At 46.8% G+C, this 243,793-nt stretch overlaps 7 protein-coding genes and 1 long non-coding RNA gene across 21 annotated transcripts; 2 read left to right on the plus strand and 6 right to left on the minus strand.

Moving 5' to 3' along the window:
- Positions 1 to 105,661: 105,661 nt before the first annotated feature.
- On the minus strand, positions 105,662 to 119,701 carry MRM1 (mitochondrial rRNA methyltransferase 1). Of its 5 annotated transcripts, XR_013390820.1 has the most exons (7): positions 119,615 to 119,701; positions 116,927 to 117,720; positions 116,425 to 116,518; positions 110,109 to 110,229; positions 107,484 to 107,603; positions 107,091 to 107,342; positions 105,662 to 106,075 (listed from the first exon to the last, which is right to left on the minus strand). XR_013390820.1 is itself a non-coding variant. In XM_028708390.2 (6 exons), the coding sequence occupies exons 2-6, from the start codon at positions 117,688 to 117,690 to the stop codon at positions 107,296 to 107,298; spliced, it is 1,146 nt and encodes a 381-aa protein (XP_028564223.2). In that variant the 5' UTR covers positions 117,691 to 117,720; positions 119,615 to 119,701; the 3' UTR covers positions 105,662 to 107,295. The 5 variants fall into 5 exon arrangements, 4 of the variants coding, with proteins under 4 accessions (XP_028564223.2, XP_028564221.2, XP_028564222.2 ...); XM_028708390.2 differs by having other exon boundaries at positions 105,662 to 107,342; XM_028708388.2 differs by lacking the exons at positions 105,662 to 106,075; positions 107,091 to 107,342; positions 107,484 to 107,603 and adding an exon at positions 107,610 to 108,351.
- Positions 119,702 to 120,014: 313 nt separating this feature from the next.
- Positions 120,015 to 143,156, minus strand: DHRS11 (dehydrogenase/reductase 11). The gene is made up of 7 exons (XM_028708114.2): positions 142,894 to 143,156; positions 129,771 to 129,980; positions 127,972 to 128,066; positions 127,173 to 127,302; positions 125,359 to 125,451; positions 123,646 to 123,711; positions 120,015 to 122,436 (listed from the first exon to the last, which is right to left on the minus strand). The coding sequence occupies exons 1-7, from the start codon at positions 143,023 to 143,025 to the stop codon at positions 122,395 to 122,397; spliced, it is 768 nt and encodes a 255-aa protein (XP_028563947.1). The 5' UTR covers positions 143,026 to 143,156; the 3' UTR covers positions 120,015 to 122,394.
- A 3,545-nt stretch (positions 143,157 to 146,701) lies between these two features.
- On the minus strand, positions 146,702 to 180,988 carry GGNBP2 (gametogenetin binding protein 2). 5 transcript variants are annotated; one of them, XM_028708569.2, is made up of 15 exons: positions 180,968 to 180,988; positions 177,187 to 177,324; positions 166,856 to 166,936; positions 165,044 to 165,297; positions 163,327 to 163,425; positions 161,553 to 161,678; positions 161,317 to 161,430; positions 157,879 to 158,088; positions 153,604 to 153,778; positions 153,148 to 153,342; positions 152,253 to 152,397; positions 150,505 to 150,630; positions 149,710 to 149,855; positions 148,676 to 148,918; positions 146,702 to 147,480 (listed from the first exon to the last, which is right to left on the minus strand). In XM_028708569.2, exons 2-15 carry the CDS (start codon positions 177,277 to 177,279, stop codon positions 147,277 to 147,279), a joined length of 2,211 nt encoding a protein of 736 aa, XP_028564402.2. In that variant the 5' UTR covers positions 177,280 to 177,324; positions 180,968 to 180,988; the 3' UTR covers positions 146,702 to 147,276. The 5 variants fall into 5 exon arrangements, with proteins under 5 accessions (XP_028564402.2, XP_028564401.2, XP_028564400.2 ...); XM_028708568.2 differs by lacking the exon at positions 180,968 to 180,988 and adding an exon at positions 180,660 to 180,783; XM_028708567.2 differs by lacking the exon at positions 180,968 to 180,988 and having other exon boundaries at positions 157,885 to 158,088.
- Positions 180,989 to 181,209: 221 nt separating this feature from the next.
- On the plus strand, positions 181,210 to 188,790 carry LOC114585718 (uncharacterized). Its single transcript, XR_013390873.1, has 2 exons — positions 181,210 to 182,927; positions 188,505 to 188,790. It is a non-coding gene; the product is annotated as an uncharacterized LOC114585718 (long non-coding RNA).
- On the minus strand, positions 188,763 to 197,398 carry PIGW (phosphatidylinositol glycan anchor biosynthesis class W). 3 transcript variants are annotated; one of them, XM_028708574.2, is made up of 3 exons: positions 197,127 to 197,398; positions 195,847 to 196,038; positions 188,763 to 191,579 (listed from the first exon to the last, which is right to left on the minus strand). In XM_028708574.2, the coding sequence occupies exon 3, from the start codon at positions 191,556 to 191,558 to the stop codon at positions 190,047 to 190,049; it is 1,512 nt and encodes a 503-aa protein (XP_028564407.2). In that variant the 5' UTR covers positions 191,559 to 191,579; positions 195,847 to 196,038; positions 197,127 to 197,398; the 3' UTR covers positions 188,763 to 190,046. The 3 variants fall into 3 exon arrangements, with proteins under 3 accessions (XP_028564407.2, XP_028564408.2, XP_077775689.1); XM_028708575.2 differs by having other exon boundaries at positions 195,847 to 196,041; XM_077919563.1 differs by lacking the exons at positions 195,847 to 196,038; positions 197,127 to 197,398 and adding an exon at positions 194,668 to 194,915.
- A 111-nt stretch (positions 197,399 to 197,509) lies between these two features.
- Positions 197,510 to 226,876, plus strand: MYO19 (myosin XIX). Of its 3 annotated transcripts, XM_028708565.2 has the most exons (25): positions 197,510 to 197,612; positions 203,058 to 203,202; positions 203,828 to 203,972; positions 204,489 to 204,637; positions 205,134 to 205,247; positions 206,478 to 206,610; positions 207,421 to 207,490; positions 207,712 to 207,814; positions 208,880 to 208,976; positions 209,387 to 209,463; positions 212,912 to 213,002; positions 213,349 to 213,520; positions 215,026 to 215,099; positions 216,073 to 216,194; positions 216,322 to 216,435; positions 217,874 to 218,050; positions 218,978 to 219,136; positions 220,116 to 220,223; positions 220,423 to 220,493; positions 221,011 to 221,120; positions 222,223 to 222,398; positions 223,441 to 223,570; positions 224,567 to 224,652; positions 224,814 to 225,122; positions 225,408 to 226,876. In XM_028708565.2, exons 2-25 carry the CDS (start codon positions 203,140 to 203,142, stop codon positions 225,534 to 225,536), a joined length of 2,979 nt encoding a protein of 992 aa, XP_028564398.2. In that variant the 5' UTR covers positions 197,510 to 197,612; positions 203,058 to 203,139; the 3' UTR covers positions 225,537 to 226,876. The 3 variants fall into 3 exon arrangements, with proteins under 3 accessions (XP_028564398.2, XP_077775688.1, XP_028564397.2); XM_028708564.2 differs by lacking the exon at positions 203,058 to 203,202 and having other exon boundaries at positions 197,530 to 197,612; XM_077919562.1 differs by lacking the exons at positions 223,441 to 223,570; positions 224,567 to 224,652; positions 224,814 to 225,122; positions 225,408 to 226,876 and adding an exon at positions 221,780 to 221,910 and having other exon boundaries at positions 197,513 to 197,612; positions 222,223 to 222,343.
- Positions 223,691 to 231,637, minus strand: ZNHIT3 (zinc finger HIT-type containing 3). 2 transcript variants are annotated; one of them, XM_028708581.2, is made up of 6 exons: positions 231,387 to 231,637; positions 229,723 to 229,754; positions 229,051 to 229,134; positions 228,704 to 228,784; positions 227,352 to 227,562; positions 223,691 to 224,636 (listed from the first exon to the last, which is right to left on the minus strand). In XM_028708581.2, exons 1-5 carry the CDS (start codon positions 231,620 to 231,622, stop codon positions 227,372 to 227,374), a joined length of 624 nt encoding a protein of 207 aa, XP_028564414.2. In that variant the 5' UTR covers positions 231,623 to 231,637; the 3' UTR covers positions 223,691 to 224,636; positions 227,352 to 227,371. The 2 variants fall into 2 exon arrangements, with proteins under 2 accessions (XP_028564414.2, XP_028564415.2); XM_028708582.2 differs by lacking the exon at positions 231,387 to 231,637 and adding an exon at positions 230,936 to 231,199.
- Positions 231,638 to 233,431: 1,794 nt separating this feature from the next.
- Positions 233,432 to 241,221, minus strand: LOC114585716 (lysophosphatidic acid receptor 1-like). Its single transcript, XM_028708580.2, has one exon. The coding sequence runs from the start codon at positions 235,474 to 235,476 to the stop codon at positions 234,511 to 234,513; it is 966 nt and encodes a 321-aa protein (XP_028564413.2). The 5' UTR covers positions 235,477 to 241,221; the 3' UTR covers positions 233,432 to 234,510.
- Positions 241,222 to 243,793: the final 2,572 nt, after the last annotated feature.

The raw sequence follows: 243,793 nt of genomic DNA on the forward strand, positions 1-243,793 counted from the left end.
GAAAGAAACAACAGCCAGGGAAAGCAATGGTTCTGAAAAACGGGTGTGGGGAGAAGGTGTATTTAATGGTATCAGGGGGTTGCTCAAGAGCAATCAGGCAAATTCCTCCCTGGTCGGCTGTAAAGCCTTGTTATTGGTGCCAAAAAAACCTTCACCATGCAGAGCGCCACTCTTCCATGGCTCGCTCATTCACTGGCAGAATCTGAGAGTGGGCGGTCCTTAAACCTTCCCCAGCAAAGTAGTTTCTGGACGCCCAGTCTGCGCCTCCCCTCTCTGCGTGGAAGCCTACTGCACAAGGAGGGCGTGGGTAACGGAGGACCTCTCTCCTCCCCGCTTTGCTCAGTCAAGGTGTCCTGGCATCACCTCGCCTCCCCCGAGCCCTGAAGCTCCTCTCCACTGGAGGGGTGGCTACTCTCCTCCGCTGAGGAGGTGCTGCTTCCCACGATCTTTGGGGCTCTCTGTAATCCATCCGGCTTTTCCCCTCTCCCCCCTGAGCCGATGGCAGTTCCCTGGCAGTGTATATTCACAGCTTGGCTTTCTCAAGCTGAGTTTATGGACCAACCAAATGGTCCAAAAAGCTTGCTTGTTCTCTCCCCTCTCCTTCTGCATGAGGCAGCCATGAAACCTCCTCTCTGCATGTAGACTTAGAATCCAAAGCCATCCTTGTGAATATGAAGCAACTGTAATTAGATGTGTGAATGAGACGGAACCAGTGGTGAGACTGGGTAACTCCAGGGAGCTTCACCTTCCAAACTTTTCACTCTGATACACACACACACACACACACACACACACACAAAGTATAATCCAACCGATTTTATTTAGTTGTTTAAAAACCTATCACGGCCTTCACTTATCCCCATAGACCCTTCAGCATACAAAAAATATATAATGCGTTATCAAGAGCAGGCATTACCCTGCCTAGTGAGAATTATGGAGACCCTAACCTTCCAAGCTGAATTATAAGGGGATGATTTTCCATCCCAACAACTTCTCGTGTATCTCTTTGCCTCCCATAAATTATAAGCCGCGCACATATTTCTCCAGCGATACATACTCATGCGCATTCATGCAGATTTAACCATCTCTCTCCATCACCTCCTCCAAATCCAACAGTCCCCGTCCAGCTCTTCACCCTCAAATCCAAGGTTCTCCTAGATGTTTCTTCAACTAAGCACAAGAACCACAGTTCCAAAAAAAATTACCGGGGGGAGTGGCTTTTTAATTTGTGGCACAATAACCTTCATTGGGGACGCGGGTGGCACTGTGGGTTAAACCACAGAGCCTAGGACTTGCCGATCAGAAGGTCAGAGGTTCGAATCCCCGCGACAAGGTGAGCTCCCGTTGCTCGGTCCCTGCTCCTGCCAACCTAGCAGGTCAAAAGCACGCCAAAGTGCAAGTAGATAAATAGGTACCACTCCTGCGGGAAGGTAAATGGCGTTTCCGTGCGCTGCTCTGGTTCACCAGAAGCGGCTTAGTCATGCTGGCCACATGACCCGGAAGCTCCCTCGGCCAATAAAGCGAGATGAGCGCCGCAACCCCAGAGTCGGCCACGACTGGACCTAATGGTCAGGGGTCCCCTTTACCTTTACCTAACCTTCATTGAGGGGTGGGGAGATGAAAGTTTGTTTTCACAAAAGGAATGTTTTTCTGGGAGTCCCACAGAGATCTCTTTCCCCCCAAAAAGGAAGCAAGGAGGTTTACACAGAGGTGGCAGTGCCTTTTGGGACTTGTAGGGTGGCAAGCAGAAGGAAGCCAACTGTAGGTGGCTCCAGAGCCAATGACAATTGGTGCCAACGCATTCTAGGTTTGTCTATCCTTCCTGCTGAGTTCTACAAGTGTCAACACTGAGACCAAGCAGAAGGAGGCTGAGAAGGAGTGTCGTGGCGCCATGGCCTGGACTGGTTGCAAGTAGAAAGGTAGGCAGTTGCGGGCTGACCTAGAGCAGACTGAGGTTGCTGGGGCCAGATCCTGTTTGCTGGTTTCCCACAGGCATCTTGTTGGCCCCTGTGAGAACAGGGTGCTGGACCAGATGGGCCATGGACCTGATCCAGCAGAAGGCTCTGCCCATGTTCTCTCAGTCTATGGGAGACTCTGTCCTGCAAGTTCCAAAGATCTCAGAAGCCCCTTCCACAATAGCTCAGAGCAGGGCCTTTAGTGTGGCTGCCCCATATTGTAGAACAGCATTCCTGTTGAGATAAGACAGGCTGCCACTTACCTGCAGTTTCCGAGAACAGTCGGATACTAGGACTAGGTGATATCTGGTTTTCAGTACTGTGATATATCAGCACCCAAACATGATATGCTGATATATCACAATGTCTTAAATAAGGATGGAGCTATGTAGAGGCATTGGCTGGCTCCACAGTTTTTCCTGCATTGTGATTTTTGCATAGCACATACAAACACACACATCATGATTAGATTGCCAGGCCATAAATTATGAAAACGATGTCATGATATAGATTTCAAACCAGTTTTGGACTATCGTCCAATATGTCGGGCAATCAATATATTGCCCAGCCCTATCGGATACATTTTTGTTGCATCATATTTCCCCAGCTGAATAAATGGGTCTTTCTCACGAGCATCTATTTCAGAGCTTTCTGAACTGTGTGTCATGACACATTTGTGTGTTGGCTGCAGTGTGTAGGTGTGTCGCACAAACGCTCCCCACGTTCCTCCTGGGCCTGGAAAGGGGTTAGTTTAACCTCCGGTTTGCTAGTAAAACTGAATTACTGTGCCACAAAATGATGCAAAATGAATTGCTGTGTCATGAAATGATGCATGTCCAAAAAGCCTGTCACCAGCTTGAAAAGTCTGGAAAGCTCTAATCTATTTGTTAAGAGTTTTAAGTTTTGTTTTAAATGTATCTGTCGTCTTTGTGTTGATGTCTGCAAACATGCCATGAAGTCTGGCAACATTAACCCTGCTACATTGGTATCCCTTGAGCCTGGAGATAGTCAGGTCCTCTTTCCAGAGCAATGACCAGAGCAGGAATAATAATAATAATAATAATAATAATAATAATAATAATAATAATAATAATTTATTTGTACCCTGCCCATCTGGCTGGGTTTCCCCAGCCACTCTGGGCGGCTTCCATAGAAACCAGAAAACACTAAAATATCATACATTAAAAACTTCCCTGAGCAGGGCTGCCTTAAGATGTCTTCTAAATGTCAGGTAGTTGTTTATCGTTTTGACATCTGATGGGAGGGCGTTCCACAGGGCGGGCGCCACTACTGAAAAGGCCCTCTGCCTGGTTCCCTGTAGCTTTGCTTCTTGCAATGAGGGAACCGCCAGAAGGCCCTCGGCGCTGGACCTCAGCAGAACGATGGGGGCGGAGACGCTCCTTCAGGTATACTGGGCCGAGGCCGTTTAGGGCTTTAAAGGTCAACACCAGCACTTTGAATTGTGCTTGGAAACGTACTGGGAGCCAATGTAGGTCTTTCAAGACCGGTGTTATGTGGTCTCGGCGGCCGCCCCCAGTCACCAGTCTAGCTGCCGCATTCTGGATTAGCTGTAGTTTCCGAATCCCTTCAAAGGTAGCCCCACGTAGAGCGCATTGCAGTAGTCCAAGCGGCAGGAATGACCATTGGGAGGAGTGCAGAAAGAAAAGAATCCTGTGGTGCATCTGCAGCAACACAACCAGATGCCTTCATCTGCAGGGGCAGAGGAAGGGGGGGTGCGGTGGGTGTGGTCCACCCCGGGTGTCACCACTCAGGGAGGTGACAAAATGCCAGGCGGCACTCGCTGCAGGGCCTGCAGAGCACCCGAGCTACATGTCTCTCCTGGGAGGGTTGCAGTGGCCTGGGCACGCACAGGCTCCAAGCTGCCCAAATGGTCCGCCCGCTGCCTCCTCCCCAGCGGCTGAGTGGGAGGAGGTAGGTAGACTCCGGAGGCCCCACAGTGCGCCCCATCCCTATAGCCAGCTCACGCCACCCCTGGCGCACCACCCCAGGTGCCCAAGCGGCTTCTTCCGCCATTGTTCATCTGCCCCAGCTGCAACAAAACATGTATTTCCTATATTGGTCTCTACAGCCACAGCAGGCGCTGTAACTCTCTGACGCAGTGGTGTAGCGTGGGGGGTGCAGGGGGGGCCGGCCGCACCAGGCGCAACATCTGGGGTTAGGGCAAATCCACAGGTTAGAGGGCGCAAATCCACAGGTTAGGGGGCGCAAATCCACGGGTTAGGGGGCGCAAATTACTTGCCTTGCCCCGGGTGCTGACAACCCACGCTACGCCACTGCTCTGACGGTTTGACTTCACCCCCAAAGGCGCAGCCATCCGTTGTCTCCAAAGGCAGGCAGATGCCAATGATGACAACAAAACGGGCTTTAATTATGTGATGCGTGCAACGCCTTGAGACGTTTTAGAAGGCACTTAAAAGGCCAACTATAACAATACCACTCATAATAAATAGGAAAGGGTTTTTCAACAACAACAAAAACATCTTTCCAAAGAATAAGCCTGCGGCCTATAGAATATACAGTCGCAACCCAACGATCCTGTGTGATTTCACCTTGCTGAGGAGCAGATGCTGTGTATGATATCAACGTAAGAAATAAAGCAGGGGGCAGAATTGTGAGGCCGAAGGTGCGCGAAACAGACTGGCTTGTTTCCACCACACAACTTGTGCCCTGATCTCCAAACCACAACACAGCACATCTCACCCCTATATCACAGCCTTCGTTTTTCCTGATGGATGCAAATGGTTCCTGTGTCTGAAAATGACAAGATGTAACGTGGTGTGTGTGTGTGTGTGTGTGTGTGTGTGTGTGTGTGTCTTGAAACATGGTGGGGGGGGGAGAGAGAGGCAGGGCCAGCCATTCAGTTACATGATCTAAATTCTAATCAAACATCATTTAAAGCATGTTTTATTTCTGCCTCTGGAGAGAGAGTTCCTCCAGAGCCCTCGCCATGGCAACCGGTGTCTCATTTCAGAAGTGTCATGGCACATTATCGTCCTGGTGGCTCAGGCGGGCCCCGGCTGACAAGTCCTCTCCCTGCCCCTCGTGACGAGGAACATTCCGGGCTTCTGCTGTTTATTTTCGGTGTCAGGCGGGCCAGCAGCAGATTGAAAGGGAACCCTCGTGCCCCCCTCGAACGACAAGCCCCGCTCTCTCCCTCGTACACGCACACGTACGCACACCCCTGTTGGGCGATAAGAGATAATTGGAGGAGATATTTGCCTACACGCGCATACGCAATTTGCTAGGTGATGAGGCCTCTGCTTCGGAAAAGGGCCAGACATTCTCCACAACAGGAAAACACAACCCTTGGTTTTGTTTCGTTTTTTTAAAAAAGAAAGAACAAGGTTTCTCGTTTTTCAACATGGGCTCTAACCAACTCAGTTCTCCAGAAAAAAATAAAAATAAATTATGTGGGGTGAGCCCAGAAGAGGCAAAGCATATTTTTAGATGGGTGAATTGCGTTTCCCCTGTGTAAAGATCTCCAAAAGAAAATTAATAGTATATATGTTAATGGCAAGAGTCCAACAATGGGGCAGGGCAAGACCCTTGTTTGCGGAGGGTGCTTGCCACCCCTGCCCTCCCTCAGGCACTGCCCATGAAGTTTTGCTCAGAGCAAACCCATTGAAGTGACTGGACCTACGTTCCTCGTGTCTGTTCATTGCAGTTGGGTGGGATTCAACCCGACGCTAAGGGGATCGTACCCCTTGGCCAGGAGTGTTTCCATTCCTTGACTGTCTCCTATGACCTTTTGCAATCGTGGCTTCAAATATCTGGTTCCATTCCTTCTCCACTCTCCTCACACAACTGCACCATTCTGAGGAGATCTCCTGACCCTCCAGAATGGCTTTGGGGGAGCCATGGGAGGGCCTGGGGGGAAGCCCCTTTGCAATAGTGGGAGTCCTTGCACTGCCTTCCCCTAGCGGAAGGCGGGTACTTGAATGCAGTACTCTAAATAGGAATAATGTTTGTTGCAACCCCTGTTAAGGGATAGCCAATGCAATGCCTTCCAGGTGGGGGCCTCACCTAGAGTGGACTTGATTCTTTAGTGTTACCAATAGACTTCCTCTCTTTTTTTGACCTCATGTGAGCAGCAATAAGTTTTAAGTCTCTATTCTTTCAAACTGCAGTCTTAACAGACTGACAAATTTACTTCTGCACTCCCCTGAGATAGATGATAGATAGATGATAGATAGATGATAGATACATAGATAGATGATAGATAGATAGATAGATAGATAGATAGATAGATAGATAGATGATAGATAGATAGATGATAGATGATAGATAGATATAGATGATAGATAGATAGATAGATAGATAGATAGATAGATAGATATAGATAGATATAGATAGATAGATAGATGATAGATAGATAGATAGATAGATGATAGATAGATAGATAGATGATAGATAGATAGATAGATAGATAGATGTTGTTGTTGTTGTTCAGTAGTTTAGTCGTGTCCGACTCTTCGTGACCCCCTGGACCAGAGCACTCCAGGCACTCCTGTCTTCCACTGCCTCCCGCAATTTGGTCAGACTCATGTTGGTAGCTTCGAGAACACTGTCCAACCATCTTGTCCTCTGTCGTCCCCTTCTCCTTGTGCCCTCAATCTTTCCCAACATCAGGGTCTTTTCCAGGGAGTCTTCTCTTCTCATGAGGTGGCCAAAGCATTGGAGCCTCAGCTTCACGATCTGTCCTTCCAGTGAGCACTCAGGGCTGATTTCCTTCAGAATGGATGTGTGTGTACACACACACACACACACACACACACACACAAAAAAAAAAAACTCCACCACTAGGAACACAGCAGTGCACACAGATTCATGGACAAGTGGTGTGTGCGCAACAGACAGATCTCTGCTCTCAAAGACATTACAGTTTCAAACTGACAGGGAAGTGTGAAAGGATGGGGAGAGACAGGCAATAATGAACAGAAGCGAGGGAATGGAGTCGCAGGCACTAAATCTTAGTTGCAGTCAGAGACGTGGGTTATGGGGTTAAGCCAAAGGCCTCACAGAATATGCAGAATTTGGGGAGGGAATTAAGGGAAACACCAGGTCTGCACTCAAGGTGGGACCTCAAAGTACAGGAATGGCAAGCGAAAGACCTTCAGATCCTTCAACTAGGGAAGTGAGATCAGCGGCGTATTAGAGCAGAGCTTTTGTTTAAGAGCTGAAGATCATGGGGAGAACATCTGCATTGCATGCAGGAGGTCCCTGGTTCAGTTCCCAATGGCCTCTCCAGGTAAATTGGGAGAGATCCCCAGTCCAGTACCCTGGAGAGCGACTGCCAGTCAGTACTGAACTTGATGGACCAGTGGTTTGGCTCAATGAGAGACCATCTCCTATGACCTTTTGCAACGGTGGCTTCAAATATCTGGTCTAAGTTCTCAGAGGCAGCGTTTTCAATGGAGGTGCATTTTGGGAAACGATGCAAGGCGCATCTGTTTGAACCTACACGTGATCTTCTAATACAACAGTCTTGGCTGCCTTGTTGCATTTATTTGCTTTGCTCTACTTTGGACCATTGGTTTCTTGTAGGCAGGGGAGAGGTCATTGCAGAGTCAGTGTCAGCACCCAGAATATTAGGGCAACTGCTGGTGTTCCACTCATCCAGCAAGGCCATCTGCTGGATCCCTTGAACCAAGTGGCTGATTCTGGCAGCTACTTGCCATTGGTTAAGGTGGGGGTGCTGCTGTTAATTACCCATCCTTTATTCTAAGGTCCCAGGGCAGGGTACAACAAGGAAAACAAAATGTTACCAACAGTTTCAAACTATGCTCCAAAGCAACCTTTGCCAAGCTGTTGCCAAGTCCTGATGTTATTGGACTGCATCTATTTATTTATTTCGTAAAAAAAATTACACACCACTCGACTATAAAAAAAAACAATAACCCTCAAAAGTTAGTAAAATCAAGAAAAATTTACAGCCCTATTTTAAACACATACAGGAGTTAGAATACTAAAACAGATTAAGATTAACTCAACTTTCTAAGCATCTGGGTAAAGGTAAAGGGACCCCAGACTGTTAGGTCAAGTCACGGACAACTCTGGGGTTGCGGCGCTCATCTCGCTTTATTGGCCGAGGGAGCCGGCGTACAGCTTCCGGGTCATGTGGCCAGCATGACTAAGCCGCTTCTGGAGAACCAGAGCAGTGCACGGAAACGCCGTTTACCTTCCCGCCAAAGTGGTACCTATTTATCTACTTGCACTTTGACGTGCTTTCAAGCTGTTAGGTTGGCAGGAGCAGGGACTGAGCAAGGGGAGCTCACCCCATCGCAGGGATTTGAACCGCTGACCTTTGACCTTCTAATCGGCAATGTTTTTAGCAGACACCACAAAGAGTACATTGAGGCAGGGAGTTCCAAAGTGTAGACGCTGCCGCACTAAACAATCGAATTCTTACAAATATGGAGCAGGTATTATGTAGCACCTGCAGTAGTGCCAATTCCAACTGAAGCAGTTGAGTGGGCACATGTGGAGTAAGGTGCTCTTGCAGGTAAATTGGTCTCAAATTGTTAAGGACTTTATATGCTAATCGTAACACCATGAACAATCGTCAGCCAGTGTTGATCTATGAGCGCAGATCAATAATCCTGCCAGCAATTGTGCTGCAGCATTCTGCACTTCCAAATAAAGCACAAGGGAAGCCCCACATAGAGCACATTGCATTAATATTGTGCAACTGTGTAGCTGCTGGCCTATTATTATTATTATTATTATTATTATTATTATTTCTATACTGCTTGATGTACACAATCCCTAAGTGGTTTACATAAAACACAAGAAGAGCATTAAAAGAAAAAAAAATATTTATAAAACAGTATTAGAATACAAAGAAATGCAGCAGTAAAAAACAAAACAAAAAAACCAGAGTATCTGTCAATAAAACATTCAATTAAACATCAATCAATAATAAAACATTGTGATGTTATCTTGCCCACTGTGTGATCTATTTGTGGATTGATTGCATGGGTGGTTCTTTGGGATGGCTCATGCCATCCATCCACAATGGAGGAAGAGGCAGTTTTGAGAGAGGCTGTGGAAGCTACCAGAGCAGGACTACCTAGGGGCAACGATGGATCAATAAAAGGTGGATCTATGTAATTTTGCTGGGGAACTGTCTACCCCACCCAGATTGCTAGTTCCTGCTAATTGGCGGGCGGTTTCTAAAATATTTTGCCATTTTAGGCTGCATTCAGACAGCGCTTTCTTCCTGAGTGCCCTCGGAGCCCATCCTCAATGGCCGACTCTGGTGGTGGTGGTTGTATTTATATCGCACCAGAGGGATGCATGTGGAGCTGTGGTCTAAACCACTGAGCCCCTTGGGCTTGCCAGTCGGAAGGTCGGCGGTTTGAATCCCTGCAACAGGGTGAGCTCCGGTTGCTCTGTCCTAGCTCCTAGCCTAGCAATTCGAAAGCACACCAGTGCAAGTAGATAAATAGGTACCACTGTGGTGGGAAGGTAAGCAGCGTTTCCATGTGCTCTGGTTTCTGTCACGGTGTTCCGTTGCACCAGAAGCGGCTTAGTCCTGCTGGCCACAGGACCGGGAAAGCTGTCTGTGGACAAACGCTGGCTCCCTTGGCCTGAAAGTGAGATGAGCACCGCAACCCCATAGTCGCCTTTGACAGGACTTAACCGTCCAGGGGTTTTTTACCTTTACCTTTACCTTGTTGTTGTTGTTGTTTAGTCATTTAGTCGTGTCCGACTCTTCATGACCCCATGGACCAGAGCACGCCAGGCACCTCTGTCCTCCACTACCTCCCGCAGTTTGGTCAAACTCATGCTGGTAACCTCGAAAACACTATCCACCCATCTCGTCCTCTGTCGCCCCCTTCTCCTTGTGCCCTCCATCTTTCCCAGCATCAGGGTCTTCTCCAGGGAGTCTTCTCTTCTCATGAGGTGGCCAAAGTACTGGAGCCTCAGCTTCACGATCTGTCCTTCCAGTGAGCACTCAGGGCTGATTTCCTTCAGAGTGGATGCGTTTGATCTTCTTGCAGTCCATGGGACTCTCAAGAGTCTCCTCCAGCACCATAATTCAACAGCATCAATTCTTCGGCGATCAGCCTTCTTTATGGTCCAGCTCTCACTTCCATACATCACTACTGGGAAAACCATGGCTTTAACTATACGGACCTTTACCTTTACCTTATATCCCACCATTTTCCCTGACAGAGACTCAAGGCCGCTTACAGCTAAAATAGAAACATCTAAACATGCTGGAGGGGCGAGCATCATTAAAAAACAATTAAACATTATTTTTATTTATTACTTTAATAACCTTTATCTTCCAAGGAGCTCAGGGTGGTTTAACTGGAAATTCCAGCGACTGAACTTAGGAGAACCTCAACATGCAAATGTGTGCTCTGCCAGTGAGCAATGCCTTCTACATTTCCCCATGAATGCCTACTTGATTCTAGGAGGAGGCAACGATCTCTTGTCCCATGATGCATTGGAGTGTCTCTGATGTTGGAAAATAATGGCACCTGGAAGAATCATGTGGCACTTTCCATTTAACACACACACACACGCCCTGACCCCAGTAGTCTTTTGGAACCATTTCAGTTCACACTGAGAGAAGAGGCTCCTTTAAAATAAAATAAAAAGTCTAATAACTCATTTGACTTAAACCTATGCTGATATTCTTGCAGCCACGCTAAGTCCGTTTATGGGAGTCCATTTATTCTAGCCATTTTCCAGTAATTGCCCTGCTGGAAGGGATGAGATGGATGAGTTGGAGGCACTTGAGAGCCCTTCTGCAATCCTTCCAAGACGCAGTAATGCATCAGGTAAGGAAGATCAGCATTCTGGAGGTGATGGGACCAGGAAGCATCGGAAGTCGAAACAGGTAACTCAAGTCCTGTGCCTGTCCTTGGCATCCCTAGGCAGTTGGCAGGGGCCTCCGCAGAAGAAGAAGAAGAAGAGTTTGGATTTGATATCCCGCCTTTCACTCCCCTTCAGGAGTCTCAAAGCGGCTAACAATCTCCTTTCCCTTCCTCCCCCACAACAAACACTCTGTGAGGTGAGTGGGGCTGAGAGACTTCAAATAAGTGTGACTGGCCCAAGGTCACCCAGCAGCTGCATGTGGAGGAGCGGAGACGCGAACCCGGTTACCCAGATTACGTGACTACCGCTCTTAACCACTACACCACACGGGCTCTCGCAGGGCTCCTCAGTGCCAATTCCTTCCCCAACGCAGAGACTGAACACTTTCCACATAAGACTCGAACATCTCTGTTACGTTAGTCACTCTTGCATGACTAACGCAATGAGAGCCAGTGTGGTGTAGTGGTTAAGAGCGGTAGACTCGTAATCTGGTGAACCGGGTTCGCGTCTCCGCTCCTCCACATGCAGCTGCTGGGTGACCTTGGGCTAGTCACACTTCTCTGAAGTCTCTCAGCCCCACTCACCTCACAGAGTGTTTGTTGTGGGGGAGGAAGGGAAAGGAGAATGTTAGCCGCTTTGAGACTCCTTAGGGTAGTGATAAAGCGGGATATCAAATCCAAACTCTTCTTCTTCTTGCGTTAGTCACTGTGACGCGGAGACAGAGATCGTTACAATGGATTGCACTCCAAACTTAAAATAGACCCATTGGAACCTGTGCGTTCCAGTAAGACATGGGCATGGATTTCAGTGGGTCTTCTCAAGTTTAAATCGACCCAGAACAGTCCATTTGATGCCCTCCATGAGGCTACAATTCCCTTTGCGAGGCTAGCCTATGAAGCAAGGAATCATGGGAGCTGTGGTCCAGCAATATCTGGAGGGCGCCTGACTGGCTACTCTTGGCAGGATCTGCCATCTACCATATTTCCCGCCCTCCGTACCATTCACTTGGGGGGAAATTTTGAGCGGTTGGGCTGGCGACATGCCAGCTGGTTGGCAGCAACTGTCCGCGAACAGGTCCTTTCCCTACTCAGAGAGAAAATAAAACAGCTCCTTAAAGGGAGGCTTCCTGCCCGCGTGGGCCATGCAAACAAGCTCTCCTCTCCTTTTTATATCATCTCGCATATACAACAAGCACCATTGTTCCCTTTGGTGCTTTAAAGCAAAAAGTATATAAAACCAGTAAACGGCATAACTGCCAGCCGTCCTCCTCTGAAATGTCTGATATAAAATAGACAACTGTGTATCGCTGCTCTCCTCTCCCGGGGCCGTACATCCTTGAAGTTAAGCATGTCGTTTAGCAAGTGGGGCTGCTGGATCCGGCCCGAGACCTCAGCGCCAGGGAGGATTATTCCCTGCTTATGGAGAGAGCCACCTTCACACATTCGGAGGCTCCCAGAGTTTTCTCCCCTGGCTTGGAACGAGCAAAGCTTTCCCTACAAAGGAGATAAACAGAAGAAAGGTTTTACAAAGCACCCAGCTGGGTCAGACCAACGTCCTTCCTTCCCCCGGAGGCCCGTCGGACAGAACAATAAAATTGTAGGGTTGGAATCGACCCCAAGGGTCATCTAGTCCAACCCCCTGCAATCTCCCCAGCTCTGAGATGCCTCATAGTAGTTCACAAACGGGGCATGAAACCAACAGGCCCCCCTTCTGTTGTCACACTCCACTAACTAATAATAAAAATAATAATTTATTTATACCCCGCCCATCTGGCTGAGTTTCCCCAGCCGCTCTGGACAGCTCCCAATCAAATGTTAAGAACAATACAGCATTAAATATTAAAAACTTCCCTAAACAGGGCTGCCTTCAGATGTCTTCTAAAGATAAGATAGCTGCTTATTTCCTTCACATCTGAAGGAATGGCGGGTGCCACTACCGAGAAGGCCCTCTGTCTGGTTCCCTGTAACCTCACTTCTCGCAATGAGGGAACCGCCAGAAGGCCCTCGGCGCTGGACCTCAGTGTCCGGGCTGAACGATGAGGGTGGAGACGCTCCTTCAGGTATACAGGACCGAGATATACAGGACCGAGGTACTCAAAAGTATGCAGCAGGGGTAATTGATGTGGTGCCCCCGCCCAAGGCATTGTTGGACTACAACTCCCATCACCCTTGACCATTGGGCTATGCTTCTTCTGGAGCTGATGGGAGTTGTAGTCTAACAATGCCTGGAGGGCAACAAGTTAGCTGCTCCTGGTGCAAAGGAAATCCACATAATTAAATATAAGAAGAGCCCTCCAACTGTGAAGGCAGAGAATGGTCACCATTCATGAATTTTTCCAATCCCCTTTCAAAGCCATCAAGGTCGGTGGCCCTCACTGCCGCCAACCTGCGGCAGCGAGTTCCCTGGGTTAACTCTGCACTGTGCAAAGAGTCCTTTCTTTCCTCTGTCCCGACTCTTCCAAAAGCAGGCGCTCTGTGTCTGAGCCACAGCCCTTCCCCAGTTGAAGGGAAGGATGCTCTGCGAACAGTCTGTGCTCCTCCGTCTCCATCTCTGCCTGCGACTTGTCGCTGCTCAGCCAGCCAGGTGGAAATTGATTGCATCTCACCTTTCGCGAAAACAGAGGCAAGCCGTGCCAACAGCCGCCCGTCTCGAGCTGCTCCTTGCGGTGTAGGCAGCTCTGACGTTTATCAATATGTGTTGGGGCCTCCTTCGCCTGTTGTGCTAGGAAAGGGCCCAGCTTGTCACGGAAGCTCGGCCGAACTGCGAGCTGCAGTTTTGCACAAAGTAATGTGCAACTTCGTTCAGGCGTCTTGTTTGCCATCTTCCACCTGACATGTGTTGGGCCCTGTGACCAGGAGGCAACATCCTACGAGGCTGATATGGGCAGCTACAGAACATGCCAGCAGTTTCATGGACTTCCTGGGCCTGGCATTAAGCCTCTGCATCCTCAGATGAACAACTACCTGACATTTAGAAGACATCTGAAGGCAGCCCTGTTCAGGGAAGGTTTTAATGTGTGACATTTTAATGTATTTTTAATCTTTGTTGGAAGCCACCCTGAGTGGCTGGGGAAAACCCAGCCAGATGGGTGGGGTAAAGATAAAGGGACCCCTGACCATTAGGGCCAGTCTTGACCGACTCTGGGGTTGCGGTGCTCATCTCGCTTTACTGGCCGAGGGAGCCGGCGTACAGCTTCCGGGTCATGTGGCCAGCATGACTAAGCCGCTTCTGGCGAACCAGAGCAGCGCACGGAAATGCCGTTTACCTTCCCGCTGAAGCGGTACCTATTTATCTACTTGCACTCAGTCCCTGCTTCTGCCAACCTCGCAGTTCGAAAGCACATCAAAGTGCAAGTAGATAAATAGGTACCGCTCCGGCGGGAAGGTAAATGGGTGGGGTACAAATAAATTATTATTATTATTATTATTATTAGTCTTTGTGGCTTCCTTCAGGTCGAGTCTGGTTGGTAGGCCTGGTCCACTGATGATGCACGGTCCCTGCTGGCTACTTCCAAAATTTGAGGAGGGGGGTTGGTCCCTCTCCTATGTCTCCCCTATGTTGCTTCCCTGAGCCCTAGTGATTTTGTTGGTGATGGGTGCAAGGAACCAGCAGCAGTGGGCTGGCGCGGAGTCATCACTGTAATTCCCTACAATGCATACTGTCAGGGACCGTGCTGAGGAGGGCTGCGCTGAGGGGAAATGGTGGGAGCCACCCCTGCCTCCTGACCCTGATCCTGAATCTTCCCAGGAGCAGGAGGACAGTATAGATTTGGAACAGTGGTTTGCAGTGGGGCCTAGTTCAGAAGGCAGAAGCTGGGAAATACTGGATGGGGAACAGCTAACAGAAGAAACACTAGAAGAGAGAGAGTTAACAGATTCACAGTCTCTGGACAGCATCCACCCACCTTCTCCAAAGACACAGAGAACTCTGAAAGTGTCAGAACAGAAATCACAGAGGCTACAAACTCAGATTAGGAGTGATGTAGATTAATAGGGACGCAGGGAGGATGACCTTAATTGGGAGCACCGCCATTCTGGTTAGATGCTTTCTTTTGTCCTTCGCTGTGTTTATTAAAGAAACTGACTAGTAAGAATTCCCTTTTGTTTGATCTGCTCATTTATGGCCACAGGGGAGGAAGCCGATTCCCCAAAGCCTGACACATACCCTCCAAGTGTCCCGATTCTCCAGGGACTGTCCCAGAATTAGCAAAGCCATCCCAGCTTCTGATTTGATCCAGGAATGCCCCGATTTCCCCTCGCAGTCCCGCTGCTGCCAAGCTCGGGGAGGAGCGTGAGCGTGAACTGGCACTTGTCCTGAGTGATGACGGTGATTACGACCACGACTGCGGGGCAGCATCCTGCTCCCCCTCCATGACCGCTGCTTACAGCCTCCTCCCTTGGGCAGCTTGTAGCAGCTGCTGGAGAGCGGGCAAGAAAGAGGGGGTGCTGCTGTTGCCACAGCCCAGGCCCATGTAACATACCAGCTCTGGGAGGCAGGCAGAGGGCAGGGCCTCCCTGGGCAAGAAGAAAGGGGGAGCAGAGCAGAGTGCAAGGAATCTTGTTTGCTTTTTTTATTAAAAATTGCCTTGCGAATCCCCGTATAATCTTGCCCCTTTCTAACATTTATTTACTGGTATGTGTGTTTCTTTTTGTAAATCTACCGCCTCATTCTGGAGCATCATGGGAAATGCAAACAGTGGCTGACTTAAATTTCCCACAATGCCCCAGAGTGGTGCCACCTTGCTGGGGGAGGGGAGGGGTCACTCTGGGGCATTTTAGGAAAAGACATTTTGTTTGTTTGTTTCGTTGAATTTTTGCTGGATTGTAAAACAAACAAACAGCCGTCCAAAAGCAGTTTGCAAAGTGAAAAAACAATATAACATTACAGTGGTACCTCAGGTTAAGTACTTAATTCATTCTGGAGGTCCGTTCTTAACCTGAAACTGTTCTTAACCTGAAGCACCACTTTAGGTAATGGGGCCTCGCGCTGCCGGAGCACGATTTCTGTTCTCATCCTGAAGCAAAGTTCTTAACCTGAAGCATTATTTCTGGGTGAGCGGAGTCTGTAACATGAAGTGTATGTAACCTGAAGCGCATGTAACCCGAGGTACCACTGTATTGATAAAAAACAACAATTTAAAACATTCAAACAAATCTTAATCAACAATGCCCCCCCCCAAAAAAAAGCCAGATTAAAACACACATCAACATTCTATATGTCTTGGTTAGCTTGTACGAACAAAAATGTTTTTAGCAGGGCACCAAAGAGTAACTTGAAGGCACCGGCCTGATGTTGAGAGGCAGGGCATCCCACTGTGAAGATGTTAATAACATTCTGCACTTACTTCTGGCATGTAGAAGGTCCCAGGTTTTTTCTCTGGCGTCTCCAGGTGGGGGCAAATGATGGGGAAGACCTCACCTTGAGGCCCTGCAGAGCCACTCTGAGTCAGAGTGGACATGGCTGGGCTAGCTAAACCAATAGTCTGACCTGTCAGAAGGTCAGTTTAGGAGCAGAGGGAGCTCCCTTATACAGAGTCAGACCACTGACCCATCTAGCTCAGTACCACTTACCCCAACTGGCAGCAGCGTTTCAGACAGAGGACATTCCCAGGCACACCTGGAGATGCCAGGATTGGACCGGGGACCTTCTGCACTGAAAGCAGACACACACACACACACTCCATCTCTTCCCCTAAGGATAAAACAAGACTGCATCCTCATGGTCCTGAATCAAGAGTTGATTTAACTGAAAGAGGGGGAGCAGCCTTATACAGTTCAGGGAAGTTTTTAATGTATGATATTTTAGTGGGGGTTTTGGTTTCTATGGAAGCCGCCCAGAGTGGCTGGGGAAACCCAGCCAGATGGGCGGGGTACAAATAATAAATTATTATTATTATTATTATTATTATTATTATTATTATTATTATACGGGATCTGACGACAGGTCCATCAAGGTCAGTATTGGCTACACTGACTGGCAGCAGCTCTCCAGGGTTTCAGACAGAGAGTGTTTCCAGCACAACCTGGAGATGCTAGGGATTGAACCGCAGGCAAACCAGAGGCTCTAACCACTGAGCTCCAGCCCCTTCCCCCAAGGGCTTCCTACAAAGGTTTGAACCCCCCCCCCCCCAGCCCTCAGAGCCAGTGTCTGCTCTCGGCGCCTTTCTTAATTGGCCAGTTTGTTTATCTGTTTCATTTAATGAGGTTTATAGCAGCCCCTAGTGGCAGACAGAAGGAAACCCTGATGTTAGGTTGGAAACTTTTTTATATATAAAAAAGATTAATTTTCTGTACTTCCGGACATTCCAAATGGAAGCTCTTTTAACATACACATGTCACCTTTCCAGCAAGGCTTGCCTCTATGTCTCTCAGTATCTTCGACCCACTCTGGACCACGTTTACTCAGGAGCAAGAGGCACAAAGCACGGCAAGAGCGGATCTCCGAGGCCTCTGCAGAGGCTTTGTGCTGCAAGACCGTAATCTTTAAAGCATGCCCTTGATTTAAAACCGCGGTCCCTTATTTCAAAACAAAACCCCATCAAGCCTGCCAGGTCGGATGAGATGAAATAGAACACATTTTTCAAGGGTGATGATTTAAAAAAGAAAGAAAAGAGGGGTGTGTGAGACATTACGGAGGTTGTCGTTTGTCCTTCTGTTTCCGATGTTCAGGGCTGAGTGCTGATAACTTATTTAGCCAAAATTGCACTGCCACCACCATGCATAAGAGGGAGGTATCAGCAGCCTAGAGGGGACTCTGAAATTTGCCGAAGGGGGCAGGAGATCCCTCAGAAAATATAGCCTAAAGATGGAGTCAAAAGCAGCCCAATAAGGGTTGGGCTGGACCCAAAGGGATCCAGTTCTACAGTTCTATGATTCTATAAGGACTTAGCATGCTCAGAGGCCACAGAATGCTGACTGGCTGTTAGAGAAGGAAAATGGAAAACCAGGTGGGAGAGGAAGCAAATGGAATCTAGAGAGCTTCCACCCATGCCCTCTTCTGCTCCAGTCCTGGTTTTCCAACTCGCCATAGTCTGTCCTCACCTTCATTATTTTTCTTACATTCCACCCACCCCTACTTTTGCAAAAGTTCCTCCAAGCCTTCCGTCCATGTGTGGCCACCTAAGGACCTAGTCCTGGAGAACTGAGTTCCTTTTTGGTATATGCGACTGAGCGAGCAATGTTCTGGACACCCTTCCAGGGTCGTATTCCAGGGTGGGCGGGGCCAGTGGCAGATGTGGGTGGAGCAAAGGTTGCAAATTCCCCCTTTGCATGGGCAGTTCATTTCTACTCCCCATCCTACATCCAGACGGGGGAAGAGGCATTATCAAGGTCCAAGGACACAGTCCAGCCAGGCAAGAACAGGGCCAGTGAGGGGTGTGGCTTGAGGAGGGTTCTGAGGGGCCAACAGAGAGGTCTGGAGGGCCACAACTGGCTCCTTGTCTGAAGCTCCTCACCTCGGCTTTATTGCATGCAATATACGTTCCCCCTTTCGGAGAAGGGTAGCAGCATTCATTCACATAAATTATATCTTTTGGCCAGCTCCCCCAGTCTTCTTTTTCCTATTTCAGCAGTCTCCTCACAGCTTTCTTCTGTCTGATTTCGTCTCTCTTTCTTGGCATGGCCATTCCTGTATCATTCCCTCCCACCCCTCTCTTAATTAAAACCATAACTTTTTAATTATTTTCTTGCTATAAGAATGATTCACAAGCCCCCATGTCTTCCAAGGCACAGAAATCTCTTTTACACTAAAATGTCCTTTTTTTCAGATGTATGTGTGTGTGTGGTTCTTTTCCCACTCACCCCCTCCTCCCATGACCTCTGGCTATGCAATTTTTCCGTTGACTTTCATCTCTCGTTTTTAAGGAGATTCCTTCCTTCCTTCCTTCCTTCCTTCCTTCCTTCCTTCCTTCCTTCCTTCCTTCCTTCCTTCCTTCCTTCTTCCCTCCTTCCCTTATTTTGCAAGCATTTGCTAGACTAGACGCTCCGTTTTCTGGCTCCAAACCCAGTAAATGGAGGGCCTACAACTTTTTCCCTCACTGGCTCCAGCAGAAGGGTCTGCACATCAGCTTATTCAGAAATCCCATTTTTAAGACCCGGGGTTCAAAGCCCTTATGCTCACACATAGGCCTGCACATGGGGTGCGCTGAGTGTGCCCAGGCATATCCTCATATACTTTTTAATTGGGGGTTGCAGCAAGGAGGAGAGACTATGGTGCGGCAATCAGATTCCCTCTGGTGCCACAACCTCCAGAGGAGTGCAGGGTGGAGACAGAGGCAGAAGGGGTGAGGAAGGGAGCAGAAAGGGAGACACGGACAGAAGAAAAAGGCTGGAGTGGAACTGGAATAGACCTGCAACTTCTGCCTGTATCTGGAAGTGGCACTGGGGTGATTGGCTCTTCTTTTATTGCCACCACTGGAGCCAGTCACTCCACCCCCACTTCCAGAGACAGAGACAGGCAGAAGCTGCAGATCTATTCCAGCCTTTTTCTTCTGCCTACATCTGTCTCTGCCTTGCGGCTCATTCTCCATCTGAGCTTCGCTCACCACCTTTGTTGCAAAAAGACCTGTGGGGTGAGGGGCTGCTTTTGTCATCCTGCCCTTGGCCCTCCAGATCCGGCCTGCCTCTGGTCAGCTTGGCACAGGTCTTTTTCTCTGCAGGGGAAAATCTCCTGTTTTGGCTTCACAGCCACGCTTGTGGTTGTTTTGTGAGCGTTTTGCCTCTTTACCTCTTCCTTGTCCTTATATATTTATTTTTGTCTTCTTGTTCCCTGTTCCTTCCCTTCTTCTGTTGTTAATTAATGAATTAAATTTCCTGAGTACACATCCTAATGAAACATGCTGCACACATCTGTATGCACACAGGTTATCATAGGGTGCCCGGTCCAAACCGTAAACAATAAGGCCAACTTACACACACACAAGACTCACCTGACTACTCTGGTCTCATAACAGCCATGCTGTTTCTTAAAAACCATGAATGCAACCTGTACAGATGACCAATGGTCAAACAGAGGGCTGGAGAGGCAGATTCAGACCCTAGGCCAAAGATTCACCACCCTTGGTTTAAGGGCTTTAATGCTTAACACTTTGAACTGAGCCTGGAAATGCACTGGTAAACAGCTCAAGTGTTGCAGAATTGGTGCTACCTGGCAGGATCTTCAGCCCCCATCTGCATTTAGGCAGGTGCATTTTGAACCCCTGGCAAAGTTCCACTCCAAAAGGCATTACTGTATGGGGAATTCTGGGGACAGTCTAAACCACTGAGCCTCTTGGGCTTGCCGATCAGAGGGTCGGCGGTTCAAATCCCCGTGATGGAGTGAGCTCCCGTTGCTCTGTCCCAGCTGCTGGCAACCTAGCAGTTCGAAAGCATGCCAGTGCAAGTAGATAAATCGGTACCACTGCGGCGGGAAGGCAAACGGTGTTTCTGTGCGCTCTGGCTTCCATCATGGTGTTCCGTTGCACCAGAAGCAGTTTAGCCATGCTGGCCACATGACCCTGAAAGCTGTCTGAGGACAAACGCCGGCTCCGTCGGCCTGGAAGCGAGATGAGTGCCGCAACCCCAGAGTCGCCTTTGACTGGACTTAACCATCCAGGGGCCCTTTACCTATGGGGAATTCCAAATTACACATGGCAGTCACGAGCAACAAGGAGCTCAGGGGAACACTGGCAAGTTCCTCCACCCAATCTTTGCAGTTCATCTCCCTGAAACACAAAAGACACCCACTCCTTATTTTGCAGTGGCCTCCTCCCCATTCAGGCCAAACATTCGACAGTTCAGCCCAGCACCGCCTTATAGCAGACCAACCAAACAGCCTTCCTACAGTCCAGAATGGGATCTTCCAAAAGGATCCAAACTACAAGAAAGAAGATTCCACCTAAACATTAGGAAGAACTTCCTGACAGTAAGAGCTGTTTGACAGTGGAATTTGCTGCCAAGGAGTGTGGTGGAGTCTCCTTCTTTGGAGGTCTTTAAGCAGAGGCTTGACAACCATATGTCAGGAGTGCTCTGATGGTGTTTCCTGCTTGGCAGGGGGTTGGACTCGATGGCCCTTGTGGTCTATTCCAACTCTATGATTCTATGATTCTATTCTATGATTCTAAGGCAACTACTGTTTCTCTTGGCCTGCCCTGCTTGCCTTTCAAACACAGCCGCACCTCCAGCCCTTCCAATACCATCTCTGCCAGGCCTACTTAAAAGGTGCTGACCCCACCCATGAAAAAGTGTGTTTTGAAAAACTGCGGTCAAGCAGAGTCAAAGCCGGGATGCCGGCTCAATTGGAAAGGGAAGTGATTTAACTGGCGGCCGCATCTCTCTATGGTCTGCCCCCCACTACTGTTATCAATCAGCAATCCCTCGTTGGCCCTCCTCGTAGATTTTCTTCAATCCGGCACATTAGAACCCAGTTTTCTGAGGCTCAGCAGGATGCAGGAATGCCTTTAAAAAAATTAAGGGGAGGCATGGAAATGACCATTTTTTAAAGGGGCAGATAAAATATCATTCTGCGAAAATGGATTTGCTGGCACTCGTCACCAAAACTGAGCACCTATTAAATTACAGAGGCCATTATACCTCTTCTGCAGGGTGGGGGGGGAGAAGATATAGATATATATTCTGAAACTCTCCCCCCCCCATAATAAGACAGATCTTATTATTTTAAGTGGAGCCTAACACATACTTTTCTTCTTTATGACCAGACTCATCAAAAGACAGTGCTCAGGAGCTCAACACTGTGCATTAAGCAAAGTCTGTAAAGTTCAAGCAGAACAGCTTGTGGAACAGCTGCCTTGACTAGGCAGGACCCGGGTTCAAGTCCTGCTCATGCACCATGTACACTGGGTGTCCCTGGAGCAAGCACTCTATGCAAAACCAAGGAAGGAAAGGCAGCTTGGAGGGCAAAGGAACTCGAGAGAAGACATCGGCTAAAACAGCTCCTTGAGGGTATCCAGTGTGAGGGTGGGAATACCAGAATGTTGGAGGCTGTAAACTGGGCCACTCTAAAGCCTCTGCAAACAGCACCCGATGGAAGATCAGTGTTCACATTCAAATGCAAACTGTGTCAAATTTCCCTGCTATCCTTTGCCCCAACCCATCCAAAATTCAGGCTGAGCTTTCAGAAGTTTGTTGGTGTGGCCCAAGGCTGCTGAAAAGCAATTGCAGGGGAAGGGGAAGGGAGGAAATTAAGAATATCATCATCACCATCCACATTACCCCACCTTTTTCCCCAGACCAGGACTCAAGGCAGCTTACACGAATTAAAAGAGAGTGGATAAAATGCAGAAACTTATTAAAACATGTTTAAATTATTAGTTAACAAGTAATTAAACGACAACATAATGAAAAGAATATAGAAACAAATCTATTGAAATGCAGATAGGAAAAATAGCACACAGCTTAAAATAACAGCCCATCCCTAAAATCCTGTCGGAATAAAACAGTCTTCACCAGTGGCTGGAAGGCCAAGAAGGAGAAACCAAGCCAGGTTCTCTAGGAAGGGAGTTCCAAAGTCTGGGAGCAGACACCTGGCACCCTGCATTGCAAGGGGTTGGACTAGATGACCCTCAGGGTCCCTTCGAACCCTATGATTCTATGAGTCGATGAGCCAGTGCTAGTCCTACTCAGAGTAGACCTATTGAGGAGAATGGGCATGTCTAACTTGAGGCCGTTCATTTCAGTGCCCTGCAGAAAACTTAAGAGGCAACTTCGATATCGCTAGGATTTTTCTCTTCTATCCATTTTGCATTAAGGCACGTGGTGGAAACACCTGCCCACTTTTCCCTTTTGATCACACAGGAAAAGCCTCAGATCTGCTTCTGCCTCCCTCCCTGCCCCCCTCCACCCCACACTTTTAACATTAGGAAGCTGCAAAGCACTTGCGGTGGGAAACAAAAGGTTAATTAAAAAGCGTCCCAGTCTCTAAGATGATTGCTGGGACCCCTGCCAACCAGGGAGGTTAAGAACCTCGAGTCTGGCATAGGCTGCGGGGGGGGGGGGGGTGTGAAAATTTACAGCCAGTTCCTTGGAAAGTCACAGTTCAGCTGTTCTCCTGGAGCAGGTGCTCATGGGAACGGGCCTGTCCCTTACAAAGGCAGAAGATTGATGGAGCCTTCGCTCTCCCCAACTGTAAATATACAACCCGCCTAGTCAGAACAGGTCTGGAACATCACTGGCTGACAGCGCGGGGAGCTGTGTGGGTTCGCCCCCCCCCCCAACCATCTAAACACATAGGCACACAGACAGACAGACAGACAGACAGACAGACAGACACAAACAGACAGATGTTCCTCCAAAAACTGGCCGAAATAGATGTTGGAGCACTCGAACTGATGAGCACTCAAGGTGATGAAAACTCATGCATGGAACTTACCGGTATATTGAGCTAGTTCCACTCGTCCATCTCACTCAGTACAGTAGTACCTTAGGTTACAGACGCTTCAGGTTACAGACCCTGCTAACCTCGGGTTAAGAACTTTGCTTCAGGATGAGAACAGAAATCATGCGGTGGCAGCTGGAGGCCCCATTAGCTAAAGTGGTACCTCAGGTTAAGAACAGTTTCAGGTTAAGAACAGACCTCCAGAACGAATTACGTTCTTAACCCGAGGTACCACTGCATTGCAGTGGTTTTCAACCAGTGTGCCCTGGTACCCTGAGGTGCCTTGAATGACGGTCAGGGCTGCCGTGGGCCACACTGGCCTCTGTCCCTCTTTCTTTCCTTCCTTCCCTCCTCTGATGCCCTCTTGCGCCTCTGCCTCCCAAAGACTTGTGTGGCTGTTTGTTACAAGCTCCCCAGGTGAATGGTGCCTCTGGGGCTGGCCAGGGGGTGCTGGTTGCCAGGAGATGAGGCGGCCTTGTAGTAAGTAAGCAAGCAAGCAAGCAGGCAAGCAGCAAGGGAGCCCAGCCAGCCCTTGCTGTTGGGAATGGGCAGACAAGTGGGAGGTTGAGCAGGCAGGCATTGCACTGACCTTTCTTGTGCTTGCTGTGTGCAAGGCCTGCCTGAGAGCTGAGTGCCCAGTGCTGAAGGGGAGCCTCTCCACCATGCAGGCCTGGCAGTGCCCATGGCTGCCACGGCTGTCTCCCATGGTAAGGTGCTGGCCTCACGTTCACCTTTGGCCAGTCTCTGTTAAGGCTGGGAGCATCCTCTTCTCATGTCGCTGTGGGGCAGTGTGAGAAGGCCCCTCTCTTTAGGGCATGGGGGGCAGCTCAGAGACCAGGGGCAGCTGTGGTGGCTTCCTGGAAGACTACCAAGGAGAGGGAAGAAGAGGCTGAGGGATCACTCCACAAAGGAGGGTGTTTGAAAAAGGGTAAGGGGCTTCCAGCTCTGCAGGCAAGGGGTGACATAACTGGGCTCCTGAGCCCCACAGGGGTGCCTCAGAAAGAATGTTGTTGGTCAAGGGAGCCATGGACCCAAAAAGGTTGAAACCCGCTGCATTATTGTCTAAACTGGGGTCTGTGGGGTGTTGGGGGAAGGGTAGTATGTCTGGTGGAGGATGGAAGCCCATCTAGGAGAAAATAATAATAATTTATTATTTATGCATGTTTCACAAGCATACAGTAAGGTTGGTAGTACAATAGCTTTGTAAACAAGCATTTTGGTTTCCCTGAGAATGTTCCAGTCCTCAAACACTCTGCACTTCAGTCAGAAGAAAGCTGCACTTGCAGAGCTCAGGTGATGCTGGATTTCGGCATCAATGTCGGCCCTTGTGGATAGATAACTGCCCAGGTAGAAACGAAAAAAATTCCTTCCAGTAGCACCTTAAAGACCAACTAAGTTAGTTCTTGGTATGAGCTTTCGTGTGCATGCACACTTCTTCAGATATACTGGAAGGAATTTTTTTTGTTTTGACTATGGCAGACCAACACGGCTACCTATCTGTAACTGCCCAGGTAGAAGAAGTGATCAACATTTTCCAATGTTACATTGTTAAGTTGGATTTGTGGCAACTGCAGAGGGGTTGTTTTGTGCTTGTTGGTGCAGCACTTTGGTTTTTTGAATGTTGAGCAATAGGCCATGCTTTTCGTAAGTTTCTTCAAAGATATTTAGGATGGTTTGGAGGTCGTCCTCTGAGTGTGCACACACTATGTTGTCATCAGCATACTGAAGCTCTATAACAGAAGTTACGGTAACGTTACTCTTTGCTTTCAGCCTACTCAGATTAAAGAGCTTTCCATCTGTTCGATATATGATTTCTACTCCGGTGGGGAGTTTCCCTTTGAGAAAGTGTAGGATCATGGCACTGAAAATAATAAATAGAGTTGGAGCGATAACACAACCCTGTTTAACACCTGATCCCACTGTGAATGGTTCACTTTGAGAGCCATTGTTATCTGCGATCGTTGCTGTCATATTATCATGGAGGAGTCGAAGGAAGTTCACAAATTTATCTGGGCAGCCAATTTTCAGAAGGACAGTCCACAGGGCATTACGATTTACAGTGTTGAAGACCTTAGTCAGGTCAATAAACGCCATATACAGGAGTTGGTTTTGCTTGCTGCATTTTTCTTGAAGATGTCGAGTGGTGAAGATCATGTCCACTGTCCCCCTAGAAGGTCAAAAACCATTTTGAGATTAGGAAAGGTAGCCTCAGATATTGTTAGGAGACGGTTTGCTAAGATCCTTGCAGGAATTTTGCCAGCTGCAGCTAATAAAGAGATGCCTCGATAGTTTCCGCAATTCATTCTATCACCTTTTTTAAAAGAGCTTGATAATTTTGGCATCCCTAAAGTCTTCTGGGATCTCCTCTCTCTCCCAGATTTTTTTAATGAGCTTGTAAAGTTGTTGTGTAAGTTCATTTCCACCCACTTTGAAGACTTTGGCAGGTATCCCATCAGATCCGCTGGCTTTGTTGTTTTTAGTTTGGTTAATAGCTGTACACAACTCACCCAGGTATGGCGATACTGCAAGCTCATCTCTAATTTGTTTTTGCGGAATCTGTAAGAGGACCTCAGCAGCTACGGGGGCGTTGTAGTTAAGGAGATGCCAGTAATGTTATTTCCAGTGCAGTGCAATAGCTTCTTTATCTTTTAGAAGTGTGGTACCATCTGTTGAGCATAGGGGGCTTTGAAGAAACTCTGTGCATTGTGAGTGTCAGCTAAGTGCTGGATCTCTTGAGCTTTTTTTTATCCACCAGGTGTTCTTCAGTTCTCTGGCTCTTTAGTTCTCTTAGTTCTCAGCCTTAGCATTGGCATAGATTTTTTTCTTAGTGGCGCAGTTTCTATCTCTTTGCCAGATCTGAAAGGCCTTCCTTTTCTTGTCAATAATGTGTTCAGTCTCACTGTCATTCTCATCAAACCAGTCCTGGTGTTTCTTGGTTGGGTATCCAATAGTTTGTTCACAGGCTGCAATAATGGATGTTTTTAGCTTGGTCCAGTGTTCCTCAGAAAGCAGGTGGTCCTTAAGAGTCTATTGGAAGCAATCCCACTTAATAGGATCTTGAAGGGCTTGAGTGTTCATTTTACGCCTTGGTTTCCTTCCCCGAAGCCAATGTTGTGGTATTATCTTGATAGCCATCATGGAATGTATTAATCGGTGATCTGTCCAGCAGTCATCGGCACTCGTCATAGCTCTGGTAAGGAGCACATCACAGTGATCTTCAGCCCGGAGAATTATATAGTGTAAGAGGTGCCAGTGGTTAGACCGAGGGTGCCTCAGTGATGTTTTTAATTTATTAATTTATTTATTTATTTATTTGTCAAAAGAGTGTGTTGGTAATAACAAGGTTGTACACTGCACAACTCAAAGAGCCAGTGTGGTGCAGTTGTTAAGAGTGGTAGACTCGTAATCTGGGGAACCGGGTTCGATTCCCTATTCCTCCACATGCAGCTGCTGGGTGACCTTGGGCCAGTCACACTTCTCTGAAGTCTCTCAGCCCCACTCACCTCACAGAGTGTTTGTTGTGGGGGAGGAAGGGAAAGGAGAATGTTAGCCGCTTTGAGACTCCTTAAAGGGAGTGATAAAGCGGGATATCAAATCCAAACTCTTCTTCTTCTTCTTCTTCAAAGGTAAGATTCTGTTCTGGTTGCTTTTACCAATTCTTTCTTTCCCAATAGTCCCAGGCCACAGATCTAAATCTCGCCTAGCTGTTGCTTTAAAATCACCCAGGAGGATAATTTTATCCTCCTCAGGCCTATCTGATAGGAGCTATAAATGCAATGGATGAATAGATGAATGAGTAGGTGGTGTGCAATGTTAATTCTGCGTTCATCAAGAGTCATGTTTCCACTTTGGAACTCCTTGCCTATGGACATTTGGCAGACACCATCATTCTTTTAGCCACCAGCTGAAAACATTTCCGTTTCTGCAGGCGCCTTCAAGCACATGACTGGTTACATGTTTGATTGAGTTTTGCTGTTTTCCAATGCTTCTACCATATTTGATATGTTACATTTCTGATTCTACGAAATTTGGTTCTCTTCTATCCAATGCCCCACACACCCACACCCACACACCCACAATATCAAAGCGTTCCCCTCAAAATTTTCACCCAGGGACAATCCGATTTGCGACGTGAGACTTCTTTATCCGATTGCTTGGGATTTTTACAAGCTGTCCTCGTCGCGCTTCCTCGCACCCCCTTTGGAGCAAATCCATTCCAGAGATACACAATTTGGGGTTTCCATTCATTTGCTCCAAACTGCATACCTTGCAACAGCTCTTAAGCTGTGTTTTTAATTGAAGACACGGATCGTAAAAGGTGGAGCTGTGCAGGAACGGCAAGGAAGTTTGTTTATCAAGGGTATTTTTTTTTAAAAAAAGTAAAAAGTTAGCAGAGCTTTAGATGAGCAGCAATGCCAACTCTTCCCACTTGTCAGGGACTGGACTGAGGGGGATGAGACTGAGGAGGAATGGTGGAGATAGCTGCCCCCCTCCTCCTGAACTTCCCAGAGAAGAGGAAGGCAGTGTTGAATTACGGCTGTGATGGCCTGGGATTCGGACTCAGAGGCTGAACCTGAGGAATCCCAGCCTGCACAGGAGTCCCCGCCTCCAGAACCAGCTGAGCCGGGGCTGGGGCTTGAGCCTGAAGGGTCCTCACCTGTGCTGGATCCTCAGGTGCAGGCACCAGCTGAGTCTGCTCTGGCCCCTGAGGTGATGGAGGACCCATTGCCTGCAGGTGCTCCACTCTTAGCCCTGTCAGAGGAAGCCGAGGTTGCCTCTGGGTCCAGTAACCCTCCAGCCTCTCCTGAGCTGCAGAGGCTCAGGGCAGAGAGGCGGAGTGAACTAAGTTGCCGCAGGAGGAGTGCTCGCCTCCAAGCCAGGAGAGGTGAATCACCTGTGAACCGGGGCCACCCTATGCCTTGGGGCCAGCCCCAGTCCCAGGTTGCGGGAGCAATGTTGTTGCTAGCTTGTTCCTGCCTGCACCCTGAGCTGCTCTTCTGCCAGAGTTCCTGACCTCACCTGACTCCCTGCCTTGGACCCAGCTTCAGCTTCAATGGACTGCCTCCATACCGCACCCTTGACCTCGAACTGGACTCAGACCTCGCCTCTCGGTTAGCCCCCAGGACCAGCACAACGGCAATGATTTGAGGAAGGTCACAGCTCAGAGGCAGGTGAACAGAAAGAGTTGGGAGGTATTGGGAGAAGAGAAGGCAGAGACAAAGACAGAGACAGAGCAGCCAGCTGACACATTATCACTGGAGAGCATTTCTGACCCCCTTCTCCCAGAACTCGGCGTGCGTTGAAAGTGGAAGAGCAAAGGATTCAGAGACAATTGGCCCCTGTCAGCCACCGTAAGGGGAGGATGCTGTTGCTAGGAAGGGAGCCCTGAAGGGCCCTGGTCTCATGGGACAGAGCATTCCACCAGGTCAGAGCCATCACTGAGAAGGCCCTGGCCCTAGCACACGCAATTTCCTTGAGGCATCCGAAAGTGATTTATAACATGATATTATACATATAATCCTAAAAACTTGAGACAAATGTGCTGGATGAGGCCAATGGCTCATCCTGTCCAGTGTCCTGTTCTCATAACGGCCAACCAGATACCTCTTCTGGGAAGCCAACAAGTAAAACCCAAGCACAAGAACACCTGTGATTTCCAGCAGCCGATCATCAGAGGCAACATGCTGGCTTTATGATGGAGGTGGAACTTAGCCATCATGGCTGGTAGCTGTTCGTAGCCTTCTCTTCCGTGAATTTGTCTAATCCTCTTTTAAAAGACATCCACGCTGGCGGCCATCGCTGCCTCCTGTGGGAGGCAGTTCCAGAGTTACACACACACACACACACACACACACACACACACACAGTTTAACAACAAAACATAGTTTGAGATCAGCCTGTGTTCCTGCTCAGTGGGAACCTCCAGTGATGAAACCTCTTGTGAAAATTTGCAAGCTGATACTCAAAGCCTGCAAGGAGACCGAGCAGAAAGGAGACACTGAAGAAATGATCTTGTAGATCTGAAGCTGTTGGCTTTCCTTTGAATGGCTAGAATTCAGAATTTTGAGCATGGCGGGGGGGGGGAGGAAGGAAGCTACGTATTCCCCAATGGGAGCATGCAACCACAACCCCTCATAACAGGGCCTTTTAATTAAGACGTAACAGAGAAGTTATTGTATGTTAAATAAATACTAATTGATTATTTTAAATATATGTGCCAAGAGTTTAACGGCTAAGCAATGAACCTCTCGCCATTAATGGGGCTGTTAAACGTCAATTATTATGGTTTTATAATCAATTGATAGTTAAGAGGCTTTAATTTTCTCCGCTTAGGTTCAACGGGTCAGCATTTGAATGTTAGCCAATACAAATTGTTGGGATGGTGGGTGGGGAGGAAGGAAGGAAGCAAAAGGAAAGGTTCCGTCTCAAGAGTTTCATGTATATGCTATATAAGCAAACTTTTGCAACTGTCCCTGCATCAGCATTCCTGGGTTTCCGGAAGTGGAGTGCAGAGAGGGCCTCGTCCCTGCAAGCAAGACAGAGAGCTTAAAAGCTCTTTTTGCACTGGGTTTTCCCTCCCTGGTTCCTTGCTAAGGCAAGGCAACTTCTTTCTTCCCTTCCTACCTTGTCTATCCATCTTCCCTCTTCCTGAGTACAGTGGTATCTTGGTTCTCGAATGGCTTAGTTGTCGAACAAATCAGCTCCCGAACACCGCAAACCCAGAAGTAAGTATCCGTGTTGGTCTGATGCAGTCGAAATAAATTTAAAAAAATAAAAAATTGCCCAGTAGCACCTTAAAGGTAAAGGGACCCCTGACCATTAGGTCCAGTCGTGACTGACGCTGGGGTTGCGGCGCTCATCTCGCTTTATTGGCCGAGGGAGCCGGCGTACAGCTTCCGGATCATGTGGCCAGCATGACTAAGCCGCTTCTGGCGAACCAGAGCAGCGCAAGGAAATGCCGTTTATCTTCCTGCCGGAGCAGTACCTATTTATCTACTTGCACTTTGACGTGCTTTTGAACTGCTAGGTTGGCAGGAGCAGGAACCAAGCAACGGGAGCTCACCCCGTTGTGGGGATTTGAACCACCGACCTTCTGGTCAGCAAGGCCTAGGCTCTGTGGTTTAACCCACAGCACCACCTGCGCCCCTAGCAGCACCTTAGAGACCAACTAAGTTTGTTCTGGGTATAAGCTTTCTTGTGCATGCACATAAAAGCTTATACCCGGAACAAACTTAGTTGGTCTCTAAGGTGCTACTGGACAATTTTTTATTATTATTATTTATTCCGGTAGTAAGTGTTCCGGTTTGAGAACGTTTTTCGAAAGCCAAACATCCGACGTGACTTCCGTGGCTTCCAATTTGGTGCAGGAAGCTCCTGAAGCCATGCCTTGGTTTTCAAACAGTTTCCGAATGGACTCCCGGAACGGATGAAGTTCGAGAACCAAGGTACCTCTGTAAAGTCCTTTCTCACGCCTTCCTTGCTATCCTCACATTCAAGTCTTCTGTCCCTCTCCTCCCTGGCAGGTGGTAATCTCCAAAAGGTTGCCCTCCAACACCAGAGCGAGGCAGATTGGGATACAACCTCGATGAAGGCTGCGCCCTCTCTAACTCTGGCCCCACCCCACATTCCTGGTTCCCTCTGTCCCTCGGACCCTCACCTGCCTACTGCCATCACTACGGCCACTAGTGCTGCTTCCAGAAATACATTGGAAAACTGCGGCGGAAGGAGGAAAAGTGGGCAACGCATTGGGGGGGTGTCTGCTTCTGGTTCTGTTCTTTGGTCCCATGCCTTGATGTGAGCCACCCGACTGGTGCCACAGAGCAGGACCAAGAATGTGTGTCTTTTGATTCTGAGCTCTGGCGTAGCCAGAACATGGGGCATCTGGGATTGGGATCAGAAGCCAAAGTGGCTTCTGTACATCCGGGGTGTCCCGCTTAAAATGGGACAGTTGCGTGGTATGCAAATGCCACGTTTTATCCGGTGGCTTGTGGCATCCTTAAGGGCATTTGAACACTTCTGGCCCAGACACCTCCATGCCCCCATCAAAGACCCTTTTGAGCTGTCCAAATTGGAGGCCGTTGTCACTGCGTCTTGTGGGAATGAATCCCATTGGTTAACTTTAAATACATATGAAGATGGGGCTGCCATACGTCCGGAATTTCCCGGACATAGCCGGGATTCGGCAGTCGGAAACAGTGTCTGGAGGAAACCCAGACGTATGGCAACCAGGATCAGGGCAATGGCACCCTCTAGTTCAACTTCTTTTTCTTGCAGTGGCCAGAAGGCTGTAAGCAGGATTTGACCCCTCGTGGGAAGGTTGTAAGCAGGATTTGACCACCACCAATAATAATAATAATAATAATAATAATAATAATAATAATACAGTGGTACCTCGGGTTACCTACGCTTCAGGTTACATATGCTTCAGGTTACAGACTTCGCTAACCCAGAAATAGTGCTTCAGGTTAAGAACTTTGCTTCAGGATGAGAACAGAAATCGTGCTCCGGCGGCGCGGCGGCAGTGGGAGGCCCCATTAGCTAAAGTGGTGCTTCAGGTTAAGAACAGTTTCAGGTTAAGTACGGACCTCGGGAACGAATTAAGTACTTAACCTGAGGTACCACCATAATTTATTATTTATACCCCGCCCATCTGGCTGAGTTTCCCCAGCCACTCTGGGCGGCTCCCAATCGAGTGTTAAAAACAATACAGCATTAAATATTTAAAACTTCCCTAAACAGGCTGCCTTCAGATGTCTTTTAAAGATAAGATCACTGCTTATTTCCTTGACATCTGATGGGAGGGCATTCCACAAGGCGGGCGCCACTACCAAGAAGGCCCTCTGCCTGGTTCCCTGTAACCTCACTTCTCGCAGTGAGGGAACCGCCAGAAGGCCCTCAGAGCTGGATCTCTGTGTCTGGGCTGAACGATGGGGGTGGAGACACTCCTTCAGTCCTCTACCCTCTGGTGGCTTCCAGCAACTGATATTCAGAAGCATTGGTGCCTTCAACCATGGAGGCAGAGTCTAGACAACATGGCTGGTAGTCCTAGATAGGCTTGCCCTCCATGATGTTGCCTAACCCTGTTTTAAAGCCATCCAAGTTGGTGGCAATCACTGCCCCCTGTGGGAGGGAGTCCCATAGTTCAACTGTGAACTGTGTGAAGAACTACTTCCTGAATTTCCCAATGTTCAAATTCATCAGAGGACCCAAAGTTCTGGAATCATATGAACAGGGGTAGGGGGGACTTCTCCCTGCACATTTTCTCTGCACCATGCATAATATAGAAGAAAGGAAGTATTGTCGCGGCATCGTTTTGGGAATGGGAATTGCACGATGTGCAAAAAAAAAAGTACCGTATTTTTTGCTCTATAAGACTCACTTTTTCCCTCCTAAAAAGTAAGGGGAAATGTGTGTGCGTCTTATGGAGCGAATGCAGGCTGTGCAGCTATTCCAGAAGCCAGAACAGCAAGAGGGATTGCTGCTTTCACTGCGCAGCGATCCCTCTTGCTGTTCTGGCTTCTGAAATTCAGAATATTTTTTTTCTTGTTTTCCTCTTCCAAAAACTAGGTGCGTCTTGTGGTCTGGTGCATCTTATAGAGTGAAAAATACGGTATGTGTTTTCAACAAAAGGGACCTTTGATTCCTGAGTATGCTAAATCTATCCAATATCAGAAGCACTGGGGAAGGCAGCAATATTTTATTTTATTTATTTTATTTTTTAATCATAGGTTTTTATGAGCATTTCTTTTCTGCACATTGTTTTCCTCCCCCTTCATATTCTTGCTTGGAAATCCACATCTGCTGGAAGGCGCCCATAGAAGCAAAAAAATGGAGCCACCAACCCAGGAACTAAATCCTGGTACCCAAAAGATAGCCAAAATGGAGCCACTCATCCAGGAATGAAAGCCCCGCATCCTCCATCACGCCCGCTTCAAGCCCAGAGAGCACATGCTGAAGTGTAATGGTTACTAAAAGCATCTTCGCACACAAAAGGAAGAGCCTTTTCTCTCCCTCCACCCACAAGATTGAGGTGGGGGGAGAGGAAGAAAGGGTGGAATTGGCTGGTGATTATCGCTGAAAGCCTAGGAGCCACCGGCTAACCTTATAACAATGAAATATGAGAATTTGTCTTCATGGTTCAGTGCTTGCTATTCAGCTGTCTACCGGGGGTCTAAATCAATGGTTCTGCACCCTCCAGTCAAGGTTTCTCTTTCAAACACTGCGGGGACGACCTCAGGGTTCACCCTCCGAATGAAGCGCTTGGCATTTAATTTCATTAACCTAAGATCTCCCATAAAAATGGCAAGAGGGCACCCCTATACCTGCCCAAGTGATTCTGCGAGTATCTGTATCCGTCCGAAATCCCATGCATATCAATAAGGGTGTATGGGCAGTTTATTAAAAGGGGGGGGTGCTTTGTCAGACACAGACCTGTTTATCGCTAGTGTTGCAGTGTCCCTTAGCTGAAAAACATGGCCACCAAAATCTTTATCTTACATCTTAAGTGTGAAGTGGGTGGGGGAGCTCTATCCCGTGGCAAAAACAACATAAACCGTATCCCAAAGAAGACCAGGTCTATTCTGGATAATTTCAACTGTAAGCAGCTTGAGACAGAGAATTGGTTTGTCCCGTTCCTTCTGTGAAATGGCATGTTCTTTGACGACATTATATAAAGTCTCTGCCTGCCACACATTTAGAGCACATGGCTCCCCCCCCCCAAAAAAAAAAAAAATAATCCTGAGAGCTGACATTTGTTAAGGGTGAGTTGGAGTTCTATGAAAGGTAAACTAAAATCCCCAAATTTCTTTGAGAGAACTCATCTACAGTGGTACCTCGGTTTACATACGCTTCAGGTTAAGAACTTTGCTTCAGGATGAGAACAGAAATTGTGCAGCGGCGCCAGCGGGAGGCCCTATTAGCTAAAGTGGTGCTTCAGGTTAAGAACAGTTTCAGGTTAAGAACGGACCTCCAGAACGAATTAAGTTCTTAACCCAAGGTACCACTGTGCTTTAGATGTGAGGTGTAGCTGTGACCTCTGCAAGACTGTTCCAGGGGCCTTAGCAAAATGTGAGGCTGCCAAACTCCTGCCTATCGCTCCCAGTCGCTTGGTCAATGCAATAGTCTCGGGGACTATTGCATTTGGAGAAAAACATGACTAGCAATGGATGGACTGGTCAATTTCCACTTCGTGTCAATTTTGCACTTGTTCATCCCCAAGCCCCAATGTCCTCGTTCATCTGTGTGTGCTTAAAAAAAGGAAGTATATGAAAATATTGTTTAAATGTCATTTGTTTGCTTGTTTGCTTAATGTTATTTGTTGTTTATTATGTACGTACTTTTACCTGCTTTTCACTGTAAGGGCAGGTTACACCAATGTTTCTTTTTTTAAAAAAAAAATAGTAATACAATATTGAATTTAGTGTTAAAATTCCAATTAGAATAATATGGTGGTTTCTAAATACAGTGGTACCTCGGGTTAAGTACTTAATTCGTTCCGGAGGTCTGTTCTTAACCTGAAGCTGTTCTTAGCCTGAAGCACCACTTTAGCTAATGGGGTCTCCCGCTGCTGCCGCGCGATTTCTGTTCTCATCCTGAAGCAAAGTTCTTAACCCAAGGTACTATTTTTGGGTTAGCGGAGTCTGTAACCTGAAGCGTATGTAACACGAGGTATCACTGTATATATGGAGCTCAGGTGTCAAACAACATCCAAGGTAAAGAGGGGTACCTTCAGCGCATGGTGAAAGTTATACAATAACAGGTGCCAGGTACCCCTCTGCTGGGAGGGGAAACCAGCAGCTTTAGGGGCTGTGGCAAGGAATACCCTCTCCTGGGCCACAGTCATGCCAAACTTCTGCTGAGCTTAACACCTGTGAGGGTCTGCAAGGAAGGACATGCATTGTATCACAAAACACACACACACACAAACCCACATGCACAATTCTAAATCTATTTTATGCTAAATTTAATGCATCTTGGTATTTTATTTTATTTTTTGAGTCAAGGGGCTGTACTACAAGATTCAGAGGGATCTGAGATCCCAGGCTGTGTAATCCAGGAGGTGCAAATTTGGTCAGGTCACTTAAAAATATGGACTGAATGAAACCCTCCATAGTTCGTGTGAGCTGCCTTCTTTTCTCTCTCTCTGCTCCCCCCCCCCCCCCAATGCACATGCACAGCCACAAGGAAAAGAACCATCAGCGGCCAGCTGCCCATTCCTCTTTCTCCTCCCCCTCCCGTATTTGCATGCTTGAACGTTTTTGAACTGCAACTTTCACAGGTTCGCAATTTGGTGAACGTTTCACTAATAAAGGGACTTTGCATTACCAAGGATGGATACTGGGAAATAGGAACTGTCTCTGGTAAATAGCGACCATTGAAGAGTAGTTGGTTCCTAGAACTTTCTTTATGTATGCCACAACAGCAGCAAGAATACTTATTGCAAAGTATTGGAAGACACAAGATCTACCCACCCTGGAAGAATGGCAGATGAAGGTGATGGACTATATGGAACTGGCGGAAATGACCGGCAGAATCCGAGACCAGGGAGAAGAGTCGGTGGAAGAAGATTGGAAGAAATTTAAAGACTATTTACAGAAATACTGCAAAATTAATGAATGTTAGAATGATGTTGGATTGAAGTAAAGTGGTTTTCAGCAGTAATGTTATAAAGATGTGTAAAAATGGATTGTTAACAGGGGATAATCTAAAGTTATAATATATTAAGATTAAAGATTAGGATAAAAATAAAGAGGGAAAGGATTTGCTGAACCAACTAATTGAATTGGATACAAAAAAAGGGAGGTGTGAGGAGGTCCGGGGAACAAGCAAATGAAAAATAAGATATGAAAAGACTGAACTGTTTTTAACTGTTTTTATTTTGTATTTTTTCTTTTTCTTTTTTATTTTTGTAACACTTTGAAAACCTTAATAAAAATTTTATAAAAAAAAATGAAGAGTAGTTGGTTCCTTAATTAATTCACTGAAACTCCCCCCCCCCCCCTGTACAGAACCCTCGGGTGTTATTTATGTCATGCAGTTTATATACTGCTTGATAGTTTAAAAAACCAAACAAACTTCACAGAGGTTTAGAAAGAGAATAAAACAATAACAGGATCAGCAAAAACGGTGAAAAGCAATGATTTAAAACATTCCATAAAAATCATCAATAAACTAAAAACAGATTAAAACATGCATCTGCATTGTACATGCCTGGGTAGGCTTGTCTGAACAAAAATGTTTTTTGTTGTTGTTGTTTAGTCGTTTAGTCGTGTCCGACTCTTCGTGACCCCCTGGACCAGAGCACGCCAGGCACTTCTGTCTTCCACTGCCTCCCACAGTTTGGTCAAACTCATGCTGGTAGCTTCGAGAACACTGTCCAACCATCTCGTCCTCTGTCGTCCCCTTCTCCTTCCGCCCTCCATTCTTTCCCAACATCAGGGTCTTTTCCAGGGAGTCTTCTCTTCTCATGAGGTGGCCAAAGTACTGGAGCCTCAGCTTCACGATCTGTCCTTCCAGTGAGCACTCAGGGCTGATTTCCTTCAGAATGGATAGGCTTGATCTTCTTGCAGTCCATGGGACTCTCAAGAGTCTCCTCCAGCACCATAATTCAAAAATGTTTTTAGCATGCACCAAAAAAGAGTACACTGGAGAGCCTTGCCTGGTGTCAATAGGCAGGGAGTTCCAGTGTTCAGGTGCTGCCACACTGCAAGGTTGATTTATTCCAAATGCGGAACGCGTATTATGTGGCCCATGTAGTAGTGCCAATTCCACCAACTGAAGCAGTCAAGTGGGCATATCTGGGGTAAGGCAGTCTTGTGTGGAAACCAGTCCCCAATTGTTAAGGAATGCTAAAGTGTTGCCAGAAAGATCGAGGGAGTCTTGGCTTACCTCTCTGTTTCTGTTGAAGGTGGGCTTTGTAGGCCAGGCGTGGTCCACTGGCAGACCCTGGAAGCCCAGATCTGGAATGTGAAACAACCTCATTCATTCGCTGGAGCTCCCTTCCAAGCCATTCCTTCCAAGCTAGAGACGAACTCAATGGCAACATAATTGTGTGAGTTGCATTATTTTGCTGCAGCAGACAGTGAGATGAGCAACATGGTTTGGGCAGCGGAAAACGAACTGCAGTGGAAGGGAAACACTGCTGTGTGCGGCGAAGAGAGGGCGGAATCAGAAATGGTGCCTTCTTCCATCCCTGCTTGGGCTGCAGGCTTTCCCCTTTGTGCCACCAATTCATCTCCTGGGTAGTGTAAATGAGCCAGAGCCTAAGGCAAGTTCAGGGATTGTTATCCCAGGGTAACTGATTGCCGAAACAGGTCTGTAGAGGCCTGCGGCTCCATTCCCTCCACAATCCGTACAGCTGTTGACATTGAGACATCGCCGCAGAGATATCGCTGGTGACAAAAGCCTCCGGAGCTGATATTACTTGATGATTTCAACCTTGTCGCCTTCCTGCGTCCTGCCATTATAAGCAAACAAACTCCAAAGGGGGAGGGGAGATGGATAAGAAGCATTGAGGTGACTCTGTGCCTGCCGTCGTGGCATAACATTACTCTGGAGAAGCAATTACCGGGAGCCAGAGCGAAGGGACCGGGGACAGGTCACCTAAATGAAGTGAAGTAGGGGGCTGGATGTGCGAAGGGGCGGGGACAACAGCAGGTGGAAGGCACAGAGTACACGGGATAACAAGAAAATGTCTTCATCGCTTTTCGGGCTTCAAATTGGAAAAACAGCGATCAATACAGCAGAACTTCATTTAATGGTGTGAGAAACTATCCAGAACGGAGACCCGCAGGAATCGCTTATTGCAAAACAAACAAGCCAATTAGAAACCGACAAGGAAAGAGCAGAGGCAGCGGTTGGGCGGGGGGAGGACTGTCAAACCCAAGATTCATCCCTCGGCAAACAGGGTCCTCGTGTCGCAGTTGTGTAACAGTTGCCGTAGAGCCACAGTAGCAGGCTCCTGAAATTATCTGAGGTAAGTGGATTGATTGCCTGCCTGTTGGTGAGATAATCCGAATGCCATGTTTGGTCCAAAACGAGTTGGGTGCCTTGTGCTGTCTTCTGCTGATGACATCATCATTGTACGCCAGTGTCCTGAGTAGCTTAAAGTCCTGGTGTACTGTCCATAAGGGGACACGGGTGGCGCTATGGTCTAAACCACTGAGCCTAGGACTTGCTGATCAGAAGGTCAGCGGTTCGAATCCCCGTGACGGGGTGAGCTCCCGTTGCTCGGTCCCTGCTCCTGCCAACCTAGCAGTTTGAAAGCACGTCAAAGTGCAAATAGATAAATAGGCCAGAATAAATAGATAAATAGACCCAGAAGCTGTCTGAGGACAAACGCCGGCTCCCTCGGCCAGTAAAGCAAGATGAGCGCCGCAACCCCAGAGTCGTCCATGACTGGGCCTAATGGTCAGGGCTACCTTTACCATTACTGTCCCTAAGCACAGGGGCAAAATCAGAGTGACTTGGCTTTGCCTGCTGTTGGCTCTGGCGCCACCTACTGTTTGGGCTCCCTGCATTCCACCACTCCTGTCCCAGTTGGGCACCAGCATACATGCAGACAATGCTTGCACATATCGCAGGGGTTCTTCAGACCCTGGTTGTGTGGTGCCCAAAACGACCCCTGGCATTCCACAAGCTGGCATCCATCTGTACTGGAGCACAGGGAAGTGTGTTGGTTGGTTGGTTGGCTGTTTGGTTGGTTGGGAGCAGAGAGAAGCCGTAAGAAGCCACCCCATTCCAAGAATGAACCAGTCTGCCATGTCAAGGCTTTACAGCTTCTGTGGCCGTGCGCACGATGGCCGCCTGCAGCATATTAAACAGATTAATTGGATTAACCCAGAGGGAGTATAGAAACTGCCAATCTTTAGACCTGTAGCCATTTCTGAAATGACAGGCCGAGAGCAGGAAACAGGAGGTCAGGAGACGGCATTTGGCGATGTAACATTGTGCTATTAAAGATAAATTCAACAAGGAGGGAGCGAATTATACATCTCTCCTCTCCACCACACACACAATGCATGGTGGTTGGGTTCCCATTTTTAGCTGATGCTCAAACTCTGAATTTCCTGCATCCAGCAGGGAGTTGGAGCAAAAGTCAACCCCCTCCTCCTGCAACTTGGCCATGAAACTCACTGGGTGACCTTGGCCCAGTCTGTCTCTCTCTCTGCCTGACCTACCTCACAGGGTTGTTGTGAAGATGCAGCAGAGAAGGGGAGAGTCATGCATGTCTCTGTGAGCTCTGTGGAGGGATAAAGGTAAAGGTAAAGGGACCCCTGGCCATTAGGTCCAGTCGTGGCCAACTCTGGAGTTGCGGCGCTCATCTCGCTTTATTGGCCAAGGGAGCCGGCGTACAGCTTCCGGGTCATGTGGCCAGCATGACTAAGCCGCTTCTGGCGAACTAGAGCAGTGCACGGAAAAGCCGTTTACCTTCCCGCCGGAGTGGTACCTATTTATCTACTTGCACTTTGACGTGCTTTCAAACTGCTAGGTTGGCAGGAGCAGGGGCCAAGCAACGGGAGCTCACCCCGTTGCGGGGATTCGAACCGCCAACCTTCTGATCGGCAAGCCCTAGGCTCTGTGGTTTAACCCACAGTGCCACCCGCATGGAGGGATGGTGAGCTATAAATGCAATAATAAGCAATAAAGCCCCACCCTGCCTCTACGATGCAATGGTTATAGGACCCAAAAGTCAAAACCACTGTGTCATTTCCAGTGGAGACACGTCAGAGAGACCCAAGCTGTCCTCCTGTGGGTAAAAAGACATAAAGTTAGAATTGGGAAGGAATCTGTCAAATAGTTTTTATATCGATAAAATAGGTGGCGATGGCAATCTGGGCTTAATTTTGATGCTGTGCCGTACTTCATAACACCGGCAGTGTCTTAAAAATGTAATGAAAAGGCTTGATAGATTACAGAACTAATCCATTTAGTGCTCCAATAAATAACTAGAGAAATACATCCAGGATTTCAGAAAGAGGGGAGGGGAATTTGGCAAGGCATGTATGTATTGCAGAATTAATCCAGATGGAGAAGTCCAGAAAAAGAGAAAGGTTGGAGATCATAGAATCATAGATCTGTAGAGTTGGAAGGGACCGTAAGGGTCATCCAGTCCAACCCTCTGAAATACAGGGAAGGTGGCAGCCATGCTGGAAGAGTTGTGCATGGGCTGCCTATTGGCTGAAGAGCCACGTTCAAGGTTTATTGCTCACACATTAAACCATAAACCAGGGGGAGGGAACCTTCTTCACCCCAAGATCTAAATGGAACCTCAGCCAGTCCTCTGCTGCAATCTGGACCAAGGGAGTTGTCTTCAAGGACAGCCCTACGTAGATCTCATTGCAATGGATAGCCCCAAAGAAAGCAAAGGCACAGTGGAGCTTTGTTTAGGCTGCTCAGCCTCCCCGCCTAGCAGCTGACACATGGGGTATTTGCTTTCCCAAATGCCCTCCAGGCTTCACCCGGCCCCAGAGCTTCAACTCTAGGTATTTTGTCTGGATTGGCGAGAGAGCTGGAGAGCAGGGGGAAATAGGCCTTTAGAGGTTTTTTAGAGGGTGCTCCCCATTTATGCATGCAGGAGGATGTAACCCCCACATAAGCGGAGAGACAGGGACGACTGTATAAAGATTTCAGAGCCCAAGCCTGAGACCTGGGATGAGCCCTCTGAGATCCCTCCCACCAATAAGCCCTGGAGATGGAGGTTAATTGGGAAGGGGAGGAGGAGGAGGACAGACACACCCATGCCTACATATACACATATGCCAAGAGTCCTTGCAATGATTTGCAGCTGGCTCCTGCTGGACTGAAGCTTGAAAGCTTCATGCATAGTCTTGGGGAAACTGGAGACTCAATTCCTCCCCCAGACACCTGGAATTAACTGAGCAAACCTGAAGATTTCAGGTCAGACCTGGAAGTCAGGCAGCCCTAGTTCCAGAGACCCCAAGGAGGGTTCTTTAGCTTTGCAAATTTTATAACATATTGGTGGACTTTGGGAAAAACTATTTTAAAAAAATGGAATACATAGACCAGGCAAGGGTGAAGAAAGACCACCCGTTCATCACAGGCTGGGCGCGAGACCCTCACACTACCCACCACCCCACCGGCCTCGGCCGTCGCTCAATGAGTTAAAGGCATTCCGCAATCGACAATTAATGTACAGCTCATTCTGCAGATCTCTTACCAGAAAGCACAACAGGGCAATTAACCCACTAATACACTAGGCTATTACGTTGCTATGTCTCTTATTTTAGCCCGAGGTGATTTGAAACGCATTGGATTAAAGGATATTACAGGAGATAGCATGAAAAATAGTTTAACGTAATGAGTCGTCCCGTGATGTCTGCTATTAAAGATGATTTGCGGTCAAAAACTACAACATATTGGAGTTCAGCCATTTAGAACCTCAGGAGGAGGGCGGGGGGGAGGCTTAACCCTTTCCTTGCTGCTGTCAGCTGAGTAAATCGAAGAGATAGCGGCACAGGCACACACACACTCTTCCCAGTGCTATATTTACTGGGAGTTGGGTGGAGGATAAAGGTTATTGTCGGGTTGCAGATGCCATCATCTGATCTGGAAGCACATCTTCTTAAACCCTCAGCTTCCCCACCATGACCCAGCAGACGCTTAAGTCAGTTTCTTCCTCCTCGTAATTATTCTACTGCTTTCCAATTCCAAATGTAATTCTAGGCTGCACCAACGGATGCGCAGTGTCCAGATCAAGGGGAGGAAGAGTACCTCTCTATTCCGCCTTGGTCAGACCCCACCTGGAGCCCAGTCTGAGCATCACAGATGAAGAATGGTGCTGACATGCTGAAAGGTGTGCAGGGGAGGGCAGCCAAGATGATCAAGGACATGGGTAGGCAAACTAAGGCCCGGGGGTCGAATCCAGCCCAAACGCCTTCTTAATCCAGCCCACAGATGGTCCGGGAATCAGCGTGTTTTAATAATAATAATAATAATAATAATGTATTATTTATACCCCGCCCATCTGGCTGGGTTTCCCCAGCCACTCTGGGCGGCTTCCAACAGAACACTAAAATACAATAACCTATTAAACATTAAAAGCTTCCCTAAACAGGGCTGCCTTCAGATGTCTTCTAAAAGTTTGGTAGCTATTTTTCTCTTTGACATCTAGTGGGAGGGCGTTCCACAGGGCGGGTGCCGCTACCGAGAAGGCCCTCTGCCTGGTTCCCTGTAACTTGGCTTTTTGCAGTGAGGGAACCACCAGAAGGCCCTCGGTGCTGGACCTAAGTGTCCGGGCAGAACGATGGAGGTGGAGATGCTCCTTCAGGTATACTGGACCGAGGCCGTTTAGGGCTTTAAAGGTCAGCACCAACACTTTGAATTGTGCTTGGAAACGTACTGAGAGCCAGTGTAATTCTTTCAAGACCGGTGTTTTACATGAGTAGAATGTCTGCTTTTATTTAAAATGCATCTCTGGGTTATTTGTGGTGCATAGGAATTGTTCATTCCCCCCAATATATAGAGATAGATAGATAGATAGATAGATAGATAGATAGATAGATAGATAGATAGATAGATGATAGATAGATAGATAGATAGATGATAGATAGATAGATGATAGATAGATGATAGATAGATGATAGATAGATAGATAAATAGATAGATAGATAGATAGATAGATGATAGATAGATAGATGATAGATAGATAGATAGATAGATAGATAGATAGATAGATAGATAGATAGATATAGATAGATAGATAGATAGATGATTGATAGATAGATAGATGATAGATAGATAGATAGATAGATAGATAGATAGATAGATAGATAGATAGATATAGATATAGATAGATGATAGATAGAAAGATAGATGATGATGATAGATGATAGATAGATAGCGATAGATAGATGATAGATAAATAGATAGATGATAGATATAGATGATAGATAGATAGATAGATAGATAGATAGATAGATAGATAGATAGATGATAGATAGATAGATAGATAGATGATATAGATAGATGATAGATAGATAGATAGATAGATAGATAGATGATAGATAGATAGATAGATAGATAGATAGATAGATGATAGATAGATAGATGATAGATAGATAGATAGATAGATGATAGATAGATGATAGATAGATAGATAGATAGATAGATAGATAGATAGATAGATAGATAGATAGATAGATGATAGATAGATAGATGATAGATAGATAGATGATAGATAGATAGATAGATAGATAGATAGATAGATAGATAGATGATAGATAGATAGATAGATATAGATAGATAGATGATAGATAGATGATAGATAGATAGATGATAGATAGATAGATAGATAGATAGATAGATAGATAGATGATAGATAGATAGATGATAGATAGATAGATAGTCTTGCTGACCCCTGATCAAGGGTCTGGAAACCAAACCTTATGAGGAATGGTTGAAGGAGCTGGGTATGTTTAGCCTGGAACAGAGGTGACTTAGAGGAGATATGACAGCCATCTTAAAACATGCTGTCCCATGGAAGATGGAGCAAGCTTGTTTTCTCCTGCTTCAGAAGGCAGGACTTGGACCAATGGTTTCAAGTTACAAGAGAGGAGATTCCAACTAAACATCAGAAAGAACTTTCTGATAGTAAGAGCTGTTCAACAGTGGAACGGACTCCCTCAGGAGGTGATGGACTCTCCTTCCTTGAAGGTTTTTAAGCAGAGGTTGGGTGGCCATCAGTCATGGATGCTTCAGCTCAGATTCCTGCCTCGCAGGGGGTTGGACTAGATTACTTGGGGTAACTTCCAACTCTGCAATGCTATGATTCTATATTCGGAACAGCCAAGGTGCCTTTGGGCAATGCTCAGGTGATCATAAACTTTACACGCTCTACAGCAATGATGCCTCCAGCCCATGTGATGTTAATTTCGCCAAGCAAGTGTGTGTCCTCAAGATCTCTTACCACTTCAGGCAAAGCTAATCTGCTGCATTTAATACTCCTGAGTTAGCATTCTTGCTTAAGAACCGAAGTTCTTAAAGCCGGTTAAAGCCGGTTCAAGAGTTCAAGAGTCTTCCTGGAAGACCTTTTTGGAATTCCCCAGAGCAGAACCAAGTGGTTTGGTCCATCTGTTATCAGCGGACTTGGGGAAATGCCAGGGTGAAAAATCCCTTTTTGAGGGGGGGAACCTAAAGGTGAATGGGGAGACTAAAACAGCCCAGGGAAGGGTGTGAGCATGCTCGGTGGCTACAGAACATTGGCTATTGGAGGAGAATTGGGAAACCAAGCGGGGAATACTGGCAGGAATCCTTGACACTGCAACACTTGATGCTGCAACATTTTGTTGCAGGTGCGGTTCACTCCATGCAACACTCAGACTCGTACCGGCCAAAGGAACTGCGTTTTCCCAGCAAAGAAATATTCAGAGTGGGGAATGCAATTTTCTTTTCGTGAGAGGCACCAACCTTGAGGATAAACACTGAGGCTCTGCACCACAAATGAACCCAACTCCAGTTTGTGTGTGTGTGTGTTTAAGTGTCATTTGTGAAGGCTCCTTCTGCCACAAAATGTACACACACACACACACGCATTATTAAACAAATATTCAGTGGGAATGGATGTTAACTGGATTCAATAAGCCAGTGACTCACGCCCCATCCCTTCAGTGCTCTCTTCATGACTGCCCAGGTGTCTCGTAAGACACACCATACATTTAAAGCCCACAACCTTCCGCCAAAAGAACCCTGGGAACTGTAGTTTGATAGGAAGGGTTGGGAACTGTTGTTCTTGGGGATAAAAAACAGTCCCCAGGATTCTTCATTTATTTATTTAAAATATTTAAACACCCGTGTGAAAAAATATTGGGACATGATATATAACGAAATGAAAAAACTATTTAAATACACTTTCCCAAAGAAACCAGAAGCATTTTTGCTAGGGATAACAGGGACGAATTAAAAAAGGATTACAAACTATTCATGTACGCAACAACCACCGCTAGAATCTTAGTGGCCCAGAAATGGAAATCCCAAGAAATCCCAACTATAATGGAGCGGCAGAAAAAATGTTTGAATACATAGAAATGGCGAAATTGACTTATAAGATTCGGAACCAAAAAGAAGCAAAGTCTGAAAAGGATTGGAGTAAATTTGTTGAATATATAAGGAGTAACTGTAAGAATTTAAAAACTGTAGCAGGATTAATGTAAATCTTGTGATGTGGATGGAGTGTAAATAAGAAACTGTAAGAAAAGATTTGAGACATGAAAACCATTGAAGGATTGGAAGGAAGTCCGGGTGCAATAAGGCGCAAGTTAAATAAGAAGACATACAAATTTTTGAATGTAAGAGTATTTATTTTATTTGTTGTTGTTACAAAAAAGCAATAAAAAGTATTTGAAAAAAATATATATTTAAACACCATTATTCCTAAACAAACAAACAAAACAATCCAGAGCAGTTTACAACTGTCATACAAACAAGACATTAAAATATATAGTAAAGGCAAAGGGACCCCTGACCATTAGGTCCAGTCGTGGCCGACTCTGGGGTTGCAGTGCTCATCTTGCTTTATTGGCCAAGGGAGCCGGCATACAGCTTCCGGGTCATGTGGCCAGCATGACTAAGCCGCTTCTGGAGAACCAGAGCAGCACATGGAAACACCGTTTACCTTCCCGCCAGAGCGGTACCTATTTATCTACTTGCACTTTGACGTGCTTTCGAACTGCTAGGTTGGCAGGAACAGGGACCGAGCAATGGGAGCTCACCCCGTCGTGGGGATTCAAACCACCGACCTTCTGATCGGCAAGCCCTAGGCTCTGTGGTTTAACCCATCAATAAATAAAATCGGAAATAGCCAACTGTCATGGAGGCTGGGCTGCTAACATTACGGGCTGAGTCTCCTGTTGCTGTCCAGTGAGCCACACCAACTCAAAGAATGATCAACAGCACGCCTGAAGGTGATCAGTCACTCCCAAAGGCACCCAGGACCTTTGAGGAAAGCCATGGGTATTAAATGTGTGACGTGTAAGTGGGCAGGCTCATGAATGCATGCATGTTGCAATTCCACAGGGATATCGGCGGAGGGGGGACACACAGAATGTGGCACTGGGCACAGTTCCTTAAGAACCTTAGCTTCCATGTTTCAAAAGAAAGGGCAGGGTTTCTAGCCTATTTGAACTTGAAGCTGGGCTTCGAAGAGTGTGCAGGCCAAAGAGTTTGCATCAGTGCTGTGCCTAGCGTCTTGTCCCTCCTCCTCCTCACAAGTAAAACAAGAATGAATCCTGCAAAATTCTGAACGTTTCTTTCAATTTGCATAATGTATGCCAGTCGCAGAATCCAAACCTTCTCAGTGCAGTGTGTGTATTCCTGGTTGCCGGGCAGACAGGGAGACAGGTGAGGAGGCAAAGCTAAGCTAGGCCCATTCAACACTTTGGAGGGAGGGAGAGAGAGCAAGGTGGCTTTCAGGACCACGGACAGCACCCCTGCAGCTGAGACCAAACATCCAAGTTGTCTCAGCAAGGTGCTGGAGCAAACAGCAGAGCTTCGTAGCAGTAGCCATTGTCTTCTGGCAATGTTAAAGAGGTGCTGCAATTGACTGCTTCATGGCAATGGGGTTCCCAGATTCAGGGCACTCTCTGCTCAAGGCTCTCTTTAGCCTCCTAGGAGTCTGTGGACCAACCACCAGAGCTTTGTGGCAGAGGAGTCTTCTTGGGGCTCAAGGGGGCAGCTGAGGGCTCCAGCGCCCGCGCAACCACACAGGCAGACCTGGGTGTGGGCTCACCTCCTCCTCAGAGCTGCGGTCGCCAGAGAACTCTGGTCTAGGGCCAGAACATCTACCACATTTGGATGTAAGTGAAATACTAAACATTGCCATTTAAAGAAGGAAGACCCTCCCCCACCCAAAAAATATATACAGTGGTACCTCGGGTTAAGTACTTAATTTGTTCCAGAGATCTGTTCTTAATCTGAAACTGTTCTTAACCTGAAGCACTACTTTAGCTAATGGGGCCTCCTGCTGCCGTTGCACCGCCACTGCACGATTTCTGTTCTCATCCTGAAGCAAAGTTCTTAACCCAAGGTAATATTTCTGGGTTAGTGGAGTCTGTAACCTGAAGCGTATGTAAACTGAAGCATATGTAACCTGAGGTACCACTGTATAAGACCATTAAAACCAGAGTCTAAAATTACCTGTCACCACTAAGTTAACGTGCTCTCATTTTCCAATCCATGATGGACGGAGCTGGGGTAGCAGGAAGAGATCATCTCCAAAGAGCAAGGAGGGAGGGTGCAAACGCCGCCACCCCTCCCCTCTAATCAAAGAACTTGTCACTGTCTCTTTGGTGGCAGCATATGCCACTAACAATAACCGCGATCCGAAGGCTTTTGAAATCCATTATTAACGAGTAACATTTGCCGCCATCTCCCCCACCATTCTAACGAGCTTTCCCTTTTGGATGTCACCCGGGGCCGGCATGGATCCCCAAGCGGCAGGACGAGCTGTCATCTCCGATTTTCTTCCAAGGGGGCGAGTGGTTTCGGAGGAGGAGGGAAGATGACCAGGTCTTCCTGACCTTTTCTCCTTCAATTCCGCTCCTCTCCTTCTTCAGAGAGAGGAAAGGGGGGCGGGGAGGGAACCCCAGCAAATCACACTACGTGGAACTGACAAACTCATCACCGTGTCGTGCTGTTACATATACAATAGCCATGTCACTCGGCATCAGGCAGGAAGAGGTCCTGATGGAATTACAGCCCCATCATGGGTCTAATCGGTCAGTAGATTTAACTTTTTTTTTTCCTGGCGGCCTGGTGTCAATATAAGTTTTTGTATCTCTCTGGGTCTCGGAGCAGCCCAAAGTGACTTCGGTTACAGCTGAAGCCAAAACACCCACGCCACCCATTTATTTGTTATTTCACAAAATTTACATTTCACTTGATTTTAAAAGAAAACATCTGATCAGGTTTTCAAATGCATAAGAACAAAGCACAAGATACTTAAATGCCTTCCAAATACAGAATAAATCATGATGCAGACACTTCAAGGTAACAGGGAGAAGTGTCAGGGGTTTTTTAAGCTCTACAGTTCTATGTTTCTAAGTCCATTTATAACAGAGGAGAGGAATCACTATGCAATCCAGATAAAAATGCACTCATTATTTTTGCTGGTGAACTGCAGCACAATTTCCAGGCTGGTTTGAACAACCAATCCTTCTTCCCAGGGAACTCTGGGAAGTGTAGGGAAATAGGGGCCTCCTAGCAGCTCCCTCGGGTGGTGCTGTGGGTTAAACCACAGAGCCTAGGACTTGCCGATCAGAAGGTCAGCGGTTCGAATCCCCGCGACGGGGTGAGCTCCCGTTGCTCGATCCCAGCTCCTGTCAACCCAGCAGTTCGAAAGCACATCAAAGTGCAAATAGATAAATAGGTACCGCTCCGGCAGTAAGGTAAACGGCATTTCCGTGTACTGCTCTGGTTCGCCAGAAGCGGCTTAGTCATGCTGGCCACATGACCCGGAAGCTGTACGCCGGCTCCCTCAGCCAATAAAGCGAGATGAGCGCCGCAACCCCAGAGTCGGCCACGACTGGACCTAATGGTCAGCTCCCTCAGCACACCTAACAAACTACAGTTCCCAGAATCCCTTGGGGGCGCCATGACAATTAAAGCGGTACGGCACTGCATTAAATGTCATGTGTAGGTGGGGCCTGAGATCTTGCATTATCAGAAAGACTGGAGAGACAAAAGATAAAATAGCCAGGTACAGGGGCAGCAGCTATAGGGGGCTCTTGGGGCCCAAGCACCCACAAAATTTTGTTGTGGGTGCTCAGCACCCACACCACAGGGCCCCCAACACAACTTCCAGGGCCTTGTGAATCACTGGAAGTCACATCCGAGGCCTTGCGAGACCTTGGAGATTTTGTTCGAGGCCTTGCGAGACCTCGGAACCTGACTTCCAGTGCCACTGGGCACCACAACCTGGGGTCCAAGTCAGCGCCCCACGCCAGTGAACAATGAGAATCACCTAATGCAAAGGTGAGCAGGCCTGTGGAATCCATTTGTTGCTATTATTAGTACTGGTGTTTTTTTAAAAAAACCATTAGTACTACAGTGGTACCTCGGGTTACAGACACTTCAGGCATAGCTGTCAAGTGTCCCTTATTTGAAGGGACAGTCCCTTATTCCAGCGCCATGTCCCGCTGCTGTCCCTTATTGATGGATGTCCCTTAAATGTCCCTTAAATGATGTCCCTTAAATTTCAAAGGAAGCAGCTCCTCTCCCTCCCTCCCTGCTGGCCAGGGAGGAGGGAGGCTCCAACTGTGTTGCTTGGCTGTGTTGCTCACCCAATAAGAAGTCTAAGAATGACTGGGGGTGGAGCGTGCATGCCTTGTGTGTGGCTAGTTAATGCAAGCTGAGGGGGGTTTTGAATGCTGGACGCCATTTTGTTGCACGTGCTGCTGCAAACTTTGCAGTGCAAAGCCAGGCCGGGGAGCCATCTTAAGTTGAGGCTGCATAGGCCTTGTGGTGCATGTGATTCAGATTCTATTCAGTTGAACCTCTGGTTACAAAGTTGGTTGGACAGTGTTCTCGAAGCTACCAGCATGAGTTTGACCAGACTGCAGGAGGACAGGAAGACTGGAGTGCCTGGAACAGGTGAGGCTGCAGGTCCCTTATTTTGGCTGCTGGTCCCTTATTTTCAAGGCTGCTGGTCCCTTATTTTCAAATTTGTAAGTTGGCAGCTATGGCTTCAGGTTACATACGCTTCAGGTTACAGACTCCGCTAACCCAGAAATAGTACCTCGAGTTAAGAACTTTGCTTCAGGATGAGAACAGAAATCGCATGGCGGTGGCACGGCAGCAGCGGGAGGCCCCATTAGCTAAAGTGGTACCTCAGGTTAAGAACAGTTTCAGGTTAAGAATGGACCTCCAGAACGAATTAAGTTCTTAACCCAAGGTACCACTGTATTTTAGTAATTTAAAGAGCACCAGACATTTACTAAGCACTGAGCAAAGATGAACGGAAAGCGAGACCTCGTCATCACAATTATTATTATGAATGATATTTGTTAAGCACCCAAGATTTACTAAGCCCTGGACAAAGATGAAGGGAAACTCAGAGAGTGGCTGCCTGCAGGCTGACAATCAAACAGACATGAAACAAGAGTGAAAAGAATGCGGGGGGAGAGACTGGAGAGAAGCACACCCAGGTACCAATCTTTAAAGTCACGCTGGCTTTTATGATGACTAGCTTGAATGGAAACTGCTGAGGGAGGCAGCCCTGTGAAATGTCTGTCAGACTCCAAAGGCCACACCCTTCACTGGCCTTTCTTCACACCCTCCTAGAACATTTTTGCCTGGCTGGAATGTGCCCTTGAACTCAGATCATCCCTCCTGATTGCCTGCATGGAGGACAGAGAGAGATAAGTTCATACAAACCTGCCGTACAAAGGGCAAGTTTGTGTTTGCTGCTCCGCCCACTTTTGCCTCTGGCCCCACCCACCATTGCTATGTGGGCCCCGCCTCCAGAAAGGGATTGTGGCCCTTGGGCTAAAAAAAAAAAATGCCCCCCACCTGACACAGGGTTTAAAAAAATGTATGTATTTATTTATAAAATGTATTTGTGCGCTGCTGCATCATTTAAAAATATCAAAGCGGTTTGCAACGGTATCTGTACATCATTAAAAAACGTGCACATTTAAAACCAGGGACCATCAACTAACTATTGGGGGAAGTCAGTTTAGTTCAAACCACTCAAAACAATTCTCTCTCTCTCTGGCACTACCTCTCTCATTTCACGGTTCCTTTCTTTTTTATATATAAAATAATTTTTATTAATTTTCCAACATACATTTATAATATCCAATCTAAATTTATCACATATTTTCTCTTTTAGACTTCCTTCAGCCTCTCTGACAATCATCCATTATTCAGTTTTTTAATTACGCATTTCCTAGTTTTATATTGCATTTTATATACCCTCTCCCTCTTATTTTTCTTCAATACAATATTCCTCAAACATTCACAGAGCTTCTTGAAATCCCACTAGCGTTATTTGCTCGTCACATATGCATTTCAAATAGTCTGAAAATTTTCCCCAATCTTTGATGAACTTGTGGTCTCGTAGATATCTGATCTTCCCTGTTAATTTGTCCAGTTCTGCATAATCCATCAGTTTCATTCTCCATTCTTCTAACCTCGGCAATTGTTCCTGTTTCCATTTTTGGGCCCATTTCATTTTGGGCCCTTTCTTGAGTCTCTGTCTCTCACACCTTTGTCTCTCTCCCTGACACCCCTTTTCTCTCTCCCTCTCTCTCTCTCCCTGCGAATTGGGGTGCCAGTAAAAGGGGCAGGTAACTGTTGTCAGAAGCCGGAACAGATCGCTTGAAGAAGACTTCATCTCTCCCTCTCCTTCTCCTTCCATCCATTTTAGCTCACCGGCCCCCATTCCCTCTCTTCCTATTCTTCCTCCAGGCTCCCCACATGCAATCGGGCCACGGTTCGCATGTGGCACTTGGACCCGTGCAAAAGGAGGTGGCCATTTCTTTCAGACAACTCCACGTGTTTCCCCAAAAGCTGTCCAGCAGCAGAAACGGAATACGGTCAAATCTCAGTGTCGAAATGTTCAACAACCAAGGCGTGGCTTCCGATTGGTTGCAAGAGCTTCCTGTACTCCAGCAGAAACTACGTTGGACGTTCAGCTTCCAAAAAACATTAAAACATTTTTACTTCCAGGTTTTCGGCATTCGGGAGCCAAAACGTTCCAAAATGGAGCCGTTCGGGAACCAGGGTTTGACTGTACTAGGCCCAGGGCTTTCTTTTCAGCCAGAACCTTCCGGCACCTCTCAGGTGGGTGCCATTGCCATCCTAAGAAAACAAGGGAGAATTTCATGGTGAGCTCCTCTTTTTCTAGAAAAAGAGCACTGACTAGGCCACATAGACTTTGGTGCGATTCAGCACGGAAACACTTACACTCTGTTTATTTATTTTGAAAACCTAAGCTTGGTCTTTTTATTCATCGGAGTGGGGAGAGGAAAGGAAAGGAAATTACGGTGAAAATGAGAGGGGGGGAGGTTGAGTTGGCTAGAGAGGTATTTAGAGTCCCCACTGCCCTCCCCCAGGATCTGAAGGACACCACGGGGTGAAATTCAAATAAACAAACTGAGGGGGAAGAGCCCGGGCAGAAAGGGCCCCGTCTGCCGATTATCATCTGAAAAGATTCTGTCGCCGCGTTCTCTCTCGTCCACCCCGGTGATGAAAATGAGATTGTCTGATGTGCTCGCCAGGACTGGATTTACCTTTGCGAGGGTTTGCCCCCAATCAGCAGAGAGGGGTCGTGCCACAAGCATACTCAGAAAGAGAGAGAGAGAGATGTCACCTCTCAGCTTCATCAAACCGATGCCAATTTCGGCAAGGAGATATTATGCATTTCAAAGGGAATAAGACCCCAAAAAGGGGGGGGGGACCTCTCTCTCACCCCACGTGTGGCTCTTGTCACTGATCTCTATCGCTGCGTGGTATACATGGAAAACGTGTGTGTGTGTGTTTTGCCAGTATCTCCACTCCAAGCATAAGGGGGGCTTTGTTTGTTATAAGAGATGCTCCTTATAGATGTACAGCTTGTCACACTTCGTTGACTGGTTTTTTTGCTTTCGCTTTTCAGGATCTGAACGGATGCCTGGGATAAAGGACTCTGTGTGTGTGTGTGTGTTTGTGTGTGTGTGTGTGTGTGTGTGAGAGAGAGAGAGAGAGAGAGAGAGAGAGAGAGAGAGAGAGAGAGAGGTGAAAGATTTCTAAACACACTCCCTGGAAAGGAGGGGGAGAACCCTAATAGTCTTCCTCTCCCATGCGGGTTGCTCATTAAAAAAAGAGAGAAAAGAAATCTCCATTTAAATGCAAATTCGAGTTTTAGCTGGGGACTTCCCCCAAAAGTATCTCTGGAAACGGCTGGGGAAATTGTCTCAGAAAACTAAAATGGCTGACGGCCGTGGAAAAGCGCTTGCCATCCCAGGCGTCTCTTCCGTGGCCATGTTGAGCTCCAGGCGAATCCCAGGATGCTGACAGTTGGACGTGGCGTGATGAGGAAGACCGCCATGTTTGTTTATAGGCAGGCACTGGATTTATGTATAAAATGGGGGAAGGGTTGAGGGGGTTGCCTGAATAGGGGCACGTGGAAGGAAAGAGCTGAACGTTTCCCTCACAACTTAACTTTCATAACAGGTGGTGAGGAGGCTGCCTCATAGCGAGTCACAGCACGGAACCATCTTGCTCAAAATGGCCTCCACTCTGGTGCTGAGAACTGAGTCCTCCCCTTTCCGCATAGTCCTTCTCCTGCCCTTCACCTGCAGGTCCTCGTCTGTCCAGTCCCATCTTGTTTCTGGATCACAGAATTGTGACTGAAACTGGAGCAGGAATGTTGAGAATTAGCATGTGTGTTACGGGATTTATTATTACAGTCATACCTCGGGTTGAATGCGCTTCGGGTTAAGCGCGTTCGAGTTGTGCTCTGCGGCAACCCGGAAGTAATGGAGCGCATTACTTCCGGGTTTCAGCGATTGCGCATGCGCAGACACTCAAAATAACGTCACGCGCATGCGCAGAAGCAGCGAAAATGACGCGTGCGTGCGCAGACGTGCCGTCGCTAGTTACGTTTGCTTCTAGATGTGAACGGGACTCCGGAACGGATCCCATTCGTATCTAGAGGTACCACTGTATTAACTTTTGAACTGGCCTGAGATCTATGGATGAAGGACGGTATACAAATATAATAAATTAATTAATTAATTAAATTAAGACATTTATTGATTATTAGATTTCTATCCCAATTTTCCTTCAAGAACCTCAAGGTGACAGAATACATGATTCTCTCCTCTCTATTTCCTCCTCACAACAACCCTGTGAGGTAGGTTAGGCTAAGAGACAGTGACTAGACCGAGTCCTCCTAATGAGCTTCATGACCGAGTGGGATTTGGCCCCTGGTCTCCCAGGTCCTAGCCCAACAGCCTAATCACTACGCCACATTGGTTACCAAATCTCCAGCATTTTGAAGCCCTGGGCCCACCAAGTAGGGGTTGGTGATGTCGTGGAGTGAGACCTTCTGAAGTCAAGGAAATGCCTGCTCCTAAAAGCGAGAACTGTGATTCCCAGGGAGGCCAAATGAGAGGCAGTAGGGTGTCACAGCTAGCAGACCTGGGAGATCAAGGTTCGAATCTCTGCTCTGCTGGGTCACCTTGGGCCAATCATCGTCTCTCAACTGGGGACGGAGCAGAAATTTGATTCAGTTCACTTTTTAAAATAATAATAATAATAATTATCATCATCATCATCATCATCATCTATGGAATTCACACCTTCTGAAACAGTATGTGGCCCAAAACACAGCTATCCTTCAAAATGTGTATGTGTCTGAAATTTGTAATTCAGTTCTCCAGCAACCAATTTTTACAAACATGCATATACTACAAGAAAGTGCTGTATAAAACTGTGTGTGTAATAAGAGATGTATTTCTGGCCAACCGCATGCCCCACTTTCCTACATCTATGCCTCTAGTGAGGGAGCTCTCTGTTGACTTTCTGGTCCATCTCTGTGGCTTTCTAGACTTCTCCCAGGATGCAAAAATCTCTGGTCTCCAGCAGCTTCTCAGCCTTCCCAATAAGTTCAAGTGTAAAAAAAAGTCGCTGCTTTTCATTTGGTAGTAATGCTAAGGTCTACCACTCTGTGAATTGCCATTTTAAGATGAATAATGTGCATCATTAGCATTATTACGGTATAAGTCAGGAGTGGAAATGTGGAAATGGGTGCCATGTTGTGGGTGGTGAATCAGAGGTGGGTCTTGGGTCTGGACCAGTTGAGATCCAGTACTGCTTTAGACTGCCCCTTGCCTGGCCTAATCTTATGGGTTAATTTTTCAGAGAGAGCAATGGGCCGGATCCAACCAACGCCATCCTGTCAGCATGAAATTTGAGGATGCTTTCCACCCTCCGGCTCCCATTATGCGGGTGCCATTTTTAAATATTAAGCAGTATATAAATGCTTTAGATAATAAATGAAGTTCCTCCCCACGCACACAGGTCCCACGGCTAGTGATAAATGAAGTGACCTCCCCACTACCACCACGTCACTGGATCACCCAGAAATCCATGGGGGTACCACAGCCATAGCAGAGGATAATGCTACCAGCTCGAAAGGGTGCTTTAAAAAAAGAAAAAGGAAGAAAGCACACAGCGAATAAGCAATGTATAGCACGAGCAAAATGAACTTTAATGCAAATGGCCAACCTGGGGGAAATAGCTTTCCCTGCGGCTCAGGCCGTGACTTGTTAAGTATTTTTTGCTTAAGTGCAAAATCTTTGTGGTATGGGTCATTAGGTTTCTGCACAGCAATGATAATCATAGGGAAAGAGAGCTCAGGGAGAGGAGTTTTGGATTGGGGGGGGCAGGGAAGGAAACCAGGCCGGGCTTCCGTTCTTACTTGATCCTGGAGTACATCCAAAATAACCATCCATAAATCCCAATTTTGATCTCTCTCTCTCTCCCCCCTAGCTCTGCAAGGCATCTCTCGTTCATCCAGCTCATGTAAGACTTCCATACTGCTCATTGCTATTGCGTTACATATATAAATATTCCCCCTGGCATAGAGGAGAGAGTTGCAAGAGAGGCGAGACTGTGCCTGAGGCTGAAGCCCTCCCCTGCCTAGCCTGTCCCCTAAAAGGCCAAACCGCCATCTGTCCTCCTTCATGGAGGATGGCTCTCGCAGCGGTTCTCAACCTGTGGGTCCCCAGATGTTGTTGGACTACAACTCCCATCATCCCTGAGCTCTGGCCTTGCTAGCCAGGGGTGATGGGAGTTGTAGTACAACAACATCTGGGGACCCACAGGTTGAGAAAGGCTAGGGTTGTAGCTGAAAGTGCAGTGGTGCTCGGAGGTCATTGGGGAGCTGGTTGGGCGGAAGGCAGGGAGCCCAACAGCAGGTGGCGCCAGAGACAATGACAGCCAGAGACAACTCAGTCTAGTTTTGTCCCCATCTTCCTCCTACCTGCTGAGTTCTAGAAGGGCGACGCTGAGACTAAGGAGGAGGGGGAATTTGACAGCCAATGGCACCTCCTGGTTGCAAGGAAGAAAGCAGGTGGTGGTGGAGTTGTGATGGGCTGGTTGGATGCAGAGGAATGGTGGGAGGAACCAGCTGGGAAACCCCCAAAGGGAAGAAGGCTCAGAGCCCCGGGATTGGTGGTAGGATGATGATGAGTGGTTAGAGGGAGAAGATTGGTAAGAGAAGGTGTTGGAAGCTGAAGAGGTGACAGGGCTTAGTGAGCGGGAAGAGTCTGTGACAGACAAAAGTCCAGAATCAGAGGCAGAAGCTGAGGCAGGAGAGAGGGACAAGGGAGGCCAAGAAGCAGAGATGAGTCAGACTGGGGAAGAGGCACGGGTGTCTCCCCCTCCTACTGTGACTAGCTCCCTTTCCTCTTGGTCTCCCAGAACCAAGTGGCATGAGACGGGAGGAGCTAATAAAGTTTGCTTGCTTGCTTGCTTGCTTGCTTGCTTGCTTATTAAATTTGCACTTAACTTCTGACATAATAATGCTATTATGAAAATCTGTGGTGCAATCAGAGGCAAATTTAGGGGAGTGTGACCAGTTCAGTTGCCTTGGGCTCAGAGTCTTGAGGTCACAGCAGTGAGTGCCACAACTATGTTGTAGAATGGAAAGGGAGAGGCCAAGCGCCAAAATTTAGCATTGCGCAGGGTGCCTCTGAAATTTGAGACCCCCCACGTCTGCCACTGGTGCAACCACGTTTTGAATATTGAGTACAGTTCTGGTTGCCTCACCACAAAAGGGATACTATAGAGTTGGAAAAGATTCAGAAAGGGTATTATGTATCTATTTCACTGCCATTATCTATTTACAGTGGTACCTCTAGTTATGAACTTAATTCGTTCCGGAGGTCCGTTCTTAACCTGAAACTGTTCTTAACCTGAAGTACCACTTTAGCTAATGGGGCCTCATGCTGCCGCTGCGCCACCAGCACACGATTTCCGTTCTTATCCTGGGGCAAAGTTCTCAACTCGAGGTAACTCTTCCAGGTTAGCGGAGTTTGTAACCTGAAGCATTTGTAACCTGAGGTGTTTGCAGCTTGAGATACCACTGTAATTTGTAAGATTTATCTACTGCTGGACTGAAATAAAACTTCTTAAGCGGTTTACAAAAAAAAAAAAACATTAAAATTATCACTGGGAAACAGTTAAAAAACAGCCATTTAAAATATTCCAGAAAGAGAAAAGAACTTGCAATCAACAATAAGCTAAAAGCCAGACCAAAGCATATGCCAACATTCTCCGTGACAGAGATCGCGGTGGGTGGCACAGAGGGCAGAAATCACCCTCTATGCATCCTGCTCGGCACACGGGTGCTCGCCTAGGGGTGGCAAGGGATAGCGGCCCCCTCAATATTTGGGGGGGTTCCACCCCTGCCTCAAAATATTGAGGGGGCTGAAGCTCCTTGCGCCTCATATACCCAGTGCCCCGGATGTTGTGAAATAAGCAATGATCACAAGCTGGTTTCAAAACTGGGGTTCTTTTCTGTACTAAAATACAGTAACACACACACACACACACACACACACACACACACACACACACACACTCTTTCTTCTTAATTTAATTATACCCTCTGCAGTTTGAAAAGGGAAGGGAGGTGGGAGAGGAAGAGCAAGGTGGGTGAATCTTCTTAAACCCGGTCTGTTTAATTTTCTAGTGCATTCACCCATCGTTACCCATGGCAAATTGGCTGAAATTATTCAGCAGCTATGGGAGTCCTAGATATAGGTGTTAAACACACACACACACAATTAGCTGTGAAGCCGGCATCGAAAGCCATCTCTGTCAGGAGCAGAAATTGTTAGAAGGGAAGAGACAAGAGGATTGGGGGGGGGGGTGCATGTGTGTGAGAGAGCACACACAGATCTCTCTCTCTCTCTCTCTCTCTCTCTCTCTCTCTCTCTCTCTCTCCTGAGCAATATGTGTTGCAAAACCAGATTCTGGATTTTAAAAAGAAAGAAAGGAAAGCTGTGTTAATGTTTCGCCAGATCCGTTCATCACCCGCTCTCCACCGATAAAAACTGATGGCCCACATTCAGTTTCGACCATGTGCATTAAATTCCCATAACATGAACAGGGTTCTGTTAAGTCTACCATAGCCTTTCCTCTCCCTGTCTCTCTCTCTCTCTCTCTTTTCTCCCCCTCTTCTCCTTTGTACAGAGATTACATTTCCAACCTAATGACAAGAGCGGTTTGTTCAGACACTGTGGGCCAGAGCAGAACAGCCATTGAACTCTTCCTACAATCCGTCACGCTGGGTGAGTGGGGGGTCGGAGCGACCAAAGGCGCATTGCTCATGGAAAGCCTCCCCGGAAAAGCTGCGGAGGTGCAATGCATCATGGGAGCTTGGATTTTGCTAACTTTTCCTTCCTGCCTGGTTCCTCCCCCCACACCCACACCCACCCTCTCCACTGCCCAAAAAAAGCCCATCACCAAAGCAGAAAGGGGTGGTAGAGGCTAGAGGAGCAGGAAATGGGCTGTACCATTTCAGACCGAAGGGAAATCACATTTTTAGTACTTATGTATTATTATTATTATTATTATTATTATTATTATTATTATTATTATTATTACGTTTCCAAGCACAATTCAAAGTGTTGGTGCTGACCTTTAAAGCCCTAAACGGCCTTCGGTCCAGTATATCAGAAAGAGTGTCTCCACTCCCATCATTCTGCCCAGACACTGAGGTCCAGCTCCAAGGGCCTTCTGGCGGTTCCCTCACTGCGAGAAGCCAAGTTACAGGGAACCAGGCAGAGGGCCTTCTTGGTAGTGGCACCCGCCCTGTGGAACGCCCTCCCACCAGATGTCAAAAAGAACAACTACCAAACCTTTAGAAGACATCTGAAGGCAGCACTATTTAGGGAAGCTTTTAATGTTTGATGTATTACTGTATTTTAATATTTGGTTGGAAGCAGCCCAGAGTGTCTGGGAAGCCCAGCCAGAAGGGCGGGGTATAAATTATTATTATTATTATTATTATTATTATTATTATTATTATTATTATTATTATTATTATTTTCCCTGCCAGCAGTGCTATTTTTCTAGAAAAAGAGAAAATTCTATTGTCATAGAATGGCAATGGCACCCCCACCTGAGTGGTGCCAGAACTCACTTGAGAGGCGCTAGCACTGAGTCCGCCCCCCCCCCCAAAAAAAAAACAGCCCAGCCTGCAGGTAGAAAAGTGGTGCATGAGGGAAGGGCTCAGGTAGTCTTTCTCCCTGACTGGTTAGCTTCCTACTTGCAGTGATATTTCCCCTTTTAAAAAATATATATGATAATAATCCAAAATTATTCGAAGTCATTAGGTTGCATGTACAGATCCAGCCATGAACAAATGCGTCTAATGTGGTTTAGTGGTTAGAGTGTTGGACCAGGAACAAGGAGGCCTAGATTCAAAAAAAAAAAACACACACACCTCTCACCTATGAAGTTCTCACAGGGTGAGCTTGGGCCGGTCAGCATCTTTCAGCCTAGCCTGCCTCACAGGATTGTTGTGAGGAAAAAATGTCAGCGGCTCCCAGCTGGTTGCCCAGGAAAGTATAAAGACAAGGACAAGTTTCTTACAGTCCTTTTTTATTTCGATCTTTACAGAGAGAGGCTGTAGAGCCCAGCCTCTTGGATAATGGCGTTGTCCCAAGTGAATCTCCACCCTCCATTTGTCCCACTTCCTCATTCGTCATCACCACCACCTCCTCTACGGGCGCCACTAAGTGCCCTCTGTCTTTGAGCTCTTTGCTCTCCTACTTTTAAGGCTAACCAGGTTCTGGGAGATGGAGGGTCCGGAGTGCTTTCTAGTGATAACGTGTCAGCCATCTGCTCCAGCTCTGCCTGCTCCTCCTCTCCCATTATTTCCCAACTTTGCCCCTCATCTGCCTCTGAGTTGTGACTTCTCGCAAACCACTGTTGTAAATATGTACTCTCTTCCTCCTCCCTGGAAGGGTCAGGGTGGGGAGGTGGTCTCCATCATTCGTCCTCCTCTGCCCGGTCACTGACGAAAAGCAGAGCAGGAAGAACCCAATATATCTCCTTGAGCTTGTTGGAGGAAAGGTGTGATACAAATGTAGTAATTATCTACAAGTAGGGGAAGAATTATTTTTAAAAATGGGAAATTGGGGTGAAAGCAAACTTGAAAAGAAGGATTTCCCAAGCTTTATTCCTTCCAGGAAACCCATTCCATCTGAACTGCCTTTGAGGGACTTTTGCATTTCTGCTTCAGGATTTCTGCCCATTGCATTCTGGGAAGAAACCAACCCTGAGGAGAAGAAGAGGAGGAGGAGGAGGAGGAGGAGTTTTGATTCGATATCCCGCTTTATCACTACCCTAAGGAGTCTCAAAGCGGCTAACAAACTCCTTTCCCTTCCTCCCCCACAACAAACACTCTGTGAGGTGAGTGGGGCTGAGAGACTTCAGAGAAGTGTGACTGGCCCAAGGTCACCCAGCAGCTGCATGTGGAGGAGTGGAGACGCGAACCCGGTTCCCCAGATTACGAGTCCACCACTCTTAACCACTACACCACACTGGCCAATCATCAAGCTTCACCAAGCAATTCTCGTAGGTTATTGAATTATGAGGAAGAGACAGAAAGTTTCCTTTACTCACACTCCCCAATGCTTATTTTTTTTTATTAAAAATACTCCTATCATGTCCCTTAATTAACACTATTTTTTTAAAAAAACAAAAGAAGTTGTGAAGTCTCAAAATGCATTGGCTGTTTCTCCCTGTCAGGAAACAAAGAAGAACGTTCTGGAAGAGGTGAATGGCAGTGTGTGGAGTTCTCCGGCTCAGGGTTTACAGCCAGTGATCCGTACCCATTTTCAGAATACTCCATTTGGCACACGCCAGCTCTGTCCTCCAACACTTTTGTCCTCCAACACCGTTGCTCACTCACCACTTGCTACCAGGGTTAGGGAAGAAATTTGATTCAGTTCACATTTAAAGGCAAAACTCGCCGGATTTGCACTTTTTGAATTTTCAGGCAGGACTTCTGAATGGTATCTGGCCCACCTTTGGGCAGATTTGAACACATTATTAACGGAGACAGATTTAGCTCTTTCAGACTGCCAAGAACTCCGCCAGTTAAATTTATCCTGTCCAGCTGCTGTTCTCATACATTACAATTCTTAATCTGATTTTGTTATTTATTTATTTATTTTGCAACTCACTCTGAACTTCCATATTTTAAAGTATCATGCTGTGTATCTTATTTCAGGCATGTTTTAGATATTCCTGATATTTTATATCATTTACGTATTACAGCTCACTTTGATGTATTTGGCATGTCGTGAGGTTTTACTTGTACGGTTGTTGGTTTTGTTTTGTTCAGGTCTGTATCATAAAGAATCATCTGTATCTGTGCGTATGGCAATGCATAAGGGTTAAGTGTGCATAAGAATGCATATATTTGTGCACATAGCGTACAAAGAAAATGCATACAATGTTAGAGAACATTGCTTTGCAAAAATGTGTACAGAAGCCAAAATCTCGTACAAAATTGTAGGTATTCAGAAAAATTCGCACTCAAATGCTGGTGAATTTTCATGAGCCTGGTTGTTGTTTTTTCCTCTTCAGAAAAATATTTAAGCTTCACAAACCGCTGTAGAAATGTGTAGGACTGAAGTTAAGATTGGAAAAAGGAGAAACTGATAGAAATGGAAATTGACAAGCTCACCTGTCCCCAGTCCAACCACATCTGGATGACCCCAAATGTCCCACACTCTTTGTATGATAACTAATTGGGCAGCCACTTTTTATATACACCAGGAATGGGAAACTGTGGCCTCCCAGGTGTTTTTGGACTCTACTTCCAGCATCCCCAGTCAGCATGCCCAATGACCAGAGGCAATGGGTGTTCTAGTCTGACCGTAACTGGTAGCCCAGTCTCTGATAGATACTACCAAGAAACCGAAATTTTCAGAACTGTCCCTGTTACAAGTGTTACATAACACCGGTCCTGCATTTCTAAGAAAACAATCTTTTAGTGTGGCATTACCTATTTTTGGGCTCTCCCCACCTATCAACATCAGGCAGGCGCCTTCACCATTCTCTTCTCTTAGCACCTGCTAAAAACACTTTTGTTTAGACAAGCCTACCCAGATATCTCAAGGAGAAGGGGACGACAGAGGACAAGGAGAAGGGGACGACAGAGGACGAGATGGTTGGACAGTGTTCTCGAAGCTACAAACATGAGTCTGACCAAACTGTGGGAGGTAGTGGAAAATAGGAGTGCCTGGCGTGCTCTGGTCCATGGGGTCACAAAGAGTCGGACACGACTAAATGACTAAACAACAACAACCCAGATATCTAGACTGCCTAGCATGTTGACAAGTGCTTTGATCTGTTTTTCGTTCATTTCTGGTATTAGTTATTCACATGGTTTAAATCGCAACTGTTCTTTGTTTCTATTGGTGATTTCATTGTTCCATCCTTTATGTAAACCGCTTTGACGTTCTGCTTTGTTTTTAACAATCAAATGGTGTGAATTTCATGAAATAAAATAAGTAAATCAATAGTTCTTGGAGTGTGGATTCCTCAGTAGCTCAAACAGCACATTCCATGCACCAGAGGGAGGAATTGGTAGGATTTATGACGGCATACCCTCCAACTTTTCTCCAACGAAAATAGGGACATCCCAATCCATAATAATAACTTTACTATTTATACCCTGCCCATCTGAATGGGGTGCCCAGCCACTCTGGGTGGCTTCCAACATATAGAAAAACACAATAAAACAATAAACGATATTTTTGAAAACCTTGCCTATACAGGGCTGCCTTCAGATGGCTCATGGGTGGGTGGGATAATTCCATACCCTCCACCATTCCTCCGATGAAAATAGGGACGTCCTACGATACCCTCAACATTTCTCCAATGAAAATAGGGATGTCCTAAGGAAAAGTCAGCCATTCAGGGATCAAATCAGAAACCAGGATGGCTTCTGTAAACCCAGGACTGTCCCTGGGAAATTGGGGCATCTGTGATGGCCCCCTCAGCTCCATCAGGATCTGGAATAGTTTGCCAGCACCAGACAGAGGAGGAGGAAGGGGATGGAGGACTGGACGGTTGGCACCCAGGGACAGAGGACGGGGGATCTCAGAGACTGGAGGAAGTAGACCTGGTGTCTCTCTCTTCTACCCCTCCATCAGAGGAGTAAGAGAGAACCTTGACTTCAAGGGAGGGTCTGAACAGATAATGATGGTGGAGCTGGATACAGAGGGACAGGACACGATCTTGTCACCAAGAATGAGGCATCAACTTCATGGGTGGGATCAGATGTACCCGCCCAGACTCTGTGTGTGTGTGTGTGTGTGTGTGTGTGTGTGTGTGTAGGGCTTTCTTAAGCATATGCGGCGCCGGGGTGAAAAGATCCACCTGGTGGCCCGTCCCAGGTTGCCCAGTCCCAGGTGCACAGGAAGGTGGAGTTGGCCGGCCACCTCAGCATCTCACTGGCTTGGTTGCCCCCAAACTTGCAGCACAGAACTGCCCACAGCAGAAGGGCCCGCTGCAGTGCTCCAGCCGACGGGCAGGCCCTTCCCCGGACTAAACTCTTGGGGCCTGGACTCTCAGCCTGGTGCCCCTGAGAGCCCGGCACCCAGGTGCCCTGTACCCCTAGCGCCTATGGGTAAGACGGCCGTGTGTGTGTGTGTGTGTGTGTGTGTGATTGTAGGGCAGGGCTGTCAAGCAAGCAGGTCTCACTGCGTAAGTTCCCTCTGCCTCATCTTAAAAGGTTTGACAGGAGAGGCACATCAGGACATCTCCATAACTTGCGCACAGCTGTGACCCTCCTGGCTCATCTCTTGCATTCTGGAGTCTTGAGTTCCGGAGCTTGTGCTTGCTGCTGAGCATGTACCACTGTTAGCATGAATAAAGATCTCTTCCTTACTCTTAGGCAAGAGTCGATGTTGGGGTGTTTTGAGGACGGGAGTCTGCCAGGCTCGGGGGAACCCCAAGCAAGGGGAAAGAAGGGTGAAACCCACCCTAACATAATTGGAATTGAGGACGCTCGGTGGCCATGCTGGCTAGAGGACGGAATGGAGTAGCGTGGAAATGGGCATGGCTGGCTAGCTGGCTGAGCCCTACAAAGGAGGACTGCAACATCTTGCTATAAGTTCCCTCTACTGCTGGTACCTGCAAGAGGGTTTGCTAAAGGCTAGTGCAAAACATGGCAGCTATTCTTTTCTCTTTTTTTTAAGCTAGAAAGTCATGTTGTTGGTTTTGATTTCAGCACAAAAATGAGCTTGACGGAACCTTGAACCTTGAAAAACGGCGTTTGTCAGGTCTGCAAACACAAAGCAGGCTTTAAAACAACCGTCTCTCTGGCTCTGAAACTCTGGGAGCCCCATGCTCTCCCCCCGGAGGGTGTTTTCAGCGGGGGGTGGGGGGTGGGGAGGGCTCTATGAATTCACAATACCCGCTTGGGATTTCGTAAGTAATTGTGTCTGAAATATCCATTGCGTTGGAGAGATACTTCTCTTTAGAAGCAAAGCAGATCATTTGAATGTATTCCCCAGAGAGAGGGAGGCAGGCGAAGGAAGGAAGGAAGGAAGGGCTGGCGGGGGTTGGCGGGGGGGAGAGAGAGAGAGACATAGGAAGATTAGTCCTTGTTTTGTAAAGTTTCAAAGCAATTCTGTTGCCGATTCCGCTTTCTGAAAATGTGTTCAAATTGGTTTTTCAGCTGAATTTACAAGCAAAAGTATATACCCCATTCCTCCAGCTGCAGCCGCCGCCACCCCCAGTGTGTGTGTGTGTGTGTGTGTGTGTGTGTGTGTGTGTAGGAGAGTGTGAGAGCGAACCCCCTAATCTCGCCTGCTTCTGTTTATTTACGATCCGTACAGATAACACCCTAGGAAATTTTGTCTGCAGGCTTCATTACAGGCTGCCGGTCTCCTGGGCGGCAATGCATTTATAATTTTTATTGTTATATCTTTTAATTTTATTTTGCTTTCCTTGCTGCGCCGGAGAAAAGGGAAGATAGAGGCCTGTATTTATGGCAGAGCAAACGATCTACCCTGGGAGGATTGCTTGTATCAGTTAATTTAATCTTTACCAGTTTTATTTAAACTGGGTTCTGTCCCCCCCCCACCCGCCGCCGCCCTAGCCAGCTTCCCTCTTTCCCCTCCGCACCATAAGTACACCCTCTCCTCTTTCTTGTTAGAGGATGATCAGTTTCTTTGGTTGTGCTTTCTTTAAAAAAATGCAAGGATATCTAACTATTTTAATGCATATATATATATATATATATATATGGGTTCCTTTTCCCTCGTTGCTACGGAATCACGCTTTTCCTCGCCACTTACTTATGCCTGTACACCTCCAGTGGTTCCTCGCGCTGATTGACGTTTACAAATTACCCGGCAGAAAGTGTTCAATCTTTGACCCGTGTGTTTCTATTCAGCAATGAGTAAGATTTGCAAGCATTTTGTCATATAATTACTGCAAATCCCTTGAAAATTTCCACAACAACGCTTAGATGAACGGTAATTTGCTCTGACAGCTGCTGATTCTTTTACAATAAGCCGGGATGCAAAACAGTTTCATATATATATATATATATATATATATATATATATATATATATATATATATATATATATATATTCTCTCTACTTCGGATCTAAGATATCTGGAGAGGAAAATATGTACGACATTCTGCATTTTGCACCACGTGTAACGTAACCAGACTCTTTTAAGATTTATATTCATGCATGGCTTGCTTATATTTTAGCTGCGGTTTTTGTTTTTGGTGGTTTTTTTTGTATTGATGGTCTGGGTTCTCCTCTGCTCTCCCCCCCCCCAGCCCCCACCAAATAACAATTCTACATTTTTATTATGCCCCGGTAATATGCATAGATCACCAGCGTTGTTCTCCGTGAAATTTATTCCACCTTTCAGCATGCTCTTGATGGGACTTATTACATTACCGGTTGAGTGAGGAGATTTGATACGACAAAGCTTCAGAACAAGCCCCTCGTAACGCTCAAATGCAAGCCAAGAGACCCAACAGGATAAGGCCACCTTGTAATGGGAGCGGTTCTCCCCCTGCCCCGGTGTCTTCGCTGACCTTAAGGCTGGCCCTGGTTAATGCTCCAATCCTGTACTGCAGGAGCAGAGGCAGCTGCCTACATGAAGTCAGGCCCGTTGGCCTATCTACACTAGTACCACCTACACTGGCTGGCAGCAGCTCTCCAGGGTTTCAGGCAGGCCATCTTTCCCAGCCCTGCCTGCAGATGTCAGGATTTGAACCTGGGACCTTCTGCTCACAAGGCAGACACCCTGCGACTCAGCTCAGTCCTGCCCTAAAGAGGTGCAAAGGAGCATCAGGTAGATCATTCTTTAAGCCGGGAAGAGCAAACTCTTTGGGTGGTACTACAGCCCTTTGCCAGTGGTGGGTGGAGCCAGAGGCAGAAGTGGGTGGGGCAATTGATGCAAATTTTGCCCAATAGGCTAGTTTCTACACACACTGCTCTCCATTGTCTATCCAGGCAACCAATATGTGCATATTTATGCGCAGTCCTGCCCTCACATACGCATCTTGGCTGTTTGCAGAACAGCTTGGCGAAACACAACGGAGGGCAAATTTGAACTGAGAGCTGCATTTCAGTTCGTGTGAATTAGGTGGTTTCTCATTAAAAATGGACACAATGTCCGTACATTTCCAAGCACAATTCAAAGTGTTGGTGTTGACCTTTAAAGCCCTAAACGGCCTCGGCCCAGTATACCTGAAGGAGCGTCTCCACCCCCATCGTTCTGCCCGGACGCTGAGGTCCAGCACTGAGGGCCTTCTGGTGGTTCCTTCCCTGCGAGAAGCCAAGCTACAGGGAACCAGGCAGAGGGCCTTCTCAGTGGTGGCGCCCACCCTGTGGAACACCCTCCCCCCATCAGATGTCAAAGAGATAAACAACTACCTGACATTCAGAAGACATCTGAAGGCAGCCCTGTTCAGGAAAGTTTTTAATGTGTGACATTTTAGTGTATTTTTTGTCTTTGTTGGAAACTGCCCAGAGTGGCTGAGGAAACCCAGCCAGATGGGCGGGGTACAAATAAATAAATAAATAAATAAATAAATAAATAAATAAATAAATAAATAAATAAATAAAATATATATAATAATAATAATAATAATAATAATAATAATAATAATAATAATAATATAATTATTGTTGTTGTTGTTGTTGTTGTTGTTGTTGTTGTTGTTATTTCTTCCCTACCCTGCTAGTGCGCTCCCTCTCTCTCTCTCTCTCTCTCTCTCTCTGTGTGTGTGTGTGTGTGTGTGTTGGGGAGTATTCCCTCCCCCAGTTCAACATTCAGCAGAGCTGGGTTTTGTTGTTGTTGTTGTTTTCCCGACCTTGCCTGGCGCAACAAGTAAGTAAATAAAGAGCGCCCATGTTTTGAAGGCAGTGGTGATGCTATTCGGCAGTGTCAAGTCAGGCTCTTCTTTCAAAGCACCGGGGTCCGTTTTCACCCTCATTCTCCTAATCTGGCTTCTTGCTCGTGTCTTTAGCTCCACTCCAGAACAAAGGTTAATGAATCGGAGGAGGGAGAGGGGGTGGCGGTGAAAATGATGAAGTGTCATAAAGCCTCAAGCATCATAAAAAGGTACAATGAAAACTGAGATAAGCTATTGAGTTATAAATACAAGCAATGCATGCTGCATCACTCAAAACAGCAGAAAGCCACCGTAAAATAAGTCATTTTAAGTCTTCTCTGCCCCCCACCCTACAAGTGACTAAAGTCTTTTAATTCTCAAGGCATGCTTTCCTTTACAGCATCCAGTCCTCTTGTCTCCATCACCAACTTGGGGGGACAGCAATAGAGAAATAAATATGTAGCCATACAGCTGAATACAATACACACAACCCAATTATATGTTTCTACTGTATGTTTGGGGGAGTTGTTCATTTGCTCGCTAGGCATTTGGAAACCTCTTAAGACACTGTAAGATTTTGCCTGGTGGCCCTCGAGATCAAGGACCAGGTTTGGGGGGACATTTTGGGGACCTATTGGAGGACATTTTGAATCAAGATGGTGGGGCTGTACATTTTGAAACTACACTGATTTTCCACGATGATTCGTGAGATCAAGGAGCAGGTGCAGTGGTGCCTCGCAAGACGAAATTAATTCGTTCTGCGAGTTTTTTCGTCTTGCGAATTTTTCGTCTTGCGAAGCACGGTTTCGGAAAAGTTTTGGAAAAGCTTCAAAAATCACCAAAGTCTTCAAAAACCTCAAAAAAGGCTACCACACCGCGTGCTATGAGTTGCTCCTCGAAGTCGCAACTGTATTAACGGTTTTAAGAAAAAGGAAACAAACTTGCAAGACGTTTCCGTCTTGCGAAGCAAGCCCATAGGGAAAATCGTCTTGCGAAGCAACTCAAAAAACCAAAAACCCTTTCGTCTTGCGAGGCATTCGTCTTGCGAGGTACCACTGTGTTTGCCTGTGTTTGGAATTGAACCTTTTGGGGGAAAAACCTTTTGAAACTGCATTAATTTTAAGGACCGTATTCAAAATTGCATTGGGGGTTTGGGGGGGCCTCTTGGAACTCCCAAGCAACTCTGGATACAAGAAGGCTGGTTTGTAAATATTCCTTCCCAACCCAGTGTATGTGTCGGCCACTGTGAGAACAGGATCTGGACTAAATGGGACATTGGCCTGATCCAGCAACCAGGTTCCTCTTGGTTCTTATGAGTGCTTTCCAAACTTTTGATAACTTACTTATTTCTGGATTAAAATGGAAGGCACAAGTTTTTGTTTTCTCCCCCCCCCCTTTATTACTCACAATTATATCTTTACTTCATAGTCTTATATCCTAGAAGTATACATATTCTTTGTTTTCAAAGTATATTTATGATTATTATTGTCATCATTCTTAAGTCAACAAAGATTACTATACACAAAAATGGAAAAAAGATGTAATCTTAAAATCATAATATTCTTCATAAATGAATGACTTCCCCTCTCTTCCATTGCCTATATTTGTCTGTTGTCTTTTTATTTACAATATTGTCCTTTCTGTCGATTTTCCTTTTATATTTGTTGTCTACAGAAACTACTCAAAGGCCGTTACCATTTTCAGATTGCAGCAGTTACTCCTTAAATATCCCTTAAAATATTCCAATTTGAAACAAATTCCTTTTTAGATTTATCTTTGATTCTTTCTGATAAGTAGTCTACCTCTGCATACTCTGTCAGTTTTTTATCCAATCAAATCTAGTGGGTACATATCCACTTTTCCAATGTGCAGTTATTATAAACCTCACAGCTGTGGTGGCCTACAAAAAGACTTTCCTTGGGGTTTTTTAAGGGATATCCAAACCAGAAATACCCAATAAGAATGATTCTGGGTTTTTCAGAATATTCACTTTGGGGGGAGGGTTGAGTTCAAGATAAATATAATTCCAACATGGTTTAATCCCTTTGCATGTCCACCACATATGTAATGTGGTTTTGGTTTTCTCAGTCTGCTCCCAAAAGGAACACAAGGAAGCTAACCTTACACTGAGACAGATTCTCAGTCCATCTACACATAGCAACTTAAGAACATAAGGAGAGTCTGCTGGATCAAGAGATGTTGCATTTCTATGGTATGATGCATGTCTCATGCACATATTGCGTCCAACATGCTTACCTGATGGGATGACACCAGTGTGCATCAGCAGAACTTAGAACATAAGAGGAGCCTTGATAGGACCAATGACCTATTGGCATCCTGTTCTCACAGTGGCCAACAAGATTCTTGTGGGAAACCCACAAGGAGAATCTGAGCACAAGTGCAGTATTGTCCACATTTGTCCCAAGATTGTTCACACTGACCGGCAGCAGCTCTCTCCGTGGTTCTCAGACTGAGGATGCTCCAAACCCTACCTGGAGATGTTCAAGGATTGAAGGTGGGACTTTCTGCTTGCAGGTGCTGGACCACTCCAATATGTGACAAATGGCTGTGGACCTTCCAGGATAACTAGGAGACTGCCTCCTTCCACACCCCAATACAAAACATTAGTCCCCCTGGCTTAGTATTTACACTGGCTTTCTCCAGCTCTGTGTCACTGGCTGTAGTTTGTCGTTGCACTTTAGCAAATGTGGTCAAATGGTCCTGTCTGTATTTTACCAAGCATCTTCCTGGACTCGTGCAGGGAAAAGGGGTGCAAAACAAAGGAGGGGGAAAGAATGCAACTGAGCTGTTTCTGCTCCCTTTGTTTTGAATGTAAGATTGAAGAAAAAGGGGAGAGAGCAAGAGATTATTAAGATAATGACGATTCCCCTTTGAAATATTGGAAACCTGTGATGGATAGCTTGCTGTGATTGTTTGGATTACTTGCACACACACACACACACACACACACACACACACACACAGCTGTGCAGCATTGCTGACAATGAAACATGATCACAAAAACCTTATCCATCCAACAGGTGTTCAGAAACATCTGCGTTTTCAGAACATTGCTGGTGATGCCGAACAGAGGGACATGATTTGGGTTGAAATCCTGTGCCCATTTACTTAGGAGTGCACCTTTGAGTGCGTAGTAATTTTAAATTTCACAGAATCCTAGAACTATAGAATTGGAAGGGATCCCAAGGGCCATGTAGCTAAACCCTTGGGAATGCAGCATTCACAGCTAAAGAATTCCTGACAGACGGCCACCCAACCTCTGTTTGGAAACCTCCAGTAGAGGAGAGTTCACCACCTTCCAGAAGAATCTGTTCCACTGCCTAATAGCTCTTACTCTCTGTAAGTTCTTCCTAATGTTTAGTCATAATTTCTTGGTTCAGATCCTCCCCTCTGGAGCAGCAGAAAACAAGCTTGCTCCCTATTCCATGTGACAGGCCTTCAGATATTCGAAGATGGCTATCCTATCACTTCTCAGTCTTCTCTTCTCCAGGCCAAACATGCCAAGCTCCCTCAGCTGATTCTCACAAGGCTTGGTTTCCAGACCGTTTATCATTATTGGCCCTACTTGGAGATGTCTGGGATTGAGCCTTGATAGGCAAACCAGAAACTCCAACCCTGATCTGCAGTCCTTGCTTCCCAGCCGTAAAGTACCGATATGTTTAATGGAACTTAATCCCATGTGAGAACGGTGCTTGGAGTGAACTAATTCAGGCTAACCAATTCACCGAATTAATTCAAAAATCCTGTATTGCACCTGAAAGCTGTTTGTGCAATTTCTAGGTAACGTGAATTAAATTGGGTGCTTTTCAATTCATTCTCTCTCTCTCTCTCTCTCTCTCTCTCTCTGTGTGTGTGTGTGTGTGTGTGTGTGTGTGTGTCTACAATGGATCCTCTGGATATGAATGTAATTCATTCTGGGGGTCCATACGCACCCCAAACAATCCATAAGCAGAGGTGCCGCTTCTGCGCACAAGTGCAGCACGATAGAGCACTTCTGTACATGCACGAGGCACGCAGAGCACTTCTGCACATGCGCGCATGGTGAAACCTGGAAGAATACACTTCCAGGTTTGCCACGTTTGCGAGGGTCCTTTCTCTCTCTCTCTCTCTCTCTCTCTCTCTGTGTGTGTGTGTGTGTGTGTGTGTCTCCTTTTGAAAAATTGCACAAGCACAAACTTTTCTGAATAAACAGTTTTGTACACACTTTTGTCTAATATGCACACTTTTGCAAAGCAACTTCCCCTAATACAACACATTTTATGTTATTTACGCTGTTATATGCATTTTTACCACAAGCTTTATCCTTAAATGCTCTTTGTTTTTTAACACAGTACATCACCGTGAAGCTGCGTTGCAAAATTCGCAGAAAAGCAAATTTCAAAGGATGGCTGCGCTTTGGTTCACATTTCAGAAAGTGCAACTCTGTTACATTTGCCTTTAAAAGTGAACTCAGTTGAATTTCTACCCCGTCCCTAACTGGCTTCCCAGCTTCTTCCATTCACTGTGAGCTCATTGCATTTCCAGTGCCGGGTTTTTTTAATTCACACGCCACTATCCAAAATGCATGCGTATCCTGCACAGAAAACACTACCGCTTAACACACTGTTTCTCAAAGGAGCCTCACACCAGCCGGAGTCCTCAGGCCATTCCTAATCCATCTTTAGCCAAGATGGGAACACCTTTGCCTACGGCGAAGACACGCCCTCCCATAAACCCCACCCCACCCCCGGCATGTACACAAACGCCAACGAATCTGACACGAAGGAAGCTGGGTTGATGTGACGCAGCTGGGGGCAGAGCTGCGAAATGCAGCAGGACGAGGGGGGAATGACTTCACCGCGCTCCAAGATGGCAGTGTGATCACGCCCTCTGTCACCTGAGGCTGGAGACCCACTCTGGCTCCTGGTAGAGGCACTCTATCATATTTTTCTTCGACCATTTGGGGGGTAGCCTTTTCCCTTGGAAATAAATAAAGTGGAACACTCTGGGCTTCGCGTTTCTCTTTTGCCCATCTCCTCACAGCGGCTGACAGGAGGTATGGGGCACCAAGAGCATTCTGAAATTCATCAGCCTAAATGGCCGCCGTCCTCAAGTGGCCAGTAATCAGGCCTCGCATGTCAGTAATTGGTTGCTACAATCCATCTCCTCAACCCGCCTGTAAACATTCCGCGGCATTAGACAACAGCCGAGTTAATTTCAATACCGCCTCTCGCCATCAAATGAAATTGGCAGGGTAAATAGGCAACGGCGGCTTATTTGATACTTACCTCTGTCTTGTTCAGCTTAAATACGGAGTAAAACGCAAAGGGCCATTAGAGGTCAGGGGGAAATTACAGAGCCCAAACATCTGACTGCAAGTGAAAATGATATTAAAAGGTAGGGAAGGGAAGGGGAGAGCGCAGACACAAAGGGAAAGAAAGGGAAGGGGGGAAACAGGCACGTTACACCTTCATCGCTTTCAGAGAGAAGGGATGGATTCGAAGCCAGATGTTTGAAGAGATAAAAGTAAAGCGCTTCCTTTGCACAGGACACGGTTAAACTATGGAACTCCCGCCCACATGAGGCGGTGAGGGTCGCCAACTTGGAAGAAGACTCAGTAAATCCATAGAGGATAAGGCCACCAAGAGCTGTTAGCAACGATGGCTGGGTTTTAGCTCCACTGTCGGACACAGCATGCTCCCGAATACCAGTTGCTGCAAAACTACAGGAGGGAAGATTGCTGTTGTGTTTGGGTCCTGACTGCAGGCTTCCCATTGAGGGATCTGGTGGGCCTGATGCCGGACCAGGCGGGCCATTGGCAGGACTCATCTTACGAAGCCACGGGCAAAGATTCGCATGGCAGTTCACAAAGCAGCAACCCAGAGTGCGAAAGAACTTTTAGCATCCCACCAAAAGAAACTGGCGATTATCAGGGATAGGAATCCTGAGTTCAAATGAGGCCCTCCAAACCTCTCTGTGTGGCCCTCAGGACTCTCTCCAGGCCACGCCCCTCCGTGAGAAACTGAGGTGAGAAACCAAGGAGGAGAAATGCTTTTTGATCACAAAACCTAAGAGTGAACCTTTACAGAATTAAAATCAACATATGGCTCGAATTTTAAGCATTTTTCAGTCACCAGAAATCCCTGTGTATTAAAAAACAAACAAACTCATATCATAGGGCATTGCTTTATACCAGATCAGATTGTTTCCTCACCTAACCCAACCTTGTCTGCTCTGACCTGGGGCTCTACAGGTTCCTTGGGCATTATTGGACCCATCTTCCAGCATGATCCTTTAACAAAAATAATGGAGAAGCTTGGGATTGAACCCAGGACCATCTGCATGCTGAGCTGGTTCCCTAATATCTTGGCTGTCCCTTGCTGCAGACCCAGGTCATTGAGCCTGAGCTTCCCCAGCCACTGCACAGCATGAACCACAATGGGCAGGAGTGGCAGCAGCAGCAGCAGCAAATATGTTCTGTTCTTGTGATCGTATTTTATTCTCTTCCTAAATATGCTGTTTCAAATGTGCATTTTATATTTTGACTTCCTTTAGTAACCTTTTCTTTTGAAACGTTTAAGATGGTTCTTTTTGTTATTAACTTAGCCGTGTTAAATGCAGATTCTGTAGTTGCAATGTTTTATTTTGAAATCATTAAGGTAATATTTTAGTTTCCTGTTAATTATGTTGCTCGGAATGCATAGTTTATATATTTGCCTTTTTCAGTAATGCTTTATTCTGGATTGTTTTATTTGATGGGCTTTTAAAGGTAAAGGTAAAGGGACCCCTGACCATTAGGTCCAGTCACGGACGACTCTGGGGTTGCTGTGCTCATCTCACTCTATAGGTCAAGGGAGCCGGCGTTTGTTCACAGACAGCTTCTGGGTCATGTGGCCAGCATGACTAAGCTGCTTCTGGCGAACCAGAGCAGCGCACGGAAACACCGTTTACCTTCCCACTGGAACGGTACCTATTTATCTACTTGCACTTTGACGTGCTTTTGAACTGCTAGGTGGGCAGGAGCTGGGACCGAACAACGAGTGATCATCCCGTTGCGGGGATTCGAACTGCCAACCTTCAGATCGGCAAGCCTTTGAAAATATAAAGCAGTATAAAAATGAAATTGTTGTTGTTGATGATGATGATGATGATGATGGTGATGATATGAGGTTACTTTCCAAGTTTGCTTTGTGTCTTCTGTTTATTTTTCTTACACTTTTCCTCCAAGGAGCTCAAGGTGGAAAAATAGGAAACTTGAGAGTTGATAGAGATAAGACTTCAAGCACATTCTTAAAATTCCATACTACAGGACTTTTTCTAAAAGGAAGGAAGGCAGGAAAGAAATAGTCTAGACCTCCCCCACCATTACAATGATCTGGATCAGAACCATAGCGCAGGAGGTTAACCTTTTTATTGCAAAAAAAAAAAAGCTCACATAAACAAATAGCTTCAGGGAAGGCAACTTTTTGTGGGGAACGTAGGAAGATGACAAGAGTCCTGCTGGATCAGGCCAATGGCCCATCTAGTCCAACATCCTTGTCCCCACAGTGGCCAACAAGGCCGGATTTAGGTTCGATGAGGCCCTAAGCTACTGAAGGTAATGGGGCCCTTTATATGTGACATTTTAGGGAGCAGGCTAGCAGGCGGGGCCCATTACTTACATCACAGGAGCCTACACAACACAAAACACTGTTGCTGTATTTAGATTTTATTTTATTTGTTTTTTATCTTATATTTTGGAAATGTACATCCAGGGGGTTTTTCCGTCACGTTTTTTGGAGGCTCCCAAGAGAGTGCGGCCCTAAGCTATATCTTGTTTAGCTTATACGTAAATCTGGCACTGGTGGGCAAGCAGGACCCACAAGCAGAAGAGTCCTCTCCCCTTCCTGTGGCTTCCAGCAACTGGTATACAGAAGCATTTACTGCCCCCTTCGGCAAATCAGAGCATAGCAGCATCGCAGGGACAAGGATGTGTCTCTGGGAGAGCAGCATTAGCAGTCTGCTCAGGGAAAGCCCCGGTGCTGTGCTAAAATTTATCCACCAGTTCGTCAAAAACGTTCTTCCCCTGCAAAAGAGACTTCTATTTCTCTACCTCATTTGGGGGGGGGGGGGAGCTCTTTAGAATATTGGCCACTTATCTTACCTTAGCATTGCATGGTGGCCCTGGGTGGTGTGCATTGTGTTTTTCATTTTCCGGCAAACACTTCCGCAGAACTCTACAGCCTCCCTGGCTGCACAATCTGAAAACGTCACATGGGAAGGGGTTGCTCCACGATGTCATCCTCTGGGCTTTGATTGACACGTGGGAAGCCAAGGAGGTTGCAGAACGGCAGGCCGCTGGCGAGATGGTTTGTGGAAGGACAGGGCACTCGGAGACACCTCAAAATTAAGGGCGTTATCTTATGATGGGAGACAGAGCCCTGCCAAATTCCCCAGAGGAAAGGAAGGTTCCCCTCCTGCTTCGTAGATAACAATCCACACCTCTGTGACACAGGCAGCTAGCTTTACACCAATCCCCATTCTCTTCTGACACCTAGTTGCATGCACAGCAACCAAAGCACTAAGAAAAGGGGCAGAGTATGACACACTGGAAACAAAAGTGTCAAGAATGGAGGCCTGTGCTCCCTGATCTGGGGGGCAGGAACCCACACAGGAGTAGTTATTTCATGACGCCTTCCGCTGAAGTTTGATTGACGTGTGGGAAGCCAGGAAGGCAGCAGAGAGGCAGGCCAGTGGTGAGGTGATTTGTAGAATGAGAGGTCACTCACAAACACCTCTTGCCCACCTCGAAAGAAAGGTAAGTGCAGGGGGGGGGAAAGTTGCATCTCAACCCATGAGAATTTCACTGCAATTTTCTCTCTCCCACCTCCAAGGATGGTTTTCTAATGCAATTTATTTTCTCTTTGAGAATGTGGGCAGGGGGTTAAGGAAAAAGTGGGATACGTTTTCAGCTAGAAACTACACACAGGGAAACTACATTTTGGGATTGAGTAAATATGCATATGATGGTGCCATTGAAGTCCCATCTAGTTTGATCCCACAAGTCAGGGGGAGGTAATATAGGCTGGAGAGAACCAGGGAATCTTCTTATTCTGAGGGGCAGAGCCCTGCAAAATGCCCCAGAGGTCCCCCACCCCCCTGCTTTATAAGGTCCACACTTTTGTGACACCAGGAGCTGCACCGGTCCCTCATTACATTCATGGCAACCAACATAAGAAGATACAGGAAGAAGAATGACAGGCTAGAAGCAAAGTGTTAAGAACAAACATGGACTTGCGGCCCTGAGCAGGTCTATTAACTCAGCACCCGAAGGACATTTTGCTAGCATCGTATACGAATCTACCTTATACCAAATCAAACTACTGGCCCATCTGACTCAGTGTTGTCTACACTGGGGGCTGTGAGCTCCGTCTTCTCCTCTTTGCAAAATGGATGTGAAATATAGCCATTTATTAAGCCCCATCAGCAAAGTGGGTGCAAGTTCCCCCAAACAACTGCAGTCTGAAGCTGAGCCCTTGATTGACATGTGTGGAATTAAACACTGAAATATAAAGGTTTGACTTCTAAGTAAACATGTAGATTACAACAAAAAAAAAAATCCTGGTTGCACTTCTCTGCACACTCACCCGAAAGCAACGATGGGTGAATCTGTGTCAATTTCAGTGTCTTGGTTTTTCCCCACTCCTAAGTTCAGTTCTCTGCATTAGTTTTCCTTGCTTTTAAAAATGATTGTAAAAGTCTTCTTTAAAAATTCATCAGCATTTAATGCAAATTTCTCCTAATAGTCACCTGTCTGTAGACAACCTTTCCTAATACGTACATTTTTACAGAGCAATTTTCCCTAATACGACGCAATCCCAAATGCTGTTTTCACTAATATGTGCACTTTACCCAAGTCTATATATTTTTGCGCTCATCAAATGACCGGCGAACAGCACTGCAAAATTCAGAGAAGTGCAAATTTCAAAAGATGGCTGTGTTTTGGTTTCTGTATTGTTTCTGAAAGTTCAAATTAGGTACATGCAAATTGAGTCTTACCTTCTACCTGTGAATAAGTCCCATGGAGCAGAGCAGGATTTACATCTAAGTAAACAAACGTGGGACTTTGTTAGAGGTCAGACAGGATAGAAGGGAAAGACAGGGCACGGAGGTTAAGCACTCAAATTAATATTGCTCTTATTTTATTTTTTTAAATGCTGCTAAAATACCAGTAAGCAAGGCAATCACCAGGTATCTTAATTTTTCTACAGCATTCTCTGCACACTTTCAAAAATGAATTTTAACATCCCCCGCTTCCATCGCAAGAAATAATGAATCACAGCTATGAACAGAAATGTTTGTGATGTTGGGTTGAGCCTACATTAAAGCGGTGAATAATGGCAAAAGAGGGGAGAGAGAGAAGGGGAAGTCGGGGGTGGAGGAGGAAAGAGACACACAGAGAGAGAAGGTGCTCAGAATTCCCTGCCGAGAAAGCAAAAAGCATTTTTGAAATGGTGGGTGTGTTTCCCCCCCCCCTTTCCTCCTACCTTCCAAGGCGATTAAACCGAGAGAAGTAAACAGTTTGCTAATGAAATAAAACAATTATTTCTCTGCCTCCCCACAGTGCTCACTGAGAAGGGGCTCTAACTTGTTGTTGCCTTCGTGAAATTGGATGGATAGAGGGATAGAGGGAGAGATAGATAATTGTAATTTTTATTTTATCTTATTTTTTTTAATGGTGGCTACAGGTTTTTTTTTGGGGGGGGAGATAACCCACTAGTAGTTCTGAAGGCACTTACAACCTGTGCATTTTTCTTCCTCAAGAGGCATAAGAAATGACAATAATTATGCTTACCATTTCTACCTCTTCAGAGCAACTTAAATAACTCTATTATACGGAGCACAGCTTCATAATTTTCTATGCAAGGAAAAAGAGTCGAAAAAGAAGAAAAAGAAAAAACCTAAACCAATTTACTTGTTTATGTTCGTTTTTGGAGCATTTCTGGGGAGAAAACTGTCTGCCCCCACCCCCCCAAAATGCCCTCAATTGGGGGGGGGGCTTAATAGAAGTTCAAAACACACACTATGGTGTACACACTAGAATATATACTTTAAATCCTTAAAGTGTAACACCAATTTCTTTTAGGGGGTAATGTTGGTGGTTAAACAGATGCACTGATTTTGGGAGAGGAATTCAGACAATCGTTCATCAGTGACAAAAGGAACAACTGATTTGTTCTTAGTACTTTAAAAGCAACAAAAACTCTCATTTATTTCAGCCACCCGCCCCCAAAAATTCTGTGGATGAAGAATCCCACCATCACCCAAGGATCTTCTCTAAGTGGAAGACCTTGGGAAAGACGAATAAGTTCAGCTGGGGGGGGAGTAGGATTTGAGGGCTTGAGACAACTTGGTAAAACCACTTTACCTCAGACCCTTTCCCTTCGTCTCACAAGCAAGATTTTGCACCAAGCTGCGACACACGCTGCAAAAATCCCCTAAACTACATTTTTACTTTTAAAGAAGTATCTAGTCCTCATGATGATCGTGACAACTGCTGGCTGTGTCTACAAAATACGATAATGTTCAAGTGCTCGGAATTGCAGTCATCTCTCTCTCTTTATAGAGGATCATGGCCGACGGCTATCTCTTTCCTCCCCCTACCAACTACCGTATTTTTCGCTCTATAAGACACACCAGACCACAAGACGCACCTAGTTTTTGGAAGAGGAAAACAGGAAGAAAAAAAATTCTGAATCTCAGAAGCCAGAATAGCAAGAGGGATCGCTGCGCAGTGAAAGCAGCAATTCCTCTTGCTGTTCTGGCTTCTGGGATAGCTGCGCAGCCTGCATTCGCTCCATAAGATGCACACACATTTCCCCTTACTTTTTAGGAGGGAAAAAGTGAGTCTTATAGAGCAAAAAATACGGTATATCAATATCTGAGGAGTCCTCAATGTTCCAACAGCCAAAGCCGACTGAAATGTCACTAGCTGAAACATGTACAAAAGAAAACATATTTAAAATAAAACATTCTTTTTCGCTGTTTCTTCTTCAACATAACTTTGATTCCTCTCTACCAAATCTACACCATAGATCTGAAACATTCTTATTCCTCTTTAACAGCTGTGGCTTCCTTCAAAGCATCCTGAGAACTGTGGTTTGTCCAGGGCGCTAGGAACTATATCTATGTGACGAGTCTCCTCTCTGCATCCTTAACAAACTACAGTAACCTGGATTTTTGGGGAGAAGCCATGACTTATCAAGGTGTTATAAGAGGGCATTAAATGTTTGGTGTGGGTGTGACCATCAAGGCCATATTGGTGGATAAAACAAACACAGGTCAGACATGGGTACTTCATTATAAATTGGGGGTCAGCCACTGGAGGCCGCAGCTGTAAATTTGGCCCCAATCGAGGCTACACTCTGAAAGCATGCAATGCCACAAGGTTTCTGAAGCTAAGCAGGTCAGTTCTCAGATGGGGAACTTTGGTTTGTGTCTCTGAGGGAAGCCGTGTGCTCTAAATACGCTTTGAATATATGGTGTGAATGTGCCCAACTGTTTCAAAGGAAGCAAAGCAAGCATTGCTTAGAGTAGTGGCATGTCTCAAAAAGCTTATATTCACGCACTAGGGGTGGAAGGAACTGTCCATTTCGGTTTCTCGTTTTTAAATGCAGTTCCCCACATTTCTTCAGCAATTTGCAATATCTATCTATCGATAAAAGATCCTCATGGAAATATATCAGCATTTTGGTGCAAATTTCTCCTCATAGGCACATTTCTGTTTGCGGTATGTGCACATATTTCACAAGCTGTTTCCCCTTACATAACGCTCTTTTGTAAACGTGGTTTGGTTGGGGAATTTGGATACGTGCAAATTCCAAAGGCTGGCGGTGTTTTTGGTCCTCAGATTACTGTATTTTTCTGTGTATAAGACTAGGGCGTTTTTTTTACCAAAAAATTAGGTTTAAAATTGGGGCTCGGGTAATGCTGAGGGGTGTTTTCTTAATTTGGAGTCCCCCAAAACAGGGGGTGTCTTATACATGGGGGCGTCTTAAACACAGAAAAATACGGTACTTCAGAAAGTGTGGATTTGATAAGTTCACCTTTAAAGTGGTACTGCGTTGTCCACACGCACACATATTAAATCTGTCAAGTTGCCCAGGAATGGGAAACCAGCGAGGGACTGTGTTGTGTACATGGTCTCCAGGCAGCGAAGTCATAGTATCATTGAGTTGGAAGGGAGTTCATCCTGCCCAACCTCCTGCTGCTTATCAAGAGGGAGAGGAGAAAGGTGATGGGGAGATCATAACTTTGTGGGTGCAAGTCAGGACCCCATCTGTGTGCCTGAACACCATCAACCTCTCCCTTCTCTCTCCCATCAATGGCACAGTAGTGATCCCCTCCCACAACCAGCCATTCCTGAAGTGACCTTCCCATAACCAGCCCTTATCACTTGTGCAGTTTCCAAATTCTCTCTTAAGCCTTCCCTCTCCTTTATCAGCTTCTCCCCTCAACCTGATTCCCTCAAAATGCTTTGGACTACAAATCCCATCATCCCAGTTTGCTGATCGCTCAGGGTCATCACAACAAAAAGAGATTCTGAAAAGGGCCACAAGGACCTCTCCAAACTGAGTGAACGGGCAGTAAAATGGCAACATGCAAGTCAGTGTGGAAAAGAGTTAGAGCAGGGAATGTTGGGGCAAAAGGTCTTAATTTCACAAATATGCTCATGGGGGGGTCTGATCTCTCCGGGAACGAGTCGCAATGGATAGGTTGGTGAAGATGACGACCGAAGTCACAACAACAGTGGAAAACAGCAAATTCCAAGCAGGTGATTCTTTTAAAAGGAATTGTAGAGAAAACTGCCAATGTCATAATGCCATTATACAAATCTATGGTACAACTGCATTGGAATAGTGTGTGTTCTGGACACCTCACCTCAAAACGGATACTGTCAAATTGGAAATGGTTCAGAAAAGGGCAACCAAAATGGTGAAGGGGATGGAGCAAGTCCCCTGCAAACAAAGGTTGCAGTGTTTGGGACTTTTTAGATAATGGAAAAAGCAAATAAGAAGCGACATAAAGAGGTGGAGGCCAAGTATGAGGTGGCCTTGTTTAAAACTGAAACAATGAGCCATTTTGAACAGGAGCGCCTGTTACAGCTAGAAACCAATATTCAAAAGTTGCCAATATTTCAGAAATTGTGCACAAATGGTTTAGCTGGGAATTAAAATAGGGGGGGGGATTCTTCTGGGATATGTGTGAATTTTTACCTCAGAACTCAAGTGCTTTTTCAGGGATTCACATTAACGCTGGAGCCTAATATTCACAAGTCAGCAACGTCTCGAATATTAAACACAAATGGTTTAACGTGGAATTCTTTTAAAAAAAAAATGAAATAAAATCACATCTGGGAGAAAACAAGAATATTTAACTCCAGATTCAAGTACTTTTTAAGGGCTCAAAGATAAGCTAGAAACTATTATTCACGAGACACTAACTTCTCAAATATTGAAGGCAGATGCTTTAACTTGCAGCTCTCTTTTTTTGAAAATATTCTGGCCAGGGCGGGATTTTTACCTCAGGATTCAAGTGCTTTAGACTTCTTGGCATTTCTTGACCATTTCCCATTTAGCAAGCATCGGATATATGCCGCCGCGTGACCTGTCAAACTGTCAAAATGTTGCACATCGAAACCCAAATATTATCAGATGTGATATACAGACATTAAGGGTGCGGTGAGGGCTTTGAACATTCCAGAGAAAGAAAGAAAGAAAGAAAGAAAGAAAGAAAGAAAGAAAGAAAGAAAGAAAGAAAGAAAGAAAGAAAGAAAGAAAGAAAGAAAGAAAGAAAGAAAGAAAGAAAGAAGCTGGCGAATATTCACAGAGGAAAATTCTGAGGAGAATTTGGGGGCGCGAGGTTGGGGGTGGGTGGGCGGAAACCAAATTTATTTCGCCACTAGTTTAAGCCCATTTTTTCCACCTCTGTCTCCCGACATACAAAGCAGAACATTCCCTTCTTAACTCATCACACACTTGCTGTGGAAAACAAGCCTTGGCTATTTTTCGGGACGGAAAGGGCATTGTCTAATATAAGAGCACCATCTAGTGCCTCGAACGAAACAGCCGGCCGTGTCGGTGTGGCGAGGCTTCGGACCCCACAGCCCATAAGCCGGCCTGCTAATTTGACAGCGAAGTGGGGAGGTGGGGGCGGCGGAATTAAAACATATTAAAGGTGTTAATAAGTGACTTATTTAAACGGGGTATTGCATATTGAACATTAATCACCACGCCGTTAAAAGTGTAATTAAGGAGTCACTCTGCCTTCTGGGGGAAGGCGCGCTTGGGAGCCGAGAGAAAATGGCCTCTTTATTAATACAAATTATTTTATTTGGCTAAAGCTAATAATTCTAAGTGAGGTCAACGGGACTCCTTGCGCACAGGAAGCAGGCACCCTTGCCCGAGCAGCGTTTCCATGGCAACGGAGCTAAGTTCACCCTCAGCGTGCACACACACACACACACACACACACACACTTAGAATGGCTCTGCTCGCTTGCCAAGGGGTTGGGTTGTCTCTGAGAGGGGAAATAGAGCATTGCCACAGACGAACACATTTGCCCACCACCGGCAAAAAAATAATAATAACGGGGGGGGGGGGGGTAAGGTGGGAGGCAGCGGAGCAGGGTGGGAGATTTGAGGCACGGTTTCACCAAAGAGCCTTTCCAATTTTTTAATACACAAAACAGCAAAATTTCACTTTGGCACATTCTTTCCCTGCACCTATCTGTAATCATTCCAGAACTATAATCAAGTTTCTGAAAGATAGAAAAGGTTAAAAAGAGATACAGGTTGCTTCCAGGCAACTTGTTCGCAGAGCATCCATCCCGATTTGTTTGCATGAGATCAGCTCACGGTCGGCTGTTCAATGAGCATTCGATTTGCTGGCAGGGAGGCGAGACTAGGAGGGTATCCACATTGAAAGCATGTTTAATACACATGTAAAGCATCCCCCCAAAGAACCCTGGGAACAGTAGTTTGTTAAAGGTGCTAGGAGTTGTTCCTCAGTGAGGGGTGAGCTATAGTTCCTAGGATTTTGGGGGGGGGGGGGGAGTCTGCCAGAGCTACAGTTGTCAGAGTTGTTTAACAATCAATCCCGCTTCACAGGGAACTCTGGGAAACGTAGCTCTGTGAGGGGAGTAGGGGTCTCCTAACAACTCTGAGCACAAACTACAGGTCCCAGGATTCCCTGGGGGAAGCCATGACTGTTTGAAGCAGTATGATACTGCTTTAAATGCATGGTGTGAATGTGGCTGAGCTGGTGCAAGGTAGCATCCAAGCTGTCAATACCAGTGACCATCACCAAAAAGATAAGCGTAAAGGACCCCTGACAGTTAAGTCCAGTCGCAGACGACTCTGGGGTTGCGGTGCTCATCTCGCTTTACTGGCCGACAGAGCCAAAGTTTGTCCAAAGACAGTTTTTCTGGGTCATGTGGCCAGCATGACTAAGCCACTTCTGGTGAACCAAAGCATGCACAGAAACGCCGTTTACCATCCCGCTGGAGTGGTACCTATTTATCTACTTGCACTTTGACGTGCTTTCTAACTGCTAGGTTGGCAGGAGCTGGGGAAGAGCAACGAGAGCTCACCCCATCGTGGGGATTCGAACCACCTTCTGATCAGCAAGCCCAAAAGGCTCAGTGGTTTAGACCACAGCGCCACCATCATTAGCAATGGGCAAACCTTTTAATTTTGGTTCCTTTCATCTTCTCATTTTCCCAATCTTAAGTTAAGTTATATATTTTTAAACTCCAATGGTAATTCATCTATATTCTAATGTGAATTTCTCCCCAGAGGCATATGTTTGTATACAATTTTGCCTAACAGACATATGTATTTGCAATGCATTTTTGTTTTATTTTCACTGATATGTGGTTGTTGGTTTTTTTAACAGACCCTTCCACCTAGTATATGCATATATGTGGGACCAGGCAGAGGGCCTTCTCGGTAGTGGCGCCTTCCCTGTGGAATGCCCTCCCAGAAGATTTCAAAGCAATAAGCAACTATCTTACTTTTAAAAGACATCTGAAGGCAGCCCTGTTTAGGGAAGTTTTTAATGTTTAATGCTGTATTGTGTTTTTAATATTCAGTTGAGAGCCGCCCAGAGTGACTGGGGAAACCCAACTAGATGGGCGGGGTATAAATAATAAATTATTATTATTATATATTTCTTGGCCAAAGAACAGCAGTGCAAAATTTGGAGAAGTGCCAGTTTCGAAGGATAACTCTATTTTGTTCCTTATATGATTTTTTGAAAGTCTGGATTAGGTGGGTTTGCCTTTATAAGTGAACTGAATTGAATTTATGAGATCATAAGGACATAAAGCTTCCCTCCTTGTGTTGGAAAGCTCTGACTCAGGAGGAGCAAGAAACAGAGGGAGAGAATGAATACTGGGAACCTGGATTGGAAGAGGAGAGGGCTCTCTTCTTTTCACCCTGACTCCAAACATTTTGGAAGAGGGAGCGGACTCATCTGCGCCAAGGAAGCTTGCACTTGCAATCTCAATATCCCCACAAGGTGAGCGTCTCTCCAGTAGATGTGTCACACCTCGCCTTTAATAACTTGGCAGAAGGGTGGGAAAATTTGTTGGGACATCTTCATCTGTTCCATCCAGTTCTGAACTTCTTGCCCTGCTCCTGAAACTCATGGTGCATGAGCCCTCTGTCTTCAGCTTGAGCCTGTACCACTATTTGCCTGAACATATTTGCCTCTTTCTTAGGTAAAGGTAAAGGTACCCCTGCCCGTACGGGCCAGTCTTGACAGACTCTGGGGTTGTGCGCCCATCTCACTCAAGAGGCCGGGGGCCAGCGCTGTCCGGAGACACTTCCGGGTCACGTGGCTAGCGTGACAAAGCTGCATCTGGCGAGCCAGCGCAGCACAGGGAAACGCCGTTTACCTTCCCGCCAGTAAGCGGTCCCTATTTATCTACTTGCACCCGGAGGTGCTTTCGAACTGCTAGGTTGGCAGGCGCTGGGACCGAACAGCGGGAGCACACCCCGCCGCGGGGATTCGAACCGCCGACCTTTCGATCGGCAAGCCCTAGGCGCTGAGGCTTTTACCCACAGCGCCACCCGCGTCCCTCTTATTTCCAAGTAAAAGCCTCTGTCTATGTGCAGTAAGTGGGAGACTGGAGAGCTATCTTTCTGCCTCCACCCGCCCAAATCCTACGCAGTTGCTATACTTGTGCATTATCCAACCAATTTACTTTCTGAATTCTGCTGTGATTTATCTACGTCCACGTGTGATGTAATTCGTTTATGTATGGCATTACCCAGAATACGGCATTAACATTTTACTATTAGTCTTACCTTTCAACGGAAAAAGATAAAGGCGTAAATCTCAAGACACAATGGATGTGTCAGCCGAGTTGATCTAGTGTTACAAGTTGGGTTGCAGGTTTTTTGGCATGTCCCTGCACCCTGAACGATGGAGGAAAGCTAAGATCATTTTTCTCCCAGCTGTTGAGCTCGCAATTGCCTTATCGGGGCACCAGATCTAATTTTAATTGACGTTTGGCTTGACTAAGTGGGCACAAACAAATACTCCGCCGCGCACATGTTTCCAGCATGAAATCGGTTTCTAGCTAATATAAGAACATAGGAGCAGGCAAAATCTTAGCCTGGCATCCTGCTCTCCCCATGACCAATTGTCAGGGCTGGAGTCAGAAACAGGTCAGCATGAAAGACACAAGGCAATGAAGTTAACAGTATACAACTTGACAACATTTTCCAGCCAGTCTTGCCCCTATGGAGCAATTGCCAGAACTGGAGGTCCCTGTCTTCCACCCCCATCTAAGTTTCCTCCTCTCCCAGATGTTTCCCATGCAGTCTCAAGCTGCTTCTGTGCAGCTTCTGGTCTCTGTTCTGCCCTCCTCATTATTCTGCATGTTCTTGGAGACCAGGAAGGAGGGGAGCTTTTTGCAGCTGGAGAGGGAGACCCCCTGGATTCTTCATGATCCTCTTGACCACCACTAACCCTCCTTTGCTTCAGCCTCAGTGTCTGAACTGCTCCCTGCCACCGGCTCTTCCTGCTCACCAAGCCCTCTCGCCCCTTCAGCATCCAGCCCCTCCTCCCAATCCTCTCTCTCTCTGACCCCTCCTCGGTGTCCCACCACCAATCTCTGGGCTCTGAGCCTTCCTTCTCTGGGGTTTCCCTTGGGGGTTCCCTAGCTGCTGTCTCCTGCCACTCCTTGTCATCCAGCCAGTCCCTGATACCAACAAGTTGCCCCGTGGGAAGCCGAGAAGTAGGACCTGAACGCAACAGCATTTCCCCCACTCGTGATTTTCAGCAACAGTGCAGCCAGAATAAAGGTAAAGGGACCCCTGACTATTAGGTCCAATCGTGGTCGACTCTGGGGTTGCGGCGCTCATCTCACTTTATTGGCCGAGGGAGCCAGCGTACAGCTTCTGGGTCATGTGGCCAGCATGACTAAGCCGCTTCTGGCGAACCAGAGCAGCGCACGGAAACACCGTTTACCTTCCCACCGGAGTGGTACCTATTTATCTACTTGTACTTTGACGTGCTTTCGAACTGCTAGGTTGGCAGGAGCAGGGACCGAGGAACGGGAGCTCACCCCGTCGCGGGGATTCGAACCGCCAACCTTCTGATCGGCAACCCCTAGGCTCTGTGGTTTAACCCACAGCGCCACCCGCGTCCCAAGCAGCCGGAATAATAGCCATCGATTCCTGGGAAGTCTTCTTCCACTGCAAAAGAGGCTCCCATTTTGGGATGCAGGGGAGCCCTGCCTGCTCTTCAAGTTCTTCAACTTCATCCTCCGAGGGCTCTGTCTGGTAGCATGTCAGGGCTAGGCCTGACACCCTCCCTGCTATGTGGGCCACTACATCCAGAGTAGTCTGTCTGGCTTAAGGAATTGTTTGTCCCAGAATCCTCCACGGCTAACGTGACACAGCACCTTTTTCACAAGACCATTTTTTTATTATTATTTTCAAAGGAGCTATCAAATGTCGGCGTGCAGTTTTGTGACCACACGTGTTCAGGCCCAGGGAGACCCATCCTCCTACCCACTTGGATGGCCAAGCAAATAGTGTATATTCGCAAGTTACAACCCAGCTCCCATAACTTATTAACACATAGTCAGGATTAATCAAGCGCAGAAACACTGAAGCAGGCCCCGCTAATTAGTCGACGATGATAACTATATTTGTCATCCCTTCCCAATTAGTCTCCACTACATTTCGGGAGTTTTAATTGCACCTTGTTCTCCACTTGCATGTCACACTCCCACCCCCAACACCCACCCTGTGCATCTCCCCTCCTAATTCTTCTGCAAATTTGACAAAAAGTTGACGTTAAATATAGATTATCTTTACATTTTCATAATTAACACAATGGAAGCAGCCTTTGGTCTAAACACTTCCCCTCAGAACGATAAATCCTGGCGTTCCCACGGAGCTGCATGTTTATTAAATGAGCTGCAGAGTGGGGGCTGGAGTCCCAAAGATTGCCTTAGTGTGCAGAATTCTCTCACCAGTCCTGTGTCCTGGTAGGTGAGGACCAGGGGCTCAGCTGAAAGATGGGGAACTTCTAGACCTTCAGGTGTTGTTGGAAACATAAGGAGAGCCCTGCAGGATCAGGCCAGGGGCCCATCTAGTCCAGCAACCTGTTTTTGCAGTGGCCAACCAGATACAAAGAGTCCTAAAAGTTTTGGGAAAGGACACTTTAGCCGATCTGACTTCTTTTGAAAACATTTTGCACGGCACATTTTATTCCGTATGCAAATACTGTTGAATGTAAGATTCAGGGCTCCGCCCCGCCCCACCCATTGTAGACACCCATGTGGGGGGGTTTTATGTCATAAAATGTCCACTGACAGCATCCAACCTTTGCTATCTCATGCCATCCCGTTCTATCTTTAAAAGAAGCGCACACCTCTGCTTTTTAAAAAATAAAACAAAATATTATTATTATATTTATTTATAGCCTGCCTTCCCCCCCCACACACACCTTATACAAGGTGGATTGCAAAAATTAAAACGAGACAGGGGAAATACAAAAAAGCATATGAAAGAGAAAGGGTGTAGAAAGGGACGCGGGTGGCGCTGTGGGTTAAAGCCTCAGCGCCTAGGACTTGCCGATCGCATGGTCGGCGGTTTGAATCCCCGTGGCGGGGTGCGCTCCCGTCACTCGGTCCCAGCGCCTGCCAACCTAGCAGTTCGAAAGCACCTTCGGGTGCAAGTAGATAAATAGGGACCGCTTACTAGCGGGAAGGTAAACGGCGTTCCGTGTGCTGCGCTGGCTCGCCAGAAGCAGCTTGTCACTCTGGCCACGTGACCCGGAAGTGTCTGCGGACAGCGCTGGCTCCCGTCCTATAGAGTGAGATGAGCGCACAACCCTAGAGTCTGTCAAGACTGGCCCGTACGGGCAGGGGTACCTTTACCTTTATATGAAAGAGAATCATTAAAAAGTAATTAAACTCTAACAGAATTAAAGCAATATTTTAAAAAACCCAAATCTATTAAAATTCAGGTAATAAAAACGACACAGCAGTATTAAAAGCACTTTCATTTTTAAAAGAAGTCAGTTCCCAAAGGCCTGTCAGAATAAAAGAGTTTTCCCTTGCTGGCAGGAGGAAAGCAAGGAGGGAGCCAGTATAGCTTCTCTAGGGAGGGAGTTCCAAAGTCTGGGAGCAGCCACCGAGAAGGCCATCTCTCGTGTCTCCACTAAGCATGTCTAAGAGGGTGACAGGAGTGAGAGAAAGGGCCAAGGCAGTTTTATATGAGAGAACAGGGTCCTTCTGATAGCCTGGGCCTAAGCTGTACAGTTATTTCCCAAGGAGCCTTATATCATACCTGTCAACCGCCCTAGAAAAAAACAGGATATTCCATTTTTCTTACGAGAGTACAGCAGCCAAAATGGCTGCTGGGATCTCGTGTGATTTCAAGTTGCACTTTTTAAGGGCATGGCACCCAAACTGTGTGTTTTGGGGAGCCACACAAGATTGCTACCCCCCCCCAAAAAAAGCACTTCCAGGGAGGCTGTGGACCCGGAAGAGGGCACCCCAGATTCCAGCCACGTTGTGTGGAAAGGTATATTATGTAGGAGATGACTCTGATTCAGAAGGCAACGTTTTCTGCTAACAAAGGATCCGGAAATCAGTGCGTATCGCCTAGCGATGGGGGAAACGGAAATCCTTTGCCACAGTTTCGCGCCGTTGCGTACAGACAGAGCTCCATCTACAGAGATAAAGGTGCTTTTGTGTAAATGTTTAGTTCAATTTGCTTGGGGGGGGGTGTTGAAAGTGGGGAGGTGTGTCCAAAGGCACTGAATGATAAACAGCATTATTTCCAGGCGCAGGAGCAGTTTTTAACACACCCGTAACTTTGCGGTGGGGATAAATAAAGAAATTATGCACGCCAAGATAATTTCACGGAAATGCAAAGTTCTTGTCAGGAGCTATTCAGAAATCAACGCATACAAGGTTTTCCTTCGCGCTCTGTTGAGGGTCTGGAGCAGAGGCAAATTGTGTACACAGACACACAGGCACCCGTATATAAATCCACCACAGACATCGCCTAGGGCGAGAAACAGAGAGATAACCAGTTCTTAACTCAAGCTATATTTGCAGAACAATTGGAGACCCTGTTTTCTCTCTCTCCAAAAGGTATCGAGCCAATTGCAAGAGTATATCCTCCTTTAAAATGCAGAGATTTTTCTAATCTGGTCAGATTACTTATCCAGAGCTGGTTACAGGGAGAACGAAAACTCCCTTCTTAAAATGGGTCCACTGGCTTCCAGTCCATTTCTGGGCACAATTCAAAGTGGAACAGAAGAACTTTTATTTCATTAGCCCTTAGACTACAGCAGCACTACAGAGCGAGATCACAACATTTATAAACCAGATAACGCAAATTTACAAAAACGTACATTGAAAAACAACAACCCACTACTCACTATTTACAATTTGCAATTAGTAAAATTAGTCATGGAGCATTAATAAAATTAAAAACATGTTTGTGTCTTGTTTTTTTTCCATAAAATTTATACACTGCTCGATTGGTTTTTTTAAAAAAATTCTCAAACCTGTTAATAGAGAGAGGAAAAACAATAAAATTACCAGTAAAAACAATAGAAGCAACTCTGCAAAGCATTCAAAAGATAAAATCAATTTTTAAAAATTTAATAAAAATGTGTATTTTTTAAAAGAGGATAAAAAGGCAATAAACTAAAAATAGATTTGTTTGTTTGTTTGTTTGTTTGTTTGTTTATTAAATTTGTACACTGCCATTCAGCATAGTACACTGCCATTCAGGGCAGTTCACATTGACATACATCAACATTCTACGTGCTTTTCTAAACAAAAATGTTTTTAGCAGGCATGGGAAAGAGTAGAGTGAAGGTACCCACCTGATGTCAATAGGCAGGGAGTTCCACAGTCTAGATTCTGCCACAATAAAATATCAGTTCCTTACAACGCTGAGCGAGTATTAAGCAGCACCCGTAGGCAGTGCTAGTTCGGCAGACTGAAGCTGTCAAGTGGGCATATTTGGGGTAAGGCGATCTCGCGGGTAAACTGATCCTAAGTTGTTAAGGGCTTTGTATACTAACAGGAAGGAACACCTTGAACCTGGCCTGGTAGCCAATTTTATGTTAAAGCATAAAACGCATTCTTAAAATAACACATGTTGTTTATTTAGTGCAAAAGATTATGAACTTACATCAAGGGGCATTTCTCATGTTTTCTCACGTGCGTATCTCCTGGGCAATCTGTACCACACACGGAGAAAACCCAGAAACAGTCAAAATCTGGGAATTTGGGCTCTGTGAGGGGACTAGGGGCCCTCCTCCTAATAACTCTGGGCACTCTTAGCAGACTACAGATCCCAGAGCAGCCATGCCTGTTTAAAGTGACATTGAGGTGCTTTAAATGTATGGTGTGAACACGGCCATAATTCTCCTTAGAGTTCTCCTTAGAGGAGACTGGTTGAAATTCATGAACCTATGTTGGTCAGCTCCATTCATTTCAATGTGTCTGCTCTGAGCAAGACTAACATTGACGACAACCCATTACCATGTAAGGGTGGTGGTGGATGTTTGTTTGTTTGTTTGTTTGTTTGTTTGTTTGTTGCATCCGTATCTCACCTTTTTCACCAAGGTGGTGTACATGGTTCTCCCCCTCCTCATTTAATCCTCACAAAAACCCATGAGGTAGGTTAGGCTGAGAGGCAGTGACTGTCTCAGGGTCACCCAGTGAGCTTCATGGCCGAGTGAGGATTTGAACCCTGGTCCTAGTCCAACACTCTAACCAATACATCACACTGGCTCTCAATGGGATGGGTCCTTCACTCCAGCAGCTGGAGAGAGGCTCCCAGCTATCAAGAGACATTCTCACACCCTTTATTAAACTTCTGCTTGCTCATTCACAGCAACCAAGGTGGGCCCACCTCGCACCAGAGCTTTTCTTTCTTTCTCGGATTGTTTTTGTTCAATGTTGAGGTTTCGTTTATTGCTCAACTCTCAGTGCTGTTTGGGCACCCGTGGAAATTGGGTTTCAGATATAAACAGTGAAGAAACAGCAAGCAGCACAGACGTATCTTTCCCCCACTATCTCTCTTTCTCTTTGGCGATCACTCACAGCCGAGTAACATTGTTTTCCATAAACACAGTTTTAACAATGAGTCCATAAGTGACTGTGGAGGCCAATTCTGGATCCGCACGCCCTTCCACAGTTGGTTTCCAGGCGGGAGTTGATCACGGTGTGGATTTGCCAAGCGTGCCTTCCTCTTAGCACGTTTCTCCCTTGCGTCCTGAGTTCAAGTGTCTTCAGAGCCCATGACACTATATCACGGAGTTAAGCTTTGTGCAAATTTATACAAAGTAATTTTCAGGTGTGCAAGTTTATCTCTTTCTCGGTCGGCAGAGGAGTGGTGCATGCAGGAAAGGGTTAACGCCTTCTAGGGGAGAGTACCAGCACTTGATTGACATTCTTCCCCACTCCATTTTTATCCTCACAACAATCCTGTGCGGTAGGCTAGGCAGAGAGATGCTTCTTGGCCGAGTGGGGATTTGAATCCTGATCTCCCAGGCCTTAGCCTCCACACTCTAACCACTACACCACACTGGCTCTCCGCAGCCTTCTACAGTCTAAAACGACTTAAGCGCATCATTGCAAACCTTCTCCATCCCAGATCAGGAAAGTGAAGATCTCTTGTGCCATCAGGCAGTTAAGACAGACCTCAAGCAAAGCTCTTGTGACCTTTTATTAAAGGGGAAGCAAACAAAATCGCTCTACCCTTTAACCTTGAGGGAAAAAATTAAGCTAAAGTGTTTTGCCTCTGTACACATGAGTTGCTAAAATAAATTGCGTCCTTAATTACGAACACCCTCCGTTCTCCTGCGCTCCGGGCTACGTTGGATCAGTGGATACCTCCCCCTATCTAATGAGTAGTTATTGAACATGCTAACGACAATCAGCCCTAATTAAATACTCAGCTGTTGAGGGGGAAGACCACGTTCCTCAAAAATGCAAAAAAAAAAAGGAAGGGAGAGCCTCACGCCCCCCCCCCCATCTTCTGTTTTCAATAATTAGTTAACAATATTCCCCGGGCAGCCTTTGGAAATCGAAGAAAGGTTTTTTTCACATCTGTTTTGACACCCATTCCCCCACCACGAAAACAGAACAAAACACCCCATTTTTAATAAGCCTGTAACCTTTTGTGCACAAATGTGCCAAGCCTCCAGAGTCTCAAAGACATTAGGATGCAGTACATTAGGGAACCTGTGTAGGCAAGGGCATGAAATGGGCACAGAAGGCCCTCTGGGGCCTAGCCAATGTTAGCCCTGCTCAAAGTAAGTAAAGGTAAAGGGACCCCTGACCATTAGGTCCAGTCGTGACCGACTCTGGGGTTGCACGCTCATCTCGCTCTATAGGCCGAGGGATCCGGCGTACGGCTTCCGGGTCATGTGGCCAGCATGACTAAGCCGCTTCTGGCAAACAAGAGCAGTGCATGGAAACACTGTTTAGCTTCCCGCCAGAGCGGTACCTATTTATCTACTTGCACTTTGACGTGCTTTCGAACTGCTAGGTTGGCAGGAGCTGGGACCAAACAATGGGAGCTCACCCCGTCGCGGGGATTCACACTGCCCACCTTCTGATCAGCAAGTCCTAGGCTCAGTGGTTTAATCCACAGCGCCACCTGTGTCCCCTACTCTAAGTAGACCCATTCAAATTAAATGGTTACGGCTAATGTAGGCCCGCTAGTTTCGATGGGTGTACCTGGAGTGCAACTCAGTTGGATACAGCCCTATATTTCAAAAACATATACCGAGTCTGACCTTTGGCCCATGTAGCTCAGTATTGCCTGTTAAACTATGGAACTCACTGCTGCAGGAGAATACCAGCCGATGGAAACTGCAGAAGGAGAGAGTGCCCTGGTGTTTGGGTCCTGGTGTTTCCTGCAAGCACCTGGTTGGCCACTGTGAGGCTAGGCTGCAGGACTAGTCAGCCCATTGGCCTGATCCAGTGGGCTCTTCAGTGTTCTTATTATCTTAGCTCCAGGGTGTCAGATAGATAGTCGATCCCAATCCTACTTAGAGGTGCCAGGGATTGAACCTGGAACTCATGCATCCAAAACAGATGCTTTACCACTGAACTTATGGCCCTTCCCCTTTTTATTATTAAGATAACATTAAATTGGGGAAAGTTTCCCATCTTTTTGGAATAATCAGGCACACTTCCTGGGGAGACTGGCACAGGAGCCATTCTGGAAGAAAAGGTTGCAAGGAGACTCCCCATAAACCAGGCCGTCAAAGACCCATTCAGCATAGGTTACAATAATAATAATAATAATAATAATAATAATAATAATAATAATAATAATAAATTTTATTTATATCCCGCCCTCCCCAGCCGAAGCTGGGCTCAGAGCAGCTAACAACAGTAAAATTGCTGTAGGCCTTTTTTGAACGGTTGAAGTGCAATCCTATACCAAACAGAAGCAAGCCCTGTTGAACTCAGTGGCACTCACTTCTAAGTTGACCTGTTAGGCTTGCATGGTTATTATTTGAAATATGCCTAACTCACCTGAGGATCTGACCCGCTTCTGCCAGATACCCACAGCAGCAAGGCAGGCTTGTTGTTTCAGCACCACGGAGAGCTCCCCTTGAGCCTCTGGCTCCAACATAGGCCACAGGTGGAGGGAAGCCTTTTAAGTCGCTCTCCACTGGTGCACTTTAGACAAAGCTCTTAGGAACACAATGTCCTGGCCTTCAGACAATCACTTTTGCTTTCCACAGCTCCCCTATGCCACTGGTCAGATGCACCAGAAGCACCAGATTTTTCTGAGGCAGTCATAGCCAGCATTGCGTCCCCGCATGTGGCTGGACTCAAACTCCCATCAGCCCTGGGCAACATGGACAATGGCCAGGGATGAAGGGAGTTGTAGTCCAGCACCACAGTGGCTGCCGCACCTCTGAGGAGCGAGGCTCGGGGGATAGAGTCTAAGCCCAGGCCCTCCAAGTCCTGGATTACGAAGTTTGATGGGCTCCAAATCGCCAGCCCTTGAGCTCTGATGGCTCTGAAACAGCGGCATAAGGACATAAAGATTAGGCAAAAGGATCATCTCCTTCTCTCATAATACAGGCAGCCCACCGTTTACGTGCGTTCAATTTGTGTGTGGCCATGTATTACGCCAAACCCGGAAATGTCATAAAGATGTCACTGAAACATCACTAAAAGGGCAGAACGGGGGTGGAATGTGATGTTTTCCGGCTTTTCCAATGGGTTTCAATTATATGTCGTTTCACCAACGGGCGCTGTGCTTCGGAACGTAACCCCTGCGTAAACGGGGAGCTGCCTGTACTACAACCTGAGACCATCAAATGAAGTTGAATGTTGCATAATTCGGGATAGGCCAAAAAAGAAGACCTCTTCACACAGCTAAAACTATGGCATTCACACCCACAAGAGGTAGCAGAGAAGACCACCCACCTGGATTGGACCAGTTCAAAGAGGGTGGCTTTGAGCCATGATGGTGACATTCTGCCTCCACTGTTAGAGGCAATGCGTCTCTAAATACAAGTTGCTAGGAATTGCAAGTGAGGGAAGATGCTGTGGCACTCACACCCTGCTTTTTGAGCTCCCCATTGAGGCATCGAGTTGGCCACTGAGAGACCAGGATGTTGGAGTAGATGGGGCCCCCCTTTGGCCTTCTGACTTCCTTCCTGCATCTAGTTCACCATCCTGTTCTTGCAGTGGCCAACCAGATGCCCACAAGCATGACTGGTCTTCCAAGCAACTGGATTCAGAGGTGTCCTGCATCAAGGGTCTGATCCAGTTCCCCCCGTTGGCCACACAGCAGCCCCAGACTTGGTTCACTCCTCCTCCTCCAACTCGGAGCAAAAGGCCACAATGTGTCAACAGAAGAGGGCAAATGGTTGCATCCCAGTCAGAGGTGTCGCAAGGTGAGTGCGGCGAGTGTGGTCCGCCCCGGGTGACACCTCCGAGGGGGGTGGAAAAAGGACAACAACTTTGGCTCCCCCAAAAAAGCCCAATAACTTTGGCTCCGCAAAAAATATATATGAAATAAAGTCAAACCATCCTGATGGGTCCCCTGGATATCATTGGGCTGAACCTTCCTGCACCCTCTCTTTCAGAGGGTACCACAGTCTCACTCCAAAGGTTACAACCCTCTCCTGCAGACGAACTGAGCCCTGCACATGTGGCTTAGTATCTTTTGCCCAGCGAGCAGATACTCCCCATTCCCTTTCCATGATACTGAACTAGTGGAGAGTTTGTTTATAGTTAAACCACTTGAAAATAAGTGTGTGTGTGCGTGTGTGTTCCAAATAGATGGGCGAATGAGCATTTTCTCAGTAGGTATTTCAGCTACTGGCCTCTAAAAAAGATTATTATGTAAATCATTCCGCCGCCACCCCTTCCTATCTGAAAATCATTATAATATTCAATTTCAGGGAAAGCTCTTGACCAGCTGCTTCTCCTCTAAGAAATGAGCCTGGGAGATTGTTTACTACCAAAAAAATATGGCCGGCATTTAGGATCAATCACAGAGGGAATGCAGGGGATATATACACAGACACAGACACACACACATCTGCCTGACAGATATCCATAATGCAAAAGCTCAGGGACCTAAGTCCACAACCAGCGGCAACGTGGCACAGAGTTGCACTGAGTGGGGTGTATGTACCTGCCAACCTATCCCTCTAGGCTGCCATTTTGAAGCAGAAAATGCTCCAGGAGACCAAGGGAAGGCCACAGCTAAGTGGACAAAGCAACTGTTTTGCCCCAGGTCCATTCTCTGGCATTTCCTTTGGGAATGTCCCCTATCTGAAACCCTGGAGAGCCACTGGCGGTCAGTGTAGACAATACTGAGCTAGATAGACCAGTGACTACGTCGGCTCCCTACTTTCCTATGGAATTCAGCACTGGCATGAGGACTAGAATCTTAGCCCATTTCCAGATGAGGAGATATCAGGAGGAGAGCACCTGCTCCGCATGCAGAAGGCCCCAGGTAGGTTCAAACTGCAATGGCGTCTCCAGGTTGGGCTGGCAGTATCCCCCTCCCCACTGACACCCCAGAGAGCCTCTGCCGGTCAGTGAAGACAATACTGATGATCTACATGGACTTGCATAAGGCAGCTTCCTGAGTTTCTATGTAAGGTCCGGGGTCAAGAAGCCCGAGGATGGAGGTATTAGGTTTGGCAGTTTTGCAATAATCTTTGAAACCGCTCGCTCTCTTCCCGGCCCCAATAGCACACACTCCTTGGTCCTCACGCAAGCCCCCCGTACGGCCCCTCTCGCCTCCCCACCCACCTCGAACTCGATTCCCCATCCAGCAGCCGTCTGCTCCCATAATAGGACCCCGATAGCCAATTCAATCTGTCAATAGTCAGCCCAGTCACTAGGGAGAAGGAGCCTGTTTTGTCGCTCGGAGCATCACTGCCCAGGCTGGGCCGGGGATCAATAGGCAGCTGTGGTTGCTATTGATGACTCCGTCAGTGATTTTCGTTCTAGGGGGGGATTTGCACTGAGAGTGTGGCCAGCAGGCGGCCAGGCCAGCCCCAACTTGTTGACTGAACCGATATTGACACCCCCCAAAAAATAAAATTGTCTGCATTTTGATTCGTGGCCTTAGGTCTGTGTCATTTTTCTCACGTCGCCTCTTCTTTCTGCAAGCCTTCCAAGCGGAATTTATCTGAAATAGTTTCATACATGCAATTGTGTTTTACAGGTGTCGCTGTTCTAATTTTCCATACGCACAACAGTGCGGATCCATCGCTTCGAGGTACTTTACAGGAAGCGGTTCATAAATGAAATTAATAATGTTGAATTAACAACAGTGATGTGCTCACTCATGACTCCTTTCTGTCCCATTTCTTCTCAGATCTGTGGATTTGTCAAAGCCGTGCAAAACCCCACGTTTGTGGAGGTGTTTGGGGGCTGTTTTCAGTATCCTTCTCAACACTTCCAAATACATTTCCTCTCAAAAGGTTGATTTCTAAAAGGCATCCCCCCCCCTCTCATTTTGCATTTTAATAACACTGTTAATAACACTGTTTTCAGCCGAGAATCACATCACAACATATTGCTTACTTAGCATATTAACCCGTGTACAAGACGACCTTCAATTTATCACAAAAAAATTCAGAAAAAAGGTCGTCTTATACATGGAAAAATATGGTATATCTTACGTGTATCTCACAAGCAGAAGATTTTGAGGGTAAAACAGTTGAAAACAATAAAGCCAGAAGTTCTTGCCTTCAGAAGCCGGCAGAATGCCGACACTGATAGGGGCCTTTCATATTTCAGCAGGAACGACATTTTGCAACACCCTGCGGAAAAGGCCCATGATCCAACATCACTAGGGGTTCTGAAAAGGACAGGGCTGGAACAAGTCCCTGCTTTCCCTCTCTGCGCAGCACCCCTTCCATTTCTCCTGCCGCTTCGCTGAAGGGGCGCTGCACAGAGAGGGAGAGCTGCGCAGCGCCTCTTCAGTGCTGAAGAGGCACAGCGCAAAGAGGGAAAGCTGCGCAGCGCCCCTTCAGTGAAGCGGCAGGAGAAACGGAGCCCCTTCCATTTTCCATTTCTCCTCCCGCTTTGCTGGAGAGGCGCTGAGCAGAGAGGGAGAGAACATTTTCTTTCTTGTTCTCCTCCTCTAAAAGTAGGTGCGTCTTATGGTCGGCTGTGTCTTATACATCAAAAAATACGGTACATACACACAGTGAAAGAGAGGTAATATAAAGAACCAAAACCACCCCACTGTTTGCATGGTTTTCTATTTCTACACTCCACCTAAACACACACACACCACTTTATCTTTCAGCTACAAGCCTCATTAAACTGCAACATAACGAACACACACAAACAGTTATTCTTTCTGGAAATGTTATAAAGCAGCCCCAAAGCATTCTGGGTTTATTCCGATCACATAACATTTTCACTCCAGCCCTGTTCTATTCTGTGCATTTTATAATGCAGAATGTTTTGCGCATGTGTGCGCACACACACACACACACACACACAACGTTAAGATGAGCTGTGTCGAAAATGAGACGACCAAATTTATTTTGTTTTTAAAAGCACACTCCGGAGGATTAAACAAAGTGAAATAACGCTGGGAGAAAAAAGTCAGAAGCTCGTGAAAATAATTCTGCTCGCAGGAGTATATTTGGCTAGGGGTGTTTGCTCACCTCCCTCACCAATATTGGTTAGGAAATTCGTCAAAGCCCCCTCCTTCCTCCGTTCAGAACCTTCCATTTAAAAGCAACATTAGAAAGAGGAGCCAGGCAGCCATTTAGAACTGGTGTTTATATTAAAATGTGTATTAGCCGGCGATGCTAATGGAGAGAAAACGCAGCCCCTCCAATGAGCACCTCTTATTCAAGGCAGCCACTAATGAGCCTAGGTGAAGCCGCGAACATATTGACAGAAACAAGCGCCTAATTTATTCTGGTGGGTAATGGGAACCCTGGCGCATCCTATTTGACTCCCCATTAGATTGCCAACATCAGCGCACTGTTAAAAGTTGCCAGTGTCAACTGGGCAGGGAGGGAGGGAGGGATTTTCTTTTGCCCAACCCAGGGGCCACATTCCTTTCTGAGCAAGTTTGTGGAGGCCGCACACTCAGCGGTGGGTAGGCCCAGACGCAAAAGTGGGCAGGGGGGAAAACACGAAAATTTTATCTTTGTGCAGCAGGCTAATTTTTGTGAGGTGGCATAATAGCTGTGGGTTAAACCACAGAGCCTAGGACTTGCCAATCAGAAGGTCGGCGGTTCGAATCCCCACGACGGGGTGAGCTCCCGTTGCTCGGTCCCTGCTCCTGCCAACCTAGCAGTTCGAAAGCACGTCAAAGTGCAAGTAGATAAATAGGTACCACTCCGGCGGGAAGGTAAACGGCCTTTCCATGCGCTGCTCTGGTTCTCCAGAAGCGGCTTAGTCATGCTGCCCACATGACCCAGAAGCTGTACGCCGGCTCCCTCGGCCAATAAAGCGAGATGAGCGCTGCAACCCCAGAGTCGGTCACGACTGGACCTAATAGTCAGGGGTCCCTTTACCTATACCTTTAGCAGGCTAGTTTCTGTGAGGTGGCATAATAGCCATCTTCAGTCTCTGAAGGGCAAGCTTGTTTTCTGCTGCTCTGGAGGGTCGGACCCAAACCGATGGGCTCAAATGACAAGGAATGAGATTCCAATGACACCTTCTGATGTAACAACCATCTAGGAAACCGGCGGGCTATCCTTCACTGGAGGTTAAACAGAGGTTGGAGGCTTAAACAGAGGTTGGATGGCCACCTCAGGGATTCTGTGATTGCCAGGGTTTGGACCAGATGACCCTTTGAAGCAGGCTTCCTCAAATTCAGCCCTCCAGATGTTTTTGGCCTACAATTCCCATTATCCCTAGCTAGCAGGGTACCAGTGGTCAGGGATGATGGCAATTGTAGTCTCAAAAACATCTGGAGGGCCAAGTTTGAGGAAGCCTGCTTTGAAAGCTCACCTGTCCAGATTAGATTGTGCTGTTGGTTTCTCATAACTTCAATAACTAGCCTCTGACTTTGCATGCTTTTCCTTTGCCCTCCCCGTGCCTACTTCCTTTTGTGCCAGCAAGGCCTGACTTATAAACTCTGCACAGCCCTTAGAAAAACATAGGTGCTTTATAAGTGATGGTTTTAACCCGCAAAGCCCTATAAGGCTCAGAACCCCAATATCTAGCAAAACACTTCTCTTGAATTGAGTACATTTGGACCCTGTTTTCATCAGCTGAGGACCTCCTCTGGCTCCCTCTTCTGAGAAGGGAAAGGTTCTTTCCAGCAGCGGCCCCCAGTTTGTTGAATGTTTTCCCAAGCAAGGTGCTTCCATTAACAGCCTTTGGGCGCCGGGCACCTAATATGAGTCATACTCGGAGTCCATCCCTTGAAATTAATGGACATGTATCACTTAGGACCATTAATTTCAATGGGTCTACAGTCCAAGCAGAACTTTTATTGGTTACAACACTCTTCATGCATGTGAGAAAAAAATAAATTATTCGTGCAGTCCCTGTTAAAAATCAAACCACCTTTTAGTGTTGCAGCAACTACACTTTGGAACTCCCTGCCACTTGACATTCAGTGTCTGTTTAGAACATTTAGGTGAACCTCTCCAGACATGTAAAATGCCAACACGTGTTTTGAGCTATTTTCCTTGTTAATATTTTTAAATGCCTGCTTTTAACTGATGCTTATATATAAGAATGTTCTACCCGCAAGCTTTTTGCAAACCACTTAAAGAGGTTTTTTTATTACAATTCAAGTGGTAAACAGATACCATGAAAATATAAATTTATTAATCGTCACCATAAACCTCCTAATATCATTTTGCCAGGTCAGTAAGTCTTAGCTGTGATTCCTGCATTGCAGAGGGCTAGACGATCCCTTGCGATGCTAGAATTCTGTGAACATCTCATTACGACTCCACCGTAAAAAATAAAAACAGCAACACCTTGCCAGTTCATTAACACGTCGCTTAACGTCGGGCTTAAAGGCGATTTTCTAAACAAAACTTTTCGAAGCTCACCATATGTCATTCCGCAACCAAGATTTCCTTGCCCCCCCCCTCCTTGCGATTTGCAGTTGGCACCTTGGTTCCTTTGCAATTAGATCCCGTTTAGCAGCGGGTGACCCCTTCCCCACCGGCTCCCGAACCTGTCATTGCTACAGCTGGTTCCGAAGTTTAACAGCGCTTTTAAACGACGAAAATGAAAGTTAAAAAAATAAATAAATCAAAATGTTCTGCAAATTAACAGCAGGGGCACAGGCTAACTTCCGTCGGGAAAAGCCTTCCTTTCCTTTAATGGGCAGGCGCCTGCTTGCATTTGCCAAAGGAAATCGGGAGGCGGGTTGGGAAGCTGGGAGGGGGGTGTGGGCCTGGAAGGGGGGGGGGTGTGCTTCGAAATAAGTGCCAACGTATTTTTTCAACATGTTGTAGCATATTTGTAAACATCGTTAATCACAGATTAGCAGATGGTAATGTTAATTGCACCTGCGCAAGTGACAAGACCTCAAGGTTGATTACATTTACAAACGCCGATTATCGCTTTGGCGCGGCTGGAGGGTTCTGCAAGGCACCCAGAGGTATCGTTGACTCAGGTAGACGCGGCTGAAAAGGAGGAGGGGGAAACAAGCTATAATAATAGGCCGCAGCACTTGTTTATTTTGGGTTGGTGGGGTGGGAGGGAGGTGGAGAAACAGGCCTTTGACAAAAGTCTCCCAAGGAGGGCGAGGCTGGTGATGGATGCTGGATGGAGCACACCTTGAGCTCTTTAATTGATGGAGGAAAGGGTACCAGTAGCTGGTAGCCACGGTAACTATGCTCTGCCTCCGCGGTTGGAGGTCGTAATGGATCTGAGTCCCAGTCGCTGGAAGCCACAGCTGAAGATAGGGCTCTCGCACCCGGATCCTGCTTGCTGGGTTCCCACGGGCATCTACTGGGCCGCTGTGAGGACAGGATGCAGGACTAGACAGGCCACTGGCCTGATCCTGCAGGTAGTAATAATAATAATAATAATAATAATAATAATAATAATAATAATAATAATAATAATAATAATAATAATTTATTACTTATACCCCACCCATCTGGCTGGGCTTCCCCAGCCACTCTGGGCGGCTTCCAACAAAATATTAAAATACAGTAATGCCTCAAACATTAAAAGCTTCCCTAAACAGGGCTGCCTTCAGATGTCTTCTAAAAGTCTGGTAGTTGTCTATCTCTTTGACATCTGGTGGGAGGGCGTTCCACAGGGCGGGTGCCACTACCGAGAAGGCCCTCTGCCTGGTTCCCTGTAGCTTTGCTTCTCGCAGCGAGGGAACCGCCAGAAGGCCCTCGGCGCTGGACCTCGGTGTCTGGGATTTCTTATGTTCTGAATCTCAAGGCATGCGTCATGCCATAGAAATGCAATGATCTCCTTTGCGTCGTTGGTTTTCTGGGGTTCCTTGGAGGCTTCTCGGAACTCCTTGGGGAGAGCAAATTGGGTGCAAGCTACAGCAAGGGTGGGAAGCCACATTTTTCCAACCTTACGGACACATTGCACTATGGGCTAGTTTCGGGGAGAGCACAAGGGAACACTCATCCCGAGTCAAACCATTGGGTCCATCTTGCTCAGTATTGTCTACACTGACTGGCGGGACGCGGGTGGCGCTATGGCCTAAACCACTGAGCCTCTTCTTGGGCATGCAGATCAGAAGATCGGCAGTTCGAATCCTTGCAATGGTGTGAGCTCCCATTGCTCTGCCCCAGCTCCTGCCAAATTAGCAATTTGAAAGCACACCAGTGCAAGTAGATAAATAGGTATCACTGTGGCGGGAAGGTAAACGGTGTTTCTGTGCAGTCTGGTTTCCGTCACAGTGTTCCGTTGTGCCAGAAGTGGTTTAGTCATGTTGGCCACATGATCCGGGAAGCTGTCTGTGGACAAACGCCGGCTCCCTCGGCCTGAAAGCGAGATGAGCGCTGCAACCCAATAGTCACCTTTAACTGTCTTAACCGTCCAGGGGTTCTTTGCCTTTACCTTTTTACACTGACTGGCAGCGGCTCCCCAGTGTGTGAGTGTCCCAGTCACAGAATTGTAGTTTGTACGGACCACAGCAGTCGTCTGGTCCAACCCCCTGAAATGCAGGAATCTTTTGCCCAACGTGGGGCTTGAACCCACAACCGTGAGATCGAGCCTCTCCTGCTCTACAGACTGAACCTGGAGACGCCAAGGTTTGAACCTAGGGCCTTCTGCATGCAAGGCAGAGCTCTATCAGTGAGCCACGGTCCTTCCCCACATGCAAGGAGGTAGGCGGAGCCAGAGGCAAATATAGGTGGAATAAGTGGTGTCACTTTTACCTTCATGCGGTCAGGCTAGCTCCTCCCAACACTTGCACAGATCCTCCTCCTGGCAAGGAAGAGGTGTTCTCAGAGCAAAAGGACACAGATACAAACACTCAAGGAGGGTGTGGCCAGGGAGGGGTGTGGCCTGGGGCAAGGGGGTGTGGCCTGGCAGTGAATCCCGAGGGCCAGATGGAGATGAAGGGCCGCACACTCAGTGCATCACAGGCCTGAGATTCCCCACCTGTCTTGAAATTTCTTCAGAGGTCTTGAATAGAGAGAGGAAAGCTGACAATCGACCGTGAAAACATCAAAAGCCGAAGAATCTCCACTCTCGGAAGGGTCCTGCATTTCCAAATGAAACCGGACATGAAAGATTCCTGAGATTTCTCCGTGTATCAGGTGAGTCTGGCAAAAATCTAACGCCATATGCAGACAAACATTTTAACAGATCTCTTATTTTTGGTCTTCAGAGACGCTTTGATTATTGAACCCGCATTTCAGAGGAGCAGTTGCCGGGGGAAAAACCTCCCACCACTGATGGCATAAAAATTATTATCTGCTTTCTGGAAAAGACATTCCTGAAACAAATCCCTGACAAGACAACCGGGATGAGAAAAGTCACTTTCAAATTACCATCACAACAATTCTTCCTCCTTCTCCAGGTATCAAAAGATCGGCTGTGTACAAAACCAGAAAAGTAATCAGGGAGCTTGTTTCCGATCGTGCTGATGTGTGCAAAAAGTGACAATTAAAATTCTCCTTTATGATATGGAGCTGGGAGGGTGTTTTTCTTTTTCATTAAAAAAAACACACACACACACTGGGGTGTGCTTTTCTACAGTTATATCACAAGGACAATTATATTCAGGCTTAAGGCAAAAGAAAGAAAAAGGAAGATTATAAAAATGATGTTTTTGACATTTAAAAATACCCAGGAAATTAAACGGAGGAGCAGGAGGAGGCAATGGTTGCATTTAAAAACACAGATCAGTATGCAAACTTGTACTCGGCCATACTGTCAGTCTGTCTAGACACTCACCGGCAGCAGCCCGCCAAGGTTTCAGGCAAGACACATTCCCCGGCCTAGTTGGAAATCTGAACCTGGGGCTTTCTGCATAGAAAACAAGTTTTCTATCATTCAGTGGAAGCCCTGCCCTTTATTTTTAAGATTTAAGATTCCAGTCCTCATTGTTCTGAATAGTTTGGGCTGACCCAGTAGGGCTCTCCTTCTGTTCTTACGACATGGCAAACTAGAAATTTTAACTCTCAGCATCCTTAACAAACTACAGTTCCCAGGATTCTTTGCGGAGAGCCAAGATTGTTTAAAGTAGTACAATCCCGCTTTCAAAGTATAGTGCAATATAGGGCCTAACTTAAGTCCAGTGGTTTCAACTGGTCTGCTCCAAGCATGGCTTAACTCAGATACAACCCAGCCTTGTACAATGAGGTATTTTGTTGGCACCATCTGTCGTTCTTTTTTACCACAGAGTAGGTTTTTTTTTAAAAAAAGTTTGCTATACTTTCATGTTTATTTCCTACACCACTTTGGGGGGAGGGGGTCTTGAAAAGCATTTAGAAATCTCTCAAATAATCATTAATAATATAAAATCGTTGCCCTCAAAATGGCATTCCATTTTTTTATATATATATAAAAATTGGTTTCTCATGCAGAGAGATACAAAATACGCACCCACACAAATACAGAGAATCAGAGCTTGGTATCAAGGATAAAGAAATGGCTTTTATTCCCATTTCCTTCCAGCAAACAAGAAAGGATGAAATGATATCTTGCTATAAAACTGTTTTCTACCCATAGTGAAGCAAACCGCAATCTGTATCTTTACCACCACCTAGTGGGAAGAATATACTTCCTCCTTCCTAAGAAACTGAAATTTCATACCAATTCCCGGGTTTTTATAATGCTGTATTATTACATTTTATTTTTTATTTTTTTATAAAAAAAACCCAGACTTCTGCAGAACAGGGAAAGCAAAGCAAATGAAACATTCCACTTGCGTTCTTTTAATAGTTTTGCTACAGGCCAAGGTACACATGACTGAAATGGATCCTCGTTGCGAAGAACGGAATCTACCATGTTTTTCGCTCTATAAGACGCACCAGACCACAAGACGCACCTAGTTTTGGCAGGAGGAAAACAAGAAAAAAAATATTCTGAATCTCAGAAGCCAGAACAGCAAGAGGGATCTCTGCGCAGTGAAAGCAGCAATCCCTCTTGCTGTTCTGGCTTCTGGGATAGCTGCGCAGCCTGCATTCGCTCCATAAGACGCACACACATTTCCCCTTACTTTTTAGGAGGGAAAAAGTGAGTCTTATAGAGCAAAAAATACGGTAATTTTTCTGATACACCATACATAGGGAAGACTCCAGAGGCAAGGGAAAAGCTGGCCTAGGCAGACTACTAGCCAGACTCTGTAGGTCATCTTCCTATATCTGTAGTGTTCTCGGGATTTTGCACTGCACTCAATGGAATCTTAACCCCTTGCTCAACCCCAGAACCCCTCCACCTTTGAGATTACAGAGGAGAGGAATCGAAAACCACCTTTGCCAGGCTAAGAGAGGCAGGTTGGATCATACGGGGTCGTTCCTCTGCCCAGCTTGAGCTCACCTCCCACTGGCCAACACACAAACAGATCAAAATACACTGGAGGTTTGGGCAGCCATTGTAACGCGTGGGGTCTTAGAGATACCTGGTCTACCCACTGAGATACATGAGGTGTGTGCGATGCTTGGTCCAGTGGTGTACAAACTTTTTTCAAATAGGGCCAGATTTGATGAAGTGAAGGGCCGTGAGGGCCGACCAAAGGACTGACCAAAATTGTTGACCTTTTTTAGGACTGAAGTTGTTGCGCTTTTTGCTTTTTTTAGGGTTGACATTGACATTGTTGTGCTTTATACTGCCACTGGGGCCAGATTAAACCGACCAGCGGGCCGAATTAGGCCCCCGAGACAGACAGACAGACTTTGGACATGCCTGGACTCTACACCCTAAGGTGCACGAGAGTTTTAAAGGGCTGGGTTTATACCCTGCCGTCATGCATCATCATCAGGACTAAAAGTCTTGCAGAGCACATTCTCTCTCTCTCTCTCTCTCTCTCTCTCTCTCTCTCTCTCACACACACACACACACACCTTCTGTCACGTAACAGCTGTAGATGCCTTGTGGCCCTGCTGCTCCACCAACCCTGTGTGGTGGAAGGGAGTAGAATTGAGGACTGTGTTCCAATCCTTTCTTTCTGGCCCAGAATATTCCCGGATGCAGCTCCCCTAATCCCAGAACTTCTGGGTGAGTTCCTCAAAGGCACAGTGTTTTTGTTTTGTTTTTCTTACAGAAGCATCACGGGTCTCTCTCTCTCTGGCTGCAGATCGAGTGCAAGAGGATTCCTGCGGAAGAATTTTATCAAAAGAAAAAGAACAAAAAAAAACAAGTGTTAGAAGAGTTTCAACAGTCGGCAAGATTTTACTTGCTTGCTCAGGAAGGAAGAAGCTTCAAGGAGAGATGAGTTCAAAGGTGGAATCGCTTACCAGCTGCAACAGACACATTTAAAGACTCGATCCCAGGCGGCAGCTCTCGCCCTGGGAAAATGGTCAACATCCTTTGGCACAAGCTTCTAGTCCCCGGAGAAAGGCCATAACCTTCATTTCCTGCACACGGGCAAAACACAAAGCAATAAAAAGCCAGGATTTTAATTTTGTGGTCTTGCCCCAAGTGCTCGTGGAGCCTCTGAGGGACACATACAAAAACCACACCCTTGGACATAAATAACATCATTTCCATCCCTTTAAGAAAGCATAGAGCTGGAGAAAGAAGTAGGAAGAGTGGCACTTAATTCGTTCCAGTGCTGCCAGATCCTTTAAAAGGATCTAGGATTGCAGTTCAACATAACTCATACTCAGAACAGATCCATTGAAATGAATGGACAGCTTCTGTCCCCATCCAATTGCCCCAAATTTTCAGATTCTCCTATCTTTCTCCTCACGCTTCTGCAAACCAGAGGCCCCTTCCTCTCCCCCAAATCTCCCAGGCTCCCTGCCCTGTCCAATTTTCTCTTTTCTGCCAAGCGCTCAACAGAGAGTGAAAATCATCGCTGGCGAGAAGAGGCCAGCCCGCTCTCGGGAGCCCCTCCGCTCCGCCGAAAGAGATTCCGTTCCCTCGCAGGGACGAGCCGAGCCGTCCTTCAAAGTAACAGCCCCCGACTGTCACCGCGGTCCCCGGCTCGTCGTCCCACCGCCCATTGTGGAGATGGATTTCCCCGCAGCTCATCATCCCCGCCCCCGACTTGCCAGTATCTCTTTCCTCCCTGTAATCGAAAAGGTATCCGAGCCCCGGGAGCGACGCCGCGGCGTCCTGTCAGCTCCCCGGCTTCAATCAGCGTTTCGGTTAAAGATGAGCCTGGCAAGGAAAGGAAAGGGGACCATTGGGGCACCGCCGCCTTTCCCGCCACAGAGGAATAACCCAAAGCATCTCTCATGCTCCCAGCCACGGGCAAACAGCCCCCGGCGCATAACTCAGGAGAGACTCCTTAGCGGTGGATTTCTGTCCTGTAATACAGGGGAACCAGCGGCCCTCCCTGCGGGTTGCGATGGACCCTCCATGTTCGGATGCAGTCTCTCTTAAAAGCCAGGTGCTGAAGGTAAAGGACAGAGCAGAAGATTTCTTCCCTGTTCTCTTTCAGCTTTCCGAAAATCGATGGGCTGGCAGACGGTGGGTGCACAATACTTTGGTATGGCACAGGTAAAGCCAGGGCGAGGGGGCACGTCTGTGAGACTCTAGAGGTTGTGCAACTACAACTTCCAGCATCCTCTGCCAGGCCGGCCAATGGCCAGGGACGATGAGAGTCTAGAAAGGTCTGGAGGGATGTCTATGGTACGCTATCCCACAATAACCCTTTGGCTGACTAATATTCTACAGCCTTTTAAATGGCGTTTGTGGAAGATACGGGCTATCATTTTGTTGTTTTTGTTTCAACTACAGTGGTACCTGAGGGTACAGATGCTTCAGGTTACAGACCAGGTTACTAACCCAGAAATAGTACCTCGGGTTAAGAACTTTGCTTCAGGATGAGAACAGAAATTGCTCAGCGGTGGTGTGGCGGCAGCAGGAGGCCCCATTAGCTAAAGTGGTACCTCAGGTTAAGAACAGTTTCAGGTTAAGAACGGAGCTCCAGAACGAATTAAGTTCTTAACCCGAGGTACCGCTGTACTTATTTGTGCTTTTACTTCGTATTTTATCTTCAGATGGCCATGAGATCTTGCGACAAAGGGTGGTTACATCAATCAAACAAATAAAATAATAAATAAATAAAAACTGGAGCACACCCCGGACCCAAGTCCTTGCAGTCTCCTAGCTGCCTTCCTTGATTTGTCAGGGGTGTCGCAAGACCTCCAAGCTTCTCAGGAGGCAATGTGTTATTGTGGCAAATGTGGGGGGAGGCGAGTTCAAATCCTCTCCCAGCTACCCAGCTAACAGGGGTGGGGGGGGTGGAATCTCTAACCGGTTTGTTGTTTCTTGGCCTAGCCTACCTCACAGGGCTGTTGCTCAGGGAAATAGCAGTAAGACACTAGCGCCCTTAGATTCCAAGTTGGCAAACCCTTCCCCATCCGCACACACACACACACACGGTCTACACTGACCGGCAGCCCCACTCCAGGGTTTTCCGCCTGGAATCATTCCCAGCCCTACTTGGGGATTGAACCTGGCACCTGTTCTGTCCCTGAGCTACGGCCAGCTTCTCTGCAAAAGTTTGGCCCTACAAAACAACAACAACTTTATTATATATACCCCACCCATCTGGCTGGGTTGCCCCAGCACAAATAAAAACATAACAAAACATTAAACATTAAAAACTTCCCAATACAGTGGTACCTTGGTACTCGAACACCTTGGCTCCCGAACAAATCGCCTCCCAAACACCGCAAACCTGGAAGTAAATGTTCTGGTTTGCGAACATTTTTTGGAAGCCAAACCTCTGACGCGGAGGACAAGTGGCTTCCGGTTGGTTCTTCCGATTACAAGAGCCAATAAGAAGCTGCGCTTTGGAAATTGACAGTTTCAGAAGTCGAACGTCCTTCTGGAACGGATTACGTTCGACTTCCGAGGTACCAATGTACAGGGCTTCCTGAAAATTTAAGTGCCGCAGTGTTACATACCCAGCAGCAGTATGGCGGGTCCCTTCCAGCGGAAATCTAAGCAACTCACGGTGGGGACAGAATCCAGGTCCTTGGTGTGAGCAGCTGTTCCTAGGACTTCCCATCCTTGCTCTGATTTTGCCTTCCAGAAGAAAAGGGGGGTGAGATAGGAGCAAGAGAAAAGGGCAAACTTGAGGATTGCTTCGTATAAATTCCCACTTCCATGATATGGAAGAAAAAGATACATCTGCACTGGTTTGCTGTTTGTTCACTGTTTAAATCAGAAACTCAAACTTCATGAGTTCCCAGGAAACACTACGGGTTAAGAACAATAAATGAAACCTCAGCACGGAACCAGAAGCATCTGACAAACTATTCCCTGGTGCGAGGCGGCCCAACCTTCTTTGCAGCCAGGAATTCAAACCCAGAGGAAGTCCAAGTATCCCTTGATAGCTGGGAGTCTCTCTCCAGCCGCTGGAGTGGAGGACCCATCAAACTGAGCACCAGTGTAGAGCTGTGGTTAGAGTGCCAGGCAAGGGTCAGGGTTCGAATCCCAGTACGTTTCCGAGCACAATTGAAAGTGTTGGTGCTGACCTTGAAAGCCCTAAACGGCCTCGGTCCAGTATACCTGAAGGAGCGTCTCCACCCCCATCGTTCTGCCCCAGACACTGAGGTCCAGCGCTGAGGGCCTTCTGGCAGTTCCCTCACTGCGAGAAGCAAAGCTACAGGGAACCAGGCAGAGGGCCTTCTCAGTAGTGGCACCCGCCCTATGGAATGCCCTCCCATCAGATGTCAAGGAAGTACCGTATTTTTCGCACCATAGGACGCACTTTTTCCCTCCTAAAAAGCAAGGGAAAATGTGTGTGCGTCCTATGGAGCGAATGCAGGGGGGAGGCAGGCGGGAAAAGCCCTCAAGAGCCGCACACAAGCTTCGTGCGCTCTTGCGGGCTTTTCTCCAGGAGGGAGAAGGGACTGACTGGCCGCAGCAGTCCCTTCTCCCTCCTGGGGGAAAAGCCCCCAAGAGCGGCGCCCTCTTTAAAGGCTGTGCGGCTCCTGCAGGCTTTTCTACGAGGTGGGGGAATCCCCCCACCTCCCAGAAAAGCCAGGAGAAGCCGCACAGCCCCTTTAAAGAGCGTGCGGCTTCTGCGGGAGGTGGGGGAAGCTGCAGCAGATTCCCTCCTCCCGGGCTCCCTTTGAAGCGGCAATGTGTTAGGGGAGCAGCTTACACTCGTGTAAGCAGCTCCTCTCCCACTTTCCTGCTTCAAAGCAACCACGGAGGAGGGAAGGAAGGGGACCATGGATCCTCCGCTGCTCGAGGCTGCAGCGGATTCCCTCCTCCGTGATTGCTTTGAAGCAGGAAAGTGGGAGGGGGGCAGTTTACACTCGTGTAAGCAGCTCCTCTCCCACTTTCCTGCTTCAAAGCAACCACGGAGGAGGGAAGGAAGGGGACCATGGATCCTCCGCTGCTCGAGGCTTCAGCGGATTCCCTCCTCCGTGATTGCTTTGAAGCGGCAATGTGGGAGGGGAGCAGCTTACACTCGTGTAAGCAGCTCCTCTCCCACTTTCCTCCTTCAAAGCAACTACGGAGGTGGGAAGGAGGGGGACCATGGATCCTCCGCTGCTCGAGGCTGCAGCGGATTCCTCCTCCGTAATTCCTTTGAAGCAGGAAAGTGGGAGGGGGGCAGCTTACACTCGTGTAAGCAGCTCCTCTCCCACTTTCCTGCTTCAAAGCAACCACGGAGGAGGGAAGGAAGGGGACCATGGATCCTCCGCTGCTCGAGGCTTCAGCGGATTCCCTCCTCCGTGATTGCTTTGAAGCGGCAATGTGGGAGGGGAGCAGCTTACACTCGTGTAAGCAGCTCCTCTCCCACTTTCCTCCTTCAAAGCAACCACGGAGGAGGGAAGGAAGGGGACCATGGATCCTCCGCTGCTCGAGGCTTCAGCGGATTCCCTCCTCCGTGATTGCTTTGAAGCGGCAATGTGGGAGGGGAGCAGCTTACACTCGTGTAAGCAGCTCCTCTCCCACTTTCCACCTTCAAAGCAACCACGGAGGAGGGAAGGAAGGGGACCATGGATCCTCCGCTGCTCACGGCTGCAGCGGATTCCTCCTCCTTGATTGCTGGGAGCTTCTCTGGGCAGGAATTCCCTCAGCTTAAGTGGGGTGGGGGAAGTGTGGCAGGGGGGTAGCTACCTAGACACTGAAGCCACATGTCTCTCAGATGAAAATTGGGAGTGGGCATTGTGTGAAGTGGCTGTGGATCTCCTGCCGCAGAACTGTAGGACTGTATAGAGTTGGGAGGGCCACCCAAGGGTCATCTAGCCCAGCCCCCTCACAATGTAGGAATCACAGCTAAAGAACGCCAGGCAGATGGTCCCCCAACCGCTGCTTAAAAGCCTCCAGTGGTGGAGACCCCAAACACCTTCCGAGGTCATAGAATTGCAGGGTTGGAAGGGAACCCCAGGAGTCATCTAGTCCAGCCCCGGTGGACAGCGGGCGCAATCCATCCCGTTGCGCAAGACTAAAGATGCTGTGCAAGGCTAAAGAAGAAGCCAAGGCAGTGAGCGGGATGGATCGCGCTTGCTGCCTTGTCTTCTTCTTTAGCTATAATACTTTTCCTTGATTTCCCCCTCTAAAAACTTGGTGCGTCCTGTGGTCCGGTGCGTCCAATAGAGCGAAAAATACGGTAAACAACAATCTGACTTTTAGAAGACCTCTGAAGGCAGCCCTGTTTGGGGAAGTTTTTAATGTTTGGTGTTTTATTGTGTTTTTAATATTATGTTGGAAGCTGCCCAGAGTGGCTGGGGAGGCCTGGCAAGATGGGCGAGGTATAAGTAATAAATCATTATTATTATTATTATTATTATTATTATTATTATTATTATTACTACAGTGGTACCTCTGGATGCGAACGAGATCCGTTCCAGAGCCTCTTCGCATCCTGAAGCAAACGCAACCCATGTCTGTGAATGTGCGGGTCACAATTTGACGCTTCTGCGCATGCGCATGACGTCATTTTGAGCATCTGCGCATGCACAAGCGGCGAAACCCAGAAGTAACATGCTCCGTTACTTCCAGGTCGCCACGGAGCACAACCCGAAAACGCTCCACCTGAAGCTACTTCAACCCGAGGTATGACTGTATTTTCAAATCCTCGCTCGGCCATGAAGCTTGCAGGGACAGGCGTGGACCAGTCACTGCCTCTCAGCCTAACCAACCTCACAGGGTTGTTGTGGGGACTAAGCAAGGAGGGGGAGAGCCACGTACTCCTCCCTGAGCTCCTTGGAGGGAATTAGGAAAGGCCTTGCCTCTAGCTACTGTGAGAGGGGGGCAGAGGAACAGCTTAGCACAGGTGCTTCCGGACTACAACTCCCATAATCTCTAACCACTGATCATGCTGGCTGTGGCTGATAGGAGGTGGAATCTAATGACATCAAGAGGGAAGCAGGTCCTGCTCCTCCAAGACAGACTTTGCCCTTATCCAAGAAAACAAGTTGCTATTGCATACATGCTCCCAGCTCATCCTTTCAACACAACCACCTACAAAATCCATTTTTAGAGGGGGGAGGGGAGAAAATCTGCCTCGTTTTCTGAAAAAACCTGCCATTTCCAGGCCGTAACGACGCTGGGATTTATGCCCGCTTCGCGGCAAAGGTGAAGCCGGCCAACGTGGACCCAATTAAACAGAGCGCCTCAATGGCCCAAATGTTCATAAATTGCACATTTATAGTAGAGGGAAGCGGTCCGCACAGATGTTTCAATTAAGTTGCAACACCTTCTTAATGGCCTCTTTATGGGGTCGTTCCAGAGCGGGGCGGCTGGCAGAGGGGGAGGCTCCCCAGACCCACAGGAAAGGGGCAGAGAAAAGGCGGCTGAAAAATTAGGCCATTTGCCTTTCATTGTCTGGAAGGCATGAAATCGTCTCCTGGCCGACTCAATGCCCAACTGGTGGGAAGACGGGTCTTGGGCTTGTGTCGTGTGTGTCCCGCTCATCGGATAAATTCCATCCTTCTCCCAGCTTGTTAAGGTTACCAGATTCTTTTCAATGAATCCGGGGACACTTGGACGTTGATGCTGCAGCGATGGCGGTGGCAGAGGGGCAGCCGCCGCCTTGACCTCAACCGCCTTCCTCCAAGACTTCTATCTCCTTTCTCCATGAGCCTGGGCAGCCCCTGAGTTGTTGGTTTTTCGGTGGTGGTGGTGGGGAAGTGGTGCGCGGTGGGTTAGGCATGGAAGGCGGCGAAGGAGGGCCGAGAGTGGCGGCGGCAGCAAGGCTGGGGCAGCGCAATGTCTCCCTTCCCATCAGAGCAGCCCCAATCCCGTTCCTACTTGCGTGCAAGCAGGAGGGGGCAGGGATCCCTCAGCTGGGAAGGGAGGCTTCCTGTTGCCTAACTGGTGAACCCTGCCCCCTCCTGCTTGCACGCAAGCTCTGATCGGCAGCATGAAGCCTCCTTTCACAGCTTAGTTGCTGGAGTCGGGGAAAGTGGAGGCAGCCCGGAAGCTGCATCTTAGAGCCCCTGCACCACCATCATATGGGGACTTCCGAGCAGCTCCTGAAGCCAGCCAGAGCCAACTGCTCCGGGCTGCTGAGACTGCCGCTGCTGCGTTTCCCGGGGACATTAGATGAAATCCGGGGACATTCCAGGGATTGCATTTATTCGCAAATCCGAGGACTAACCCCCAGGAAACGGGGACGTCTGGTAACCCTACTGTATACCCAGCTTTCAATCTTATGTGCACACCCCACTTCGTATGGACCTCAGGCTGGCCACCTAGCAAAATCCAACTTATTTTTAAAAGCTTGTACAATGCTGCCACTGGGTGGCTGAACGGGGCACAGCAGCCATTCCAAGCAAGGCAGAAGAGACGCTGGAATGCATCAGAGCAAAAGGAATAGAGTGGGATAAGAGACCAGCTGTCTGCTACAGAGTCAGGCCATTTGTCTTTCCGGGTCAATGCAGTATGCTCTGAACGGCAGCAACCCCCCAGGGATCCAGAAAGGGAGCCTTGCTCAGCCCTAACCTGGAAACGCCGGGAATTGAATCTGGGATCGTCTGCATGCAAAGCGTTGAGCTACGATCTTTCCAACTCAGAAACAAAGATTCTAGTCCCCTTGGTTCTGGATGAAAGGGGGTTTAAAATGGGTTTGCAGAAAGCTGCCTTAAGCTGAGCCAAGCCATCGGTCCATCTAGCTCAGGGTTGTCAACTCTGACTGGCAGCAGCTCTCCAGGGTTTAGGGCTTTCCCCCAGCCCTAAATGGAGACGCCGGGAATTGAACCCAGCACCTTTGGCATGCAAAGCAGACGAGCTAGCATCCTTCCCTGGTGTTTTGCTTGCAAGCAATCTTACCGTGTGAATTTAAGAGGAGGACTGCTGCTGAACCAGAGCAAAGGTGGTCAGAGCAGAGTCGGGGAAGCTGTAGCTCCCTGGAGATCGTTGGACACCAACTCCCATTAAACCCCCCAGCACCGCCAATGATTGGGGATTGTGGGAGCTGGAGTCCAGCAACATCTGGAGGGCTACAGGAGAGTCACCCCTGGGGTCTGAGTGTCAGACTAGCACCTGAGAGACCAGGCCTCAAAGCCCCACCGATTCATGAAACTCCTTGAGTGACCCTGTCTCTGTCTCTGATCCTACCCTGCCTCACAGGGTTGTTGTGAGGATACAATGGGAAAAGAGGGAGAAATACGTCCACCCCTTTGAGCTCCTTGGAGGAAAGGCGAGATAAAAATGTAGAGGCAACTCCCCATTGACGCAGGGCTTACATTCTGAGGCACCGTGCATTTAAGCAAAATCACGTATACAGTGGTACCTCAGGTTACATACACTTCAGGTTACAGACTCCGCTAACCCAGAAATAGTACCTCAGGTTAAGAACTTTGCTTCAGGATGAGAACAGAAATCGTGCTCCGGTGGCGCAGCAGCAGCTGCAGGAGGCCCCATTAGCTAAAGTGGTGCTTCAGGTTAAGAACAGTTGCAGGTTAAGAACGGACCTCCGGAATGAATTAAGTACTTAACCTGAGGTACTGGGAACACCATCGAAAAGACCTGCAAACACCCTCTGGAAACCCTTGAAAAACCAAAAACCCACCAAACTCCACCACATGCGCTCTCTCCAAACTTTGCTTAAAATCCAACTTCCCACAGGCCTCAAATATCAGTGCAAAGGCTTATGGGACAGCTAGACGCTATTTTTGTGCCGTTTTTGCCCCTCCTCATGCCACATCCAGGTTTGCGACGATGAGTGCGGTTGTGCATGCCTTGGACGTACAGGAAGTTGCCTGCAACCATTAATTTAAAAGAAAAACAGGCGAAAGTTTGTGGAGGGGGGGGTGTTACCTTAAGAAGGCTCTGAAGATCATCTGTGTTATATACATCCAGAACTTCCATGGCCCCCGAGCTGGCTTTGCTGACCACAGGTGTCAGGGGACAGCTACAAAGAGAGAAGGGGGCAAAAATTATTAAATCCTTCCTGGCAGATCTCCACAAGCTGGTTCTGTTAGCAACACTTGTCTCCGCAGGGGCAGAGAGAATGGAATCTAACCCATGGCCTACGCTCAAGTTGGCCTGACGCAGGATTGCTCCAAAGTAAACCCCACCGAGGTCAACTTGCTCCTAAGGAATTGCAGGCAGGCAGGATGGCGTGGACTGAACCTTCTGCCCCCAAAGCAGATGCTTTATCCCGGAGTTCTGGTTCTTCAGCTAAAAACAAATTAAGATTCTAGTCCTCATGCCAGTGCTGAATCACATAGGCAGGTAAGGATCTGGCTCCTCGCATTCAGATGCTCTGCCCCTGAGCTACAGGCCCACCCCCAAAATAATTCACCTGGTGCTATTTTACCTGTTCCGTTGACTCATCACAATCCTGTCGACGCCCAGGAAGTGAGCAGACCGCAGGACGGCTCCCAGGTTCATGGGGTCCTGTATCCCCTCCAAAGCCAGCCAAAGGAGCTGCGCCCCCACTCCCTCTGCCTCAGGGGGCGGTGCCTCCTGCCAGCCAATGGGGCGGAGGGGCGTAGCTTCCAGACACACGCCCTGATGGACACCACCCTTGCAGAGGCCATCTAGAACCTTCCTTTGCACCACCTTCACTGGAATCCCCCTGTCCTTGGCGCGCCGGGAGAATTCTTCCAGCGTAGGCGACGGAGTGCCCTTGCCAGCCTTGAGGAAGAGTTGGAAAAAGTTCCTCCTGGACCTGGCCAGAGCCAAGGAGCAGGGAGCAACCCCAAACAAGATCTCTGAGCCTTTGGTCCTTTCGACGGGGAGGGGTTTCTGCGGGGGGCTCCTCTTCCTCTCGGGGAAATCGTCGTTCCTCAAGTTCTTCAGCTCCTCCCTGTCAGACGGCACGGCCTGCGCGCGAAATTGCCGCCAGAACTCGTTCCGAAGGGCACGACCCTTCCAGGGTTTACGTGGCTGGGCCTCTCTCTGGTCCTTGGCTGTTTCAAGCCCATGATCAGGAGTCACTTGGCTGCTCACCCCACCAGGAAGCTTGCGCTCCCCCGCCTGAGGTTTTCTCCGCGTGGAGAGATGTCGGATGGTTCCAACGGCGCAGGGCAGTCTTGCAGCGTCCCAGAGGCCAGATTTAAGAGACAGGAGAAGTGCCATCTCCGACGTTCAATATGGCTTTCTCTCAACCTTAAAAGGGGGGTAGGGACCAAGATGCTAAATCAACATGGATTATGTGGTCTTTCTGGAAAATCCTGAAACAGAAACTTTTCCCAATATCTCCTGCCCAGAGTTTCCACTTTTAAACGGTGTGCTATATTATCATATATTTGAATCATGGGCATTTACATTTTAACGGCCTGATGACATAGTTTTGTTCTGTATTTTAGCTATTTTGAGAATTGCGCAATTAGTTGTTATGTTTTGTAAGCCCTACCTGAGCATGCATAATAATTATAAAATAACAATTATAATAGTAATAAATTCCCAAATCAACTTTGATCTGATGTGCTCTAGGATTTTTCACTTGGCCTTGACTCCCCCACCCAGCAGTTCATGCAGGAATTATTATTTATCACTCATAAATCATCTACAGTTTGCTAAGCAATTTCAGCTGAATTTGGGGGAACCACTTGAAGCATCCGTTGTGTTGAGCTACTTCAATTGCTTTTGTTTTATGCACTCATTGCAAACAGCTGAAAGTCTGTAAATTTTGATAATAAACCTGATTTGCAATGGGGGTTGAATAATTCCGATAGCAATGCTAGGAGCCTTACTGAGTATTAGTAAAGCAGAGCACCTGCTTCCATGTAGAAGGCCCCAGGTTCAGACCATGGCATCTCTGGGTACCATCTCAAACACCACAGTGAGTCAATGTAGGCAAGGCTGAATTAGACAAGCCAATGGGTCTGACTCTGTACACAGCATCTTCCTATATTAAATCAGCCCTTAATTCAGAACCGTGAGAACGTGTTTTGGCTAACCAGTGTGCTGTGGTGGTTAGAGTGCTAGCCTCTAGAAGACCAGGGTTTGAATCCCCAGTCAGCCACTGAGTGACCTCACTGTCTCTCATCCTAACCTACCTCACAAGGTTGTTGTGAGGATAAAAAGGGGAGCAGAAGAGCAGAGAAAGCCATGCACACACCACCTTGAGGTGGTGGCATAATAAATGGCAATCCATATCCAGCCTAGGTTTGCCTGAGCATCTTTTAAAAGCCACCCACGTCTGAAGGTCATCGCTGCACCCTGGATAACAGCAGTAAAGCCACAGCTACATCCCAGTAGTGATGTATGGAAGTGAGAGCTGGACCATAAAGAAGGCTGATCACCGAAGAATGGATGCTTTTGAATTATGGTGCTGGAGGAGACTCTTGAGAGTCCCATGGACTGCAAGAAGATCAAACCTCTCCATTCTGAAGGAAATCAGCCCTGAGTGCTCACTGGAAGGACAGATCCTGAAGCTGAGACTCCAATACTTTGGCCACCTCATGAGAAGAGAAGACTCCCTGGAAAAGACCCTGATGTTGGGAAAGATGGAGGGCACAAGGAGAAGGGGACGACAGAGGACGAGATGGTTGGACAGTGTTCTCGAAGCTACCAGCATGAGTTTGACCAAATTGCGGGAGGCAGTGGAAGACAGGAGTGCCTGGCGTGCTCTGGTCCAGGGGGTCACGAAGAGTCGGACACGACTAAACGACTAAACAACAACAACAACAATCCAGCCTAGGTTTGCTTGAGCATCTTTTAAAAGCCACCCACGTCTGAAGGTCATCGCTGCACCCTGGATAACAGCACCGCGAGGCCCTTCCAGTAGTTGCCCTCAGGGACGAAGGCTCGAAAGGTTTGGGTTTGGCAAATTCTGCTCCTCCTTCCCTTCCTGAATTTGCAAATAGAAAAGTTCAAGTTGCTAGTCCCTGTGGGCTGCAGAGCCAAACAAACTCAGCTGAAAACGGGGAGGGGGGGGAGGGAGGGAGAGAGGGAGAGAGAGATCTGCAGCCCAGCCTCCCTGCCCAAGCTGCTCTCCATCCAAACTGCAGCAACCCCGTCCAGGATTGCATTCCCTCCTGGCAGCGCGCAAACCTACCTGGCCACCCACGTGGGCTGCTGCCTTCTCCGCCTGAAGAGGAAGTGGCCTCCAACCATAGAGGCCACGGCAAGAGAGCGTCGTGCTTGTCCCGCAGCGCCACCTGCTGGCCAAGACATTTAGCTGCGTCGAGGAGCGTAGAAAGATGCCTGGCTTGTGTAGAAGCAAGCCGGGGGGGGGGGGGTGTCAGCGTTGCCTACACTGACCGGCAGCAGCAGCAACTTGCTAGGGCTTCAGATAGGGGTCTTTCCCCATCCCTACTTGCGAGATGCCAGAGATTGAACCTGGGGCTTTCTGCCTCCCTGGTTCGGAAGGGCGGGCTTGCGATGATTCCCCATCCATCTTTCACGTTTATCATTAAATTCGTATTTTTCTTTAAAAGAAGTACAGATCAGAAACACAGTTTTCCCCTTTGTTTTTATTTTACAATTCACAGTTAAAGAACATACTGATAGGTTAGAGCGTTTTCTGCATCACTGTCATCACTCGAGGGATTTTTAAAACACACACACAGAATTCTTCCTTTATTCTTTATTTATTTTTGCCATTGCAGTGCTAGAATCCCAGCTGTTCCATCCAGCTGATTCCAAATGAGCCCACCCTAAGGGAGATTCGAACAAGCGGCAGAAATATAGCCGAGAGTCTGGCTTAGGAAAACCCCTGTTCAGAAAATTTGCACCAAGGCAACTGGTAGCGTGAGGCAGCCCACCTAATAAACAGTACCTCTGCAGAACACACTGGAGTGTTTTGGAGAAAGAGTGGGGTGAAATGATCCTTGTGGTCCCTTCTAACTCTACAATTCTATGGTTCTAAATATGGTTGGTAATTCAAGGGGGAGAAGTGGTTCTGTGGAATTAAACAAGTCATCTGGAGCCTTAACAGTGTTTTTACTCCAAAGGAAGTCCTATTGTGCTCAGCAGGGTTTATTCCCTATGTGTGCCTTTGGGATTAAAGCATCAGACAGAGGTTGGCAAAATGTAAGACGAGTCCTGCTAAATCAGATCAAAAGCCTGTCTTGCCCAACATCCTGTTTCCGACACTGGTCAGCCAGATACTCCAAGCAGAGCCTGAAGGCAACCTCCTTCTGTTGTTTGCCCCACAGCAACTGAAATTAAGAGGTAGACCTGGAGGCTCCATGAGTGTAGGTTGATCCTCTGCAAATGTTGCCTAAGTCATCTAAGTTGGTGGCCCCATCAGGCAGCTACCAGCTGCCCATCTCCATCACTGTTCTTTGAGATTGGCTGAATCAGGCAGCTGGAAGTCTCCTCTGTCTCATTGTACACTATTCCTCTCCTGGAATGCACAACCAGGCAGGGTTGTTGTGTTTTAAAAAGGTGGGTAGTTGCAATGAGGTGCCCTTGCACTACACACAAACATACACACTTATCTCTATAAAAATGTATTTGCTCCACACACACACACACCCCAACATTTTAGGTAAAGGTAAAGGGACCCCTGACAGTTAGGTCCAGTCCCGGACTACTCTGAGGTTGCGGCACTCATCTTGCTTTACTGGTCAAGGGAGCTGGCGTACAGCTTCCGGGTCATGTGGCCAGCATGACTAAGCCTCTTCTGGCGAAACCAGAGCAGTGCACAGAAACGCAGTTTACCTTCCCGCCAGAGCAGTACCTATTTATCTACTTGCACTTTGACATGCTTTTGAACTGCTAGGTTGGCAGGAGCAGGAACCGAGCAACGGGAGCTCACCCCGTCGCAGGGATTCGAACCGCCGACCTTCTGATCGGCAAGCCCTAGGCTCTGTGGTTCAACCCAACATTTTACGTGAACCGAATACATCATTAACAAATTGTTGTATTACTTTGCTGTTCATAAAATGTGGTGCGGGCACCCATGACTGGCCAGAGCAGCCTTCACAAACCGGGTGCCTTTCCAGCTCCTTTGAACGACAGCTGGGGCTGATGGGAGTTGTAGTCCAAAGCAGCTGAAGGACGCCAGGTTGGTAAAGACTGGCCTTGAAGGAGGTTTAGCCTCACCACAGACAATTTGGTTTAATAGCCATCCCCCATCTTCCCTAGGAACCCTGGGAAGCGTAGTTTTGTGATCGGGGAATAGTTAAGAGGTCGCTAACAGCACCGTTACCCCCTTTCTCCAAGCTACACTTCCCGGGATTCTGTTTTGGAAAGGAAGTCGCAACAGCTAAAGCGGTGGTGGGAAACAGAGTCATTCTGCAACAGAAAATGGCGACTCCTGGCTCAAGCATCTTTCTAGCCAAATGGATATTAAGGCGAATCCTCAGCACCTGCGGTTCCAAAGGGGGAATTGTTGTTGCAGTCCTCATCAGAGATGGATTGGAGAGAGACGCAGAAACCAAGGCTTGTTTCGAGAGTTTGGGGTGGTAGCAAAGAGCAACGAGGAAAGAATGCTCCACGTGGCATTTACGGGGAAGTGTGACGTTGGCAACAATTCAGCAATGGAGGGAAGCTGGTAAGTCATTCATCAAAAGCCAGCTAGGCCGTCTTGGACATCCTAAGCTCCCACACCCCTGAAGTCAGTTGAGGTTGGATTCTGGGATCGGCTTCTCTGTTACTTCCGCATGAAGTAGAGCATGGTGGAGAAGACTTCCGCAATCAACTGCGCCTTTCCTTTTTGAGTTTCCGCTCAGCTGACGTCGACTCAAAATGGGAGAGTAATGGGGGAGAGGGAGGGTCAATTCTTCCTATTGCAGCACTTAAAACGTCACAGAAGGATAACCCTGAGCGGATCAGTGGCGCTCCGTACCCCCTGCTGTGCCACACCAGCAGCGAATCCTCTTCCGTTCGCTATGATACCTGCTCGGTAGGCCGCATCTGAATGTCACCAATCTAGAAGAGACAACGGCACATGTCAGCCAAAGTGTTGTGCAACTGAAACAGAACAAAACGCTTTAGGAATTTTAAAGAGGCTCTGAGTGCGTGTGTCCACTGGTACATCTATCTGGGGGCTATGCTGCATTCTCCCTAGACACCTTCCAGAAACAGCATCACACCACCATGCTCTTTGTGAAGTGTCTCATAGTCCCAGGAAAATGGATTCTCCCAGAGGATGGATGGAATTTCCCATGAACCCAAAAATAACCCTGTGCCGGACCATAAACTAGGCAAGAGGACTCTGAATACCACAACCCCTCTCTCTGTTGTGCTGATATCCGAAGCTCGTTTGACAGGAACTCAAGAAAGGGCTTTCTCAAGGCCTGCTGCTACGTTCCGGAACCTTCTTCTGCTCCCTTTCTAATGGTCTTCTGTTGACCGATGAAGACCTTTTTATTCAGATCAGGGGTCCGGAAGCCACAGCCTTCCAAACATTTTTGTCTCCAATCTCTATCAGCTCCAGCTGATGTTTTTAGACATGAATTGATAATTTCATGTTGGTATATTACATGGGTGTTTTGTAAACTGCTTTTGGTTGCATTTACAAGTTTTTTCACTCAATCAATCCAGGTTCATGGGAACTGGAGCCCAGTGGCATCTAGAGAGCTACAGATTCCCTGATTCTGACACAGGAAAGAAATCTCAGTTGCCACAATCAGAGAGAGAGAGAGAGAGAGAGAGAGAGAGAGAGAGAGAGAGAGAGAGAGAGAGATGACACAGTTTTGAGCACTGCCTACCTTAGACCAGATGTAGGGAAACTTTGGCCCTCTGAACCACAGCTCCCTTGATCCCATTCTTGCTGTAGCTCGGCAACACGTGGAGGGCCAATGTTTTCCTGCACTAGCCTGAGGTCCACACACAGAATCCTCTGGCAAGCCGTGGGCAGGATCCCTGCATTGCAGTGGGCTGGACTAGATCACCCTCCCTTGCAACTCTACAATTCTATGGTTCTTCCCCATCCCCTGGGCAAAGGAGACAAGGGCTGGTCGTTATGGATCCAGACGCCAGCCTGAGGAACGCATCGAGCTGAAGGGAAAGATGACCCCTGCATCTCTGTCCTTTCCAGCACAACCAACAGATGCAGAGGCCTAGTCAACAGGAAAAAGGAGCCTTCCTTTCTTCTTCTCCTTGAATTGAAGGGGTTGCGCTGGTTTTTCGACTGACCTGCACGTGAGGTGGAGCACTGAGCACATATATGACGGCGTTGGCCATATCTTCTGCTTTTAGACACTGGAAGGAGAGAGGAAAATGAAGAAATGAGAATTAGTTTGGTTGCAGCAGGCCTCGGAGTGCGTGCACCCTCAAAGACTTCTTGCTGAGCTCATACACTTCACGGTTTGGGGCCCTCGCTTTCAAAAGACTGCTACCCCACAACGTCTTCTGCTTCTTACAGGGTGGCCTGCTTTCTGGCATCACAAGTAGCCCCCAAGAGCCTTTATCCTTCATGAATATGTATATTTCATATTTAGAGTCATGCAACTGGCCGTCACTTCAGCTTGTGGTTGCAAAGGGACAAAACCATGGAGGAGGAGAACCTTCCACAGCTACCAAGCCATGAGAGCGATGTTCTACCTCTTCCCCTGGAGGAGCCAGGAGGCTTCTGATACCATTTGCCGGGAATTGCAGGCGGGGAAGAGTTGCTCTTGAAATCAGGCCCAGCTTGCAGGTTTCACTTTGGGGCATGTGGTCGGCCTCTGTGAAAGCAGGTCGCTGGTCCAGATGGGCCTTTGGGTCGATCCAGCAGCCAGGTTCTTTTATGTAACAACAGCAACAGATCATAGATTGAGCCATGGTGGCGTAATGGTTAAGAGTCCTAGATTCGGACTCTTAGCCGTGAAGCTCACTGGGTGACCGTGGACTGGGCACTGCCTCTCAGCCTAACCTACCTCACAGGGTTGTGGTGGGGATTAAATGAGGAAGGGAAGAACCATGTATGCCACCTTGAGCTCCTTGGAGAAAAAGGTGAGATATAAATGCAGTAAATAAGGTAAAGGGAAAGGGACCCCTGACCATTAGGTCCAGTCATGACCGACTCTGGGGTTGCGGCGCCCATCTCGCTTTACTGGCCGAGGGAGCCGGCGTACAGCTTCCAGGTCATGTGGCCAGCATGACTAAGCCACTTCTGGCGAACCAGAGCAGTGCATGGAAACGCCGTTTACCTTCCCGCTGGAGAGGTACCTATTTATCTACTAGCACTTGACGTGCTTTCGAACTGCTAGGTGGGCAGGAGCAGGGACTGAGCAACGGGAGCTCACCGCGTCGCAGGGATTCAAACCGCCGACCTTCTGATCAGCAAGTCCTAGGCTCTGTGGTTTAACCCACAGCGCCACCCGCGTCCCGCAGTAAATAAAGAAGCAAGTAAATAGCTTGGCCGCTGGGCTAGAATCATAGAATCTTATAATTGTGGAGTTGGAGGGGACACCAAGGGTTATCTAGTCCAACCCCATGCAATGCAGGAATCAGGACAGGCCTTTGGCCTGATCCAGCTGACAGGTCCTTTTTATTTTTTGGGAAACGACAATAGATAAAAGATTGAGGTAGTGTGGTGTAGTGGTTAGTGTGCCAGACTAGCTCTCACTGGGTGAACTTGGGCCAGTTGCTCGCTCTCAGCCTAAACTACTTTGCAGGGTTGCTGTGAGGAAATAAAATAAAATAAAATAATAAACAGGGAGGAGCAGGAGAACTACCTTGCGCTCCTTGCACGAAAGATGGAGTGTGAGTAAATGAATAATTCGCCTCTCCCACCCCCGCCAGAAATGATAAGAAGCATCTCAGTGCACAGAAAGGAACAGGCTCTTCACGTAGACCGAAATTATTTGAACATGTGCAATTCATCTGCTTCCCCCGCCTGTCGCATCCATGCGCTCAGCCACCTACCCTAATGCTCTCGTACGTCGCTGCTGCTCTCTCTGGGTCATTATCATGGAGTTTAAAAGCAAATCCAGTTTCTACCAGTCCCGGAGAGATACACTAAGGAAAGAGAAAGGGAAGGAACAAACAAACAAAAACACAGCGCCCTAACGGGATTTGCTAACTCCTCTTTTCATTACAGAGCAAAAGATATGGGGGGAAATGATTGGCCGGTTTTGTAGCAGCGTTTCCAAGAAGACAGCCCTTAATGATCACTCGAAGTCTAATGGATAGAGCTCCCCCATACACAATCCAAAGGAGCACTGATGAGAAAAATAACTGCAGATTAGGTCTGGCTGCCGAACAGCAACGCGGCAGATGCTGGGGCTCTGTAATCTGCCGTAGGTCAAGGAGGAACGGCTCAGTGGTACAGCATCTGCTTTGCATGCAAAAGGTCTCAGGTTCAGTCTCCAGCATCTGCAGGTAGGGTTGGGAGAGAAAGTGACAGTCTGAAACCTTGCAGAACCCCTGTCTGTCAGTGTAGGCAACACTGAGCTAGGTGGACCAATGTAGAAGGCACTTTCCGGGAATATTCTTTAAACAGGCCCTCAATTCGGAACCATGAGGACTAGAAACTTGCTCCATTTTTAGGGGAAGAGCTCAGGGGCAGAGTGTGTGCTTTCCATGCAGAAGGTCTCAGGTTCTACCACAAGCATCTTCAGGTAGGGAATGCCCTCTGCCGGAAGTCCTGGAGAGATGCTGCCAGTCAGTGTAGACAATACTGAGTAAGATGGACCAGTGGTCTTCCTTGGGATAAAGCATCTTCCTGTTTAATTCAGAACCGGCATGAGGACTAACATCTTATTTTATTTTTAGAGCTGAGTGGTAAAGGTCCCAGGTTCCATTCCCAGCATCTCCAGGCTGGACACAGAGAGACCCGTCTGAAACCCCAGAGAGCCACTACCAGTCCCTGTAGTCCAAGGATGAGGGACATGTAGGCCTCTCTCGCATTAGCTCCTGCCAACATGGCCGCTGGTCAGGGATGATGGGAGTTGTAGTCCAACAAGCTCTGAAGGGGCGAAAGATTTCCCGTCCACTGGCATGGTCATTACTGAGCTAGATGGACCAATGGCAGGCATAGGCAAACTCGACCCTCCAGATGTTTTGGGACTACAACTCCCATCATCCCTGACCACTGGTCCTGTTAGCTAGAGATGATGGGAGTTGTAGTCCCAAAACAGCTGGAGGGCTGAGTTTGCCTATGCCTGACCAACGGTCTGGCTCAGTGTAAAGCATCTTTTTTTGCGTTCCTGAGTCATGAAATGTCCAGCAAGGATTCATCCTGACTTTGCTGAGCTCTGATGTGACGTTGAGCAGAGATGGGGAGCCTGTGGCCTTCAGATGTAGGCCCATTCTCATCAGCCCCAGTCAGCGTGACCAATGGTCAGAGACAAAAGAAGATCTGGAGGGCCACAGGTCAGACTACTGGGTCCATTTAGTGCAGTGTTGCCTACTCTGATGGACAGCAGCTCTCCCAAGATCTCAGGCAAAGAGAGAGGCCATTCACACCACTGGAGGGCGTCTTCCCCTCACCATTCATGGGGCCACTGATTCTGGGGAGAAAGGAGTGTGCTTGCACTGTTTTGTGGCCCTTCCCCTGCTCTTTCAGATTTGGTGGCATTTTGTATTGCACCCTTCAGCCCAGATGCCATTTTGTGCTATGTCCTCGCCCACGGCAGCCATTTTGTCTCATGCCTTTTGCGCCACTGACGCCCACGGCACCGACTCTGATGCACCAAGTAAAGGTTGGCGAACCCAGAGCGGGCATAAGCTAAACTCACCGTGGCTCGTATGTGTGTCTTCGCTTCCCTGAGCTCCTGCCTCAGCCCTTCGGTCAGCGCCGTGACGGCGTATTTTGTAGCGCTGTAAAAATGCACGACGGACTGAGGGACCACGCTGTGGCCATTCATGCTGGAAGGGAACCCAAAAAGGGGGGAATAAAATGAAATTCCTCGATGCAGAACAACAGAGTCAAACTCTACAGAAAGTTATGACTTTGTAAACTGGTGTGCAGGATCTCTGGCATGCAAGACTCATTGGGCCTCTCTGTTTGGCAAACAAGCCCTGAACTTGACAGCATTTAGCTTAGTGACTGTAATTCACACATTTATTTATCTTTTCCACCTACAATTTATATACAGTGGTACCTTGGTTTACAACCATAATCCCTTCCGGAGGTCCGTTTGTAAACCAAAACAGGTTGTAACCCAAGGCGCGCTTTCGCCAATAGGGCCTCCAAAAAAAAATTGTTCGTAATCCAAAAAGTGGGTTGTAATCCAAAAAAAGTTTGCAAACTGGGACACGCACTGTTTGTAAACCAAGGTACCACTGTACTGCTTAAATGTAAAAAGAACCCCCCCCCCCCAAATCAAAGCAGTTGGCAAAAAGAAAAAAACAATAATTTTTTTGGTAAAAGCAGCTTAAACAACTATTTAAGACATTAAAAAAATGAAGCCACCAATAAACTACAAATACACCAGCATCTGGGTAAGCTAGTCTAAACGTCTTCAGACGTCTTGCATGAAAACTTAACTCAAGGGCATTGCTATTGCGGCATCCCTTCGTTTTGCTTTTACCTACCTGTTAATGTTAATAATATGGCCATCATCGATGCTTCGCTCCTTCATGGACTGATAGGCCTCCCGGGTGCAGATGCTCACAGCCATCACGTTCACCTGAAAGGCAGGGGAAGCCCAACGCCATCTAGAAATTAGTTGAGGCTTTTGCATTTTGGTAAGTGTTCTTGAGGCTAGAGAAGCACCATGCTATTCCTTTCCATTGCCAGCTGAAATATACTCAGAGTCGAGAGTGGATTTCATACTCTTTATTCAGCTCATAGTGATGAGGAGGGAATGGATGTTTCCCCAAAGTATCTGCTTTCTATACATTATTTACACAACGAGCTACACACAATTGGTTAATTCCAGAATTCTCCTGTAGACCAATCAGATTGTGGATTCACTTCCATCTGGAGCTGGATTGGGTGGTTCCTGCAGACCAATCAGACTGCTGCATTGTTCTAGGACCAATCTGACTGCCTTTTGGATCCTATTGTTCTAGGACCAATCAGACTGCTGCATTTTTGATCCTATTCAACTCAGTACATAACACCAGCTTTTATCATTTTAATATTGGGGTGGTTTGTTTTTTTAACATTTACAAACCTAGGAACTGATAAGGTTTAGCTGTTTTGCTGGAATACCTTAGAGCCAAAACTAGATGTGTAAGTTAATTAAGGGTTGTAGTTGTGCACCAAGGTGTTCTTTTTCCTTCTTATTGTTTTAAATAATTGCTTGGGTGGTTGATAAAGATCAGCGCCGTGAGATGCAGGCATGAAGGCTTTTTAACATTCCCTTGGCATATGCCTTGATCTTGATGAAAATTAACTCCCCAAACACGGTTGCCCAAAGGATCTTCTGGGCCTGGTACACCATTTGTGGATTGGGCCCTCTCCAACCCCTCTCAAAAGATTTGCAGAATTTGCACATGTGCTCTGTGTCGTATATGAATGTGTGCCGTCTTTTGCAGGTCACCAAAATAAATCAGCGGTCACCCGCATAATAAAATATCGGACTGAATGTGAACAGGGGAAGTTTCCCCCATAACGGCATTTCCCTATTAGAAAAGGTATTTCTAACCTGGTGAATTTCTGCCTGCCACTGAGCCGTTAAAGGCACAAGGATCCTGCTTTCTCCCACTGCCAAAGTCTAGGCTGCAATCCTGTAGCCACTTACCTAGAAGTAAGCTCCATTAAACATAAAGAGATTTTACAGTAGACATATATCCCATTGTATTATTATTATTATTATTATTATTATTATTATTATTATTAGTATTATTAGTATTACTACTACTACTATTAATTAATTTATTAATTTATTTATACCCCACCTTTTTCCTGGATGAGACTCAAGGCGGGTTACATATTGTACTGTAAGTTAACTGCACAGTGAATCTGAATGACTGCTTGGTCTTTAACTCCTGCATAGCAGGAGATAACACCTCAGCATCTTTGCAAAGTTTTCACTTTGCAAAGTTTTCACCACCATCACGCCCTGCTCCCTTGCAGGTGGCTACCCTTCTCTCCCTTGAAAAGCACATAGAGCTGATGGAGGAAGTTGGAAGAATGGCACTCTTTCCCCACTTCCTCTTTCAACTCTATGGGCTCTGGAAGGCTCAGGTGAGTTCTATTGGGATTGAAACTCACACAGGTGCCTTGGAAAAGCAATGTGCTTGCACTCTCTATATTTCTGCCTCTCAAGGCGCAGGACGGCGGGTGCTGATCTAGGCCAGGGAGACAAAAGTGACAACAGGGGTTCGCACCCAACAAACCCACTTAAAAAAAGCAACAACCACAGATTGGATTGGTCTCTACTCACGTCAATCATCGTCCTCCAACCCTCGGTCCTGCCAGAGAGCAAGGGCTCTGGCCGGGCCAAGCCGGCGTTGTTGATACAGACATCAACTCCCTGGTGGAGGGTCTTGATGGCGGAGAACATGGAGAGGATCTCTTCTTCAACGGAGAGGTCGCACTTGTATGGGATAAGGGTGCCCGGGTAGCCAGCACTCTGACACTCAGCAGCCAATTTCTAAAAGAGACATAAGTGAAGAGTTCAGAATGGAATTGATAAAGGCAGAGGTGGAAGATCAAGAGCCCTCCAGATGTTGATGGACCATGCAAGGTTTCCCAAACTTGGGTCTCCATCTGTTTTTTGACTATGGCTCCCATCATCCCTAGTTAGTAGTACGAGTGGTCAGGGGATGATGGGAACTGTAGTCCAAAAACAGCTGAAGACCCAAGCTTGGGAAACCCTGGACCACAGGTATCACCATGGCTGACCACTACCCATGTCCACTGCAAGGTCTGATGGGAGTCTAAGAACATCCAGAGGGCCACAGGTTGACTAAGGGTGATTGAACAAGGCCATGGCAGCAAAACAAGCAAAGGCAAGAAAAGGAGTTGACAGAAAGTGAGATTCTGGGATGAAAACAACGTATGAAAAAGAGAAGGGGAATTGGCTGACCTTTCCCTCCTCTTTCTCTTTCTAAATTTGCTCAATCACAAGCCAGGCAGCCATCACTGCCTCAGGTGACAAATCAGAAGACATCAAAGTTTCTCCCAGACAGGCTGCCTTTGACCTTGACTCTCTTCAGTTCCAGCCCAGAGCTGACACGGGGAAGGGAGGAAGTGCCTCATGGATGCCACATGAAAGCTTCCTCTGGGTTAGTGAACCATCTTGGAACACACCCCTGAGCACTAGCTATAGGAAGGCTTCACAACTTAAAATTACAGAAATAAGGTGGCGTCCTAAAAATATACACCTCAAGTGTCACTGTTATAAAAAGGTGCGTCTTCAGTGTTCACCAGAAGCTGTGCAATGAAGACGCAACTCTGTGAGGAAGGAGTTCCGCAATTTAGGGGCTGCCACAGAGAAGACCCTGTCCTGGGTCACCACCCCCTGAGCTTGTGAGGGTGGTTGAACAACAAAGAGGGCACCCCCTGCCAGTCTTAGCTCCCAGGAAGGTCTGTAGGGAAGGAGGCAGTCTTTCAGGTATTTGGGGCCGGAGTCATTTAGGGCTTGAAACACTGTGAGCACATTGCGTTGGCCCCAGAAGCAAACTGGCCACCAGTGCAGCTGTTTTCAAACAGGGCTTCTATGAGATCTGAAGGCAGCAATCTGTCCGCTGCGTTTTGAACCAACTGAAGTTTCCAAGTCGCCTTCAAGGGCAGCCCCACGTGGATCACATTGCAGTAGTCCAATCTGGAAGTTACCAGAGCATGGAGTGCAGATGATGGCAATGTCGAAGACAAAGTGGACGTTTGTTTTCGTCCCTCTCTCATCGCAGTAATAAGAGTTCAAGGTCATTCAATGAAACCAGCAGGCAAGAGTTTCAGGGCATTATTGCACAGATCCTTCCCACATTTCAAAGAAGTCCTTGACCCCAGTTAACAGCAAAACAACCACTGGGTTATTTTTGTTGTCTCGTCAGGGAAGGGAAGGGGATCAGCCCTGAGGTTCTGAGGTCCCACGTTGACCGGATTCTGTGCCTCAGAGCTGGAGGCTGTGGAATCCAGACATCACATGACGTTTCCTCGCTCTCCTGAAGCTTGTCACCGTCTCCCGGGCTGACAGGTCAGAGACGGGGTGTCCCTTCCGGTGAGCATCAAAGCTCTTCAGAAGAGGCGGGGGGAAGCGCAATCCTCGGGCGAGGTAAGGCGAAGGTTTGAGCTCTAACTGACAGAGCCTTTCCTCTCTCTTTTTTCTGAGCATCATTTGAATAAGGAAGATGGATGTCAAAGGGTAGCGATCAAATTGCATTTAAGGAAGGGGAGAATTTAAAATTATTCACACGGTGGTTATACCTTGCATGGGGGAGAGAGAGAGAGATTACCCCTCAGCAAGTGAGAAACTGCTTTGATTGAGAAATGGGCTCTGTTTTTTGACTGCTGGCATGCTAAAAATAAAAAAGCAGATCTAAGCAATTTGTTGTTTTTACTATGCCACTTTGACGGTCAGGAATTGATGGCACAAAGCCATGTCGGTAGCGGCATTTCGGTGGCATGGAAACCTAGTGGTGGGTCAAACAGCAAAAGGGCTGTGGCTTGAAAGGTATGGATGAGACCCTACCTACCTGCCTGCAGACTGTCTTGCCAGAGTGGTGCATGCTTTGGTTATCTCTTGTTTGGACTACAGTGGTACCTCGAGTTACATACGCTTCAGGTTACAGACTCCGCTAACCCAGAAATAGTACCTCGGGTTAAGAACTTTGCTTCAGGATGAGAACAGAAATCGTGCTCCGGCGGTGCGGTGGCAGCAGGAGGCCCCATTAGCTAAAGTGGTACTTCAGGTTAAGAACAGTTTCAGGTTAAGACCTCCAGAACGAATTAAGTACTTAACCCGAGGTACTACTGTACTGCAATGAGCTCAACATGGGGCTACCTTTGAAGGTGACTTGGAAATTACAACAAAATCCAGAACGCGGCTGCCAGACTGGTGACTGGGAGCAGCCGCTGGGACCATATAGCACCGGTCCTAAAAGATCTACATTGGCTCCCAGTACGTTTCCGAGCACAATTCAAAGTGTTGGTGCTGACCTTTAAAGCCCTAAACTGCCTTGGCCCAGTATACCTGAAGGAGCGTCTCCACCCCAATTTGTCAGTCCAGACACTGAGGTCCAGCGCCGAGGGCCTTCTGGCGGTTCCTTCACTGCGAGAATTAAAGTTACAGGGAACCAGGCAGAGGGCCTTCTCGGTAGTGGCACCAGCCCTGTGGAATGCCCTCCCAGCAGATGTCAAAGAGTTAAACAACTATATAACTTTTCATAGACCTATAAAGGCAGCCCTGTTTCAGGAAGCTTTTAATGTTTGATTTCCCCACCCCCTTCCCTCTGTATTTTGTTGGAAGCTGCCCAGAGTGGCTGGGGCAACCCAGTCTGATGGGCGGAGTATAAAAAAAATAAATTATTGTTATTATCAGGGGGTAGGCCTTGCATGCAGAAGGTTCTGGGTTCCATCCCAGCCATCTCTAAGTAAACCATGAAGAGCTGCTGCAAGTCTGTGTAGACAATAGAGAGCTTAAATGGGCTAATGGGAGAACTAAGGCGGTGGCCCCCTACTTTCCTATTTGATTCCGGACTGGCATGAGGACTAGAATCTTAACTTATTTTTAGTTGAATAATAATAATAATTTATTATTTATACCCTGCCCATCTGGCTGAGTTTCCCCAGCCATTCTGGGCGGCTCCCAATCAAATGTTAAAACAGTACAGCATTAAATATTAAAAACTTCCCTAAACAGGGCTGCCTTCAGATGTCTTTTAAAGATAGGGTAGCTGTTTATTTCCTTCACATCTGAAGGGAGAGTGTTCCACAGGGTGGGCGCCACTACCGAGAAGGCCCTCTGTCTGGTTCCCTGTAACCTCACTTCTCGCAATGAGGGAACTGCCAGAAGGCCCTTGGCGCTGGATCTCAGTGTCCGGGCTGAACGATGGGGGTGGAGACGCTCCTTCAGGTATACAGGGCCGAGGCCGTTTAGGGCTTTAAAGGTCAGCACCAAACACTTTGAATTGTGCTCAGAAACGTACTGGGAGCCAATGCAGATCTCTCAGGACCGGTGTTGTCTGGTCCCGGCAGTCAGTCCCAGTCACCAGTCTAGCTGCCGCATTCTGGATTAATTGCAGTTTCCGGGTCACCTTCAGAGGTAGCCCCACGTAGAGCGCATTGCAGTAGTCCAAGCGGGAGATAACTAGAGTATGCACCACTCTGGCAAGACAGTCCACAGGCAGGTAGGGTCTCAGCCTGCGTACCAGGTGGAGCTGGTAGACAGCTGCCCTGGACACAGAATTAACCTGCGCCTCCATGGACAGCTGTGAGTCCAAAATGACTCCCAGGCTGCACACCTGGTCCTTCAGGGGCACAGTTACCCCATTCAGGACCAGGGAATCCCCCACACCTGCCCGCATCCTGTCCCCCAAAAACAGTACTTCTGTCTTGTCAGGATTCAACCTCAATCTGTTAGCCGCCATCCATCCTCCAACCACCTCCAGGCACTCACACAGGACCTTCACCGCCTTCACTGGTTCTGATTTAAAGGAGAGGTAGAGCTGAAGGACAAGAGCTCAATGGTAGGGAAACTGCTTTGCATGCAGGAGGTTCAATCCCCAGCATCTCCAGGCAGGGCTAGGAGAGACCCCCTCGCTGGAACCCTGGAAAGCTGCTGCCAACCAGTGTAGACAATATATGGAGCTAGATGGGCCAGTGGTCTAACTTGGTATAAAGAGCTTTCCTGTGTCTCGTTTTCTACCCAGAACAGTTAAACACAGTCAAGCCTATCTGTAACGCAAGGTTCCCAATGCCCAGGAGCTGGAGGTTCATCTGAACATCAACAAAAGAAGAACTAGCATGCTCAGCCTCACTGACGATACATTTCCTTGACATCGAAAACATAATTCCTGAAGGGGGCATTGAAACCCATTATTAATCCGATCTAATCTTATTGAAGGCGAGATTCCAAACAGCTGCAGATTATTAAATGAGTTTGCTAATCTCTGCACAGACTGCCTTGGCCAGGTTCTCAAAGGAATGGAAGAAAAAGAGAAGGAAAACGTAATCTCAAATTTTAAAAGAGAGTGGTTCCTAGAACTCATTAAGTTAGGAAGATGGGATAAGCTCACCAATGCAACGCAGGCAGAGTAACCCGTTCATAACCAATATTGCTGCGAAACAATCAGAGACGGGGAACTTTTTCAGACAGAGGGCCGCATTCCGTCTAGGCAACTTTCCAGGGGCCGCATGCTGGGGTGGGCGGGGCCAGCCGCAAAAGTGGGTGGAGAGATGGATGCAAAGCAGGCTAGCTTCTGCACACACACCCTTGTACCTACGGGACCGCTTCTCCTGGTATGCCCCACGGAGAGCCTCAAGATCCATAAATAGCAACACCCTAGTGGTCCCAGGCCCTAAGGAAGTTAGATTAGCTTCAACCAGAGCCAGGGCCTTTTCAACACTGGCTCCGGCCTGGTGGAACGCTCTGCCTCATGAGACCAGGGCCCTGCAGGATATGATTTCTTTCTGCAGGGCCTGTAAAACAGACAGACAAAGCCTAGCCTTTGGCTTGGAGCCAATTTGATCCCCCCCCCCTCTTTCTTTTTTCTTTTTCCTTTCTCCTCCTGTGATGAGGCTGCATTTTAATATTTTAATGTTTCAATATTTTAATGTTGTATTTTAATCTTGTTTTTAAGTTGTATTCATTCAACTTGTTTTTATTATGGCTTGTTAGCTGCCCTGAGCCCGGCCTTGGCTGGGGAGGGCGGGGTATAAATAAATTATTATTATTATTATTATTATTATTATTATTATTATTATTATTATTATTATTATTATCTTCCATCCAGGGAAGAAAGAGGCACAATTCTGAGACACAATTCCAAGGACTTTTCCAGCCACACACTTATGGCCAGTGAGGGGCGTGGCCTGGGGGCTGGGGGGCATGTCTCCCAGTTGCTGAAGATTGCAAGTGGGGAGAAGCTGCTCTCGCACTCAGGACCTGCTTTGAGTTTTCCCTCCAGGGCATCTACTTGGCCACAGTGAGAACAGGATGCTGGGTTAGGGGGGCTCCACTTTGGCCTGACCCATATGCACGACTCTTCCGAGGTTCTTATGCTCTTTCTCCAGAGCTCATGTGGCACTCCAACCCTCCCCTCCTCGCCGATTATCTCGGTTGCCTTTTTCTGCACCTTTTCCAGCATTGCATCATCCTTTTTAAAGATTTTTTTCAAGGTGGGGGTGTGGACAGAGCCATATTCGACATTCCAATTGGGACGGCGAAACAGTTTTCCAGAGAGAAGCGAACACCCCCTTTGAATAAACGAAAAAGTACACAAATGGGTGACACCCACAGGGAGGTTGATTTACGAGGCTTCCGGCAGAGAAGCGAGGCTTCCTCGCCGCCAGCTATTCCTCATAGCAACCAGATTTGGAAGAAGATGCTGAGGTCAATTATACATTCGGTCTACGCCCAGATCTCTCTCAGTCATGCAGAGAGGGGGCTTCGTTTCACTGCAATTCTACAAGGGACAAAACCAGCAGAACATAAGAACATCCCTGTTGAACATCAAATGGACACATAGAAGTGTAGTGTTGGAAAGGACCTCAAGGGTCATCTAGTCCAACCCGAATATGCAGCTGCCCCATACAGGGACCGAACCTGCAACCTTGGCATTCTCAGCCCCATGCTCTAACCAACTTAGATATCCAGGCTGAGATACCATCAGTGGTGTCTCCGAAAAATTGTTACACATCACCTGGGAAGACAGGCAAACTAATACCAGTGTACTGGAAGAAGCAAAGATCACCAGTGTCGAAGCAATGATTCTTCACGTTGTTTAGGTGCCTGATTATCGTCTTCCAAAGCAACTACTCTATTCCGAACTTAAAAATGGAAAGCGTAATGCTGGTGGTCAACAAAAGAGGTTTAAAGACTCTCTCAAGACAAATCTTAAAAAATGTAGTATAAACACCAACAATTGGGAAACACTGGCCTGCGAGCGCTCCAGTTGGAAAACAGCCTTTACCAAAGGGGTCACGGGCTTTGAGGATGCTTGAACTAAAGGACAAAGGGGAGAAGGGTGCTAAGAGGAAGGCACACTTGGCAAGGTTCCTCACTGTGATCAACTCCCGCCCGGAAACCTATCTCCCCACTGTGGAAGGACGTGTGGATCCAGAATTGGCCTCCACAGTCACTTACGGACTCATTGTTAAAACCATGTTTATGGAAGACAATCTTACTCGGCTACGAGTGATGTCTGAAGAAGAAGGAGTACTTGCTTTTCTGATGGTCCTGAACCTTCCAACCTTCAAGCCCTGGGTGACACACCAACGCCACGCAGAGACAGTGACTGATAAGCATCACTCTCTTTGGTGCCTGGCTTTGCAAGATACCTTATCCCCCAAAGCCCGGCCCAACCCAGGGTTGATTACCTTGCAAGACAGGATTACAGCACCGGCTGATAACGCCCACGTCTACTTGGGCGTGCACGCCGAGAGCTAAATATACACTGGATGCTGACCTCTGAGACAGGAGTGCCCAACGCCACATGAAAGATATAGCATTCCTCTGCAATAACATATCTACAAAAGAATATACAGTGGTACCTCGGGTTAAGTACTTAATTCGTTCCGGAGGTCTGTTCTTAACCGGAAACTGTTCTTAACCTGAAGCACCACTTTAGCTAATGGGGCCTCCCGCTGCCACTGCGCCACCGCCACACGATTTCTGTTCTCATCCTGAAGCAAAGTTCTTAACCTGAAGCACTATTTCTGGGTTAGCGGAGTCTGTAACCTGAAGCGTATGTAACCTGAAGCGTATTTAACCCGAGGTACCGCTGTATCTGCAAAAGGGAGCCCAGGGCTCGTAGTTTGGGTGCAGCCTGGAGGGGCAAAGCTAGGAATCACAGTCAAAGGGACACAATAAATTAGGAATGTTGTCATGGAGCAGGCCAAATCTCAGCTCAGACAGGAAGCCCTCACTGTCCGTGAAGACCCAGGGCGGGTGAAGTTGATATTTTGCCATCCCTACCCTAGAAAACACTTTCAAACACAGATGGGGTATCTGAGGCCTGAGAGCCAAATGCCTTTCTGTCTGGCCCTCAGGACTCTTCCTAAGCCAAAGCCCCTCTCGAGCCAAACCTCCTCGCCAGAACCCTCTTTTTGTGTTTTTGCCTTCCTGCAGGGCCGCCCCAAGACATTTTGGCCCCTGAGGCAAACCACAAAATGGCGAAAACCGAACCTTGCTTAGGGAAGGATTTGAAATATTTTATTTTGTTTTATTCTGGATCACTTTCTTTGATATTTGAATGTGCTTTGAGATTTTTTCTTTAAAATATGAAACGAATGCCAGCAGCAACAACAAATTTCACTGCAAAAAAAATGGCGCCTAGACATAGTGTCGTGGTGACCATAACCTAGTTTTAAGGTGTCGTTTGGCGATTAGCTTATGTACAGTATCTTGAGTTTCTAATGCTGTTCTGGTCATGCTCAGTTGGTAGAGAGTGAGACTTAGGCAAGAGAGGGTTGGACTAGATGATTCTCATGGTCCTTTCCAACTCAACAGTTCCATGATTCAGTAATTCTATGCCCTTCGATCATCCAGATGGAGAATGCAGAAAGGTGGCAGGTTGTAGAAGCTAGAAGGGTGAATTTGCCTTGGGGGGGATTGTCCAGAATGGAATGCAGCCCTCGGGATGAAAGAGAATCCCCATCCCTTCCTGAAAGCTAAGCCAACTTCAGTGCAGAAACACTTGCAATCTCCTGGGTGGTTGTTTTTTTTTTTTCATTGCCCATATAATGACAAGGATTGGGGGGGGGGTGAAGGGGGGGCGAGGAAAGCCCAGAGGCACAGTTCTGCTTCTACTCTGCCTCCCTGCAAGGTAGGTTCAGCTGAAAGACAGTGAATAGGACCCCCGATGACTTTTTGCAGTGGTATCAGGATTCAATTTCAAGTCTCCCCCCCACCCCCGCCAAGCCTCACGACTGCCACTCTAACCACTACACCACACTGCCGCAAGCAGAACACTGGGCTGGGGGAATGAAAGGGCCAGTGGGATGTAATGGTTAGGGGCTTCCGGCCTGCTCTACCCCACAGGGTTGTTGTGAGGATGAAAGAGGGAGGGGGAGAACCATACACACCACTTTGAGCTCCCTAAACGAAATGTGGGATATAAGCATACAGAATAATTTACAAATGGACCCATAAGAATGTAGAACACTGGGAAAAGAGGGACAACATATTGGAAATTATTTTGGACACACGTTGATGGCGGCAGGCAACCCATTCCCCCACCTGGGTTGGGTTATTAATAAACGGCTTTTAAACTGCTGACAATTTATTGGGAATATCGGCCTGGTTACATTGACAAGGATACTGGTGTTTGAGGAGCTTGCCACAACCACCTGCTTTATTTCCATATTTCCAAGGGGGCTCCTGCACATCTTGTACAGAAGGCAGACATATATGCATGAATCTTTCGCCTGCATTCTCATCGCACGCAGCCACACACAGCAAAAGGGTGTGCCATTAACTTTATACCAACGAAGATCTGGTATTTTAAGCAGCTTCTACTTTCACTCCATTTGAGAGGCTTTGGAATTATTGTGTTGTGTTTTTTTTTTAGCCTTTAAACCTACAATGGATGTACAGTCTTGTTGTTCTAAGCAGGTAAGGCGAGGCACATTTAGTGAGACATCAGTTTTGTGCTAATACCCTATTTGGAGGGTTTATATTAACATATGTTTAACTTAAGATGCGTGGACTGGTGGCTACTGTATCTGTAGTGTGAAATTATTATTATCATCATTATTATTACTGAATCATAGAACTGTGGATTTGGAAGGACACCCCGGGGTCATCTAGTCCAACCCCGTGCAATGCAGAAATCCCAGCTGAGGAATCCCTGACAGGTGGCCATCCAGCCTCTACTTAGAAATTTCCAATGAATCAGGGCAGGTGATGACAGTAAGGTAGAGGGTAAAGGGACCCCTGACCATTAGGTCCAGTCATGACCGACTCTGGGGTTGCGGCGCTCATCTCGCTTTATTGGTTGAGGGAGCCGGCATACAGCTTCCGGGTCATGTGGCCAGCATGACTAAGCCACTTCTGGCAAACCAGAGCAGCGCACGGAAACGCCGTTTACCTTCCCACCAGAGCAGTACCTATTTATCTACTTGCACTTTGATGTGCTTTCGAACTGCTAGGTTGGCAGGAGTAGGGACCGAACAACGGGAGCTCACCCTGTCACAGGGATTCGAACTGCCGACCTTCTGATCGGCAAGGCCTAGGCTCTGTGGTTTAACCCACAGCGCCACCCGCGTCCCAGTGATGACAGTAAAGCAGCTTAAAAACAACTTACGGCAACAAAAACAAGGTGGGTCCTTAAAATATACACCTCAAGTGTCAAAAGCTGGAAGCTGTATAATGAAGGTGTCAGTCAACACCTCTGCAGGGAAGGAGACCCACAATTTCAGGGAGTCAGGATCAGACTCCCACAGGGGCAGATTGAGTTGAGTCGCAAGGCTACAGAGGCTCAGACAGAGAAACCAGTCGCCTAGTTCAGAAGCAATCTAGACATCAACCTTCCCCAACGCCTTCCAGGTGTTGTCAGACTACAGCCCCCATCAGCCCCAGCCAATCTGCACAACGGTCAGGGAAGATGGGAGTTGTAGTCCATAAACATCTGGAGGGCCAGGAGTCCCCCATCCCTGGTTTCAAAACAAAAACCTGTAAACCAACCTTACTTTGGGGACCATCACCACACTTTGTGGCACTGAGTTCCCCAATTTAACTTTTTAGAGCCTCCCTCCCAAAGTATTACACAGAGAGAGAGAGAGCGAGAGAGAGAGCGCGCACTGTGGAAATGCCAATATTTACTCCTTCCTTCCCAAGGCAAATAAACAGTGCAATTGCTTGAAACCTGCAACCTTTGAATCCTTTGCACACTTTGCCCTCAGAGATTCTATCTGATTTTTCCAAGAGATTGCAGAACTGCCAGCTAAACAGGGACTCCTCCAGCCTTTTTAAGACACTCTGGGTCTGCCCCACTGAGGATGGGAAGCTGGGGGCTGGGAGACGTTCAGACACACTAGTTTCCACTTTGAGCTGGCTCAAAATAAGTCCTTCTGCCTCCGCATAATCTAGGCTAGCGTTCTTCGAACCTCGGGAGCCTCAGGTTGCTGGACTACAACTCCCATGGTCCACAGCCAGCCAACAGCCAGAAGGAAGGGAGTTGCAGTCCAACAAGGAAACTTGAAGAATACTGGAACAGGGCTGGGGAACCTGTGGCCCTCCAGAAGATCCTCCTAGACTACAATTTCCACCATTAACCATGCCACCTGGGACAGGTGGAATTCCCCATCTCTTACCTACTCTGGCTGGCAGCTCTAGGGCTTCAGCCAGGGGTCTTTCTCATTTGATATGGCAGGAATTGAACCTGCCACCTTCTACGTGCGAAGCAGATTCTCTGCCATGGACCTGGCACCCTTAACAGTGGCCAGGATTCTTTCAGAGGAAGCCATGACTGCTTAAAAGTGAGATAAAGCTGTTTTAAATGTAAAGTGCTGATGGGGCCTGAAATAAATTCAAAAGCGTGCCATCTATCTCTCCGGACAGACAGACAGGCAGGCAGATAGATAAGATAGATTTAAGGAAATGGCAATGCCTATAAGCTTTCTGCGAAAAGTCAATGCCGTCATTCAACCGAAACTAATTCTTCCAGTGTCGAGATGATCTTTGGAAAAAGTGAAACGGGACTTTATATAGCCCGGCAATATAAAAAGGTGTCTTCATCTTAGAAACCAGGAAAAAAGGTGTGACTCTAGGACTGAATAGGTACAATCCTTTTGATGAGAAACTCTTCTAACACTGGGAGATTGAATTTTCAATTTAAAGAAAACCACACAGAGAGAACACCTTCTTCTGGAAAAGGCTAAAAGTGGAGGCGGGGTTGTTTTTTGCACTTTATAACCCATTCACACACACCCCAACAAAGGAGAAAGAAGGGCCGCTTTGGGGGGCACCCCTTGCAAGCAGAGACGCCCCTGCCTTCCATTCTGCCCCATCTGCTCAGTGAATGGAAAATACGCGCCCCGATCACCCACTCCTTTATGCTTTTTGCACCCCAAAGGCGCGTGCTTGCCCCCCTCCCTTGCTACACGCAGCTCCCCCCTCATCCACCAATTCAACACACGCATCCCCCCCGTCCCCGCTCAGTAAACAGATCCAAGCCAGGCAGAATCTCGCCCGCCCTCCACGCCATGTGTTCTGAGCATTGTCTGCGGAATGAATGAATGAATGCGGGAGCAGCGAAGAGAAAGAGGGCGATGGAGAGGAAGGGGGCGGGGAGAGGTCAGGCAGAGGTTTCCCCTACATACTTTAGAGTCTTCTTCCCTTTCTGAGAGAACCAATAAGGAAGACTCCCTGCTTCCCCCCCCCCAAATCCCCACCACCCGTAAGCCCCCCCTTCCCTCTCTCAGCCTGTCCCTTCTTAACACAATTCCATCCCGTTTATTAAAAGGCCTGGTTAAAACACCTTCCCTTCGCGATAACTGCACCCATTTCTCCCCACACACCTTCCCCTCTTTCCTTATCTCCGATCCTCTTTCTTCTTTTCTCCTTTTCCAAAAGTGCCCTTATCCCTTCTCCTCCACCCCCCCCACTTCCATTTCTCCCTCCCCTGGGTTGCCTCTCTTCCCCCCCCCAAGCCTCTCCCTCCTCCTATCCCTATTTCCCCCCTTTCCAGTTTCCTTCCTCCCTTCATCCATTCCCTTTCTTGCGCCTCCTCCCTCCCTCCTTTCCCTTTCCTCCCCAGTTTTCCTTCCCTTTCCCCCTCTAACTCTCTTTTCTTCCTCCTTCTCCCCATCCCTTTCTCCCCCTCTTTTCCTTCCTTTTCTTCCTCTCCTACTTCCCATTCCTTCTCTCCCCATTTATTTGCTCTCTTTCTTTCTCTCATTTCCTCTTCTTCCTTTCATCCTTTCTTTTTCTCTCCCCTCCCATTTCTCTTTCCTTTTTTTCCTTCCTTCTCTTTCTCCCCTTCCCCTTTTTCCGTCCTTCGTTCTTTTTCTCTTTTCCGGTTCTTCCTTCTCTCTCTCTCTCTCTCTCTCTCTCTCTCTCTCTCTCTCTCTCTCTTCCTTTCTCCTCTTCCCTTTCCCCCTCCTTTCCCCCTTTTCCCATTCCTCCTCCTTTTTCCCCTCTCCATCCCCCCTTCCTTCCTTCCTTCCTTCATTTTCCTCTTCCCCTTCTTCCTCTCCTTTCTCTCTCTCTCCATCCCCCCTTCCTTCCTTCCTTCCTTCCTTCCTTCCTTCCTTCCTTCCTTCCTTTTCCTCTTCCCCTTCCTCCTCTCCTTTCTCTCTCTCTCTCTCCATCCCCCTTTCCTCCTTTCCTCTACTCTTCCCCACTCTTCCTCTTGCTCTCTCCCCCCTTTCCCCTTTCCTCCTCTCCTCCCTTCCCGGGCTACCTCGATCTTGTCCACGCTCCGGGCACAGCCCACCGCCGTCATGCCGTGCTGCACCAGCGCCCGCGCCACCGCCGCGCCGATGCCCACCGAGGCGCCCGTCACCAGCGCCACGCGGCCCTTCCAGCGCTCCATGGCCCGCGCGCCTGCCTGCTGCCCCGGCTGCCCGTCCGCCGGGGCTCCCCGGCCAGCCTCCGCCTCCTCCTCGGCCGCCGCCTCCTTCCTCTCCGCCAGCCCAGGCGCAAGACCCCGGCGACGATCCCCGCCGAGAGGCGGGACAGACGAGCGTAATTACGCGCCTCTTTCGCCAAGGGCAGCCTCTGCTGGAGACGCAGAGAACGAGAGCGCGCGGCAAAGCCGGGCAGAGGTCTTTGCACCCGCGCCCAGCCTGGCTCCTGGTCCTTTTGGGGGGGGGATCCCAGGCCGCCAAAACATCTGGCGGGCACCAGGTTGGCGAAGGCTGCTCTGGTCTAAAGCCACCGCCGGCCCACCCCCGCCAAACAGACGCCCCATGCTCCGCTGTAGCCATCAAGCGCCTATCCTTGCTTCATTCTCAAACAACAAGCTTGCGAGGTAGGTCAGGCTGGGAGAAAGATCCTAACTGACCCATTAACTTCATGGAGAAGTGCGGTGAAGGATTTGGAGACTCTACCCACTAGACCACACTGCCTCTCTCTCTCTCTCTCTCAACCCTGCCTTCTGGTTTCCTATAAAAATAGCTTGATCTTCCTTGTAATTTGTTCTCCACAAGTTGTTCGTAGTTTTTTAAATCCTCAATAAAGGAAATATATGTTTACTTTTTTTTTAACGGCACACAGTGACCATCACTGTAATAAAATACAATAAAATTGCAGCTAAAGACTCCTGCAATTTTACAGTACAGTCCTTTGCATGGTTCAAGTCCCCTATATTAAGTAGCCTTACTCTCTTGCATGTACGGTATGTTTAGGATCAGAACCTAAACCACCAAGGTGTGTGTGTGGGATTTTAAACACTGCCAACATCCCCATGGAAGCAAGTGGGATTCAATTTCCCCCTATGCCACTGTGGCACGGAAGAAAACCCTGTCTGTAAGGTAGCAGATAATAATAATAAATAATCATTACTAATAATAATAATATTATAATTTGTACCCCGCCCATCTGGCTGGGTTTCCCCAGCCACTCTGGGTGGCCTCCAATAAAGATTAAAAATACATTAAAATGTCACACATTAAAAACTTCCCTAAACGGAGCTGCCTTCAGATGTCTTCTAAATGTCAGGTAGTTGTTTATCTCTTTGATATCTGATGGGAGGGCGTTCCACAGGGCGGGTGCCACTACAGAGAAGGCCCTCTGCCTGGTTCCCTGTAGCTTTGCAAATGTTCCAGCGTTGGGTAAACTCAGTGTGGTGCAGTGGTTAGAGTGTTGGACTAGGACCTGGGAAACCAGGGTTAAAATCCCCACTCAGCCATGAAGCTCACTAGGTGACTTTGGGCTAGTCGCTACCTCTCATAATATAATAATATAATAAAACAATGAACAGGGTGGTGATATATTGACTACTGCAATTGACACAATATCACCAAGGCAACTATCTGTAAACAATAAAAGCCCATAAAAATGGCAAAAGTACTTTCTTTCCAAAATAGGTTTTATCTTAAAAACAATTCCAGATGCAGTAACAAAGAGTCCACTTGTGATGTACTCAGACGTCGTTCCGGTAATCAGACATTTCGTTGCTAAAGAGAGAAGACGGTATGTAAACGGCTTAAAGCAGGGGTATAGAATCATAGAATCATAGAGTTGGAATAGACCACAAGGGCCATCGAGTCCAACCCCCTGCCAAGCAGGAAACACCATCAGAGCACTCCTGACATATGGTTGTCAAGCCTCTGCTTAAAGACCTCCAAAGAAGGAGACTCCACCACACTCCTTGGCAGCAAATTCCACTGTCGAACAGCTCTTACTGTCAGGAAGTTCTTCCTAATGTTTAGGTGGAATCTTCTTTCTTGTAGTTTGGATCCATTCCTCCGTGTCCGCTTCTCTGGAGCAGCAGAAAACAACCTTTCTCCCTCCTCTATGTGACATCCTTTTATATATTTGATATTTCTTGGAGTGGCGAAGGCATAGGCTGCCCTCTTTTAAAAATACAGGGATTGGTGTTGTTTTTCTTTTCTTTTGCAAACAAGGATCCCCTTCTCTTTTGGGGGGAGGGCACCAATCCTGATGAGTTTAGAGGTGCAAGTTTTCTTTTGTGTCTTTTATAACAGGTGTGTCGAAACCTTTTCAGAGGCGGAGAAGGGTGTGTGAAAAAGGGAATTTATTCACCTAAAGACTTCCAACATCCCCAAGTCCTATCATGATAAATCCAATACTGGCTTCATCACCTGCCATTCCAGATGAAGCTGCCCATTTTTTTGCTGAAAGGGCCACTCGACTCACTGCTTATGTGAAAGGCAGAGAGCTCTTCGCTCGATGTCTTAAGCAATCCAACTCCATCGGAAAAGCACCCGTTTTGCAACCGTGCAAACAAGTTCAGAGCGGTGGTTCGATTTGTGCCATGGGACGCCGCAAATCACCAGGGGAACGGTCAGGGATTGTGGGAGCCTCACTAGTTGAGAAGATCGATAGCATGACATGGATAGAAGAGGTTTCGTCGGAGCAGTGGTCTTAGCCAGCTCCACAATGTTCCCACAAACTGGTGAGCGTGACTGTGATCTTTGCCAGCCCTACCGGGAGATGCCTGAGATCTTGGACTTTCATTCATGCAGAGTAGATGCTCCACCACTGGGGTACAGTTGGACTAACGATATATTAAAAAGCAGCAAAAAAACCCACACCCTTAAGTCAAGAGAACTGTCAACCCAAGACACTCTTGTGTACGACCTGTCCAGAGTTGGTCTTTAAATCCATTACCCAGTTTTGATGGCCACCCACCTGGGCCATGGCAATTCCAGCAAGCACGTTATATAGTAAGATTTGTTTTCAGTTTACTTCAATTTTTTCTCACCTTTCTTTCCAAGGAGCTCAAGCCATCGTACAAGGCTCTCTCCCTCTCTGGTTCCCCTGGTATTCAGAGCCGATACTGGAAGTAGGATGCAGCTATTAGTAGCTTTATCCTCCGTGAATTTGCCTAATCGCCTTCACTACCCTCTTGTGGAATGAGGGTTTGGTAGTGTATTGTCTTGTATCACATCCCATTTGGCATCCAATGGGTTCACAATCTGCTGCCATCTGTGCGCTATATTCAAAGCAGTACCATGCCCCTTTAAGCAGCCATAGCTTCCCCCAGAGAATCCTGGGAGCTGTAGTTTGCTAAGGGTTCTGGGAGTTGTTAGGAGACCCTCACAGAGCTACAATATTCAAGAGTGGTTTAATTGTCAATCCTTCCAGGGAACTCAGGGAATTGTAGTTCTGCAGGGGAAATAGGGGCCCTAACAATTCTCAGCACCTGTATGAAACTACGGTTCCCAGTATTCTCAGGGGGGAGCCATGACTGTTGTACAGATGGGGGGGGGGCTTAGAAGTGAATGGTTGTGAGCTGCTCTAAGAGTGGGATATAAACAAAAAAACCAACTACAAATAGTAGTCCCAACGTAGGGGTGATTAACCAGTGGCCCTCCAGATGCTGTTGGACTCCAACTCCCATCAGCCCCAGCCAGCAGAGAGCAATGGTGGGAGTTGTAGTCCAGCACCAACTGGTCAGCTACAGATTTCCCAGCCCTCTTCTAACATAGGGAAAACATGCCTGGCTCTGGAGACATTTCAGCACTCTTTCACCGCAAGGAGTAGAAACATGCACACCTTTTTTTGTTTGATTTTACTATGCATATTAATAAATATTCTTTATTTTTAAATTTTGCACATTGCGCTTCAACATATTACATCCAGAACATTTTTTTCCTCTTTTTGCAAATGGATGTCTACTTTGTAAAATCTTTATATTGAGTTCATTGTCATTTCTGTACAGAATTATAAGTACAACATTACTTGCCACTAAGTTGCTTTTTTTTGTCTGTTTGTTAAGTGTCACAGTTAAGAGAAACATTGAATGAAAAGACAGAGAGAAAGAGACAGAGAGACAGAAATGGCTTAAATTATGAAGATCTAAGGGCTTGCCTCAATCTAGCCAAAACTAAAGATCCAAGCCTGAAACGGGGTGCCAGGAGGGGTGGGAAGGGGAAGAAACCCAAAATTAAAAGTTATCACCTCCACCAGCCTCCTGCACAGGAGTGGGGGCATCAGAGAGAGAAAAAGAATGAAAGGAAACAGAAAGCCACATTGATTTTTTAAAGGTAAGATTTTTGTTTAGTTGCTAAAGAAAGTGTTTTGTTTTCGAAGACAGAAAAGGCGCAGTAGTCGTCTCGAAAGATTTCATTGAAAGACAGAGCTAATTTTATTGGGTTTAGTTCGCTCCGGCTGTCGTCAGCCAGCCGCTACAAACTGGCCTCCTGTGATCGTTCAAGCGGCAGTATTTGTTAAATTTCTCCTTCAGGTGCTGGCGGTACTGCTCTCTATTGCTGTAGAAAGACTTGTTGTTCGCCATGAACGACTGGATCTCGTCTTGCGAGATGAAGATTTCCTCGTCGGAAGTGCATTCGGATTCATCCTGCAAATGAGAAGAGGCGGTGGAGGAAGATGAAAAAAAGGACACGCAGATCTCAACCCTACTTTCTGCCCGTTTCTTAAACTTAACAGGTGGCATTCTATGTTAGTCCTATTCAGAGTGGACCCGCTAAAAGTAACAGAAAGGTAGAGTCAGAAGGGATTCCCCCCCCCCCCCAGGGTAATCTGATCCAATGCAGGAATCGTATCTACAGAATCCCTGACAGATTGCCACCTGACCTCTGGTTAGAAACCCCCAGAGAAGGAAAGCCCCACCACCTTCTTCAGGTGAATATTGGAAGGCTTAGGACAGATAAAATCGTTTTTCAAGCAGCACATAGTTAAACTACAGAAGTCACTCCCCCGGAGGCAGTGATAGCCACCAACTTGGGTAGCTTCAAAAGAAGATGGGACAAATTCATGGAGAAGGAGAGGGCTATCAATGGCGACTGGCCATCAGCTTGGCCACTGTGAGGACAGGATGCTGGAACTAGATGGGCCACTGGCCTGACCTGGCAGGCTTGTCTTATATTCTATTCAAAATACAGAGCTGATACAGTGGTGCCTCGCAAGACGAAATTAATCCGTTCCGCGAGTCTCTTCGTCTTGCGGTTTTTTCGTCTTGCGAAGCACAGCTATTAGTGGCTTAGCGGCTTAGCGGCTATTAGCAGCTTTAAGAAAAAGAAAACAAACTCGCAAGAACTCGCAAGACGTTTCGTCTTGCGAAGCAAGCCCATAGGGAACTTTGTCTTGCGGAACGACTCAAAAAACGGAAAACCCTTTCGTCTAGCGAGTTTTTCGTCTTGCGAGGCATTCGTCTTGCGGGGCACCACTGTATTTGAGGAGCTGGTGGCTGGGCCAAGGAAACTCGCCATGGACTAAACCGCTGGTCCATGGGCACTGGGAGTGTGCTTTGCTTCACCAAAGAACAACCAGAAGCTCACTTGGAGCATCGTCAGGTAAGGGTGTGGTTCTCGCAAAACAGCCTGGTGGGCCAACTGGGGAGGCCTGACAGGCTGCATTCGGCCCCCGGGCTGGACGTCTCCCACCCCTTGGCATTTTAACTAGCCAAAGTTGCTTAAGGCTCAACACTTCAACAGCAAAACCTTTGAGGATGGCTCGGCAGCTAGGAGGCAAACCAACGCAGCCCTCTCGGCACCACCATCCACCCAGAAAAGGAAGCCTCTCCGGCTACTTACGAGGAGTTCCACCAAGCTCTTGGCACCTTTCCCAGAGTCTGGAGCGGAGGCTGCCTCTGGAAGTTCTGCGCACAACAGTGCCGTTTTCCTGTGCTCCAACCACGGCTGCCCGCCCTTCTCTGCGCGGCAGCAGGTGTCGGTGTGCGGGTCTTTGGTCTTGTCCCGGTGGAACTCCGTGTGTGTGGCATTGCTGGAGCTCTCGTGGCTACTCGGGTCTACGGCGCAGCTGCTCAGCTTTTGGATCTGAAGCCGGAAACCCGCGTCCAGGGAAGGAAGGGAGGGTTACTCATTTATAGGTAAAGGTAAAGGGACCCCTGACCATTAGGTCCAGTCGTGGCCGACTCTGGGGTTGCGCTGCTCATCTTGCTTTATTGGCCGAGGGAGCCGGCGTACAGCTTCCGGGTCATGTGGCCAGCATGACTAAGCCGCTTCTGGCGAACCAGAGCAGCGCACGGAAACACCGTTTACCTTCCCGCCAGAGCGGTTTATCTACTTGCACTTTGACGTGCTTTCGAACTGCTAGGTTGGCAGGAGCAGGGACCGAACGGGAGCTCACCCCGTTGCAGGGATTTGAACCACCGACCTTCTGACTGGCAAGCCCTAGGCTCTGTGGTTTAACCCACAGCGCCACCCGCGTCCCTTACTCATTTATACCTGCACCCAAATTAGGAGCAACCGGCGATGCGCCGTGGAGTCACCCTCCTGGCAGCGGCTCTGCTGCCACTCACTGAAATGGGGCAGGAGCAGGGGAGGGGAAGGGCAACCTGGTTATGGCATGAAGCTCGCTGGTGACCTTGAGCAGGTTGCTCATTCTCAGCCTAACCTGCACCTCGCAGGGTTGTGCTGGGGATTAAATGGGGTGGGGGAGAAGGACGTATGTCACCTTGAGCTCCTTGGAGGGAAAGCGGGACAAAAATGTGACGAAATGAAAATGCATTCATTGGATTTGGTTTGGCTTCCCCTAGATGACATTGGGCTGCGGAAGCAGCACGTGGCCTTCCAGAGCAGACTCCCTGAGAAAACCTCAGACTTACATGTTCGGCCTCGCCCTTCTTGCTTTTCTTTTTCTTCTTCTTGCTCTTGCCTTTCATGTTGTTGTCTTCCGAATTTGCCCAGCACTCCACACAGCTGTCCCCGTCCTCCTCCTTGTCCTCGCAGCGATGGAGGCAGGGGTCATCGCCTGCCAGGCAGAAGGTGGTCCACTTTAATGAAAAAGAAACCCTGGGCCAAGCACAACCCTCCAGGTCGCTTTCTCTCTGGCCCACGGGGCTGTTCCCAGGAGACACACAGGCCCCACTCTGCACCCTCACTCAACGCTTGCCTGTCCTCTTGGCTTGCCTGGATGGTCGAGAGGGGTGTGTGCGTGTGTGTAGAATAATAATAATAAATTTTATTTATACCCCGCCCTCCCCAGCCAAGACTCAGGGCTCAGGGCGGCTAACACCAAATATAAAAACAATTGATTAAAATACAACTTGAAAAATAGGATTAAAATACATTAAAATGCAGCCTCATTTCAGCAGAAACTCAAAAACTTTTTGGCGGATGAAAACGTCAAGTCTTCACCAAGGCTAACTATCCAAAGTGGTCCTACGTGGGCCAGAAAAAGCCAGGGAAGTCCCCAAATAGGAGTTCCATCACAGAAGAAAAAAGGAAAAAAGAAAGAGGGAGAGGGAAGCTACTCTACAAAGTTTACATGCATTGCTCTGCTTGCTTTTGCCTCCGGTCCCTGCCCAGCCAGGGCTGACGGGAGTCAGAGTCCCATGGCCTCAGGGGGGCTGCAGGTCTAACCTACCCCCCTGCCCCACGCCGTTTTGCACCAGACCTACCGTTTTCGTCATGGTTGCAAATCCCTTCGGTGCAAGCGATGTCCGAGCCCTCCCGCGACCCCGTTTCGCTGCCCTCCATGCTGGAGGAGTAGCCACAATCGCTGCCATTGCAATGTGCAGATAAACCTAGAAGGGAGGAACAGAGAGAGGAAGGGAAAAAGGGGATTGCTCAGCAGAGTGAAAACACATTGTGTAGCATCCAGGCTGAGAGTATTCTGTGAATATTGTTTAATTTTTTTACATCTATATACCAGTAAGAACAATAGTTCTAAAGAAAAACACTACACTTTTGAAAATATCATGCCCTCCTATATTTTAGTAGAGCTAATCCCTCATACTGCAGACATCTGAAGGCAGCCCTGATTCAGGAAACTTTTGATTTTTTGGGTGTGTTCCTTTATACACAGTTGGAAGCTGCCTGGAGTGGCTGGGGCAACCCAGCCAGAGGGGTGGGGTACAAGAGAATACTAATAGTAGTAGTAGTAGTAGTAGTAGTAGTAGTAGTAATCATCATCATCATCTAGTCTTACACAAAGCATTTTGGAATCCTGGTCTAGATCAAGGAATGGATCTGTTGCAAACTTTATAAATGACTATGGTACTTTAAATGAGGTGCTTTAAAGGGCATGTGCTGGAGGTAGCACACAACACACAGAGTGTTTTCAGTTCACTTTGTATATACAGTGGTACCTTGGTTCTCGATCTTAATCCATTCCAGGAGTCCGTTCGACACCCAAAACCGTTCGAAAACCAAGGCACGGCTTCCGATTAGCTGCAGGAGCTCCCTGCACTCAAGTGGAAAGCCGCGTTGGACGTTCGGCTTCCGAAAAAACATTCACAAACTGGAACACTTACTTCCAGGTTTGTGGCGTTCGGGAGCTGATTTGTTCGACAACTAAGCTGTTCGGGAACTAAGGTACCACTGTACTCTTATTTCTGTAAGTATCATGTTGTAGTTCTCTGGTCTGCCAGTAGGTGGCCGTGCTAACTGCAGCATGATGACAGAATGGCTGGCGGGCAAGGAAGCAAGTGGGGCAGGTGTTGGACAGACCAGGTGAGCTGCTGAGGAATGACATTTAAAGGAGGGGGGTGGGAGGCGATTCAGAGTGGATTGCTTGCAAGGGAAGGTGGGGGGGGGGTTGGTGTGAGCTGTGGAGGGAGAGTTGTGAGGGAAGGAGTGGTGGGTTGGCGAGCAGCCCCTAGTAAGCATAAAGGTAAAGGTAAAGGGACCCCTGACCATTAGGTCCAGTCGTGACCGACTCTGGGGTTGCGGCGCTCATCTTGCTTTATTGGCCGAGGGAGCCGGCATACAGCTTCCGGGTCATGTGGCCAGCATGACTAAGCCGCTTCTGGCGAACCAGAGCAGTGCACGGAAATGTTCTTTACCTTCCTGCCAGAGTGGTACCTATTTATCTACTTGCACTTTGACGTGCTTTCGAACTGCTAGGTCGGCAGGAGCTGGACCGAGCAACGGGAGCTCACCCCGTCGCGGGGATTCGAACCGCCGACCTTCTGATCAGCAAGTCCTAGGCTCTGTGGTTTAACCCACAGCGCCACGCACGTCCCCCTAGTAAGCATATATTGTTGCAAAACATTTGTTTCCATATTTCAGTGTAGAAGGGTTCCCTAAAGAGCGCAGACCAGCTCAAAATGCATCAGAACTGAGGATCAAGAGGAACAGTGCTGAAGCTTTACTGCTTGAGGGGTTTTTTCCCCAAGACGAATCCCACCAAATTCAAACAACATACCTTTCTTTATTTTGGGTGAACCCAGTAAAGTGCCAGAAGTGGGACAAGTGCAGGAAGTGTTTTCGTTGGTCACAATGACCTCGATGCAGCTGCCTCTCTCTTCTGTGCTGCCACAGGCTTTGCAACCGCTTTCCAAGAAGTTTTCCTGGAGGACGAGAGGGAAAACATGGAGGGCAACTGAAGGACAGAGGGCAAGAGACGGGCCTGGACTCAACCAGCGACATGCCTGTGCGACCAAATTAAAAATGTCATTTGAGGAATTCCTTTTCTCAACGCAGGCAGGCCTGGTGGTTTATTTGTTTATAAGGTATTTATATGCCGCTTGAAATTTAGAGGCAGTCTCTAAGCAGTTTACTAAACAGTGATGAAAAACAGCGAACAAAGAAACTGAGAATTACAAAGCACTGCAATATTAAATGAAAAACTACAGTATAAATCTCAGAACACAAAAATATACTGTAGCAGCATATTTTGAAACATTTTGAGAATTAGAGATCCCTATGTCTGTTAAGACAGATCTGCTGCAACAGCAGTGTTTGCCAACCTGGTGCCCTCTAGATCCAACACTGTTGCTGAAGGCTGAGGTGACCTTGGGGGCTAGAAGCGCCTTTTTCCAGCTATGGCTGGTTCGCTAGCTACAGCCCCTGTTAGGCAGAACTGACTTGGCTTCTGTACTCCGTGCTCTGGTAAATTCCAGGCTGGATTACTGCACTGGGCTCTACGTGGGGCTGCCCTTGAAGATGACACGGAATCTTCAAGGGGTCCAAAATGCAGTAGGTTGCTGGCTGCGGTGCCCTTCAGATCTCATATAACCCTTGTGAAACAATGGCGTGGGTTGCGGGTTCCTTTCCGGACCCAAGGAGTGGACTCACAAAGTTGGAAGGCCAGCACTTACCTTCTCCTGGCTCCTCTCCTTCTCCTCCACCCCTTGCAAGGGAGCGGGGATCTCGCACGCGCACTTATTTTTTCTCCGGTTCTTGCGCTTCTGGCGCTTCTTCTCCTGCTTGAGCTCTCGCACCCGCTCCTCTTCGGAGAACTCCTCGCAGAGCTGCTCCAGCCGGCTGATGCCCTGGACTCTTTCCACGGCCATCTGTGCAGGAAAGAAAGGGGGGAGGAAATGCTTAGTTGCATGAGCCTGGGAGCAGGAGGGAGACTTGGTTTTCTTTTAAGCCTTTCTTTCCCCAAAGCAACTATTATGACATCTTCTCAGCCCAAAATGCAGCAACACTCTCTCTCTCTCTCTCCGCCCCACACATTATACGCTCAACTTTTGAACTCGAGTCTTCTCCAACAGCTCTTAAAACCTTAATTGCAGGCAAGTGGGGAAAATCCACCCTGTCTTTCTCAGTACCTCGAAACTTTTGCGCAAAGCATCAACGCCAAGGTAGAACAGCATCTGCCAAGTCTGCTCCTCCGCCCTCAGCTTCTGCCAGATGCGGTGCAGCCGTTCGTAAAGATGGATCCCCAAGCAAGTCAGGACCTCCTCTTGGGCGATGTCGATTGTCTTTGCATGTCTCTCCCTTCGCCTGGAGGGTTAAAGGATTAACGAGAGTTGTTAAAAGGGGAGGGGGTGTTTCCTCCTGATCTGCCAGCCTTGGGCAGATCTCCTGCAACTCAAGTCTGCTTTAAGGAAAGGACCAGAGGTTTATTTACCAGTGTAAAACCTCAGGACGGCTACCAGAGGGCCAGTTATATTGCTCTTGTTGCAAAATGCTTTTTAAAAGCTGCCTCTAAATACTTTTAACTCATGGCTACTTGTCGCGATGGCTGTGCCCTACCTCCAGTGTCAAAGGTGGTACGTTTCTGAATACCAGCTCTGGCCTTCAAAGAAACAGCTCTGAGCATGCTCAGAACCAACTTATGATTCTGACATGGTCTAAGACAGGGATGTTCTCAAAGCAGTCCTGATTCCGCTCTTATCTGTTCCAGGAGCTATGCTGGCCTCATAGGAAGAGTTGGAGTGGAAGCCTTCCCAGTGGGGATGAATTTCACAGAGTCAAATCAGTCCCATGTTGTTGTTTTTCTACATAAGACACACACGGAAGCGACTTCTTTGCCGCCACTGTATTTTGGATTAGAACTGGGAGTGATGCAGATATCTGACTGGTTGGCCACTCTGAGAACAGCAAGCTTTGGGTCTGATCAAGGGCTCTTTTGATGCGCTTACGAACTTTGGTCGAGAAAGCACCAGATTTAGGGGTGTGTAATAGTAATAATATTGAGAACCATTAAAAAAAAGCATCTGTACCAATCAGAATCAAAACTGTAAAGAGCCAAGTACTCGGATAGTGCAGGGTTCATCGTTCCAAGCATCAGATTGAGACCTGGCCCTCCCTTTGCATTCTTGATACAAGCCTTAGAACCAGGGGGCTACACCATCCGCTTTGTGTGCCCAGCAGGGCTGTGCCTCAGTTGTCTGCCTCTCAAAACAGCAAGTGGTCCTCCAATGTCACATGGCAGGCTGCTTTTGAAAATGACGGAGACTTTAAAACGAAAACAGATTGTGATGTGGCATGGAAATGGGGCGGTGGTGGACGGCGTCTCCTAAGCACCTTCGAAGAGGGATATGGGATGTGGATTTGTTCCACAGGCCACCTTTGACTCACGCATCTAACACCACAGTGCTGCGCAAGCCTCTACAACCAGGTGGCTGCCGGTGCATGAGGCTTTGACTGAGGGTCCCTACATCTGGCATCATATGGTATCAGGTGTAGGGCGGGGTGGGCCTGGCCTGGCCTGGCCTAAACAGCCTCACAGACCAAATGGGCAGGGTCTTTGTCTTAAAGCCTAAATTCTTATAACGTGCAGATCAAACAGCACTGTGAATTTTGCAGACAAAGACTACAACCACAGATGTTTTGTGTCTTTGGGAGTTAAAGGTAAAGGGACCCCTGACCATTAGGTCCAGTCGTGACCGACTCTGGTGTTGCGGCGCTCATCTCACTTTATTGGCCGAGGGAGCCGGCGTACAGCTTCCGGGTCATGTGGCCAGCATGACTAAGCCGCTTCTGGCAAACCAGAGCAGCACACGGAAACGCCGTTTACCTTCCCGCCGGAGCGGTACCTATTTATCTACTTGCACTTTGACGTGCTTTCGAACTGCTAGGTTGGCAGGAGCAGGGACCGAGCAACGGGAGATCACCCCGTCGCGGGGATTCGAACCGCCAACCTTCTGATCGGCAAGTCCTAGGCTCTGTGGTTTAAACCACAGCGCCACCCGCGTCCGTCTTTGGGAGTTACGCCCAAGCAAATCAATTGTGGGTACACCTGTTCATCAAGGTGCAATTCAGCGCCCATTAAGGAGTCAACCAGCCCCCACATCCCTGTTTTATCTCCCCCACCCCTACAGGCTACTTTTTGACATGTGTGCAGGTCTGCAGAGCTGTCAATCGCCTGACGTAACGGCTTGCAGAGAGCTGTGTGCAGCATTTTGAAGCCCTGGCAATCTGTGGAGGCTTTGGAAAACTCTGCAAAAGCGCCGATGGTCAGCCAACTGCCAGGTGTTGCAAAGAGCCACACAGCTGAGTGGAGATAAACTGGAGCCTGGAAAGGTATTTGAGTAGCATCATCTAGTTGTAATGAAGTTTATGCCACATGCAGGTTAAGATGCCAGAAAACACACACAGATAAAAAATGGGATTCATTGCACCGTCACCTATGCAGAGGAGAACCCCGCTAGCAAATTGCTTGGCCTAGGTTTCTACACGTTCTCAGAGCACACACAGAAATACTTAGGGTTTCCTGTTCTTGCAACCCAGCATGTGGAGGAAATCACAGCAACCAATTCACAACCGCAATTGCTGAAGCCGCTTTGCAAAGAGAAAACTGCCCAGCAACCAGCTGAGAGAGGCATGCACACTCATTAGCTGACAACTAAAGCTATCCCAACCAAGTGCACCTAAGCTCAAAAAATGTGATTTAAAAACTTCTCTTCTTGCACTCCTAACCTAGTTGCAAGCAAGCATGGGGGGGGGGGTGGAAATGTGGAATTCACTTGCTCAACTTAATGATTAGAGGAGGATGAAATAATGCCTTCTGCTAGATCTATTTCCCTGCTGCAGGGAAAACGACAGAAAGGCATTCCACACCATTTCTTTCTTTCTTTTTAAAGCGGGGGTACAAATAACACTTGTTTTAACGTAAGGGAACAAGAGGTATGACAGGAGGAGCTGTCCAATTATATTTTGAGAGAGAGAATCTGCGGTTGTAGACCTATAATATTATTTATTAAATTTCTAGACCGCCCTTCATCCAAAGATCACAGGGCTATTTACAATATAAAAACACAAAAAGACATACCATAACAAATAATAACCCCCCTGGAGCTAGTTTTGTGCAGCATGTCAATATTCCTAAGTAAAACTGGAGGCAGGAATTCTTTTGAATACCAGTTGATGGAAATCACAGAAGGGGAGCAGGCACATGTATTTGGGTCCTGCATTTGAGACTCCCATTTGGGCACCCGGTTAGCTGCTGTGAAAACAGGTTGCTGGGCTAGATGGGCCACTGGCCTCATCCAGCAAACTCCTATTTCATCAGTCAGCAAGCAGACAACCATTGTAAAAACTACCCAAAGGCGCATTGTACACATTTCTTGCACAGGCCTTCAGGGGTGGGGAGATCAGAATACCCTTCCCATTTCATGTGTCAAGTACCTCTATCTATCTATAAGAATACTGGGGTATTGCAGTTTCATTTAGAAACATGTATGTGGTGTGCAACAATTGTAATGCAACTAAGAAAAACCATGCAAAAATTAATACCACCAGCTGACTGTTGCGGAAAGAAGAAGAAGAGTTTGGATTTGATATCCCGCCTTTCACTCCCTTTAAGGAGTCTCAAAGCGGCTAACATTCTCCTTTCCCTTCCTCCCCCACAACAAACACTCTGTGAGGTGAGTGGGGCTGAGAGACTTCAAAGAAGTGTGACTGGCCCAAGGTCACCCAGCAGCTGCATGTGGAAGAGCGGGGAATCGAACCTGGTTCCCCAGATTACAAGACTACTGCTCTTAACCACTACACCAAACTGGCTCTCAGGAAAACGTTTTATCCTAGTTGTCCGCATAAGCCTGGCGGCAATGAACAGTTTCAGTTTTGTGTCCCATGTCAGATGAGCCTTTCCAACTTGGGGGGATGACCAACAACACTCCTGAAGGTGATCTCCACGATCAAGCCGGGGTATAAGAGTTTGGGCAAGGCAACTTGATTAGGGCTTTGTAAATTAATACAAGGACCTTGACTCCAGCTTAGCTGTGGCCGGACAGCCAGGGCGCATGTTTTAATTGCGCTGAGCTGTGTGTATAAGCAGCCCTGGGACCGCAAGGCGAAGGGCTGGTTAAAAATAGATGCAAATAAACAAAGCTAGAGGTTTGCCTGCAAGTCAACACACCAAGTTAGGGCCCAGATGACACTGCAAACACACACACACAACTCGGAAGCAGCGCTTGCGAGAGGAAGGTGAGCTTGTCTCCCCGCAAAAGGGTCAACAATGCAGCAGAGAGAGATGGAAGAGAGGCACGCACACCACATGTATATATATCTGAAATATACATTCAGTAAAAAGGGGAAAAAACATGTTTCAAAAGGAAGCAAAAGTGCTAGATAGCCCACTCTAGCAAATTACATACTCATACCCTCCTGCGAACTCGGGTTCGGCTCGGCCAAGGAGGTGGGCGATGAAGTCGGTCTCGCAGCACACGTGGATGTGGCGCTCGTGGGGACAGCAGCGCAGCCCCTCGTAGAGAGCGGCACAGTAGCCCTTCTCTTTGCTGCAGTCCAGCTCGCCGATAAGGATGGTGTAAGCCCGCAGGACTTTGTTCTTGCAGTCGGTGCAAAACCTGTTTGGAAAGGGGAAAGAGGACATGTCATGTATGTAAAGGCCTACCTCTGGCTGGAGGATGAAGGATTTGTACACAGGGACAGAGGAAGCTGGATTCAGCGTAGTCCAGCCACCTAGGCCAGCACTGTCAAACACTGACGGGCAGCAGCTTTCTTTCTCCCAACCTTTATTAGGCATTACAGATATAGACCATCTTAAAATATACACAAATTTTAAAATATATACAAAGAAACAGCCAGGCAAGATATACAGTGGTACCTCCGGTTAAGTACTTAATTCGTTCCAGAGGTCCGTTCTTAACCTGAAAAGTTAAGAAAAGACCCTGGGGGAGCAGATTTTATTTACAGCTGACTCAATGTTTTGTTTTTCAATATCCCTTAATCTAATTTGGATATTGTGATAAATATATTGCTCACTAGAATTATACAATAATTCCAAATCAATACCAAAAATCTAATTTAGCTGGGTATGAGTTGGAGCCATCTGGATTTATAGGAGTCCTTAAGTAAACTGGAAAGCGGACTCAAAGGCTGGGAATGAAAATGGCAGCGCAGCCAGTGTTTTATAGGGCTAGTCCACGCCCAATATTCCATCATGTGTATAAATAATTCTGCATACATCGTCTCATACTTGATTGAATTAGGGAGCCCAAGTATACATCTCAAGAAATCTTATCTAAATCACTATTACCATATTTTTTGTCCTATAAGGCACACTGGCCAATAGGATGCACCTCGGTTTTTTTTGGGGGGGGGGGGAATGAATAAAAAAAATTATTCCCCCCCCCCCCAGCCGCGGGGCTGGGGCGGGGGAAGCCCGAGCAAGGCTTGCGGCAATCTGCCCGAAGCACGGAGCGTCCTCCGGAGGACACCCCGTGCTTCGTGCTGCAGGCTGCCATCCCAAGCCTTGTGCACCCGGCGGGACCTCCCGCCGGGCGCGCAAGGCTTGCGAACATCTGCAGGCTGCCGCCCCAAGCCTTGCAAGGCTTGCGGATAGCTTCCTGAAGCATGGAGAGCGAGAGGGGTCGGTGCGCACCGATGCCTCTCGCTCTCCAGGCTTCAGCGAAAGCCTGCATTCGCCCCATAGGACGCACATACATTTCCCCTTCATTTTTGGAGGGGAAAAAGTGCGTCCTATAGGGCGAAAAAATACGGTATATGCTTGTATCCATATTAGGATCCCCAAAAGTACCTGGGACAACACTAACTTGAAAATTCTGAAAGGCAGCTGGTATAAATTGGTTACCTCCAGTTGTAGAACTGGCAGCAGCTCTCCATGGTTTGGGGCAAGGGACATTCCCTGCCCTACCAGGAGGTGGGGGTAATTAAACCGAGGGCCTTTCGCAGACAAAGCAGGGGCCAGCTGTGACTAAGCCAAATCTCGGCTGGAGAAGCCAAGAAACAAGGGAGCTTTGGGCACCCACATGGAGCCCCCTAGGCTCCTGCTCCGCTCCTGGAATGGAAAAACCAGGAAGTGTCCATTAAACCATGGTTTCTCATTACATCCGAACCAGGAAACTATGGCTGCAGACCAACCAAAATCAGAAACCACAGTGGTGAAAGTTGGCTCCCAGATTCAAAAGCACGATACCAAAACGGATGTCAAAATATTTTAGAAGACGTGATTAGAATAAAATTGTATTGTTTATAGCTAATTGCTAATGCCTATGTTAACGGAACTTTTCGTTTAGTGAGAAAATAAAAAATAGATAGTCCAGTTAAGGCAACAGGGCTGGGTGAACTCTTTGCCCAGTTGCAGCCAGTCAGAAGGAACCAGGAGCTCCCTCCTGCACTAGGTGGCTGCATCTTGAAATTGGGGTGGAACAGACCACTCCTCTTCCCTTTCTATAATCCCAAATTTTAATTTGCACCTGCATTAACAGCGCCACTGCATCTTTTTTGGTTTTGGTTTTTTGTTCACTGCGACAAACACAACTTATCTATTGCTTTGAAAGAATTTATACAGCACTTAATAGTTCAAAAACCTCCTTTTTGCAAAAAACAAAACTCAAAGCAAAACAGACACACACAAAATCTGGGTTGCATTCAACTGAATTAGAGCAAAACCTGTTGGAATTAACAGAGTGAAGCTGCGACATGTCCATTAATTTTCATAGGTATAATCTGAGCAGGACTAATGTCGGATACAACCCCCTGTGTCGTTTTAATGCACCTGGGTCCTACAGGGACCGGCTTCTGCTCATCTTCTTCACCCAGCATGCTTTTAAGCAGGGGTCTCATCCAGTCTCAGACTGTGCCGGATGTAAAAGAAGAATTGTTAGGGGGCTTCCAAGCCGCCACTATTGTCAGGCTGGATCCAAACCACATACAGTGGTACCTCGGGTTACATAGGCTTCAGGTTACATACGCTTCAGGTATGCTAACCCAGAAATAGTGCTTCAGGTTAAGAACTTTGCTTCAGGATAAGAACAGAAATCGTGCTCCTGCGGCGCGGCGGCAGCAGGAGGCCCCACTAGTAAAGTGGTGCTTCAGGTTAAGAACAGTTTCAGGTTAAGAACGGACCTCCGGAACGAATTACGTACTTAACCCAAGGTACCACTGTACTGGGAAAAATTGGATTATACAGTTAAAGCTGATTTGGAGCTTGTGCATAACTCACCTTTTAAAACATTGCAGACTTTTTACATTAAGTACAATGTCAAGAAGCAGTATTTGTTTATTACATTTACAGCCCACCTTTCCCCCAGAGAGCTCAAGGCCCATATGCTTCCGCTTCCTCCCCATTTTCCCCTCACAGCAAACCTGTGAGGTAAATTAGGCTGGGAATGAACAGCTAGGCCCGAGGTAACCTAGTGAGCGCTTTGGGGCTGAGCGGGGATTTGAACCCTGGTCTCCTAGGTCTCGGTTTAATGCTCTAACCACTGCACCACATGGTACCACAGGGAAGTGCTTGATACAACATGGTATAACCTCAGTGCAAGCTTTGTACAAAAGCTAAATATTCAAGCCGGCTGGGAGCCCCGTTCCCCCCCTCTCCCTCAGCAGTGTGCTCCTCCAGGAAGGGCCCCGTAAGCTCCTTAGCTGCTGACGCAAAAATATGTTACATGAACTCTAAGGAGCTTCAGAAACTGGCCGAGATTTCACACATTAATATAAGCCATTTTTTAAAAAAACCAAAAACCCACCTTTGGAGCAACTTTGCTGGACAGAGAGAGATAAGAGACTCGAGCGCCATGCTAAGAAAACACACTTTTCCATTTGCTCACCTGTGTTTCCGGAGGTAAGTTTCTAATGTTTCTAACAGACAGCTGGAGTCGATCAAAACTACTTCGTCTCTGCACTCCTGAGACATCAGCTCCCACACGTCCATCCAGCAACCCCTGCAGGGGAGGAGGGGAAAGCGGCGCGGGTTAAAGCAGAACGAAGCCGCCCCAAGTGTGGAGGGCTGGAGGCAACGGGATCACGCCGCGCCCTGAGCCCAGCTGCCGCCGGTTCCCTTTACCTGGCTGCTCCTTGGAAAGGTCCATAGTAGAAAGTGATCCTACACCTGCTCTCCTTCCTGTCGTCTTCACTACTTCTTTTATCTGCACCTAACTTCTCTGCACTCAGGGCGCTACCGTTCCCTTCGCTGCAGCACACAGTGTTAAGACAAGAATTTAGCGGCTACGTCAGTGGGCACAACACTCTCCTGACCCTTAGGAGCACCATTCAAAGGGCTGCTACTGCTGACCCAGAAAGCCCTAAATGGCTTCACCCCCCCATCATCCAGCCCGGACACTGAGATCCAACTCCAAGGGCCTTCTACCATTTCCCTCACTGCAATATGTGTTTTTAACTTGTTTTTTTTTACTCTGTGAACCGCCCTGAGATCTTGTTATGAAGGGCATTGTATAAATCTAATAAATAATAATAATAATAACCACCAGGGAGAGGGCCTTCTCTGTTGGGGCGCCCATCCTGTGAAATGGCCTCCCAGCAGACATCTGAAGGCAGCCCTGTATAGCGACGTTTTCAATATTTGATGTTTTTATATCTGTTCGAAACTGCCCCGAGTGGCTGGGGCAACCCAGCCAGATGGGTGGGGTATAAATAAAATAATCATAATAATAATTGTTATTATTATTATTAGTTTGCCCCAGCTCTTGGGGTCCGGGGAAAAGCAAAGGAACCTCATTCATTTAAAAGCCCCACATCGAATGGAATGATTTCCTTCCAACCCAGGAGCAAACTCAGATCTAACTCAGCCTTACACACTTGGTGCCTTGCAGATGTTTTGGAGGACAGCTGCCAATAGCCCCAGCCAGGACAGCAGTGTTTGTGATTGCCAATCTCACCTGTCCCAGCCAGCACCAGGAACTACAATCTGAGAGCACCAGGTTGTGGGAGGCTGGTCTAGCACCATAGAGGTATTTTGGGGTGGGGTGGGGAGACAAAAGCCGACACCCATTTGAATAAAAGATACTTTTGAAGCAGAGGTGGAACACACACCAAAGACCTACTTTTCCATGAGCCTGTTATTCGAGGTCTGCTGCAACAGCCTCGGCAGCTACGCTCTGTCTCCACTGTGCGAGGCCATATGCCTCAGAGTACCACTTGCTGGAAATCGCAACCAGGGAGGAGTGAGCTGATGCAGTCAAGTCCTGCTTTGGGCTTCCCAGAAGAGGCATCTGGTTGGCGACTATGGAGACAGGATGCAGGACCAAATGGGCCCCAGCAGGACTCTTCCCAAGGCTTTGCTCTGATTCAGCAGAGCTCTTTTTATACTCTTATTTTGGATGACTTGTAAGCAAAACAGCTCAAGTCAGGCTACCAGATTAGGCTTGTCTTTCTAGAGTCACATTTGCCGGGGGGGGAGGGGCAGTTTCTACTTAGGTTTATGATGATTTATTAAATTCTACCCCACCCTGCCACCCAAAAGCTGGAAGGTGGGCCGCATGGTGGAATGATTTATTAAATTTGTATTATTGTCCTCCATCCGTGGAGCGGTTCACAACATAAAGCTACAATATAATGAGACACACAGCTTTGCTTTTCATACCCGCGCTTTTAGGATGTCCCAGAACTATTCTGGGTACTTCAACAGAGCATCCGTGTATGGGCATGCTTCTTAAAATGTGTGTTAAACCTTGCACATTTCAGCTGCCCTGCTTCTTCCACCCTCCATCCTTGCTGCCCTGCTTCCAGCAGCTTACAAAGCCCCTTGACTGGGAAGGTGCTACCCCTCCTGCTCACGGAAGAGCCCCCTTTCTGGCTTCTGCTGCTTCTGAAGAACTTACCCCAAGGGCTTGGGTTTGTGCGTGTCCAAGGAGTGCAGCTGGCACCTCTTGTTCTTCTTACTTTTCGGAATCGCATCAATCATTTCATTTAACTTGGACCTTTTAAAAAAAAATGGTATAGAAGATATTGCAGAAGCCCGCTGTGCAATTAATTTACGGCTGAGTATTAGCATTAGTAGGGACACGGGTGGCGCTGTGGGTAAAAGCCTCAGCGCCTAGGGCTTGCCGATCGAAAGGTCGGTGGTTCGAATCCCCGCGGCGGGGTGCGCTCCCGTTGTTCGGTCCCAGCGCCTGCCAACCTAGCAGTTCGAAAGCAGCCCCGGGTGCAAGTAGATAAATAGGGACCGCTTACTAGCAGGAAGGTAAACGGCGTTTCTGTGTGTGGCTCTGGCTCGCCAGAGCAGCGATGTCACGCTGGCCACGTGACCCGGAAGTGTCTGTGGACAGCGCTGGCTCCCGGCCTATAGAGTGAGATGAGCGCACAACCCTAGAGTCTGTCAAGACTGGCCCGTACGGGCAGGGGTACCTTTACCTTTACCTATTAGCATTAGTATTAGGGACGCGGGTGGCGCTGTGGGTTAAACCACAGAGCCTAGGACTTGCCGATCAGAAGGTCGGTGGTTCGAATCCCCGCGACAGGGTGAGCTCCCGTTGCTCGGTCCCTGCTCCTGCCAACCTAGCAGTTCGAAAGCACATCAAAGTGCAAGTAGATAAATAGGTACCACTCCAGCGGGAAGGTAAACGGCATTTCCGTGCGCTGCTCTGGTTCATCAGAAGCGGCTTAGTCATGCTGGCCACATGACCCGGAAGCTGTCTGTGGACAAACACTGGCTCCCTTGGCCAATAAAGCGAGCTGAGCGCCGCAACCCCAGAGTCGGCCATGACTAGACCTAATGGTCAGGGGTCCCTTTACCTTTTTATTAGCGTTTTACAAGGCGCTGCTGTTCACAAGTTAAAATTTTGTAAGGTTGCAAAGCAAAAGCCTATAAAAACATTAGACTGTTGGCAGGTTTTATTTCCTTCCTTCTACGTTTCTTTTAACAAGGTTTGTGGTAACGCGGTGGTGGGCTTTTTACTGGCAGCACCGGTGTCCTATAAGGCCCGCCCTGCTGAAATACGAGAGTCCCTGACCCCCATCAATATTGGCATTCTGCCGGCTCCTGCTGGCGCACCTCTTTAGGAAAGCCCTCTCCAGAACTGAACTTCTGGTTTCATCGCTCTGTTTTGATTGCCGGGCTTTTGAATTGCTTGGTTTTTTGCCTATTTTAATTAAGGGTTTAATTAATGTTTATTGTGTATTTTAATTACAGATCGGTTTTACCGTTTTAAACTGCTTAGAAGCCATTCTGGCATATAAATTAATAACAAATTAGTAACAGCAACAAATTATCGTTGTTAGTAGTAATAGTAGTTCCTTCCATCCATGATCTGCTTTTACACCAGGGGTGGAGAATCACCAGCCTTCCAGATCTTGCTGGACTCTATTCCATCATCAGCCCTAGAAAGCAGTTGTTGGGTCAATGACCAGGGATGATAGGAGCTGAACTCCAAGAGAAGACGCTTAATCTTAGGGTCACGGGTTCGATCCTCACGTTGTGCAACAGGATTTATGCACTGCAGGGGGTTGGACTAGATGACCCTTGGGGTCCCAATTCTATGATTCTGCCATAAGCCAGCCCGCAAACTAGTGACGGCCACACTGCCCCCTTCAGCGTACCCGTGCACGTAGAACAGCGTGTAGAGCTTCTTCGCATCCCTCATGCAGCTCGGAGTGACAGAGAGGACTCCCTTGGACCCGACGGTGAGGGGTTCGAGGGCAGGGTTCCCCGACTCCACGAGCTGAGAGAAGAGGCGCTCCACGCTCCGGCGGCAGCCAACGCAGGGGACAAGCTGAGAGAGAGCACTCAAGACTTCGCGCGATGTCACCATCATGGCAATATTCAGGTCCTGCTGCTTGAGCATGCTGTGCCGCTAGGGAGAAAGAGAGAAATGAGCTGCTGCTTCTTCTCTCTCTTTTTGGAAAGGCCTGATTAAATTTATTCGGCTTCATTATTGCATTTATATGGTCCCACCTTCCCTCCAAGCAGCTCAGGGTGGCGTGCTTCGGTGCCTTCTGCATCTCCTTGTCATCCTCACAACAACCCAGTGAGGTAGGACAGGCTGAGAGGGAGTGACTGACCCCCAGGTCACCAAGTTGAGCTTCATGGTCAAGAGGGGATTTTGAACCCTGGCCTCCCAGGTCCCTCTGATACTAACCACTACACTGCAATGCAGAACTCTATACACTGAAGCTGCACTCTCTTCAAAAATGTATCTCCTTGGCTCCACAGTAAACAAAAGAGCACAGGTGTTTTTTGTTGCATCCTGCCTTTATTCAGTATATTGTTCTGCATTTAACTGACCTGTTTGTTTTTATCTTTTACTCCTGCCTCACAAACTGCTTTTTTTTTTGTTTTGTTTTGTTCATTTGCATGCTAAAAACTCACTGCCATTAGCGAAAGGGTTTCAGAGAAGGGTGATCAGTTGAAACACCTTTTGTAAAGAGACATGGGCCCCATCCACATGATACATTTAAAGCAGTATCATCTCACTTTAAACAGCTGTTGCTTCCCCCAAAGGATTCTGGGGACTGTAGTTTGTTACAGGCACTGAGAGTTGTTAGGAGACCCCTAATTCCTGTCCGGACGACAGAGGACGAGATGGTTGGACAGTGTTCTCGAAGCTACAAACATGAGCCTGACCAAACTGCGGGAGGCGGTGGAAGACAGGAGTGCCTGGCGTGCTCTGGTCCATGGGGTCACGAAGAGTCGGACACGACTAAACGACTAAACAACAACAACAATTCCTGTCCTCTCGTGGAGCTACAATTCCTAGAGGGGTTTAACAAACAATCCCTCTCCCAATGGAACTCTGGAAAATCCAAAAATTACCTCTATGCAGTGACTACATAAATAAGCCATGGCAATCAGCTTTAATGCCAAAATTAATTTATTGTTTAAGATCAAAAGCAGCAGGATATAGATGGAACAAATTTCTGAAAGTATGGCCTCTGCTTATACTGAGCAACTTTCACCTCTCTAATATTCCATGTGGTTTTGATATGTTTCATGAGATTAAACTTATGTTTTTTAATGTTAGAAACACACATGCTGCTAAAGACAATTCAACGTTAAGTAAGAAAAATAAAGAACGGATAGGGTTTTTAAAAATAACAGCACAAGCCACGATATATTTTTTTACCCCCCTGACTGTAACAAAGTACGTTTGCAATTGTGAAAGAAATATATTTCTTTTCTTAATCTTTGTTTTGGTGTTGTGGTTATAAGAATCATAATCGCGGTAGAAATGTTTTGTGGCTTTTTTCTGCTGCTGCGGTCAAAGCAACTAAACATGCCATGGCATTTGTCCAATAAAGTAACAAACGAACGAATGCACAATTTAAACAAAAATGAAAACAATCTTAGGAGAGCAATCACGTTACTGGGAACGTTTTGGTGCTCGGCTTTCGAGGTGCACGGCAGCAACCTACCTGGATGAACTGCTTTAACTGCGCCCCACTGTTCTGATGCCCATCAAGGTTAAGCACGTTATCAGGAAACTCCATCACCATCTGGAAGGAAAAAAGAAGACACGGGAATGAGGCCTCCAGGTGTCACACACCCAGCCAGATGCCACCAGAGGGGTGCAGGGGGGGGAAACCCAGAAAAAGCTGTAAGCAGTGTGAAAATGCCAAAACCTGAGATGAAATGGAATAGTGCATTTAGCAATGATCTTGATTTTAAGCAAAAGTTATTTTCAAAGTCCGACCATATATTGCAGCAGTCTTATCAGACTCAGGATCCACCTTTTAGCCAAACATGCATTTGGGGACCCATTTCCTAATTATGTTACCATTTATCTGCCTGGTGGTAGTACTCTTCTTGCTACCCATCTTGGACCACGCCATAACCTGTGGTAGATCTCAACTCACTAACTGAAGGGGTCTACTGCACTTCAAAGCACACCCAGCTTTCTCCTGGGCTGGATCTACACTGACCTGCTAAACGTTTTCTTTTAAAAAACATGTTCTATAATGCTTAATAGCAGTTTTCCATTGCCGGTGCCTTGCTGCTCTGCGGCGCCCTCTGATGTCGCATTTTAACAACGCATTTTTAACATTATAAATGACACATGTAGATCTGCCCCTGGTTCCCACTTTCTAGAGATCCTTTAGACGCAGCTCCCCTCACTCGTAATCATTTTTACACCATGTCGAGAGATCTGCTGCACTGGACAGCATTTATGCTCCTAGGAAGGTAGGCAGCAGCCTTGCACAGAGTCAGCCCACTGGTCCATCAAGCTCAGGATGGTGTGCTGTCGGACCACAGCTTCCATCATCCCCAATCATTGGCTACGCTGGCTAAGGATGATGGGAGGTGTAGTCCTACCCAAGAACTCTGAAGAACTCTGGTCTACACTGACTGGAGGCAGCTCTCCGGGGTTTCAGACTGGGGACATTCTCAGCCTTATCAATTCTGGGGACAGAAGGCGGGAACTTCTGCATGCAAAGCAGATGCCCTCCGACTGCACTGCAACTTGTTCCTAACCAGGTTCAGTCCTCATGGTTCAGCATTAAGGACACTGGCATCCATCTGCCTTGAAAGATAGTGGAGCGTGCCTGTGGGGGTGAAGTCAAACTGCTGGAGAATCACAGCAGCTGCTGTGGCTGCAGAGATCTGTCATGCTGCGTTTTGTAGCACCAAAGTGACATCTGGGCTGCAAGCCTGGGCGCTGTATATGAAGGTCCTGGGCTGCCCAGATGATAAGACCCCCCTTAGCCTTGCTGATGTGGTCCAAAGGGAAGCAAAGCAATATGTCTGGCACCACTTGGCTGCAGGAGTTGCCGGAAGGAGGCATACAAAGTCCAATCCAACCGTCTTAGGGACTCTGCTCTCCATTTGTGGAGGGTTTACTCCTTACTTAGCCTTTTCTTCTCCCAAAGATGTCCCATGAGGCAGCGGAGATTTAGGAGCAGAGTTTTTCATCTCCTAGATGGGCTGCCTTCCCAGGTGAATGAGCCCCATCTGTCCCCCACTTCCCTCTATAGCACATGCAAAAACCACCTTCAATCTTGACTGCTGGACCCACGATTGGTCTCATCCGCTCAATCCCCTGTATTTGCATGCAGGGGAAGTCCCTAACTCACCGAGGGTTTGAGACCCATCGGCTACTCTCATCTGGTTTAGCCAGCCAGTTAAACAGGAAGAATGGAAACTGCCTTATACCAAGACAGACCATTGGTCCATCTAGCTCAGTACTGTCAACACTGACTGGCAGTGGCTCTCCAGGGCTGCAGGAAGGGAGTCTTTTCTTAGCCCTACCTGGAGATGCTGGGGATTGAACCCAGAAGCTTTTGCATGCAAAGCAGGTGCTCTACCCCCTAAGCTACAGTCCTTCTGCTTATCAAAGGGCTTGTGCAATTCCTAAGTAGTCACCAGCCTCCAAACGCCACGCAAGAGTAAGTGATCCAAAGGCTTAATTACAGCAACAAAATTACAGAGCGGGAATCACGCACGTGTGACAGCTTAATGGTGGGGGAGAAGCCAATTCTCCCAAAGTGCCAATTTAGGAGCGCATTAATTAAAAACAAGTGACTCCAAGGTACAATGTTTTCTACTCCTGTAGCCCTGCGTGAGGAGGGTGGGGGGAACGGCTGGGAGCAAGGACTACCCTGCGGATTTACACTAATTGGCGCAGCGCTTTGTGACACTTCCGGATTTGATTCCTACTTGGTAAATCTACACCCAACAAGGGCTGGCAGGTCTGCCTCGAGAGGCACGGAAGCGGGCATCCCCCGAGAATCTCTCGCTTTTGGGCTCTTGGCAAACACAAGCTGGAAGAGTGTGCAGAAGCATCCCACTTTAGCAGAGTGTGTGTGAAGAAGGCTTCCACATATCAGAAGTTTGGACTACAGAAGTCCTGAGCACACAAGGTACAACTGTGTCTCCCTTTTCCAAGGACCTCCCCCCCTCTGCCTTAATTTGGATGGTAACACCGTCTGCGTTATGGATCTGGCACACTTTCATTTCCCCGTCGCCTTTCAAAGGAAACCCCCAGGAAATTCTGAACTGGGGTTGGGGGTGGCATTAATGAAAACAGACATCCCAAAGCCAGTTCTGAACAGGTGGCTCAAGAACCAGAACTACAGAACCAGAAAGAATCAAAGTGCTTTTTAATAAGTTGCATGTGGGGGTTCTTTTTTGGGAGGGAGGGATTTCACCAAGTTAAGATCTAGCTTCAAGCTTGAGCACTTAAAAATAAAAAAAACCTGCAATTCAGTTAACACCTTTAACACATTTCTCTTCAGTGGAATGTCTGGTGGCCCCTTTGAGGTGTAACAGGTGAAAGCAAAGCGGCCTGGCTTTTGTTATTTTCATTTTCCAAACAGAAATCATGATAGCCGCGTTCAAAAATCTGACAGGCTGTCACGTGGATGATGGGGCAAGCTTGTTTCCTGATGCTCCAGAGGGGAGGACCCAAATGAATGGACTCAGATTGCTACAAAGGAGATTCCAATTCAACCTGAGAAAGAACTTTTGGATGGTAAGAGCTGTTCAAAAGGGGAAGGGACTAACTCAGAAGGTGGTGAGCTCCCCTTCACTGGAGGTTTTTAAAGAGAGGTTTGATGGTCACCTATCAGGGATTAATCAGCTGTGATTCCTGCATTGCAAGGGGTTGGACTAGATGACCCTTGGTTCCCTTCCAACTATATAATTCTTTATTCTATGTAACTATAAGCAGCGTTAAACTAGCCTAGCTAAAAATGAGTTGTCTTTTGTTTTCTCTTCTCTGTGTACTTTGGCTCGGCAGTTGTTCAAAGAGGTCCAAAAGTTACCCTACGCAGACAGCATTCCATGTGCCTTGCAACTGTGGCATAACAGTGACAACTAGTCACTGTCTGAGCTCCTGCCCTGTGAAATATCACTTTTAATTACCACCCTGCACGGTTTCATGCCACTACAGCACATGCCCACATCCAAAACAGCCCTGCCTCGATTCTGAGCGTGCAAAAATATTCTTAGCATTTGTCCTTCTGGATTTCACAGCACCCCAAGTTATTTCGCTCAAAGTTCACACATCACAGTAAGCCGCAAACCATGGTTTACTGAGCATAAGCAAAACTGCACCCTCTTCATCCTCCCCATTCACACTGGGACCCAGTTTCCAACTTAGCAACCTGCCTGAACCAAGGGCTGTGGTTTGATCTGCTCTTAACAAACCATGATCTATAAGTAAAGGTTTGTTCTGCAACGTGGTTTTATGGGAGCAAAACCAAACCAATATCCCAGGTCCAAATTAGAAGGAGCAGCAGAGGCCTCTTGGGCACACACGCAGCAAACTGGACTAGAGTCTCCTACTTTCATTGGCTTCTCCTCTCTGTGGTGCTACTGTCCTCTGAAGTGCACTGGGTGGTTAACTGGGAGAAGAACCATTTCAGTAGTGGCACCTTGATGTTGGAACAACATTCCAAAGGAGATTCCCCCCCGCCCCAATGCCTACCTTGAGGGGATGGGAGATAAATTCGACCTGGTTTGAATCTAAATGAGACTCTACCTAATTTGCACCAACTCAGCTATCCACCACAACTTGCCACTTCACCGAATTTTGCAATGCAGTTCCCCAACCAAGTCATATGCACAAAAATGCACATGGTAGGTCAGCTGTACATTTTTAAAAGCACATATTAGTGAAATTAATGTACAAAAATACATTGTATTGGGGGGGGGACGGCTTGCAAAAATAGGAATATTCAGCAAAGTTGCATACGAAGACATGTGCATTAGAAATTCAGACGCAAACGTTGAAGACTTTTCATAGCCATTTTCATGAAGATCTTTAAAAAAAAAAACAACCTCAAACTGATGTGAAATTCTGGAGAGCTGAATTTAAGACTGGAAGAAGAAGAAACTGAAATGGAGAGATTTGCTACTCCCTATTTGGTTTCATTTTTCATCACAAAGTCAAAGACCATTTTATGTCCCCAGAGCTTCTCATCTAATCTGGTTTCTTAAAATAAAATAAATATATATATTGCTGTTTTTATACTACTCTCTAGATTCACTGCTTGTGTGTTTATTGTATATCTGGCTTATGTGGAAAGCCACTCAGTGTTTGGAGGGCAAGGGGAAGAAATCCCCACAATGAATTTATGGGAGGCGAGGAGCACACCTTACCAACCCCCAACTCCACCCCAGATCTTCGAAGCCAACCACAGAAAACCTTATCTTGCAAGTGGCAGCCTTGATCCTTCAGAAGGTCAGAGGTCACTGAGAAGAGAAGAATGACTCATGCTCCCAGAAGGCAAAGGAGTGAACTTTGGTCCAATCCAACATTCCCACTGCCTTATGAGCACAAACACAGACTCCTTTGATTTGCAAGGATCTTTTCTGTCCTTTAAACTTTGAGGTTGGGGAACCTGTTACCACCAGCACCCAGATGTTGTTGGGGGTTCCCAACTCAGCCCCAACCAATGTGGTTACGGGCCAGGAATGATGGGAGCTTTTCTAAAATATCTGCTTAACCCTTTCTCTAGCCCTATGCGACGTACAGTACAGAGAAGTATTTAAAAGTAGGTGGAGACAGCTCTTCCAAACAGACAGTGTTAGAAACTCAGGTATATAAGCTAATTGCCAAATGGCACCTTAAACCTAGGTAACAGCTGCCACAATGGAATGCCTAGGTGCCTTTTTTCTAACGATATTTATTTATTTATTTTATTATTATTACTATTATTATTATTATTGATTTCACTTCTATACTAGCTTCCCGTGCTATACTAGCAATTCCGTGCTATAGAGCGAGATGAGCGCACAACCCCAGAGTCGTCCACGAGTGGACCTAACTGTCAGGGGTACCTTTACCTTTACCCTGCTTTATATTTTAAAGAAAAAATCTCAAGCGGTTTAAAGGTAAAGGGACCCCTGACAGTTAAGTCCAGTCGCGAACAACTCTGGGGTTGCGTGCTCATCTCGCTTTACTGGCTGAGGGAGCCGGTGTTTGTCTGCAGACAGTTTTTCCAGGTCGTGTGGCCAGCATGACTAAGCCGCTTCTGGCGAACTAGAGCAGCAGTTTACAACACATCAAATAATACAAATTCAAGCTTCAAGGAAAGTATTTCAGATCCTTCTATAAGCGACTTTTGGCTTTCCCCATATTTATTTGCCTACTTAATTTATAGAGCTGACGCATAGCAGAAGTGCTCTAGGAAGCCAGTGTTAGTGTCTGACCAGGACCTGGGAGATCAGGGTTCAAATCCCCTCAGTCATGAAGCTAACTGAGTGACCTAGGGCCAGTTAGAGCCTCTTAACCTACCTCACAGGGTTGATGCAGGGATTAACAGACGAGGAAGCCAAACCATGTACTGCTTGGGGGAAAAGGTGTGGTATAAATGCGATAAATAAGCTCTCCTGTTTACCTGCTTAAGAAAGCTGGAGGGGCCAGTTAGATGGAAATGTTGGCCGCCAACCTGCCATCTAGAGATCTCCATGTGGTTGCAATTGGACCTGCGCCAGTCGCAAAACGCACCTGGCCCCTGGCTAATTTCTAACACTGCACAGAGGGTGTGTCATGAGGGGAGGGGACTAGCCCTGCACTATAGTAACCAATCACCACTATATCAAAGGAAAGGATATGCGCCTTGACACAGAAACTGAGCAACACTCATGCAAAGGGAAGAGGACACAGCTCAGTAGCAGAGCAGCCCCAAGTTCAAATCCTGGCATATCCAGGTTATCAGGTATTGGGAGAGCCCTCCAGATGTTGCTGAACTACAGCTCCCATCAGTCCCAGCCAACATGACCTACAGTCAGGGATTATGGGAGCTGCAGTCTAAACATCGACTGGCACCAGCTCTCTCTCCCTCCCTGCCCCAATTCTAGCAGGCTTGCTGCTCACCTAGGGCACCCAAGCAGCACCTCCAGGTGACCAGGCAACAAAGTTTTGCAACCTGGAGGAGAAGTGTGTTCCCCCCGCCACACACACACATCATGTTTCCAGTGGGCCACAAATCAATCCTGGTACGGGTTGACTGTTGACAACTACCAAATATATTTGGAACGTGGCAAATAGTATGGATTTGCACGGCTGCCACTGTCCAAGCCCAGGCAGCTGTGGGAAGGGAGAAGCTGGAGGCACAGAGGCAGCAGAATAAGAGGGAAGCTTTCACAGCCAGCTTCTGAAGTGACACATTCATCAGGGTGTCCCCAGCTTGGGGCTCTGCGGGTGTTTTAGACCAAGCTTTTACGTCTCAAATGTAAGAGAGTTCTTAGATCAAGAGGCGGCTGTCAGTTCAGCAGGAACCAGGTAAAATGGTTTATCTCATACAAATCCTTCCACCAAAATGTAACATGCCTCACCTGAGCTTGGGGCTACAGCAGACACCTAGCTGTAGCGCCGAGTCCCCAAATCTAAGGCCTGCAACTGGTAAGCACATTGCAGGACACACAGTGACCCATTTCAGCACCTTTTGAGATGTTTGACATCTCAAAGAGTTATTAAAGTACAGTGAAATCCTAGCCATTTTTTGCTGGGAAGTTAAATATGCCACTGTGTCCAGTGTTAGAAATTCTGATATATAAGCTAGGTGCCAAAAGGCACTTTAAAACTAGGTTACAGTCGCCACAATGGAATGTTTATTTGCCCAGGGATGGACTAGAGGACCCCCAGGGGTACCTTACAACGCTACAATTCTATGCTTCTATGGACTCAACTAAATTGCTTGACTGTAGCTTGCTCTTACAACAGTTCACTTGTCCCAGTATCCAAGATGGAGAAACGCATACTGTGGAAATGGAAATGGCATTAACTGTGGACTAAGGCAGAGGTTTTTCAACTGTGGTCGCCCAGAAATCTCCACGTAGTGGCAACTGGACCCATGCCAGTAGCAAAACACACTTGACGACTGGCTAATTTCTAACACTGACTGTGTCTAATGGGGTCTTATGCCCTACCCAATTAAGGGTGTTTAGGATTGCAGCTTTGTAAGGCTGTATACAGTGGTACCTCTATTTATGAACGCTTCGGGTTATGAACGCTTTGGGTTACGAACTCCACTAACCCGGAAGTAGCTGCTCCTGGTTGCAAACTTTGCCCCAGGATGCGAACCAAAATCGCACGCCAGAGGTGCATGCGCAGCGGGAGGCCCCATTAGCGAACGCGTGCCTCAGGATTTCAGGTTTCAGCTTAAGAGCGGACCTCCAGAACGAATTAAGTTCGTAAACAGAAGTACCACTGTACATGCTATGTCTCTAAAGCCTGTTTGAAGACCGTTTGTTAAGGGCTGCTGGGCACTGTAACCCGGGGAGGGGTGCACTAGAGTGCCCAGAATTCTTTGAGGGAAATAATGTTAAAGGTGTAGCGTATACAGTGGTACCTCAGGTTACATACGCTTCAGGTTACAGACTCCGCTAACCCAGAAATAGTGCTTCAGGTTAAGAACTTTGCTTCAGGATGAGAACAGAAATCGTGCTTTGGCGGCGCGGCGGCAGCAGGAGGCCCCATTAGCTAAGGTGGTGCTTCAGGTTAAGAACAGTTTCAGGTTAAGAACAGATCTCCAGAACGAATTAAGTACTTAACCCGAGGTACCACTGTACATAGCCTTAGAGTAATCATCACTCCATTAAGCCTGGCTGCAGCGAGTGGATGAACTACCGGATCCAAACATATTATGACATAATCTGCATACAGGAAGAGGAAGGAAGCTCCCTGTGCAGAATGAGGCCCCCAGTGAGGTCCAGGCTGCGGGCACATCTGCTTCTAGTACTGTGTCCAGTTCTGGGCACCACAATTCAAGAAGGACACTGACAAACTGGAACGTGTCCAGAGGAGGGCAACCAAAATGATCAAAGGCCTGGAAACGATGCCTTATGAGGAACGGCTAAGGGAGCTGGGCATGTTTAGCCTGGAGAAGAGGAGGTTAAGGGGTGATATGATAGCCATGTTCAAATATATAAAAGGATGTCACATAGAGGAGGGAGAAAGGTTGTTTTCTGCTGCTCCAGAGAAGCGGACACGGAGCAATGGATCCAAACTACAAGAAAGAAGATTCCACCTAAACATTAGGAAGAACTTCCTGACAGTAAGAGCTGTTCGACAGTGGAATTTGCTGCCAAGGAGTGTGGTGGAGTCTCCTACTTTGGAGGTCTTTAAGCAGAGGCTTGACAACCATATGTCAGGAGTGCTCTGATGGTGTTTCCTGCTTGGCAGGGGGTTGGACTCGATGGCCCTTGTGGTCTCTTCCAACTCTATGATTCTATGATTCTATGATTCTTATGGGGGGGGGGAGAGAGAGATGTGTATGAGGACACAGCTACATCTCGCAGCAGTGGTGTAGAAGAGGGAATTTCAGCATGACACGCACAATGGCTTAAGAGGCATGAAAATTTGCTATTAAAAGGTGCCGTACAGTTGTCCAGGTAAAACCAGGAAAGAGGACTCGGCTCAGAGAGTGCCAAAGGATAGTGGCATTCATGGAGCTGAAGGCTATTAAGCCACAATGGCTTGGTGCTCTCTCCAGCATGCCAGGTCCAGAAGAAAAGCTGCTGGGAATCACAGGTGGGAGAGTAGTGATGTTGCACTCAGGTCCTGCGTGTGGTTATTTGGTTTGAACAGCATGCTGGACAAGACGGGCCATTGGCCTGACTCAGCGGGGCTCCTCCTACATTCTTAAACCACATCACCAGGGACCACCATGGGATGCTGAGTTGTAATCTTAGAAGCTGCCCAGCGATTTCCTTTTCCTGGGTAACTTCCTCTTGGTGGAGGTTCACCAAAATCAGAGCCTGAGCATCTTTTAGAAGCTTACAATTTTTTGGAAGCTGTTTTCAGCTTACTCAAAAATCAAGACTCCCATAATCACAAGTAGTCTGATTTGGCACTGAGAATATGGTGGGAGAGTTTGGTCTTTCCTAACCAAACCTCCCTCTGACAGTGGATAATCCAAGCATCAGGCCCCAAGTGCCAGACACACGTCCATCTTTGGGATATCAAATCAAAGGCTGCAGAATAAGACAGACTTTCTCTCTGGAGGTGGGAGCTGTAGTTTTTGCTGTCACAGAATTTGGATCATCTCATACCACTTCCTCTCCCCCAAACAGTCCTGAAATGCATGTCAGGTCACTAAGCTCCTTACATAAATATGAGTAATATATCCAAAATGCTTCTTGCACCATTTCAAGAGCCAGTGCAGTGCAGAGGTTAGGACCTGCGGAGCCAAGGTTCAAATCTCTACTAGTGCACTGTTGTTTTTTAAAGAACACCACACAATAGCTACACACACAAAACCTCAAGCCACACAACTGCACGGAGCACGGCCACTGCAACCGAATCCTGGAAAGTTCACGAACTGATTTTGGGACGGAGACAGCCTGAGTGACAAGACAGCTAGTTGGTCATGTAAGAAGCACAGAAACCTTTTCGCCTTTCAGGCGTCAGGCAAAACCACCAGAGGCCTCCCGCTTCTTTGCAGACACCTAGGTTCCAAAATGGCTACGACTATCTTCTGGTTAGGCCGTCTGTGTGTATGGCTCTCCCCCCCCCCCTTCCCCTGCATGCGCGTGTGTCAGAGACATGGTTAAGGGGGAAAGCGCACTGTGCACAATTGATGCAACAGTGTGTGCAGCAAAGCGCACCAATTACTGTCCTGGGAGAACTCCAAGGCGGGGCTGAGGCCTTTCTAGAGCCCGGGGAGGGCGGTGGAGTGGAGCGGGAGGGGGGTGCGAGAGAGAGAGAGAGAGCGCCTAGGCATTGCAAAACACTGCCTCTGTATGTTGCAATTCCTCCGTGCACCCAGCGCACAGCCCAACTTGCCCAACCGCCGCTTACCGTCAGGGTGTCATCGATGTAGAGGGGGATCTGTCGCCTCTCGAAGGGGAATTCTTCCTCGCCGTCCCTGCAAACTGCCACCAGCCGCGCCATCTCTGCCGACGCCGCTACTCTTGCTTCTTCCTCCCAGCTCCTAGCCTGAAAACAGCCAAACCCCAGGCAAGTAAATGCAAGCTCTGGTTTCGCCACCGCACTTTCACCACAAGAGGGAAACTCAGCCTGCCTTGCCGCATTGGATGATTCGGCATGGGGAGATCCTCTGAATGAGAGTGCCCCCAATAAAATGCAAAGGCCTCTTGGGGCGGGGGAAGGAAGAAGAGGACACCTGACAGAGTTTTGCCCTGGATTTCCCCCCCCCCCCCAAAAAAAAGGGCTTCTGCTTTCTGTCCTTACACCCTTAGGTCTAGGAATTTCTGGAAAATCCAAGAGCTCATTAACACGTCTAAGCCATAAAACGACACCAAAAGTGGGATATTGGAGTTTGTGAAAGGGGGGGGGTCACTGGGGGACAAAAACATTGAAGTGTAGGTCAGAGAAAGAGTAGACGTCTCCTGTTTTTATTAATTTTGGTATGGCATAGTTTGTTTATGATAGGGTTGTATCCAGCCACTTTTTACTCAAGAGCACACCCACTGAAATTAATCAACCCAAGTTAGCATTGTCCATTATTTTCAATGGCTCAAAGCCGAGTAGAGCTTGCATTAGAAAAGTCTACAAAGCAGTGAGCAGTGTTAATGTTATTATAAAAGAAATATGCAGCAAAAATGCAGTATGTACAATTGATCAATTAAAATATTATTATATTACACACACACACACACACACACACACACACACACACAGAGTGTATATTTCTGTAAAAATCACTGTATACCCCTCAAGATGCTCTGAGGATTAAGCAGTATATAAATAGCTGAAATAAATAAATCTATGTTGAATCCAACAAAATAAAGCTATTTTACGGAACCAAGTTAGTCATATCTCTTAAACCTTAAAACTTTGGCAATAGCATTGTGATGCTTTATTTTTGTAATGAGCAAGGGGTGCCCTTCTTCCACAAAGGTCCCAGCACAAGAAAACAGGCACCCATTATTTCAGTAACCTTCATTTTATCACTGGCTCAACTAGGAAAGAGGGAGCTTGCAGGCTCCCTGATGCTCTTCCACATTGCAGATCACCCTTAGTAACAGTAGTAAATAACAAAGGGCTGAATCGCAACACACAGAATGGCACCTTCCAAAAGGCTTGGCTGTTAAAAGCCAGAGCAGCGGACACACTAGGTACAAAGAGGAAGTTTATCAAAGAACAGTTCAGCCTTTGTTTGCAGGTATGTTCCTAAAACTTATTTCCTGTGATGCTTATGGCTCCTAGCAAGGGAGCAGAGACCTCTTCCATCAGCCCAAATTTACTGAGCCAAAGGAGAACACAGGAAAAAACCTCAAATACCGTAATTTGAGGATTTGTATGACCACTGGCCAGGGATGATGGGAGTTGTAGTCCAACAACAGCTGGGAACCCAAGTTGTAGAAACACTGATTTAGAGACATACTACCTCAAGACCAAGGGTTGCATAAAACTCAGTTTTACTGAGTTAAAGGTAAAGGTAAAGGTACCCCTGCCCGTACGGGCCAGTCTTGCCAGACTCTGGGGTTGTGTGCCCATCTCACTCAAGAGGCCGGGGGCCAGCGCTGTCCAGAGACACTTCCGGGTCACGTGGCCAGCGTGACATCGCTGCTCTGGGGAGCCAGAGCCGCACACGGAAACGCTGTTTACCTTCCCGCTAGTAAAGGTAAAGGTAAAGGTACCCCTGCCCGTACGGGCCAGTCTTGCCAGACTCTGGGGTTGTGCGCCCATCTCACTCAAGAGGCCGGGGGCCAGCGCTGTCCGAAGACACTTCCGGGTCACGTGGCCAGCGTGACATCGCTGCTCTGGCGAGCCAGAGCCGCACACGGAAACGCCGTTTACCTTCCCGCTAGTAAGCGGTCCCTATTTATCTACTTGCACCCGGGGGTGCTTTCGAACTGCTAGGTTGGCAGGCGCTGGGACCGAGCAGCGGGAGCGCACCCCGCCGCGGGGATTCGAACCACCGACCTTTCGATCGGCAAGCCCTAGGCACTGAGGCTTTTACCCACAGTGCCACCCGCGTCCCTGCTTTACTGAGTTAGACCCATTTAAATTAACAAACCCTTGTTTGTTCTGTATGTTGTCTGTGATGGGTCTACTCTGAGTAGGACTAGCTTTAGCTACAACCCCAAGAATGCATATGCTCCTTAGCTCTATGCCACCTTCAAAAATGATACAGTGAAATACTGTGACCAGGACTGCCACAATACAAAAAGTTGCCTTATAGAGTCAGACTGAGGACCCATCTAGCCCAGAACTGTACACTAACTAGCAGCAGTTTTCCAGCTAAGAAATATGCAGGTTTAAACTGCTCACCCAATGCAAGGAATAATTCCTCTTTACAAATAAATAGCCTGCCTCAGGTACACAGTCAAGCCCTTGTCACACATAGCATTTTAAAACCTACAATTAAAATCTACAATCAAGAGGGTTCAAACCAACACCTAATGAAAACCTGTGCTATGCAAATGCCACATACAGATATGTTAATCAAGGCACCAGGATTGACTGAAGCTCCCACTCAAGCTTGCACAGGCATTTCTGTGATACCAACCAATGCAGGCATGTAAAAAAAAGGCGGAATCAGAAAAAGATGGGTGTTCTTTGGGGTGGGGCAGAATTGCTGCCATTCTACAGTTATCCACAAGCTTCATGCACATATAGATGTATGCACATCTATGCACCCATCCAACGTGCCAAATTTTAAAACGATGTCTCCTTCCCACCATCACATTTGAATAAATCCTCCTTATCTTCACCCTCATCCCGTCAAACCAACTGCGGGGGAGACTTTCCTTAATAAGGGAGAAAGAGTGGCGTTCATCCTATCAGCCAACTCCCTTTTTTGCTTTTCTGTCTCGGCCCCTTCAACCTCCTTAAAGCCACTTTCACCCACTCCCTCTTATGTCGATTTTTTAAAAAAATCTTTCCAAATGCAAACACCTCGGGGCAAGGACCTGTTGCTCCGCAGCTTGCAAACCGCCATGCACCCTGAAGACGTTAGAAGGAAATAATTAAAGCAACAACAAAAAAAGCCCGCTCAAGGTCTACCCTTCACGATCTCAAGGCTTAACCCCTAAAAGAGATTCTGGAGTACCTTTGGGGGGGGGGGGAGTAGAAAGGAAATAAATCTACAGGAAGAATTAATCCTTCTAAGAAGGGAATAAATGAGGAGGGGGCTAACTAAGGTGTAAGGGAGAGAAAAAATCAAATGCCCCCTCTCCAAATTTCCTTGACTGGCTCCACACCTATATGCAAATTTACCCTGCCTCCCACCCCCAGCCCAGTTTTGCTATTGGCTGAGGCTCTGCTGCCCCTGTCGCAGCCGAGACTGGCATGTGCGCACAAACCTCAAAAGGGACGGGCAGTTTTTTGGCCGGTCTCTCTTCCCTTCCTTCGCCCACCCCTTTCAGGAGCGCTGCTACAGCAGACCTCGGGCCTCCTCGTCCGGCTTTAGCTCCTCCTCCTCTCGCGAGAGGCAGGGAAAAAGGCCGGCCAGCCCTCCCTTCCTTCCCCACCCGCCGCCCCCAACCAACCGCTCGGCCTGCCCCGCCCCCTCACTCCCTAACCCCGCCCACTCCCCCCCCCCTTCGCCACCACCTTCCTCTCAGATTAACTGCTTGGCCGAGCTCCTCCTCCTTCTTCTCCCCTCCTTTACTTCAGCGCACGGCCGTTTCGCTCGCCCTTTGGCTCCGCCCAAGCCCCACCCACCATGGCTCTCTCGGCGTTTTATTATGTACGCTCCGCCCCTTTCCTCTCTCCCCACCCCGTATTTTAAATCCTTCCTCTGCCTCGCGCTCCTCGGCACGCAGCTGAGGGGAGGGGAGGGGAGGGCGCGCTTCCCTCACCCCTAGAGAAAGAGAAACAGGGGAGGATCCGTCTGGCGGCTTCTCGCGCATGCGCGAGTAGAAAGAAAGGCGTTATGAGAGAGGGAGGGGGGAGGAGGGAGAAAACATAGATCTATATCAAGAAGCCCATCCCTCTTCCTCCTCCTCCGCTTGTCACAAATAGCCTCCGCTGAGAACGCCGGGAGAAGGAGGTGAAGAGCCACGTGATCAATAAACGGCTCCCTCCGCCTGGCGAAATAGTTCGCGCGCGGGGAAAAGGAGAGCCATTTTGCCCTCAGTTCGCCCCCAAAACCTCCAAATGTGACGAGGGCCCAGTTCCTGCTTTTTCCAGTCCACAGAAGCCAGTCAATAAAAACTCCCTCTCAGAACCCAATGCAGTCAGGATTTATGTCATGGTTTTAGTCTGACTCCTCAGGCCAACCACTGGCCCCTCAGTCTCACCTACCTGGCCAGGTTGTTGTGCGAGGAAAAAATGGTGGAGGGGAGAACCATGTACACCACTGTGGAGAAATAATAATAATAATAGTGTGGGGGAATAGGACTAGGAAGGCCTGGGTTCAAACGGCCACCCTGAGGACGATGAGTCAGCTTAGACTGCTTCACAGGGTTTTTGGGAGGCTGATATGGTTCGGCCATTAAGCTCATGGGGTGACTGGTGTTGCCACTCACAATCTCCCTCAGGCTGGCCTATTGCGCAGGGTTGTGCGAGAGGACAAAAATGGTTTTAAGTCGAACTCAGCAGCAGGAAGCTCTCTAGCTGATGGTGGCCTTGAGCCAGCCGCTCTCAGACCAGCCCGCCTTGCAAGGCTGTGACGATGCAACCTGGCCCCAAAGCTCCATGAGGAACCTATTAGGCCAGTCTCCCTCGGACAACAGGGTTGTGGAAACGAAAACGGTGCAAATCCCTACTCGGCCCACAAAGCTCTCTGGGCGGCTGCAGCTCTCGGCCTAGCCTCCTTTGTGAGGATGTTGTGAGGGCAAAATGCTTTGAAGCCCCACATAATATAAATCAGGGATGGGGAATCCATGGCCCTCCATGTTGTGGACTACAACACCCATCATCCCTGACCATTGACTATGCCGTACTTGGTGCCTGCAACTCACAGGCACCAAAGCAAAGGGTCTCAGACCTCAAAGGGTGGCGGAATAAGAGTCCTGTGGTAATAATAATAATAATAATAATAATAATAATTATGCCCCACCCATCTGGTTGGGTTTCCCAGCATTTAAAAAAGGGGTGAAACTTTTTCTCTTTCAAAACCTGTAGCATAATAAGCTTTTGTGCATGGGAAGCAGAGAACACTAAGGAGCTGATCAGGCTCCCATCAGAGAAAGAGGGGTGTTTAAACAGCAATCATGTCAACTAACCAGATAATCTCTGCCTTCCACAGAGAACGTGGACAGCAGCGCCAAAGATGCCAACTGGACATTCAATGAGGGCCCTCCAGTGTCCTGAGAAAGTGTTGTAGCAGCTCAGTGGTAAAGTGGTATCTTGAGTTAAGTACTTAATTCGTTCCGGAGGTCCATTCTTAACCTGAAACTGTTCTTAACCTGAAGCACCACTTTAGCTAATGGGGCTTCCTGCTGCCGCTGCACCGCCAGAGCACGATTTCTGTTCTCATCCTGAAGAAAAGTTCTTAACCCGAGATAATATTTCTGGGTTAGCGGAGTCTGTAACCTGAAGCGTATGTAACCTGAAGCGTATGTAACCCGAGGTACCACTGTACAGCATCTGCTCTGCATGCAAAATGTCCCAGGTTCAATCCCCAGGTAGGTATGGGAATGTCCCCACCTCTGAAATACCACAGTAAGGCACAGGATCTACATGTACATAGAACTGGATTGTCCTGCACATTGCTGCATTTACCTGGCCATTGGCTCATAGGTTCCTGCTGTCATAGGAATTTTGAGGTCTTAGATATATGGTAATGTTCATAACCGCACGTACATAGATCAGCACAGGAAGGCCGACCTGAAGCCATTTTGATTCCTAAACTGAGCAAATGTTTTCTCTGCAAGGTCAAAGTGGAAAAGCCTCCCCATTGTCTGTTTCCTCACAAATCCTGTCTTAAGGGCACATTTAAGATATGAATAGGGTGTGAGCCTGTGACATGGCCCAGGAACTAAGTATTTATTGTTACAAAGGACTGGCCAGGCTCCCCAGGCAATCCATTCAAGTAACCTGCCAGACAGGAGATAAACAAGGACAGGAGAAAAACAATATTCAAATTTTTGTTTTAAGACCGCCTTTTCTGTGATGTAGGTGTGATGTATCTGAGGGGTGGTCTTAGGTTACACCACTTCTGTGATGTACGTATGTTGTTTCTGGGCATGGTCTTGATCTACAGGGTGGCAATTTCAAAAGTCTTTATAAGGCCTTGCACGCCATTTTTCTGGGTCCCCCCTCCGCTCCTGCGGGTGAGGGGAGCGCACTGTTGCAACAGATCAATAAAGATCAAGCTTACTAGCTGCTTTGCTTCTCAGTATTCTCTGGTTGCCCCTTCATGGATCACTGCCTTGCCGTGGCGAAGGGGCTTGAAGAACTCAGAGAAGCTATGAACTACGCCGAGCAGGGCACACAAGATGAACAGGTCATAGTGGAGAGTTTTGACCAAACGTGATCCACCTGGAGGAGGAACCGGCAAGCCACTCCAGTATCCTTGCCAAGAAAACTCCATGGACAAAGACAACAGGCATATAAAAGTTATGACGCTGGAAGATGAGCCCCTCAGGTCAGAAGGCGTCCAACATGCTACTGGGGAAGAGCGGAGGACAAGTACAAGTAGATCCAGAGCTGATGAAGCGGCTGGGCCAAAGCCGAAAGGACGCTCAGTTGCGGATATGCCTGGAAGCGAAAGGAAAGTCCAATGCTGTAAAGAAAAATATTGCATAGGAACCTGGAATGTAAGAACCATGAACCTGGGAAAGTTGGAGGTGGTCATAAATGAGATGGCAAGAATAAACATTGACATCTTGGGCATCAGTGAACTAAAATGGACGGGAATGGGCGAATTCAGTTCGGATGACCATCACATCTACTACTGTGGGCAAGAAACCCGTAAAAGAAATGGAGTGGCCCTCATAGTCAACAAAAGAGTGGCGAAAGCTGTACTGGGATGCAATCTCAAAAATGATAGAATGATCTCGATACGAATCCAAGGCAGACCTTTTAACATCACAGTAATCCAAGTTTATGCACCAACTACTGGCGCTGAAGAAACTGAAATTGACCAATTCTATGAAGACTTACAACACCTTATAGAAATGACACCAAAGAGGGATGTTCTTCTCATTATAGGGGACTGGAATGCTAAAGTAGGGAATCAAGAGATAAAAGGAACAACTGGCAAGTTTGGCCTTGGAGATCAAAACGAAGCAGGACAAAGGCTAATAGAGTTCTGTCAAGAGAACAAGCTGGTCATCACAAACACGCTTTTCCAACAACACAAGAGACGACTCTACACATGGACATCACCAGATGGGCAACATCGAAATCAGATTGATTATATTCTCTGCAGCCAAAGATGGAGAAGCTCTATACAGTCAGCAAAAACAAGACCTGGAGCTGACTGTGGCTCAGATCATCAGCTTCTTATAGCAAAATTCAAGCTTAAACTGAAGAAAGTAGGAAAAACCACTGGGCCGGTAAGATACAATCTAAGTCAAATCCCTTATGAATACACAGTGGAAGTGAGGAACAGGTTTAAGGATTTAGATTTGGTGGATAGAGTGCCTGAAGAACTATGGATGGAGGCTCGTAACATTGTACAGGAGGCAGCAACGAAAACCATCCCAATGAAAAGGAAATGCAAGAAAGCAAAGTGGCTGTCCAACGAGGCCTTACAAATAGCGGAGGAGAGAAGGCAAGCAAAATGCGAGGGAGATAGTGAAAGATACAGGAAATTGAATGCAGATTTCCAAAGAACAGCAAGGAGAGACAAGAAGGCCTTCTTAAATGAGCAATGCAAAGAAATAGAGGAAAACAACAGAATGGGAAGAACCAGAGATCTGTTCAAGAAAATTGGAGATATGAAAGGAACATTTCGTACAAAGATTACCATAATAAAAGACAAAAGTGGAAAGGACCTAACAGAAGCAGAAGACATCAAGAAGAGGTGGCAAGAATACACAGAGGAACTATACAAGAAAGAAATGGATGTCTCGTACACCCCAGGTAGTGTGGTTGCTGACCTTGAGCCAGACATCCTGGAAAGTGAAGTCAAATGGGCCTTAGAAAGCACTGCAAATAACAAGGCCAGTGGAAGTGATGGTATTCCAGCTGAACTATTTAAATTTTTAAAAGATGATGCTGTTAAGGTGCTACACTCAATATGCCAGCAAATTTGGAAAACTCAGCAGTGGCCAGAAGATTGGAGAAGATCAGTCTACATCCCAAACCCAAAGAAGGGCAGTGCCAAAGAATGCTCCAACTACCGCACAATTGCACTCATTTCACACGCTAGCAAGGTTATGCTTAAAATTCTACAAGGAAGGCTCAAGCAGTATGTGGATCGAGAACTCCCAGAAGTGCAAGCTGGATTTCGAAGAGGCAGAGGAACCAGAGACCAAATTGCAAACATGCGCTGGATTATGGAGAAAGCTAGAGAGTTCCAGAAAGACATCTACTTCTGCTTCATTGACTATGCAAAAGCCTTTGACTGTGTCGACCACAGCAAACTATGACAAGTTCTTAAAGAAATGGGAGTGCCTGATCACCTCATCTGTCTCCTGAGAAATCTCTATGTGGGACAAGAAGCTACAGTTAGAACTGGATATGGAACAACTGATTGGTTCAAAATTGGGAAAGGAGTACGACAAGGCTGTATTTTGTCTCCCTGCTTATTTAATTTATATGCAGAATACATCATGCGAAAGGCTGGGCTGGATGAATCCCAAGCTGGAATTAAGATTGCCGGAAGAAATATCAACAACCTCAGATATGCAGATGACACAACCTTGATGGCAGAAAGTGAGGAGGAATTAAAGAACCTTTTAATGAGGGTGAAAGAGGAGAGCGCAAAATATGGTCTGAAGCTCAACATCAAAAAAACGAAGATCATGGCCACTGGTCCCATCACCTCCTGGCAAATAGAAGGGGAAGAAATGGAGGCAGTGAGAGATTTTACTTTCTTGGGCTCCATGATCACTGCAGATGGTGACAGCAGCCACGAAATTAAAAGACGTCTGCTTCTTGGGAGAAGGGCAATGACAGGCCTAGACAGCATCTTGAGAAGTAGAGATGTCACTTTGCCAACAAAGGTCCGTATAGTTAAAGCCATGGTCTTCCCAGTAGTGATGTATGGAAGTGAGAGCTGGACCATCAAGAAGGCTGATCGCCGAAGAATTGATGCTTTTGAATTATGGTGCTGGAGAAGACTCTTGAGAGTCCCATGGACTGCAAGAAGATCAAACACATCCATTCTTAAGGAAATCAGACCTGAGTGCTCACTGGAAGGACAGATCGTGAAGCTGAGGCTCCAGTACTTTGGCCACCTCATGAGAAGAGAAGACTCCCTGGAGAAGACACTGATGCTGGGAAAGATGGAGGGCACAAGGAGAAGGGGGCGACAGAGGACAAGATGGTTGGATAGTGTTTTCGAGGTTACCAGCATGAGTTTGACAAAACTGCGGGAGGTAGTGGAGGACAGAGGTGCCTGGCGTGCTCTGGTCCATGGGGTCACGAAGAGTCGGACACGACTAAACGACTAAACAACAACAACAACAACAATTCTCTGGTTGGCCTCTGTTATTCTCTCCTAACAATAGGGAACCTATGTAAGGACTCTATATGGGCTCTTGGATACCCCATAAGGGAAAAGGGCAGATTTTTGTTTACTACACTGTCACATTTGACAGCTCATCTGGCCCATATGTGAGCCGTTGCCCATATGTGGATCTCAATGTACCACTTCTTACCCATTCTGCTTAGGAATTTTGTCACTGCAACAGGAACTACCAGTATGTGCCAGCAAGTCATCCTCTTCATTTAGGCAACCATTTGATGGACAGGCAAGAGCTTCATAAGTGGCTTAGGTTGCAATCCCATAATTGCCTGGGAATCACCATCCATAAGATTACAGTAATAGAGCACACACAATCCAAAAATCTAACGAACACTCAGAGCTATCGTGCGCTAATAGCTCAGTGGCAGAGCACCTGCTTTGCATGCAGATGGGTCTCTGGTTCAGTCCCCAGTATCTCCAGGTCCTGTCAGAAACCCTGAAGAGCAGCTGCTAGTCAGTGTAATCAGCACTGAGCTAGATAGGCCAATGTGTTTAAGTCTGCATATGGCAGCTTCCTGTATCAAATCAGCCCTTCATTCAGAACCACTGAGGACTCGTCTCCATTTTTTTCAGGGAAGAGCAGTAGGGTGTTTCTGCTTTTAATACAGGCTTCAGGTTCAGTCCTCAATATCTCCAGGTAGGGCAGGCAGAGACTGCTGCCTGAAGCCCTGGAAAGCTGCTGCCAGTCAATGTAGACAATATTGAGATACATGGACCAATGGTTTGACTCTTCATATGGCAGCTTCCTATGTGCAGTGATTTGGTCACAAAATTGTTAAGAATTGCTTCAAAAAAGGGATTAGAGAAGAACTACGGTACATACTGTACCTCACATACATACAGTGTACTAACAAGTTTATGGCCACTATCTCCCCTGGCCAGGAACAGTTATGTGTTTAATTATGGACAATATAGCCAGTTAATTGTCACTCATTCAGCATAGAATGGCTTACTTTATTGCAATGGAAAATGACTGTCTATCCCATAATTATTGTTGCTGGCGATGGTTCCACTGTGAATTGCTTATTGTTTAGCCTGTGACATCAGAAATGAGAGCCAGTGAGTTTTACTTGCCATTTATTTGCATGCCAAAGATTTACTGGCTGAAAATTGTTTCCCTCTAGCCAATGGCAAACTCTAATCCAGTTTATGATGGCCAATGGGCAGTTCCCAGAATCCCAAAATAGAATCAACATGGCAGTCTTCAATTCTTTTGCACCAGGCTGGGAATGATGGCTTGATGTACTGGCCTGTGATGGATGACATCCAATATTTCAAAGGGTGTCCAATTCTTTGTTATCAATGGATAAATCTGTCAAGTTTGGTTTCTTTCATTTTTCCAAATTTAAGTTCAGCTCTCCACATCAGTTTGTGATTATTTTTAAGCTTCATGAAATATCAGGCTTGTAATTAAAATTCCTCTAGACTATAAAAATATTGTATGCAATTTTGCCTCTTGTGCTTTTTGCAAAGTAGCTTCCCCTAATATAATGCATTTTTCTATTCTATCTTTATACATGCATTTTTAGACACACTTGACCCTAATATATTTCCTTTTCTACAGATTACTTTGCTGGAGAACTGCATTGCAAAATTCAGAGAAGTGCAAATTTCAAAAGATCGCTGTGTTTTGCTTTGTGTATTGTTTTGGAACATGTGAATTAGGTAGGTTTGCCTTTAAATGTGAACTGAATCAAATATTCCTCCTTTTCTTTGTTAGGTCATTCAGTATTTCTTGAAGGCTCAGGGAAACAGTTTCTTGTGAGCAAATAGTATAATTCAAATGTCTGACAGTAAAGCAATAACACATTACAATATCATCTTAAATATAGATATTTTATTTGCTTGGAGGCTTTGATGCATTTTATTTGCAAATTATAATCACTTTTGTGTTGACTCAATCCAACATACACCTCCGATTATTTTGAGCTCTTTCAGTTCTCTCTCACACACAGCCTCCAGTTAATTCATTTGTCTTTTTTATGAGAAATGATTCCGACACTCCTCATTGTAACTTTTAGTTCTTTTGGAAAATATATTTGATTGGATTGCCCATTGCATTTGAACACAAACACATTCTAAATTAAAATAGGTGAATGCAGCTGTGTGGAAGGACTTATAGCCCATCTAGGCATCCTTTTATCATGCATTTATGAATTGCATTCCTGATTTGTGGTCGTTATGTTATTGGAGCAGTTCTACATGATCTCACTTTCAATTCTTTTTGCCCTCAAATGGCAGACATACTGCTTTATTTCCAATTGGTGCATGTCCCCATAGCTTCCTGCTGAAAGATTGCTACTTTTAATGCCACAAATATTTTGGTGTTTTTTTTAGTTCTGATTTTATTGCACAATAGTGCCCCTCCAGGTGGCAATAACGCAGCAACATTGATTGGGGAAGCATCTCAGAACAACTAGTAAAGCGGAATGATGTCTGGACAGTCCAGTATAAATCCACCATGAATGCACTATTATTGTGTCAAAGACATATTGCAGAATACATCTGCAAAAATACCAGTCTGGAGGGATCCATTCACATGCTGTAAACCTTCATCAAGCACAAAGTGCCCTCTGCCTCAGTACCACTTCTTAGCATGTTAGGCACTCAGTGCGTGCGAACCCACTGCAGGAGAGAAGGGTACCCTGCACAGGAATCCCAATGTGACAAAGGGACAAATAAGCTTAATGTCTGGTCTGCAAAAGTGACCAACCTCAGTTTTCCCTCAAACAGCCCCCACCTGCCCTGCCTTCCTTCTTACAACTAGCCCAGGGGATGGCCCTGGCTGTAAGGTTCCTGCCTCTCCTTAGTTTCATTGTTGCCCTTTATAGAACACAGTAGGGAGGAGGAGGACAAGAATGAGGTGGCTCTGCCTGCCATTGGCTCTGGCTCCAGCTTGAGCTTTGGTCCCGATGCTACAGACGTATGGAAATGTATTGGTTCATTCGATGAAAGTGACCATGAGTTTAAAACAACTATAGTCCACATTCCTTCCTTAAAACAATCCAGTATACCAGCATGCATGCAAAAGTCTTATAAAAACCAGTGCAATCCCAGCAGGCAAACCCTTTTCTTTTTGGTTACAACTTTATATATATTTATAAAATTACCACCACTTTAGGATTATATTTCTTGCTTGCAACAGATACATAACCAAACAGTTTGTAAACATATATAGATGCAGGACAAACATAGCCCAGAATGCATTGCTGTGAATTGTGTCGACCACCATATTCACGAAGCCAGTCAATACATTCGCTAGTAAGAAATACAGGAGCTGATTCTTATTCACAGCGCTGATCATGCACACACTCCGAGGCACCGTTTTCCTATCCTGGGGCTCCGGGTCGCGTTTTTTACTCGACGCTGCTGGCTGCATGAAATTCCAGCTGCAAGGAATGCTAGCCCCAGCCACCAGAAACTTTCCAAACACCAGCACAAGATCAGCCACCAAAAAGCAACTAAAGAGTAACAGGCCGTGAGCGATGACCCACACACAAAAGGAGAGGTTTGCCATCCGTCGGGATACAGTGTCTATGTGAGTTTGCGTTACATGAAGGCAGATAAAGAGGAGGAAAACTGCAATCAGGAAAGAGCCGATCACGCCAAGCCAATCTCTCACCAAGCTCCTCTTCTTTAACAAATATAAGCCTACTTGCACGCTAGCCATGTAAACAGCTAGGTAGCCGATGACAGAAAATATGCCCTCTCTGTTGGCATTGAAAAACCCGTCCCGTGAATCTTGGCCATCGCTCCCATGCAAGATGAACATCTTCAAAGGTGTGAAGCTGAGGAAGCCTTCATAGACTACAGCAAGTGTTGCTGCAATTAACCATGCTCTGCGCACGGGGAAGACAGCCAAAAGCAATGACGCAGCCATCCGTACAACAGCTAAAGTGAAGAAAAAGTTCCAGTGTACACCGTATTCAGAGACATGTTCGTAATAGTCAATGGCCTTGATGCTCATCACCCGCCCAAAGCCAAGAAGCAGCAAAGGCCACACAGCAAAGAACTGCCTGGCAAGATAAGAGACTTTGTGCTGTGCCGTGCCAGGCTTCAGCCGGACTTCTGGACAAACCACAGCGTTCCCAAAAACGAATGATCCCACTCCAAAATCCATTACCCCTGTTCCATAGGTCTCTGTTTTGGCATACCTCCGAGGGTACTGTGGAAAATCTACAGCCAGAATGCTGATGGATGTCAAGACATTGACAAAGACTCGGAACACTGTTATCGAAGGAATGTACTCTGGTTCCAAGCTTGTCCTCAAGAAATCGCTTATGATTTGCTTAGGCGGCACTCTCACATAATTGGTTCTCCGACTGTATATGATCAAAACCAAGCTGACACAGAATACAGTGATGGAGAGCATTACCCAAGGTAGGACAGGAGCCAAAATTGTACAAGAGAGCACTGGCGGGACAACTAAGATGGTGAAGTCTAGAAGAAAATGGCCAACCATTGACTGTAGTGGTTTTCCATAGCAGAGAAAATACAAGATCAACAGAAGCCCTCTGGAAAGGAGGCATAATGGCGCTAGGGGTAAGCCAATGGAGATCTCCAGCAAGGTAGTTCCATTCAAATTACTTATAAATTCTTCTTTTTGCTTTTGCGACATTTTTTCTGCTATTGTAAGTCACTAAAAAAAGAAAGAAGAAATCAAGTTAGCAGCAAGCAAACTGAACAAAAATCAAGAGTGGGCAACTGCATCCACCCCAAGGTAAATCCTCACCTTGGTGAATCAAGTTGCTCCAATAGACTTTTTAAACCAGTGGGCAGGATAGAAATGAAAGAATTTCTATGCTGAAGTCACTTTCTCTATGCACGACTACAAGTTTTCAGGCAGCAAGCAGCCCACATTATTTTTTAACTGCTACTTTTACAAACAGTTGCAAAACACACTTGCAAGAAATTAAAAGAGCTTGCCTAGGAACCACATACCATAGGAACCCAACATGCACTAGCTCTTATTCGGACTTCCAAGGCAAACACCTGAACAGGATATTTTATTTCTTTTTAACAAGTCGGAACCAACAGTCATAGCAACTGCCACTAGTAAAATTATTGTGGTGAAATTATTCACATAAATTTACACAGCACCCTCCTTCTTATTGAGCATTCATGGTAATTTATGCTCATGATGCTATCAGGGTGATTAAACGCAGTCCCGCTTTCAATACTGTCTACGCCTGTGAAAGTTTCAGGGCAGACACGTTGCTTCATTTCTAGTCAGTGTGAATAACATGTTGCAAAATACCTCTGGGGGGAAAAAACCAATGCCATTAGTCTGGAGGGCCCCAAATATTTTATATTCTCAAATTTCAGTTGTAGGAGAGAGAGGAGGTAAGGGCAAGAAGATTGAAACACTCTAAGGTCGTCATCCTATCTTTTAGATTGCTACACTTTTTTGGTCCAAGAGTCACACTGAATCAGTCAACCCTGCAACGACCACATGTCAAAGTGTGTGGGGCCTTTTTGCTATATAATAAAAATGTGAGGGTGTCATCACACTGCAGTTTGCTTGGCTGCCAACAGCCAGCCATAGGAACTCCAGCATGACAACAGCCTTACAATAGGAGTAGCCAGATGTGCAGCAGACACCCTGCTGTACACCCTCTACTTGGCAGCAAGCCCAGCTGAACTCAATGGGGCTTACTCACATACATGTTCATGGAGGCTACTAGCCACAACGGCTATGTTCTCACTCCACTGTGGGAGGCAGTATGCCTCTGAATACCAGTTGCTAAGGAATCACAAGTAGGAAGAGTTGTTACGCTCATGTCCTGCTTGTGAGATTCCCATAGGGGCATCTGGTTGACCACTGTGCGAACAGGATGCTGGACTAGGTGGGTCACTGGTTTGATCCAGCAGAGCTGTTCTTTCTTATGTTCTTACTCCCACAATACTATCTATTACTACTATTACTTTCTTCCACTAGTGGATGCATCTTGCCAAATTCTGTCTAATCACCTTTACTCCTCTTTTTCTTGAGGCTTCCTACAATCGACTGCCACCTTCATTTTTTCCCTAGAAACATTTTTGCAATACACATCTTTGTTTTTTTTTTTTAATAAATTTTTTATTGTGTTTCTTTCCATAATTTTGTACAATCCAAACAACCCAAGTGCAATGAATACAAGAAACAGTTTTTCTTTTCTTTTTTACCAAAAACAAAACAAAAACCAAGAAAAAATATATATATATAAACCATTCCCTATTTGGACTTCCCCACACCCGCCGAAGCCGCGTTCTTTAAATTTAATAATGTCAGCAATTTGTTACCTTATTTCATACCTTGTTGTAACTTTCTGTTGTTATGCATCCGAATTCAATATATTGTATCTTGATTTCAATACTTTTAAAATAAACATAACATATTCAGTTCCGCTTTCTTAACAATAAAGTGTAATCTAAGCACAATGATATTTTAAACTTTAGTCGTCCCATTAATCTTACCCTAATTTCCAATATTAAAAATCTTGATGCTGGAGCTTGGTTTTCCAGTTTATGCAAATTATTGACAATCAAATAACTTATAATGTTTTTGTAGATAGTCCTTAAGTTTTTTCCAGTTCTCCTCCGTTGTCTCTTCTCCCAAATCTCGGATTCTGCCAGTCATTTCGTCCAGTTCCATATAGTCCATCAATTGCATATGCCATTCTTCCAGAGTGGGCAAATCTTGTGTCTTCCAATACTTTGCAATAAGTATTCTTGCTGCTGTTGTTGCATACATAAAAAAGGTTCTATCGTTCTTTAACACATTCTGGCCGACAATGCCCAGAAGGAAGGCCTCTGGTTTCTTGGGAAAGGTATACTTAAATACCTTTTTTAACTCATTGTAAATCATTTCCCAGAAAGCCTTTACCCTTGGGCATGTCCACCAGAGGTGAAAGAATGTCCCTTCCGCCTCTTTACATTTCCAACATCTGTTGTCAGACAGATGATATATTTTAGCAAGTTTTACTGGGGTCATGTACCACCTGTATATCATTTTCAAAATATTTTCTTTCAATGCACTACATGCCGTGAATTTCATACCGGTGGTCCATAACCTTTCCCAGTCATCAAACATGATGTTGTACCCAATGTCTTGAGCCCATTTTATCATGGCGGATTTAACTGTCTCGTCCTGAGTGTTCCACTTAAGCAGCAAGTTGTACATTCTCGAAAGTACCTTTATCTTTGGTTCTAACAGTTCTGTCTCTAATTTCGATTTTTCCACCTGGAATCCTATCTTTTTGTCCAGTTTAAAGATCTCTTGAATTTGAGCATAGTGAAACCAGTTTTGCACCTTATGTTTTACTTTTTCATAGCTCTGTAACCTCCAATTGTCGCCTATTTTTTCTAGCATTTCCCAATATTTCAACCAGCCGGTCTCCATATTGGGCTTTTTTCGGGCCTTGGCCTCCACTGGTGAAAGCCACCTCGGGGTCTTACTTTCCAATAAGTCTTTGTATTTTATCCAGACCATAAATATTGCTTTTGCAATACACATCTTTGGATGAGACAAGCTGCAGCTTGTCAGGGAAAGGCGTCTCTGAAGAGGGAGCTTAAAAGGCAAGAGCTCACCACACCCTCGCCTCTTAGCCCTGCAAGTCGGCAAATTTGTCTTTCAGCACTGCAATAGTCTGCAACAACTAGCTTAATTACAGCTCAGGATCGCCCTTGATAAAAAGCTGTAAGCCAGCAAAACTTACTGGCTGGCCATTTCGAGGCTCTTTGCTCACCTTCTCCTGGAGATGGCAAGCCTTCAGGACAAGGCGGGTTAAGAAAGTAAGAAGAGCACTGTAGTTGGATCAGGCCAAAGGCCCATGTAGTCAGATATTCTGTTCTCACAGCAGTCAACAAGATGTCCCTCTGGGGAAGCCTGCAAGGAGGACCTGAATGTAACAGGCCTCTCCCCATTTGTGATCCCTCAGCAACTGGTATTCAAAAGTATGGCACTTCTGTCCATGGAAGTAGAACATAGCCTTCAGATATTTACCGGTATTTAGTTAGTTTTTTCCTTGCTTGTTTTAACATGGATTTTATCCACAGAAGCACACAACTTAAAAACATAAATCAAATTCTGAACAGAGCTTAAAAGAACATAAAATTTAATTCCAGAGATGTAACATTCTTTGCAATTTTAACATACTTATAGACAGGAATTTCAAAATGAATCAATATTATTTATTTGCTGCATTTATATCCCACCTTTTTCCTCCAAGGAGCTCAGGTTAGTGCAGATAGTTCTCTCCCACTTCATTTAATCCCCTGTGAGGCGGGTTAGGCTGAGAGGCAGTGACTGGTCCCAAGATCACCTTTATGGGTGAGCAGGGATTTGAACCCTGGTCTCGCAGGTCTTAATCCGACACTATACCACAGTAATGCTAAATAATGGTTTGTGAGAATGTTTCTTGGCTGCACTTTCCACCATCACAGAAACATAGGAAGCTGCCTCACACCCTTTCTGGCTCCTTTAACTATTTTAAACAGCATGTTAGTTTTGGGAAGCAGAGGCCTGTCTCTCGCCCTCATGCTGTTAGTGTCTTGGGGCAGAGACCCTCTCTCTCTCTTGCTCCTTTAGCTGATTCAAGTACCAGTTGCACCCACGCCTGCTATTTTAACAAGGTTTGGCCATTTCCTCCTTTCCTCCCCATTCCTTTTAGATGTATCAGACTGCAGCCTTTATTTAAAACTGTAAGCTGCCTTGAATGCATTGGAGAAAAAGGCGATATATATATAATTGCAGTTAGCAAATATCACATCTATACAAACATTAATAATGGGTAATTCATCCAAACCCTACACAATGCAGGACAAAACATCTGCTGTATGAAGGTTTCAGCCACTAGTCAAAAGCCCCACATATAATAGCTATGAGAACTTGGAAATATGCAGCAAAAACGTTTTGAAAGAATTACCTGCATTCTTACGAAGGTAAAGTTTCAGCGAAGAAAGACAGCAGGATTTGTCTGAAACATGACTGAAAACATTCTCATCATAAAGGCTGGGTCAGAGACAGGTCTTTGCTGTTTCTCTGAGAATTAAAACTGCATTTAAAACACAGGTGTAGAGTTTCTCTTTAGCTCTGCCCAGCTCCTCGCTTATACTTCCTGCTGAAAAAAAGGTAAATCAGGGATCTGTTTCCTGATGACATTTTCATCAGAGCAAGTAGCCTGCTAAACGAGATTGCCTGATTCATCAGACTGCTCAGCCATGGCCAAGTTTAATATAAAGGTTACTAATGGCATATTAAAAGGCATTAAAAGAAAAGGCGGGGTGAGGTGGAAGAATTGCATTCTGGTCCTACATCTGTGATAACAGGCTGCCTTGAAAGGCACACAATGGGTGCCATCTCTGTCAAGGCAATTCCTGATGATCACGTTCCAGAGATTTGCCTAGCACAGCAACAGAGATTTGTAGTGGAGAGGCGGTGCATTTTACAATTTTATGATGTTCTGATTATTTGATTGTACAACCCCGTGGTTCTTTTAGTTAGCGGTTTATACTTTTAAAAACAAATAAAATAAAATAATTTGCATTGCTTGTTTGCCCGCCGCAGATTGTAGGTTTGGTCGACACAGACTGGAGCGGACCACTTCGCATTTCAGCTGAAGGATGCCTTCCCCCCACCCAGTAAGTTTTCACCTCCAATAAAAAAACTCCCTACAAGTTTTTTTTTTAACTAGCACTTCTCCTTACTGTGCTAGCTTTCTGCTTGCGGGGGTGGGGGACAACCTGCAAGGAAGTGTTCACTCTTGATCCCACCCCTCCATGATACTAGGGAGTGTTACTCCCCAGGTGCTCCGCGTGTAGAACAAGCAGCGAATTTCCTTGTCTCCACGTGGGTCCGATCTGGTAAGAGCGCGTTTCCTTTCCCCACCTCCTTGATCCGAATATTATTGTTATTTACTTACTTAGCACTACCCGCCTTTCGTCCTAAGGTCCAGGGGCGGGTCACAACAATTAAAACACGACATGTAAAAATTTAAAACAACTATTTTAGGCTGTGGTGCAACACACGCTTTCTGGGTGCAGCGGAGCTTGCTACCGAGTAAAGCATGCGTTGTTGCTTCGAGAAGCATGCTTTGCTTCCAATGAGACACGGATCCCGGCTGCTAAACTGGAACTCACCCACCCCGCACATTTTCTTGGGAAATCCCACTAATTTCCGCGTAAAGCATGCAGCGACCCTGCGCACCCTTTTCTTAGTAGTAAACCTCGTTCTTGAACTCGGTGGAGCTTCCTTCCGAGGAAAACTTGCGCCACGGTTGTCTAAACGTGAATGGCAGTCAGCGCCGTCTGCTTCCTTCGGAGGAAGCAGGCACAGGATGAGGCCAGCGGGATGCAAACCTTACGCATCCCTACTGGGTAGTGAGCCCCATTGGATTTCAATGGGATTGTGCGCGTGTTAAGCGCGCACAGGCTGGCGCTGCAAAGCTGCGGTCCTCTGCGCGCTCCAGATTCCCCCTGGAAGCCGAAATCGGGCTCCGCATCCCAGAGGCGGGGCGTCAAATCCGGATCTTCCAGGGAGTCTGGAAGCCCTTCCGATTCAAACCCAGCAGCCTCCGCCTCCAGCTCCGCCTTTGCCCGGGACTGGCTGAGCCGTCCTTCGCCTACCTCCGGAGGACGTTGCTTTTCGCCGGTCGCTCTCGATCCTCTCCTTATCCATATATACATGGAACGGGTGAGTCCATTTAGCCTCAAATCTCTTTCTCTCTGCTTTCTTTCATCTGTTCCTTATAAATGTAGTTATTTCTCTCTTCCTCTCCAGAAATGCTGATCTTTTAGTTTAAGCCCCACAACTTGTTCCCTCCCCCCTACTCCACATGCTGCTTCAGAAAGGGACTGAAGCAAGAGTTCCCTTAAGGGTGTGCAGAGTTCTTTTCCCACTCATTGAAGAGCAAAGGAAGGATCCCAGTGGGAAAGGACCATAGCTCAGTGGTAGAACATCTGCTTAGCATGCAGAAGGTCCCAGGTTCAATCCCCCGCATCTTCGGGTGGGGCTGGGAGTGGCCTCTGCCTGAAAACCTGAAGAGCTGCTGCCAGTCAGTGTAGACAACACTGAGCTAGATAGACCAGTAGTTTGACTCTGTATAAGACATATCCTCCTACATATGTTTCTATGAAAGGGGAGGGGGGTCTGATTTTCAAATCCCTCAGTACCGCCCCCCCCCATAACAATATATAAATCACTGCCTTTAGTTTGTTGTTTGTTATGTTTTAAGAGTTTTTCATCTATTTTGATTTTATTTGTTATCTATTTTTGGTTAGTCACACTTAGGTATTGGCTTGAAGAGTGGGGTAGAGAAACTTGCATAAAATAATAATAATAATTAAGTATAAGTGTTGCTGATCCCTGGCTTTAAGCTTCTTCTGCATCTTCTGATGTGTTCCTGTCCAACGTATATTTATACCTTTTTTGGATTTCTTTTATTTGGCTTTTCAATGACAACACCACTCCCACCCCTTTTCAATTTTAGCTCTACAAATGCTAGGCTGCCATGATTCTACAATGTCAACACATTTACCTGGGAGTAAGCCCACTAAACATAGCAGTACTGTCTTCTGAGTAAACATGTATAGGATGCCTAGGGCCTCCGGATTTTGCTCCCATCAACCCCAGCAAACATAACCAATTGTCAGAGATGATGGGAATTGTAGTTCAGCAACATCTGGAGGGCCAAAGGTTCCCTGCACCTGGGTTAGTGCATTGAACTGGGATTAGGGAGAATCAGTCTTACCTCCCTCATAGGGCTGTTGTGAGATTTAGTTAAATACGGGGGGGGGGGGGGGGGTAGGGGGATGGGATCAATTTTATACCCTCTGGCTGTGGAGGCTCAGAGTGGATAGGTCAGATCCTTTATTAATCTGAACTGTGCAGGTTTCAAAACATGTCCCACTTGGAGCAGAGGCTTGCTTGAAGTTGGAGTGTGTGTCTAGGCAAGCTTGGCTAATAACTGGGTGAATCTTTTGGGGCCTTTGGACTTTTCTTTGTTGACAAAAAAAAGTGTGCAAGGCACACTGGGTAAATCTAATTCGAAATACAGCATTTTCCGTCATTGTAACAACAATGTGTCACAGCACGTGACTTAAAAAAAAAAGTGCAGTGACCTTGCCTGATCAAACCCAAAGTTCAGGACATCCGTTGGCAATGATGACTATCCAGGGGTCTCCGGAAATCCACAAGTGGAACAAGAAGGTGTCTGCTCTTCCATCCTCCTGTGGGACCCCAGTATTCAGGTAGACTGCCCCTCTACTTGAAGGCTCAAAGTTTGCTCTCTTAGCTGATCACCATAGATGAGGGACGGGGAAGCTGTGCCCCCCCCCCGATGATGCTGAACTATGTTTCCCATAATCCCTGACCATTTGCCATGTTGTCTGGGGCTGATGGGGACCAGTTTGCTCACCACTTAGTTTGGGCCTTGAAGGGCTGATCTCTCCCTCTCCCTTTCCTTTTCCCTCCACTCTGACTTTCCTTTATTGTTTCTGGCCTTTTATGTTTCTAAGCCTGATGCCAGGGCCTGTCTCTCTCTTATTTCTAACGTAACTTGATCTGGGAGATTATCGTTGTCTGAAAAACAGAATAAAAATATTATAAATAAATAAAACTTTGGAAGGCCTTGAATACACTAAAGTAAAAAGACAGTATTGTTGTTATTATTTCTATTCTGCCCTTCATCCGAGGATCAGAGGGCAGTTTGCAATATAAAAATACAAAAATACTTACCATAGGATAGTAACCTACATACACGCAGTTTAAAAGACCATAGATTGTTTAATTAGCCAAAGGCCTGGGAGAAGAGGAATGTTTTTGCCTAGTGCCTAAACAGATGTAACAGAGTATCCAGTTTTCAGGAAGAAATGCAATATACACATCTGTAAACCAGAGATCGCTTTTTAGGAACATAGAAAGCTGTCTGATACCGAGTCAGACCATTGGTCCATCTATCGCAATGTTGTCTACACTGACTGGCAGCAGCTCTGCAGGGCTTTAGACGACCGTTTTCCTACCTGGAGATGCTGGGGATTGAACCTGCAACCTTGTGCATGCAAAATATGTCTGCCACTGACCTAAGCTCATTCCACACATTTAAGTGCCATTTTGTATAGACCCCAGATGTTTATTTATAGTAAACAACAACAACAACCCAGATTTCTAGCCCTTAAGTGTCTACAGACATTCATGAAAGTATTTGAAACATAGGAAGTTGCAGTTGGATTATCAGTCTATGTAATTCAGTATCATCCACACCGACTGGCAATGGCTCTCCAGGATTTCAGACAAGACCTCCCCACCTGGAAACTGAGCCTGGCACCTTCAGCCTGCAGAGTAGATGCTGTACCACTGAGCTGTTACCCGTCTTTCCTCATTTTCTCTGCTTCTGGCGAGAGAGGTGCAAACTTAAGTTGACCAGAGCAGTGTGGTTGCAGCAGGGAGTTCAATCAGCTACTGTGCTGTTTTATATTGTGATATATGGGCTGGATCACTTTAGTCGTTGGCCAACAATTATGTACTGGGGGGCTGTTGTAAGGATGGAGGGGTGGGAGCCCAGCTACCCCCTGGCCAAGGATCTGTTAGTGTCTCCTATTGCACTAAGGCCCTTCCTTCCTCTCCTCTGCTCTTCTGCTTCCATACTGACATCTCAGGTCCCAGGGTCCAGTGGCCGAACTCTTGATTGCAAGGCCTTATAATGTTCCAAGCTTATTGAGTCACTTCTCGAATGCTCAGTTGTCGCACAGAAGTGGCAGTCCTCCCTCATGCTGCTTTTACATTCTCCCCCTCCCATACTTAAAACGCAACATCTCTTAAGTACTTGACAACCAATCAGGGGTGGTTAAATTCCCATCTCCTGTTTGGGAGCTTCCCAGAAGCATCACAACTGTCTTCTGTTGGAGACAGGCCAATGGACGGATTTTTGGTCTGGTCTGCCAAGGGGATTTTAAGGCTCTTGAATCCTGAATGTGGGATCACACATTGCTGTTACCGCAAATAGAGGCTCAATGAGAATTAGGAGACCCACCTGCCTTGGCACCCAGCTGAGGGGTGTGTTTGTGTGTGGAAATCTGTTCTAACAATCCTTTATAAGCAGGACAGGTTGTTTAGAGGGTAACTGTAATCCACAAAGAGGCCAACAATGGATCTTCAGAGTTAAGGAAAGAATAGCTTTATTGTTCCTGATGTGGGTTTTCCCCCCAATGTTATTGACTTCAGACAGTCAGCATTCCATGCTCACTAAGCATGTTCAGTGTTCACTTGAGCTGTTTTTGGAGCCCTGTCTCCTCTTTGCGCCCCACTCTTTTAAAAAAAAATGGTTAATATTTTTTGTACTGCTGCAAACTTAGTGCTTCTCCCTACCTCCTACACCTGGGCCTGCTGATTACTTCCCTTGCTTGTGTGGATGGGGCTGTTTATGGACCAGCAGTCACCCCGTGAACATCAGAAATAAAGGGAATTCTAATTGGTGATCCACAAATATTGCTTTGGCTTACTAGCCAGCCACGGTTTGTGATTGCCACCAGTCCCCTCTCCTGCATACTCAGGCGTGGACTGAAGACTTGGGTCAGGGTCTTCTCTCATTAGTGCAGGGAGTATAGAGAAGCAAGAAGAATGGATGTAACTCTGATCATGGCTGATGTTGGATATCATCCAACATAAGGGAGCAGAGGTAAAACCAGCCTCCTGCAGAAAACTTGGAGAGGGGGTAACTGAGAATGGAAAAACCAGGCTTGCAAGAAGCCTGAATGGGCACATTCCATGCCGCAACATTTTATTGCAAATCCCACGAATAGTAGCTGTCAGTGAATAATATGGGACTATCTCTTAAGCATAATTATTTTTGATTGGGGGGGGAGAATCCTAACCAGTGGAATGATCACAGGGGAAGTTAATAAAAACAACATCCCATAGCTTAAATCTGCTGGCTGCAGCTGGCTGAGTTTTCTGCTGCTGGATAGAACCAGCAGTCTGGGTTGCTGGATGGTTTTTTGTTTTTTTCCCCCGGCGTGTAACTTTCCACTGGTCACGCCCGTGCAAAAATGTTCTGCTGTCGTTTTCCCCCACAGGCCTTCTTTTCCCTCCTCCCACAAATCTGTTTATAACAGCTGGGAAACCTTACATTTAAGGAAGGAGAAGAATCCACTTTGCTACCCTTAATCCAAAAGGACGCCAGAGTGCAAACAGATATTTCTCTAAACTGTTTTTTCAGTTAAGGATTTGTGATGTTGCCCCTTCCCATTCAATTTTGCATAATTGACCCCAGGCTCCACTTTGTCTCGCTAGACCCAGACGCTTGCTGTTGCTCAGAGCGCTGGAATATAGGAAGCGGCGTTCTGAGCCATACCTGGAGATGCTGGGGATACAACACAGGACCAAGCTACAGCTCTTCCCTCACAGGATAAAACAAGTTTCCAGTCCTCATGGTGTTGTACTAAGGGCTGATTTAAATAGGAATAGAAGAAGCTGCCTTGTACCGAGTCAAACCATTGCTCCATCAAGCTCGGTATTTTCTATCCTGAGGGTGGGGAACCTTAGAGAAGATCCTCAGGCCAAATGCATACCCACCATGTGTCCTGGGGGGTGGGGAGCGACATCCCATTTCTCAATCTGAAATCGCGGCAGGTATTTTGGGTGCTGTGATCTCACACCCCTGAGAAAAGCACTTGTGGGGGGAGATAGCAGCGCAGGTCACATGCCTCACCCGGGAGCACATCCTGGAAAACAAGCACCCCAGTTTTTAATCTAAAAAAGTTGGACTGGATGCATATGCAGCCCTGTAGGCCACACCCTCCTCTCTGTTTTGCTTTGCACCTTCCTTGAGTGTTGGTGTCTGACTGTAAGGTGCCCTTGGTTCTGATAAGGCCCCTTGTTTGCCTGGATGGAGGAGAGAAAGCAGTGTGTGTGAGTATATAGAGAAATTAGCCTCAGTAAAACATACCTTTCTTGCTCCATCTACTTTTTGACCCTGGCATGTGGCCTAGAAGGGAGTATCGCCCTTAGGCTGAAAAAAAGGTTCCCGACCCCATGATTTATCTATCACGCGGCCCATTGAAGTCTTCCCTGTCACTCTCAGTAACATTTTGCAGGTTGCCAAAACTGCTTCAAGTAAACAACCTTCTTCATTCTATACAGGGCTCCTTGTTTCTCTTGCTTGAGATTTCCTGCAACCTGAAGTCCGCCAACGTTGAGATTTTGCCAAGCTGGTAGTACTCCGATGCATTCTCCAACACAAACTTCAAAGCCCCACAAAATGAGAAGGGGAAAAATGCCCAAGCAGGTAATGTCAGGGAAAGCTAAGATGGTAATATGGAAAGGCTTCCAGTAGTGCCAGGAAGCTATCCAGGGAGCAGACCATATGGCTGCCTGTCCAGAAGCTAAGAAGCTGCCTGATACTGAGTCTGGCCACGGGGTCCATCTAGCTCAATGCTATCTGCACTGGCTGGCAGCAACTCTTCAGAGTTTCAGGCAGGGAGTGTCTCCTAGCTGCTGGGGACTGAGCCTGAGACCTTCTCCAAAAAGAACAGGGCCTCTACTGCTGAGCTGCAGCTCTTCCCTAAAATTAAAGCAAGAATCTAGTCCTCATGGTTTTGAATTTAAGGGCCAGCTTTGATAGGAACATAGGAATCTGCCTTAAACTAAGGCTGGCTTTTGATCAATCTAGCTCAGTATTGCGTACACTGATGGACAGATGCTCCAGAATTTCAAAGGAATTTGTGCCTGGAGGGTGCCAAGGATTGAACCCGGGACTTACGACTGGTGGCGGCTCTCCAGGGTTTCAGGCAGGAGCGAATCCCAGCCTTACCTGCTTGTAAACTTACTTTCAAGGCAGCTTTTTATATGGCAAAATCACCATCCTGGTGTTTTGGTCAGTTAGTGGCATCTCCTTCTGCCTCTTCCTTCAGGTGAACGGCACCAAGAGTCACCCGGCCACCAGTTGTGAAGAAGAGAATGGTCTCGGGGAAGATGTCAAATCCTTCTTGGGTGACGAACGGCAGCTCCATTGCTTTGATGACCTTACCAAAGTGAATCCTGTGACCACCACAACTGGTAGGGTTTAAAAACAAACACGCTATTGTGCATTCACATGTCACTAGAAGACTGGGGTGGTGAACCTGTGGCCCTTGATTCACCTCGGTCCAATTTCATGCAGCCCTCAGTATCACCCGGCACCCCAGGCTGTGGGCCTACCCTTCTGTTCTGCCCTGGTCTCCGTTTTTTGATCACAGCAGGATGTGACTGGATTATTCTCCCACATGCAAAGAACAAACTCATTTCCCCTAGTGCAATTCTTCCATTATGCCCCTCCCCCCCAAAAATAAACCCACCTCACCTTGGTTCTTGGGATTGGGGCTGAACTAAAAAGACCCCAGTCCCCCAGCTGTCTATAATTATACCAGCAGTGAGGGAAGCTGTATCTCTCTAGATATTGCTGGGCTACAGCTCCAACATTTGGAGTCTTACAGGTTCCCCACTCCTGCCTTGTGTTGGGGAAAACGGAGGTTGAATTCGGAAATACGAAATAGCACATTTCTTGCCATTGATGAAACCTTCCGCCATCCTCAGTCCTGAAGTGCCTGCAAGCGAGATATGCCATCGACGTGTTTTACACCAATGCCGGCAGCAGCCTGGTGGCAGTCAACCCCTTTCGGCCGATACCGCGCCTCTACTCGCTCGAGCTCATGAGGGACTACCACACTGCCCCCCGCCTTCAGGTGAGTGAGGGGTGGAGGGAGAACTGCACCAGCTCAGCCCCTGCCAAATGAGATCTTTCCCAGGAGATGCCTGGAAAATAACTTAACAGTTGGTGGCTTTTAAGAGGGAAGCTGTAAAGGCTGCACTTTTCGCACAGAAGGCATGATGAGGCTTCCCATCTGCCCTGAATCCATCATCGTTCCCACTAAGCCATTAACCCAGGGGTGGGGAACAGATGCAACCCTTCACTGCCTTTTGGACTCCAGTTCCCATCAGCCCCAGTCAGCCTGGCCCAATGGTTAGGGGTCTTGAGAGCTGGTGTGCAGATCTAGGGATCCAAGGGACTACAGCTCCCATCATCCCTGGCCAGGGGTGGTCCATGGTCACGGATGATGGGGGCTGAAGTCTGCAAGATCCAGACGCCACAGGTTCCCCGCCCCTGCATTTAGTGAGCTGCACCTGACAGTAGCTTTTCCCGTCCAAAAACACACCTGTGTTCGCTCTTTTGCTTCTTAGGAACTCAAACCTCATGTTTTCGTGGTAGCAGAGGAGACCTACAGAAATGTCCAGAGCCAGATCCCGCCTGTAAACCAGTCCATCATTGTGAGTGGCGAAAGCGGAGCTGGGAAGGTAAGGGAAATACCTTCAGGCATCTCTCTGTGATCGGCTGCCTGCTCACCCATCTCTGGGGGAAGACCATGTTGCTGGCTTGTGTAGGTGAATAGCAAACATAACTTTTTCTTTCATGCATTACCTCAAAGTGCAAGGCTTTTCCCAGTCTGTGCAAAGTTCCCTGCATGTGGACAGCTACCATATCTGAGAAAGGTGTGATGTAGCCCTGATGTCATAGTTTGCCATATGCAGGGAGCTTTCTCCAAGTGTCTATTCACTTTTGGTTTTGATAATACACTGCAGTTTCCTATTGAATCCAAGCTTGGGAAACCATCACTTATTATGACCCAGGGGTGGGGAACTTCTTTTGACCCAAGGGCCACATTTCCTCAACCGATGCCGGTGCTGTCATTTTGGCCCCAGGCTAAGACCTTATTTATATGCTCAGGCATTTTTAAAATGTGTAAGCTGTTTATTTATTACATATCTCACCAGAGCTACAAACATATCATTAAAACAAGATCATTAGAAACATTCAACAACAGCGTAAAAGCAATCACATTCCCTCAGCCCATGATTTCAGGGTTGTCAGGATCAGTATCTTTCAGCCATCAATCACTTGGGTAAACATGAATGTCTTTCAAATCATCCTGAAAATCCAGTATTGAGGGAGACTGATGCACCTCCCCAGGGAGGGTATTCCACAAACTGGGAGCCCCCACTGGAAAAGGCCATGCTGCAGGTCGGCGCCAGCTAGCCCCCCGTGGCAGCACCAACACCTCACCTGCTGATCGCAGAGTTCAAGGTGGTGGCTTGTTTTACTTGCTCTGTAGTTTTTTTTGCAGCTTTATTTGTTCTGAACATTTTAGTATGTGTTTGGTATGTTTAAGACTTGGTTGGCTGGCATTTATTTTCTGTACCCTGTCCCGGTATCGGCATTGATGGCAGGTGGGGTAATATTTTTTACTATACTGATAAATGGGGAAGGAGAAGGAAGGTTGGAGCGTATGAGTCCAAGTTGCCCACAGTCACTGGCCATTCTGTTTAGCACATAGGTGAGCTGAGCAGTGCCTGTTCACGCATTCAGCAGCAAGTTCTGTGCATGTGGGAACAGTCTCAAAATGCTAGCTCTTCATTTGTGGCCTCGTTGAAGCAGCTCTCCCTCTTTTCCTCCCTGTAAACACCTCTCTGATTCAATGACATCTGTCAAGAGCAGCCCACAGCTCACATTCATGACCTTCTTTCCAGACATGGACCTCCCGTTGCCTGATGAAATTTTACGCCACAGTCGCCTCGTCCTCCACCGTCCCCAAAGGCAGCGTGGCAGTGGAAAGGATAGAGAAGAGGGTGCTGGACTCCAACCCAGTGATGGAAGCCTTTGGTAAATATGACTTTTGAATAGATATATTCCTGCAAGTGTAGCAGCACAGATCAAACTGCCAAGCCACAGATTGTGTGACCTGTGGTTTGGGTTCTGTGGACAACAGGCGAACCATGACTTGAAAGCTTCCTGAGTGGAAAGAATCCCAGCTGGACTTTCATTTCAAACTGAATTTAAAAAGCCACCAAATAGAAAACTGCCTTCCAAGTACCAATCGGTATACTTTAAGGCTCCCAGTCGTTGATCCGCAGCCATTTCTTAATATGCTGCATACCTGATACTACATATGACATCAGGTGGTACAGATGTGTGCGGCTTGGGGGAAATGGTCTAGCAGGCCAGGAGTTTTGCATGTCTTTTTCTACAATAGGGTTACCATATTTCAAAAAGTGAGAATCCAGACACAAAGGGTTTATTTGCCAAAGTTGTTGAGCAATTTTTAGTTTTGCCCAAAGTTGTTGAGCTTGTTTGGAGCTATTTTAAAGGAAAATTGCCAGAAACGACACTGCCAACATGGGTTGCCATACCTCTGGATTTTACCAGACATTTTTGAGATTTCGGCTGGACACTGCTCCCCACTCCAGTATTCTGGCTATGTACGGGGAATTCCAGCCATATGGCAACCCTATTCTACAGTAACAGCGATTTCCCATTGTGTCCATATGAATGGTAAACTGTCTATTCTCAGTCTGTCAATCTGCTACATTTCCTTCCTTAAGAGGGAGAATTGCCTTGACTGGTGTGTTGTTTTTGTTTTTTGATCATTAATCTGCCTCTTCTCTCGTTCTCCACTTGGGCTGGACTTCGCAGGAAATGCATGTACCCTTCGGAACAGCAACAGCAGCCGTTTTGGCAAATACATCCAGCTTCAGTTAAACCGGTATGAATTTAAAAAAAACAACCAGAGATATACACATACAGCTCGACAGCACTGAAGTTGGCTGACATTGCCACCGATTCCTAACTGCAAATTTTGTGCTGTTTTTATTGTCATGAGAACATGTGCTGAACTTTGCATGCATCCTTGGGGTTGATGGGGTTCACAAACTTCCAGATATTTAGAAATATAAAGAAAAATGATTTCCAAGCATTTTTCTCCAGGTCTCAGCATCTAACAAGTGCTTCCATCCAGACTTTCCTGCTGGAGAAAACAAGGGTTGCCTACCAAGCCCCCTGTGAAAGGAACTTTCATATCTTCTACCAGGTTTGTGCCCTCAGTGTTTTTTGTTGTTATTATTTCAAATACATGACCTTTCCTTTTTGTATGTTTATGTGCAGGGGAATGCACAGTTAGTATCTAGCTTTTGCTCCTTTGAGGGTCCCTAAATCGATAACTTAAAGTTAATAAGTATTACAAAATTAACTGAACACAAAGAGCAAATCCCCTGAAATAATTTGATGTCAGTTAATTAACACAGGAAGCAGCCTTCATACCAGGTCAGATCATTGGTCCATCTAGCTCAGTACTGTCTACACCGGGTGGCAGCAGCACTCCGGGGTTTCAGGCAGGGATCTCTCCCTGCCCTGTCTGGCGATTCTAGGGATGGATTCTGTGTGGTCCCTCCTGTTTATTCCAAGGTGTGGGTTTTGTGAAAGTAAGTTTAGGCAGACGTATGTTATTTATATTTCTGTATATTACTAGTAATTGGGGAGTAAAGAAAACAATGGTGTTAACTCCTCATTCCTTAATCCCTTCATTTTTTTAAATTGGCAAATCTGTATGCAAGTTCCTTAGTTTAGGCAAATGCCTCTTTGCATGGAAAATATTGTAATTGTTATGTCTTCAGCTAGATTTTATGTTACATATGATTGTAATACTTTTCGTTACTTTCTTTTGTTTGTATGAAAACTTTCCCCTTTCTTAATATAAGCTACAAATTTTAAAATATGAAAGCAGACATGCTGCTCAAAATCCATTGTTTGGCTGTTGTGCACTTTGGAAACCATGGGTTGTATCTGACTTCTACTCGGAGTAAACCCATTGAAACTAATGGGCATGACTAACTTAAGTCCATTCATTTCAACAAGTCTATTCTGAGTAGAACAGGCTTGGCTACAACCACCACGGTTTTGGCTCCAAACCGTGGTTTTGGCATGATGTCATATTGTGCCATTGCTTTTAAATCTAATGTGAAAGAGTGATTCCCTTTTCTTGCCTCATTTTACTGTTCCCTACATTCTCTACACGCACACGTATATAATTTGCTGGTTATGCTACCATTGCTTGCTTTGAGGAGAATTGCCTGAACTGTTTACTCTTCCTTTCCAGATTGCAAAAGGTGCCAGTCATGAAGAACGACTGCAGTGGGATATCGCTGAAGGGGCAAAATTCTGCTGGCTTCCAAATCCTGAAAAGACTCTAGAAGGTGTTGCTTTGGGACCATATATCGTAAAAGGAACCTCAGCTGCTTTAGGGGAAGCAGTGGGGAAGTTTAAGAATAAGCTTAAATAAATGTAGGCTCTCTATTAAGGAAAGGCTGGGTGGTTATCTGTCAGGAGGGTTGCAACTGCTGCTGAGTTGAGGACTAGAAACTTGTGGTCCTCAAGATGTTGTTACTATTACCACATTCTTGCCTGGATGGGAGCTAGAGAGGTGTGTGTGTGAATGTGTGTAGAAACTAACCTACTATACAAAGAGAAATTTTGCAGTCATTGCTCCGCCCAGTCATTGCTCCACCAGGAGCACCATTTCACAACTTTCTTCCCAATGGGGATCATACTCTTAAGAGACGCACCATCTCTTTCTCTAATTTGAGGGTCTCTCTCTCTTCCACAGAGGACTCCTTTGAGGTGACACGAGAGGCGATGTTGCATCTGGGCATTGACTGCTACACGCAGAATAATGTTTTCAAGGTTGGTTGAAACACAGATCTGTGCCCCTGCTAGTGGCTTTACTATGATAATGCCTCTTCTTAATGCCTGGAAGGAGGATGGAGAGTGGCATGTCTCTGGCCACACTCACCAGTGGTATGTAGCCTTCAGAAAGTTGCCCACAAAGAAAAGATCTTAGAAAAAATGAAAGAAGGAGAAAAGAAATTGAGGTCTAAACCAAAGTCTCATGAGATTCTGAGAGAAATAAAGTATTATCAGATGCAATACATGGAACTGATGAATCAAGAAATAGAATGGAAAATAAAGCAAATGAGACAAAAGACATTTGAATCAGCAGATAAATGTGGGAAACTTCTGGCATGGCAATTGAAAAAGAGGCAGAAATTGAACACTGTGACAAGTCTAGAAATGGATGGAAAGATTATCCACAAACCTAATGAGATAAGTAATTGTTTTCAAAGTTTCTTTAAGAAATTGTATGTACAAGGGCCAGTTAACGAACAAGAAATAGAAGAATTTATCAAAAAATATGGACTACCAAAAATTTCAGAACAAAGTAAAATGATCCTGAATGAGAGAGTAACAGAACAAGAAATAGAGGGTGTCATTCAGAATATGCAATTGGGAAAATCACCAGGACCAGATGGTTTGACTGCCAGATACTACAAAGCGCTGAAGGAATGGTTAATACAACCATTGAAGGAAGTTTGCAACGAAATTTTGGAGGGGAAAAAGGCACCTGAAAGAGGCTTTCATCTCACTTATACCGAAAACAGAGACTGAAAAGAACCAGGTTAAAAACTACCGCCCTATATCTTTACTTAATGTGGATTATAAAATTTTTGCAGACATTTTGGCAAAAAGACTGAAGAGAGTGTTGGTAGGGGAGATTCATAAGGACCAAACTGGCTTTCTTCCAGGGAGACATATGTCAGATAATGTGAGGAACATTATAGACATTTTGGAACTGTTAGAAGTGGACATTAATAGGAAAGCTGTTTTAATTTTTGTGGACGCGGAGAAAGCCTTTGATAACATCTGCTGGAGCTTTATGAAGAAGAATCTCCAAGGGATGGGGGTAGGCCAAGGTTTTGAAAACGGTATAGGTGCAATATATTCTAAACAAAAAGCAAAGTTAATTGTAAACAATGTGGTAACGGAAGAAATATCCATAGAAAAAGGTACACGACAGGGATGCCCAATATCCCTTTTGCTCTTTATATCAGTCCTGGAGGTTTTGTTAAACATGATTAGAAGGGACCAGTTGGTTAAAGGAGTTCAGGTCGGAGTCAGACACTACAAACTAAGAGCATTTGCAGATGACTTAGTATTGACCTTGCAACAGCCAGACACTAGTACTAAAAGAGTACTAGAACTAATTGAGATATTTGGTCAAGTAGCAGGATTTAAATTGAACAAACAGAAAACGAAAGTGCTGGAAAAAAATTTAACAAGGGAGGAAAGAGAGAGATTCCAGACTGAAACAGGTTTGGAAATAACGAAAAAAGTGAAATACCTAGGGGTAAACTTAACATCTAAGAATGTGAACTTGTTTAAAGACAATTATGAAAAATGTTGGTCAGAAGTAAAGAAAGATCTAGAAATATGGTCAAGGTTGAGACTTTCCTTGTTAGGCCGAATTGCCACTATTAAGATGAATGTATTGCCTAGAATGTTATTTTTATTTCAGACTTTGCAGATTTTGGACAAGATGGATTGTTTCAAGAGGTGGCAGAAAGACATATCAAAATTTGTCTGGCAGGGCAAAAAGCCCAGAATACAATTTAAGATTTTAACTGATGCAAAAGATAGAGGGGGTTTGCCCTGCCGGACTTAAGACTCTATTATGAATCGGCAGCTTTCTGCTGGTTGAAACACTGGCTACTTCTTGAGAACACAGACATTTTGGATCTGGAAGGGTATGATAATAGCTTCGGTTGGCATGCATACTTATGGTATGACAAGGCAAAGGTGCATAAAGGGTTTAAAAACCATATTGTTAGAAAAGCATTATACAATGTTTGGATCCGATATAAAGATTTGTTGGAAAGTAAAACTCCCAGGTGGTTGTCACCAATGGAAGCTAAGGAGGTGAAAAAACTTAATATGGACTCTAAATGGCCAAAATATTGTGAAATTTTAGAACATGATGGTGAAAAGGTTAAACTTCAGAGTTATGAGAAATTAAAGTCCAAAGTTCGAGATTGGTTGCATTACCATCAGATAAATGAGACATTTAAACAGGACAGGAAAATAGGATTTCAGAAGGAGAGGTCAAAACTAGAAATAGAATTGTTAGAACCCAATACTAAGAACCTGTCAAGAATGTATAATTTGCTGTTGAAATGGAATACACAGGATGAAACGGTGAAATCAGCTATGATTAAATGGGCACAAGATATCGGTCATGACATTATGTTTGCAGACTGGGAACAGTTATGGACCACCGGTGTTAAATTTACGGCATGCAATGCCTTAAAAGAAAACATAATGAAAATGATCTGCAGGTGGTACATGACCCCAGTCAAGCTTGCAAAAATTTACCATTTGCCCAATAACAAATGTTGGAAATGTAATGAGACTGAAGGTACTTTTTACCACCTTTGGTGGACCTGCCCGAGGATTAAAGCCTTTTGGGAAATGATCTATAATGAAATTAAGAAAGTCCTTAAGTGGACTTTTCCTAAGAAACCTGAGGCTTTTCTCCTGGGCATGGTTGGCCAATTGGTGTCAAAGAAGGACAGGACCTTTTTTATGTACGCTACCACAGCAGCAAGAATTCTTCTGGCAAAGTATTGGAAGATGCAAGAACTACCTACTCTGGAAGAATGGCAGACAAAGGTGACTGACTTTATGGGACTGGCAGAGATGACTGGCAGAATCCGCGACCAGGGGAAAGAGACAGTGGAAGAGGATTGGAAGAAATTTAAAATGTATCTTAAAAACTGTTGTAAAATGGAGGAGTGTTAAGATGTCAAGGGGTAAGAAGCAGAGAATTACAGCTGTAACTAACAAATTAAAGAAAACTCAATGAAAGGGAATTAAACAGATAAATTGACCAAAGGGTTGCTAAAAAATTGTAAAATAAGGATGCAGCGAAAGGGAGGTATGGGGAAGTCGGGCGAAAGAAGGTGCATGAAATTAAGAGTATGAAATTACACATGTTTAAATGTTTTGTATGTTTCTGTTTTGTGTTGTGTTTGTTTTTTATTATGTGTTTGAAAAATGAATAAAAATTATTATTAAAACAAAACAAAACAGAAAGTTGCCCACAAGGGAATACAGACCTTGAGGTGAAAAAGGTTCCCTACCTCTGGCTTAAATTGTTGGCAGGGTGAACATTGATGACTTCCTATCTAGATTCTGCAGGGACGTTTGGAGTGCTGGCTCCTAGCTAACTTGAATAGTCTATGTGGCCCAAAGTGTTCTCCCACCCCTGAAGCATCTCGTCTCTTTCTTTTTTCCCCAGATATTAGCAGGTCTTCTCCACCTGGGAAACATCCAGTTCTCTGAGGCTGAGGACGAGTCGCAGCCTTGTGAACTGGACGACAGCGCCACAGGTGAGTCGCCATGATCCCTCTGATCCCTGACCAAATCGGTTTTATTATTCATTATATTTTTAGAACAGCTTTCAACCCAAGTTCCCAGGATGGTAGGCAAGAATTACAGCAGCCTCGTTCACACTAATAAACTTCCAAACCATGGCTTGGACAGAGAGCATCATGCGGGTATTTAGAGGGGAAATCACTAAAGTGTGGTTTGGCTTAACGTTGTGTGTGAACTTTTGAGTTGTCGTGCTCCCAGAAAAGAATGAGTGGTAAACCAAGGACAAACTGCGAGATTAAGTGGGAATCTTTTTTTTAAATAGCCACAGAACCTTAAAAAATAAAAATCTTCCAAACCCAGGATTTGCAAAGACTGCTTCCAGATTATTAAAGGTGCCCGTAGAGCAGTTGCTGGAAACGCTGCGGATCCGGACGATAACGGCTGGGAAGCAGCGGCAGGTATTCAAGAAGGCTTGCCCCAAGGTTGAATGTGGGACGAGAAGGGACTGTCTGGCCAAGGTCGTCTATGCCAAGTAAGTGCTCTGGACCTTGTTTCAGGTGCTGCTTCTGTGTCACCCTCTCTCTTTGACTTTCCTTGCCTTTTGTTCTCCCCCAAAAGAAAAGGAGCAGCCTATTCTGTCCTGGTAACACTCCTGTGAGGTAGGCAAGCCTGCGGAGGAGAATATAACCTGTGCGGCAGATCTGGGTCTGGTTTGGCTTTCACATTCCAAGCCCAGTGCCTTATTTGCTGCATTGCACTAGTCTCCAGGTGGTTTTAACTGCAAGACAATGATAATGATTCTGTTTACTTGATTCAGGAGTGGGGAACCTCAGGCCTGGGAGCCAATTGCAACCTCCAGGGCACTTTCTGTGGCCCTCAGAGCTCTCTGTGGGCCACTCCTCCTTCCCAGCCACACCCCTCACCAACTTCATACCCCCCCTTTAAATGATTGGCATGGCTGAGATGTGTCCCTGAAACTTGATGGTGCCTCTTTGCTTGTCTGGAGGGGGGATAGAGGAGTGCGTGTAGAAACTAGCCTACTTTTCAGACATAACATTTTCTTTCCATCCATGTTTGCTCTGGTCCTGCGCACCACTGGCCTGTGGCCTGTGGGAGGTCGCCAACCCGGGACTTCCGCCTCTGGCTGAAGGAGGATTTCCCACCTCTGACTCAATAGACCTAGACCCCTTCCTTCTATGGAGACCCTGTCCAAAGCAACCATCAAGCATATCTGAAACATATATTTAAAACCTTTTAAATCAAGACTTATTTTTTTAAAAAATTAAGGAGGCACCCATGTCAACTCATACTGAAGTTGGGTGGTATGTGCCAACAGGATTGTGGCAGAGTGGGGCCACTGAGAAACAAGAGGGAGCTATTGGAGTGCTCATGAGCATGCTCAGTAGCCACGGAGTGTTGAGTGCGAGTTGGGCGGAAATAGAAAGCCGTGTGTTATGGGTGGAGAACGGAATGGAATGGAGTGTCTGGAAAAGGGGAAGGCTGATTGGCTGGAACCCTGCAACGCAGATATTCCCCAACTCAGTCAGAGCAACTCTCACTCGTAATGAAAACCAGCTTGGCCAAGTTTGTGTTTAGACCTTTTCAGTTTCACAATTTTTTAGATCACTGATGTGGAACCTGTGGCCTTCCAGATGTTTTGGACTCCCGACTCCCACCAGCCTCCAACCAGCAAATAGCCAATGATCAGGGATGATGGGAGTTGTCTGATCAGACAACCTTTGCAGGGCCATTGCTTTAAATGTTGGTTTGAGCCCATCTTTGCAATTCCTCAGGTTAGCTCTGCACAAAGCATATGTGCTTTTGGGGAGGCAAGGTGGGGAAAGGATCATTCTTTCACTTGTCCTAAGACTCAGTCTCAATACGGAAACAGATTTTAGAAGATTAGGCCCTGCACAAGATCCGTGCCACAAACATTTAGGCTTCTCTGTGTCTGCCTCCTCCCTTTGTAGCTGCTTCAAACGGGGTGCCCGTCTCTCCAGCCAACTGGGATGGCACAGTAGTGTTTTTCTGTTGCAGGGTATTTGACTGGCTGGTGGCCGTGATCAATGGAAGCATCAATGCAGATCCTTCTGTCTGGAGCAACTTCATAGGTAACATTTTTCAATCCCTCCTGGGTGTGGTGTATCGACAGGGTTATTTGGACTGTGTACACACACAAACATATTAATCTTGTACCCAGGAAATCCAGACTCTGTGCTTTTAAAAAGCTGGATTCTGCAGCCTGGATATAAATCATTCAGACCCAGGGCAGGGTTGGGTTGGAGGCGGGGAATACTTTCAACTTGCAAATAACTTTCTTTCTAGACTGGTCACATGAATCCCACTACACCTTTGCTTGCGGGTGAAGGCTGACAATATGGGGTTTTGGCCACAGAGCAAATTTTGAATTTTGAGGAAATAATGAATTTTTAATTTTGAGGAAGTATTGAATTTTGAGGGCACCAGTCACAAGATTATTGCCATGGGACATGCACCATGAAACAAAATGCCTGCCACATCTAAAAGAGCAGGAGAGATAGGACCACAAAATGATGTCAACATGCCCAAAAAATTCAGTCATCCCCATCAGTGGGGGAAAAGGGACTTCAATCAGCCACCTCCATGCTTGCTTATAGAGAGAAGCTGTATGCTCCTCTACTCCATTCAGAACGGGTGGGCGGGTGGTGTCCAATCCTGGCAACTGGTGGGAAGGGCCCCACAGCTCAGTGGCTGAGTATCTGCTGTCCCAGGTTTATTCCCCAGCATCTCCAGGTAAGACTAGGAGAGACTCCCTGCCTGAAACCCTGGCGAGCTGCTGTCAGTCGGTGTAGACGCTATTGAGCTATATAGACCAATCGTCTTGCTTGATATGAGACAGCTTCCTACAGTCCAGTGCAGATGGGAGTTGAGCAAGAAGAGCAAACAGCCTCTCTTGTACGCTGTGGAGTTTGGAGGGGATATTTCTAGAGACTTTTCGCGGGCACCACATTGGCGACCCTGGAGCGGGGGAGGGCAGGACATTGTCTTAATCGAAGCACCCCAGATTGCTGGATCAGCAGCCTTGTCTCCCACCCCAACTTCCAGGTCTGTTGGATGTTTACGGCTTCGAATCTTTTCCGGACAACCACCTGGAGCAGCTGTGCATCAACTATGCCAACGAGAAACTGCAGCAGCATTTTGTAGGCCATTTCCTCAAAGCCCAGCAGGTAATGCTCATGTTCGGGTTCTCCCACGAGGCTGTTTTGCAACACCCAGTTCCACCATTGGGGGGGGGGCGCTTGGGCAACATGCTGTGAGTGGCCCCACCTCCTCCTCGTCCTTCTGTTTCCCCAGGAAGAGTATGCTGCAGAAGGCCTGGAGTGGTCTTTCATCAACTACCAGGACAACCAGTGCTGCCTGGACGTAATTGAAGGCAGTCCAGTCAGCATCTTCTCTCTGCTCAACGAGGTGGGTCCTGACCACTCAGTTTCCAGTGATTTGGGCCTGCTTTGAAACCACTAGTCATTCCTGGCTTTCTGAAAGTGCTGACATCCATGGATTAGGCCTTTGGATATATATAGCCAAGACTGTGTGGTATAGTGGTTAGAATGTTTATTGGACTAGTATTAGGGAGAAGCAAATTTATTTATTTCTTGTGCTTCTGCCAACCTCCTGCTTCCCTAGCCCAAGCCTGCAGGCTTCATTCATTCAGTCATTTACTAACTCACTCACTCACTAACTAACTAAACTTTCTATACTGCCCTTCATCCTATGAACTAAACTTTCTATACTGCCCTTCATCCTATGATCGCAGGGCAGTTTACAATATAAAACACAAAAATGCATACCATAGTAACAAACAAAAACAGTAACCTTCCATCTTGTGCATGGATAGTAATATTTCAGCTCCCCATTGGCTGATAAGCATTAGCACTCACACCCTGAACATCTGTAATAAAGGGAACTTTTTCACAAAGGCAGCATAGTCTCCTATTTACTGGAGAGTAAGAGATTTTGTCTTGAACATGGGTGGTTAGCCTTTTTCGGAACAAGGACAACGTTGACCGATGGTAGACGCTCCGGGGACCAAAGTGTAAGAGGTGGGTTTTGCAAAACAAGAAAGGTTAATGCTTTAAGGGACACAATTTGGGTGGAGTGGGTCACAAAAAACATTTGACATCCCAGCAGGAAGAGTGATCAGTTAAAAACAACAACATTGAAAATCATCCAGTGAACTTCATGGCTGAGTGGAGATTTGAACCTTTATCTGTATTTTAATAGATTAGTTTTTTATTATTATTATAATCACTTTGTGACAATTGCCGTATTTTCCGCTCTATAAGACGCACCAGAGACCACAAGACGCACCTAGTTTTTGGAGGAGGAAAACAAGAAAAAAAATATTCTGAATCTCAGAAGCCAGAACAGCAAGAAGGATTGCTGCACAGTGAAACAGCAATCCCTCTTGCTGTTCTGGCTTCTGGGATAGCTGCACAGCCTGCAGTCGCTCCATAAGACGCACACACATTCCCCCTTACTTTTTAGGAGGGAAAAAGTCTTATAGAGCAAAAAATATGGTATCTTTTACATGTTTCCAGCTTTTGTATTTTATCTGTGTGTTTTAATTTGTGTAAGCCACCTTGAGTCCTGGTCTGGGGAAAAGATGGGATACAAATCATAATAATAATAATTGAACCCTGGTCTCCAGGTCTTAGTCCGACACTCAGATCTAATACTCAAGAGAGGTAATGCCTTTGTAGTTGGAGGCTTGATTTACCCACAATGGCAAACACTTACTTTACTGATAGAGCTGCTCTCCATGGTGTCAATTAAAATTAACTTGGCATCCCCTCCCCACTTCTGTCAGTCCAATTTTCCCCATTCTTGCTTTCTCTCCCTCTTTTAGGAATGCCGCCTCAACAGACCCTCCAACACCAGCCAGCTTCAAACCCGGATTGACGTGGCTTTGTCTGATAACCGGTGTGTTAGCAGGGACCGGTTTAGTAAGGAGCCCAACTTCATTGTCTCCCATTACGCTGGGGATGTCCGCTATCAGGTGGAAGGAATGGTGGAAAAGAACAAGGTACACTCAGTAGTGTAACAGCAGCAGCAACAACAATTTATTATTTATACCCCATCCATCTGGCTGGGTTTCCCCAGTGGCCAATTCAGATGCGCAGGGCCCCTTTGTGATAGTCACAGCCATGCCCCCTTCTGCAATTTGTTTTTAAAAAACCCTTCTAAGATTATGCACTAAACTTATAATTGCACAATAATTAGGGATAATAATAATAATTAGGGATGCATTGCAATGATCACTGCAGATCTCCATGTATTGTCTTTCAGCTATTTCTACAGCTTTCTGCACACAAACATGGGCAAATGATTTGGAGTGCTCCAATGCCTTCTTTTGGAGTGCCTTAATGTGTGTGTTTCTTGAAGTTCCATTTTACATAACAGAACTTGCACACTGTTCTCTTGAAACTGAGGCACCTTGTGTTTCCAGTGTTCCTAAATGTTTAGCTTTGGAGCATATAGAACAGCTGCTCCTTGATGTTCTTCTGAGAAGGAGCTCGTCTTCAGTGGCCGACTCACCACCTTTCACTCTGATAGGCTCCAATCAGCCCAGGTGTGAGAAGAATTATTCTCAGGAGCAATAAAGCTTCTTTCAGGCTTTTTGGGTGGCTCTAAGGCATTGGAGGCAGGGACCCTGCTGCAGAAATAACAAAACCTCTGGGTTTTGCGCAACACCTCTGGGTATGCGCAAAGAGCTCTTTGGGTGCCAAATCGCCTCCCAGTTATTGCCTCCTGGTCCAGGATGTTACCTTAAATCGCAGTATTTTGTTAAGTTGGAAGTATTCTCTATCCAGTTTCTCCCAAGTTGTTTGCAAATATGTTGTCCTAACTATAATATTTCTTCCTGCTCCCTATAAATGTTTCATACAGTTTTCCCTCAGAAAATAATAACAGTTGCATGCTCCTTGTCTTCTCTTCCCTGCCCTCAAAAAAGGACCCCGTCCCCCCAGAACTGGTTCTGTTGCTACAGCTGTCCCAGGATTCTTTGCTTCAGAAATTGTTTCCTGTGGAAACCACAAGCCAAAAAACAAGCACAAACGAGATCAGGACTCAGATGAAACCTGTGGTGGTTACAGTAGTCTCCAAATTCAAGGTTTGCCCCATATTTATACCTTTTTTAAAGCTAAGTACCTTCAAAGCTGCTGTTTGTTTTTCTTCTTCCACACTTTTCTGTACAACAGTGAGGGCTAGAAGCTAGTGTTTGTTAAACAGAATAAAACCTGGGATTCTCAGAACAAATGGTCATTGTGTACACAGAACAATCGTCAGTAATGTTAGATTAGATGTTTCCAAAATGCCCAGCGGCTGGGAACCAGTTTCCCACTGGGCCTTGTTTCCCAAGCATCCTGTCATAGAGCTTCGTCTTGCTGAGGATTCTAGGCAGTTTGCTAGGTTGCAAGCTCGCGCCATGCAGGATCAGACTCACTGTTCCTCTGCACGAATTGGGTATGTGTTTGTGTGTGCCCAGAGTGCCAACAACACTCACCATGTCAGGGAATTAGAAACATAAAAGGCTGCATTACGCTGAGTCAGACCCACTGGTCCACCTAGCTCAGTATTGGCTACATTGGCTAGCAGTGGCCCTTTAGGAATTCGGACAAGATTCTCTTGTTTTTTCATATCTTAAATTCAGCTCTCTGCATTTCCACATCAGTTTGCAATATATACTTATCTTTTTAAATGTCATCGGTGTCATGGTGCGACTTTCTCTTAATGGACACATTTTGGCTATGTCATTTCCCCTAAACAATGCATTTGTCTATATTATTTTTTACTAACGTCTGCATTTTTATGCACACTCCACCCTAACATATGAACGTTTGACTGGAGAACTCCAGAGCAAAATTGAGAAGCGTGTGCATTTCAAAGGATGGTTGTGTTTCACTCCGCACAGAAAGTGCGAACTAGTTGAATTGGCCTTTAAGCACGAACGGAAACAAATTTCTCTCCCGTCCCTACACTTGGGCATATGCAGCATCATTTTACCTCCCTAGGCATCAGAGCTCACAGCCTGAGCATCAGAAATAGAGGGAATGATGAGCACAAAACGCTGTCCTCTGTTTGTCCTGTAGGGGTCTCTCGAGAAGCTGATGGAGATCCTGCACAGCACCACCCCACACTACATCCGGTGCATCAAGCCCAACGCAGATTGCCAGGCAGCTCTTTTCCGAAAGGACGAGGTAATGCGCTAAGAATTGAACTTCCGAAGCTGGCTGGGGGGGGGGGGCAAGCTCAGTGCTGAGGCCACATAAGTACCTGTTCCGCAGGTGACATTTGAACCAGGGACGTCTTTATTCATAGCTCTGGCCTTTAATTTAAAGACACTAGAATGGGCACCAGCTCTCAACCCTGCCTTTAAACATCATCCTATTTTGTCAGGTTCTGCAGCAGCTGGAGGCGTGTGGCATCGTGGAAGCTGTCAACATCAGCGCTGCAGGCTTTCCAATTCGGTAAGGCTGTCCAGAGTTGCATTTCCCCCTTGTTTTTGTATTTCAGGGAACACAGATTTGCCCATGTTCATCTGGATTCCCTCTCCCTTCCTTTAGGGTGGGGGAGTAGATTGTACAAATTCAGGCTGATTGCTGGCAACAACCACACTACAATGTCCCATCGCGCCATAAAACAAGTAGATTGCAAGTAGATAGGGAGGTCAGTCTAGGACGCAACCTTGGGCTGCCACATCTAAAATTAAAGTAGAAAAAGAGAGGGGCATGCCCCCACCCCATCATTGTGTGGAAAGGCTACTACCACTTTTGCTCAGATAGAAACTCTTAGCACTTCTCTTCTGTTCAGAACAGATGGGGAGGTGGAGCGTTCAGTCTTGGCATCCAGTGAAATGTGGGCATGTTTAGCGTAGGAGAGGCTAAGCAGTGGGAGTTGTGTTCAGGATGCCTCGGGCTCCACTTGTTTAATCAACAATGCTTTGAACTGATTTTTTTTCTCTCTCCCTTCCCTTTGACCTGGCAGGATTTCCTTTGAAAGCTTCATGGAGCGTTATAAAGTGCTGAGGAGATCACCAAAGCAAAAGTCAAACACCACGCATCAGGAGAATGGCTTCTCGCACGTTATGGGGAACGGTGTGTTTCTTTAATCAAGTCTCTTTCCTTAGTAATTTGAAATATGTCTGAAATTAACTGATCTTCCCCAACTTGGTGCACTGAAAAGCCATCTAAGAGACTCTGTCAATTCCCCCCCTTTAAATCTCTGTCTTTCTTTTCAGACTTTCTGGTGCTATTTCTGGGAGCCAGCTAAAAACAAAGAGCACAATGCTTAGGTGCAGGGTCAAGTTTCCTGCACATGTCCCATTTTGAGTGTGGATAAGCAACCTTAGAATCTTTATTTCACATTCTTTAAAAATTGTATTTATGTCTAGCTCTTGTGTGGGTTGTGATGCACATTTTTATCACCCCTCACTGGCAACGATGCAACTGTAGTCTCCCTCCCATCAGAGGCAGCGTGCCTCTATAGACCGGTTGCTGGGAATCAGGAGTTGGGAAGAGCACTCTTGCACCCAGGTTCCCTGTGGGCATCTAGTTGACCTTTCGCCTGGTCCAGCAGGCTCTCCTTATGATCTTACACAAGCCAAAATTTTATACAAGTGGCAGAATGGAATTTTTCTTGATGTCAAAATGGCATTGTCAGAAACCTGCTTTTATGTAAGGGATACTGCTACTTTATTTTCTTCTTCTGTGCATGAATCCAATACCCTTCCAACTACACTTTTTCGTCTCTCCAGCTCCACCCTGGATTCTTCTGCTGCTCTTGCAAAAACCCGCTTTTCTCTCTACGGGGCTGTTTCTCCTTTCAAGCAACGAACCGCATCTCTCTTTCTCTGTTTGCTTTAGCAGACCAGGCTAGCCAGCGGAGGTAAGCACAGGGTCAGGTCTCTCATGAGGTTAGGCCAAGCTGTATGTGGCAAGCCAACCATGTCTTAAGTGGTCGGCCATGTTTTTGTCTTTATTTTTATTTCTACAAAATGTGTTTGCCAATTCATCCCAAAAACTCTTAGCGGTTTACATGAAATATTAAAACATATATTAAAATTACCAATAAAAATCAGGTGTTTAAAAGCTAAAGTCACCCTCATTCCCTCCCTCAAAATAAAACCAATAATACAATTTCTATGATTCTTGCAGTAAAATAATACACTATAAAATACTCCCCTTTCTTTTCTAACAGGTTTGATGACGGCGTCTTCTGCAGAGGACAAAAGCGATGCTTTACGCTCTGTGGTCCAGGAGATCCTTCAGCAAATGTGCCCCCCTGATTCCCCTCCCCTCAAGCCTACAGAGAACCAACCCTGTATTGTGCCAGTATATTGTGGAAAAACCAAAGTATTTATGACGAACTCCACGGTAAGGGGGACACTTTCAGTGGGTTCTTTGCCATGGAGTCATCCTCACCCTCATCAGAAATAGAATTCCATTTCCTGCAAATCACACCATATGTCAATGGTTCTAAAGTGCTATAATGCCACTTTAAGCAGGCATGGCTCCCCCCAAAGAATTCTGGGAGCTGCCATTAGTTAGGGGTGCTGAGAGTTGTCAAGATAAACCCCATTCCCCTCGCAGAGCTGCAGTGCCAGAGTGGTTTAACAATCAGTCCCTCCTCTCAGGGAACGCTGGAGACCAGGGGAATGGGGTCTCATAACCACCCTTAGCAAACCAGAATTCCTTGAGGGAGCCATGGCTGTGTCATGTTAAATGTATTGTGTGAATGTAGCCTTGGTTTTCATTTAAAAACAGGAATGAGCCAATGTTTGGTTTGTTTTTCTTGTGTCTGCCCAAAGAGTTTGGTTAGGAATGTACCAAATACATTTTTTTAAAGTGAAATAAATCCTAATCCAACACTTTCAACCAAGGTTCACTCACCTGCAGGCTGTACTCTTCCCCACCCCAAGCCATCCTCAAAATGTGTTTATAAATAGTTTTTTTAAAAAATTCAGTGACTCCTCCCATATGTCCACTGTTATGGTGCCAAATTTTTGTTCAGTAATATAAATTATTTTAAATAGTGTAGAATAGCTGGTAAGAAAGTGTTTTAGAAGTTAGCATTGAGAACTGCAGTTCTTATCATGCCTACCTTGGCATGTGGCCTCCAAAGGGTCTGCCTGGAAAAGGCTAGCTGCCTCTGCTCTAACCATTACACCACACTGCATCTCCACTTAGGTAAGTTTGCTTACTTGTACTTAGAACAGGGCATCTGCCCACGATGAAAGGTTTCAATTATCTCCTTCCTCCCCTGGACTCTGAAACTCTTCTCACCTCGGAGGTTAAATCAGTCTCTTTAAAAATAAAATAAAATCCTTTGTTTGGGGGCAGTCCAAAGGCCAGATATGCATGAAGCCTGATTGCATGTGGCTCCAACTAACGGACTTATTATTTTTCTCTTCTGTAGCTAGAGCTCCTCGAAGTGGGGCGAGCCAGAGTCTTAGCTGACAAAGCTTTCTGCATCCAGTGCTGCTGGCGAAGGTTTAAGAGGAGGAAGCTGGCTCAAGAGAGAGCGTCGGCCACAGTCATCCAGTCAGGTGAGCAGGCGGGTTTACCTGGGTTAGCTCAGGGACAGGGAACCTTTTTCAGGCCAAGGGGTTACATTCCCTTCTGAGGGCCACATGCCCTCAGCAATAAAGGCAAATTTTACCATGGCACTGTGCTATTTCATATTTTTTAAAATATTCATATACAGATGTTCATAAAAAGCACAAAAGAATGGTTTACAACAATTATACACAAAATCAAAGATCAGCTAACTGTTGTGCAGAGGTCTTCTTAATTGCCTGCATAAGCCTGGCGAAACAAAAGTTTTCAGCAGGCGTTTAAAAGCTGGCCCAGAAGGTGCTTGGCTGAATCTCTGTTGGCAGAGTGTTCCACAGGACTGGGCCAATGACACTAAAAACTTGGGTTTCTTGATGTTGTCAAATGAGGGAAATGACCAACTAAGCTCCTGCAGATTATCTCAATGATCGAGCTGGGATAGAAAGGTTCAGGAGGTCTCTAAGGTGCCCTGGACCTACCTTGTTCTGGGCTTTGTGAATGCATACACTTCTATCCTCTGGCCAGACCAGCAAAAGCGGTATGGTCAGATTTCAAGGACACATCCCAGCCAGGCAAAAAGCCTTAAGGAGGAGCCAGGCAAGCAGCCTGGTGAGGGGTGTGGTCTAGAGAGAGAATGTGTGACCTGAGGAGAGAAGAGAGACCTGGAGGGCTGTATTCAGACCCTAGGCCAATGGTTCTCCACCCCTAGGTTAGAAAGCCTTCTACCCAGTCAGACTGTTTGTCCACTTATCTATGTACATTTTAGAGAGGGGACTCAGCTCAGTGGGAGAGCACTTGCTTTGCATGAGGAGGTTGCAGGTTCAATCTCCATTTGGAAGGATCAAGTAGCAAGGGATGGGATGGAGCCTTCTTTCTGCCCGAGACCCTGGACAGTTAGAGCAGACAATATTAGGCTGCATGGACACTTGGTATCAGGTCCTTTCCTGCTGTTCCTTACACTCCCATAATGCAATGTCTTTCTTTCTCAGCTGTTCGCTCGTGGTTGGCCAGGAAACATTTCCAGAGGCTACGGAAAGCTGTCAGGGTTATAAAACGGACCTGGAAAAAATGGAAGGTAAGAGATCAAAGTCTTCCCAGCAGCTTGTTGGAAAGCTGGAAATGAGGCTGCAGTTACACTACAGAAAAAATAGCACCAACACAGATTTCTGCTTTCTGAGACACTGCTTTCCCCCCATTTTTTCCAAAAAGTTTTAAATACTTTCTGTCTTTCCGCAGGCCAAGATGGATGTCCTGGCCGCAGAGGAGTTGGATGACTTAGAAGGAAGCCCCCTCTCCTCCAGCCTTAGGGCAACGGTTTCATTGAGCGAGACCCATAGCAAGTTGGAAAAGCCATGCCCCCTAAATGCAGCAATCCAGTTCTGGCCTCTTGGGCTGGTCCTTTCAAGCGGCCCGGTGACACTGGGTGCTTTTCAGAGAGACCTCGCCCTCCTGGCCTGCCTCCAAGTGCTGCAGCAGAACAACCATCACAAGGCAGAGACCAAGCAGCGCACACAAGGGGTCACCTCCATCAGAGCCCTCCCACAGGTAAGGACCATACGACTAACACCCCCCTCCCCCCAAAAAATCTGGTTGGTTACTGTCTCCCATGTTGCATAGTTGCTTTAAGTGGAAGGGAGGTGGACAGAACGCTTTCAGAGTCAGTGCCAGTTAGAAAACCACAAAACATATGTAATAATAAAAAGGCACAACTCTGAAGCCTGATGCCAAACTCTGCCCTGAAACATCCAAGTCAGACCATTGGTCCGCCTGGTTCAGTGCTGCGCATGTGCCTGGACATGGCTCACCAGGGTAACCCATTTCTCCTCCTAGGGCTCGATCAAGTTCCACTGCAGGAAATCTCCGCTTCTTTACGCAGACACCAGGCCGCACACCCACAACTGCACCATGACCGGCTTCAACCAGATTCTCCTCGACAACTACAAGCTCCTTTCAGCTTGAGAACTGACTTCTACGTGCTTTTATATACTATTTACTGCACTTTTTATGCTTTTTCACTCAACAAGAACCTTCATCAAGCTGCATCTCTCCCACTGCATTTAGGATACCGTTTCCTCAAAAATGGTTCGGACTGTCATGTGGCATCTCTTGGTGGAAGGTCACAGGGAAATTCTCTGGGGAAGGCACACCTCCCCATTACTGCAAGCACTATACACATATGATGTCAGGGGGAGATCCTATCACACAATTTCTCTGCGACATACGTGTTCCATCCACCCTTTCAAAATACAGGAGGACAGGCTGTACCTCATACACACACTTCTCTGGGGACCAAGGGGGCCTTGTGTCCATGCACAAAAGCTGAGCAGCTTACATCAACACCTGCCAGAGAGAGAGACTTCACTTCACCCAGCCTTGCATTTAGCAACTTGCCTGGTCACCACAGGTGATCTGGAACTCCATGCAGGCGAGCAAGCAGACTGGCAACCCTCATTTGCCCAGCCCTCAGGGCCGTTCTAGCCACAGAGGAAATGAAGCTGTTTCCTCAGCAGACTTGTGGAGGTGGAATTCACCTCCCTGATCTTACCACAAGCCTGCTTAAGCAAAAGCTTTAATTTTTTATTTTTTACTATTTCCTCCTCTGCAGCTGTGTAGGCTACTAGCTTCCTGTCCAGTAAAAATAAAATTAAAATGGCATGTGAGCAACCTATTCACCAGATTAGTTTAAACGTCAATTATCTTACTCCAATTTATATAATCAGGAGCTGGAACCAAAATCTCTAAACCAACTGGGGTTTAGAATTCAAGTCCACACCTCAGGAAAATCACACTGTGAACTACTATCTTGAGTTATAAACCAAAGGTAACTTTTTTAAAGTATTGTGAAAACGTCTGTTTTAAACAACGTTTTTAAACTTTCTTTATTGTAATAAAGGGTGGTTGTTCTCTCAGGGAGAGGGAAGCAAACCTACTGTTGCTTTGGGACTTTTTAAAAAAAATAATTGTCGCCTTTGCCAACTGGGTTCTCTCCAACTATATTGGACCACAGCTCCCATTCACCCCAGCTGGCATGTAGCTATGCTGGCTAGGGGAGATGGGCTTCTGCAATCCAAAACATCTGGTGGACACCAGGTGGGCAAATCTACTCTGGGGCAAGACAAAGTTTATGGGCTCAGTCATTTCAAAATTTCAGTAAGCAGAATTCCAAACTGCTCAGACAGGAAAATAAGATCCAGTGTATAAGTACACTCCTTAGGATTAGACACAGGGATCAGTTTCGTACTTACAGGCCATTTTCTACAAATGAAGACTCAATAAAAACGTCCATGATTATGAAATAAGTTGCTGTGTTTGTTTCTCCAGCCTGCTTCTGTCAGTGGCTTCAGAACTAATGGGAGCAAAACCAGGGGAGAGGTTCACCCCAAGGAAGTCTCACAGAAATCAATAGGGCAAAGTAACTTTAGATGCAATTGCATTTGATTCCCATCCAATGTAAGATCAAGATGCTATTGCAAGGGAAGTGGGAAACTTGGCTCTTGCTCCTAGTCCAAACCTGAACTCTCTTTACAGCCTGAAGATAATCAAAGGTGGTTGGAGAGGCTACTTTTGGAACACAGAAAAGGCAGCGTGTGCAAGCACTTAATCCCCCCCCCCCCAAATCTAGGGCCCATGGTTACCGGGGGAATGGCATGCCCTCCCTAGGAAAGAGGGCTATGAATTATAGCTTATGGTGCTCCAGGGGTTAGCCACAAGAGAAGCCCTTCCTCCATCCTTGCAAATAACAAGGTTCCCCATCCAGAGAGGGGCATCGTCTACCTGCTCCGCACACACAAAAATCACTCTGGGCGTGCGTTCTCCTTCTCGGGAGGCTCAACAATCCTCAGGCAACAGTCTGCAAACTCCACAAAGAGGGGCTCCTGCATGTATGTCTTCAGGATGGCGCTCTTGTCTTTGGCCTGGTCGACAGTGAGAAGCAGCTGGCCAAGGTGGGGGTTGAGGAGGAGGCCTTTGAGTTCTTCAGATTCCCCTGTTTCGGAAAAAGAGGGAGATGACTCCAAGAAGGAGGGTGGGAAGATCCTTGGCGACTGGTGCCCATCTTTGGAGAAGAACTGGAGCTCAGGGGGTAGAGTGCTGGCTTTGCATCCAGAAAGCCCCAGGTTCAGTCCCCAGCATCTCCAGATGAAATAACACAGGGCCTGAGAACCTGTCTCCATCCTGCTGTTCTTTGGCCTCCCATCAGCCACAGCCAGCAAGGGCCAATGGTCAGACACTTCTGGAGGGCCGTAGGTTCCCCAACCTTAAGGTAAGAGATGATGGGGAAAACCACTTTCTGCCCCAAGAACCTGAAGAGCCATTGTCAGGAGCAGACAATATTGCCTTATTTGGCCTAGAAAGTAGAGACACTACAGTACTTAAACCTCTCACCCTGCCCCCCCCCCCATGTGTGGAATTTGGCTATTGCGGAGGAAACAACGTGCAAATTACTAATCCCTAAGGGTAAGATACAGAACATTTCTATGTTGTTTGGTGGTATTTCATTTCTAATATGTCAAATTCAGGTATACAAACTCTCCCCCCAACAAACTGCATCATTTAGTTTTCATGATGTGCCTTGTTGCTTTCATTTTTCTACATTATCTGCCCTCTTTAAAAAATACACCTTTTGTACTGCTCCTAAGCCTTGTAATTTTGATTGTTTTTTAATCTGCACTTTCTATGTATTATTATTTTATTTTAGCAGTAAATACTGGGCAAAGGCTTATGGGGGGAGCTGTGGTCCCAAGTCTCATCAGTCCCACCCACCCACAGTCAAGGACAGATAGACAACAACATCTGGGAGGGTCCCATGCCTGCTATTCAGGAACTTTGGGCATGAAATCAGACAATGGATTCTTAAAGCAGTGATGTCCCCCTACCCATAAAATAACAGTCTCAGAGTCATCTGCTCATGTAAGAACCAATTGCTTCAATTCACACATAGGAATTTCTTTATAGTAGGAATAACCAACTAGTCACCCTCCAGATGGCCACTGGGACTGCTGCTCCCACCAGCCACAGCAAGCGGGTGGTTAGGATGATGGGTGTTGTAGTCCAAAAGTACCAAGAGAGCCACAAGCTCTCCCTGTTTTACAGGAAAAGTTAACAATATTTTCCACTGGAAAACTTACCCAAGAGCCGAAGTTTCTGCAGGGGCACCTTATCGTCCTCATCATCTTCTGTCAAAATGTCATCCACTGACCAAGAACGTCCTGAGAAAAAAGCAGAAATAAATTACTGTAGTGCCAGCAAAAGTGCCAGGGCTAGTACCCAATCAGTCTATGGTGCCTTTGTCACCTGCCACTCAGCCACAGTGGGAAAATGGGATACTGTCCTAGAAGAAACTTTAGTCTGATCAAGAAGGGTCCTTATGATGCTCTGACTCAACTGTTTCTCTTCCCTCAGTACGACCCCCCAACTATCAATGCCAATTAAAAGCCTGTTTGTTTTCGCAAGCGAGCTGGAAAGGGTCACATACCTTCATTGTTCATGGATGCCGTCCTCTGGGAAGTTTCTTGACTTGTAGGCTGTGGACGCGGCTCTGCTTTGGGTGCACATTGTTCTGTTCAAACGCCAAACACATCTCATTACACCCAAGCCAAGGGAAGCGAGAGGTTGAGGCCATTCTTTTTGGTTAAGATTGCCCCCACCATATATTTTTCCCGCCCCACCATTTTATAATATATATAAAACAGAGAGAACAATTATAACAACAGACAAAAATTTAAATATGGAAAGCAATAGAATGAGTACAGTTGCACATGGGTTAAAATAACAAATGTCATCAGATTATCAAGTATAATTCCAGATTTGCCGGCGGTTAGAGGCAATGTGGACCTCTCTTCTGGCAGCACCTTCAAATTCCCAGGCTCTATTACATCACCACCACCCAAACTAAGGTTTTGGGATATTATTGGTATTTCTGAAAACCTCAGGCTTTTAAGTCCACCATCACTTTTCTTGTGCATGGGGGAGGCCATTTTGGCTAAAAATGCAACGACACTCACAGCCTGAACATTGGGATTGTTGTGACCAAAAAGTAGCCATCTGTCACGAAGTATGGTACATCACAAAAGTCCACTATAACCCACACTTGTAGAGCGAATTACTCAAGGAAGCCTAGTCATTATTTAAAAATATATAATCCTACCTTTATGTTTCTTGCAGCAGGACACTGAACAACTGCAACAACAAAGAGAAGTTTTTTAAGTGGAGACATTTATTTCTATCCCAAGGAGTTCAAGGCCAGGCTATATGGTGTTTATCTCCCCTCCCAACCCTTTTATCCTCACAACAAACCTGTGAGATAGATCAGGATGAAAAAAGTGTGACCTGCCCAAAGTCACCCAGTGAGCTTCATAGCTGAGGGGGGATTTGAACCCAGGTCTCTCAAGTCTTAAACCTGACACCACAATTACACCACAAAGGTTCCTTATTTTACCACTGCACAATACATGACTCATTATTTATATGGATTGCCCTTCCTCAAAAATTGGTTTATGCTACATAAAATAATACGACATGCAGGAGTGGCCAACTTGTTGCCTTCTGGATGTTTTGCACTCCCATGGCAAAACAGGGCTGATGGGAGTTGAAGTCTGCAACATCTGGAGTGCACCATGTTGGCTACTCCAGAAAATTTTGCAACATCAACAATAGTAAGATAACTATGTGTGTTAAAACCAAACATTTGCAACTCCTTCATGGTGTAACAGCAGGTCAGTGCATAATGGGCAGTGAGCAGGACCACAAAATCGGTCTCCTTCATATATAAACCATTTCTCAGCTGTAACGTCTCTGCATAATGGCAGAAATGGTTTCAGTGGCTTTAGTTTGTCATCATTGATATTTTATGTTTATTTTATTGTACATCACTTTGGTAACTTTCCATTGCCATAAATATCCCCATCCTCTGTGAATTTGTTCAATCCTCTTTCAAAGCCATCCAAGCTGATGGCCATTGTGGGAGTGACTTCTACTTGCTGTGCAAAGAAGTCCTATCTTTTATCTGCCCTGACTCTTCCAACATTCAGCTACCCAGACCATCCACAAGCTCTAGTGTTATGAAAGGAGAGGGGGAATTTCTCCAGCCATTTTCTCCATGCCATGCATAATTTTGTAAGTGACTACTGTGTCACCTCTTACTTGCCTTTTTTTACCACCTAAAAAGTCCCAAATACTGTAACTTTTGCTCCTAAGGGAGGGTCTCCATCCCCTTGTTCGTTTTGGTTGCCCTTTTCTGAACTTTCCACAACTCCCCCCCTCCTTTTTTTTTTTTTTTACGTGAGGGGGCCAGAAGTGTACACGGAATTCCACTTCTTTAATTATGGAACAGATATTTCTCATCTTTGCTGTTCACTTACCTTTTATTTGCCTTGGGGATTGATTTTAAGTAAGAACCGCACATTAGCTCGATCAACAATGAGCTAGTAATTCTTCCGGGTCGGATGGGGGAGTCATGCGCTTTAAAATTGTGGATGTGTTCCCAAGGGAGTTTCATTGCTAAGTGGGGATTTGCACCCTGGGCTCCCAGGGCCTCGTCCAACACTTTAAACCACCACTGGGGTGTAACTGCCCACACAACCCAAGCGAACACAGGATCTCTTTCACCCTCGGGGCTGTAACCCCATACACACTTTCGCGAGAAAAATTGAGCTCCCCACCCCCGAGCCCTACGTTCCGCGCCTCTGAGCACAGACACAGTCCCGCAGAGCCACCTCTGAGTATACACAGAGTGCCTTCCGTCCCTAAATAACCGGAGCCCACCAAAGGGCTCCCGGGGGGGGGCGCTGCTTGCACCGGCCCGCTACTTACTATCTCTCCCGGCAGCCCGGGCAGCGGTACTTGGCGCCGCCCCGCCCGCCTTCCCCGCACACGACGCACACGCGGGAGCAACCGGGACTTTGCATGGCGGACGCTGCTGCTCGATCTCGGCTGGGGAAAAACTTCCACGTGCGTCTCCTTCCTGGCCGGCGGGGATCTAGGACCAGGCCGGGCCAGCAGAGCAGCCGATCCCATCGATAGGCCGCGCCTCCTGCTCCTGCATCCATTCGAAACAGGATCGCACTCGATTGCAATGGCTGAGCAGTCCTGTGTCGTACGCACTGATTAAGCCCCAGTGCAGGCGGGAGAGAATGATTTTCTCTCTCTTGCATTGTTTTTAAGCTGTTCTTTGGGGGATTCTTGCTGCCTTTCAGTTTGTAACCCCCATCCCCTGTGTGCGCGTGCTGTGGATTGGTGTGGTGGTTGCTGTAAATCGTAGTAGTAGTAATAATAGTAATAATAAAAATAATAAAATTTTATTTATATCCCGTCCTCCCCAGCCAAAGCCGGGCTCAGAGCGGCTAACAACAGATAAAATCAATTCATTATAAAATCAGTAGTGGTAGAAGTAATAAATAATAATCATATTCCGTTTTTGTTAAATCCTAGTAATGGTAGCAGTAATAATAATAATAATAATAATAATAATAATAATAATAATAATAGGACTAACGGTATTGGGCTGTATGGGGAGCTAGGGGAGAGGTAGTACCTCTGGTAGTGTAATAATAAAATTTAAGGTATTATACGTCAATGCTTCTCCTGGGGTCGTCTGTGCATCTTTGGTCCCCACCCTGTACTTGGCTCTCACGTGTGGCTCCTAGAAGCTGTCTGCGTGTGACAGCGGACACACCCTGGCCGGCTAAACCAGGTGGGGGGAGCCGATGAGTCTCAAACCCTTGGGGAGTTAGGGACTTCTCCTGCTTGCGAAGAGACGCTCCGGCGGATTGAGTGGACACTAGACCAAGAGTGGGAAGGCAGCCCATCTTGTAGAAGGGGGGGGGGGAATGCTGATCCTGTACCTCCGCTGTTTTGCAGAATTTCTTCAAGAGAAGAGGAGGGCTAAGGGGCAAATCCCACACACCTTTGGGATGGAGTAACTAAGAAGGTTGGCTGGCACTGTGAATGCCTCCTCCTGGCAACTCCTTGCAGCCCAGCTGGTGCCAAACATATGCAGAAATTCTCTAATTCAATTGAGCAGGTGATGGGGAAAGGTTTTTCCCTGAAATCTTGGGAGAGTTGCTGCCAGTCAGAGTAGACAATACTGGACTAGATGAACCAAGAGTAACAGCAGGGTATAATTACAATATACAGGGTATATTGTTATATTATTCAGGGGCACAAACTCTTATCCGACAGAATGTCTGGTTTTAATAATTTGTTTAACTGTGTTATGTATTTTATTCTATTTTATATATTTGATCTTTGTAATGGTTTTGGCTAGACAAAGTAAGTAAATAAGTATATAAATAATACTCAGTAGTATTGCTACTGCTACTATTACATCATCATCATAAGCTGTAAACTGATTGTGCAATTTGGAAACTTTGATGTTTTAATGATTTTGTAGTCATGTTGCAAAGTCTTACGTAAACTGCATAAGTTTATGACAAAGGAAAGGCAGAATATAATTTTTTATTGTTTTTCTTAATCTGTTTTAGTCTTGTTATTCAAAAAAATTAATGTCTTAAATTATTGTTAATTTTTCTTAGTAATAATGTTATTGTTTTTTCTTTGTTATAAACTACTTTGCAGTTTTTCACAACCAAGTGATGTAAATTTTATGAAATAAACAAGTTGCAGTTAGAAAAATAACTGGGTGACCAATGTGTCCAAAACCAGGATATATGTGTGCATGTGTGTGTATTCTTTGAGGCTGCCTTTGAGGCCAGATGATGGAGCTAAGCCACATAAAAATGCTAATGTTTGCCCTCTGTAAACATTGTGAAACATCACTATCTCTTGTGCATTGATGTACCAGTGAATTAAATTAAATGTGGTGAGCTTGGCTTTGCTCAGAGAAAGGTTAACGATACTAAAAGGAAGGATTGCATTTTATTAATGTCATGCCAAAGCAAACACTGCAAAGCCTTCCCAGTTGGCTCTGGTGTTACATTGGTTTTATACACACACAAAATCCTTCTAAAGCTGCTCTGCTTGAGAGTAAATCCCGTTGAACCCAATGGGGCCTGCGTTTTAGGAGATGAATTGCTGCATGAGATTTTCCAGTTCTGCTACATATATTGGTTGAGGTTTCTCAGCTCACTTTTATTCACGCTGAAGCCTTTGCCAACCTGGTGTCTTCCAGATGTTAAAACTTGGACTTCAGCCCTGGACATCAGCCCTGCACTGTATAGCCATGCTGATTGAGGCCAATGGGAGCTGTAGTCCAAAATATCTGGAGGCTACCAGGTTGCCAAAGGCTGCCCCAGATTGTTCCATAAGAAAGCACATTATCCAAAGTCACCATGCGTCACATACAATTTGATGTAGCATTTATTTTTCATCCTATCTTAATATGTTTTTTCAATCAACAACAAAATTTTAGTCAGTCCAAATATATGTATATATTACATTAAGCTGGTGTTTCCCAGACTCCTGTTACACCTGCCCAACTTTCTGTACTGCATGAAGTTTGGAATGTTGCTGTTAATTCTAATCAAAAGGAGGGTGGTGTGAACCTTTTAAACCACTAATTGAAATTCTACTGTCTAATAACTCACTCTGAAGTTAGTTCACAGTAGATAATTTCAGCCCAACACGATCCTGTTCATGAATGCTACCAAAGTGTAGGTAGCACAATTCTATTGTCGATAGGAGAGAGCCGATGAATTAAATCCCACTCTCCCTTGTACTTGAGAACTGTCCAGTGCTGAAGCTGGCTCGCTTTGGTGAGCTGAAACATTAATTCAGATCTCTGCAACTGCCAACTACCCATAGCCCCTATAAAGAGATTTACGCTGCAATCCTAAACACGTGTCCTTGGGGAATGCATCCCACTGAACTTCTGAGTAGACATGCATAGGACTGAACTCTCAGTGATTGCTCACTGCGGACATTTAAAGATGTTTGGGTGAAAACGTACAAGACTGGATTCACTTTGGTCCGAGCAGGGTCACATTTTCCCAATGGCCTGCACTTCTATGCGGTTGCTGGAAGGGCACTTCAAAAACCTGAGTCTGTGCCACAAAGTTTTCACTTTCAGGGTGTAGATGATGGGGTTCCCCAATGAATTCATGGTGATCATGATGGCGGTAAGGTTTCGGAAGACGTAGACATCCATGGAGAAATTGTTGGGGCACTGCTGAGTGGTTATATCCAGGACAACGCCAGCAAAGAAGGGTGTGTAAGACAGCAGAGACAGCAGCCAGATGAATATACTTGTCCGGGCTACTTGGATCTCGGCCAGCCTGTAGGTGGCATGGGTTTGCCCCAAGGCACCCATTGCCATCTTGTGTTTCCTCAAAAACCCAATGATGTTGCAGTAGGTGAAGAAAGGGAGGATCAAAACCACTGCACAGTGAGGGATAGTGATGAAAATAAGGTAGTCGATACACAGAGGGCTGTAAAGGGCAGAGGCATTGTCTCTATCCAAGCAATTCCAGCCCATCAGGGGCAGGAAGCCCAAAAAGAAGCTAAGCCCCCAGACACCCAGCACCATGCCCAGGATCTGGTTCCTGCCAAGGCGCCATCTTCTCCTCAGGCATTCCGCCACAGCCAAGTAACGCTCAATCCCAATGAGGACTAAGTTGTAGATGGTGGCCAGGATTGACATGGTGTAGAAGGCATACGCTGTGAGGAGTTCCTTGGACCCAGTGATGGTACTTTGAGGGTTGGTGATGAACAACAGGGCGATCCAGAAGCCTGTAGAGCTAGTGAAGAGGTCGGAGAAGGCCATGTTGCAGAAAAGGATGAAGATGGGCTTGCGCAGTTCTTTGGAGTACACCACGGCAAAGATGACGGCAGAGTTGAAGAGCACAGAGATTAAGGAGATGGTCAGCTGAGGGGCACCCAAGGAAAGCACCAGGTCACTGGTCCAAACATGAGTAGTCTGATTGAGGCAGTTCTGGTGCTTAATCATGGTGAGGGTCAGGCTAAATCAATCAGGAAGCGATCAGAGGGGAGCAGGCAAGGCAAAGCCAAGGGTCGAAGGCAAGAGTCAGAGCTAGGAAGTTAGTTGTTGCTCTGGCAAAATCTCAGTCTAAACACAAAGACCTGTACCGCTGCTTCTGCCTAGGAGGGGCTAACGGCAACCTGGGTGCTGGGAGGTCCAGTCCAGAGTCTGAGGATTCTTATGCTGCCTTAGAAAATATTGCAAGGTATGGTCACTCACCACATCAGGCAGCTGCTCCCAGAGCTCTTTGAGACCTGGTTCTAGCTCCAGTGACTCCCAATGACAACAGGCCAAGCTTTTAAATGTTCGCTCTTTTTCTTTCCATAGCCTACGGTCCTAAGCTGGATGGAAAGTTGGGTGACCTCCTGCTTTGCGGCTCCAAGGGGTGGGGGTTGAACACAACAGGTTTCTGCTTTCCAGAATACTACCCAAGCTGTGGGTTAAACGTTAACTCCTGTGCGTCAAAACATTTTGGTTATTGGTTCAGGGTGATGGCTCCCAACCCTGAGGTTGCTAGGATGGTCCTAGGTAGCAAAGGCATCTAATAAGCTCCCTGTAATCTCTCTGTGTGGTTTTCTCCATCTGGAATCTCATCTTGGACGCCTACACTGGAATTGTGTTAATTAACTGCCAAACATTAAGCCTCTTGAAGCAAAAACAGTCTCTTCAGAGAGAGAGAGATGGGGGGAAAGATGGATGGATGGTTGGATGTCTAGATACATAAAAGAGAAGTGCCAAGAGCAGATAGCTTGATGCGGATAGATAAAGAGAGAACAGGATTGTAAAGTTGGAAGTCGCCACAAAGGTTATCTAATCCAGTCCCAGAAAATCTGTCTTCCAACCTTTGCTGAGAAAGCTCCAACAAGGGAGAGGTCACCACCCACTGACACAGTTTGTTCCAGATACTGCCATCTGCAGCAATGAATTTTCTCCATTGTCTGCCCAGCAGCCCTCCAGATATTTGAAGACAGCTATCCTATTGCCTCTTTATCATCTCTTCTCCAAAATAAACATGCTCAGCTCCCTCAACCTTTCTCCATAGGACTTAGTATCCAGGCCTCTCACTATCTTGTATCTCCTTCCTAGAGAAATGTTCCTGCTTGTCAATATCCTTAAACTGCCCATCAGCAGCCAGGGTCAGGAGGTCAGCAGTAAAAAGCACTGGTGTCAGTGAAGTTAACTCTTTATTCAAAGAAACCAAAACAGTGCAGGCTTAGCGATTGCAGCAACTCTTCCCAGTAGGACTTGTCTCCATGAGGCATTTGTGGGGACTGAATGTGCCTGCCTTCCCACTGCTCTCTAAGGCCTCTCCCAGTTCCTTTTCCTGCAGCCTAAGGCTCCATCTTCATTTCTCTGTGTCCAGCCAGTCCATGACATTGCCCCAAAACTGGCCACAGTATTCCAGGTGAGATGGGCAGGTGTGCGTATATGTTAGGGACAATGTAAGTTGATGTGCATGATGCCAAGCGGTTAATGCATTTAACAATCGGGCATTGCACACATTCTCCAGGGGTGATGGCAAATGTGCACATAATAGCTCCATGAAGAAGGAATTGTGCATATTTTTCCGGTCAATCTACATTTCTGGAGCACTTTAGAATGCTGAAATGGACAGCAGTATTTTGGCACTATAAGAGTCAAGAAATCCATTGTGGTTGCTGCTTTTGTGGCTTACAGTCCACTTTGGCATAATCAATGCTTTAAGCCAGGGATGAGGAAGATGTCACCCTGCAGATGTTGCTGGGCTTCAATTCCTATCAACTCCAACTAGTATTTCTGATGATTAAGGATGATGGGCTTTGTAGTCCAACAAGATCTGGCGGGCATGCAGTAAGAATCTTAACTACCATATGTGAACTATGTAAGGATGAAGGCATCTGTCAATTTGGGTTTCTCTCAGTTTCTCATTTTTCCACATCTAAATTCAGTTCTCCACATTTCCATGACAGGTTTTTAAAAACCTTTATGAAAATTCATTAGCATTTTAATGCAAATTTATCCTAGTGCACCAATTTTTGTATGCAATTTCTCTAGATGTGCACATTTCCCCCTGATAGTCGACTGAGCATGCTCACTGAGTTATTACTGAGGTGGGGAATTCCCCCTTAGGATTGCTTTTCCCCAAAAAAGGTTTGTGATACGCTCTAATACCTCCCATTCTTGAGTGTGGATGATGCTGTTTTGACCAAATAATTATAATAGCAAATACCTTTGTGCATCAGAAGTAGATGGAATGATACCATGCCAATGTCCAGAATTCTTAGTTGCAAAGCAAATCTTCCGGGCTCTTCAGAAATCCAAAATTTCCAAACACGAGCTTCACTTTGATTGCATCAAAATCCACCTTGAATAAGAAAAGAGGATGGGTTTGCACATACTGCACTAGGACAGGAGAGGGCACTGTTTCAAATGGAAACACTCAACCACCTCTCTTCTAATTGCAAACATATATCTCCTTTTTTAAAAGGATGCCTAGGTGGTCACTCTAATGTCTATTCTCAGAAGTAAGATCCACTAAGTTCAGTAATACTTATTCCCAGGAAATTTGTATAGGGTTGCAGTTGCAGTCCTACTGCAGGATTCTATGTGATTTTTAGTTGCACTAATGCATTATTCTCTATTTACATTTTGTTTATCAGCATTTTCGATTTTCCCAGGTCCTCACACTGGCAAGAAAAAAAACCAAACATGGATCTTCATTATGTGAACCTGGGTGGAGACCCTCTAGGACTCCAGTTCCCATCAGCTCTGACCATCAGCCAAGTTGGCTGGGGCTGATGGGAGTTGGGACTCCAGCAATATCTGAAGGGCCACAGGTCCCCCACCCCTGAAAACACAAGGGAAGCATAATATAAGAACAAAGATTTTAACATAAATTTTATTTACTTTATCTACATTCAGCACCCCACGGCTGTACTTGCTGGCTGAAGAGTTGTGGAACTGGCCACCTGAGGTCATTAAGCCCAGAGCCTGACACAAATCAGCTGCCTTTCAAGGGGTCGCCTAAGGTTGACCGTAAGGACAGGAGTGTGGGAGAAGCTTAAAGGCCTACGTGCATCGAAGCAATTTGCCAAGAACACCTCTCTGTTTCTTATCTCGACTTCACATCCACAAACTTTGTTCCTCTGAAATGATCCATTGGATATACAGTAATTTCCCCCAACCTCCCACTTCCTTTTCAATTGCAGTTTATTGCCAGGGATGTCACTGGATCCTTCTCCAGACTTATCTCCATCTCTCTGGATAAGCAAAAGGACAGTCTGCCCAGACCATAAAACATTTTGTTTTACAGCTGGGAGAGGTGAGCCTTGAGATAAGGATTGTGGTCACTTCTTTGTTAAGGGGGACATGCAGAGATAAATGCCACTACCTTTCCATGTAGATACAAAGGCCACAGCAGAATGCACAGGTAATTCTGTCAAAGGGCATGAAGAATGGGCATCAGGGACTGGTGTTCCTCTGATTCAAACCAGGGACAATGACAAAGGGATGTCTCTTTGCTCAGATTATTGCAAGCAGAATTATGGCAGGGAAAACACATTAAGAGAACCCCACTGGGATTCTCTCTGCAAGTGGGGATGAGGGATTCTGTCAATGTTGGTTTCTTTCGCTTTCTCATTTTTCCAGTTTTGAGTTCTCCCCATTTCCACATCAGGTTGCGATGCAGGTTTTTAAAGTCCTCATGAAAATTTACCCAGCATTTGAATGTGGGTTTCTCCTAATATAAAAAAAAAAATGTGTAAGGCAATTTTGTTCAACAGACACTAATTTCCAAAGCAATTTCTCCTAACATAATACATTTTGTGTGTGTTATTTTCACTAATGTTATGAGCTTTCATGCATATTTTATAGTACACATGCATTTTTGTCCACGTTACTTGGCTGCAGTATTTAGAGCTTGCACTTGTGTTAACCTCCAGCCCCCTACTGGAATGCGGCCCCCAACAGCTTTCCAATGGAGTAATGTGGCCCTTAAATCAGTTTAGATTATCTGAATGCAGTATTTTCTATTTTTACAAGGAAACCAGGTGCCCTTCTCTCTGCTGAATATGTAGTCATTACATTCCCAATCCTACTTCAGACGTAGCACCAAGCCACAGTTCAATGTTACAATAATGTTGCTCCAAGCTTCACACTCATGCTCCACCTTTGTATACGAAGGGAGGCAACCAAAAATTCCACTTTTGTTTTGGAACAATCTAATTTCCTGTTCAGTTAACAGGAGTTGGTCAACGGACCAGCATCTGAAAGTCTGTTAGAAACATTTCTCTTGTGGTCAGAGGTATATCAACAGGCTCAATGGGGGTAGGAACCTTCGCTCAGTTGTCAAGCACTCGCTTAGCATGCAGATGTTCCCATGTTCAATTCCCGGCATTTCCAGTTAAAATAATAAAGTAGCAAGTGATGGGACAGTCCCACTCTCCACCTGAAACCCTGGAGAGCTGCTGCCAGTCAGAGCTGCCAGAACTGGGCAAGCTGAACAAACGGTCTGGCCCACAATAAGGCATTTTCCTAGGATCCTCAGACAATTCTGACAGCTCTCTGGGACAGGGAAAAGGGCTGGCAATGAGTTTGTTTAGAGACACAACTTGGATACCAGAACTGAGTCATCTTCTTGAGCCTCCGATTCCCTCCTCCCTGTCAACGGTCAATGACAGCGAAGGTGCTGCTGCTGACATGTCCTATTCCAAGGGGTGTGCGTTTCAGTTCTGGGCTGCCTTGATCCATGCAGGACTTAAATTGGCTTTCCTCACAATGAGGCAAATGTAAGCCTAGAGGATTGATGGGAACTCTTCGTTTGACAGGCATTGCCCAGTCTCAGTTTCAGTCAGGATCCAGTCCTTCTACCCCCATGATGGCGAATTCGGGCTGTCAGATCTGGCAGTGCTTGTGATCTGCTTGGCAGGCACAGGCGTGCGGGCAGAGCGAGATACTGCCCTGAGCTGTGCTAAATGATCTATGCATATATGAGGGGCAGCCACTAGCCACGGAAATGCCAGTCCCCAGTGGGGAGATGACTGTGTGACTGTTCATGGCCAGCCCGAGACGTTTTGCCAGCTGAAGCAGCGAAGGATGATGAGATGGGAAGGGCCCGTAAGCTCAGTGGTAGAGCATCCGCTTTGCATGCAAAAGATCCCAGATTAAATCCCTGACTGTATCTCCAGGTAGGGCTGGGAAAGAGACTCCCGTCTGAAATGGTGGGGAGCCACTGCGAGTCAGTGTAGGCAATATTGAGCTGGATGGACCAACAATCTGGCTCAGTATGAGGCTGCTTCTTACGTTCCTATGGTGGCATCCCTCGTGGTGTGTGCAGGTGAATCTTATTTCAACACTGGCAATGGGACAGCAGCCTTGATTGTATCAGAGGTCAGCAGGCTAGCTTGGAGGGTTCAGGCAGGGAAGGCTGGATCTTCAGGGCAAGTGAGGGCAGTGTGTCCCCCACTCACAACCAGCCCAGAGTGTGTCACTGGCTGTTAGCTTCCTCCTCCTTAGTCTCAGTATTGCCCAGCAGGGAGGAAGATGGGGACAAAACCAGAGTCAGCTCTGGCTCCACCTATTGTTGGGCTCCCTGTCTGCCACCCTACCAGTCCCAATGGGCACCAGTTGCAGGACAGGCTCTATGGGGCATCCACCGTTCTCTTATCCAACCATTTGCCACCACTATCCCCCATCCCCACCTGCCATCTTGCTTTGCCTAATGGTAGGGCCGGCCTTGATCATAAAACAATGTGGTTATCCTTGCTGCTTCTATGGCTGTTGCAAAATTGTTTGTTGTTGGGGAGGAGGCTGCCTTTTGGTTCCTCCTGTCCCAGATCTGCCTCCATCAGCTGCCATTCTACTGGGTGGCAGCAGGGGGAGAGCTGGGACAACAAGGCCCACTCCATCAGCCTGGTTGGGACTCGGGAGAAGGGAGAAACGTAATTCTACTTCCATAAAAGCTGAACTTACCTAATTTGTAGTTTCCAAAATAAGATGGGAATGGAAACTCCTTCAAAAGGACACTTCCTCTGAATTTTGCAGTGTACTTCTCCACAGCTTTTGGTAAAGTGTGCATACGAATGTGTGTGTGTGTGTGTGTGTGTGTGTGTGTGTAGATAGATAGATAGATAGATAGATAGATAGATAGATAGATGATAGATAGATAGATGATAGATAGATATAGATATACATACACACACACGAATGTATATATATTCGCATAAATATCATTTTTAAAAATTGCACTATCTTGGGCAGGCATAGACAAACTTGGCCCTCCAGATGTTTTTGAGACTACAGTTCCCATCATCCCTGACCACTGGTCCTGTTAGCTAGGGATGATGGGAGTTGTAGTCCCAAAACATCTGGAGTGCCAAGTTTGATTATACCTGATCTTGAGGGAAATTGCTTTGCAAAAATGTGTATATAAGGCAAAACTGCGAGCAGGAAGGCAAAGATACACATGAGAGTGTATGGAACACAGAAAACTACCTTATGCTGAATCAGACCACTGGTAGTCCATCTAGTCTAGTGCACACTGACTGGAAGCAGCTCTCCAGGGTTTCAGACAGGGGCAGTCCGAACCTTACCTGGAGGTGTCGGGAATTGAACCTATGACCTTCTGCATGTGAAGCTGATGCTCTACCACTGAGCTACGGCTCCTTCACTCTGCACCATATCAACAACAGATGTTGAATGTGGGTGGAGGAAAGCTGAATGCTTCTTCCTTTGGGTGTAGTTCTAATGACATAGAAAACTCGGCACTACTTTTTAAGCATGAATCAGCCTGTCTTGCATGTCCGGGTCCTGCCTGATCCAGCTCACAGGGAGACCTCTTCCTAGGAAGAGGCCTGGGACACTGCAGAGAACCTCTGTCCAACTGAGAAGAAGCACAGGACAAGATGAAGTGCCCCCTCTCAAGGATGTCTTTTAGTTAATCTTTTATTGTGGCAGCACCTGCACCTTGGAAATCCTATTGGCATCAGGTAGGCTAGGCACCTTGTAATCATGGGCAGATCAAGACCTTTAGAGGCCCTTAAAAGATTTTGGTGTTCAAAATATAAACAATAATAAACCGTAAAACATTGCCTTCTACAATTATTTTATAAAGTTCAGCATGACTGAGGAATAAGACTTTTTGTGGATCAGAATCTATTTCATTAGTTGCAAAAAACCACACATTTGATTCTCATTGTCTAGGACTCAATCCACATTAAAGTTTTTATTATGCCACTACAGGATTTCAATTACCCGAGCATATTGTTGTTTCTTTCAGTAATTAGGATTAGGATCAGGGATGAAAGGCCGTAAAAAGCAAGAGGTACCATCTCTGACATTCCTCTGCCTATGAGAAGCCCACAGGAGGACCCGAATGCAACATTCCCCTCCCCACCTGTGTTTCCCAGAAACTGGAATTCCAAGGCCTACTGTCTCCAACAGAGGGAGTGGGGCACAGCCCTTGTGCTAGTAGCCGCTGAAAGACTTCTCCTCCTTGATTTTGTCTAATCCTCTTTTGAAGCCGCTTAAGTTGGCTTAATTAAATAGTTTAACTATGCACTGTGTGACATTTATTTTGTCTGTCCTGAACCTTTAGATCTTGGGTAGGCCAACTAAGGCCCAGGTGCCAGATCTGGCGCAATCGCTTTCTAAATCCGGCCCGGGAATCTGCGTGTTTTTACATGAGTAGAATGTGTCCTTTCATTTAAAATGCATCTCTGGGTTATTTGTGGGACAAAGGAATTCATTCTTCCCCCCCCCCTTCAAAATATAGTCCAGCCCCCCACAAGGTCTGAGGGACAGTGGACTGGCCCCCTGCAAAAAAAGTTTGCTGACCCCTGCTTTAGATGCTCCTGAGGCCTAGTATTGTGAGAGAGAATGCTCATCCACATTTCTGCTTGTCTCAGGCTTTTTGTTTGCCCTGCCACCTTCCATAGAGAAACCCGCTGTTTGCTGCTCTGTGGTAACAAATGTCAGTCGGGTTTTCTGCAGAATAAAATATGGCACGAGCGGAAATGTGAACAAGCCCAGAGAGAAAAAAGCTTCTCTCTTTCTTCACACCATGCACAATTCTGCAAGCCTCTACGACATCCCCACCCATTGCTCATCTTTTCTTCTGAACTAAAAAGCACCAAACTCGGTGACCTCACCTCAGAGAGTTGCTCCAGCCATTTGATCACAACACAGCCCTTTTCTGAAACTTTTCTAGCTCTGAAATATCCTTTTATAAACACTTGTCTTTTTTAAAAAGAAATGTTTTAAAAAGGGAAATTGTTGCCCAGTTCATTGGACAGATCTTAGCTGATCA

The sequence above is a fragment of the Podarcis muralis genome, chromosome 15 (genome assembly GCF_964188315.1).
Source record: "Podarcis muralis chromosome 15, rPodMur119.hap1.1, whole genome shotgun sequence".
Classification (NCBI taxonomy): domain Eukaryota; kingdom Metazoa; phylum Chordata; class Lepidosauria; order Squamata; family Lacertidae; genus Podarcis; species Podarcis muralis.

What these genes read in the sequence shown, in the direction of transcription:
- MRM1 (XM_028708388.2), bottom strand. Translation starts at nt 117,690, where the DNA reads ATGGCACTTCTCCTGTCTCTTAAATCTGGCCTCTGGGACGCTGCAAGA. An exon ending in ATCTTCAGAGCCTTCTTAAG is followed by an intron (nt 110,230 to 116,424) that starts GTAACACCCCCC and finishes TTCTTCTGGAAG; the next exon opens with GCAAAATCAGAGCAAGGATG. An exon ending in ACCCGCCATACTGCTGCTGG is followed by an intron (nt 108,352 to 110,108) that starts GTATGTAACACT and finishes TTTCCTTGCCAG; the next exon opens with GCTCATCTTTAACCGAAACG.
- DHRS11 (XM_028708114.2), bottom strand. Translation starts at nt 143,025, where the DNA reads ATGGAGCGCTGGAAGGGCCGCGTGGCGCTGGTGACGGGCGCCTCGGTG. An exon ending in GGAGCGTGGACAAGATCGAG is followed by an intron (nt 129,981 to 142,893) that starts GTAGCCCGGGAA and finishes TGTCTCTTTTAG; the next exon opens with AAATTGGCTGCTGAGTGTCA. An exon ending in GTTGGAGGACGATGATTGAC is followed by an intron (nt 128,067 to 129,770) that starts GTGAGTAGAGAC and finishes CCTGCCTTTCAG; the next exon opens with GTGAACGTGATGGCTGTGAG.
- GGNBP2 (XM_028708569.2), bottom strand. Translation starts at nt 177,279, where the DNA reads ATGGCGCGGCTGGTGGCAGTTTGCAGGGACGGCGAGGAAGAATTCCCC. An exon ending in ACGCTGTTCTACGTGCACGG is followed by an intron (nt 163,426 to 165,043) that starts GTACGCTGAAGG and finishes TTTTTTTAAAAG; the next exon opens with GTCCAAGTTAAATGAAATGA. An exon ending in CCTTTCCAAGGAGCAGCCAG is followed by an intron (nt 161,431 to 161,552) that starts GTAAAGGGAACC and finishes CCTCCCCTGCAG; the next exon opens with GGGTTGCTGGATGGACGTGT.
- PIGW (XM_028708574.2), bottom strand. Translation starts at nt 191,558, where the DNA reads ATGTCGCAAAAGCAAAAAGAAGAATTTATAAGTAATTTGAATGGAACT.
- MYO19 (XM_028708565.2), top strand. Translation starts at nt 203,140, where the DNA reads ATGCATTCTCCAACACAAACTTCAAAGCCCCACAAAATGAGAAGGGGA. An exon ending in CCCAGTGATGGAAGCCTTTG is followed by an intron (nt 206,611 to 207,420) that starts GTAAATATGACT and finishes TGGACTTCGCAG; the next exon opens with GAAATGCATGTACCCTTCGG. An exon ending in TATTTATGACGAACTCCACG is followed by an intron (nt 222,399 to 223,440) that starts GTAAGGGGGACA and finishes TCTCTTCTGTAG; the next exon opens with CTAGAGCTCCTCGAAGTGGG.
- ZNHIT3 (XM_028708581.2), bottom strand. Translation starts at nt 231,622, where the DNA reads ATGGATGCAGGAGCAGGAGGCGCGGCCTATCGATGGGATCGGCTGCTC. An exon ending in CCGGGCTGCCGGGAGAGATA is followed by an intron (nt 229,755 to 231,386) that starts GTAAGTAGCGGG and finishes TTGTTGTTGCAG; the next exon opens with TTGTTCAGTGTCCTGCTGCA. An exon ending in CTGCTGCAAGAAACATAAAG is followed by an intron (nt 229,135 to 229,722) that starts GTAGGATTATAT and finishes GCGTTTGAACAG; the next exon opens with AACAATGTGCACCCAAAGCA.
- LOC114585716 (XM_028708580.2), bottom strand. Translation starts at nt 235,476, where the DNA reads ATGATTAAGCACCAGAACTGCCTCAATCAGACTACTCATGTTTGGACC.